Source organism: Octopus sinensis, linkage group LG4, assembly GCF_006345805.1.
Source record: "Octopus sinensis linkage group LG4, ASM634580v1, whole genome shotgun sequence".
Classification (NCBI taxonomy): Eukaryota; Metazoa; Mollusca; class Cephalopoda; order Octopoda; family Octopodidae; genus Octopus; species Octopus sinensis.
This window is the reverse complement of record NC_043000.1, coordinates 12910602-13123101: the sequence shown is the minus strand read 5'-3', so window position 1 is coordinate 13123101 and position 212500 is coordinate 12910602. Positions and strand designations below refer to the sequence as shown.

General features: G+C 37.5%; 4 protein-coding genes and 1 long non-coding RNA gene across 8 annotated transcripts; 3 read left to right on the top strand and 2 right to left on the bottom strand.

Annotated features, from left to right (window-relative positions):
* Window positions 1-10123: 10123 nt before the first annotated feature.
* Window positions 10124-27488, top strand: LOC115210697 (MICOS complex subunit MIC27). Of its 2 annotated transcripts, XM_036501781.1 has the most exons (9): window positions 10124-10258; window positions 16131-16223; window positions 17922-18047; window positions 19600-19654; window positions 21706-21801; window positions 23282-23437; window positions 24240-24325; window positions 26064-26100; window positions 27236-27488. In XM_036501781.1, exons 1-8 carry the CDS (start codon window positions 10247-10249, stop codon window positions 26067-26069), a joined length of 630 nt encoding a protein of 209 aa, XP_036357674.1. In that variant the 5' UTR covers window positions 10124-10246; the 3' UTR covers window positions 26070-26100; window positions 27236-27488. The 2 variants fall into 2 exon arrangements, with proteins under 2 accessions (XP_036357674.1, XP_029635241.1); XM_029779381.2 differs by lacking the exon at window positions 26064-26100 and having other exon boundaries at window positions 10134-10258.
* A 3854-nt stretch (window positions 27489-31342) lies between these two features.
* LOC115210953 (solute carrier family 12 member 8) lies at window positions 31343-122513 on the bottom strand. Of its 2 annotated transcripts, none has more exons than XM_029779750.2 (14): window positions 122347-122513; window positions 87822-88871; window positions 54013-54153; window positions 50047-50238; window positions 49254-49371; window positions 47761-47874; window positions 43029-43230; window positions 41441-41528; window positions 40102-40248; window positions 38891-39431; window positions 37038-37126; window positions 35346-35463; window positions 33465-33522; window positions 31343-32839 (listed from the first exon to the last, which is right to left on the bottom strand). In XM_029779750.2, exons 2-14 carry the CDS (start codon window positions 88029-88031, stop codon window positions 32677-32679), a joined length of 2181 nt encoding a protein of 726 aa, XP_029635610.1. In that variant the 5' UTR covers window positions 88032-88871; window positions 122347-122513; the 3' UTR covers window positions 31343-32676. The 2 variants fall into 2 exon arrangements, with proteins under 2 accessions (XP_029635610.1, XP_029635611.1); XM_029779751.2 differs by lacking the exon at window positions 122347-122513 and adding an exon at window positions 110560-110691.
* On the top strand, window positions 76043-95064 carry LOC118762880. The gene is made up of 4 exons (XR_004998626.1): window positions 76043-76207; window positions 77841-77852; window positions 82227-82232; window positions 95055-95064. It is a non-coding gene; the product is annotated as an uncharacterized LOC118762880 (long non-coding RNA).
* Window positions 122514-122784: 271 nt separating the features above from the next.
* Window positions 122785-165509, top strand: LOC115210343 (dolichyl-diphosphooligosaccharide--protein glycosyltransferase subunit STT3A). 2 transcript variants are annotated; one of them, XM_029778879.2, is made up of 16 exons: window positions 122785-122860; window positions 129166-129268; window positions 130596-130778; window positions 131766-131911; window positions 138603-138800; window positions 141295-141405; window positions 143302-143382; window positions 148498-148654; window positions 150061-150213; window positions 155550-155632; window positions 155922-156083; window positions 157931-158119; window positions 159287-159403; window positions 161555-161657; window positions 163127-163315; window positions 165192-165509. In XM_029778879.2, exons 2-16 carry the CDS (start codon window positions 129178-129180, stop codon window positions 165335-165337), a joined length of 2109 nt encoding a protein of 702 aa, XP_029634739.1. In that variant the 5' UTR covers window positions 122785-122860; window positions 129166-129177; the 3' UTR covers window positions 165338-165509. The 2 variants fall into 2 exon arrangements, with proteins under 2 accessions (XP_029634739.1, XP_036357672.1); XM_036501779.1 differs by lacking the exon at window positions 122785-122860 and adding an exon at window positions 123156-123176.
* Window positions 165510-176059: 10550 nt separating this feature from the next.
* Window positions 176060-198455, bottom strand: LOC115211140. The gene is made up of 7 exons (XM_029780092.2): window positions 198336-198455; window positions 189416-189470; window positions 187866-188004; window positions 183205-183358; window positions 179442-179650; window positions 178020-178168; window positions 176060-176249 (listed from the first exon to the last, which is right to left on the bottom strand). The coding sequence occupies exons 1-7, from the start codon at window positions 198373-198375 to the stop codon at window positions 176102-176104; spliced, it is 894 nt and encodes a 297-aa protein (XP_029635952.1). The 5' UTR covers window positions 198376-198455; the 3' UTR covers window positions 176060-176101.
* Between the last annotated feature and the right edge of the window lie 14045 nt (window positions 198456-212500).

The following is a 212500-nucleotide window of genomic DNA, read 5'->3' as shown; positions in this document are numbered from 1 at the left end:
GCTTAAAAAGATTTTGGTGTTCTTCATATAGGAATAGGAGCACTCTGTCGGTTACGACGATGAGGGTCCCAGCTGATACGATCAACGGAACAGCTTGCTCGTGATATTAACGTGCAAGTGGCTGAGCACTCCACAGACACGTGTACCCTTAACGTAGTTCTCGAGGAGATTCAGCGTGACACACAGAATGTGGCAAGGCTGGCCCTTTGAAATACAGGTACAAGAGAAACAGGAAGAAAGAGCGAGAGAAAGTTGTGGTGAAAGAGTACAGCAGGGATCACCACCATCCCCTGCCGGAGCCTCGTGGAGCTTTAGGTGTTTTCGCTCAATAAACACTCACAATGCCCGGTCTGGGAATCAAAACCGCGATCCTCCGACCGCGAGTCCGCTGCCCTAACTACTGGGCCATTGCGCCTCCACCCGTTCTTCATATATATGTAATTCAAAATACATACAATGATAAACCATTAAATAAATCTTTCATTTTTCAAAATGAAGCAAAACTAACAGTAAGTTGGAAAATAATGTTTATTTTTCTATATTTCCACTTTGTTTATATTTTTGAAGTTTTCTCCTACCTTCCTTTAATTGCAAAAGTCTTTGATCAGATCCTCAAAATTAATCTTACATAACACATCTGCTTCTATACTTCGTAGAGGTAAGGCACCCCAAATATTAAATTTAGACAGTTTAAAGTGATTTTTTTGTGCCGTAAACCATCTACCATTTCTGTGGTGCTCCGCTTCCTTTGATGCCCTTAGTATGAGCGAGCTGGCAGAATCCTTAGCACGCTGGAAGAAATGCTTATCGGTATTTCGTCTGCCGCTACGTTCTGAGTTCAAATTCCGCCGAGGTCAACTTTTCCTTTCATCCTTTCGAGGCCGATAAATTAAGTACCAGTTGTGTACTGGGTCGATCTAGTCGACACCCCCCCCCTTACCCCTAAATTTCAGGCCTTGTGCCTTTAATAAAAAGGGTTTTGTTTAATGGTCAATCCAGCGCTGATGCTCATCATTTATCTCTATTGTGTGGCCAAGATGATGACAGGCTAAAAGTCGACATCGATACCAGTATCTCTTTCGGTGACCTTAGTGTTTCCTTTGCTCATGTACTATCGTCTGCTGCCAGGAGTGTGAAGCATATACTAAAGTATACTCTTCGTTCACCTTCCTCAGCCAGGTTAAAATTATATTTTTATTCACAAAAGAGTTTTACTTTACATCACATTTCAAAGCATCTTCCCAAAACGCTATACAATACTCAATGAATTAAATTTTTGGATCTGTTATCTCAACTATTCTATTATGTACAAGTTTATTGTGATGTCCAGAAAGTTCGTGCCGATTTTTAAAGGAAAGAAAAAGGTTGCCATTACATTTTTAATCAACCAAATATGAACCATTTTGTTGCACAATGCGTCTCTATCTTTCCTTTAACTTGAAAATACCATCTTCCCAGAATTGAGGGGGTTTCATGGCAAAGAATTCATAAAGGTATCTTTTTACGTCACCCAAGGAATTAAAATTTTTACCATTAAGACTATTCTGCAGAGACCTGAATAGTGGAAATCCGAAGGAGCAATATCTGGTGAATATGGAGGGTGGAGTAACACATCCCAGCCGAGCTGCAGCAATTTTTGTCTGGTTCCCAAAGCATCAAGTACCGAAAATGAACTTTCTTATCTTCCATTTTAAAGGGTTACAGAATTAACACAGGTTATAGGAACATAAACCTTCTTCCACGAAAAGATAGCTTAAACTGTGCTCTAAATGGAGATGTAGTCAAATCCTATTTTATGGACTCAACCATGTACTAAAATAAGTCGAAAGGTAAGCTACTATAAATCGGCACGAACTTTCCGAACAACCCAATATTTTATACTTTATCTCGTTTCACTCGTTGGATTCCATCAAATCGAATCCAGTATTTATGTTTGGTTGGGTTTTTTTCCTTTAAATCAAGTACTTATTCTAACGTTTTCTTTTGCTGAACCGCTAAGTTGTGGTAATATAAACCGACGCTGTTTGTCGAACGGAAATGGTGGAGGAGGGGACAAACACAAAGACACACACACATGTAAGTACAAGTGTGTGCGCGTGTGTATGTGCGTGCGGCTTCCACGTAGTTTTTCGTCAATCAAATTCACTTACAATGTATTAGTCGCTCCGAGGCTACGGTAGAATAGTGCTCCGCAACCGATATGCCGCGACACACTGGTGTGCTACGAGACGATGCTAGGTGTGCCGCAGTGTAACCTGAATATATATTTTTTCCTTATACTTTTAGCAATATTTTTAGTTCAGGCGTGCCACCGAATTTTAAAAAGAATATAAGAATATAAGCCAAAGATGTTTACGGAGCACTACTGTGGAAGACACTTGCCAAAGATTCCGCGCAATGGAACTAAACCCGGAACCCTGTGGATGCAAAGCGAGCTTGTTAACCATCCAGTCATGCCTAACGATTTTATCTCTCTTGTTAAACTAGCAGAGGCACCTTTTAGTTTCCTTGTAACCCTCTTCATTCTCCCTAAATTTGTGCATTCACTGTTTGTTTAATTTTGTATCATATCTCAGAGAATCATATCAAAAGCCATGTATTTTCTATAGCAGCACCAGCCGTCCAAGAATTTGGACCTGGAGATCTCCATTTCCAGCGACTTCGAGGGCCACCTCCCAGTGGTGTCGGGCGTCAACGAAGAACCCTCGACTACAACAAGACGACCAAAGTTTTTTTTTTCCAAGGTCTGGGGTCTCCGGCCCCTAAGCCCTAGACCATCACCTAATCACCCTTACCCGTCTTGTTGCTTAACAACAACAACAACAACAGCAGCAACAATGTCGATTCGTCTTTACACTCTGGTTATCCAAACTGCAAACAACTGAATTGAGTCAAAGAAGGTTCTAAGTCCAGTTAGATAACCTCTCTAGTGCTGGAGCTACAACAGAAAACCAATTTTTTTTTCATTTGGGAATAGGAGACAAAGCATGTCAACTGCTTTAACACCATCTGACATTTTTGTGTAATTTTGTGCCTTTGGTAGAGTCCGCTTTAGTGTACTTATTTGGTACAGGACCTGGTTTGAAGATAACGGTCTCTTGACATGCTTTCGACTACACTTACATAGTGCTGCTACACGTCAGAGGTGCAGATAGAAAAAGGTTTCCTGTCTGAGGCCTGCCATAAGATATAGCTGAAACTCGGCCTGTGGGTAACACTTTGGGTGACCAAGGCAGCTAATGGAAAGAATCATTGATGTCTTAGGTAAAATACAAAGGCCAAATATTCTTCATATAAACTCCTAGAGTTCAAAATATATTATAACAGCCGTCTTTTGAATGTCGTCTGGCTTAACAGGAATATGGTTTTACGCCCTAACAGGGTTTGTCATTGAGAAAAACTTGGTAAAGAGGGCGAAAGAAAATGCTCTGAGGGTGATACTGGGTAAAAGGTGCTGATGTTGAATGCCATACAGTTACCACGAAGATTCCACTCACAAAGTGTCTTCCTGAGACTCATTTGTAATGGTGATGACCCGCTGCTATTTCATGCGCGAATTATACCACTACCAAGGATAGTATTGAAATCTAATATGATCATGTATGTATGTATGTGTCAGGTCACTTTCGAGTGCTACTGGTAACATGTAACCCAGTACAACCTGTTGCATGGTCGGGTCGTCGGCGACTAAACCGGCGACCCCACCAAGCTTGCTTGGTGAGGAGGGTGTTTATTGGACACCCTACGGGATGAAAAACAAAACCCGTCAAAGGGCGGAGGAACTCTTGAGAGTCAACGGCCGTCCAATAAATGTCTTAAGGCTGTATCATGCGCGGGGACACAGAAATAATCGGACTGAATACCCAATCGCGCGGTTAAACAATTGGGAGTGAAGGACTCCTAGCCTTTGTTAGGGCATCCTTCTAGGAGAAGGTAACTCAGGTAACTGGGATAACTCCGATATAAAATCTGCGGCTCAGTGGTTACCGATGATGTTGACTTGTTCTTCTTTTCGGATTATGGCTGCTGTTGCTTAGTGAGTGGGATTGACTCAGTGCACAGCCTTTCCCCACTTAAAAAAAAATCTTCTTGCACAGGCATTGCACAATAACAACATTGATTAAGCTTGGAAACCTTGGGCAAGTGTCTTCTGCTATAGCCTCGGGCCGACCAAAGCCTTCTGAGTGGATTTGGTAGACAGAAACTGAAAGAAGCCTGTCGTATATATGTATATATGTAAATGTGTGTGTGTGTGTGTGTGTGTGTGTGTGTCTGTGTGTGTGTGTGTGTGTGTGTGTGTGTGTGTGTGTGTGTGTGTATGTTTATGTGCTTGTATTTGTCCCCCACCCCAACATCGCTTGACAACCGATGCTGGTGTGTTCACGTCCCCGTAACTTAGCGGTTCGGCAAAATAGACCGATAGAATAAGCACTATGCTTACAAAGAATAAATCCTGGGGTCGATTTGCTCGACTAAAGGCAGTGCTCTAGCATGGCCACAGTCAAATGACTGAAACAAGTAAAAGAGTATATCCATAGTACTAACTAGCACTTCGTCGGTCACGACGACGTGTATTCGAGTTGATCGGATCAACGAAATAGCCTGCTCTTGAAATTAACGTGCAAGTGGCTGAGCATTCCACAGACACAGATACACTTAACGTAGTCTTCAGGGAGAGTCAACGAGATACAGAGTATGACAGGGCTGGCCCTTTGAATTACAGGTGAAACTTATTTTTTCCAGTTGAGTGAACTAGAGCAATGAGAAATGAAGTGCATTGCTCAAGTGCAAATAGCTGAGCACTCCACAGACACGAGTACTCTTAATGTAGTTCTTAAGGAGATTCAGTGTGGCACACGGAATGTGACAAGGTTGGCCCAGTGGATTACAGGTACACCTCATTTTTACCAGCTGAGTGAACTGGAGCAACGTGAAATAAAGTGTCTTGCTCAAGGACACAACACGTCGCTGGGAATCGAACTCGCGACCGTGAGTCGAATACACTAACCACTAAGCCATGTGCCTTCATTATGATACATAGATGGTTGTTTTAATCTAATACTGTTTCTATAACATCCATTGATGTTTTGTTTAGGGCGGGTGTTTAAAAGCAACATCAGCAATTTTTCAGTCGTTGTTTTCTTATATCAGTGGCAGCGCATCTTATCATAGCATGTGGTTGGCAGTGACTAGATCCTACTAACAAAGACTAACAAAGTAGAAATATGCATCGAGCATTCTCACCGCCGCTACTAAACGATTTTTGTCAGCTACTGACATATTTTTGTGTCTTTAAACACAATGCATCCATAAAGAATATTATCCCTGAACGGATACCACGGTTAATTTGCTTTTCGCGATGTGTCTACATTAAGTATGATACACAGATGACTATTTTAATTTTACACTGCTTCTGCGGCATATATCGAGTTATTGTTTTTGTTTAATCCCAGATTTCCTCTGATCAAAGCCGTTCTAGTCATGACGCTCCCGTCTTCTTCTTCTTCTCCTTTTTTTTTTTTATTTTAGAAACAGTATATATACAGCTATATTCTCTTCCGCATCCTGTTTTGTTTAAGATGGATGGGAGCGGTTATTGCTTGCAGCTCGAGCGACTAGGTAGAATCTTCCATGTTTGCTCATGAATGCTTAGCTGTGTGCATATAGTATTCAAATACAACTCGAATACACTAAGTTATCTCCCTTACACACATTAAGCGTACCGCGAGAGACCTCATATGGCCTTTTGGCCTGCAAAAAATAACAGCCAAATCACTCTTAAATCACACGCTGTTAAAAAAAAACAAGCGTGGTAGGGACACATCGAACATTACAGTTTTTTTTCTTCTTCTTGAGAACTATGACACAAAAGGCCGGTTTCCATGGGGGTATCAAGATCACTACAGCCCTTCTGAACCCAGAACCACGTGGTTGGGAAGCAAACTTCTTACCACACATCAACTCCTATTCCTAGCAGATTAACCGTTCAAAAACGCATAAAAAGAACATGAAATCAAGAACCTTCTAAAGCTAATAGAAGGCGGAGATTACCGGCGTGGAGTTGTGAAATACATCTCTGTCGCGCCCGCTTGGAATGTGTAAGGCGTCAAAGAGATTTGGACCAATATATACTCTTTTTACTCTTTTACTCTTTTACTTGTTTCAGTCATTTGACTGCGGCCATGCTGGAGCACCGCCTTTAGTCGAGCAACTCGACCCCGGGACTTATTCTTTTTTGTAAGCCCAGTACTTATTCTATCGGTCTCTTTTGCCGAACCGCTAAGTTACGGGGACGTAAACACACCAGCATCGGTTGTCAAGCAATGCTAGGGGGACAAACACAGACACACAAACATATACACACACATATATATGTATACATATATACGACAGGCTTCTTTCAGTTTCCGTCTACCAAATCCACTCACAAGGCATTGGTCGGCCCGAGGCTATAGCAGAAGACACTTGCCCAAGGTGCCACGCAGTGGGACTGAACCCGGAACCATGTGGTTCGTAAGCAAGCTACTTACCACACAGCCACTCCTACGCTATATATATTTTCTTTTCAACAAACTAAAGAATGAAAATATTCACACACACACACACAACACACACACACACACACACACGCATGCACGCACATACAAACATACGTACACTACTTGCGCACACGCACCTATACAGTTATACTTCTGAGTACGTAGCTAAAACCATTTTTTTTCTTTTAAAAGGCTTTTTTGTATCGTTAGGTATTTATACGTATATGTCAATACCCAAATCCATCATAATCATCAACTTTTCCGGATTTTCACAGAGAAATGAACCAACGAAATTGGGAACCTTCCACGCAAACGCTCAACGAGAAAAAAAAACAACTGTCTGAAGTTAAACAAACGATACAACAAAAGGTGGCATGGGAGGTAACTCTTTCCAGTAGACTACAGAGTTATGTAACTTCATAGCAGTCTTAAGTAGAAGCTCAAAGCCGTGATTGAGAGTAAATAAACTTAAATATCAATCCAAATATGATTGAGAAATATTTTAATTTATGACAGACTGCAGTGAAAAGCTTTCTACAGGTTCAAACAGTTATTAAACATATTCGAACTGGTATTACGTTGGGAATACCTACACAAGGGTGCTACCCTCTGACATCGTTTCCTCGTAACTTTCAGAAGAATAAATCCCTCTATATATAAAGCTGAAGTTGTCTAGGTTTGGTAACCTTCAATTAACACTATCTCCTCCGAGACCCTGCGGCGCAAGTTGATCAAAATTGAGAGTATGATAGAAGAAGGCTTGCTCTTCCTTCCGTAGGAAATAAAATTCAAATCGGACCATGTTAACACCAAAAATTATTTACATCAAAAAGGTCCTTTTTTTCTAAGAAAATCCCTATTTTTTACGATATTTTACGGCTGTGTCGCCATTTTTCGGTGTATTTCAACCAGAAAAATGTTCACCTAAAGAGAATAACAAGCTACATAATGCAAAATTCCAATTCTAAAGGGTCAAAACAAACTCGAGCAACTGCTAGTATTTTTAAAAGAGATTTTCAATAAATACAATTCAGATGGTGTAGATAACGATTATATCGGGACTTAGTGTTTAAAAAGTTGGTAAATGCGCACACGTACATACTGGCACAGAACAGGTATATCTATAAAATGAGACTTGTAATTTTGAGAAAATTATGTGTGTGCGCGCCCAACGTTTTTGTTTATACATTAAATTCCACGGATATCATAATCTGCACCAACTGAAAGGTATGTAAGGTACCATTTAAGAAGAGTGGTCCCGGTGCGCGCACTCGCGTACTCGCGCTAGCTAGTCGTGACTAGTCGATCCTACAATGACTACCTACCAAAGTAAAAAAATTTTTAAATAAATCATTTTTTTCACAAAATAGATAATTTTTTTTAAACAAAGTAAATAAAACACAAAAACACAAAGTATGGATCGACTAGTCACGACTAGCTAGCGCGGATGCGTGAGTACGCGAGTGCACGCACCGGGACCACCCTTCTTAAAGTACCGGTATTTAATCTCTTGTTTCAAACATTAGACTGCAGCCATGCTTAGGCACTGCCTTGAAGAGTTTAGTGGAACAAATTGACCCCAGTCTTTATGCTTTTCTTTTAAAGTCTGGTACTTATTCTGTCAGTCTCTTTTTGTCGAACTGTTAACTTATGGGAACGCAAACAAATGAACACCGGTTGTCAAGTGGTGGTGGAAAACAATAACACACATAAAAACACACACAAAGACGTATACGTATAAATACCTAACGACGGGCTTCCTTCAGTTTCCGTCCACCAAATCCAATCACAAGGCCTTTGGTCGACTCGGGACTATGGTAGAAAACACTTGCCCAAGGTGCCAGGCATTGAAACCGAACCTGGAACCATGTAGTTGGAAAGCAATCTTCTTACCACACAGCCTAGAAACTTTCAGTTTTAAAATGTCCAGTTTTTTTTTCAGTTATGAGGAAACAAAGTCGTTTTGAGTGAATTATCCGATATTCCTCCTCCCCACCCATTCCGAATTTTTTTTCCACAATAAATTACGATTTAAATCGGATTGTACACCGTCTGAAAGATACATGTAGACATTTTCATTAAAAAAATATCCATTTTTCTGAAAGTTGTGAGGTACAAAGTCGTGGGATGGGGACACACTTGTGTTGGTATGCCTTCAGTTTGTAAACTTTATAAAAACTATTCATTAAACTTTATAAAAAAAAGTATTGTCTGGGAAAGTGAGTTGTACGTGAAGAACGTGTCTTCAAACTGAAATATATGCAGCGTGGAAGGTACATCTTAGCCATTCCAAAACTCACTTAGACCACCTCCACTCAATGGAGGGCTTCTTTTTTCTTAATGTTTTTATGTGTATCTTTCACCAACTTGCATCAACACTGAAAAAGAAAAGAAAAACAATGAATGCTTTTTACGAATATCTCGAAGGACTTTACGAATGAAGTCCCTCGAGATATTTATTCTGTACCTAGTTATAGGCACTCCCTTCTCACTCTCGTTGTCGGAAAGGCAGCAAACTAGAGATTGGCCTTGTGAAGACCCATAACCAACATTACAGTTCAGTAATCATTATATAATTAAGGCGACGAGCTGGCAGAATCGTTAGGACGTCGAGCAAAATGCTTAGCGGCAATTTGTCCGCCTTTACGTTATGAGTTCAAATGCCGCCGGGGTTGACTTTGCCTTCCATCCTTTCGAAGTCGATGAAATAAGTATCAGCTGAACACTGGGGTCGATATGTTCGACTTACCCCGTCCCCTGAAATTACTGGCCGTGTGCCAAAATTTGAAACTTATTAATTATAATAAACGTAAATTGGGCACTGAAATAGCAGAGTGGTTAAAACGCAGAAAAAGAATGCTTTGTGGTATTGGGTACTGAGTTCAAATACCGTTGATGCTAACCTTGTCTTTTCATCTTTTCAGGAACGATAAAAAAAAAAAAAGGTACCTATCAAGTTCTGAGTTCTTTATTATCGATTAGTTGCCTCTTCTTAAAATTGTCGGTTTTGTATCGCAAGTAAAAACAATTATATGAAATATATAAATTTTTAAAAAGATATTGGACGCTATAGAATTATTTATGTAAATTCTTTGGTAATTTTTTTTTTATCATCATTGGATAGCGGTCATGCTGAAGCACAGCATCGAACAAATCAACTCCAGTATTTATTTTTAAAATCTGACATTTATTTTGTTCGTTTTTTTGCCGATCTGCTATGTTACGGAGAGGTAAACAAAGTAACACCGGTTGTCAAGCGATGGATGGGTGGACACAAACACAAAAACATACACACACAAACATATACGACGAGTGTTGCGATCAAGGTACCGCGCAATGGAATTGATCCCAAATGCACGTCGTTGCACAGCGAGATCCTTAACTACGTAGCCATGCCTTCTAGATTGAAAAACATTTATAAATATTTTTCTTTTACTGAGTTTTCAACTTGAACTGATATCAGATATAAGCTGTATTGAATATTAACTGTTTTGTTTGTTTGTTTTTTCTCCGTTCCTAATGTTTGATGTAGTTCTTTTCTTTTTCGGAATTTTCTAAGTATGTCGTCTATCTTAGTAACATTCATCACGTATAATAAATCTCTGTCGTCTATCTTAGTAACAAAAATTCATCACATAATTTCATAGTTACAAAAATGACCGGTAAAAAATAACATCGGTGACACCGATAGTGTAACACCGTTCAAGATGGCGCGTCAGGTGAGTTCAAAGTTTGACATTGACATTTTTTATTTCATTTCTCTTATATTTATTTCCCTTTTTGTCTGTGAAAAATATTCGTGTTGACTTATTTATGATTTTGATCTTTGATTTACTTTGTTTTCGTATATTTACTGTAGATATAACGTCTGTAGCAAAGCCAGAGTTAAAGCAGATATCGATAAATAGGACGGTGTCACATTCATGCATGCAAGGGCATAAGTAACTAAACTAAAAAAAAAAGCCCAAATTGGATATCAAAAACGCGTCTTTGGCTTAATTTACAAAAGTGTTACGCTATATTATAATCTCTTTATAATGATGGTGGAGGATTTTGAAAATTATCAGAAAATCAGACATTCCGTGAGGGGATATGGTCGATTTCTCGTAGCGTAAATTTAGATGAAACTGACAGTATCGTTACAGTGTCGGACGAAATACTGAGCAGCATTTCTTCTAACTTAACGCCCTGAGTTCAGACACCGCGGGGGTCGATAAAATAAGTACTAGATGAGCACTGTAATCGATTTACCCCATCACCCGAAGTTGCTGGCTCTGTGTCGAAATTCAAAACCCATATTTCGATGAAACTGGCGAAGGTAAAGAATACGCACACCCAAGGTTTAAGGTTTGGGGTTAGGGTTACGCCAAAAAACGGGTTGCATGTGCGTATTCTTTACTTCCGCCGATGAAACTTAATATTGTAATTCGTTTAGACCATGGCTTGCCAACCTGAGACCCGCTGGTCGCATGCGGCCCGCTTGATATTTTCTTGAAACGGGTTTATTTAAACAAACATTTTAAAAATTTTATCAAAAATTAGAGATTGTAATGAAAAGTAAAAAAGAAAGACTAAAGGCGGTGCTCCAGCATGGCCGCAGTCAAATGACTGAAACAAGTAAAAGAGTAAAAGAGTACTGTTTTTGCAATGATATTTCATGTTGAACCAACGATCATTCATTCATCATTGTAATAATAGCATAAGAAAGCAAAATGCTTTCAATTCTGTCAGTATACGAGCAGCCCTCAAAAAACTTTCTGTGATGAAAGTGGCCTGCAATAAATTCGAGTTGGTCAGGCCTGGTTTAGACCAACTTTTTGGGGGCGGGGAGTAAAATAAAGTAAATTATTTAATAGAAAATCTAATAAAACAAAAATATAAAATTGGTGCTGTAGAAAAATGTTTTCATATATCAGTCAGAGCCTTCTTCACAGTGTTATAGGCCTCTGGGAAAAAAATCAATGCACTGGGTACTACATACATAGATCATTATTGGACCCCTATAAGGACCCTGGGTAACTGCCCAGTGTGCCTATGCCTTAAAATAGCACTGATTTCAGTATTAACCCTTTTGTTGCCATATTTCTGTTGAGATGCTCTGTGTTTGTTTCAATTGATTTTAAATATAACCAAGAATTTAGTAAAATAACTTTCTTATCATTAACCCAGTGTTAGAAACATAAATTGTGACTAAGGTTTGGTGGAAGATTTTACTTAAGAACTTTTTAATATAAGACATTTGTACTACAGAGCCAGAGGTGGTTTCAGCCAGGTTGGTATCGAAAGGGTTAAAGGACTAAACTGTTTGATAATGAAAGTAAATAAATGATTTCTGTATTGTCACAATTATCATCATCGTTTAACGTCTGCATTCCATGCTAGCATGGGTTAGACGATTTGACTGAGGACTGGTGAACCAGATGGCTGCACCAGGCTCCAGTCTAATCTAGCAGAGTTTCTACAGCTGGATGCCCTTCCTAACGCCAACCACTCCAAGAGTGTAGTGGGTGCTTTTACATGCCACCGGCACGAGGGCCAGTCAGGCGGTACTGGCAATGACCATGCTCAAATGGTATTTTTTACATGCCACCTGCACAGGAGCCAGTCCGGTGGCACTGGCAACAACCTCACTTGAATGTTTTTCACATGTCACTGGCACAAGTGCCAGTAAGGCGATACTGGTAACGATCATGATCAAATGATGCTTTTTATGTGCCACCGGCACGGATGCCAGTTAGCCACTCTGGCAATATCTTGCAAAAGAAAAAAGTACAAAATTACTTTATTTTTACGGTTACAACTGATAATTGGGTTTAATCTTCTTACTAACAATTTGCTTGTTTGTTATTGACAAGTGATTTTTTAAAAAAACATTTCAGTAAAAAAGAAAAAAAAACTTAATATATTCAGTTCTATTATTTAACTGTCAACTGCAATGTGATTGAATAATTTTTCAGTTCAACTAAGCCTCTTGTTATCTTCCAATTTGACATGTTTAAACAGCAATTTCCTCTAAAATAAGAGAAGTTATTTGATTTTCTCCTCATGGCCAGCAGTAAAATAGGAGAAATTATGTGATACCTTTCAACAACCACTGAAATTACTCAAAGCTAAATCAGTCACCAGATCACTGAAGAGATCTCAGCTGGAAGTTCCCATAAAGACTTGAATGTTTGGATATTTACCTTTTGACCAACAGATTTAAAAAATAATTTTTTGTAACTAAACACTTTCAAACTTCGTATATTGGCAGAATGTGTCACATAAAACATCTTTTACTCTTGGCGTTGTTGAGAAAATTCTGTATTTTGGAAGTTGTTTCTTGTTAAAGTTGTCATATTTCTGTAATTTCAACTAATCAATGACGTGTATTCAGCTGAATAAAATTACTGCCATTGTTTGTCAACAACTTCCGGCAGTGTACATTTCGTTTGTCACTGTTATTTATGACATCGTTCGTGCATTTGTACTGGTTTTAACTTTAAGGTTTTAGGGTTAGAGTTATGGAAAAATGAAACACGAACGATTATGGTGGTGCTATGAAGTAAACATGCTTCAGATACACTCGTTTATTCATACTAACGTAACTGAGATGAAATAGGTCATAAATAACAGTGAAAAACGAAATATACATCGCCGGAAGTTGTTGACAAACCAGTAATTTTATTCAGCTGAATACATGTCATTGATTGATTGAAATTACTGAAATACGACAACTTTAACAAGAAACAACTTCCAAAATACAGAATTTTCTCAACAACGCCAAGAGTAAAAGATGTTTTATGTGACACATTCTGCCAGTATACGAAGTTTGAAAGTGTTTAGTTACAATAAATTATTTTAAAATCTGTCAGTCCAAAGGTTAAGATCCGAATGTTTCCATCATAGGAATTTCCTTCGCAGTTGATATCCACCAGTATTCTGTGAGCTAATTTTTCCTTTGATCCTTTCATGGTCCACATCAACTTTTCCCTTTTGTCTTCAATGAAAGGCTGACTGTGATTTACAGCATAATTCTGAAAACCCATTATCTTCTCCAAGATTGCCATACACTATCCACCAATCTGACTAAACGATATTATCAATCACACTTGTTGACCCCCTTCGGTCACAACTGACTATGGGATTGCACCTAGAAAGTTACCCTCCTAGTCACAAGTCTGGGCAAGGTGGTTTATGGAAGACCAGCAGTCGCCCATGCATACCGGCCTCCCCTCTCCACGCCACGAGTGTTATCCAAGGGAAAGGCAACGGCCGATACAGCTTGGCACCTCTTACGTTGCAACTCATTTCTACAGCTGAGTGAACTGGAGCAACGTAAAATAAAGTGACTTGTTCAAGAACACAACACGCAACCCAGTCTGGGATTCGAGCTCACAACCTCACGATCGTAAGCTCGACGCTCTAACCATTGAGCCATGCGCCTTCGCTATCAATCACAACAGTTTGGTAAATTATTGGTTTTAAATTTTGGCACAAGGCCAGCAATTTCGGGGGAGGGGCCAACTCAATTACAACGACCCCAATGCACAACTTGTACTTATTTTATTGACCCCAAAAGGATGAAAGGCAAAGTTGACCTCAGCAAAATTTGAACTCATGTTAAGACACTCAATGTTGCTACGCATTTTGTCTGGCGTGCTAATGATTCTGCCAACTCAACACCTTAGTTTGGTAAATTATTGACATCAAGTCTTGGTATCCTGCTAATGTACATCACAAAAGTGAGTCACTGTAGATCTGTTTCAACTGTTTTATTGGAGCATAAACATTGCAATGCCTAATATCCCTGGATCAACTGGCTGTGGGCCATAGTTGCTACACTGGTGGACAGCACTGGCTTCAAATTCTTGCTCAATTTGACCAATCAGCTGTTGACTTTCTATAAGTCTTTGATCCCTAAGAAGCATCATTGCACTCCTATTTTAGTACTAATTTGTCCAATACGTGCAGGAGTGGCTGTGTCGTAAGTAGCTTGCTTACAAACCACATGGTTCCAGGTTCAGTCCCACTGCGTGGCACCTTGGGCAAGTGTTTTCTACTATAGACTCGGACTGACCAAAGCCTTGTGAGTGGATTTGGTAGACGGAAACTGAAAGAAGCCCGTCGTATATATCTATATATATATGTGTGTCTGTGTTTGTCCCCCTAGCATTGCTTGACAACCGATGCTGGTGTGTTTACGTCCCCGTAGCTTAGCAGTTCGGCAAAAGAGACCGATAGAATAAGTACTAGGTTTAAAAAGAATAAGTCCTGGGGTCGATTTGCTCAACTAAAGGCAGTGCTCCAGCATGGCCGCAGTCAAATGACTGAAACAAGTAAAAGTGTAAAGAGAGATCTTTGGATTGACTTGTATAGAATGGTCATAAAATTACAAACCCTTGTTTCAAGGCAAGAGCCTCGTTAAACATCGAGTGCAGTGAAGAGAATGATTAACTCTGACCTTTCCCTGAGCTGTCAGCTAAGCTGCAGTTTAGGATGTTACATTTTTGTTTCTGACTCAGCTCAAGTGCAACACAGATTAAAGCATCCATGACTAACACCCTACAATCGAAGGTTAGCACAGCAGGCCATCCTGCAAGCCATGAACTCACTTCATTTGTCAGGTCTTCGCAATCACAGCATATCTCAGAGGTCTCGGTCTTTCGTCATTGTCTCAGCGAGCTGGCAGAAACGTTAGCACGCAGGGCGAAATGCATAGCCGTATTTCGTCTGCCGCTACGTTCTGAGTTCAAATTCCACCAAGGTTGACTTTGCCTTTCATCCTTTCGGGGTCGATTAAATAAGTACCAGTTACACACTGGGGTCGATATAATCGACTTAATCCATTTGTTTGTCCGTGTTTGTCCTCTCTGTGTTTAGCCGTTTGTGGTTAGTAAAGAAATTGGTATCACATCTACAATATCCATGATGAAAATAATCCTTTCTGCTTTAGGCATAAGGCCAGAAATTTTGGCAGAGAGGTTTAGCTGATCACGTCAACCCCAGTGTTCAACTGACACTTATTACATCAATCCTGAAAAGGATAAAAGGCAATGAATTAAAAGTATGTATATGCGTGAAATCTGATCCATGCAGTCATAGAAAAACAGACGTTAAAATAGTGATGATGATTACTTGTCACCAAGTGACAACTTATAACAGTCGTATTGTTAAGGCGGCGAGTTGGCAGAAACATTAGCATGCTGGGCGAAATGCTTCGTCTGCCGCTACATTCTGAGTTCAAATTCCGTCAAGGTCAACTTTGCCTTTCATCCTTTCGGGGTCAATTAAATAAGTACCAGTTGCGCACTGGAGTCAGTGTAATCAATTTAATCCGTTTGTCTGTCCTTGTTTGTCCCCCCTGTGTGTAGCCCCTTGTGGGCAGCAAAGGATAGAATATTGGCTTAGAGTACACTCACTAATCGTGAGAATACACTCGCCTTACAAATGTATTAGTTTATTTATCTAATCCTTTTGTCAGTATAAAATTGGCTGTCGGTAATAGAAAAGTACTCTGAAGTCTCTGGCCACTGTTTGAATATGTTGAATTTGTGAAGTTATTGGCGTTCAATATGGTGTTTTTTTTTCTTTTTCTTCTTACTTTTGAAGGTGTTGAGACTTGGATCAATGGGCTTCCCTGTTTACTTCGCCGCTGTTGGTCCTGAAGAGGCCAAAGATAATATAACAATGACAATAGCTGATGTAAGTATGACACGTACTGACCTACCCTACCCCATAAAGCTCAAATGGACCCCATTCCTGTTGAATTAAATGTGTCAGGGCTGCTATTACACACATGACACAACATCTTGGTCTCAAGCATTTGTCTTATGAAGAAAGGCTGAAGACACTCGACCTTTATTCTCTCGAAAAATGACGACGCCGTGGTGATCTCATTCTCGTTCACAACATCATAAGCGGAAAGTGTAACCTCTCGAAAGAGCTGTTCTTCACTCCTGCTCCAGAACGTGGGCTGCGGGGTCACTCTGAAAAGCTCTATCTACGACGATTTCATCTCAGTCGAAGGAGAGGGGCTTTCTCCGTCCGGGTTGCGGATCCGTGGAATAAGCTGCCGGATGAGATGGTGAAGATGCCAACGACTGCTCGGTTCAAAGTCTCTCTTGACCAGAAATGGCCTGAACTCTTTGTATGACCACCCTCCCTGTACATAACTCCCTGTCCTCCTACATGGCCTTGCTTTTGCTTTTTGAGCCAATAAAAATTGAATTGAAAAGAAATTAAAAAACATGGTTTTATGGTTAAGGCATTTGCTTCACAGTTATATGGTTCCAGGTTCAATCTCACTGTGAGTCACTTTGGGCCTCAGTCTCTTCTGTCATAGCCTCACATTAACCAATGCAGTGTTCATGGAATTTGGTATATGAAAACTGTACTGAACCTTGTTGCTTTGTAGACACACACACACACACACATATATCTTCTGTAGCTGTATTGATTGTTTCATAATTTTTTTGTCCCAAACAGTAGGACTGAGCCTAAGGCCACGTGATTTGCAAACAAGCTTCTTAATCACACAGACATCCCTGCTCATTGTACCTCACCATAATTTCAAGCAGCTCTGCCCCTCATTTCTCTTACCAATCTCTAACTATATACATAAATATATTTTTTAATAATATATTATTATCAAAATTAGGAAATCAATATCAAAACTCCTGAAAGATATACACATGTGAAAAATAATTATTGTATTAAAAATATATGTATAAAAATATATGTATAAAAATATATGTAAATATGTATAAGTATAAATATATAATGTACTAGCAGTATCGCTCGGGTTTGTAAGGGAAATAACTATAAAGCATTTTTAGAGAGTTATAGCCAAAAAATAGCAAAAAAATGCATTAAAAATGGAAAAAAAATTATGGTAAATTTTATTTTAAATCGTTGACTCATCGTAGACATTTTTAGAGAGTTACTTCCCTTATATAATAGCGAAAAAATGCATTAAAATGGAAAAAATGATGGTAAATTATTTTTAAAATTGTAGACACACGCTAATACCCAGAAGGGCTCGATATGAATCACGACTATAAGATACCCGGTTTTGGTTAAACTGCACCGCAAAATGTGGGAGTAGTTAGGAATCTAAATAGTAGGAGACAGACACACAACCTTACTTTTATATATAAAGATATGACAGTTTAAAAGTTCTGAATTAATTATTTAAAGCATCTTACAATCGTTTCACAGAAGAGTTGTCCCTTTAATGAAATCCTATATTGATAAGCATTTATAGACAACGCTTCTGCTCTTCAGAGATATAAAATTTGAATTCTGTTTAACAGAATCTCTAACTATGTAATAAACTCTGTTTCTTTATTTATTTGTTCTTCCTATTGTGACTTTTACATTGTGATTTTCTTCCATCTCCAGCTGCCAATATATGAACCGGCTCCAAAGAAGTATGTCTATCAGTTTGTACCTTCTGAGCGAAATATTTTGCAGAAAGGAATTGGAAGTGTACGCAGGTTCTTTGCAGAATATCAAGAATCAATGAAGGTATGGAAGATGATTCTTTGTCTTCTGCCATTTTCATCAATGACATTCTAAAAATAAGCAATCTTACCATTGAAATCTCAAAGCTACGTGGTAAGGCATTATTAATTCAAAGTAATGTGAATAAAGAAGCATTACATTTGACAGAATAATCCGAATGCTACAGAGTTAAAGTACTGAATTATGATCTGGAAGACTATGAGTTCAATTCATGTTGACGAGACAGAAACTGTACTGAAGCCTGTTGAGGATTATAACTGTCCTTAAGTGGTAGACTTAACCACTCAATCTGTTTAATACCTCCGCCTGGCCCTTTGGTGCATTTAGCAGAGTGCACTCTTTTGATGCATTCAACCAGGAAGACTTACAATAAAGTCCTGGTGGTTGCTGCTGCACTTCATCTAAATAAGCCATAAGAATATTGGCAAAATCTTTGTAAGGTTGAGGATACATCATCATCATCATCATCATCATTTAACATCCGCTTTCCATGCTAGCATGGGTTGAACGATTTGACTGAGGGCTGGCGAACCAGATGGCTGCACCAGGCTCCAATCTTGATCTGGCAGAGTTCTTACAACTGGATGACCTTCCTAACACCAACCACTCCGAGACTGTAGTGGGTGCTTTTACGTACCACCGGCACATGGGCCAGTCAGGCGGTACTGGCAACAACCCCGCTCGAATCTTTTACACATGCCACTGGCACAGGTGCCAGTAAGGCGATGCTGGTAACGATCACGCTCGAATGGTGCTTTTTACGTGCGACCAGCATGGAAGCCATTTAGCTGCTCTGGCAACGATCACTCGGATGGTGCTCTTAGCACCCTACCAGCACGGGGCTCAGGTGCCATCAGGAGAGATGCTCAGTGATGAGGCCTAACAGACAGCAACATGCAAACTTGAACCTACGATGGTTCAAGTTGTATGATATTTGTGTGGTCACATTCCTTGCAGTAACATGCTAACTCCCAAACCTTGGTTATTTTTTTCTTCAACTGTATGAGTTGTGATTTTATATGGCGCACCAGGAGTTACACAACTAACTGTCTATGTGTCATAAGGCTTATTCAGTTGGGACCCATCAAACCAAATGAAATTGCAGTTGTGCCTGATACCAGTGTCGAATAACTGGCACTTGTGATGGTGGCACGTAAAAAGCACCCTGCAAACTTTAGGGCACACTAAGGCAGTGACAAGTGACTGAGACCTTTGACTCGGTCACTTCATGCTCCAGAAGACCTGTCAAGCCAAGTGAAATCACAGTCGTGGCCAATGCTGGTGTTTTGTAACTGGCACCTGTACTGGTGGCATGTAAAAGGCACCCACTACACTCTTGGAGTGGTTGGCATTAGGAAGGGCATCCAGCTGTAGAAACCATACCAAATCAGATTGGAACCTGGTGCAGCTCCCCAGCTGACCAGTTTTCAGTCAAACTGTCCAACCCATGCTAGCATGGAAAATGGACATTAAATGAAGATGATGATGATGATGTTGACTCACCTGGAGTTAAACAGCAACAACAATAACATAGAGCCTTTTTTGTTATTTACAGAATTTCTCAGAGAAAGTGTCATATAAATGGGAAGTTTCCAAGGCCCACACTTTAGGTGAGTATTACCTTACACTCAGACCTTAATTTCAATGAGTGATATGCTACACTCAAACCCTCAATTAGTTTTACCTTGAGACAGAGTCATACTTTTAACTGATACACATCAGGACGTTTGTGTTTTTTTACATAAACATTATAGGCCCAGGTGTGGCCATGTGGCAAGAAGTTTGCTTCCCAACCACATGGTTACAGTTTCAGTACCACCATGTGGCACTTTGGGCAAGTGTCTTCTGCTTTAGCCCTGGGTTGACCAATCCTTGTGAATGGATTTAGTTGACATAAAACTGAAAAGATGTCCAGTGTGTGTGAGAGAGAGAGAAAGAGGGAGAAATAAAGAGATTTTGGATGAGAGAACTGAAAGAGATTTTCTGAAGTACAAGGGTGAGTCAAAAAGTGATGCCATTTTGTTTAGGACAGGTATAACTACCAATACAGGAACATATATCATACATTAAAATGAAGTTTGTCCTCTGTGGATCACATCCCTACTCCTCATCATAGTCACCGTTTCTATGTTCCACCCTCAAATGAGAGCATGTATCCCTGCCCCATAAAATTCTGTTGACTGTTCTTTGAGCCATTTCTTCACTACAGTTTTCACGTCCACATCACTGGAATAATGTTTGCCCCTCAAACCCTCTTTCATGGGGCCAAAGGGACGATAGTCCAGTGAAGAGGAAGTGAAAACTGTATTGAAGAAGTGGCTCAGAGAACAGTCAATAGAATTTTACGGGGCAGGGATACATGCTCTCATTCGAAGGTGAAACATTGCTATTGAGAAAAACAGTGACTGTGTTGAGGAGTAGGGATGTGATCCACAGAGGACCAGCTTCATTTTGATATATGATACATTTTCCTGTGTATCATACCTGTCCTAAACAAAATGGTATTACTTTTTGACTCACCCTTGTGCAAACAACACTGTTTCACTTACCAACCATGACACTGCTCTATACCCTGATGGACAGTGAAATATCAATGTCTGTATTGAGTAGTGGCACGTGGCTTAGTGTATTTAGCTTATGATCGTAATGTCGTGAGTTCATTTTTTGGTGGCATGTTGTATCCGTGAGCAAGACACTTCATTTCACATTACGCTAGTCCACTCAGCTGGCAAAAATCTATTTCAAAACCTGTATTTCATAAGTCAAGCCTCATCACATTCTGTGTCACACTGAATCTCCTTGAGGACTTCATTAAGGGGTTATGCATGTCTGTGGAGTACTCAATCATTCCCACGTTAATTTCATGAGCAGGCTGTTCTGTTGATTGGATCAACTGGAACTCTCATCACCATAACTGATGAATGCCAGTGTTTGTTTTTTTTTTTCTATGTCAGTGTGTGGTTTGTGAAAGCTGTTGAAGCAATATGGAAGTGGTCTTGTGGTGCATAGGATGTTGAATAGGAAAGGGCGAGTGGTGTGTTGGATGTGTAATATTGAGTGGACATAGACTGTGTGGTGTTTTGGAAGTGTAATGTTGAGAGGAGACTGGTTGAGTGTGGTGTTTTGGAAGTGTAATGTTGAGCAGAAACTAATTGAGTATGGTGAGCTGGCAGAAACGTTAGCATGCCGGGCGAAATGCTTAGCGGTATTTCGTCTACCGCTGCGTTCTGAGTTCAAATTCCGCCGAGGTAGACTTTGCCTTTCATCCTTTCGGGGTCGATTAAATAAGTAACAGTCATGCACTGGGGTCGATATAATCGACTTAAACCGTTTGTCCTTGTTTGTCCCCTCTGGGTGTAGCCCCTTGTGGGCAGTAAAGAAATAAAAAACTAATTGAGTATGGTGTTTTGGAATTGTAATCTTGAGTAGAAACTAGTTGAGTATGGTGTTTTGGATGTATAGTATTGAGTGGAGACTGGTTGAGTGTGGTGTTTCGGAAGTGTAATATTGAGTGGAAACACAAGTTGTGTGTGATATGTTAGATGTGCATTGTTGAGTGGAGTGTGTTGAATATGAAATGTTGAGAAGAAACACAGGTTGTTAAGTGTGAATTGAAACAGATGGCTGTCCATTTACAACTGCATTGTCATTTCCATTTCAGGTCTTATTGATTATATCCAAAATGATCCAAATGTACTAGCCCGAGCTGGAGTAATCACAGTGGCTGGTCTAGGTGGCATCGTAGCTGGTTACAAAGGTAAGCTCATTTTTTTATTTTTTGCTTCGTTTATGTTTATTGAGCATTATATATTTCTCATAATTTCACAATATTTACAGAGAGAGTTATTTCTTGAAGAGGGTCAACTTATCAGCCATGTTATAAGGATTTTTCATCAAAAGTAGAGTCCACATTAATCCATAGGTAGGAGAGGTGCAGCCGGAGGGTAAAATTTCCAAAAGAGAATCTATAAAGGGTAGAAAGTCCAGCGGAGAAGTTCGTGGGTGATAAGAGGTGACAGGATCAACTGGTGCGACCAGGTGAGCATGTGATATATGGGGAGAATTCATGAAAAAAACAAAAGACGAAGACAGGTGATGTAGGCAACAAACAGATGTATTAGTATAATGCACAGGAATTGAAAAAGTCTTTTACAGAAAGAAACAAGGAGAGAAAAAAATGTGTGTAGTGGCTACCGATCTATCATGGTGATGATAGATCGGTAGCCACTACACACATTCTTTTCTCTCCTTGTTTCTTTCTGTGTTCCTTTCTGTAGAAGAGCGTAGGCTCGAAACGTTAAAGACTTTTTCAATTCCTGAGCGTTATACTAATACATCTGTTTGTTTTCTACACCACCTGTCTTTGTCTTTTGTTTTTTTCATGATATAAGGAGTTCATGTCTTCTCACTAGCACTGCACTGTGTCCAAGGCCCAGATACTTTCTACAGCCCTGTCCACCTTGCTGTATGGTAGAGACCTGACTATGTGATAGGTTATTAGCTTTACAGTCGTCATCCTTCAAGCAGGAAGTGGATTTAGAGTGTCCCCTCTGACACACCTCACCTCTCTACAACATCAATCATCTACGGGAAATTTCTTTCCATGTCTGTCAGTTTTTCATTCTAGGTACAGGTGTGGATGTGTGGTTGCTTCCCAACCATGATTCAGTCCCATTGCACAATACCTTGGGCTGGTGTCTTCTACTCTTGCCCCAGGCCAACCAAATCCTTGTGAGTGAATTTGAGAGATGGAAACTGAAAGAATGTCATCATGTAGGCGTAGAAATGGCTGTGTGGTAAGTAGCTTGCTTACGAACCACCTGGTTCCGGGTTCAGTCCCACTGCGTAGCACCTTGGGCAAGTGTCTTCTACTATAGCCTCAGGCTGACCAAAGCCTTGTGAGTGGATTTGGTAGACAGAAATTGAAATAAGCCTGTCGTATATATGTATATATATGTATGTGTGTGTGTATATGTTTGTGTGTCTGTGTTTGTCTCCCCAACATCACTTGACAACCGATACTGGTGTGTTTACTTCCCTGTAACTTAGTGGTTCGGCAAAAGAGACTGATAGAATAAGTCCTGGGGTCGATTTGCTCAACTAAAGGCTGTGCTCCAGCACAGCCACAGTCAAATGACTGAAACAAGTAAAATAGTATCACTGCTTAGTGTTAACACAAGATATTTTTAAAATCTTTATACTTTAAACTCTTAGTGGTTTTTTTCTTTAATTTTCAGGAGGTAGAATGAAGAAAGTGACATACAGTTCCATAGCCATCGTGTCTGCAGCCTCCCTCTGCTACCCAAAACAGGCAGCTAATGTCACCTATTCTGCATATGATGGAGTTGTTTCTCAAAGCTGCAGACTGTGGAAATTCTTAACGGCACCACCACGTATGTATAACTTTGCAATCTTAACCGTGCTGAATATATTATTGGCTGTGGCCTAAATTAATTAACTCTTAAGTAGAACAATGAAAAGACTCATATGGTAGACAGAAACTGAAAGAAGACTGTCATGTGTATATATATATATGTGTGTTTGTTTAACATTGTCCAAGCAGAGCAGCTGCTACTGTTGGAAACCCAGAGTAAATCTGCAGTATTCAAGTTGTCCACTAAAAAACAAGGTGTGACCCTCAGATTTATCTTCCTACTTATACCTATTTCTTTACTACCCACAAGGGGCTAAACACAGAGGGGACAAACAAGGACAGACAAAGGTATTCAGTCGATTACATCGACCCCAGTGCGTAACTGGTACTTATTTAATCGACCCCGAAAGGATTGAAAGGCAAAGTCGACCTCAGCGGAATTTGAACTCAGAACGTAACGGCAGACGAAATTCCGCTAAGCATTTCGCGCTGCGTGCTAACGTTTCTGCCAGCTCACCACCATGCTTCCTACTTATACCATATCTCTGATTAACCAAGGTCCTTACTGTTTAATATGCATTGATCAATTGTATAGAATACAATATGACAATCTGGCTCTTTCCACTGTCGGCCTATTTTTGTCTGCCCATAAACTCTACTGTAGGTGGACTGAATCAGAGTGCTATAAGAGCTACAACTTTTACAAGTTCTTCTGCACTTATTGATTGTTGGTTCTGTATATCCTAGCATCATGTAACATCAACAGCTGTCAAAATGGTTGTGTTTCAAATAGATTTAAATCTCCTGTGTTGTCCCTACAGCTGCATGTCCACCTGAGCCTGTCAAAGAAACAGCAGTGAAAGAAGAAAAAGCTCCTGCACAGAAATCAGACGGGAAAAATGTTGTGGTAAGTCGTCCTTTAAAATTCTTTACTTGTTTACATGGAATCATCGTTTAACGTCCATTTTCCATGCTAGCATGGGTTGGACGGTTCGACCGGGGTCTGGGAAGCCAGGAGGCTGCATCAGGCTCCAGTCTGATCTGGCAGTGTTTCTACAGCTGGATGCCCTTCCTAACGCCAACCACTCCGTGAGTGTAGTGGGTGTTTTTACGTGCCACCGGCGCAGGTGCCAGGGGAGGCTGGCAATGGCCACGATTGGTTGGTGCTTTTTACTTGCCATCGGCACGGAAGCCAGTCAAGGTGACTCCAGCTTCCAGGTAAACTTATACATTAAGTTGGAGCTAAGTTGTATCTTAGCTTAAGATCGTAGTAATACAGGGGCAGTATAAACAATATAAGTGGTTGTTTACACATAGAAGTTGATTTCAGTTCTGTGGCACTGCAATACCCCTTGTCAAGTGTCTTCTACTACAACCCTGGGCAAACCAAAATATTGTGAGTGGATTTGGTAGATAGAAACTGAAGAAAGCCTGTTGTGTTTGTGTTAGTTTCTTGTTGCATTGACACAGCGTGGTAGCCGTAAATGGGTGTCACTTTGGTGTCCTTTGTTTCCAATCTTTTGTGAAATCATGTCTGATCATGCAGAAAATATTGCCTTGCTTGGAAACAGGTGATGATTGGCAACAGGTCATTTCACTGGAGAAATTCTGTCCAGCCCAGGTAAGCATGGAAAAATCATCACCATCATCGTTGAACATCCATTTTCCATTCTGACACGAGTTGCACAGTTTAACTGAAGCTGGTAAGGCCACCAGCCTCCATTGTCTGTTCTGGCATGGTTTCTACAGCCTGATGCCCTTCCTAGTGCCAACTATCCACTGAATGTACTGGGTGCATTGTATGTGGTGGCACCAGCACCAACATCAGCCGTTCAAGAATTTGGACCTGGAGATATCCATTTCCAGCGACTTCGAGGGCCACCTCCCAGTGGTGTCGGGCGTCAACGAAGAGCCCTCAACTACAAGACGACCAGTTATTTTTTTTTTCCCAAGGTCTGGGGTCTCCTGCCCCTAAGCCCTAGACCATCACCTAATCACCCTTACCCGTCTTGTTGCTTAACAACAACACCAACAACATCAATTCTGCTATGGTGAATGAGCCTTTGTGAGTGCCGCACGGTGCCAATGCTGATATGTTACTTAGTAATATTAATTATTATTTTGAATTATCTTGTTATCTTTATGAAAGTCCTCATCTTTATAAAGCCTAGTGCCCTACATAACACTTTTTTTGTCTTCATGTGCCATGCCTACAGGTGTTGACAACCACAGACCTCCACTTTCTTTTATCCTATACACTGCTTAGCAAATTCATCCAATATCTTCTATCCCAGTTTTCCCTCTCTTCTTTTCACCAAGTGTTCATGGCCTTGTCTTCTTATATGGTGCCCAATAAACTTAGCCTGTTGCCTCTTTCTGCTGGTTCCTGCTCATCTAAGGGCTTAGACATTTGTCTCCCTCTATATAGGATATTTTCAGCTATCATCTAAGGAACCACATCTCTGCAACATTGATAAGATTTTGCGGTTGTTGTCAGTCACAGGATTATACACAAGGGCTCTCTACCCTTACAACACTTTCCTTCACTCTTATTGCTATCTTCTTTATTTAATAATTTGTTTGATCTCACGAAAAGCAACTTTAACTTCTTCAATTGTTGATTTAATTTTTTTTATGCTGCATAGCACTAACCATAGATGCAATAGAAGTATATGTTTTGGAGTAAGTAAAATTTATACTATTTCATTCCTTATCTAGATATACATGACTGAAACTTGTGTGCTTCAGTTATTTTATGATGAAGTGTTGCACACTTCTGAGTTTTATTCCAGCAGTTTTTTAATACATTTTTTACTGTTTTTTAGTCTTTTAAAAGGTTGTTTTTGCGTCCTAGATGTAACTTATCTATGATCTCACAGTCGAGTTTAAGCTATCAATTCCAAGAGGGTCAATTGCTTTTAGCCCATCACCAGCCCTGTATCCATGGCCAAACAGTTCTTCATTGGATCAGACCACTGAGACATAAATGAATGAAATGTGTGGAGCATTTCCACTGTGTGTTGAATGCTTAATTCATTTAAAGGTGGTGCTCTAGCATGGCCACAGAGAAATGACTGAAACAAGTAAAAGAGCATATAATGTTCATGTGGAGGCGCAATGGCCCAGTGGTTAGGGCAGCGGACTCGCGGTCATAGGATCGCGGTTTCGATTCCTAGACCGGGCGTTGTGAGTGTTTATTGAGCGAAAACACCTAAAGCTCCACGAGACTCCGGCAGGGGATGGTGGTGATCCCTGCTGTACTCTTTCACCACAACTTTCTCTCACTCTTACTTCCTGTTTCTGTTGTACCTGTATTTCAAAGGGCCGGCCTTGTCACTCTCTGTGTCACGCTGAATATCCCCGAGAACTACGTTAAGGGTACACATGTCTGTGGAGTGCTCAGCCACTTACACGTTAATTTCACGAGCAGGCTGTTCCGTTGATTCGGATCAACCGGAACCCTCGTCGTCGTAACCGACGGAGTGCTTCCATCCATATAATGTTCAGTATTTGTGAAAAAAGTGAATGGGAAATCTTGGACCAGAGTCCTATTATCTGTCATTAGTTCTTATTAATTGTTGGTGTAGAAAGAGCTCCCTTTCTGTTGAGGTCATCAGAAAGGCATTCTCCACCAGGTGGCTTTGTTGTTTGATCACAAGGAATGGCACACATGAGAACTAAACATACAAAACAGATGTTATGTTTTTATCTGCTGCATTACTGTCGTGCCTTGTCTGAAATATATGTAACGATTTGAATGATTGTAAAGAAAGTATTTCATTATTTGTGAAGTTATGATTGTTTTATTTAACATCAGGTCAACCTCACCAAGACAGATTCTTCAAAAATTAAACCGGTTGAGAAAGATTTTGGACAAAGTTCAGAAGAAGATAAAGACTTGTACACAACTCGAGGTTAACCAAAACATTTTGTAATTATCTACATTTAATATTTATTTTCCACAAGTTCTTAAACTAGAAAACTGAGAATACAACCCTCTCTGTATATAAATATATAATGTGAATTGATATGATGGAATTTAATAAAATCTTGTTTTAGAGACCATATAACATCTGAGTTTGTTTTAAATATCAAAGCAGAACAAAACCAGGCATCTCTTGTTCTCTCTGATGACTGGAACATGACAAAATTTAAACATACATTCACCGTTTGTAATTTTAAATTGCACATTTTCATATTTACATGATTTTCTTGCGATAAACAATTCAACAAATAACTGAAAAGAACACAGAAACACACGTTTTGGGGGAGTCTCAACTATAATCTTTTAACTAATTTTTATTTGGTTTTTATACCTGGAGCACTTGCATGTGCTAACACCTAAACAGCAGTCTGAATGCAGGAAAAAGATACCAGGCCCTAAAGTTGTAATGTTGATTTGATATAGTGGAACCCTACAGATACATGTGCAAACACACTTGTACATACAAGGTTATGGCAAAGTTTGACATATTGCTGTGATACTTTATGATGCTTTGTGTTCAAATAGAAATTTGTTGTCTTTGGATTTATATTTTCATTGGTCACTTCTTGTTTGTGTTTAATTTCTACGGAGGGCATTACTGATTTTGATGGTTTTAAAAAAATAAAATCAATATTTATTTTCTTTTACTATTGGGTAATAGTTGTTGAAATTCATATGTGACTTATTGCTGCAAGTCTTTCTAAAGTTAGATGTTGGCCCTGATATCAGCTTGACAGACTGAAGCAACATCTTATGTAAGTTTGAATTTGTGACCTTAGTAAGTAGTAGTCCAGCACCTTACTCTCGCAAACACAGAGTCATCAGAGAGATATTTAGATGTGTTATGGTAATGTCATGAGCAAAAGAAAAGAAAAAGGTTATAGAATGTACAGCCCTTTTAGAGGTTATTTTTAAAATATATTTAAAATCTGTCAAAGACAATACACTACTAAATTGTAATGCTATTTTTCATCACAACATTTCACATCTCAAAAATAGTTTGGTTAAAACACTCTTTACTCTTCATGTAGTTTCCAGTCCTAAGCAATTAATTTCTGTCATGTTCTATGATTCTATTGTAAGGTTTTAAACAATTTAGGCCAAAATACTGTTTAGTGATTTTTTTCCCAAAAATTTACTTTGAACTATATTTGAAAGTATTATTGAGACATTTTGGTTTTATGTGCTTTAAATATTATACTTTAAAGATTATACTTTAGAAGTGTAAGCAAATAATGTGTGTGTGTGGTTAAGAAGTTTACTTTCTCACCACATGGTTTTAGGTTCAGTTCTGCTGCATGGCATTCTGAACAACTGTCTTCAACTATAGCTATTGGCCAGCCAAAGACTTGTGAGTGAATCTGGTGGACAGAAACAAAAGCAGCCCATCATGATGATGGTGTGTGCATATCTATGTATGTTTATGTTTGAAGTCTATGAAAGTCATTTGCTGTGAGTGGTGTGGTCATCACTTCCATTAACAAATCACCTGCTTACTTTGGACCTTCAAAAATGTGTGAAATAGATCACTTACTTGAAAAAGGGGTTAGGGTTAGTGATGGCAAGAGTATCTTGCTATAAAACGTCTCAATAATGCATTCATCTAACCCATGCTTGCATGGAAGAAATAGACATAAAAAGGAAACAAACGAGATTATAAATATCAGTTATATAGTTATCAGTACTACCACACTGTAAAAGACTGGGATTCTAGATTCTTTTGTCCTAGATAGTAAAGTAAAATATAAAAAAATAATAAATTGCTAGTGAAAGGTATTGAACACCTGAATCAACTGATTGCTATCAGTTAAGCTGGTCAAACTACCAATGGTAAGAAGACATTGCTAGTGAGCTGTTTCAACCAACTAACTTATAAGTATAATAGGTAGGTGGTGATGTACTGAATGTCATATTAAAAAAAAAAAATTGAAATATTTGTGTAGAAAGTAAACAAAACCACAGAGGTAACTCTTAACACTTCTCAAAGAGGAGGGGAAATAATTTTAAAACCAATTTTTCATAAAATTGTGATTCATGCTATAGTGAAAGAAAAAAAACAACATTTGATCTTAACAAAGTAACAGCTATAGATATGTTTCTATCTTTAAAACTTCAATAGTGAATGTTCCGATCAAAGCTAACCTGAAAAAAACCTTGGGCTTCATTGAGGTCTAATTAGACTGTCCTCTTGGCTGCTAATTAAGATCATATATTTCCTCAGCATGAAAATTTAATTTTTGCTGAAATTACCTGAATTATTTAAATTCTTGCTATTTACCCATTTGAGTTATTTCCTTTTGCTCTTTTGTAATTATGAATTAATCTTGCTTAGTTTCATAATAAATGATTGAATTAAAGTGCCCTAATGATCTGGTACCCAAGCACCCCAACCCTGTCATTACAGATGATCTTGTAATTGAAATACTATAACCTTATTTTAAAATTAATTGAGGATTAACAAAGGGAAGAGCATTCAGCTGTAAAACAATGCTCCATCAATATACATTCATCTAATTCATGCTAGCTTGGAAAAAGAGACCTCAGCTTTCTGATATATCACGAAACTTTTCTCATCCCAAGTAATTAATTAGCTATCTGGAAAGTGCCAAAAAAGTTAAATGCTTGTCTTAATAGAAAATAAATATCTTCTGGTTCCATAACATTATTCAGAAAAAAAAAAGAGAATTGCACAAGTCACAGAGTTTTGACTGAATTTGAATATCTCTTAAATAAGTTAATATTTTGGACGATCATAGGTTGGTGTGACATTGTTATCAGTTAAAGTTGTCCCTTGTGACTTGAAAAATCATTCAACGGACGGAATCAACTTAATGTATATCTGATCTTGAGAAAGATATCTGGGAAGGAAATAATACAGTGTATATATCATTTATGTTGCACATGGCGTTAATCATTTATCTGTCCACTACATCAACATGTTTTGAGTGAAGAGTGTGTGGGGGAAATAAACTGTCAGAGAATATCTGCAGTAAGTCAGCAAGGGAGATAACTAGCAACAATAACGTCTCTCAGTTAAAAGGAGAGATAACAATAGGTTGGAGTAAGACAAAAAGGGAGATAATTCTTAGCATTTTTTTGAAAATGAAAAACAAACAAAACAAATGCCAGATTTAGACAACAGGGGAGATAACTAATGACAGCCAATCTGAATTTGACGCGAAACTCGGAAATATGCTAAAATAATAACAATAAACATAAATGATATGATCAATATTTTGGTTAAAACCTTATAACAAATGGACTGTATTATAATTATGAATTACAGGCAAAATATCACATCCATTTATCCATAATCTATAGATTTAGGATAACAGGACTGACTGAAATACTGAAATATTAATCACCCACACTCGTTCCATTATTCCTATCACACACACACACACACACACTATTAATAATTAGCAGACGTTACAGAGTGACTCAAGGGCCAAGAGTTTCAAAGATTGGAACTTATCAAACTTTGTTGATAAGTATCAATACAAGAAACTCTTGGCTCTAGAGTTACTCTGTAACTGAAGCCAATTATTAATTTCAAATTTTGGCACAAGGCCAGTAATTTCGGGGGAGGGTATCAGTCGATAACATCGACCCCAATGCTCAACTGGTGCTTATTTTATCGAGTCCGAAAGGATGAATTGCAAAGTCAACCTCAGCAGAATTTGAACTCAGAATGTAAAGACGGATAAAATGCCGCTAAGCATTTTGCCCAGCATGCTAATAGTTCTGCCAGCTCATTACCTTACTTCTGCCAATTATCAATAATAAAAATATATATATATATTCATGTTTTAAGCCCTATTTTCCTGTTTGCATCCCCAAAATTAATAGCTGTCTATCTATCTATCTATCTACCTCTGTACATATATACTTGCATACATTATATATATATATATATATATATATATATATATATATATATATAAGGATGATGATGACATTATTACCTAGTTTACATCAGTATAATTTAATGCTGGCAGAGATAGGGATAAGTGTTAATTCATTTTTTTTTTCTTCATAGCAAATATAAAATCTGAGATTTAAGCAAAGAGTACCCACGAGATAAATGTTATCTTTGGCAGCTGAATACATATATATAAACTTTCACCTACATACACACCTACCTATATTTTGTGGTATTGTATGTTCTTTTATTGGTTTCAATTATTGGACTATAGCCATGCTGGAGCACAGCTGATTTTCTGTAACAAGTAAATGATTAGTACTTATTTTATCAACCTCAAGCGGATGAAAGGTAAAGTGAACCTGGGCAGGATTTGAACACTTAACATAACCAAATACAGCAAAGTGTTTTGTCCAATATTCTAGCCATTCGGCTATACATACTGTCTAGTATGTACACATATATATAATACATACACACACATACACTCACCAATCACATATACATATACACTCACACCCTTATACAGATATATACATAGATATGTACATATAGATATATGTGGACATGTATAATACATTAAAATGTGTGCAGCTATCTCAGTCTCTCTCTCTCTCTCTCTCCCTACATATATACACACTTGTGCACACACACACACACAAACACATACACATATTGTTTGGGTTTCAAATATGAACCATGTTTTGATATAACATATTCTTGAACAACCAACTGCACAAGCAAAGAATGATGATATCTCATGAATGGACAGAGGACAAATTTGACAAACATGGACCAAAATATATATCACATGTGGTGGAATGAAAAAAACAGCAAGAGGAGTTGATTGTTTAGCTTCAGGTCAACTCTGATTGAGTAGACCTATGATGAAAAGCATGACCATTCAGCTATGACCATCCCATCTAGGATTGCTTTATCTAATATGTGTCCTTTTTTTTTTAAGATGATGGAGAGTGATTTGAGGGAGGGAGATTTAGCAGCTATTTGTAGCAGGTCAAACGACTACATAGTCACCCTCATTGGATCATTGATTGTTGAATATATCAAAGGGGTGTCACAATGAGTCTTCTCTCCATATTGTTCCAGATTTAAGTTTTATCAAACAGACACATATACTTCAATTCTCTCTTTCTCACACACACACACATACACAGTTATTTGTACATGCATACAGACACAAAGTTGTATGTGTATGTGTCAGGTCGTGGTGAAGTTGTGGTGAGGCGGTTGACAATAGTGACACAACGTATCATTGTATCACTGATGTCACTGAGCTATCTTATGACCTCAGCCACTGTCCATCAATGCCACTGACCCCCAACATGCTGTTTCAGTTGTAGTCATCGAAGTTTTCTCCCTTCACTACCTCTGACTGGTGATAGCGGTTGCGACTGGCAAAATCTTCATTGTCTTCGGTGAGCTGGGATGCAAAGGTTTGGACTGCTGGTGTATTGGGTGGTACCACATACTGTTCTTTCCCTGACTGACTGCCCCTGTGAAAATACATTGGAAAGAAATAATCAAATTTTATCGTCAGTTTATTGAAAGAAATGCAAGATCAGACATGGGGAAAAAAAGGAAAAGAGAGAACGATATACAAAAAAATAAAAGAAAGGTCTTTTTTCAATTGCAGAAAAAATGATGTGCGGAAGGTATGACGATTACATAAATATATACATGTAATGTGACTAGGATTGTATAGATTTATTAATCAGCTAGCCTAATGAGGTGGAATAATAGTCATAACTTTCCATAACAGGTCTTGGAAGATAGAGATTTGAACTCACAACCTCATGATCGTAAGCTCGACGCTCTAACCACTGAGCCATGCACCTTCACGATAGTTCTATATGTATGTAATATATACATAAACATAAATGTAACAACTTATACACACATATATATTTCTTTATATGATACACGCATATATATAAGCACACACATACACATACAATGTGCTTTCACATATTTACCAAATTCACCACATGCTTGTTTAGTATCTGTATTGCACTACAAAGGGTAGATCAACAATGTGTTTGCTCTATTTAAAGAAGAAAAGAAATTTTTAGATTTAAAAAAAAAAAATTTGAGACTAGAATTTGTCAGTCGTACACTTACTTTAAACATACCAAACAGCCTCTTTTAATCCAGTCATATAAATTAAATTCAGCTATACCTGCAAAGAAGGAACGGTAAAATTTGTGTTATCAAATTTATAATCACTTCAGATAAAGGAGACTCTTAAAGAAAATACATCAAGGTATATATTTTATTTGGTGTCCGTTAGAGATTAATGACGCATCCCTAATGAGAATACGCTATATGTTTTATTTAGGAGGTACCTTTCTCTTACTGGTTTCACTTGTTGGACTGTGGCCATGTTGGAGCACTGTCCTGAAGGATCTTAGTCAAACAAATCAATCTCAGTACGAATTTCTTAAATCTGATACTTATTCTGTTGGTCTCTTTTGCTGAATCACTAAATTACATGGATGTAAACAAACCAACACCGATTGTCAAGCAGCAGTTGGATAAACACAAACACACACACAGTATGTATGTATGTATGTTTGTATATATTTGTATGCATGTACGTATGTATGTATGTATGTATGTATGCATGCATGTATGTATGTTTATGCTGGGTCCCCATCCAGTTTCTCTCCACCAAATTCCCTTCCAAGATATTAGTTAGCCAAGGGCTATAGTAGAAGACACTTGCCCAAGGTACTGCATAGTGGAACTAAACCAAAAACCACATGGTTGCAAAATGAGCTTCTTAACCACATAGTGATCTTATGAACTACGTATCTCAAGTTTGAAATATTTATTTACAATATTTATATCAATCCTATATTCTGTGACATGAGCTGTCTAGTGAATAAGAATGCTATTACCCTTAGTTTCCTGTACCCAACCTCAAATAAAACATGTAGTGATCATTGGAGATTAAACTGATCCAAATGTAGAGTAGATATATGCACATATATATACCATGTGGTAAGTAGCTTGCTTACCAACCACATGGTTCCAGGTTCAGTCCCACTGCGTGGCACCTTGGGCAAGTGTCTTCTACTATAGCTTCAGGCCAACCAAAGCCTTGTGAGTGGATTTTGTAGACGGAAACTGAAAGAAGCCCATCGTATATATGTATATATATATATATATATATATATATATATATATATTTGTGCACACACATTTGTGTGTCTGTGTTTGTCCCCCCAACATCGCTTGACAACCAATGCTGGTGTGTTTACATCCCCGTAATTTAGCGGTTTGGCAAAAGAGACCGATAGAATAAGTACTAGGCTTGCAAAGAATAAGTCCTGGGGTCGATTTGCTCGACTAAAGGCGGTGCTCCAGAATGGCCACAGTCAAATGACTGAAACAAGTAAAAGAGAGTAAAAGAGTATAACTCTAACAGGTAATGTTATTAGTAACAATGTACCTCAGATATTTAGGCAAACTATTAATACATTTTGCTTGTTTTTCTTAACATGGGGCTTAAAATGAAATTCTGAATAAACTTTAACGTGATAAAATTTTGATAGAAATTTTAATTTAAAAATGGCAAGTTTCATGCAATATGAGGTTGTATCAAGAGAGAACAATTAAATGTTATGGCAGCCAGTGTCTTGTTTCATTTTCTTCAACACTCTCTTAAAATAAGTCATGGCCCACTTTATAACGTGTGTGAGTGTTTGTACAAAAGCTGACGTGGTGGGCATATGTGCAAGAGAATGCATTTGCAAAAGAGAGTGCATGTGAGAAAAAAGCAGGTGATGAAGAATGTGTGTGCAAGTGTGTGTGCATATGTGTGTGTGTGTGCATATGTGTATGTGTGTTTGTGTGTGCATATGTGTATGTATATATGTGTATGTGTGCATATGTATGTGTGTATGTATGCATGTGTATGTGTGCATATATGTGTGTGTCTAAGGTAGTATGAGCATGCATTAGTATGTGCGTGAACAGAGAAATTTAAATGGAACTTACCAGGAAAATAACCAGGTGTAGCCTGTCCTATATACATATATATACCAATAAAACATAAAATTTCTCCAAGAGCATATAACCATTGTATGGAAAACATAACAATGATACAGATGAAGGTCTGAAAGAGAAGAATTTCATAAGAATAATTCAAATATTTGGTTACTCAATAACAACAGCTTCTTTAAATTTATTATACATTCATCATCACACCTTCAGTGGTATGATTATAGATTTAGTAATGTTTGTTTAGTGGCTTATTGATTGACTGATTTCTTACATTAGTACAGCACTTCAGATTTTTACAGTAAGCTTGTGAGATGTTCATACCTTTTTCAGTTCATTAGCAATGTAAGAAAATAAAACAAATAAAACAGTTGCATCAGGGGATTGAAACAGGATTACAGAATTGAATTGCACAGATTATGATGGTTTTGTAGGCAATTTTTAATGATTTTTATAAGTTCAGATGATATTGTATTGTTGCCAGAGTGGCTAGCTGGCTTCCGTGCCAGTGGCATATGTAAAAGGCACCATTCGAGCATGATCGTTACCAGCGTTGCCTTACTGGCACGTGAAAATACATTCGAGTGAGGTCATTGCCAGTACTGCCTGACTGGACCCCGTGCTAGTGTCATGTAAAAGCACCCACTACACTCTCGGAGTGGTTGGCATTAGGAAGGGCATCCAGCTGTAGAAACTCTGCCAGATCAAGATTGGAGCCTGGTGCAGCTATCTGGTTCGCTAGTCCTCAGTCAAATTGTCCAACCCATGCTAGCAGGGAAAGCGGACGTTAAATGATGATGATACAAGACAATCAGCCAAGAGGTTGGTGTTTCATATCTTGTGACTAGTAGTGTGCTGGGAGTATGGTCAAAAAATTCAACTCTGAAATAGTTCAATTCACTTAGATGTAAATAGATGCTACAAGTTAAGAGGAACACAACCCTTTAAGAAGTGGCAACTGGTGTAAAATTAATAGGTGGTTTGTTAACTTGCAATACTGATTTCAACTTCTGTCTGTCAGGAGAAAACCACTCCAGTGTCTCTCTCAGACCAGAGTTTCTGAATTATCTCAGCTTGGTTTAGTATTAGATCTGTATTCTGGTTCTGATTACTGGGAAAGATTTAAAAAAGTAAATCTCAAGATCAAATTCCTAGCCACTTTCTAAGTCTCTCCCAGTAATCAGAACCAGAATACAGATCTAATACTAAACCAAGCTGAGATAATTCAGAAACTCTGGTCTGCGAGAGACACTGAAATAGCTTTCCCTAGACTGACAGAAGTTGAAATCAGAATTGTGTTGAACTCACAGCTTAATTCTGGTAATTTTAGTAGCAAGCTGTAAGGGTTATATTTTCTTTTCTCTTAATCTATTCTGCTGCTGCAGAAAGGGAAGGTAGTCACTGTATGAGCAATTTTCGGTCCTTTATATCATTCTGTCCATTTCTGTACAAAGTCTCACAAGACTACATAACATTTTTGTGGAGAATATAAAATGACTCAATGCATTGACAAATTGAAAATATCAGCTTATCTATAACGAACCTGACTATAACATAACTGGAGAAAATTTCTGAGAAAATGTCCCAGTATTGAACAAAATGGTAAGAAACAAGACCTTTCAAGCTTGTAACATCAACAGAAAAAAATGCATTTAAAGAGAAAGAAAAGAGGAAGAGAAATTGACTTACACCTATTAAAGATATCCAACGGTTACATAGCAAAGAGTACCAGGATTGGGGTTGTTGATGAATTTCTGTATTGGGTCCTTTTTGGTCAACTGAAAATAAATGGCAAAATGTTAGGGTCAACTTCTGCTGGTAATGCTGAATTATTTATAGGATGATATATGATTTCTTGTGCTAATCAATTGGTATCCCAGCAATATTTCATTTCATAACATAGAGCACTGAAACTAAATACCACAAGGTATTTTGTTGATAGCTCTATTGTTTCTGTTTCTCACATATTCCTCTTTTGATGAATATAGTTATATACTAAATTTCACTTCACATGGACGTAAAAAGCACCATCCAAACGTGGCTGATGCCAGCACTGCCTTGACTGGTTTCTGTGCCGGTGGCACGTAAAAAGCACCAACCAATCATGTCTACTGCCAGCCTCCCTTGGCACCTATGCCGGTGGCACGTAAAAAGCACCTACTACACTCACAGAGTGTTGGCGTTAGGAAGGGCATCCAGCTGTAGAAACACTGCCAGATCAGACTGGAGCTTAGTGAAGCCTCCTGGCTTCCCAGACCCCGGTCAAACCGTCCAACCCGTGCTAGCACGGAAAACGGACATTAAACGATGATGATGATGATGATGATACTGCTCAACTAAGCTGATTACTCTAATAGACTAACTTAACACTGGTAACAGAATAATAATTTGCACTAAAGTGAGACTTAGCTTAAAATCTAAAATGACAGTAGAATGCAGTAAAGTTTACTAAACTTACAAATGATAGTTTATAAGTCATGGACAACCTTTTTCCATGAAGCAGACCGCATGATACTTGGCTCACCATCAAGCAGACTGCACTACTAAAAAACTTCAAAGTGATTTTTCATGGCACACCATTCAGAAAGAATGCAGTTTGTCCATGACTGGTTTATAATAATGACATTCCATAATCATGTATAAGATAGATGAAATAATTTACCATAGCATTGAATGTTTAGTTTGTTCATTTTTATATAAAATTAAGTAACAATGACTTATACCAGAGACTCTCAAACTGATAAATAGCAGCTCTCCAACCATATATTAGTTAAAGATATTTTTTCACCCAATTGACTGGAACTCTATTGATAGCAGTGATGAAGGTTCCAATAGATCAAATCAACAGAACAGCCTGCTTGTGAAATTAACATGCAAATGGCTGAGCACTCCACAGACACGTGTACCCTTAACATAGTTCTCAGGGAGATTCAGAGTGACACATAATGTGACAAGGTTGGCCCATTGAAATACAGGCACTACTAATTTTTCTCAGCTAAGTGGACTGGAACAACGTGAAATAAAGTGTCTTGCTCAAAAATACATGCCACTGGTAATCAAATTCATGACCTTACAATTGTAAGCTGAATACCCTGACCCCTAAGCCATGCACCTGTTAATAACAAGAAAATAAAACAGAGCTTGCTTCCATATAATTCTTCACTCTTCACTGAACAGGTTTAAAAAATTTTAAGCTATCTTTTATTAATCATGGCAATTTGAAGGCAGTGAGCAGGTAGAAGCATTAGCACGCTGGGCGAAATGCTTAGTGGTATTTCGTCTGTCTTTACGTTCTGAGTTCAAATTCTGCCAAGGCCGACTTTACCTTTCATCCTTTAGGAGGTCAATAAATTAAGTATGATTTGCATACTGGGGTCAATATAATTGACTGGCTCCCTCCCCGCAAAATTTCAGGCCTTGTGCCTAGAGTAGAAAAGATTAATCAGGACAATTTGTCCACACCTTTCCCGACCTTACAGTTTGCTCCTGCCATGAGAAACACAGGTTAAGAGAATGGGAATGATTGAGAGAAAAATATTTACTCATTGCAGGTTTTGGTTCCACTAAAAGTTTGGTTGTATCTCCTGCATCTTCTTTGGCATCAGTAACTTTATCTGCATTTTGCTTTTCTAAATGTCTGGTAGTTATATCAAAAACTGCTTCTTCAGGTGTAGTAGGAGAATTTTCATCCAACTGTTGCCTTGCAAGATGGTGTTGACCACGATGAGTGAGGCGTTCAGGGAAAAGTTTGTCTAAGTCAGTAGCAAAACGCTGGAAAGAATCTTTGTGTATAGTCTGTTGCTTAGCTTGGTGGGTGGAACCGTAATCTGATGATTCTTTACCGTCCAATTCTGATTTTAAAGTGTTCTCCACAGGCTTTACAGAGTACTTGGCATCTTGCTGCTGACGTCTGTCATAGCTCATTGCTAGTGCAAAGTAGGAATAACAAACAGCAGCGTAGGTGAACATGAAAGAGGTGGTGACAACTGGAGCCAAAGTATTTACATCACCAACAACAACAAACAGAAGAATCACTAATGTCACCACAACAAGAGCATAGACAGGAACCTTGTTAGCACCTTTCTGGAAATAGGGGAAAAAAATAACTAGTCAACAAATATCTACCAAAGGAACATAAATACAGAGACACACATACATACATACATATGCATGCATACAAACATACCCACACATGCATGCATACGCACACACACACATACATATATACATACATATGCATGCATACAAACATACCCACACATGCATGCATATACATACACATACATACATACATACATACATACATACACGCACATATACAAACACATACATACATATATTTACAATGGTTGATAGAATTATAAAGAATAGAAAAGTTTGGTATAAGAGTTGAATAAATAAATAATCTTTTGTTTTTTTTAATTTCTAATAAAATTTTAACATGAAATAAAGTAAGATGCTATCAGTATACCAGATTACAAATCACAAGGTTATGAACTCAAACCTTGCTGTATTACAATTCTCCATTCAACATAAATTATAGACACAAGTCCTATTTTACTGTTGAGGTTTTTGGAGACAGAAATATCCTTTAACTACAAATACAACAGCTCCAATAACTCATATACTAATATTCAAAATTTCAAATACCAATCCAATCATTTTAGGCTGTAAAACAATATTGTAAATAATTATATTAAAGAAGAAGAAATCAGGCTAAAATATAGAAGTTTTCAATATTGGAAATGCTCACCCCTTGACCAAGTAGTTTGATGGCAGGAATAACATTTTCATTGGCTATAGACTGGAGAATTCGGGGTGGCCCATATAAACTACCCATACATGAAGAAATTGAAGATATGTATAAACCAGCCAGAAAAAGAATTCCAATAACAGAAACCTGCAAGAATAGAATGAAATATTTTATTATTGTTACATTGACCAAATAAAATGCAAGATAGCACCTGTTTCCAAAAAGGTAAAACAATTCACTGAAGAGAGAAATAAAGGAAGTGGTTGATGTCTTATGAGTGAGCAATAACTATAGCCAGCTGCTGTTCTTTCATAATTAGATGCATCCATTAATGAGTGATTTTATTATTATTATTGCGATGTCAGTAATGAGTGGCTCTTTTCCAGCAATATCATTTGTTAATTACTGTGTAGGCCTTCCTCAGTCATTAAAATCAGGATTTTCTCAAGATTATAATATTTCTGTATTTTCTAAAATTTGCATCTACACAAATGTAAGTATTGAGCAAATCTCTCATCCATAAATATGAGGTTAACTGTCCAAAAAAATTATAATCTTTTTAACAATAATTTATCTGAGCCATTTGGAGACTTTTGAAAATTTCAATACGAGAATGTGAAGATATTCTTTTCTACTCTAGGTACAAGGCCCAAAATTTTTGGGGTGGGGGCCAGTTCATTAGATCGACCCAAGTACACAACTGGTACTTAATTTATCGACCCCAAAAGGATGAAAGGTAAAGTTGACCTCAGCAGAATTTGAACTCAGAACATAAAGACAGATGAAATACCACTAAGCATTTTGCCTGGTTTGCTAACATTTCTGCCAGCTCACTGCCTTGAGAATGTGAAGATATTGCAAATTAGAGAGATCAACTGCCACAACCTAAGAGCAATGGATTATTAATCTGATTCACTTTAAGACAGTGCTTGATTAAGCTGCATCCATTTAAACAGTTAATTAGTGAGATCAGATCAATATTCCTTTGAAAGCCCTTCGCTATTGATAAGATTAAAGTTGTTCAATTAGAGATTCTTTGAGTAGATGCTTGTCAAAAAATTGCAGAGGAATGCAATTCTATGAAGGACGACTTGATGTAAGTGTTCAGTGAGGGGTTTGGGACCAGGGCAAGATACAAAGGGGTCAGTATGATTTACATGTCTTGGCTGTGGTTGCATCACAGCACTAGTGTATTGGTCAATAGGCTGACAAATAATCAACTGGATCAGAACTGAAACTTTACGAATCAAATGAAAAAAAAATCCATACTCATAACTGATACTAAAGTGATTTATTAGCTTAAAGCAAACAGTATTTTAGTGTATTTCATATGACTTACCTTTTCTGCTATCATATAATAACCCTGAAGTGAAGCTCTTGTGCAGGTTGCCCCAAGAACAGTTGCAATAGCAACATATAAGAAGGTACTATCAAAAGAGAGAAGAAACCAAGTTAACAATACAGAATATTGAAAAAAGTAATGTTTGCATACAAAAATAATATAGAATTTGCATGATTTCTATGGATTTCCTGAGTTCTAATTGTTTGGTCAATGAAACTATCGACTCAGTTTGTAACGTAAGTAGCTGAGTATACCACAGGCACTTCTACTATTTATGTAATCCTTAGTATATGACAAAAGTAGGCCTTCTAAACTAAGGTCAAAATGGCATCTGAAAGTGTTTTATCTCTTACTTGTTTCCTTCATTGGACTGCAGTCATGCCAGGGCACTGCCTTGAAGGGTTTAGCCAAACAAATTAATCCCAGTTCATATTTTTAAGCTCAGTACTTATTCTATTGGTCTCTTTTAACGAAATGTTAAGTTACAGGAATGTAAACAAACCAACACTGGTTGTCAAGCATTGGTAGGACTCAAAGACACAGACACATTAATACATATATACATACATACATTATGGCTGCTCCCTCGTTATTGAGTATGGCCATTGCACGAAGCTTAACTGTTACTGGTCCTGTGATCGACTGTGACTTTTTAGCCCAGCTAAAGATCTACAATGTCTTGTACAGAATTGGCAACTAATACCTTTACCAGTAATAGCCGGCTGTAGTTGTAACTGGGCTTCATGTACCTTTGCATGTCGTTTAAGTCCTCCTGCCAAATTACACTCTCTTCCACATGCCCGACAGATATGATTAGTATGGTATGTTACACCACCACCAGTGGCCAGGTTGTCACTCATCTGTCTCACTTTATGACTATGAAGATGACATACATACATACACACACACACACACATACATACATATCAGTAGTTCATATACATGAAAAAGGAACACACTCTAAAACGTTAGAGCAGTAGTATATTTAGCAGGTTGTTTGTTATGGCAGGTCAGAGAGTGACAATTGGTTTTACACTTATAAAGCTCTTAGCTGTATAGGCAACTTGTCTGGCTCAAATGGCCAGAGGTACATGAGCTCCTTACAACTGAAGAGAGGAAAACGTCATAGTCAGTGAATTTTATAAACCAAAAAATTGAACTTGATGAGTCAGCTATACATCTAAGCACTTTGTGGGAGCAAAACCAAAAGTCACTCTCTGACCAGCCATAATAAACAACCTTCTAAGTACACACACTCACACACACATACATACATACATACATACATACATAAACACAATGATTTTCTTTCAGTTTAGATGAAAGGCAAAATGGACCTCAGCAGCATTTGAACTCAAAACATAAAGAGCTGGAAGAATAGCATTTTGTCTGGCGTGGTAACAGCTCTGTCAGATAGCCAACAATTTAGCTAATAATGAAACCTGTTATTTAGAAGGAAGGAAGGAAAAGGAAGAGGGAGGGAGGCGGGAGGGAGGGAGGCGGGAGGGAGGGAGAGAAACAGACAGAGTGAGAGACAAAGGAAGAAAGAAAGAAAGAAAGAAGGGAATATTCATTGTTTACTTACGAAACTCCTAAAGCTGAGAGAGTGCCTGTTGGAATGTTATTGAAAGGATCATGAAGGTCACCACTCATATTAATGCCGGCCAATATTCCAGTGACCGTAGAAAAGAATAAGCCCATGATGGTAAAAAATGATTCTCCCTCTAAAAAGTCAGACTGGCTGTTGTTGTTCAGATTTGAAGCTAAATAGCCCAATACACCATTTGCTATAAAAATATAAAAAAGCAGCATGGACATTATATTTTAATAATAATAATAATGAAATTATTGTATACAGTGCTCAGGTGCACCACAACTTGTCAGAAAGTGCATATAAAGTACATGCAGTAATGTAGAAATGTCTGGAAAGCGAACAATGTATGAGTCAGATGATAGAATAAAAGGGTAAAGACCCCCTTTGGTCATGAATGACCATGGGATTGCACCTAGAAAGTTCCCCTCTGAGGCACAAATCCGAGGAAGGTTATTCTATCATTTTAGATTTTTAAAAATGATAGAAATAAGAAAACTAGATACAAAAGATAAAAAGATTAACTATTTTTAAAAATTCTCTGTAGGGATATATTTTTACTCCAGCCCTAAAATAATTTTGGAGTTATAACCATATTAAGTCTCATCTTCAATGCTGTAAAAATCATCTTTTCTTTTATGTATATTTGTGGGTGTGTGTATGAAAGTACATGACTCAGTGGCTAGAGCATTAGGCTCACAATCATGAGGTAGTGAGTTTGATTCCCAGACCGGGCTGTGTCTTATGTTCTTGAGCAAGACACTTTATTTCACGTTGCTCCAGTTCACTCCGCTGCATCGGCCTTTGCCTTTCCTTTGGATAACATCACTGGTGTGGAGAAGGGAGGCTGGTATGCACGGACAACTGCTGGTCTTCCATAAATAACCTTACTCGGACTTGTGCCTCGGAGGGGAACATTCTAGGTGCAATCTCATGGTTATTCATGACCAAAGGGGATATTTACGCTTTTATTTTAGTAAGGAACTCTGCACATCCTTATGTCAGGGTCCAAGGTTATAGTTTATAACCTTGGACCCTACCACATGAATGCACAGTTTCTTACTAATCTAAACAATATTTTTAACCTGGTATACTAACAGAGATTATAAAGTATTTTGCCCATAGATAATCCCTCATTAATAACTAACTATATACACACACATATATATATATATATATACTAATCAGGAGATAATATTCATGTTTGAATATTTATATAGACATTTATATTGCTATTATTATCAAAGGCAATATAAATAGATGATAATAACAGCAACATTAATATAGGTGGTTGCATGCCTAAAATAGCATTATATAGCTATAGAATTAAAATTATATCAATCATAAGGATGTATATATACGTCTATCTGCTAGAAATGAGAGTTAAAACCCACGTTTAAACCATCAAAATAACACTGAAAACAATAACAGAATCTGTTGTTGTTTTCAGTGTTATTTCAATGGTTTAAACGAGAGTTTTAGCTCTCATTTCTAGCAGGTAGACATATACATCCGTCCTTATGATATATATATATATATATATATATATATTAGACACACATATGCATGGTCAGACATATCTATATATATATGTATGTGCATGGTGTATTATGTGTATACCTTTAAATATTGTGACATATAACTGTCCCCAGAGCACAAAATAAAATATAGTACAACTCTAAGACGACATGATTATGCAGCTGTAGCACACTATAAATATTGTTGTTCAATTCTTACTTTATGAAATTTGAACAAAAAAATCCAATTTTAATATAGGCAATATCTAGTGCATTACGTCAAACATATATAAATTTTCCCAAATCAATATTATGTTCTGCTCACGAACGATTTTACAGATACCCTTTATAAGAAATCAACTTACTATCGGCCAAAATACAACAGGTCACATATGTTCTTTGACCTACAGCTATATTTTCAATACAATCACTGGCTAACTAAAGATACTGGCTATGTATTTCATAATGATCACAAATCATGGTTTTAGTAGAATTATAATAATTCTTTTAAAGTGAAATCTTCAAAAAGTACTCTTTAACATAAGTTTTGAGAATATTTATTCTCTTGCAGTTTGATGTATTTTTGACCTAATCAACAGCACAACTTTTGTTGTATATGCATAGTTGTGACCTCAACCAAAATACTTCTGCTACTGATACTACTACTACAACTACAATAATAATAATAATATCAACAATAACATCAATAGCAACAACAATAACAATAATAATCCTTTCTACTATGAGCACAGAACCTGAAATCTTGGTGGGAGGTGTGCTAGTCAATAACATTGACACCTAGTGCTGGACTGGTACTTTATTTTATCAACCCTGAAGGGATGAAAGTCATATTCAACCTTTGCATATTTTGAACTCGGAATGTAAAGAGCCAGAATCAATGCCACAAAGTATTTTGTCCAACACAATAACAATTCTTCTAGCTTGATGCCTTATTAGTATTACTGATAATGATAATAACAACAATAATAATAAATTCTCTGGGACTTTGACTTCCAGACAGACAAGGTATTAGAGCATTGAAAGCTGGGTATAGTAACCTTTAGGAGGGACAAACAAGAGTGCCTAACAATTGACGTGGCAGTGCCAGGAGATCAACTTATCATCATGAAAGAAAAAGAAAAGATTGATAAATATGTAGACCTGAGAATTGAAATCGCTAAGATGTGATAGCTACGAGAGTCAAACAAAGGTTATCCTTATTGTCATTGGAGCATTGGGTTCAATACCATCCAATCCGAAAAAGTATCTGAAAACTTTAGTAATAGCCTACAACCTAGGTGTATTGCAAAAGTTTGGCATTACTTGGAACTGCACGCATATTGCGTAAAGTACTGTCTGTCTGAGGTCCTTGTTGTGACTTGACAAACAATACAAACCCCTGGTTGACACAATATCTTCAATCAACAACCTCACGATATTGTATACTAATAGTGAAGAAGAAGAAGAAGAAGAAGAAGAAGAAGAAGAAGAAGAAGAAGAAGAAGAAGAAGAAGAAGAAGAAGAAGAAGAAGAAGAAGAAGAAGAAGAAGAAGAAGAAGAAGAAGAAGAAGAAGAAGAAGAAGAAGAAGAAGAAGAAGAAGAAGAAGAAGAAGAAGAAGAAGAAGAATAATAATAATAATAATAATAATAATAATAATAATAATAATAATAATAATAATAATAATAATAATAATAATAATAATAATAATAATAGTAATAATAATAATAATAATAATAATAATAGTCTCAAGTTTTGGCACAAGGCCAGCAACTTCAGGAGAGGGCAAGTTGATTACATCGACACCATAGTTCAACTGGTACTTATTTTATCGACTCCCAAAAGGGTGAAAGGCCAAGTTAACCTTGGCAAAATTTGAACTCAGAATGTAAAGATGGATTAAATGCTAAGCATTTTGTCCGGTGCACTAATAATTCAGCCAGCTGACCATCTCTGTAGTAATAAAATTCCTTTCTACTATATACACAAGGCCAGCAATTTCAGTAAGGTGTTGGATAAGTTTATTACATCAACCCCCAGTGCTGAACTGCTGCTTGTTTTATTGACCCTGAAAGGATGAAAGGCAAAGTTGACCTTGGTGGAATTTGAACTCAGAACGTAAAGACGCATTAAATACCGTTAAGCATTTTGTGAGGATGATAATGATACTGCCAGCTCACTGCCTTTCAATGATAATAATAATCCTTTCTACTGTAGGCAGAAGGCCTGGAATTTGGGGGAAGGGAATAAGTCAGTTACATTAACCCCAGTGCATAACTGGTACTTACTTAATCGACCTCAGAAGGATGACAGGTAAAGTCAGCCTTGGTGGAATTTGTACTCAGAACGTAACGATGGATGAAATGCCGCTAAGCGTTTTGCCTGACCTGCTAACAATTCAGCCAGCTCAATAAGAATAATAATAATAATAATAATTGTTTCTAATTTAGGAACAAGGTCAACAATTTTGAAGGGAAGGGTTAGTCAATACCATTGACTCCAGCACTTCACCCGTTCATTACTTCATTGACCTCAAAAGGATAATTAACCCAGTAGATTTTACTGACACCAGAGAAATAGTTGAAAGGCAAAGCCACCCTTGGTAGGATTTGAAATGAGAATGCAAAGAGCTGAAGAAAAATATCAAAAAGCATTTTGTCTGATGCTTTAACAATTCTGCCAATCCACTACCACCTTAATAATAATTGTTTGTAACATAGACACAAGGCCAACAATTTTAAGTGAAGAAACTAAGTTGATATCATCAACCCCTAATATTTTATTGAGGGGTCAACAGGATTTGAAATGTCATCATCATAATCATTGTTCGACCGTGGTCTAGACAATGGAATTTACTATGTTACGCCAGACTTCACAGTCCATCATAGCATTACGGAGGTCCTGTTGCTGGATGCCTGTATCCCTGGAAATTACATCAGGGTAGGAGAGTGTGCGCCCTTTGGTATCGCAAGCAGATGGCTTTCAGAGGAGAAAAGTAGAAATTACCTCGTTTTCAGCTCTACAACAATGTCCAGCAAACTGGACTCTTCTAATGTAAAGAACCAGAAGAAATACTACAAAGTTTGTTTTTTTCTCTAATGCTCCAACAATTTTACTATTTTGCCATGTTTAAATTGTTTCTAACATAGACACAAGGCCAGCAATTTTGAGAGAAAGGATGGTAAATGAGAATTAAAACATTTGGTATTACCTGGATCTGTGTGGACAAAGGATCCAACTAAGAAATCCATCACTGATAGGAAAATAATAACCAGCAACACCAACTGAACTCGAATCACCCATTTAACACCTGCTACATTAATACCTATTGGTGATAAAAAGAGAAAGAGGTAGATATAGGTAGACATATGGCTTTAATTATAGGGTTTTTTCTTCACACTCACCTATTAAAATCAATATTTATTTTTCTGGTCATAAATACATGCATATATATATATATATATATATATGACCAAACAGATACCAAAGAGGTTTGAGTTGGTCTATGTCAACAAGACTAATATTATGTAGTAAAATCAATAAAAAGAGTACAGTGAATTTTCTGTGAGGAGTGGAAAATCCAGCCGTTTGGATGATGTCTTTCTTGAAGGAAAATTTGGACAGAGAGAAATAAATTAGATAACAGAATTTTACATACTAGACACACACACACACACACACACACACACACATGCATACAGTTACATTGGCTATAAAAAATATATTCAAGTCATCCCATAAGTTCTGTGTGATTTTACCTTTTTTAAAATTGAATGAAATTTAATAGCATTTTAGAATGTGTAATGGAATTAAAAATTATTTTTATGCATTTGTGTACATTTAAACTAATTAAATATCATTTTTCAGAATAATAGAATTAAAATTTCTTTGATTAAAACCCTTTCTAACATGGAAGTATCCAAAGAGCATTTGAGGCACTTAATTACTTTATGAATACAAAAAAAAAGGAAACTCTGCATCCTAAGTGACTCGAAACATACACTCAGTTTATAGGAAAGAATGTTTGAATGAAAGAACTTGCAGAAGGCAAAATTCAGAAGTGGAAATTTCAGTCTTGAAGATGAAGATTGAACAGGACGTCCTGTTGAGTTTGATGATAAGCACCTTGAGGCATTACTTGAATATATATATATATATATGACAGGCTTCTTTCAATTTCCATCTACGAATTCCACTCACAAGACTTTGGTCAGCCTGTGGTAATAGTAGAAGACACTTGCCAAAGGTGCCATGCAGTGGGACTGAACTAAGAACCATGTGGTCGGGAGGCAAGCTTCTTACTACATAGCCATGCCTGATCCTATATATATATACATATATACATATATATATATATATATATATATATATGGTGAAATGTACATAGAGAGCAAATGATATAAAATGCATCTTGTGTTCATCATAATTTTTTCCCAAATTTCCTTTGTTTACCATAACTAGTAATAATGCTAAGTACAGTGGTAACCACACCACTTTATAGGAAGTAGAGAGGGTGATGATGCTCTATGTGGAGCACTAAATTCACCAGTAGCAACTGTACATCATACTGTACACACAAGAAACTGCAATAAACACACACACTGTCTCTTCAAACTTCAATGACTTACTGCACTACTTACTGATTATTACATACACAGACAGCCACAATGCATGAGATGATTTATATAAAATAACATTGCTTACCTAAAAGCAGCAGCACAACAGCAGTAGCAATCCCTCGTGCAATCCATGGATTAGAGTCTTCCATTAAACCCATAATGGATTCTCCAAAACCCATTACTGATAAGGAGCAACCAGCAGCCTGTAATAGAGTTATTAATTGATAATTTTCTAACTCATATTCTGTACATAGAGTGTAGAGATGTTTGACATTTCTTATTTACAATCATCATCATCATCATCATTTAACGTCCACCTTCCACGCTAGCATGGGTTGGACGATTTTGACTGAGGGCTGGCAAACCAGACGGCTGCACCAGGCTCCAATCTTGATCTAGCAGAGTTTCTACAGCTGGATGCTCTTCCTAACGCCAACCACTCCAAGAGTGTAGTGGGTGCTTTTTATGTGCCACTAGCACGGGGCCAGTCAGGTGGTACTGGCAATGACCTCGCTGGAATCTTTTTACACATGCCACCGGCACAGGTACCAGTAAGGTGAAGTTGGTAATGATCATGTTTGAATGGTGCCCTTTTACGTGCCACTGGCATGGAGCCAGCCAGTATTTTCTTTATCATATGGCATGGTGCCTGTTGTTATTTCTTGTTGTTTGTATTTGTAATTCTGTACCGTGTTCTTCTTTTTTTTGTTTGGTTGGTTGCTATTTCTAGCACATTGATTGACCATGAAGATTTGGCAGTTATTTCTAGCATACCAATTGACTCTCTCTAAGTTTGTTGCAGTTTCTCCCTTTAAGAATTGTTACCTCATGAACTGAAAAAAATTCTATCCAAAGTAGAAATTCAAATTGATAATTACCTGTGAGAAGCAATACATTACACCAACACTGCCACCAATTCTGCCTCCAAGTACATGTGAGATGAGGAAGTAGACTCCTCCACCATCCATCTTACACCGCTCGCATACTCCAATGGCACTCAGGGACACAATTAAAACAACTCCCGATGAAAATAAAATAACTACAATAGCCAACCAAATCCCAGTATTGCCCTGAAAGAAAGAAATTTTTTTATTACAATTTTCATTCCAATGAGGTCGTATTTTATTTCTGAAAGACAGAATTTGAAATAAAGAGAAAAACTAAGATGATAATCCCACACTTTTTGTTCACTGTTTGGCATCTCTTTCTGAATGTATACATGTGTCGGGTATTAGGTTTTTAGAAACAAATGTGTTTACTGCAAGATATTCTTGTTACCTATGTCCACTGAAGTATGGAAGTAAAAACAAAACCTTTTCTTCTTTATTCAGCCAAGCAAATTGTTGTAAAACCACAGTAATAAGCCAATCAATGATGTATATACATTAAGTATGATACATAGATGGCTATTGAAATACAAGCTATAATAACAGTACAACACAATAGCAGTAGTAGGATTTGAACTTCTGACTATATGGTCAATCGTTTGGCATCTTAGCCTTACAGCTAATAATAATAATGTGATGTATATGACTGTGAACTAGTGCTTAACTAGTGAGTTCCAGTTGTACTGCAGTTGTTGACTTACATCACTATGCAAAGTGTTTGACTACATCATAACAGGTTTTGCATAAATTTCACGAGTGGTTAGAAATAACAAAAGTTCTATGAATATGAACAATTGCTAATACAATAACTAATCGATTCGTGTTGAAATTGAAAGACAATAAAAACACAGGAAACAAATTGTTTCCTTTGTCCAGTCTTATGAGAGAGTGTGTATAATCAAATATTTTGAGTCAGGTATATTACTGGTATATATTTTATTCCAGAATAAATGAATGAATGAATGAATGAATGAATGAATGAATGAATGAATGAATGTATGTATGTATGTATGTATGTACATACGTATGTGTGTATGTATGTATAGTTGACTCCATGTTACTGGACTTATATTTTACTCTTAAAATCCATAGCTTTGTGTAGAAGGAGATGATTAAGAGGAGAAAATTATTCGCATGTGTCTTTGTATTATACAGTCATCATCATCATCATCATCATGGTTGTATCATCATCATCATCATCATCATCGTTTAATAATAACTCATATTCACAATTGAGACATCACAGAAATATTTAATATATTTCTTAGTCATTGAGAAGGTTTTAAACCATTGCAGTTCTGGTTCTGAATAAATAATATTAATAAAGCCATAAAAGCCACCATAAGACAGGATAGCAGTGCACAAGGAAAAAACAATTATAATTCCATTTTTCAGACATACATTTAATGTGATTGATTTTCTTGGTTATAGGGTAAATACCATAAAGTAACATGTATTGGTTTAACACATTGACAAAAGGGTACTTTCCTATTTTTTCTTTTTATTAAAGGATTAATAAATAAACTATTTCACTTGTGAGATGGGTGTAATAGATGATTGGCAGGTTTTCAGAATAATAGTTATCATTACCTCAAGGAGTAAAGTACCGGTAAAAATTTACCAGAAAAGTGTATGAAAATGGATGGTGAAAATGATAAATATTAAAAAGTTCTTTTACAGCTGGAAACAATCTCCCAATTCTTTATCTTTTTCTTTCTCCATGAGGTAGTGATAGCTATTCTGAAAGTCATTGATCAATTATTACACCTGTAATAGTTGATTTCTTATTTATTAATCCTTTAGTAAATCTAAAATTGACTATCAATAATAGGGAAGTACCAACAAAGACCACAAGTTGTTAAAGGAGAAGCATAATAAATTTAAATTGATCCAAGTAATTATCTGGTATTTATTTTATCTCAAAAGAATGAAAGGCAAAGTCAGTGACAACAGAATTTAAACTGAATGTAAAGACACAAAATTAAATACTGCAAGACATTTTAAGTCCATCGTTCAATCATTTTTGAAACTTCCCTGTCAGCTAATAGATATTGATATTAAATGGTTACATGAGTTTGAACAGTGCTGTTCTGATTAACAAATGATTAATGATAGTTATAAATCATGCTACAGCTGAACAAAGAGTCAGAGCTAAAATAATGAAATAATTATGCAAGTTCTGTTTAATTTTTGTCAAATGGGATTGATCCTGGTGTTATGAAAAAGCAAAGTAGTAAAAACTGTCTATTGACTAAAGTATTTGGGAAATTATTCTGTGTACTTCGGTCATGATAGATATTTGTATTCAACTCAAATTATATTACAATACATTACAATGTAAAGAAAAGCAGTGAGTTGGCAGAATCGTTAACATGCTGGACAAAATTCTCAGCAGTATTTCTTCCAGCTTTTTACATTCTGAGTTCAAATACAGCCAAGGTTGATTTTGCCTTTCATTCTTTCAGGGTTAATAAAATAAAGACCAGTTGAATATTGGGGTCAGTGTAAATTGATTTTTCCCTTCTATCAAAATTTCAAGCCTGTAGTAGAAAAAAAAATTATAATGTAAAGAATGTGAAAACCTCCCAAGCTTGTAGTTTAGGTTTTTTAAGCTAATGAAAGATAAATCTCTTTCAAGACAGGATTCCTGTATAATATCCTTGACAGGTGAGATGAGGTAATATAAAATAAAGTATTCTGTTCAGAAACATAATGAAATACTTGAAGCTAATTTGAACTCATATGAGCAGCTGGTTTAATATCTTGTCTACTGAGCTATTAATGATCTCTTTAATTTCTTGGTCATCCTTTCCTTTTGAAGATGACCAAAATGGCAGCTTTTAACTACTAGCAGCATTTCTTAAAAGAGCATCAGCAATGAAGGATACAGTTGCATAGTGACCAGAAAATTGCACCTGCTACTACTTATATTACTTGTGATAGACTTGGGATTATAATAAAAGAGAGCTGTGCTGGACAGACAGCCTCATTCATTCATTCCTGACTTCCTGGCCCAGTGACAAGGTGAGCTGAGACAACTAGAGATACACAAGGGATTCAGTAGGATGATCAAGGCAATAGGCATGCCTCTCTAAAGTATGCATCTCACTTTGATGTTGGTAAGTATTGTCTCTTCAACAGTTGAAGTTTGACCACCAGTGGCTGAGTTTCCTCTGCAATATCTGCTAGAAATCTATTCTTCACAATCACCTGAAGAATTTCATATGTTTAAAACCCATCCGTTACTTTCATCTTACTCTAACCAGCCAGCTAATGCCTGTGCACAGGAGGTAGTAGACTGATACAGTTTATGGGGCTACAAGTGAGTCATGAATGTGTGGTGGTAGCTACTGACTGATGAGCTGTCCTGAGAAGGAATTAGCAAGAACCCTACCAAAACATTGCTCCTTTCCAACATCCCATACCTCTTAATGTAAGATAGCTCTGATTATAGATCAACAATACTTTGTAGTATCATAAGAAAAGACTAACTACAACCATTATGAATAGAGAGATCATTCTCATGTGTCATGATGTTTAGTTGTCATTAATTTTTAAAAAAAATTTTATACTGGTTATAGTATACTGGTTATAGTATACTGGTTATAATATCTTATTGATTGCTTTTTATTGAACTGCAAAGTTAAGGGACATAAAAGGGACCATAGAAACAACAACACTGTTTTTTTTTTAGGTTGGTGTTAATATGAACACACAAAATACCAACACATGTATGCACACACAAACACAGACACAGACACATATGATAGGCTTTAGTACAGTTTCCATGTACTAAATTACACTCATGAGGCTACAGAAGAAAATACTTATGCAAGGTACCAAGCAATCAGATGAAACCTGAAAACAAGTGGTTATGAAGTGAACTTCTCAAATACACATCCACATTTGTACCTGAGAGATGTGACAAATTTATAGAAGTAAAGAAACCAATCTTACCACAATCCATCCCATTCGCAGAAAGATAACAACTCCAAGTAAGTTGATAAGACAGGATGTAAAAACACCATCCCAAGTCCCAAATAGAATGGGTTCTGAGATGAAAAAATTGGCTTTCCACCATGGTTTATGGGATAATTGCTGAAAAAAGGAAAGAAAATATACATATATATAATTATACTAAAGAATATTTGCAATAATAATGGTTTGTAACAAGCAAAAGGCCCTTCAGTTTGGTGGGTCAGTACAACTGGCTGAACTGATCTCAGTTCATATACTTAAGAGGATGGAAAAATAGAGCTATAATATTTTGTCTCAGAGAAACTTCCTAAAGAGACTTGTATGTTAAAATACACACCAGTCTCTCAGACAGACCAGTGTCACAGCATTATAAATGTTATTCACATCACTAATTTAATCTAATGATGTTTCAAATGAATATATTGATAAAATCATTTGAAAATGAGTATCAGATTGATGGAAAGAGACTTTGGAATATTGCAATATTTGTGCTGTTCCCTAGAGCATTAGATTAGAATAGATTAGATTAGATGGAACTTGCTACTCTTGATGTGAGGATCAGATATTTAAATGAATGTCACTGATTCAGTTTGCTTTAATTTCCATCATGACCATCACCACAAAAATAAGAAGAGTAAACATTAAAAAAAAAGCAATAGAAAAAATGTGAAGGAAAAAGAAGCAATTCCTTCTATGGTGGACCAAGAGACTGTTTAGCAGATGATGGGATATGACCTGTCAACTTCTCAGCTTAGTATGCAAGCACTCAACCAACAAGACTAGATGTGACTCAACAAAACTATGGCATATTAAAAAAAAAATAGTTTTTGCTAACTGTTCTGTTAAAAGCTGGTAGTAATTGCTATACATGATATCTGAGTTACTGCTGTAAGTGTGCAATAATTTAGTAATTGTTAATTTGCAATTGGAGAACAAGCAGTGGAATTTCACAATGACTAATTACAATTTTCAGGGTTACTATACCATTGTATACATAACTAGTAGAATGACAAGTTACACATTCATTATAAATGTTCTGCACAACTGGTTGTATGGTTAAGCAGCTAAACTGTTGGTTTAATAGGTAAGGCAATTATTGCTTCACAGCGTTATATGGTGTGGCATGAAATTGAAGCTGTTGAATGTCCTTCAGACATTTTCATTATTTTATTTATAGTGAAATTTCAATTCCTGATTGAGCCATTAACTTATCAGGTTTTTTGCTTTTTTGAAATGTTTTATGGACACAATAGTTGCTTGCTAATTAAGAAACCATTGTAGCAGCAGTAATAGTAAGAGTAGCAGACATTATCAACTGCCAAAAGTTTTATATCTATTTAATCATATCTTTTATATCGTACTTGTTTCACTCACTGGACTGTGGCCATGCTGGAGCGCTGCTTTAATACCCAGTACTTATTTTTTAAAGTCTGGTACTAAATCTATTGGTCTCTTTGCCAAACCACTAAGTTACAGGGATGTAAACAAACCAAAACCCGTTGACAAAGAGGTAAGGGGACATGCGCAAAGACACTCACACAAATATATATAGAGAGAGGTGGGGAGACATATACACACACACACACACGATGGGTTTCTTTCAATTTCCATCTACCAAATCCTCTCACAAGCCTTTGGTCAGCCTGAAAGCTATAGTAGAAACATTTACCCAAGGTACCATTCAGTAGAAGTGAACCCAGAACCATATGGTTCTGAAGCAAACTAAGTTCTTATCGCACAGCCATGCCTGAAGACATACAACATAGATTTGTCTTTTTAACTATTATTAGTAATGATATGCTACTCTTGTTAAAAAAAACTCTACTAAAGGTACCCACAGTACCTGGTGGTGGTTGTTCAACCAGGCAACAGATTAAGTTTACCACACAGGTAGGCCATGGTGGGATTTGGATTCAGGATGCAAAGAACCAGAACAATACCACAAGGCATCCAATGTTATTACAGTTTTGTCTTAGATTCACTGCCTTAAATAATCCTGTTTCAGCAACAGTAACAACACCAAATGTAATACAGGGCAAAACAAACAAACAAACAAATGCAAGTAAGATCTGTGTTTTAATAGTGCTCCAGCATGGCTACAATTAAGGGTTTAAAGTTTCTCAGGAACCAAAGAAATAATATTGATTTCTAAGGTATAGTCATGGCTGTGTGGTTAAGTTTGCTTCCTAACCACATGGTTCTGGGTTCAGTCCCACAGTATAGCATCTTGTACAAATGTTTTCTATTATAGCCCCAGATCAGCCAAAGCCTTGAGAGTGAATTTGGTGGATATATATTGTGTGGAAGCTTATCATATATGAATATATATGTTTATGTATGTGTAAATATGTGTATGTTTGTGGCTCCTTGTCTTGACTTTGTATGATAGTTACAAATGAGTATCACTGTCAGACAAGCAGTGTTGACCATATCCACTCTTCTGTGAAAACATGTCTGGCCATGGTGAAATATTAGTTTGCTTGGAAACAAAGGAAGGTTGGTAACAGGAAGAGCATTCAGCCAAAGAAAATCTGCTTCAACAAACTCCACGCAAGCGTGAAAAAGTGGATGTCAGGATGATGATGATGATGATGATGATGATTGTCTAATATAGGCACATCACTACACATTTTGGGGGAGGAAACAGTTGATTTAACTGACTGCAGTATTTCTTGGATTTATTTTATTGACTCCAGAAAGTTAAAAGCTAATGTCAACTTTTGTAGGATTTAAACACTGGGCTTAAAAGGTTGGATACTCCATCAATTGTGACAAAGAGTGTTCTAGTTGATTTGATCACCAGAACAGACTGCTCATGAAATTAATGTACTAGTGGCTGAGCATTCCACAGACATATGTATCCTTAATGTAGTTCTCAGGGAGATTCAGAAAGACACAGAAAGGGACAAGGCTATCCAACTGAACTACAAGTATAACTCATTTTTGCCAGTGATTTAACTGGAACAACATGAAATAAAGTGGCTTGCTCAAGGACAATACACTACCGGGAATCAAACTCATGGCCTAGTAACCGCTAAGTCAAACATCTTAAATCAGTGGTTCCCAAACTTTTTCGGGTTGCCGCCCCCTTGACACCCAGGCCACATTCCTAGTGACCGCACCCCAACTAACCCTCACAAACATAGACCACTTTCTGAAGCAAATTCAAAGCAACAGTATTTAACAAATAAAACTTAAACCTAATGAACTCATTATTTTGTTGTTTTTACATGAATCACCACCCCATTATTGACCCAATTTTTACATGAATTGTTACCTCATTATCACCCCACTTTTCTTCAACACCCACTTCGAATTTTCCACTGCCCCCAGGGGGAACACTACCACCCACTTTGGCAGCTACTGTCTTAAATCGACATAACTAATTACCACACGGTATATATAGTCACTGTACTATTTCAAATACTGATTTTTAACATACAGTTAGGTCTATCATGATAACTCAGACTCATAAAACCAGAATTTGACCTAATTTCCATGATGTATAAATGACTGAGATTACAACTCCCCTCTCTGAAATGGATGCTGGTCTGTCACAAGGTTAACATTTCAGTTAATGCTGGTACTCATTTACAGTTGAGTGGACTGGAGCAATGAAAAATGAAGTGTTTTGATCAAGAACACAATGCACTGCTCAGTCTGGGAATTGAAACCACAATATTATGTTTGTGAGTGCAACACCCTAAACATTAGGTAATGCACTTTCATCTGGCATATGCTACTGGACTCAGATTATTGATGAAAGAACAGTCAATTATATTGACCCCCAGTATTTGACTTATTTATCAGCCCTAACAGAATTTGAAACCACAATATAAAGGGACATAGCTAAATACCACAAGGAGTGTTGTCTAACACTTTACCAATTTACAATCATTGCTGCAATTTTTGTTTATATAATAATAATAATAATAATAATTGTGTACAGTGCTCAGGTGCACTACAACTCATCTAAAGTGTATATATAATCAGGTGTAGTTTCGGTGGATTTCGGAAAGCATGAGGGCCTTAAAGGATGCAGTGTCATGGCAGTCAACAACTGACGCAGACAGTTTATTCCATGCTTCAGCAATTCTGAGCGTGAAAAAATGTTTCCGAAAGTCATGGGAGCTGTGTTGTTTTCTGACTTTGTAGGCATGTCCACGTGTGTTAGACACATGGAGATCAAAAAGGTGTTCAGTGTTGTTGTTGATGAGGTGGTTGATAACTTTGTGGGTGTTTATAACAATAGAGATTTTTTTGTTTTGTATGTAACATCTGTATTTAATTGACTCAATCAACAATAAATAATTTGCAAGAAACTATTGATCTCAACATTTTTTGACATACTTCTATTCTTGATAAAGGAGATAAAAGAAAATGAGATTTGTTTTTTAGGAAATACAAAGATTAAGCAATGGCTCAATATTGGTAGAAGTTTATGCACTAATATGTACCGATACTGAATTTGGAGCAAAATTATGTAATTATAACCATTTTATGCTTATTGACATCATTATTATTATTTGATTATTGTTATTACTAAAAGTCACAGGGTTTGATATTTAGTCACACCTCTTTGCATTCTGAACTCAAATCCTGCAGAAGTCAGTTTTGCCTTTAATCCTTTTAAGTCGTACGCAGAGAGATGAAAGACAACATTGATCTCAGTGGGATTTGAACTCAAAATGTATAGAGCTGGAACAATTACCACAAGACATTTTCCACTAATACAGCTTAGCACCAGTGATGTCGCAACTCATTTCTACAGCTGAGTGAACTGGAGCAACATGAAATAAAGTATTTTGCTCAAGAACATGACAATTTTTTCACTAATTAAAAACAATATCACATCATTATTTCAAAAGAAAATTCCATGGGTTGGTAGAGTTAAAAAATTTTGGCCAAAGTAAAGCTTATAAAAATTAGTAGATGGTTGAGCCAGATATTATACATAAGAAAAAGATAGAGTAAATACACAACGAGAGAATACAGAGAAAGAAAAGGAATGAAAAAGAAAGTAACCAAATTAAAAAAGTAAAGTAGAGACGTAAGAGAAAGAAAACATACTAAAATACTAAAAATAAAAGCAGAAGGGGAAACATTAAGAAAGAAAAAAAGGAGAAAAGATAGTGTGAAGTGCTACATTTTAAGGCATCTTTAGTAGGTGTTTTATAAAGATGTTTTAGTGTCAAGTGGGAATATATGAGGAGGTGCGGAAAAGTTTTTGGCAAAAGGCCTGGTTGGAGGCCCAACTTTCTGAGTTCTTTTACAGGGCTTAGAAAAACTGAAGGACCGCTGCAATAAGTGTGTGAATCTGAGAGGGGAATATGTTGGATAAAATCATAATTAACGAAGCCTCCTGTATTTCTTTCTACCCAAAGCCAGGAACTTTTCAGCAATCCCTTGCATGCTTATAAGAGGAGAAGGAAGAGAAGGTATAAGACAATAAAATGAACTTAAAAGAGAGAGGAGATGAGATGAAAAGACATGAAAGGTGAATGAAAGAGTGATTGTGAGGTGAGGGTGCAAGGACACTAGAAAGATATGTTAGTATATGGATTAAGTTAGGAAAAAAAGAAGAAGGATAGAAGATAGATTATTGAAAAGCAAAGTGGAGAAATGAAAAGTACAGAAAGCAGTAAGAACAGATAATAATTCTTTCTACTATAGGTACAAGGCCTGAAATTTTGGGTAAGGAGCTAGTTGAATTCATTGACCCACCCTAGTGCTCAGTTGGCACTTATTTCATCAACCCAGAAGAAATGCCACAAAGTATTTTATCTGGTTTGTTAAAGATTCTAACAGCTCACCACCTTTGGGATAGATAACAACCCTTTCTACTCTAGGCCCAATGTATGAAATTTTGGTGGGGGAGACAGACAGTTGATTATATCTACCCTTGTACTCAACTGGTACTTATTTTATCAACATTGAAAGGATGAAAGGTAAAATCGACCTTGGTGAAATTTAAGCTCAGTATGTACAAGGGGGTGCTGAAAAGTTCCTGGTTTTAAGGGTGTCATGAAAGGCCTGGCCAGAGGACCAACCTTCCAAGTACTTTTACAGAGCTTAGAAAATCTTATAGACTGCTGCAATAAGTAAGTGCATCTGATAGGGGAATACGTTGAATAAAATCATAGTTAACAGATCCTTCAGTATTTTCTGTTACCCAAAGCCAGACACTTTTCAACACCCCCTTGTAAAGACAGACAAAATACCCCTAAGCAGTTTGTCCAGCAAGCTAATGGTTCTATCAGATTACTACCTTGGGGATGGGTAATAATAAATACTTATAAAGGGTAAAGGTAGCTGAACATTTTGGTAAAGCTAAGTCACTTTCATAAATACATTGGAAAAATATTTTAGAAAATTCAATTAAGGTTAAAATAAAAGAGTTTACAATAAAACAAAATAAAAGCATATATCAATCTTTACATATGTTCGGGGATAGCTGCATAAAGAAGGACTGAGCTCTAACTGTGGAGAGTACCTGTGGAAGGGGTAAACCTAGGAAGACATAGAACAAAGTGGTAAGAATGGATCTTCAGATGCTGGGCCTCACTGAGGAAATAACAAGGAACTGGGAGATGTGGTGACTCGCTGTACTTGATAAGAGTTGTCAAGCTAAGTAAAATCGCAGTCTGCCACATATACAGGCTTATCCTTTCAGGTGCCAGTTCCACTTAAAAGGCACTCACGCCAATGTTGCATTAATGCACCCTTGCTGATGCTGCATAAATGCACCCATGACGGTGACATGTAAAAAGCACCCAGCACACTCTGTTAAGTGGTTAGCATTAGGAGGCACACCAAGCCATAGAAACAATACCACAATAGACAGCTGGGACTCCGAACGGCTCCCTGCTAGCCAGCTTCATGTCAAACCGTCCAAATCATGGCAACAAGGTGACCGGATATTAAATGATGATGATGATGGCATACATGTATGTTTGTATGTATGTATGTATGTATGTGTGTGTGTGTCATCATCATCATCATTTAAGATATAAAGGACCTACAATTGTCATGGGTACTGCTCATCTCTCCAACTAAATCATAACAGAACCCAAACCCAAGCATATACATCTGCTCCTACCCCCCCCCCACACACACACATACACACACATTAACATATACACCCACTAGCATAAATTATAGAGTTTACGAAGCATAAATAGCTAAAGTCAACTCTATTGATTAAATCTTTACAACAGCTGTACAAGAAATCACAACTTGGGTTACACTTATGTCAAATGACAGAGCAATAATTAATTCTTACACACACACACACACACCACACACAACACACCTGGTTATTGTCAGAAGACATTAATTTTCATGATGAAATTCAAAGCCAAGATTAGCTTAAGCAACAAGTTACATGATGGAGTAGAAATTAAAATAATTGCTGACAATTATAGACAATGAGTTTAAAAATCAATGTATTGGCATGAATAAACCATCCACAAAATATTCTATGTAGGATTGAGCCAAGTAATTGGTAACTGTGTTTTGGATTTGTTTTCCTAATGATAGTACAGAAGTACCAAATTGATATCAATGATAATGGTGAATCCTCTGAACTTGAGACAGTGTAACCTCTTCCACTCTACTCAACATGCATACATATTTATGTATGCTTTCTTCTGTTTATAATTATTTGACATCTTCCTGTTAGGAAAAAGTTAGTTTTTAACAGAGATAGATAGCTGCATCAATTACTGGAATGTAGAAAAAAAAAAAAACTTCCATTTTAAACTTGAGAAAAGTTTTCCATATTTTAACTGTTCTGATTACAGATTGTATTTGTAATGTGCAAATTAGACGGACAGACAGACAGATACTGCAACGGAAAAGCTAGAAGCTGTCCACAAAACTCAAGATATACAAAGCTGTCATTCTCTCCACACTACTGTACGGTTGTGAAACATAGACTCCAAACTGCCGGCATATCACATAGTTGGAACAGTTCCATACAAGATCACTGTGCACAATAATGGGCATCTGCTGGCAGGACAGAGTCTCCAATCAAGAAGTCCAAGATAGAGCAGAGTCCGCTATCTTAAAGCCAATACTGTTTGGCCTTAGCGTCATTGTAGACATTGCAGATATTAGTGTCAGAACACAAAGAACAGATACTGCAAATCCTTTTGTCCAAAGCACTACTAGTTCTTCTGCTAATCCCCTATCCTGGGTAGTATTTATATATACAGATACATATATACATTCATACAGGACATGAGATGTATTGGCACAGCTGTTTTTGGTAGTGTCTATTTGGCATCACTGATTTGATGCTGACTTATTTGACATGAGATGGTTCAATGTTTCTATCATTCTTGCCCCACCCTCTCTCTCTCTCTCTGTTTACATATTCAATAAAGACAGGTTATATGGATATACCACAAGTGGTATGAATCATTTACCTCAAATTTAATGAATCCAATTAAATTAAAATAACTAAGTCATTAATTAGGTAATATTGCAATTATATCTCCCTTTAACCCTTTCGTTACCAACCCGGCTGAAACCGGCTCTGGTTCTGAGTACAAATGTCTTGTTTACATAAGTTTTAAAGTAAAATCTTCCACCAAACCTTAGTCACAATTTACGTTCATAATACTAGCTGAATGATAACTAAGTGATTTTTCTAAATTCTTTGTTATATTTAAAGTAATTGAAAGAAACACAGAACATCTCAAAATAAATACAGTAATGAAAGGGTTAAACAAATTTGTATGCTACCTATATAATATATTTCCAGTTCTTATATCATAGTACATGTAACCACAAAACTAACATAAAATATACAGCAGAGGAAAAGATGTTTGTTTTTTAAGTTCTACAGGACATCAAAGGACAATGCATGCATCATCATCTTTTAGTACACATCTTTCCATGCTTGCATGGGTCAAACAGAATTTGTTAAAGCAAAGTTTCTATAGCTGGATGCCCTTCCTGTTACCAAACCTCACCTGTTTTCAGGCTAGGTAAAATAGCTCCATGACCAGATATGTTTTTCATAGAAGACTGGCAATGACCAACCTTGCTTGTATGACAGTGATGCTCGTTTACAACCATTACATGATTTCAAGACAAGTGTACACAGATGCACACACACACACACACATACACGCATGCACACACATATGTATATACATACATATACATATAATGGGATTCTTCCAATTTCTGTCAAACAAATCCACCCATTCACAAGGCTTTGGTCAACCCAGGGCTATAGTATGAGACATTCACCCAAAATGTCACATGGTAGGATTGAATCCAGGACTACATGGTTATAAGCAAGCTTATTTACCACACAGCCACACCAGTGCCTATACATACAATTTTGATGGTATCCAAGACACTAATTACTAATAAGCAAGCCTTCCCTCACCAATACCAAAAAACTGCACCACCCCTCTGTTTCTTCCATTGCTTCTATTCCTCTGCAACAGTTGATGGTACATTACACTTGGCTTCTCTTCCCACCTCAATCCTTATCTCCAGAATTTCAACTAAACATTTACCCTGCATATCTCTGTCTTGTCAATTAAGAAGCACTATGAAATTCTGAAAAAAAAAGCCATAGAAATCTCCCCTCCTCCTCTTCTGACAGCTGCAGTGATATTAGGTGGTATATTAAGATTAACAACACATTGAAAGAAATATATCATCATAATCATCACTGCCATTGTTGCAACCACTGCTTTTGTTGCCATCATCATCATCATCGTCATCGTCGATTGTGTATTTAAATGTACAAATCTTCAGTCTTATCAATGCTAAAATAGTGATGATAGGAGTGAGAAAAAAAACCAAATATTTGTCTGCAGACATAATATAAAAGAATAGTTGTGTGGCATGTTTTCTAATCCAAGCTATATGCAACCGGATTTTAGATTGCTGCACTGCTGTACCACCTGTTTAGGAACTTTTTTAACATGGCTATTGATATATCATCATCACCATCATTACCACAATCATCATTACCATCATCATCGTCGTCGTCATAATTGTTTTGACATTCACTTTTTCATGTTTATGTGGGGCAAACAGAATTTGTTGGAGTAGATTTTTTAATGGCCAGATGCCCTTCCCGTTGTCAATCCTCACCTGTTTCCAAATAAGGTACCTGTTTTTGAGTGCACAAACAAATGCATGCATACACACACATGTACATGCATGCACAAATGCACACAATGGACACCTTTTAGTTTCTTTCTGCAAAACTCACTCACAAAGCTATAGCTGGTCCAGGGATACAGTGGAAGACAATTGCTCAAGGTGCCACACAGTGGGACTGAACCCAAAACAATATGCAAGGGAAGCACCTGCATCTTACATATATATATATATATATATGATCAAACGCTATGCATCCTTTTCTAAGTTTTATCTATATATATAGACTCTTTGTTTATATAAGTGATACTGAAAAGTTCCTGGCTCAAAGGGTATAGTGAAAGGCTTGGTTGGAGGCCCAACCTACTAAGTTATTTTACAAGGCTTAGAAAAACTGAACGACCACTGCAATAAGTGTGTGAATCTGAGTGGAGAATATGTTGAATAAAATTATAATTAACTCAACCATATTCATATAGGAAGGGCATCCAGCCATACCAAATCAGTTTGGGACCTAGTGCAGCTCCCTAGCTTACCAGTTTTTAGTCAAACCACCCAATCCACGCTAACATAGAAAATGGATGTTAAATAATGATGATGATGTGTGTGTGTGTGTGACCCCCTTCGGTCATGAATGACCATGGGATTGCACCTACAAAGTTACCCTCCAAGGCACAAGTCTGCGCAAGGTTGTTTATGGAAGACCAGCAGTCGCCCATGCATACCAGCCTCCCCTCTCCATGCCACCAATGTTATCCAAGGGAAAGGCAAAGCTTGGCACCAGTTGATGGAATCTGGGTAGAAGTAGACCCAGGAAGACATGGGATGAGGTGGTCAAGCATGACCTTCGAACATTGGGCCTCACAGAGGCAATGATGAAAGACCGAGATCTCTGGAGATATGCTGTGATTGCAAAGACCCGACAAATAACATGAGTTCATGGCTGTATCCTGCACCAGCTTCACATAGCAGCCCCAGCCCAACCAAAGTACCTTGGATCGCAGGATGGCCTGCTGTGCTTACCTTGGATTGTAGGGCGACCTACTGTGCTTGAGGAGACCTATTGAGTCAAGTACATCAACATCAAAATAAAAATCAAATAGAAATTGTAGTTGTGATACCTGTGCCGGTGGCACATAAAAAGCACTATCCAAACGTGGCCAATGCCAGCGCTGCCTTGACTGGCTTCCATGCCGGTGGCATGTAAAAAGTACCAACCGAACGCGGCTGTTGCCAGCCTCCCCTGGCACCTGTGCCGGTGGCAAGTAAAAAGCGCCCACTACACTCACGGAGTGGTTGGCATTAGGAAGAGCATCCAGCTGTAGAAACACTGCCAGATCAGACTGGTGCAGCCTCCTGGCTTCCCAGACCGCGGTCGAACCGTCCAACCCATGCTAGCATGGAAAACAGACATAAAACGATGATGATGATGATGATGACAATGATATATATATATATATATATATATATATATATATTAGAATATTTGGAGCTGATGTACAGGTATTATAATCTGGAGATTCTACTGGAGTAGATGCAAGTGCTAATATATGATTTATAAAAACATGTGACATATTAATAAATATCTGTAAATATAAAACCATCCAGATTTCTGAGTACCTTATTTCTTCTAATATATACATATATATATCTATATCTATCTATATATATATATATATATATATATATATATATATATATACATACAAAATTTAAAGGACTGCCCACTAAAAGTGGATGGTCAACATGCTAGATATAGACGTCAAATCACTATTTTCCACAAAGAATATGTTCTCAAATAAACAATCGAAACTGATCGGTACATGGGTAGGCGTTTTTATTTCGTATATTTTCATTTGTCTTGCTTATTTTTAATGCTTTGGATTGTGCTGAGTTTTTATTTGAGAACATATTCTTTGTGGAAAATAGTGATTTGACGTCTATATCTAGCATGTTGACCGTCCACTTTTAGTGGTCAGCCCTTTAAATTTTGTATGTAAAAATATTTTAATCTTCGGATTTTTTTAATATGCTGGGCCACTAGTTTTAATTGATTAATATCAATTTCTACCCTTAAGCACCATTCGACTGTGGCCGTTGCCAGCCTCGCCTGGCCCCCGTGCCGGTGGCACGTAAAAAGCACCATTCCGATCGTGGCCATCTGCCAGCCCAGTCTGGCACCTGTGCCAGTGGCACGTAAAAAGCACCCACTACACTCACGGAGTGGTTGGCATTAGGAAGGGCATCCAGCCGTAGAAACACTGCCAGATTAGACTGGGCCTGGTGCAGCCTTCTGGCTTCCCAGACCCCAGTTGAACCGTCCAACCCATGCCAGCATGGAAAGCGGACGTTAAATGAGGATGATGATGATTAAATTTTATATATATATACATATATAATATAAATAATATATAAATATAGGCATATATACATACATATATGTATATACGTATATACATATGTATATATATACATATATATAGATAAAGGACATAAAAAAATCGTTGAACACAATAAGAAATGAAGACATATATATATATATATATATATTATATATATATATACATACACATACATATATACATATATATACATATATGTATAAATATATATATATATATATATAAATATATACATCTATGTATGTTTCATAAAATCTGATACTACTCATTCCTAAGAGGAGAATATCACCTCAGTGGAAACAGGTTACATTGATCCTTATTACTTTTCTTAATACTTCCCCAAAACAAAGCATCATTATTTGCATTTTTTTTCTCTATAGCAAACTGTAAACATAAAGTTTTAAAATCAATAGAAAGATACGTGAGTGCCAACAGAGTATTTGACTTAACTATTGTTCCTGACCAGAAGTCATCTGGTGACCCATTTAAACTAAAACCAAGTTTGATCTTCAAAGAATGATAGCAAAATGTGTATAATATCTTTTCTGTAAACTGAGCTATGTATATTGATTACATTTAGAAAGCTAAAGAGTTATTTTATGTAGACACTGATATAGTTGATTGGATCAACCTTAGGGTATGACAGGTATTTATTTCAATCATTCATGAGCCAACCTCAATGAGATTTGAATTCAGAATGTTGAAAGACCAGACTAGCTAATGCAAGGCATTTTATTTAGTTCTCTACCAGCTCTCAACCCTTCTCATTCTATCAATCATTTTATTTACATATTCATAGTTGCACACATATGTAAATATATATAAATTTGTGTGTCTGAGTGTACAGTCACAATAAAAGGACTTATTCAATATCAAATCTTTACACCAGGGATGGGAAATCTTTTTAATCCTATGGGTAAATTGAAAGTGTATAAGGACCTCTATGAACACATCTATGCTGAGAAAAATAATGAATTTTTTTATTTTACAAAACTAGAAGTGTGTAGACAATTATATTAAGCAAACTGATTGAGGCTTTTTTTATACATTAACATCTTTATTCATAGTATTAAAAAGATTTTCCACTCTTGGAGTAAAGCTTCGGAACTAATTAAGTATTTACAGTAGTTGAATACTTAACTGCATCATCTGTAACGATGCCATTAAGTTTATCATAGCGTAAACTGAAATCTCTGTTGCTGACTTGAATTCAGAGATGCATTGATTTTATCGCAAGTAAATCTTTACAAAACCTAGTTTGCTGTTATGGCACATACAAGTATTTAGTTAACAGTGCTGTATTTATATCTTTTATCTCATTTACAGCTATCAAATAACAACACACATTCTGATGCTGGTTGTTCCAAGCTAACTTGGATATTGTTGACAATTCAGATTTTTTATATGGTTTATCGTATTCTTCTGCGATAAACTAACAATTCCAATAATCTGACATTTTCTGGAGTTAAAATTCATACAACAGTAACTACACACTTGTTAACAAACTATCAATCTAAGGTTTCCCTTTCTTTGCTATTAGTTCACACATTTCATAACTTGTGGAAATATCATTAATGCATCATTTGAAAACAGACTGCTGTTTGCATAAAGATCCATTTAAAAATATCAGCTTGTCTATATACTGAAGCCCTTTCAGTCTTTCATATTCCTTAATTTTAGTCTATTAGTGGTGTTCAAGAGTGTTCTTTTTATAAAAATATAACAATCTTTACAAATAACACACACAGTCTCCATTTACTGCCATGCAAAAATAGTTATCCAATTTTTATTTTTACTTATTGAAGAAAGAACCATTGCCAAAATTATTTTACTTTATAATAATGCCAGCCATTGCAGAAGTGATTTCTACTTTACAATATTGATTGAAAAATATTAAATAGAAACAGCAAAACGAACTACTAAAAGCTAAATGTTACTTAGCTTTTGCTGCCTATTAGATCAATTTGTATGTATTCACTCTTGATTAATGTCACATAGTAAACATTACAGCCAGAAGAAAGTTGTTTATGCTTTATAAACACATTGAAAGCAACTTACATTAAATTACTATTTGGATCTAAAGACATAAAGTAGTTTTTTTTTAAGGGCTCTTAAACTTTGTCAGAAGGCAGTTTTAAATTTAATTGCATGGAAAATTTTGCTGAGCAAGGATTCTTTCACTTCTGTTAACTCCTGGCATAGCAACCTTTTTCAAGAAGCAGGCTGAATGAGACATGGCTCATCATCAGATGGGCTGCCCTACTAAAAAATTCAAAGTGATTTTTCATAGGTGAACCATTCTGAAAGTCCTATGGCTGCAGTTTGCCCTTGACTTGTTTATTCCATCATAAATGACTAATTTTCATTGTGCAATCATTGTAACTTAACACAAAGCATTTTGAAACTACAAAACACTTGCTGGCCATTTGATCTCTGGCTCTTTTTATAAGCCAGTTGTTGGACTATAGTTAAGTAGTCACTATGTTTGACATAGTGAACCAAAAATAATTTTTAGTCAAGTGAAATTATATATTTAATAGGGATAAAATCCATAAACATTAATGATAAAGAGAGAGATCCTAAAATTTTAATTGGCCAAAAATTAAATTTTATTGCATATGATAGACAACCATGGTGACAACTGTGGACATGTTTCAGACTTTTTGGACCTCCTCAGCAAAGTGAAGTCAAAACAAAGCTAATCACAAAGCATCTAAGAGAGCCCACACTTGTAGGAAGAAAATTCACTGATTAGGCAATTTAAAATAATGACACTGGAAAATAACTGTCTATTAGTAAGATTGTAGTTTATTAAAGTTCATTGGAACAGGATGGAAGTAGAAGATGAAATGCAAAGCATAACATGCACTTTGGATTTCCTCTCACTTTGCAGAACAAATTATACTTTTATAATCTTGGTCTGGTAAACCCATCAGTTTGACCAAAACTCAATCGTCTATAGAACATGCGACCATAAATAAGAAATTAGCAATTAAAAGACGTTCCATGACATGCATTTGTCCAAGAAAGCTCAATCAGATGATGAAATAACATCTGCAAATATACCTACATTTTGAGATCATCTGATTTTCTAGAGCACCAAAAGGAAATATTATATTACTATAAGAGAATACTATATTTTATTTTTAGGTCAGATAGAAGGTAATGTACTTAGTCCCCTTTAGACAGTACTGATAATATAACTTAACCAATCAGTGCTATTTTCCTTCAAATTATTCCAATATTCTGAAATCTGATCACATACTCCTTTTTTTTTGTTTCTACATAAAAAAGTGTCATATATATTGACTTGTAAATATTTTACTGATTGGTGTAGTATTTCAACTACTATCTTCAATTAAGAGTTTAGATTGCATTACAAAAACTAAAAACATTTACCATTAAACAATATATCTAAGAACTTCTTTAACAGATATTAAAAAAAAATAAATGAATACCAGCCTCATCATAAGATTTAGTTTCATCATCATCATCATCGTTTAACATCCTCCTTCCATGCTGGTATGGGTTGGATGGTTTGACAAGAGCTGGTCAGGCAGTGCATGCACTATGTTTTAGCATGGTTTGACAGCTGGATGCTCTTCCTAACACCAACCACTTTGTAGAGTGGGCTGAGTGCTTTTTACATGGCACTTGCACAGACAAGGTCAAATTTGGCATGGTTTTTACAGCTGGATGCCCTTCCAAATGCCAACCACTTTACAGTGTGGACTGGGTGCTTTTTAAGTGGCACTTGCACTGGTGGTTAAATAGTAAACTAGCTCAACGGTGGATTTATCCTCAGAAATATTTTTTATAAGATAGTAAGGGAATGAAGAACAATGTCTATGAATTTTGCTGATCCTACCAGACTGGTGAGATTAATGTAAGGATGTCCTACTTAACATCTGTATGTATATTTCTGGAAGGAAAATGTGGAAGGTTGGGTCTAAAGATCTATATACTTATAATAGAGTGAACTCCAATATGGGTACCCATAGATCCATGTGGTGGTTTTAGGCCTATCCTAGAAAAAAAACAAAAAAACACCCACAATTAGTGTTATTTAACCCCATGTCAACCTATGATCAAAAGCATACCAGCCGTGGCCACCCAGCCTGCTTTTTTTTGTCAGACAATGTATCCAAGACCCCATTAATCAATGCATCATTCTTTTATTAAAATAGTAGGGTGAGATCCAAAAGAAATTTGGCTGCTATTTCTAACAGATTAAACATCATAGCTCTTTCATAGTTGTTTCAAGGTCATGTTGTTTTATCATGATACCTGCCATGAGGTTTTACCATAGAACCAGCCAGCCACAGAATTGTCTAACTAAACTCACAGTCTTTTCACTCCACATCTTTATCCCTCTTTACAAAATGACCCACCTGGATCTTTATCCATTTTGGGTCTTCTGGATACCAAAACCTCTCATATTATAGATGTGTACCACAAACATTATCATATGCATATGTATATGGCAATATACATGTTTTGTATTTATACATATATAAATGCACAACCTGATATTTCCCTCTATTTAGATTTCTTTATGGTTGGACAGTTATTTGAATGTATGTATGTGCCTTCTATTTACTTCATTAACACTGAACATGAAAGTATTTAGTTCAGTACCATGCCAGTTTCAGTGTCTCTTCATAAATATTACTAAATAGCAGTGTGAGTACAAAAGGCACCTTTCCTCAATCAACATCTTCAAATAGATGTTTGGAAACAACCACTGAGAAGGGGAAAAAATGATGAGAATTCAAATAAAAAGTTAATATAACTGTGGAATTAACTATCCAGAAGACCCAAAATGCAGGTAAGGCTATGTAAGTGCTATGGAAGGACTCTGTCTCCTTCTATTTAACTCTTTCATATCGTCTCTGATGATGGGATATCTTTAATATCCTTGAAACAGCTGTAAGACTACCTTTCTCTTTATAAATGTCCTAGAAATTTCACACTGCCCTGGCTTTGTTGTCTCATTTTATTTAACACACTCATTATATATATATATATATATATAACGGGAAGCTTTATGAAAATAGACAAAAGACGAAGGCAGGTGGAAAACAAACAAACAATTGTATTAGTATGGCGCTCAGGAAATATAAATTATATATATATATTCTTCCACTTGTTTCAGTCATTTCACTGTGGCCATGCTGGGGCACCACCTTTAGTCGAGCAAATTGACCCCAGGACTTATTCTTTGTAAGTTTAGTACTTATTCTATTGGTGTCTTTTGCCGAACAGCTAAGTTACGCGGACGTAAACACATCAGCATCGATTGTCAAGCGATGTTGGGGGAACAAACATAGATACACAAACACACACACACATATATATTGGGCTTCTTTCAGTTTCCGTCAACCAAATCTACTCACAAGGCTTTGGTCAGCCCGAGGCTATAGTGGAAGACATTTGCCCGAGGTGCCATGCAATGGGACTGAACCCAGAATCATGTGGTTGGTAAGCAAGCTACTTACCACACAGCCATTCCTGTGGCTATATATGTGTGTGTGTGTGTGTGTGTATATATATATATATATATATATATATATATATTGATTCGCTAGCCTCTGCACGCATATTTTTTTCTCTCCTTCTTTCTGTGTTTTTTCTCTGTGTATCTTTCTGTTGAAGAGCGTAGGCTCGAAACGTTAAAGACTTGTTTTATTTATATTTCCTGAGCGCCATACTAATACAATTGTTTGTTTGTATTCCACCTGCCTTCGTCTTTTGTTTATTTCCGTAAACCTGCCTTCGTCTTTTGTCTATTTTCATAAAGCTTCCCGTTATATATATATATATATCAACAATTGAGGGTAAAATTAATTAATTAATGTGGCAAAGTAATTTATTTTACTAAGCCCTAATTATATAATATATATATATATATATATAGATATATATATATATAGATAGATAGATAGATAGATAGATAGATAGATAGATATAGATATATATATATATATATATATATATATATATATAGAGAGAGAGAGAGAGAGAGAGAGAGACAGACAGACAGAAATATTTATAGTTTATTTTGATCAGTTTGATCTCTGACTATCAACTGTTTATTCTTGGATGCGTCCTTCACACCAGACTGAATTTGAAGTAAATTCCAGTACCCAACTGGATAAGAGTGATGTCACCTTCTGTATGATGTAAGATAAGGGATTGATTCTATTTATCATGAACACATCACTAACATGCTGTGATTCCCACTTGTTTTCTATTTTCTGCTTTTAATAATCATGAACAATTGTCATGTAATCACTAAAATATTTTATATGATTAAGACTGGTAGCTGCCACATTCACTATCTCTTTTATGATGTTATATTCCAATATACGTGCAACCAAACGCATACCCTCCATCAGACACCTACCATATTCTGAGCGCCTTGTTTCCCTGGGCATGGATTCACTGAAGCTCCGGTGTCTGGCGACGGACTTGGTAAACACCCACAAGGTTATCAACCACCTCACCAACAACAACACTAAACACCTTTTTGATCTCCATGTGTCTAACACACGTGGACATGCCTACAAAGTCAGAAAACAGCACAGCTCCCATGACTTTTGGAAACATTTTTTCACGCTCAGAGTTGCTGAAGCATGGAATAAACTGCCTGCGTCAGTTGTTGACTGCCATGACACTGCATCCTTTAAGGCCCTCATGCTTTCCGAAATCCGCCGAAACTACACCTGATTATATATACACTTTAGATGAGTTGTAGTGCACCTGAGCACTGTACACAATTATTATTATTATTATTTTAATAATTGTTGTACATATGAGGGAAAAAAAAACACACGAATGCTCTGGATAATATAAAATATGGAAACCTCTGTACAAATATTAGTGTGGTCATTCTCATCTTGACACAGAGCCTACATAATATTGTGTAATACCAATAAAGAATTAATGATTAAAACTCACATCACTACAGTCTTTATACATTTATGAAGCAATTTCTTTGAGTAATTTATTCTCCACTCTCATGCATAACATATATTAATCAATTCATTAATTTTACAATAGCACAATAATATAATTTCTCAAATGACTGTATTAATTATTTTAATGTTTTCATTTTATAAAATATGATTTCTTTTTATATGAAAATATTTTCTTTCTGCTATTTTCATCATCATAAGCAAATTACATTTTAATTGTCAAATTTTTTTCTTGTGTAGATTAGTTATTTGCATTAAAAAGTGGACATTTTCCAGATACTTCAGTTGCTATTCCTATACTATTTAAATTCTGTTTTCATATGAGGAAGATCTGGTTGTAGTACTGGAAAAAAAAATTGCTAAACTACTCGTTAATTTCAAATTAGCTTAGTACTCCAACATCAAATTGTTCTCTCTTTCATTCTTTCTCCCCATCTCTTCCTTCCAATCTTTCTTTTTTCTTTCTCTCTCACTTTCTTGCTGACATTTGGAAGAGGGCAGTTTTATCCAATGTCAGTAAGTCCCAGAACTTCTATCAGAGCCACATACAAAGACTGAATTTGTAAACAAGAAACAGAGCAACGATTTTACATGGTGCCTTTGGAATCAATTACAACCTTGAAGCATAAAGCAACACCCAGTTGAATCACAGGAACAAAAAGAAACTTCCATTACTCTAGAACAAGAAAAAGACATTATCTGAGAATTTTCACACTTCAATATTTTAGGTATCTTTTGTTTTCAACAAGAGCTTGAACTCACACCTTTCAGCTAACATCTTATTCAGAAGCCAACAAAGGAGTTTCTATGCCATGTCTCAACCTACTAGAAACAAGTTAGAATACATCTATATATTTTGTCTAACTTGTCTAAATGGGACATCTATTTCATTCATGTAACACAAATCTACACTCACTTGTTCTCATACTTTTGACAACTTGTTCAACAAACATATATGCAGATCGAGGCTAAATATAATAATGATTGAAATTTAAACTGGAAAATGTATTGTTAATACAAAGAGGAATATGCACTGCTCTTCACAAGAAAAAATACACATTCATAATAAATATATGAATGTATAAAAAGTATAAACGTTACTGCTATTTACTTCCTCATAAAAGATTATGACAGCAACCTTTTTGTGTAAAATATTGCATATAAAATTCCCTGCTAGTTGACCAGTGAGTATGAATTGGGTTATTTTTAACAAACTATTTTTGAATATTCTCTATATATTTTAGCACATTTACCATGCAACTTTCTGCCCTGATGCAGTACCAGACACTGGCTCTCGTGGCTTCTGATCTTAACTAATTGGAAGTGCTATCAAGTACATTGTTTTGTCTTGGTATAAAAGATGGGCTACAGCAAATATTCTGCTCAATACCACAGATTTGCTTGTCAGTTGCTTGACCGTAACCAGCTGAGCATGTCCCTTAGTGGCTGACAATATGTGCATCTCTGATCATGAACAGAAGTAGTGGGGGAGCATCACAGCCATGTGTTGAAAGAAATTCTTGGAGGTTTAGATAATTCACCTTTGGAAACATGGGTGGTTCGTTCAACATCCTTAAACAAACCCTTATTCAGGAACCTTTTGAGCGGGATGGGCTACTTGACCAGAAGAAAATTCTAACTGGGCCCCACCTGCAAGGTCATGCGCTGTTTATCTTGATATGAGATCACCATGTCAAGCACATATGGTTGTGATGCATGTGCCTGGTATACCCTTATCAGACGGGTAGTCATGATGGATATACTGGGCTTCGTATATTTTACCCCAGTGTCACTTTGGTGGCATGCATTGCTCTCTCACTCAATAATAATAAAATTATTGTGTATAGTACTCAGGTGCTCTACAACTCATCAAAGGTGCAAGTACAATACACAGAATTATGTACAAAAGCCAGGAGAGTGAACCATGTATAAGTCATGATATACATGTGTGCATGTGTATGGAGGTGGGGATATCAGAAGTAGTGTTGGTGAATTTCAGGAAGCATGGAGGTTTTAAAGGATGCAATGTCTCGGCAACTAACAACTGATGCAGGTAGTTTGTTCCATACTTCAGCTACTCTGAGTATGAAAAAATGTTTCCAATTATCATGGGAGCTGTGCTGTTTTCTGACTTTGTAGGTATGTCTACATGTGTTAGACACACGAAGTTCAAAAAGGTGTTCAAGGTGGTTGTTGGCCCGATGGTTAATAATTTTGTGGGTATTTACCAAGTCAGTTGCCAGACGTCGGAACTTCAATGTATCTATTCTCAGGGAAGCAAGATGTTCAGAGTATGGTAGATGCCTGAAGGAGGGTATTCACTTGGTTGCATGTCTCTCAACAGTTTCCAGGAGGTCAATGTCCTGAGCAAGATAGGAGTTCCAGACTGGTGATGCAAATTCCATGTGTTGCACCATATACAGCCTTAAATAGATAGCTGGAGAGCAGCTGACAAAGGTCTTGCTGTGTTATGTCAAGACAGCCTCAACCTTCTTGACAATTTTAGAGATGTGCTTTGTCCAGTGCAAATCACTGCTGACAGTAATGCCCAGGTTACATTCACAAGAAGGCTTCTTGATATTAGTGTTGTGGAGAGAGTATGTGGATGCTGGGTTTTTCCTCCCAAAATGCATTGTGGTACAGTTGTCCACAGACTACTAAGTTGTAAATAACTATTAGTCCTTCCCTTTGTGTTTGATAAATAATAAATAAAAGTATTTTGATGTAAAGATACATGACCTAACACATTCATCAGAACATATTCTTATTTGCAACATAATAATAAGGAAAAAATCATCATCATCATCATCATCATCATCATTTAACATCTATGTTCCATGCTAGCATGGGTGGAATGGTACCACAAGAGCTGGCCAGGCCAAAGCCTGCACCAGCCTTCTGTGACTTCTTTGGCAGGATTTTTTACAGCTGGATGCCCTTCCTAACACCAACCAGTCAGCAGAGTGGACTTAGTGCTTTTTATATGGCACAAGCAAAGGCAAGGTGAGTAGTGCTTTTTATATGGCACAAGCACAGGTGAGGTCAGTTTTGGCAAGGTTTTTACAGCTGGATGCCCTTCTGAACACCAACCACTTTACAGTGTAGACTGGGTGCTTTAAGTGGCACCTGCACTGACAGGATCACCAAGTACTTGCAAGATAAACACTTTTAAGAGGGGAGATGGCATTGGAAGAGGTGATGATGGAAAGGTTATAGTGAGACAGATACAGGTGTCTTGCTGTAGAGAGAGAAACAGGTGTGCTACCGCAAAGAAAATGCACGGTTGCCCAACCTGAAGGAAGTGCAGGAGAGAGAGAGAGAGAGAGAGAGAGTAAGAGACCGCAGGATGGAGATGGTGGCAAAATGCCAGGCATACTCACAAGGAACAGGGATCAATGTATAAATGAATTCAAATATAAAACCTGTTTGTTGAGGTAAAATGATTTGATTTCAGTATGACAGTGTCTGATGATATTTGTTGGCATCGATTCAATTAAGCTTTCATTACCATAATTCTACTGAAATATGCTGCTTTGTTTCATTTTACAATTACAAAGAATTTAGTAAAATAACTGTTGTTACTGATCTGATGTTTTGAACATAATTTAACAGGAAATTTTGAAAGAAGGTTTAATTTAAACAACTTTAAATCAGAAAGTCTGCATCACAGAATCAGAGGCAGTCATAGGCAGGTTGGTAGCAAAAGGGTTAAAACTAATGCAGCATAATACAGTTTGAAGGATTGGTTATCGGTGCTTTGAGGAATATCTGGGAGAAGAGACATGCAGTCTTTTTGGGGGTTTTGGCAAAAATTTTTCCCTATAACGCAAAGAAAGGATTGATACCTTACTACAAAGAATGAAAATATACAATGTTTTACTTTTTACCATGTTAGGACAGTAACAAAGGTTTTAAAGGAGATTTGGCTGCTATTTCTAGAAGGCTAAATGCAAGCATAGGCATATCTAGTGCATTGTATTTGTAGTTTTCATGCAGGTTTTAAAGCAGCTACATACATGTCATAAAACAAGTCAAGAAAGATTGAATAAAGCTATACAACAGCAACTATTGTGAAGGTAAAGATGATGCACCAATTCACCTTACTTCAATGGATCGAGTTTGAAAAACACATAGCAAAATTAGTACAGGATACAGTTAGGTCAGCCTTCATTCTAAATTGTGGAAACACAGATACTATATTCCTGGTGAGACAAACAAAAAAGAATTTTTGTAGCTAACAGGAAAAACAAAATGCCATTGTTCTAAGCTCTGTTAATTTGGTGGGTAAATTAGATAGTGAGATGAGAATGTTGGGTTAGATTTTACCTGCTGCTATGTGTATCCAGGCTGGTTGGTTGGTTGAAGAATAAACACCTGTCACCCACTCAATCTATTGTCTAAAGTGGTGGCGTTGTGGGGTGCTGCAAGGTACTCTATTTATGAGCTGTCAATTAGAGATCACAATGATTTCAACAGCTTAGCACACTGGCTCTCTTGTCTTCTATGCAGCCCCAACACTAAATTGGGTGAACCTATACTGACCCAAGATATGTATAACAATTTTGTTTTTCAACGTGCTGAGGATTTGCTTTTTGTTTTCAGCAATGGCCTTTCTCTTGCATACATCCGTGATATCCACAATGAAGCATTTTCTACTTCCCCAGCTAGTTCATTAATCAATGCTTTGCTGTTCTCCCTAAGTCCAATTCCAGCCTAGTAGAACTAGTGGAAGTAATCACAAATCCATGACATCCTATCTCTACTGGAAGCACAGCACACAACTAACTGTATTTTAGCTGTTATTTGAACTTGAAGCATTAAATAAGTTATCTTTATTATTATGCTGACAATGGACGCTCTGGTTTGTGTTTACTCCAAGGAAGAACAGTTTTCAATAATCTATTTTCTATTAGTTGAATGAATTTGCTGTTATAGACTATCTGGCTTGATTCTCAATCAAAAAGAGAGTTGAAGTAAATTGAAAAGCAATAATGTACTCATATCTTTAAGATTGCCATTGACATAATAAATTTTTAAAAATTTAGCACAGAAGTAAAAACCAGATCTCTGATTACTGCTCTTCTTTAGCATAACTAGATGAGGTCTACACCATTGAAAACTGTTCTTCCTTGGAGTAAACACAAACCAGAGCGTCCATTGTCAGCATAATAATAAAGATAACTTATTTAATGCTTCAAGTTCAAATTAGTACCATAGTGAGTAGGAGAGCTTCTACTCGTAGTACAGTTATGTTTTATCTATCAATAGAAGAAAGTTTTTTCACACCACTCCAGTGTGGGAGAAAAACAACAGTGCATTCAAACAGAAATACCGCATGGTATTTACATCTGACCAAGCTATCTCTCCTTTTGCCAATTTCCACTTTACATTTTATATCTCACAAGATAAGTAACAAATAAAGTACTTGGTTTGATATAATTGTCTAAAACTTCCTGAAGAAATGCTCCAGTATGGCTGCATTCTAATGACTGAAACCGGTAAAATAGGAATAAAAGAAACACACAAATTATAAAATGTCAATCGTCCTCATGAGTCATAGCAGCAATTTGCATGCGTGTTTTAATGCTTTTCAGTTTCTTTGTTAATTTGACAAATATATTTCAAACTCTGTGCACGCATAAAATATATACCCATATTATGTAGGAGTTTGAATGAAATCATTTTGACTAAGAAGAAAGTGTAGTTTTAAAATTCTTAAAATTTATCCACATTTCTAAAGAAACTACAAATCATATCCCAAAATTAGTGGTCATCAGTAGGAAACTGGCCAGGTTGCCAGCTTTCTCAATGGCAAGTGGGCCCCAGCGCCATTAGAATCCATATATGGGGGCCCGTGTTAGTATCTAAGGGGCCCATCCCCTCAAGTCTGAAAATTTTTTATTCACTCCTGGAAGAATGCATAAATTATTTCAGCCTAGCTGTGTTTATAGACAGTTGAAAAGAATACTTTTAACAAAAACAAAAGAAAAAAATTAAACGATAGCTTGGTAGTTGTGGGTGGGCCTCCTAATTCTTCTAGAAACAAATAGTTTTTGACCCAGTCCACCACTGGTGGTCATACTTTATAATTTCTGTAAGCATGGAATTCCATAACCTAAGGTAAAATGCATTCAGTCCACTCTGTAAAGTGGTTGGCATTTGGAAGGACATCCAGCTGTAAAAACCATGTCAAAATTGACCTCACCTATGTTGGTGCCACGTATAAAGCACTCAGTCCACTCAGTAGAGTAGTTGGTGTTAGGAAGGGCATCCAGCCATAAAAACACTGCCAAAACAGACACAGCAGCCTGGGGTAATCTTCTATCTGGCTGGCTTCTATCAACCATCCTACCCATGAATGCATGGAAGACAGACATTAAATGATAATGATGATGAAGATAAACGTAGCTATAATGTGAGGACACCAACAGCATCAGAGTTTTAGGAAAGTACAAACCCACATTCATGGGCAGTTGTTGCACTGAATCAGTATCAAAGAACAGTTGCAAGCAAAGTACAGGAATAAATTCATACATGAACATTTTCTTTTTTTTTCTTTTTAAAGTCAAAGCTTTAGGTGCAAATAAAGTTTTCTATTAAACAAGTGGATTTTTGTAATAATTGCAAACTCTTCATTTTGATACTGTTTTTACTTTGGGGCCAATTTTTTAATCTGTCAATAGCAGAAATTTTTTGGCTTTGCAAGTTATTTTTTAAACAACTGATTTGTTATGCAAATAGACTGTCCTATTTTCTTCGTTTCTATGCTCTTATTCTGCAAAAGACTTTTTGTGTTATTTTCTTCCATTTTTCAACTTACAAGTGACTGCATACTTGGTGCATTCAACTGACATATTCAGTTACACTCAAACAACATTAAACAAACAAGAAGATACATGGCATACATTAAGAGGATATTGAATTTTGAAACAGAAATATAGTATTATCAATATTATTCAAAACAAACAAGTTAACTAAAATAACATATATATAAGTGTGTGTGTGTGTGTGTGTGTGTGTGTGTATATGTATGTGTAAACATATCTATGTATATATATGTATGTATATACATCTATGTATATATATGTATGTGTATATGCATATACATATATATATATATACTAGCACTATGACCCAGCAATGCTGGGTCATAGTGCTAGTGCATGCATATATAGTTGCGTGCGTGCGCACATACATGCGAGTACTGTCCAAATCTCTGACCGATCACATACAGCTAGCTGGCATTCAATTGGTGTATCAAGTTTCGGGCATTTTGATTGGGTTTTGGAAAGAAAATTCACAAAAAAATAACTTCTATTGATTTTTTAATAGCTTTGCGGGGTGATTGGGGAAATGTAAAGATGTGCACGACCACCCTTGGATGGTTTTAAATAACCATAGAAAGTGCGAGCCCTCTAACTGATAAATTGTGGATTTGTATAAAAGACACACACACAGACAGACATTTTGCCATTTATATATATATAATATATATATATATATATATATATATCTTATTATAAAAGGCAGATTTTATCTGCCTCCCTTTGTCAGTTATAGAAATCTACAATATAGGATTTCTTCAATTACAATTTACTTCGATCGCCAGCCTAATCTGGCTCCTGTGTCGGTGGCACATAAAAACACCATCCAAGCGTGGTCGTCTGCTAGCCTTGTCTGGCACCTGTGTCGGTGGCACATAAAAACACCATCCGAGCGTGGCCGTTCGCCAGCCTTGTCTGGCACCTGTGTCGGTGGCACATAAAAAACACCATCCGAGCGTGGTCGTCTGCTAGCCTTGTCTGGCACCTGTGTTGGTGGCACATAAAAACACCATCCGAGCGTGGCCGTTCGCCAGCCTCGTCTGGCACCTGTGTCGGTGGCACATAAAAACACCATCCGAGCGTGGTCGTCTGCTAGCCTTGTCTGGCACCTGTGTCGGTGGCACCTAAAAACACCATTCGAGCGTGGCCGTTCGCCAGCTTCGTCTGGCACCTGTGTCGGTGGCACATAAAAACACCATCCGAGCATGGCCGTTCGCCAGCCTCGTCTGGCACCTGTGTCGGTGGCACATAAAATCACCCACTACACTCACGGAGTGGTTGGCATTAGGAAGGGCATCCAGCTGTAGAAACACTGCCAGATCTGACTGGCTTGGTGCAGCCTTCGGGCTCCCCAGACCCCAGTTGAACCGTCCAACCCATGCTAGCATGGAAAGCGGATGTTAAATGATGATGATGATGATGATGATTAGCATTTTTAAGATTAGAATGCATCGGGTTTTGCCAGGTCCACTTTTTAAAATTTAAACTCCAATTAAGCAAAATTTACAGAAAACTCACATTCTGGTGTGTATGTCAAATGCTTTTCTTAATGTGTTTTACACCACACGCACACGCACACACACAGTGTGCAAGGAATAAAATGAAAGTAATTCACCTTTTGTAGTGAGTGACTCTTTCAGTCTGCCACTTCCTCTTTACACACATAGACACGCAAATATATAAATAAAATTGTAAGCTAACGTGCGTGTGTGTGAGTGTGTGTGTGCGTGTGTGTGTGTGTGAGGGTGCGTGTGTGTGTGTGCGTGTGTGTGCGTGCGTGTGCGTGAGTGTGTGACAGGAAAGTATTTTAAGACGAATATAAGACCTATATCGGCGATGTTTCGCTTGTTGTAGCACAGGTTTCCGTCGGTTTCCGTCGATTTCCGTAAAAAAATTATTTTTTTACATAAGTAATGAGAGCGAAAGAGACTAAGAGAAAGCGATTGTATGACGAGGGAAGTTCTTTTGAAGTTACCGTGCATGGGACGCATTGATGTACATGTGTGTGTGTGTGTGTGTGTTTGATGGAGCGTGGGAGACAGACAGTATGTTGTGTAAGTGAAGTGCTTCTGTTAGTGTGTGTGAAGAGACAGAGAGAGTAATGTGTGAAAGAGAGAGATAACTGAAATTTTTTACTCGGTTTATGTGTATATGTATGTATGCATGTATGTGTGTGTGTGTGTATGTATGTGTGTGTGTATGTATGTATGTATGTATGGCCGATTCAGTGTTTACATTTTTTACGGAAATCGACGGAAACGTGTGCTACGACAAGCGAAACATCGCCCCTATATCCAAGTAGCAGAAAGATCGCCCAAAAGTGTATATAGATATTTAAATGTATTTATATATTCATCTATACACAGATGTATGTATAATGTGTGCGTATATATTTCCATACACGTAACCATTCACTCCGCACAAAGTTTTTTAGGACGAAAATAAGATCTAAAGTTATCTCTAAGTAGTACAGAGATCGCCCAAAAGTGTATATAGATATATAAATGTATTTATATATTCATCTATGCACACATGTATGTATAACGTGTGTGTATATATTTCCATAGAGGTAACCATTCACTCCATACAAAGTTTTTTAGCACGAAAATAAGATCTAAAGTTATCTCTAAGAAACAGAAAGATCGCCCAAAAGTGTATATAGATATTTAAATGTATTTATATATTCATCTATACACACATGTATGTATAATGTGCGTGTATATATTTCCATAGAGGTAACCATTCAATCCATACAAAGTTTTTTAGGACGAAAATATTTATATATAAAAGAAAGGTTGTGTGTCTGTCTACTCCGATTTAGATTCCTAACTACTCCCACATTTTGCGATGCAGTTTAACCAAAACCGGGTATCTTATAGTCGTGATTCATATCGAGCCCTTCTGGGTATTAGCACGCGTCTACGATGAGTCTATGATTTTACAAATAATTTACCATCATTTTTTTCCATTTTAATGCATATTTTAAAAAATAAACGGAAGTAACTCTCAAACTTCACACCAATATTCGTGCTCATATGTGACGTAATATCACATCAGCAGCATTTCCTCACACCCTCCTTGCACTTGGCGAAGGCAAAATACCAGGGGATGAAAATGGTAATATTGCCATCGATTCCATTTGTACCATTGTTAAGACGCCTTCTGATCTCAGAGATGCAGTGTTCCCAGATCTACAAGCTAATTATCAGAATATGGATTGGATTGGCAAAAAGGCTATACTGGCCCCGAGGAATAAAACTGTTCACCATATTAATGATGAAATGCTAAAACTCATTCCTGGGGAAGTCTATGTATATCAGTCTAGCGATACAACTCCTGACCCAGAGGACGTCGTCAACTATCCAATAGAGGTACTCAATTCCTTTGAGCACCCCAGACTACCACCACACTTTCTCAAACTTAAAGTTGGTGCCCCTATAATGCTCATCAGAAATTTGGTTCCCCCAAAACAATGCAATGGCACACGTTTGATCGTTAAGTCCTTATCTCCCACTGTAAGCTTATATCAATATTTGCCTGAATAATCATCATAATTCAGTGCAATCATTAACAGTACTTTCAAGCAATTCAGCCCCGAGCAATGCCGGGCAATTCTGCTAGTATATATATATATATATACATATATACATGTACATGCTTGACCATCATGCTTGAATGCTAAATCCACAAGTTTTTTTTTTTCTCTTTGTTTATTTTCTCTTATTCCTTTCTACTGAAGAGAGTAGGCTCGAAAATTAAAAGAATTTTCACTTTCCTGAGCATCAAACTAATACACCTCCTTATTGTTCATACACCTGTCTTCGACTTTTGTCAACACAATATCAAGGACAGCCACATTATGTTGGCAAATAGTCTTTACTTTAAAGAACTGTTACTGAATATTTTCTCTTTGAGAGAAAACAATATGCTTTTAAATGGAGATAAGTTTGATTTGATCCACTTTGGGAAGGAGGAAACTGAAATTACCATATACTCTTCCCTCGGGCGACTTCCTAGTGTCATCCAACAATACCAGAGATCTTGGAGTGATTGTTGATAACAATCTAAGCTGGAATTCCCACGTAAACAGCAAGGTTGACTTGGCCCGCAAGATGTGCTCCTGAATTCTAAGAACTTTCCAGTCTAGAGATGCCTACACCATCATCCTTCTTTATTCTACTTTTGTCTGACCTCACCTTGAGTGCTACTGCCCAATGTAGTTCCCCCATACAAAACAACTCATTATGAAAGCAGAAGCACTCCAGAAGTCCATAACAAGAAAGATAGACATAATTTAATTTTCTCAAATTGTTAATTTGCAAATATTATACTAATGTATTTTCATGCAGAACTACCCCTTTGTAGAGGTCACCATCCTTAAACTCATTCCAATACAATAGTAAAAGGAAAAAATAATTAAATAAATGAATGGTGAATAGGAATTTCAAGCTAATGTTAAAGGGTGTGTTTCAGAGAGTTATACTTTCAAGAAGGAAGCATTGGAAAAATGCTGTTTGTAGTAGGAAGGAAAAAGATAGAGATGTGGATGCAACATGTAGAATTGGTTGAAACAGGTCACAATTTACTAGTTCAGAAGAGCAGAGACCTTTAGGAGTAAAGAGTCACAGAAAATTTATTTGAGAGCTGACAGTTTCAGTGTATCAGCAGATCGCATTTTTTTAGAGGTAAAAATACATGATCTAGAATGGTTGTATGTGTGTGTGGTATCAGCACTGTGTGAAATATATGAGCAGTACTCTAGTTTGGTTTGCTCATCAATTCTTCAGAGTTGAAGTATATTCTGGTACTGAAGAGAATGCCTAGCCTTTGAGAAGTATTGACTACAGGAATGGTGACATTTAGCATTTGTAGATAATTTTAAGGTTTTAATTATGTGAGTTATAAATAGACAAGGTGTAGGTGTTCTCTGTTTCTGCAGTGAATATATCCTGGCGTTGTTGAAAGAGAGTAAATTGTTGTTCTCATAGAAGAATAGTATTGAGTCATTGTTCATGAAAGAGATGTATGTTTTGTGGAGGTGTTTGAATTGTTTGTGGGGAAAGAGTGAAGGGTAGAACAGTCTGTATTGTAGGTAGAGGTCACATGAAGGATGTTGTTACTACAAAGAAAGAAAATAGAGGGGGGTATCTAAACTGAAAGCATAAGGGTTGGAGAGAGCCCATAGATATGCAGAAATAGAGTGGTTACACAAGAAACTTCCATTTGAATAAATAACGGGTGAGTACACCTCAAAGACAAACAAGTGGATGATAAAGAGGGAAGGGGGATAAAAAGAAAACAGATAACTAGTTCAGTGAAGGAACTTATTGATATGTTTCTAAAAACAAAAATATTAAATATTATGATTTATGAGGCAACAGTTATGTTGAAATTTAAGTAAACCAACAATTATGCAGAAACTTAACCCCTTAATGGATTATCCTGAGTTTACTCGTGCATCGCAAATGTATCTTTTTAGAACCAGATGAGTATACTCAGTCAAAATTAACTTATAATTTTAGCACTCAAACAAGTTTATTTGCTTTGCGTCATTTTATTTTTGAGTTAAGTTATATGTATTTTTTCAATGTCTGAGTTAACTCATTTAAATCCAAATGAGTAAAACTACATTTTAATTTCTATAATAAAAAATAAAGGAAACAAGATAAAAAAAACTTTTTTTGTAATTAACACAGTGTATATAATTAAAAAAAGAAAAAAAAAATATGCTCTGAAATGAAACACCATGACAAAATAATCAATCCATTAAGGGGTTAACTAAACATATGGTGACTGAAAGGCATAACATAAGGAACGCAATTTGGAAAAATAAAGATCAATACAATACAGAGGAAGTACCAGCACAAAATGGAATACCATATGGAGGGCTAAATAGGGATGGTGGTACAATGTGAACAATATGCTGTATGTAAGGAAAACAATGTTAAGGGGGCATGATATGGGAAAATCAATAAAATTTTGAATTAATATGGAATGATAAATACAATATGGAAATATTAATGAAACATAGAAGGGAAGCAATAGGAAGGAAATGCAATATGGAGATAATGTAATATTAATATCACACAAGAATGGGGAAAACTGATACAATATGGAAGTCATACAATAAAGAAGGTATTACAACATGGAGGGAACAATGTGATAATAAGGCAATATGGTAGAATTAATAAATACATAGAGGGTACGCAATGAGGAGTTGAGAGGTATATGTTATGGAGATTATAAAGAAAACCAGCCAAAAGCAGAAATATAGTTCTCTTTTTTTAACACTAACTAAAAGGTGGTAACATGATGGCAAGTTTATCATATTATTGGATAAGTAAGTTCACATGACACAACTTGAAGTTCTTGAGAACAGCTGTTGAGTTAAATTTAAGAAAAAGAGTAAGGAAGACTCTATGAAGAATATATCACCTATTAGAAATGTATTTAATTAAAATCCAAACAAGAAAAATTAATTTTTCAGAAGGTCCTCTGGGACATACATGTTTTGGCTACTCTTTTAGACTTTATCTGCTTCAATCTACTATCACCACCACCACCACCATGAAAGTCTGGTTTGATTTAACAGGCTTTGAAATGTTTATAGGGCTTGCAATATGTCACACATTTTTTATACCTTACTGAATAAAGTCAAAAAAGTAAAATAAAAGAAAATATCCTTTCTAAATTTTATTATTTTTCTACCTGCTTACCCCAACGCTCTAAGTGCTTGTTTCCCCACCTCATTTCAAAATAAATGATAACTTCAGCATCAAAAAACTGAAGCTAAAGACTAGAATTTTATGACACTAGTGATGGTCAGCATTGACAACAATCAGTTCAATAAAGTTTTAAAAATGGATATGCTATATAGATTTATCACATTTCTGCTCTTTGCAGTAAAATGCTAAACATATCTATCCTAAAAAAAAACTTTGCATGTTGAATAGATTATTTAAGGAATATATTACCAACTTAATAATTAAAGTGCATCATGTCACACTGAAACTTCAGTATAACATTAAGTGCTAAATATATACAAATTCCTATATTTTAAGGGTTACCAAAGATCATCAAGAAATATTTGATATTCATAATAAACACAAAAGGAGGAAGAGAAAGGTTAAAATAATTCAATAAAATATTTTATTTCTAACTATTCTTTTAAATTTAAACTTTCCTCCCATTTGAATTCTTAACTCCCACACAATTTATTTCCAAAAAGTAAGAAATCCTTGCAAAAATATAGAAAAAGTTCCTGGTTTTGGTAAGTATTTTGTAAACATATGGTAACTGAAAGGCATGCAAATGTTACATTAAGGTTATTTAGAAAACCTGATGAAAATACAAAAATATATCATAATAGCAATATTTCTCTTTCTTATAAATTTGTCCTGCAGTTTTTTATATACTCAAAGAATGCAATGAAAATCTGAAAGTGATACACTTACCAAATCTTCAGCAAAAAGTTCATTCTGTTTACCCTCATCAGCATGTTGATAAAATGCTTCATTGTTATCAGTCAAAAAACCAGAATAGCTGTCAGTTGCCTTTGCTTGCTCCCAGCTGAGTCCAAAACGATGCCAGTCTGGTTTCTTCTTTTCCTTCTTAGAGGAAGCACTCATTAAATTGGTAATCTCTGTGTCTGAATTCTCAGCCATTTCTTACTTGAATCTTTTCAAAGTGAAGCTAACACATTGAAGCTAATTATGTAGCAGATACAGTAACATCAATAAGAGGCTGGTTCCTTACGACACAAATGTAACAATGTATAAAAAAAAAATAAATAAATCAAAACACGTGATGAGGATGGAGCAGCATTTAGAAAGATCCTGGACATGCTGTCTCCTTAGGACAGTTTATAATTGCAAAGATTGTTTGGTTTCAAGCATCTTTTCATAAATACAAAAACAGAAATGAGGATCCTTTTCACTGCTTTATCTTTTCATGTATCACAGACAACAGTATCAATAATAAGTATATGTTTTGAAGAAGTAGCGGTAGAGGCAGCAACAGCAGCAGTATTTGCAGGGATAGCAACAGTAGCAGTAGATGCTGCAGTGGTAATGTAACATTTATATATAAACAAAGGCAGGTTAGCTGACATGATTAATCATTAGTGGATAAGTGCAGGAGATAAAAATCTGAGATGAAGTAATTAAAAATCCATATTCCTTTTCTTATAATTTTTCTCTTATATTTTACACATATGAAAGCCACCTGTTTGTAGAATTAAAAGATAGGTTTCGGTTTCAGTAGTGTTTATATGCTGTTACGTGCATTGCCAGTGTTGTCATTACTGCTGCTGCTGCTGTTGCTGCTGCTGCAAGCAAAGTTACCCTTTTACTGAATAGCTGCTTTGGTAATATTGATTTTGTATGTCAAGAGTAAAGCAGACAGTAATTAAATTACAGCACACAGCTGAGCTTTCTCCGTGGATAAAGATGAAAATGAAGCAGCTATATCATCGTCCTGTATCATTTTAGAGAGCTTAGCAGCATCTGAAAATAAGGTGGAAGGAAAATATTAATATCACAATCAGAGAAGAAGAAGAAGAAGAAAAATATTAGGTGTGACATTATCAAATAGAATTGAAATTGGTTTGCAAATGGAAACATATCTAAAATCTATAATGTAGTTAGTTGAAACAAAATGTTGCCAAGTTAAAGATACAGATTTGTCAATCTGGAAAGGTTAAGTTCAAATCTATCGGGTTGTCAGTCACTAATAGGAGGAAAAAATATCAGTTTTCGTATTTTGATTTCTTACCTTCAAATGTTGGTGTGTGTGTGTACATGCATGCATACCCATGTGTGTGTGTGTGTGCACGTGCATGCATACCTGTGTGTGTGTATGTGTGTGCATGATGAGGTAGAATGACAGTGAAGTCATGGTGCTAGACAACTCCTGCAATAAGGAGTTCAAAGCTGAATGCAGAATTATATGGTGCAATTAGGCTAGATACATAAATCTCTTCAGCTCAGCCTACCTGATAACAGTATGTTTTATTTCTACAGCATAATTGTTCTAACAATATATAAATATTTAGTCTTAGAGGGCCTGCAAAGGTCATCAACCTTACTCTTCGTCCTAACTAAGAATGGCAAAAAAATTATCCCACATTTATTAGTATAGAAAAACAAATGCAACACACATTTATATGGATGCATGCAAATGTGTGTGTGTGTTCATACAAGGATGTATGCAATCTTCTAGGACACATCTTTGTTTTTATTAAAAAAATAAGGTTAACTATATTGACTATTTCATTGACACATGCACATACATGCACACACATATGTCTGAACACAGAGAGAGGATAAAGATGTGTCTATTTTAAGCAAATAGTTTGTAAACACATGTTGCACACATTCCTATATGTAGTGGTGTTCAGTGAGTAGATAAAAGGTAGATACAAGTGTGGTTGGAATAAAAACCCTGATGCAAACAGAAAAAACTGCAGAATGTTCAGCTGTAATTTGAAACCTTTGTCCTCCATTCATATTTAAGCATTATATATCAGTTTATGTCTGAACTTCGGACTAAACAAAGACAGAAATTTTATAAAGGAGGACATGGTTGAATGAATTGACATTACTAAGTGATTAGTACTTTTTTTATCAGCTCCAGGGAGCTTAAATTGCACTTAAATTGGTTTCGAACTGACTACAAAGGGGCTTAACTCAAGACTACAAACATTTTTGTCTGACACTATCATTTTGGTTACTCTTCTAAAAAGAAGATCACACATTTTTGGTGTGAAGAATACTTGATTTAACTAATCATAAAACATGAGAACTAGATTTTGTATCAAATAAAAAGAAAACAAGTTCAAATTGTGGTTTAGTTCTGTTTATCTGGTTACAACTGTTGTGCACCTGAGCACTGTATACAATCATTCATTATTATTATTATTGTAACTGAATGATTTTATTAAACCTAGAGGTATAAAATGTGACTCAAATAGATCCTGCTTATCTAGTTATTACTCATGCTACAAAAACATGTAAAATTCAATACTATACCTTTGATTAATGTATATAACACTAATATTTTATACATACATATGATTAAGAGGTGATAAATATAAACATGTATTTGTGTTGTGACTAAATATTTTGGTATGTGTATAGTGTTTGTACACATTTATAAAAGTGTGTGTATATCTAAGCACAAATATGTGTATAAGTGTAAGTGCAAATGTGAATGTGTAAGTGGAATTGCAAGTGTAAAAAAATTAGTAAATTAGAAGAAACTTTCTTATTAGGTTTGATCATCTGAAATGGCTGACACTCCTTACTTACAATGTCTTCTTCACATTAAGACATTAAAAAGATAATATTATTTGTAGTTATAATAATTAATTATAATTAAACCAAAGCACGGAGGTGAAGAGTTAACTAATAGTACTTCAGAAATATGAAACCAGCAAATTGCAACATTAATGAAGGAGTCAACCTGCCAAATATCCCTAAAATCATACAACCTCCATTAATAATGAGGTTATGTGCCTCTAATGAGAGGATTTGATGAGCCACCTATATAGTCCAGAGCAATAAAAGACATGAAACCAATAATATAGGCATGATTGTATGGTAAGAAGCTTGCTTCCCAACCACATGGTTCTGAGTTCAGTCCCACAATGTGGCACCTTGGGCAAGTGTCTTCTACTATAGCCTCAGGCCAACCAAAGCCTTGTGAGTGGATTTGGTAGACAGAAACTGAAAGAAACCCATCGTGTGTGTGTGTGTATATATATATATATATATATATATATGCTTGTGTGACTGTGTTTGTTCCCCGACCATCGCTTGACAACCGATGCTGGTGTGTTTACTTCTCCATAACTTAGCAGTTCGCCAAAAGAGACCGCTAGAATAAGTACTAGGCTTACAAAGAATAAGTTTTGGGGGGCAATTTTTTCGAATAAAGGTGGTGCTCCAGCAAGGCCACAGTCAAATGACTGTAACAAGTAAAAGAATATATATATATATATATACACACACATATATATCTATACATACATATATATATAAACCAAAAATAAAGAGCATCAAAGGTCCTTCATGAGCCATAGGCTCATGAGGCTAGTTTCCCAAATTCTGTGGTGTATGTATTCACTCCTGGATGGGATGCCAATCTGTTACAAGGTTACTCATCTTTGCCAGCTGAACGGACTGGAGCAATGTGAAATCAAATGTTTTGCTCAAGGACACAATACATCAACTGGTCTAGGAATCAAAACTACAATTTTATGATCATGAGTGCAACAGCCTAAGCACTAAGCCATGTACTTCCACATATACATACATACATACATGCATGCATGCATACATATATATATATATATATATATATATATATATTATATATATATATACATATACATATATATATATAGTGTCTGAATTTTATAGTGTTAACTATCCATCACAGCTGGTCTTACTAATCGGTTTCGCATGAAATTATATAATATACGCTTGTCAGAGATAGCTGACATGGAAAGGGAAATGGCAACCACTCTCCACTGGTCACCATTTGCCCTTCCATGTTGGCTATCTCTGATGAGCGTATATTATATAACTGATTTGTTGCCTAACACTCCATTATATAATTTCACATGAAACTGATTGGTAAGACCAGCCATAATGGATAATTAACACAATAAAATTCAGACAATATACCCACTCAACTAAGTTATAGACGTGCATCTTCTCCCTGACTTATGGTCTCTTAGGTGACTCAAGCAGTATATATATATATATATATATATATATATATATATATAATGGATGATAAAACGAATGGTTTACACCTGATAGCTTACCGGTAAAGCACTGTCAGAGTGATTCTCAGGTAAATAGCAACTGAAAGACAGAAGATGGAATATTTGAGAATATATTATTAATCACAACAATTGTTTCGACACATCTAACATTGATTCCTCTTGTGGGAGACTCAACAGCTGGTTCAGGAGTATCCGGTGGTGCAGACATATCTTTTTGGGTGATAAATAAATTTTAAAAAACTAGTTAAAATGATTGTTCCACTGTTTTGTAGAGAGAAAAACAGAAAGTTGCATTGTGGAACAGTTGTTTTAACGAGTTTTTTTACTTTATTTGTCACCCAATGACATACATCTGCACCACCGGATACTCCTGAACCAGTTGTTGAGTGTCCCACAAGAAGAATCAATGCTAGATGTGTCAAAACAATTGTTGTGATTAATAATATATTTTCGTATATTCCATCTTCTGTCTTTCATTTGTTATTTATTTATATGTGTGTGTGTGTATTAATAATGATAAGGAGACTGGAGATTTTTCACATCCATAATTTTATCTGACAGCTATTTACAGCATTAAAAGATGCAAGATTATGTCCCTATAAACTCATTTATATATGTATATATACATATGTATGTGTGTATATATATATATATATATATATACGCATGTGTGTGTGTACATGCACATGTGTATGTATATGTAGAAATATAGATGTATGTATATGTAGGTATGTGTATTTGTGAGAGTGAGTTTGTATTTACCCTTGTTTTCACATGTGCTTACTGACTATAAACAACAATAAAGGCAGTGTCCTTTTCTTGTAGTCAACTACAAAAAAGCTTGTCTAGGTTTCTTGATATATCTTGAAGTATTGCATGATCTTTGTAATCAAAAGGACCATTCAAATGGTATCGTCTGTTTCCAGGTCACCACATAACCATGTCCAGGCTGTTTGTTCTTCCAAAGACAAAGAGATTATCTGATTATCTTGCTTGGAAATAGGTGAGGGTTGGCAACAGGAATGGTATCCAGCCATAGAAATTCTGACTCAACAAATTCTGTCTGACCATGCAAGCATGGAAAAGTGGATGAGGTAATGATGGTGGTGGTGGTAGTCATGATCGTAATGATGGTGGCAGGGATGATGATGGTGGTAGTAGTGGTGGTGATGATGATAATGATGAATGGATGATTAGTCTATTTCTGACAATAATGAGTGTTTAAGCATCTCTAGGTCATCTTCCAAATGCAGTTGGTAGAACATAAACAATTTGCATGATAAAAAAAAAAAATTTTTTCCCAATGTAATGTCATAATGTAATAAAAGACCTAAGATAAGAGGTGTCAGGCATATCAACCAGCCTGCATGGTTCAGTGCTGAACAAATGATTGGAGGGTGCTAGTGAACTTAGCAATTGGGTGTTTTGCCTTTACTACATGTGTGTGTGTGTGTACCTGTATGGGCATATGTGTGTGTTTGTGTGAATAATGGGTGAGGAGGTAGTTATTGTAGTAAAGGATGCATTTGTAATTTGGAAATTGTAATTTGGAAATGTTCTTTAAAGGTAAACAGACAAAAAATAAAGAGGGTAAACTGTAATTTTTTTTTTTATTTAGAATGTTTGGCCCTGCAGAAAATCATAAATGTCAATGTACATCAAAGAGGTGGGGAAATAAATGTTGGAAATATTTTTATGAAAAATAAAAAAATGCAAATGAACAGCAAATAAATAAATAAATAAATAAATAAATAAAACAAAAAGCAAGCATTTGCAAAACAAAATTGTTATGGGTTAACCAATTTCATGGAATAATACAGGCTTCTAATCAAAACAGATTAGAGCCTAATAACGTATAATTATCTTTTTTGTCACAGAGAAGCCAATTTAACCCATGCCAGTGTGGAAAGCAAATGTAAAATGATGATGATGATGATGATAAGGACAAAACATGAGTCACCATAGCAACTGGCGATTAACCCATTAATTACATTTAACAAAAGAAAAGAAAAAGAAAGAAAGAAAAAGAAACAGACAGAACAAGAAATTTCCCACCAAACATTCCATACATTACAGGTTCGTGACTGAAATCTACTAAAGTTTTTATTTATATATATATATATATATATATATATATATATTTGTAGTGTATTTCTGGAATACATTAGGATGTGTGGGTGTTTATCACTGGATATACTTTGGTGTATGTGTATGTGTTAGTGTTAAAATGTGTAGGTGTGCACGGGGTCATGTACTGCTGAGTGTTTTTGTATGCTCATATGTCACACAGTGAACATGTCACTCAGTCCATGTACCTCAGTGAATGTGTTGGGGTATTTGTGTATGCATGTGTCACCATAAATATATCAGTGTCCATGTATGTATATCCAGTAATCTCTTGCCATATCGTGGTTCACCTATTGCAGTTTATTATTTAAGCTTATGTCAATTCCTCAATAGTGTTGTCTTGCATTTATAATAAAATAAATATATACAAATTACAAAAATAATTTTTAAAACCATACAGTTCAGTACTGTTTCTACTTTGCGGATTTTCACCTATCGCAGGGGGTTTTGGAAAGTAACATTCACGATAGTCGAGGGATTACTGTATCTGTGTTTGTGAGTATGAAAATGTGTCTCTGAGAACATAGCAGTGAGAATGGATCAGAGTATGGATATGCATATTTGAACACAGCTTAACATAATTAGAAACAAGCCAGTGTGTTGTCTTAAATATATCCCATGTAACTGTAATCAAGTCAGTGAACAAGTTTGTGGACTACTGTGTAAATCAATTTCTATGCTACACAGTAAAGAAGTTTTCGTGTTACTGTAACACATTGAATAAATTCATTTATCACAAAAGTCATGTGCAAATGTTACTTTGAATAAGTTTTTATATGGTTTTTGCAGTTAAGTTTAGACAAATAGTTTTCAGCAAGATGCATGAGGAATCAGTGAGATGTAACTTTAGAACAAAGGAAAATACGATACGATGTAAATTAAAGATTGTCTCTGGCATTTCTTCCAAACAAGACTGGCTAAATATCCCCAAGCTCTTGTTAACTTCTCACAAGACAAAGTTCATAAACCAGTTGTATTTTTCAAATGTAGCACGTTTACTTCTAATTACTAATGCCCTTGAAACAGGTGTGAATGTAATAATTTCTCACTCACTTAACCTAAAAGTCTTAAGCTTCGTGCCTTCACAAGTACACTACTGATTTTGCAGTAACTGATCATCAAGTAGCTCTTTTATTCTAGACACAATTATATGGGACACTTAAATTTTCAGCAACCACTATTTATAACTCCTTTACCACCAAGCCTTTATGACACATATTTCTTCGTATCATGAAGTGCATTATCTGCGTGTCCTTCATTCAAGACAGTAAAATGAATTTTGAGAGAAATTTGGATGCTTTTTCCTGACAGGTAAAACTTCCAAGTTTTCATTTCTTAGTTCTTACTGAAAGTGTTTTATTAGTGACTGATGGTTCTCAGAGATTAATACTTCACACTCAGTTGTATGTTATAATCTTACAGCTGTCTCCTAAACGCATGTGTGGAATAACAATTGCTCTTCAGTTTATTTCAAACAGTTACAGTTCATAATAACCACATGCTATAGATTTTGATACTGTCACTGAGATGAATTTCACTAGATCAGTCCTGAGTTCAATGGTTAGTGGTTAGATTTTGTCATTTGCATACATGTGCACACTTTAGTATAAATATTGATATTTTGTCGGTTGTCGATCAAGTATTTCATTTGCATCTTGTCCAACAGACGATAATTGAATATACCCCGCTTGCTGTAATTCTATAATCAGCTTCATTTGGAATACCATACGAAAATGTTCCTATCATTTATGTCTTGCGTAAGCGGCCTCAGATTTGTACACCATGTCGTAGCCAGAATGCTTTCATTCATAAATATCCTGGATTATGGTCTACATCACATGAGGCAAGCCATAAGAAACTGATCGTTTGGACTTCACAGAATGGCAGCCTTGAGTTGTAAAAAAACTGATCATTTGGACATTACAAGATGGCAGTTAAATAATTTTAAAAAACCATGTTTATAACTTATACTCTTTTAATTCATCATCATCGTTTAACGTCCGCTTTCCATGCTAGCATGGGTTGGGCGATTTGACTGGGTACTGGCGAACCAGATGGCTGCGCCAGGTTCCAATCTGATCTGGCAGAGTTTCTACAGCTGGATGCCCTTCCTAACGCCAACCACTCTGAGAGTGTAGTGGGTGCTTATACATGCCACCTGCACGAGGGCCAGTCTGGCGGTACTGACAATGGCCATGCTCAAAATGGTGTTTTTACGTGCCACCTGCACAGGAGTCAGTCCAGTGGCACTGGCAACGACCTCAAATGTTTTGCTCACGTGCCAGTAAGGCGACGTTGGTAACGATCACACTCAGATGGTGCTTTTTATGTGCCCACCAGTACGGAAGCCAGACAGCTGCTCTGGCAGTGATCCTGCTCGAATGGATCTGTTAGCGCTCCACTGGCATGGGTGCCAGTCATCGAATTTGGTTTAATTTCGATTGTTAGTCATTAAACTGTGACCATGCTGGAGTACCATGCTGAAAGATTTTAGTCAATTATATCGACCCCTCCTCACACATACACACATAAGCACATAAATATAACAGGCTTCTGCACAGTTTCTATATAGGAATTTCACACAGCAATGGCTAGCCTGAAGCAATTAGAAGGTACAGCATTTACCTAAAGTGTCACATAGTGGAACTAAATCTGAAATCGTAAGGTTGTGAAGCAAACTTCATAACCACACAGCCATGGTTCCATAAAAATAGCCTTGTGACAAAATAAAAAGAAAGCATCATTGTTTTAATGTCCAATTTTTCCTTTTCAAAGAGTTTGGACAATATTTGTCCAAACTTTCTACAGCCAGCTGCCCTTCTTGTCACCAACCCTCACCTGTTTCTAAGTAACAAGATATTTCCCCTTGTCATTCAAGCATGAACAGCACAATGGCCAGACATGTTCTTATGAAAGACTGCAGACAAATCACTCTGTGACATCTGTTGACAACAGTCAAGCAATATCCAGACAAAGAGACAAATAGCTATGCATGTGCATGCACACATACACATATATATATATATATACACATGCACATATACACACACACACACATATATGCATACAGATGCACACATATATATATATATTTCTTTACTACCCACAAGGGGCTAAACACAGAGGGGAAAAACAAGGACAGACAAACGGATTAAGTCGATTATATCGACCCCAGTGCGTAACTGGTACTTAATTTATCGACCCCCGAAAGGATGAAAGGCAAAGTCGACCACGGCGGAATTTGAACCCAGAACGTAACGGCAGACGAAATACGGCTACGCATTTTGCCCGGCGTGCTAACGTTTCTGCCAGCTCGTACACTCATATACAAACACATATGCACAAATATACCTACACATATATACATAAAACCTTATGGAGGGGAAGACAAAGTACTGAGATGATGTGCTGTACTCGAGAAGACTCCATCTCAACAAAACTAAGTTTCTGGAAACACAATGTACTGGCACTCAAGTGGGCCCCTTGCTCTATGTTCTTCTCAAGCTGTTCCCACTATACATCCTCTCAATTATTGACCCTTCCATCACCTGTCAATCTGCAGTTTTCTATTACTGTAATTAATGTGAACAAACTGTGTATTTCATATTCTTTTTGTCTGATATCAGTTACTTTTCTCACTATCCAGAACCATTTCATTTGATATCCATCTTTCATTTTTTAACACTGTCCATCTCCCTGTATATTTCCCATTGATCACCCTTCTGTGCCACCAAATAATTTCTTCCCTACCACCACACAGCTCTCACTCCCCTCATGCACTATATTTGCCTCTCCCCTCACACTCTTGCAACCTATCCACCCAAACATCATCACTATCTCTCATCCTACCCCTGTCTACTATATAATTATTACTGTCACACTGCTCTTCACTCCTTTCTGTACTGTCAGTGATCACTTACCCTTCCCTGTCTCCCCCACCCCGTGTACATTTAACATCCCTCAACATTAGTTCTTCATTCATTATATTCACCCCCTCACTATTTCTAACCATTCATGCAACTTCTACCAATCTAAATTTCTTGTTCTTCTGTTTCCGCTTTCTTCTACTCATTTCATGTCTTGAAGATCCACCTTGACACCTCACCATCACTATTTTATTTCTTTTTCCAACTCCGCCCAAATTACTCCCACTCTCTCCTCTATAATATGAGAAGCCTTGAAGTTTCTCTACAGTAAGGAACCTGTTCTGTCCTGGCCCTTGTTTTCATACTCATGTCATCTTTTAGAATAGAACCACATCCATCTCTACCTACAGACCCACTCATTCAAAGAAGATCTTAGTTTTGCAAGCTGTAAGGTGAGATTACACATGCTGGTGCCATGTAAAAAGCATTCAGTATACTCTGTAAAGAGGTTGGCATTCGGAAAGGCATCCAACTGTAGAAGACATCAAAGCAGTCACTGGAGCATGATACAGTTCTTGGATCCTATCAAACCATCTGACTTATACCAGCATGGAAGACAGACATTAACAGGCAATGATGACACACACACATGCATACTTATACTTTAACATATACATACATAAGTATAGACAGATACAAATACACTTGCATACACACATACAGATATACATGACAAGCTTTTCCCATGTTATAGCTATGGAATCCACTCACATGGCTTTGGCTGATGCAAGGTTATAGTAGAAGGCACTTTCCCAAAGTGTGTATCACAGTGGGACAGAATCTGAAACTATATGGTTGGGCAAGCAAGCTTCAATAATTTTACTCTAAAAAAAATGTTTTACAATTGATTTTGTGCTGCAAATATACAGATGTATGTAGATATATGTTTTTCATGCTTCAGTTGATTAAACATATTTGTTGTATTAGATCAACCATCCATGACAACTCTAATCTGAAGTGTACTAGAATAATGTTATATGCCTTCTCATTGATGGTAATAATTTTTTTCTCTCTGATTATTTCATTTTGGTAAATCTAATTTCACCTGGGCACATGTAAAAAAGAGAACTAAAATACCAGATATTTGTGGAAATGTCTTTTATACCTTTAATTATTTGTTCATGTATTTATTTTTACTGTGTTTCAATCAGTTTAGATTTATTGATTAGCTTGTGTTGTTTGCCTAGTAAATAGCTTGACATTATTTTGGCTTATTTTCTGACTGATCTCCAAATTAGATGAAAGAAATTAGTGGGTTTTGGGCAACTAGTATGAATTATCCAACAAAATATGGTCATCAGTTTATACTGAATTAATTCCTTAGTATCCATTGATATTGGTCAAGTAATTAACAGCAGCCTAATTAAATCATTTTGCTAGAGAATCCATTTGGGTAGAACTATAAAGTGCCATGAAGAAACTATGACCTCTTACAACTCACCAGTTTCTATAGGAATCTATCACTTTTGGTATCTCTGTAGAGTGTTTTAAAGACGATTTTGTTGTGATAGGTGAAACAAATGTTAGTGCACAAAAATATCATTTTTTATTGATATCATACAATAAGAAGCTTGCTTCCCAGCCACTTGATTTTGGATCCGGTCCCACTGTGTGGCACCTTGGGCAAGTGCCTTCTACCATAGCCTTGGGCCAGCCAAAGTCTTGTGAGTGGATTTGGTATACGGAAACTGAAAAAAATCCTGTTTATAAATGCAAATGTGAGTGTGTGTATCTTGTTTATTCCCCACCACCACTTGAAAACTGGTGTTGGTGTGTTTACATCCTCATAACTTAGTAGTTTGGCAAAAAGAGACTGCGAGAATAAGTACCAGACTTGAAAAACAAAACAAGCACTGAAGTCAATTCATTCAACTAAAAATTCTTCAAAACAGTGCTCCAGCATGACCACAGTCCAATGACTTCAGCAAGTAAAAAGGTAAAAGATAAAAGAACAACAATGATTTTTAAGTCTAGATTTCTTTCTTCAAATCTACTACATTATAAATCAAATGAAGCTATTTTACTATGAGAAAGACATGGGACAAAGTGGTGAGAAAGGATCTTCAGGCATTGGGCCTCACAGAGGGGATGGCAAGGGACTGAGTCTTCAGGTAGTTTGCTGTGCTTGAGAAGAAACATCAAGCTAAGTAAAATCATGGTTGTCCTTGCAAAGAGGTATGTTCCCTACATCCTTCTTCAGTTGAACGATCCAAATTTTGTGGGCTCATGGATACTGGTGCCATGTAAAAAGTTCCCATGCTGGTGCCACATAAAAGCACCCATGTCAGCACGGCAAAAAAATCACCCTGTACACTCTGTGAAGTGATTGGCACTAGAAAAGGTATTCCCCGTAAGAAACCATGCCAAAGCAGACATGAAACCTGAGCAGCTCTTCAGCTCCTGACAAACTGCCAAGTTCATACCTATTTCTTTACTACCCACAAGGGGTTAAACACAGAGAGGACAAACAAGAACAGACAAATGGATTAAGTCGATTATATCGACCCCCAGTGCGTAACTGATACTTATTTAATCGACCCCGAAAGGATGAAAGGCAAAGTCGACCTCGGCGGAATTTGAACTCAGAACGTAACGGCAAACGAAATACGGCTACGCATTTTGCCCAGCGTGCTAATGTTTCTGCCAGCTTGCCGCCAAGTTCATACCAGCATGGAAAACAGACGTTGAATGATGGTGATGATGATGACTCTCAAGATAATTACCTTTAAATTTTTATAAAAATTGTTCATACTAATACAAGTTTGATGTTTTTATAAATCAAATTTTTTTAGGGTAGTCCCATTATAATATTAACTATTTAACGATAAATCAGAAAAGAGATACATTTTTTAGTCAGATCAGTTAAGTCGAAATGCATCTAACTTTAGTATATAGAACTGTAAAAAAAATTTTATTCTATGACATTTTGACCAATAAATCTGCAACTTAATAATTTTGCTCTCTTTCATTAGAATTATGCCCAATACATTAAAAATACTTGAAAGATATATATAGAAAGAAAGAAAGAAGGATAGAGAGACAGAAAGGTAGATAGAGATTTGTAACGCTTTTCTTTCTATACAAATTTATCAATGATTCTTTGTCACTAACCTACTAATTCTTTAGTACAACGGCACTAGTACACAATACATAGAAAAAAAATGTCAATAATTCAATTAACTTTGATGGATTTTTGTAACATGCAGTAAAAAATAAAAATCGGCCAACACAGTCTTATAAAAATAACTTTATATAGCAGTTACTTCATGGACACCTGGAAAAAATATATATATATATAGGTGCAGGAGTGGCTGTGTGGTAAGTAGCTTGCTTACTAACGACATGGTTCTGGGTTCAGTCCTACTGTGTGGCACCTTGGGCAAGTATCTTCTACTATAGCCTCGGGATGACCAAAGCCTTGTGAGTAAATTTAGTAGACGGAAACTGAAAGAAGCCCATTGTATATATGTTTATGTATATATATGTGTGTGTTTGTTTGTCTGTGTTTGTCCCCCCCACCCAACATCGCTTGACAACCAATGCTGGTGTGTTTACGTCCCCGTAACTTAGCAGTGCAGCAAAAGAGACTGATAGAATAAGTACTAGGCTTACAAAGAATAAGTCCTGAGGTCGATTTGCTCTACTAAAGGTGGTGCTCCAGCATTGCTGCAGTCAAATGACTGAAACAAGTAAAAGAGTAAAGTATATATATATATATATATATATATATGCGCGGGTGTGTATACATGCGTGAATTGATTTTAAGGCTTCTAGTCACAAAAGGATAGATCTATATACATTCATTCTTATTGTTTCTTTATAATTGTTTCACACAGAACAAAACATAAGGCTAAAGGAAGAGATAAGTGATCCTAATTTCAAACTGAATTTTTTATCAGTAATAAAGTCTGAAATCTTAAAAGGAAGGCCTATATGATAGTTTAAACAGAAAAATTTCAAACATTATTTAAAGAGTAACAAAGAGTTACAAAATTTCCTGTCAGTGAGTAAGGGAGTAATGCTTCAATTATAACAATAAAGAATATATTTCTAAAATTAATGTTTACTTTCGAAGGCAGCGAGCTCGCAGAAACATTAGCGAGCCGGGTGAAATGCTTAACTGTATTTCATCTGTCTTTACATTTTTGAGTTCAAATTTTGTTGAGGTCAACTTTGACGTACAGGTTATTTCATTAATTTTTTTAAACAAAAAACACTTTCAAACTTCCAATACCAGTAAAATGTGTCACATAGAACAGGGTTTACTCTTAACATTTTTGAAAAAATTTCATATTTTAGAAGAGGTATTTTGTCTGTCTTTATGTTCTGAGTTCAAATTCCATCGAGGTTGACTTTGTCTTTCATCCATTTCAGATTATTCAATTAGACGCACAGATTATTTAATTAATTTTTTTTAACTAAACACTTTCAACCTTCTGATGCTGATAGAATGTGTCATATAGAACAGGGTTTACTCTTAACGTTTTGGACAAAATTTTATATTTTGGAAGTTATTTCGTCAGAAGTTACAGAGTGACAATAGACAAATTATCTTATATCAGCAATGCCTGGAAAAATCATGGATCACATGGAAAAATGCAAGCATGAAAAAGTAATATTCTTAAGATTATAAAGCTGGAAAAGCACAAGAAAAGTTAATACACCTGTAAAAGTATAGGACAAACTATTACTTCAAGTAAAGTAAAGAATAAGAAACATTTTACTTAAAATATTGCAGCTAAAATTAAAATTTTAATATTAAAAATTATTTTATTATAGTTTACAAATAACCCTATACTTATTTAAGTAGAATTTGGCTAATTTACTACCTTAAATACAGAAAAAAGTGACTAATTATACAAACTTACAAATTAGTTGAACAATTTTGTACAATAAATTTAAAAGATGAGAACTGTAAAGCGCGATAAGTTAGAAGAACTGGCATTCTTTGCTGCAATAGTTTAAGTAAAAAGTTTCTTATTCTTTACTTTACTAGAAGTAATAGCTTGTCCTATACTTTTACAGGTGTAATAACTTGACCCGTACTTTTCCAGGTTTATAATCTTAAGAATATTACTTTTCATGCTTGCATTTTCCCATATAATGTAATACATCTGCAAATGCAAAAACAGAGATAACAAAATATTTGTGGCATCAAGACATCAGAAACTTTTATTTTTAATATCATATAATACAGCAAAGTATCAATGATTGATTTAATGTAGGTGTATGGTTAGAGAAAGTGATGAAAATATTTTAGATAGGAAGGAAGTCAGTTTGTATAATCAATAATATTAATTTCATAGATAGACTCACAGCCAATTTTTGTAGAGAAAGAGCACAGTCGATTGAGTTGCTCAAAATGTATTAATAACATATGAACTTATTATAATAGCTCCAGAAAGATAACAGGTAATATCAAAATCAACCTGTGAAATAATCAGGCTAGTACTCTTGTTTTTACCCTCTCTCCAGTATTTTGGTATCCCATTTATATCGATTGATACAAAAAGAAAATATACCTGTTAGCTGTTTTGTTGTCTTATATGGCATATACTTTTCTAATACCCTGCTCCCCAAATAGCTCAATAAGAATAACTGACTGTGACATTCATCCTTCATATCTTTGAAGATGCCTAGATTAGCAGCTTTACTCTTTGTGGGTTTTGACATGGGTTTTATTAGGCCAATATTGACATAAAATCCATGGATACAGTGAGGGCATAGGATTGCAGAATCAGGACCAGATAGGACTTTTGCTTTTCATGTAGCCCTCCTGTCTTTGGGTTCTGTAATCATTTCTGATTCTGAGTGCTATACTCTAGAAAACACAACACTATGCCATAGTGAGCAATCTTGAGCAAGATGTTCCCAAGTAGACTGTTCTAAGTTACACGTTTTCAAGGTCGTCTTGAGCATGACATTGTTTTCTTTTTTAGTCTTATTTAGTAAAGTTTAACAATGGCAGTTAAATGGCTACTCAGATAGTTACTGTACTTGTGATTAGTAGTATAATTGTCAAAGTCCTAATCACAATTCTCAAAGAGAAAGAACTCAGAGTAACAACATGACAGATTCTATGCAGTGTTCTGATGCAGAAAGAGTATCGTAGTCTCTTCTAAATTGCACCATACTGTCTTGAAAATGGTCAGATATATTGGATTATGTAGTCTTAGATATGTGATGCTTGGGAGCATAATGTGATGTTCATAGCTGCAAAACATTTGACCATAGGTCTGCTCACCTGAGTTCATCTGGGGTTAACCAACAACAATGTAGTGATAAACAATAAAAATTTTTGGATGACTGATTAACCTCTCACAGTGTTGATGTTAAGTGTTCAGTTTGAGTTGCAATACCATTACATACACTATTAGGTAGTCTAGTGTATCAATCAGTTATTATTATTTAAATTTGTTAAGGAAAATAAATGTAATAATCAGTTTAAAATGTGTGTGTGTGTGTGCATATATGCATATATATCTTTTGTTCACATGGCAGAGACAGACCTTCACTGCAATATAAAAATGTATGGCTGGTGCACCTTGTAACTGCAAGGCTGTAAATTCTGATGTCATAAATATATTTATGCACTGTTAATGTACCAATGTGTCAGGAGATGAATATTATAAGCAATTACTTTCATTGATATTATACTAATGTTCTTGCTTGTTGCTGACATAGCAAAATGTCTGTAGATTGTTTTACATGTAAGTACAGGAACTGTATGGATTAAATTATACACATCACACACACATTCTCTTTTTTTTTTTTTGTATTTGAAGAGGACATAGATTCTTTGAGGGCTGGATAAAAATATGTTGCTTCTTTTGACAATATCTGTTAGTTCGAGGCTTCAGCTACCAAATATCTCAACTACTATTCTATCCACCTGTGCATTGTTCTGTCCTTCCTGTTCATGTCAAATCAGGCAAACCAAATAAAACAAAAAACAAACTTTTTGAAAGAATCCAAAAGAATATCTAGCTAGAATATGAAATCACAATACATGCAAGACAAACATTTATCTACATTTATATCTGATCAAGTCAAAGCAGACACAAGATGGTAACAGCATTCTTAATTGTCTTAACAGCATGAGATATTAACTGGGTTGGATAGAAAACTTAGATAATCATGTATTGATTTTTAATTTTGGTACAAGACCACAAATTGACTTGACCCTAGAAGGATGAACATCATTGTCAAACCCAGTAGAAGCTGAATTCAAAATAGGAAGATTACATAAATACCACATGGCATTTAATGTTATATTCTACTAATTCTGTCATTCCACTGCTCCAATAAATGTGTAATAAAATTATAATGAATAATATGTACCCTAAGATTGCATAAACTCTGAGATTCCCCTGATTGTATTAGCCACTGCATTACTAAGTCATCTATGCCACCCTATTAGAGTCCCTTCATACAATCTGAGTTACTTTGTTCAACCAAATAAATATTGGTTACCTCTATCCAATGTCTTTTGATGCAATCTTAGATATTATTTGTTAGTGTATTTGCTAGGGTAATAAGATGGAATTAGGCCTTTTTAAACAAAAGCAAAATAATGTTCATGTTAAAGCTACTGAGTTTCATTATGATATTATTTTGATAACCTCCGATAAAATTAGTATAATTAATTAATTTTACTGTAAGCACCACTGGCTTTATCATTATCATCATATTAATTGTGCTTGTGAGTTTTTGTAATACATTTATAAGAAGACAGGGGATAAATTAATGAAAGAAATAAATAGAAGCCGGTTGCAAAAAAGAGAGGTGGTGACTAACATTTCATTGCTGCTTTGAATTTGAATATCTATCAAATAAACAAACGGATAGATGGAAGACAAATATTTTACCAAATTTTATGGTGTATTTGTATGTCTTTACCTTAAACAAATTTATTGGGGTAATGATTTTTTGTCAATTGAAGAACCAAATTACTTTGCTTCAAACTACTGACACTGAACTGGATCCACAACAATTAGCTACTTAGCAAAAAAAAAAAAAAGGTTCCTGCTGTTCACAGCAGGAGCTTTATATATTTGAAGAGTGTTTCATTAGTTTACAATGATGAAGTCAGGTATTTGCATAGATACACTATACAAAGACAAAAACTTTCCTGTGGTGACTTTATGATCTAATAGTAAAAAAGTAATTAAAATATGGAGTAAAACAGTAAGGGTCCCATAAATAACAGTTATTAAAGCATCATTCATTACTACAAATAGATAACAAGTTCCAAAAGTAAACAAAGAAGATAAAAGTTGACATTCCAACATATTTCTTTAAATATAAACAGTACAAGTTATGTTGCAATGTGTGTGAAGTAATAGCAGTGAGGTTTGTACTTGTAAACACAGCAAGAGTATGGTGCTTTACAAGTTAGAAGATTATCCAGATTTTAAACAGACCAAGCCAAACAAAGATAGATTTATGAAGGCTTTCAATAATTATATATGATAGAAGATACACAATCTCAGTATGGCTAGAAAATGAGAGTGGCTGTGTGATGTTTTAAGAAGAAGAAGTCAAGTTGTTGCCACCAAAAGTACACTTTAAAAAGTCAACAATTCTAAGAAGAGTGATTCAGGGAGCTGGCTGGGAGTCCTTACCAGTTGAAATAACTCATTCAGATTTATCCACAGTTATTATAAAAACTATTCTAACTAGTTATTCTTGTATTGACAAATATCAAAAGTAATCAAGAGTCTTAATGATGGCAACAACCTACAGACAGTCGGCATTGCTTTTATATGGGGTCTGATGAAAACAATATACAATTCGGTGTTAGAGAGTTTCAAGTATTTTACTATCAGCCTTCTAAAACATTACAATACACATGAGAGATTATAATCTCTAGTAAGAATTTGTACGTAATATGAGAATTATAATGAGTAGTGATACATAATTTCATATTCGTGTTGCTGAAATGGCAAGGATGCATAGACAACTGGCAGGAGAGGTCAACAAGATCAGTGGTTCTCAATCATTTTTTCCCCTTTGGACCCCTTTGATTTCTATTTTACTTAAGTGGACTCTCATAACTATTTGAAATTTTAAAAATTCATTCTATAGTTTTGTAATTGAATACCATTAGGAATTGTATAAAACATTGTTAAAATATGTCGTGTACTGCAGAAGTATAACCAATTTATTGTGCATAAATTTTAACAACAAAAGAGAGTGAACATAAAAGACAGATTGAGAAGACAGAAAGTTTAAATTTTAGATGATGTAGTAGATACACCTGGCAACTTCCCAAGAAACTAAATCCACACGTATAACAATACGATGACTCAAATGTTCCCATCAATGACTAAGAAGTTCCTAGCATAAAATGTTGCTGGATAGATCAAGAAAGAAATCATCCACTCACCAAAACATAAATTTGAAAGAGCTGTAAGGTTTGAGTATCATCAGCTATATAAAGTCTACCAAGAAATGGATGGTGATGCAGCAACATTAATTTACAAAACAAGAATTAAAGACTGCTATAAAAAAATCTGGAAATAGACAAAACCATGGAAGCTGACAAAATTTACTCAGAAATAATTACACACTTAGACTTAGGCATTGTATAGGCCCAGGCATGGTTAATGTGGTTGAGAAGTTTGCTCCCCAGCCATGTGGTCTATGGTTTAGTCCTACTGTGCAGTATCTTGACGAATGTTTTCTACTATAGCTCAGGTAGATGGAAACTGAAAGAAGCTGATCATGTGTGTGGTGTGTGTGTGTGTGTGTGTGTGTGTGTGTGGTGTGTGTGTGTGTGTGTATGTGTATGTGTGCATGTGTGCATGTACATGAATATGTACCTTGTTTTGATATCATGTGATGGCTGTTAATGAACATTACCATTATCTGAGAAATGTGGTCCATGAAAATATATCCAGCTTTGAGGATATATATAACATTGCTTGGAAACAGGAAGGGCATCTGGCCATAGAGAATTTGTCTCAACAAATTTTGTCTATCCATGCAAGCATGGAAAAGTAAATGTTTAACTTGAGAGCAGCGTGGTAATCTGTTTTGCTAATGCTCTTAAGAGAAAAGAAAAGAATATAACCGGCAATATCATTACCACCCTGTCATGACATTTCCTTTATCAATAAAGATGTATTGGTTACATGAATCAATAGTCTTGCACCACTCCCTCTCAATGTTTAAGTATCAACAACTAAATTATAGGTGTCACTGTATATATATAATGGAATGTGATTGTTCAGTTTTTGCTGAACAGTCTGCACAAATGATATATTTATAGTGATTAAATGTGTGCATAATACATTAGCTCCCTCCTTCCATCAAACTGACATTTTGTGAACAGTGGACTGTTTGTATGAGATACATTCAAAAAGTATCTGACTTTATTTTTTCCTGTCAAAACTAATGCCATGTGGGTAAAATCCTTGGGGTGGGAGATGACGCCACCCTTCCTGTGCATGTGTGAAAATTTTCACACTGGTAGGCCACATCAGTTCCTGGCTGTTACACTTAGAGTACAGATGTGTAGTAGTATGCACTTGTCAGATTTTCGTTTTCACACAAGATGGCAACACATTGAGCAGGGACCATAAACCCATGTCTCATCACTAGTGATGATGATCTTCATGAAGTTTGGGTCATGGTTTGCACAGTCCAGCAAATTTGCAACCCTTGGGACAATGCTTTCTATTTAGAACCAGACATTACTCATATTCTTATTAGTACAGGCCCTAGAGAAATTTCAAGTGCAATATATACTGAACTATATATCTAGGATGACAATGCTATTGCTGTCACACATGCAAGCATTGCACCATAGGCTGACTGACAATGACTCACTCACCAGCAATCAACAATGACTATCCCATAGAAATATTGCTTCTTCGGTGTCATTTACACCACCTCTACCTCAGCTTTTGCTCCTTTGGCTTCATTGACACCATGTTACATTTACCTTGGCTAAGCCAGTGAACACACCTCTCCTCCTCTATCCAATCTCTTTGCCCAGATCTAGTACTACATCATCATCATCATCATTTAGCGTCCGTTTTCCATGCTAGCATGGGTTGGACGGTTCTACTGGGGTCTGTGAAGCCAGAAGGCTTCATCAGGCCCAGTCAAATCTGGCAGTGTTTCTACGGCTGGATGCCCTTCCTAACGCCAACCACTCCGTGAGTGTAGTGGGTGCTTTTTACGTGCCACCCGCACGTAAATTTAGCAAATTTACATAATTTAGCAAATTTAGTAAATTTACATAATTTAGCAAATTATTTCTCTACAGTTCAAGCATTCTGGAATTCTATCTTTACATTTTTTCTTCTTCTTTTTGTCTAAGACAATGGTTCTCAACCAGGGTCCATATGATTTCTAAGGGTCCAAATAAGATAATGAATAGTAAATTGGGGATCTACAATAGTATTTTAAGGGCTCTTGAAAAAAGTTTGCTTTAGGTGTGTTGCAAGAAACAGCTAGATTTCTTTCTTGAAAAACAAAATAGGCATTTTGAAAGAAGTTTCTATACAACTAGTTTTTAAACATTGAATAGCTATGGGGGTCCACTAGAATAAAATAGTAATGGAAGGGAGTCCATAGATAAAAAATAAAAGAGAATCCGTTTCAGGAGGTCAGACAAAAACTCTACCCCCACTGATTTCACTTGTCCAAGACCTTGGATGCTACACTTCTTTCTTACAGTAATTTTTTAAAAATAACATTACCATAGGTACCAACATGTGAATGTGTGTCAGTGTGTATGTACTTTCTAAATTTTTATCATTCTAATCTTTATCTAACAATCCTTTTCCTTTCTTTCCCGCCTTCCATATTTTGATAAGCTTGCTAAACAAATGCCCTATCCTGTTAAATATTAACCCAGTGGTGACTTTTTACACAATGATACAAGTCATGATAATTTATAAATGAATCTAATGATGAACTGTAATTTTATGATATAAAATTGCTTTATAACTTACAAGCTAATGGTAATGTTTTATACATTCATAGGAGAAAAAAATTAAATTTTAATATATGCTAATTACAGTATAGTTTAAGAGAGAAAATTTTAAATACCTTGTTGATCAGTTAACAATAATCTTTATCTTATTACTGACAAAGGAAATAAATTTTAAAGACAAGCCTATTTAAATTCACACATTTGCACACAAACATCCATGCATGTTCTCACACATAGATACATAATATATACATATATATACATATGCATACATGCACACACACACATATATTCATACATACGCGTGCACACAAACACACACACACACATAGTATATATCTTGTGAAGGGGCTACTAGGTAATGACAAATAAAGAATGTCAAATGATGAACAAATTATTACCTTCAGCTTGTTGACTTCGGCTATAAGCTATAGTAGGCTGTTGACTGGGAAGAGGCAATAATCTGGTGAGAAAATAGATATGCGTACAACCTGTTGCAGATGACAGCTATGTATGATCTGAGGCTTCAAAGACTGACGATAAACTTAAGTATATATCATTCAATTGAAAACAGTTGCTAGTAGTTTAGTTTCTCACGTGACTGGTAGAACTCAAAAACCACAGTCATAATCCTGATGGTTCAGTGGGTTGTGGTCATACTGCATAATATCTATTGTAGTTAGATTGTCTAAGTGTCACAGTAATCTTCAAAGAGAGAGCCCATATCCAACAGTGACACGTATAGTGATTTAAAATATATATTCACAAAATAACAAAGCATCTCGCAAGATTTTGTTCCATCTCATTTCCCAAATTGAAAGGGTTGTTGAGTTTTAAACAAGGTGTGACATTCATGACAGGTAACACTTTTATCTCAGGTCAGCTTGCTCTAGGTTAAACTGAGACTAAACAATAATAATTATAAAAAATTGCACTCAAAGAATAGAAAACAAAGTTAGCTAAATAGGAATCGTATTGCACAATTCTCAAAATATATAGCACTTAGCGTATATATATATATATATATATATATATACACTAAGTGCTATATATTTTGAGAATTGTGCAATAGGATTTGTGCAATATGATATATATATATATATATTGGTAAAAACGGTACGATAACAAAAGAGACCTCAATATTATGTAAATAGAAGAAATTTATCTGTAAATTAATATGTTACCATTATCCAATAGCCAAGATAAAACTCTGAGTTTCGGATGCCGAAGTGGAAATCCACAACACCGAAGAGATGGTGTTGTGGATTTCCACTTCGGCATTCAAAACTCAGAGTTTTATCTTGGCTATTGGATAATGGTAACATATTAATTTACAGATATATATATATATATATATATATATATATATATATATATATACAAAATAAGAAAATGGAGAAACATATCTAAATCATTCATCAACTATCAGATAATACAGAATCACATACTTTATTAAAACACTACACAAGAGCATTAAGATTAGACATTAATACAGTACAACCCCTATCTCATTTTTATATATATATATATATATATATCTATTATACATAAAACATATTGCTAAATGTAGTATTATAGTTATATGGTAAGCAACACTGCTTCATAAGCACATGGTTTCTCAGTAGCTTTGCTAAAACATTTAAATTTATTATAGCTAGCATAATAAAACTGTTTGCCAGTTCTTATTATTGTCCGGGTTTCTCATAAACAGGTGTAAAAGTGTTAACAGTCATGATAGGGTGCATTGAAATTAAACTGCTTTATAGAGATACACTGGTATATTCACCTACAAAAATAGAAATATGCAGAGATATATACATTTGTACAAAACAAACACTAATACATCTACTTGCATAGACACACAAATATGCACCCATACCACAATCAGTAGACTCATGTACACACACTTATCACCATATATACACAAACGCCCCCACCATATTACACATCAATGCAATATATATATATATATATATATATATATATATATTATATATAACTATAAATATAATATGTGACAATTAGTTGGCTGTCATAATAAAGTTTTGGATGCCGGGGCTGAAGTCTGCTCTAACATTGCATCAGTTATTAAGACAAAGAAAAATGCTATGAAAAACTGTTGAATAAAGGCAAATTACTCCAAAAGGCATAGGGAAAGTACACATATACATACACGTATGCACACACACACTTGTGTGTGTGTAGATGTGATCGTGGCCGTTGCCAGCGCCGCCCCGACTGGCCTCCGTGCTGGTGACATGTAAAAAGCACCATCCGTTCGTGTTCGTTGCCAGCCTCGCCTGGCCCCCGTGCCGGTAGCACGTAAAAGCACCATCCGTTCTTGGCCGTTTGCCAGCTCCGTCTGGCTCCTGTGCGGGTGGCACGTAAAAAGCACCCCACTACACTCGCGGAGTGGTTGGCGTTAGGAAGGGCATCCAGCCGTAGAAACACTGCCAGATCAGACTGGACCTGATACAGCCTTCTGGCTTCACAGACCCCAGTTGAACCGTCCAACCCATGCTAGCATGGAAAACGGACGCTAAATGATGATGATGATGATATACATACTCACACGTGTATGCATATACATACAAACACACACATATATATATGTCTGTACATATGTAAACATACATACGTACATAAAATACAATACATGCACATACACATGTATATATACCCATGCATGCATCATTATGTTCATATACACATCTCTATATGCACATGCACATACATAAGCGGATACATAAAACGAAGTCTATACACACATGCACATTCATATAGGGATAAACATATATACAAATAAAAACATATATGCAAAAATATAAACCATAAAACATTCACCACAAAACTTGAATATATATATGAGTTATATATGTATGTACACAAACACACCCTCCTGTCTGTCAAACACATCTACACCTGCAGATATATAAACATATATACATACACATATGTAAGAAGGAAGGAGACAAGTACAACAGGTAGAGTCTTACACTCGTATATATACAATCACTCGTACACATGTAGATATGCATGCACATACACATTTGATATATACTACTCGTGTATATAGTCACACAATTATAAAGGTTAAAAAATAACATGCAGAAAAATATATAAAGCAGTAAAAAATATATAAGAAATGTGAAAGGCTTGTACGTGGACATAATATAAAAAGCAGGTTCTATCTGTGATCTTGGGGGGACCAAAAACGTAACAAATGTTTTACCATATGTGGACATGACCCAAAAAGTTCAGTTCTTGAATTTAGACATGTAGTGAGGTCTAAAGAACTTTTCCAGATGAACCATCTTTCCTTATCGCATAGATGTCTCTAAATGTAGGTCTATCTTCCCTATCAATTACTTTCACAAGTTGTTTTAAAATGCTTCTCAGATAATTTGCCTTAAGTTAACTATTGCACTCTGATCAATAAGCTGGAGCATAAAAGTTGTATTCTTGGAAATATATTCTACTCTCATATTATCAGAAAATGCACATAAGTGGCTTGGTGCATTGTCTAAAAGCAGCAAGGCTTTGTTGGAAATATATATAGCATTGTACCTTTCTACAGTAAGACAAAAAATGTTTGCAGACCACTCTTTGAAAATGCTCTTAGTCATCCATACCTTCTTATTTGAATATTAAATCAAAGTTAAATTAAATGCAGCATAACCTTTGAAAGCTTTCGGGTTTTCAGAGTGATACATGGGTAGGGACTTTAATTTCATATCACCAGTATTATTTCCTCAAAGAAAAGGTGTCAGAGTTTTGAAAGCTTTAAATCCTGGTCTACTTTTTTCATTTCAAGAAATAAAAGTTCAAGCAGGCATGAGTTTCCAGAATGGTGCACTTTCATCAATACTATACACTTTCTCAAGGCTATAAATTCCTTTAGCATTTTTTTTTCAGACACTCAGAATAATTATCAGCTGCCTCTGTATCAGCAGTGGCTGCTTCAAATTCAAGCACTTCTTAAAGCTTTCAACCCAGCCTTAACTACCCAAAAAAGATTTATCATTAAAAGTTTCACAGAGCAGCTTTTTCCAGATATCGTCCCACAAACTTTTCACCTTTATTTATTTACCATTGTGCATGTCAGCACATTATATCAAGTCTGATCCTCAATACACATACTGAGAAGAAAGTATAGATTCTAAATTCTTTAAATTTATCAGAGTTTCGTTACGGGTTAAATTTGATCTTATCCCCAAAAGTCATTCTATTTTAAATATCACATTAAATTTATGAAAAAATAAGGTTCAAACAGTAAACAGAGTAACAATTATTTGTCGTGATTTTTCTCTCTGTCATGTATTGTTCCTCCTGTATACATTGCAAGCTTTAATGTTTTGAGAACACGGCTGATTTTTGTCTCCAGCATCAAGCCTTTTTAAAATATCAATATAATTCTTTTAGCTCTCTTTCACACTACTACTGTTGGTTACACTCGATGGTTTAAATCCAATTATCTTGAGTTATAGGCAAATACAACAGTAGAAGCAATGAACAATTATCCATCACAAGTATACAGCAAAGAAAAAAATAGCACCAGGATAAACGGCTTTGTAAGAACAAAAAAAACTGTTGTCTTATTCCTGTGGATGTAGATATAGAAACGAGAAGGTGGAAGAGTGAGGTGAGAGGAAATACTGTATGACTACAGTTAGTTGAAAGGTTGTCAAGTTGAAGGGCACTTCACTCCTTGCACCTCTGACTTGACCTATAAACACTCAACATTTTACTCACACACATACTGAGTTGTGTTGATATACAATGTATGCAGCTACAGACATTGTTATCATGCTGATACTATTACTGTTGGTTCCAGTTGTTATTCAAATGTTGGTGAGTTTGTAGTGGTGTTGTGTGCATGGTGGACGAGTCATATTGTCCATATTAATGTATAGTAACTGTTTGGTCTCATGTCAACCCTCATTTACCTGAGATCAAAGATATTTTATTCAGCTTTTAAAATACACTAGAGTACCACATGTCACTGTCTTTATTTTAGATGGAGTTGCTTACCTTGTCAATATTGTTGCTGGTGTTAATGATAGAGAGTGACAGTAGTGAAGGCTGGCTAACCAGCTAATTAGATAGACAGAAAGATGAAAGGACAGACGGACGGGCAATCATTGTAAACCCCCTAAATATATACAAACACACCCAAATATTCACGGTAAAATATTTCACCTCAAACTTTTTAAGTGTTTATAGTGACGCATATACAAACACTTGCATCTACACACACAAACGTACGTACCTGCGTATGTATGTATGTATGTATCGAAAACATAGTTGTTCAAATTGTTAACTACTTTGATCTTCGTTAAAACACCAAGAAGTGGCTTCTGGCTGAGAAGAAAGTATAGATTCTAAATTCTTTAAATTTATCAGTTTCGATAAGGGCTAAAAAAAAAAAGCCGACAAGCAGGACGTTATCAAAGAGAAGAAGGATGAGAGGTGCATACACGTTGACATTGTAATACCTTACGTCAAAGACACAAAGAAGCTGACCAAGTACAGAAACCTGGAGGTTGAAATCAATAAAAAGATAAAAATAATAGCTGTGGTCATCGAAGCTTTAAGACTCACGAAGACAGGAAAAGTTTACCAAATGTATCCTGGGCAACAGGAATATCTATTTAGTCCAGAAGATCGTACAACAGAGAACAAATGACATACAATGGAGAATGCTGGCAATCATGTTATATCTTCCCCATAACACTTCAGGGCCGTAGTCTGGACCCGGTTCTACAGCGACATAAGATAGGAAGCGCAAAAGGAACACAACAACAATGACTGCAATAATAACAATAGTGGTTTCAAATTTTGGCTGAAGGCCAGTAATTGTAAGGGAAGGGGTAAGACGATTACATCGACTCCAGTACTTGTTTCATCGACTTCGAAAGGATGAAAGGCAAAGTCAGCCTCAACAGAATTTGAACTCAGAACATTATGGTGGATGTAATAACATTAAGCATTTTGTCCGGATTGCTAATGATTCTGCCAGCTCGCCGCTTTAGCAATAATAGTAATAATGGTTTAAAGTTTTGGCACAAAGCCAGTAAGCCAATTATATTGACTCTAGTGCTTAACTTGTATTTATTTTATCGACTCCAAAAGGATGCAAGGCAAAGTCGATCTCGACGGAATTCTAACAAGCGATTTTTTAAAGACCTCATAACAATCCTGCAAACGCAATAAAATGTGAGAAGAGGGGTTCAGTCAATTATATCGACTCCATTACTTGACTAACTTTGAATCCAGAGCATAGAAAAGCCAGTAGAAATAATCCAAGGTACCCTAAGTTCTAATTTTTTATTTGGCCACAACTGAAACGACAGTAGGACAAATTAAACACACATACATTTGGTCTTACACAATAATAATAATTAAAACAAAAAAGACATGACAAGCAAGAGCACAAATAAAACGACATGTCTCGATAAGAAGAGGGCTATTTACGACCGATGAAGGAACTCACATAACCAAAGTTATCAAAGACTTGTTCTCTGCCAACGGGCGATACTGAGAGTAAGTTCATTCATTCTAACCTCCATTATTCGAGCACCCACCTTTCAGCTCACGATCGTAACGTCATAAGTTCGATACCCGATGGTGCGTTGTGACCCTCATTTCGCAGTCTTACCATCGAGCACTAACTTGTCATTCTAATTGTCTTTTACAGTCAATCTAAGACCACACAATTCAATGTATCCCTCCTCAATTAAAACGGTTCATGTATTATTAATTTCACGTTGCTTTAGTCCACCCAACTGGCAAAAATGAGTTGAACATATAATTCAAAGTGCGGCAATCTTTCGTCTCTAGTAGACCTTTCCGTCGATTTCCGTAAAATTTTTTTTTTTTTACATATGGGCTTGCGGGAACTTTTGAAGTAATGAGAGCGAAAGAGACTAAGAAAAAGCCATTTTATGACGAGGGAAGTTCTTTTGAAGTTACCGTGCATGGCAAGCATTGATGTACATGTGTGTGTGTGTGTTTGATGGGGTGTGGGAGACAGACAGTATGTTGTGTAAGTGAAGTGCTTCTGTTAGTGTGTGTGAAGAGACAGAGAGAGTAATGTGTGAAAGAGAGAGATAACTGAAATTTTTTACTCGGTGTATGTGTATATGTATGTATATTACTTCAAAAGTTCCCGCAAGCCCATATGTAAAAAATACGGAAATCGACGGAAAGGTCTACTAGAGACGAAAGATCGCCCAAAGTGCTAACCTTGTCGCATTCTGAGTCACGATGAATCTCTCTGAGAACTATGTTAAAGACGTGCGTGTCTGTGGAGTGCTCAGCCATTTGCACGTTAATTTCACGGACAAGCTGTTTCGTTGATCGGATCCACTGAAACACTCGTCGTTGTAACTGACGGAATGCCATTGCATTTTTTTTTTTTTTTTGTTATCGTATATATTCTTAAGAATCCTTAATTTCTTATGCAAAGCCCCGAAACTTGTGATTTTCAAGATAGCTTCAATACTGCATTTGATGTGAATTTATGTCAGCGAGAATCGAAACCGGCTCGTAGACTCAGCTAATAACGATACCCTTTCTTTAAGAACAAGAACTCAAATGTATCGAAAGGAAATCGGATGACGTACCATTATGCTTTTCCAAAGGATCATTTGGATCACCTGTAATATGAATCAACAAAGAAACAATTATGTGACCGTTTCACATGCTAGAAATAACAGCTAAATCTCCTTGAGATCATGTACAGGGAATGTAGTCTTGGGTACCTTTAAAAAGACGGGATATTCATGGTTAAAACCAGGACCGGCTTAAGGCTAGTGTGTTGTGCTGTCTGTATTATGTACTTAAAAAATTCCCGAATAAAAATATATAAATAAATTAGTTAATCCAATATTTATAGAGACCCAGTCGCATATCTAAATGACCACTGCACATAAATCAGCTAATACGGATGTGTAGCGGATATATAAGACGATCGACATTGATTTGCTAGACACAGAGCCCATCGAAGAGTCGAATTACAGTTATTTTTATCGATCCAAATAATATTTGAAGGACCAACATTATATATATATATATATATATATATATATATATCTTTATATATAAAAGAGAAGTTGTGTGTCTGTCTCCTACGATTTAGATTCCTAACTACTCCCACATTTTGCGGTGCAGTTTAAACAAAACCGGGTATCTTATAGTCGTGATTCATATCGAGCCCTTCTGGGTATTAGCGCGCGTCTACGATGAGTCTACGATTTAAAAAAAAATTAACATCATTTTCTTCCATTTTAATGCATTTTTTCGCTATTATATAAGGGAAGTAACTCTCTAAAAATGTCTACGATGAGTCAACGATTTAAAAAAAAATTTACCATCATTTTTTTCCATTTTTTTGCTACTTTTTGGCTATAACTCTCTAAAAATGCTTATATAGTTATTTCCCTTACAAACCCGAGCAACGCCGGGCGATACTGCTAGTATATATATATATATATATGAGTTAGCATGGTGGAGGGGACGTAAGCAAAACGAATGAAAGGGATCCGCTATTTATTATTGTACCTAGAGATTGATAATTAACCGGCCAGCTGACGTGTATGAGACATTTAGAAGTTTATAATGCCAGAAGACGACGGCTTGATCGCAGTAAATTGACGAGGCGAATTTGAATGGGTTAACCCTTCCTCTATAGCTCCGGGTTTCTTTCTAAATTAAATCTAAAACACCAAGCTTAAATATTTATTAAACATTACAAGAATTCACTAGTATATACCATTGTTATTTAAGCACACTTTGAATATTCTGTCCTGAAATGCAACTATAAAATAATTTTAAATTGTTTTTGAGAGCTAATGTTGAAAATGCGACTATCAATTTAAACATAGGGATATGGTTTAAAGAAACAACTATACTAAAATTAATTCTTTTTACCTCTTTAAAAATTCTCGGTTTGATTGGAGATGTTTAGCATTACGATGTCTAAAGTATATTAAATAATAATGTGATTTGTTCAACGATCTTATGAGGAAAAATAATTATTAAGCTCAATATTACAAATTGAGATAGATTAAGCTCAATATATATTTTGTCGGATTAACGATTATGGATTAAATACTATTTCTCCACTCACAGATTTATGCTTGAGTACTTTATTCTCAGTGTCCCGACATAACTTCTTTTTGAACTTGTCACCCCCTGGATTAATATTAAGCTCTTTTTCTCTATTTTTAATTTTTTTCAATTGTGTTCTCTGCTTTACTCTTTTACTCTTTTACTTGTTTCAGTCATTTGACTGCGGCCATGCTGGAGCACCGCCTTTAATCGAGCAACTCGAAACCGGGACTTATTCTTTTGTAAGCCCAGTACTTATTCTATCGGTCTCTTTTGCCAAACCGCTAAGTAACGGGGACATAAACACACCAGCATCGGTTGTCAAGCAATGCTAGGGGGACAAACACAGATACACAAACACACACACGCATATATATATATATACATATATACGACGGGCTTCTTTCAGTTTCCGTCTACCAAATCCACTCACAAGGCATTGGTCGGCCCGAGGCTATTGTAGAAGACACTTGCCTGAGGTGCCACGCAGTGGGACTGAACCCGGAACCATGTGGTTGGTAGACAAGCTACTTACCACACAGCCACGTCCAGTTTTCTAGTTTGATTTTGTGGAACAGTAAACACTGTGAAGGCAATAAAACTTACTTATTATAGAAGTTTAATACAACGAAGTAGATAAATAAGATGCCAAGTTTCTTAATATCCGCTGCCTTTGAATTTAATTATTGTAATTTGCTTAATCTAACGTGTATCGGATACCGAAAATAGCGTAGTGGTGGCGGCTCATGTATACTACATGTGATACACAAGACATCTCCCTGGCATTCATGCATTATATATGACACACATTCTCAATTTTTTTCAACCACTGAGTAACATGGGACTTATGAAAAGGAAAACTCAGAACATATGAAACAAGAACAAATAAAAAGTCCGAAAACAAGCATAGAGTGGCTGTGTGGTAAGTAGCTTGCTAACCAACCACATTGTTCCGAGTTCAGTCCCACTGCGTGGCATCTTGGGCAAGTGTCTTCTGCTATAGCCCCGGGTCGACCAATGCCTTGTGAGTGGATTTGGTAGACGGAAACTGAAAGAAGCCTGTCGTATATATGTATATATATATATATATTTATGTGTGTGTGTGTTTGTGTGTCTGTGTTTGTCCCCCTAGCATTGCTTGACAACCGATGCTGGTGTGTTTACGTCCCCGTCACTTTGCGGTTCGGCAAAAGAGACCGATAGAATAAGTACTAGGCTTACAAAGAATAAGTCCCGGGGTCGATTTGCTCGACTAAAGGCGGTGCTCCAGCATGGCCGCAGTCAAATGACTGAAACAAGTAAAAGAGTAAAAGAGAGAAAAGAGAGAGGTTTTGGATAAACTCAGGAAAATGCTTTGGGAGGCAAAGGGAACACCCAGTCATTCATAAAAAGTTGAAGGTTGTGATAATAATGTTTAAAATAGGTGACTCCTGTCCAGGAAATACAGAGCCCGCGGCTAAAGTAATTCTTGCTGCCTGGTTTATCTGGAACTGCAGAGGGATAATCTGATTTGGAAACGATTTATCAAAGTGGATATGTGGTTATATATGAGTACGCTTGTGTCCGTGTCTGTACACATGTACCATATATTTCTTTACTACCCACAAGGGGCTAAACACAGAGGGGACAAACAAGGACAGACAAAGGGATTAAGTCGATTACATCGACCCCAGTGCGTAACTGGTACTTAATTCATCGACCCCGAAAGGATGAAAGCAAAGTCGACCTCGACAGAATTTGAACTCGGAACGTAACGACACATGTACCATATATGATGGCATATATAACACGCACTTTTTGTCTTCCGTAAATATGTCTCAAACAGAAAAAAAAATAATCCCGGGTCGTATATAAGAAGTTGGGCCTCTCATAAGTTTATTTTGTCCCTGAAGCTGAATATGAGCAGCTGAAATTGGGGTACGGCTAATATGCCATCAAATACGGTATGCTATTGTGGTCAACCCTCATCTCGCAGTCTTACTGTCGAGCACCTGTCATTCTAATTGTCTTTTACAGTCAATCTAAGACAACACAATTCAATGTAACCCCTCCTCATTTAATCCTTTTGTTACCAACCCCACCGAAACCGCCCGTGGATCTGTTGTACGAATGTCTTGTTTTCATAAGTTTTGAATTAAAATCTTCCAGCAAACCGTAGTCATAATTTATGTTCCTAACACTAGTTTAATGATAACTAAGGTATTTTACTCTCTTTTACTCTTTTACTTGAGCAAATCGACCCCGGGACTTATTCTTTTGTAAGCCCAGTACTTATTCTATTGGTCTCTTTTGCCGAACCGCTAAGTAACGGGGACATAAACACACCAGCATCGGTTGTCAATGCTCGGGGGACAAACACAGACACACAAACACACGCACGCACGCATATATATATATATATATATATGTACATATATACGACGGGCTTCTTTCAGTTTCCGTCTACTAAATCCATGGGGTGTGGGAGACAGACAGTATGTTGTGTAAGTGAAGTGCTTCTGTTAGTGTGTGTGAAGAGACAGAGTAATGTGTGAAAGAAAGAGATAACTGAATTTTTTTACTCGGTGTATGTGTATATGTATGTATATTACTTCAAAAGTTCCCGCAAACCCATATGTAAAAAAAAAAAATTTTTACGGAAATCGACGGAAAGGTCTACTAGAGACGAAAGATCGCCCAATAAATAAAACAATTATAGTCGACGAGGGAACCTCAAAGTAGTTGCTCGACCTACAAGAAATAATCGCTACATTTTTCTTCGAATCATAATCCTATTGTCTTAAGAAGGAAAAAAAAAAAAAACGAATTCGTGACAGCTGAACGTCTTTGATCGTCGGTCTGATCGATCAAAGTAGTAAATAACATCTTTCGACTGAGAATACGAATTCAAATTAATAGAATAAATAAAAAATGGAAATACTGTCGATAATTCCGAATAATCATCAGATATGAGAGACTCGACTTAAGTTTGGCGAAAAGTTAAACGAAAAATAAACAGAAAAGAAAAAGAAAAAAAAAAATCGATTTCCAAAGAAAAGAAATATTAACTATAAAATTGAGTAAATTTGAGAACTTACCAATTAGAGTAAGAAAACAAAGAAAGCGGGATAAATTTCAGTGAAATTTGAGAAAAAATATTCCGTGTTAGCTTTGGATTTCGCTTAAAATTGTAAACATCGATTTGCGAAAGCGAGACATTGATAACCTGTCGTCTGCCTCGTCAAACACACTGTAACCTTAATCTTCAAGCAGACCATAGCAACAGCCAATCAAAATCCTTCTCTTTATTCACTCCGATGCATAACTATCGTTTAAAGATGCATCCAAAACAATGTATGTCAATCAATTATAATGATCTTTTTTTTAAATAGAAAAAAAAAAGAAATTAATTAAAAATATCTAATTGAAATACTAATTAAAAAAAATAAGCGATTACACGCATATATAGAAAGTTACACACGCGCAAACATACACATACACATATACATAATTGACACATATACATATATAAAGCGTGTATTTTCTTTCACTCCGTATAACTGTCAGCGTCACTTCCCTTTCGTTAACGTTATTCCAGACGTGGGTGTTTCAGTGAGTGTACTTTTGTTATTTATTTACAACTAATTGCTTTTTTAAACAACTTTCCTCAAATGCTTTTAATTTAAAAGACGACGACCTTTATAAATGTCGGTAATGCTACGTAGAAAAAAAATTACCAAAGTTTTCTGCTGTTTCTAAAAGAAATTACGGCTTGAGATACTAACGCTGCTGTTTGATATAATATCGGGATGGTCTGCTGATGTGGCACAACAACACCGGTAGTTGAAACGTGAAGCACCAACAGCTTCTTCTCCGAGGCCCCCAAAACATCCCTTATGCAAATTTACATGCAATTTCATATATGAATGTAAGTGCATATATATATATATATACATCTATATGTATATATATGCACTTAACATACATAATTAGTTTTTTCATCGTTCAATGCTTCATAGACGTGTTTCCTTCATACTTCCTAGCCAACGTGTTCTTAGATCGACACTATTCTTGTAATGACCACACGATTACATTCACTAACATATGCCTATATATATATATATATATATATATAGCAATTAAGGGTAAAACTAATTAATTAAGTAGAAGAAATGGCTTAGATTTTGGCTGCTATTTCTGAATTTCGGTGTGTGGTGATGCATTTCTTTTGCTAACCCCTCAATATTAGTATATATATATATATATATATATATTATATATATATATATGTACGTATGTATATATATATATATTATGTGTATATATATATGTGTGTGTGTGTGTGTGTGTATTTGGGTGAACGCGTACGTGTAACTACTTGTTCACTGATCGCTGCCCATTTTCAACATTTAGAAAAAAAAATTTTTTTTCTTTACGTCACATTATTCATCAGATATTTGTACTTCAATACTTAAACTGCATTATGTTAAGTACAGTGTTTCGTATAGTCGTGTAAAATAAAGTGTAATTGGTAGCTATGCACAGGCAATCACCTAGACTCACTCGATCGCATACACACTCACACGTACACGTACACACTTGTTAATTCCTAGAACACAAACTTGCCCCTATCTCTGATGAAGGTCTAAGTCTGAAACGTTCGCTGCTTTTTCAAATATCAGGTTTAATATACCTCAGCTGCATTTTACTGCCTCTTCGAATTTTATTTATTATAATTTATGTGTGCATAATATCTGTAACGTCGCTTATATATGTGTGTGTGTGTATACATACACGTGTCAATTATCTTAACCAGTTAAGTGGTTAAATGTTAGCATTTAACCTCTTAACTGGTGTTTTTTTCTCCCCCAAGCGATGGTATGGGTTCGAAAATGTCTCCTCCCTCATATATTTGTGTGTGTATATCATCATCATTTAGCGTCCGTTTTCCATGCTAGCATGGGTTGGACGGTTCAACTGGGTCTGTGAAGCTGGAAGGCTGCATCAGGCCCAGTCAGATCTGGCAGTGTTTCTACGGCTGGATGCCCTTCCTAACGCCAACCACTCCGTGAGTGTAGTGGGTGCTTTTTACGTGCCACCCGCACAAATAATTCATGGCTTATAATCATTCCAAAGAAAGTAAGAAAATGGAAATATAACATTTTATAAAAATTTATTATCTGCAAAAATCAAGCATCGTCCCTTACAGCTGTTTCACTTAAGCCTAATAGATTAAATAACAATTATCAAAATCATTATATTAGCCAAAATCTCTTCAGAGGGGTAGAAAAAAGATATACTGTTAGGTTTTTAAGTGTTGTATTTTAGAACCATTGCAGCAGATCGCTGGAGTGGCTGTGTGGTAAGTAGCTTCCTTACCAACCACATGGTTCCGGGTTCAGTCCCACTGCATAGCACCTTGGGCAAGTGTCTTCTACTATAGCCTCAGGCTGACCAAAGCCTTGTGAGTGGATTTGGTAGACGGCAACTGAAAGAAGCCCATTGTATATGTATATATATATATATATATGTTTGTGTGTCTGTGTTTTTCCCCCCAACATCGCTTGACAACTGATGCTAGTGTGTTAATGTCTCTGTAACTTAGCGGTTCGGCAAAAGGAGACCAATAGAATAAGTACTAGGCTTACAAAGAATAAGTCCTGGAGTCGATTTGTTAAACTAAAGGCGGTGCTCCAGCATGGCCACAGTCAAATGACTGAAACGAGTAAAAGAATGGTCTACTTGTGTTGGAGTGTTGGAGGAAGACTTTTACTGTGACACATTAATAATGCTGTTACAGAATTCTTAAGTCCAGTTAAGCTTGTATAATACCTTATAGATCTTTATCTCACAGCTTGCATCCTCTGGAAACAAGTCAAGCCTAGATATCTAGTGTCAGTGAAAGTTGTAGGGTCAACGTCATGTCAACAAATTGCAGAGACCTATGGATTTAGAGATCCTTTACTTCAATAACAGATATAAGTTATTGAGAAGTACGGTGTTAGTCTGTAAAACACTATTTCAGTAATATATTCATCTAACCCATGTTAGCATGGCAACAGAAATGTAAAATGAACTTTTCTTTTGCTAGCATGTTTTAGGCAGTTATGTTAACAAGGCATTGTTTTACAGCTGGATGCTCTTCCAGTACTAACCCTTATTTTTCAAATAAGGATTCTTTTTTTTCTGCATGTTTTTGAGTGTAGAGCCAGAAAATGATTTATATGCATAATAATTTGTATGTAGTAATGTCCCCTTTTTTATGCTTGCATGAGTTAGATGGAATTTATTGAGGTAGATTTTCTGAGACCTCAAAGTAAACCTAACAAAGTAAGCAGGAATAAACACAATACTCTACTGCCATCTAGACAGTGGCTGTGTTCAGTATGAAAACGAATAAGTAGTAAGCAGGAATTGTGTACAGTGTACTCAATGTAAATTATAGGTAACAGGAGTTGGTGTGGGCAGTAAAAGAGATTTTGGAGGATGAATATTAGTATTTGGATCAATTGAGGTTGTTGACTTACTAGAAACATTAGTTAGCACAAAAGGTCTCATGATCGAGTTGCAACATTTTGAATGCATCCCTTCTTCATAAGGTAATCCTTCCCAAAGCCACTTATCGATACTATGATTTATCAGTACAGTGATTCAGATTACTTATCGGTTATAGGGACACCTTTAAATCTTATTTTAATGCACATGTGTACTTACTCGACAGAGCGTTAGTACCTTGAGAGAAATGTTGTACCTAAGAAGCATCAGTTGTTGTGTGCAAGAGAGACGATTGCGCTGGTATGGTCATGTGGCGAGAATGGATGAAGATAGGTGTGTGAGAAAGTGCCAATCCCTAGCAGTTGAGGGAACCCGTGGAAGAGGTAGACCCAGGAAAACCTGGACGAAGTGGTGAAGCACGACCTTCGGACGTTAGGTCTCACCATGGAAATGACTAGAGACCGAGACCTATGGAAGTATGCTGTGCGTGAGAAGACCCGGCAAGACTAGTGAAGCCATAATCCGTGGCCCCTACCTGGGACGTAGTCAGTCCACCTGTGCATACCTTCCTTCTTGTGACACTTGTGAAGACCTGTTGAGGCAAGTGAGAATCGAATCGAATCAAATCAAATCAAATCGAACCAAATCAAAATAGATGAACATCAATGGAATTTGTATCCTTGTGGTACCAGTGCCGGTGGCACATAAGAAAAACCTTCCGAACGTGATCGTAGCCAGTACCGCAACGACTGGCCTCCGTGCTGAGGGCACGTAACAAACACCATCCGAGCGTGGCCGTCCGCCAGCCCCGTCTGGCACCTGTGTCGGTGACACATAAGAAAACACCATCCGAGCGTGGCCGTCAGCCAGCCTCGTCTGGCACCTGTGTCGGTGGCACATAAAAAACACCATCCGAGCGTGGCCGTCTGCCAGCCTCGTCTGGCACCTGTGTCGGTGGCACATAAAATCACCCACTACACTCTCGGAGTGGTTGGCGTTAGGAAGGGCATCCAGCTGTAGAAACACTGCCAGATCTGACTGACCTGGTGCAGCCTTCGGGCTTGCCAGACCCCAGTTGAACCGTCCAACCCATGCTAGCATGGAAAGCGGACGTTAAACGATGATGATGATGATGATGATGATGTCACAAGATATAACAAATTCTTCAGTATCTCTACCAAGATTAGGTCACCAATCATAAGCCCATGCTTTTCTTCAGTGTTTACTGAGTATTATTTGTGGAATGAACTTTTGCACAGTAAACTTTTAGAATAGTCTCATCATCATCATCATCATCATCATTTAGCGTCTGTTTTCCATGCTAGCATGGGTTGGACGGTTTAACTGGGGTCTGTGAAGCCGGAAGGCTTCATCAGGCCCAGTCAGATTTGGCAGTGTTTCTACGGCTGGATGCCCTTCCTAATGCCAACCACTCCGTGAGTGTAGTGGGTGCTTTTTACGTGCCACCTGCACAGGTGCCAGACAGAGCTGGCAAACGGCCACGAACGGATGGTGTTTTTTCGTGCCACCGGCACGGGGCCAGGCGAGGCTGGCAACGGACACGAACGGATGGTGCTTTTACATGCTACCGGCACGGGGGCCAGGCGAGGCTGGCAACAGACACGAGCGGATGGTGCTTTTACATGCTACCGGCACGGGGCCAGGCGAGGCTGGCAACAGACACGAGCGGATGGTGCTTTTACGTGCTACCAGCACGGGGGCCAGGCGAGGCTGGCAAGTTTTTATTAAAGGTAGGATTGCAGTTTAATGTCAGTATCTATCAGTGACTTTGCTGATTAATGATAATTTTTACAGTGGATCCATTTTCATTCCAACTAGGTAACCATTCAATTTACAAAGAACCCAGTGTAAATTATCCTTTCTTGCCCAATTAATATTCACAGTTACTTCTTCATCAGATTATTTTGGACCATTAATTCTAATATTAATGATAGGCTTTATAGAGTGTAGTAGTTTTGACCTGCAGGATTCGCTGAAAGTAGCCCAGTCTACTACAACTAAGGTAGTAGTTCTTATGTGCAAGACATGACCTAGAAGAATATGGTGGTCCACAGTTACTAGTTTTGCTTCTACTTGCTGTTTGCTAAATGTCCTTTGATGAGAGTCCTTGATTGCTGTATAAAATAATTCTGTATTAAATCCTACTTTTATCACAGATTCAAGAGCAATTATTCATTCTGGTTACACCATTACAGCAAAGCTACTTATGTCTGAGATGGACACTTTAGATAAAGTTGTTTTCATTTTTGTCTGAGCTCAAAAGTGGGAGTCTCTTTTCTTTATTAAAACCTACTACAAACATAAAAATATCACAAAATGAGGCTGCTACTTGATAGTAAGACTATCGATGGGTAACCCAAGAACAAATTGTTAGTTCAATTAATAGCAGTTTAAATTGAGGCTTACTTCACTTTGTTTCTCATTTGTTAAGTCCCTAGCAACTACTGACATAATCCTACTCCTGTTTTAAGATAACTGACATAAAAAGGAGAAATTAAGAGAGAGATACTTACACAAGACTGCAGCAATTGTGAGAATTGTCATTTTTAACAAAGTGTCCTGTTTTTCTGGCGACAGGCGAAGACGCCATGCTTGAGTTACCATTAATGAAAAAAAAAGCTTTTTATAAACTCTGCTTCTGGGCCATTTTTAATCATTTGAGAATTTACATAAAGAATCAAGAGTATTGAACCTTAGCAGAAAAATCATTCTCTGATTCTCTTTGCTTTGGTTTTAGGTCCAAATTTTGACGTATCTAAGATAATTCTTTGTTCAGGCTTTATTTTCCCTTCACCACTCCAACTTTTTTTTATTGAAAAATCTCAATTTGTTCTATGATATAGTACATCTGTTTTTTTTTTTTTTGTTTGCATTGATGCTTCTTAATGCAAAGAATTTCAGTTTAAACTAGTTGAGGCTGCTAGACTTAAGTCATCTACAACCAGTTTTGCGTTAACACTGTAATAGCCATACCTCTGCTTCATGAGCATTATAAAAAGTTAAGTATTTTTTTTTTTATTCCACCTTGGTGTTATTAACTGATTATTAGAGTAGTAAGTAATTTTGTGTTTCACTATCATCATTATCATTTTTCTCTCCATTTTTGCATACTTGCACAGTGTTTTGCCACATTTCTTTGTCATCTTCTGAGAGATCAGCTTTTACCATTTCTGCTTACAGTGTGGTGTTATGTGGGGAGAGCCCTACAGCATAATGTTGAGTTCTGCAAAGTGTTGAGGTTAGAGAGTTCTCCATTGTTTAGTGGAGAGTTCTACAATGAAAATGTTATGGTTCGAGATTTTTGAAGTGTGTTGCTGTGATATTGTAGTTCAAGGGTTCTAAAGAGAAAATATCACAATAAAAAAAAATATTAAATTTTACATTTTTTTTTTTTTTCTCAGAGAGGAAACAAAATGGTAACTCAAGCATGGCGTCTTCGCCTGTCGCCAGAAAAACAGGACACTTTGTTAAAAATGACAATTCTCACAATTGCTGCAGTCTTGTGTAAGTATCTCTCTCTTAATTTCTCCTTTTTATGTCAGTTATCTTAAAACAGGAGTAGGATTATGTCAGTAGTTGCTAGGGACTTAACAAATGAGAAACAAAGTGAAGTAAGCCTCAATTTAAACTGCTATTAATTGAACTAACAATTTGTTCTTGGGTTACCCATCGATGGTCTTACTATCAAGTAGCAGCCTCATTTTGTGATATTTTTATGTTTGTAGTAGGTTTTAATAAAGAAAAGAGACTCCCACTTTTGAGTTTTCTGCTCACCACTACTTCAATCTCTGTAAGCTACCTGTGTAGAAATTACTTGCTCTAGGTAAGGACTCCCAAAATCCTGTGTTTCTTTAAGCACCAATCATGAAATGGAGAAAGCAATGGATTCAGAATTATGCAATTGCTGATAGAGCAGCCTCCCAAGATGCTGCTCAGAGAATTAATTCCTTGTTTTGTCTGGGAAACGTTTCCCACCTATATCTTTAAGTAACACTGGCATTATGTAATAAAAAATGCTGCCAGAAATAACAGGGGTAATGTTTAGCAGTCTTGTTATATTCACAGTGGGTGCAGTGTGCTATTTGATTAGGATAGAATTTATAAAATATGGTCATATTATATGGAGTACCATTTGGCTATCTGACTACATTACAAAGTCAGCTTTATGATGGGGCAGTGGGTGTTGTGATAATAGTAACAGGTAGGATTTATAAGTATCGGATTGTGTGGTACAGTTGTGTAGATGAAGACCTGCATCTTCTCAAGCATACTTCATGATCTAAGACTCTTGATCTTTTTTGTAGTATTATGTACCTAGACTACCTTTTCTGATGGTTTATCTTTTACAATACATTAAACTGTAATTTGAGGAAAGTTGACTCCTATTCTAGCAGGTTGAACAACCACATTGATGTGGTAAAGAGTTCTAAATCATCATCATCATCATTTAACGTCCGCTTTCCATGCTAGCATGGGTTGGACGGTTTTGACTGAGGGCTGGCAACCAGATGGCCGCACCAGGCTCCAGTCTTGATCTGGCAGAGTTTCTACAGCTGGATGCCCTTCCTAATGCCAACCACTCCGAGAGTGTAGTGGGTGCTTTTTATGTGCCACCTGCACGGGGGCCAGTCAGGCGGTACTGGCAAAGTCAGGCGGTGACTTCAAAATCTGAAGTGTACAAATTTAAGATAGAAGTTTTAGACAGAAAAGAGAATTTTGTCCTTATATCTTTTTCAGTGTCGTAATAAAACTTAGTAATAATTAACCTGTCATGAAAACAATCAAATTTTGCTTTAACTTTTAATTTTATTTTGTTTCTCGTTTGTTTCAGCGTTTTCCACACGACTCTTCTCTGTACTGAGGTTTGAGAGCGTGATCCACGAGTTTGATCCTTACTTCAACTTTAGGACCACGAAGTACTTAGCAGAAGAAGGGTTTTATAATTTCCATAATTGGTTTGATGACAGAGCATGGTACCCTCTTGGTCGTATCATTGGTGGAACCATCTATCCTGGTAAGTTCTTCTCTTTCGCACATCTTGTATCCATTTACTCATTATCATTATTATTGTTAGGGCATCAAGGTGGCAGAATTATTAACACACTGGACAAAATGCTCAGCGGCATTTTGTCTGCCTTTATGTTTAGAGTTCAAATCCACTGAGGCTGACTTTGCCTTTCATCCTTTCAGGGTCAATGTGATCGACTAGTTCCAGCACTCCTCAAATTGTGCCTATAGTAATGGTAGAAAGGATTATCGTTGTTGTTGAGCTGTATTAGTGGTAAGGTAGGAGAGACACAGACAGTAGACAGCACATTTGTGGACCAGCACTGGAGTATGTTGGTGAGTGACTGCATGCTAGTCACTTGAATAATTGAATCCTAGATTGGTTGATAGCTTGAATTCTACATAACAGCAGAGCTAATAAAAGCTGGTATAATAATAATATAATTAAATTTAATAAATGATAATTTGAAAACAGGACCTAGTTTCCATCTACCTTATTTAATTTGTTTTCCATGAGGTATGTTTAGGTTTATAGGTGTTAGGGATTGAAGTTTTTTTTGTGGGGAGGTTTTTTGCATTGCATTCAAGTTATAAATCTATCTTTGTAATGCAACCTTTTCTATGTGAAGGATGTATATTCATAAGATGTCATTGTGATGGTGAAGGCTTAGCAATTGAAGTAATCACGAGAGCTCAAGTTACATATGTTTTTTTGTCTGATATGTAGGGGTCAGAGGGCAGCAGTAGTGTGTAGTTTTCTTGATACTGCAGCAGGGACAAGATTGGATGTCAGAACAAGGCATTTTATCCCATGTTCTAATGGCAGTCAATTCATTCCCTATTGTCCATAATTGCTAATGCATAGTGCCTGGAGCACTCTTAATGTATAATGCTATCTTGCCAAAGATTTCTTTGATAATCTCCTACTCCAAGAATCCCTACCCCATCTTGTTAGTGTCCATATACTGAATTTTTTTTCCCTTTATTTGTACAGGTTTGATGGTCACCTCTGCTCTGTTGTACAATTTATTGCATATGCTCAACATCACCATTGACATTAGGAATGTCTGTGTGTTTTTGGCTCCCCTCTTTTCCAGTCTCACAACACTCATCACTTATCAACTGACAAAAGAACTTAAGGTAAGCTCTTGCATCTTTCTCTTCATCTATCTGCTTATGTTTCTAATGACCAAACAATTTGTGCTCCAGTTCTATCAGCCTTTAGTGAAAGGTTGCCATTTATGTGTTCAGCAAATTTACTTGTAAATAAATTTAACATTGTAACAAATTCATCGTCAAGTTTTTCAGCAATGTTTTAGCTATGAGGATACTATTTTATACACACAGTTATATATATATATATAATAATAATAATTTGAGGGAATATTATTCCTAACTTACAGGGAAAAATTCAATTTAGAAATACTAAATCAAATTTCACAAAATATAATATATATATATATATATATATATAAAAATTAGAAAAAACTACCTTTTATCAATTCAAAATGAACAATTAAATTACACCATCTAGAAAATTACATATAATAGAAATATTAAATATAAAATAACAATAATATACCAATGATTAAGTAATGTGCAAAATAATAAATAAAACGTATATAATTGGTATAAATAAAATGTATATATATATATATTCAGTCATAGGCATGGCTGTGTGGTAAGAAGCTTGCTTTCTGACCCTATAATTCTAGGTTCAGTCCCACTGCATGGCATCTTGGGCAAGTGTCTTCTACTATACCCTCAGGCGAACTAGACCTTTGTGAGTGGATATGGTAGACAAACTGAAAGAAGCATGTTGTGTGTGTGTTTGTATGTGTATATATATATATATATATATATATATATATATAATAATAATAATAATGTTTGTCCTTCGGGTTCGAAGATGACCACTGGCATCATCTGGTGGAACTGCCGCTATGAGACCGGAGGTGGCTGGTGAGGCCAATCCGGGCAAGGAAGCCCCTCCCACAGGTGGGGCAGAAGTGGGTAGGGGCCGTGCTACTGGTGCAGGCGGCTCTGGCTTTCCGCATCTGGCGTTTCTGCTCTGCTGACCGAATCTGTCCCTGCTCCTGTGGTGATTGCGCTGCGCCAGGATGAGCGGTCGGCAGCAAGTGTCTCCCAAGTCTCTGTGCCGATGGAGAAGTCTTTGAGAGAGACCTTGAGACTGTCCTTGAAGCGCTTCTTCTGCCCTCCGACTTTGCGTTTGCCCTGGCTGAGTTCACCGTAGAAGAGCTGTTTTGGGATGCGAGTGTCGGACATGCAGGAGACGTGGCCCGCCCATCTCAGCTGGTTTTGCGCATGATCGTGATGGTGCTAGGGAGATCTGCCTGCTTTAGAACTTCTGTGTCTGGGAATTTGTCCTGCCAGCGGATGTGAAGGAGGTTCCGAAGACACCTGAGGTGGAAGTGGTTTATCTGGCGCTCGTGCCTTCGGTAAGCAGTCCACATCTCGCAGCCGTATAGTAGGGTGGTAAGCACGACTGCCCGGTAGACTTTCAGCTTGGTGTTGAGGCTGATTCCTCTCCGCTCCCAGACTTTCTTTCGCAGTCTCCCAAACGCGCTGCTTGCCTTGGAGATTCTGTTGATGATTTCAGCATCTATGTTGACATTGCAGGAGAGAGTGCTGCCCAGGTAGGTGAAGTTTTCCACTGCTCGTAGGATCCGTCCGTTCACCTTTATCTGAGGCTCATAGTATTGTTTGCCGGGGGCTGGCTGAAACATCACTTCGGTTTTCTTGGCACTGATGGTGAGACCGAAGTTGTCACAGGCTGATGAGAACCTGTCTATCCCGAGCTGCATCTCCTGCTCATCGATTGCATTAAGGGCGCAGTTGTCAGCAAAGAGAAAGTCTCTGACGACTGTCTCCCTTACCTTTGTGATGGCCTGCAATCTTCTGGAGTTGAAAAGTTTCCCGTCTGTCCTGTACTTGATGTCGATACCGGACTTGCAGTCACTGAAGGCGTCGGACAACATTTCCAAGAACATGATGCTGAACAGTGTTGGGGCCAGGACACAGCCCTGCCTGACTCTGTTGGTCACCTGGAAGGCTTCAGATGAGTTGCCGTCTTCAAGGACTCTGGCTGTCATTCCGTCGTGGAACTGGCGGACAATTGCAATAAATTTGCTGGGGCAACCAAATTTTCCCATGACCTTCCATAGTCCCTCCCGACTGACTGTGTCGAAAGCCTTGGTGAGGTCAACAAAGGTCATACAGAGGTCAAGGTGCTGCTCCATGCATTTCTCCTGGAGCTGGCGGGCGGTGAATATCATGTCAGTGGTCCCTCGACCCGTGCGGAAGCCACACTGGCTCTCAGGGAGAAGGCCTTGCTCCAAGTGTTCCAGAAGGCGGTCAAGCAGGACTTGGGCCAGGATCTTGCCTGCTATGGACAAGAGGGAGATTCCTCGGTGGTTGTCGCAGGACTGCCGATCTCCTTTCCGCTTATAAATGTGGACGATTGTTGCGTCCCAGAAATCTTGAGGGAGTTGTTCCCTGTCCCACATCGACTGGAACAGGCTGGTGAGCTGACTGATCATGGTGGGGCCGCCCGACTTGAACACTCTGCAGGGATGGCGTCAGAGCCTGGAGCTTTGCCGGTGGACATTTTTTTGATGGCTCTGCTCACTTCCTCGACTGCAGGGGGAACAGCCAGCTCGTGGTTTGTCGGCACCTGGGGGAGTCGTGCAATGGCTTCCTCGTTGATCTGGGCTGGTCGGTTGAGCACGATGTTGAAATGCTCCGCCCATCTCTCCGGGATCAGCTTCTTGTTAGTCAGGAGTGAGGTTCCATCCGAGCTGAGCAGGGGGGTTGATCCAAAGGAGAACTGCGGTCCATAGACAGCTTTCAGCGCCTCGTAGAATTTCTTGGTGTCGTGTTTGTCTGCGTATCCCTGAATCTCATCCGCCTTGGCGCTTAACCATGCGTCTTGCATGAGGCGGAGTTTTGCCTGGACTGTGCTGCGAATGTTGTTGAAAGCAGCCTTCTTTGCCGTGCAGGTGGTGTCATTTTAGTGAGCCCGCAGCAGACGGCATTTCTCTTCCAGGAGCTTTTGGATTTCCTGGTCGTTTTCGTCGAACCAGTCCTGGTGGTTCCTCGTAACTTGGCCTAGAGTTTCAAGGGCGATGGAATAAACCGTGTCCCTGAATGATTCCCACTGCTCATCGATGCTGGACTGGTCATTCCGAATGTCCAACAGCTTGCTGTCCATGCGTGACTGGAGATCTTGTGCAGTCAGCTGGTTCTTTAATTTCGTGATGTTAAGCTTCCTCGTCACTTTCTGACCCTGTGGTCTTATCTTAGGTCGGATGTAGAAATCCATCCTGGAGATGATGAGGCGATGGTCCGTCCAGCAACCAGCTCCGCACATGGCTTTGACCAGTCTCACGTCCCGCCTGTCTTTCGCCCTGACGATGACGTAATCTATCAGATGCCAGTGTTTGGAGCGTGGATGCATCCATGATGTCTTGTTGCGTGTTGGCAGATGGAACAAGGTGTTGGCGATGGTAAGATCATGAGAGGCACACGCACGCAGGAGGAGCTGCCCGTTGTTGTTGCACTTTCCGATTCCTTGCTTTCCCAGTACGCGATGCCAGGCTTGGTGGTCAGTACCAACACGGGCGTTAAAATCCCCAAGGAGGATGAGCTTCCCAGGCTGGGCTGACGTGATAAGGGAGTCGAGTTCCTCGTAGAACCTGTCCTTAACTTCTTCAGGGTTGGTCATGGTGGGGGCGTAAGCGCTGATGATGGTCGCACTAGTCTTGTTTCCAAGTGGGAGCTGCATCTTCATCAGCCGATCGTTGATACCCTCGGGGGAGCTTTCCAGTTTCCGCACGTTTACTGACTTGATGGCAAAACCAACACCAGCCTCACGACGCTCTTCGCTGCTGCGACCACTCCAAAAGAAAGTGTAGCCGCCGCCTGTCTCTGTCAGCTGGCCTTTGTCCGCAAGGCGGGTCTCGCTCAGTGCTGCGATATCGACATTGTATCGGCTCAGTTCTCTGGCCACCAGGGCAGTTCGTCTCTCTGGTCTGTCCGCTTTGGTGTTGTCAAGCAGAGTTCTCACGTTCCAAGTTGCGAAAGTGAGCACCTTTGTTTGTTTTCTTTCTTTGTTTCGACCGCTTGGAAAGGATCCCCGCCAGCCACGGTTTTCTGACCAGGGTGAGGTGAGGCAGGCTATGTTTAGGGCAACCTTTTCTAGCCCCGTCCTCATGCTGGGGAGGCGAGCAGAGCGATCCTGAAGAGGGCTGCTCGGTCACTCAGGAGGCTGCCGGACTCCACTGCTGCCTCAGTTCAGTGAGGGGCGACCACATGTCCTGAGCCGCCTGTGTGTGGGTTCATGACTGCAGCTCCCAGTGTATCCTCACCTGCTACTTCGCCGTTTCCCCATCGCCACAGGACTTTGTGATGGTGTCATGATGTCATGACATGCGCGTGACTTGGATTATAGTGAGGGTGACTTGCGCAGGATCAGCCTCACTCTCTCGTCCTGGTACGCCGGATCCAGTGGCAAGACAAAGTCAAGACGGCTGGGGGTAGACCAGGATGCAGGAGCTGCCAGAAGGTGGCGCGCATGGCGCAATCCAACCGCCTTAGGGGCTCCACTTCGGATTTTGGATGGCCATTGACTCATGAGAGAGTTCCTCTGCCCTTTGACAGGTTTTGTTTTTAGTCCTGCTGGGTGTCCAAATCACCCTCCTCACCAAGAAATCTTGGTGGGGTTGCCAGTTTAGTCGCCAACGACCCGACCATGTAACAGGTTGTACTGGGTTACATGTTACCATGTTACACACACACATACATGTATCTATGTGTGTATGTGTCCTTGTGTCTGTATTTGTCCCCCACCACCACTTGATAACCAGTGTTTATGTTCTCATAACTTAGAAAGAGACCGATAGAATAAATACCAGGTTTAAAAAAACAAACAAATAAGTACTGGGGTGAATTTGTTCTACTAAAAATCCTTCAGGATGGTGCCCCAGCATGGCCACAGTCTAATGACTGAAACAAGTAAAAGATAAAAGATATAGTTAAACAGGTTGGCTATGTGTTTCCCTGGGATTGGTCAAGTAATGTAGACACCTGATGAGACCCTAATAATGGTCAAAAATATATTAAGATTATTCATCTTTTTCCAGCCTACAGAATGATAGGTATTTTATACCTTTGTATTTCTACTACAGGGAAATTTATCTTAATTAGCATTTTTTAACGTCTATCTTCTATGCTGGCATGGGTTAGATGGATCAACAGGATCTGATAAGTCAGAACAGTGTTGTACTCCAGTTTCTGCTTTGGCATGATTTCTACCACTGGATACCCTTTCGCAATGCCAACCACTTTACAGAGAGTACTAGGTGCTTTTTTTCATGGCACTCAGTACCAAAGACTAAAGATCTTTCTTGAATTAATGGGGCTGTAGAAGAAAGGGAGGTGTTTTTATGCCAGGTGTTGAGGTTTTAAAGTATGAAAGAAGGAACAGGAAATAGGGGGGGGGTTGCTGTAGAGGAGATATATGGCTACCTTGCATTATATAAGAGTGGAAGGGAGTGATTGGGGTGGAATTAAAAAGAAACATGAAATTGATGATATATCAAATTTTGCCCTGAAGATACAAGAAGGTAAATAGAAGAGAAAGTGGAGGCAAATGATCATGGAGGGTGATTGGGTAGTGGTTGCAAGAGTGTCTGGCGAGGAATGATTAGAGGTGGATGGAGGAAGTGGGGTTGAATGTAATGAATGGTAAACAAGGGTGGCAAGGTGGTCGCTAAGTTGGAGTGGAAGATAGGGGAGAAATGGTTACAACTGGCAGTACAGACAAGGTGAAGAGCAGCTGAATGGGAAAGAATGAGAGAAAGAGAGATGTTTTTCATCCTTTCAGGATTGATAAAATAAGTACCAGTTCAGCACTGGGGTGAATGTAACCAACTTACCCCCCCCCCCCAAATTGCTGGCCTTGTATCAAAGTTTGAAACCAATATTTTAAGGATAGCATATCAGGGTACTATTGCTGAACTTTTGATGTCACCTGTTTATCCGCATATTTCTCCCATTGGCAACAGGATTTTATGAAGTTGTGAACTTCATACTTTCCCATGGGCATCAACAACATCACTCTTGATGAGGACTGATGTTTTGTTCTACATTTTTCTATGCTAGTATGGGTTGAACAGTTGAACAAGATGTTATGGTCCAAGTCTGTTCTTATTTCTTTATTGTCCACAAGGGGCTAAACATAGAGGGGACAAACAAGGACCGACAAAGGGATTAAGTCGATTACATCGACCCCAGTGTGTAACTGGTACTTAATTTATCCACCCTGAAAGGATGAAAGGCAAAGTTGACCTCAGTAGAATTTGAACTCTGAACGTACCGGCAGATGAAATACCTGTTTCTTTACTATCCATAAGGGACTAAACACAAAGGAGACAAACAAGGACAGACAGATGGATTAAGTCGATTATATCGACTTCAGTGCGTAACTGGTACTTATTTAATTGACCCCGAAAGGATGAAAGGCAAAGTCAACCTCGGCGGAATTTGAACTCAGAACGTAATGGCAGATGAAATACCGCTAAGCATTTCGCCTGGCGTGCTAGCATTTCTACCAGCTTGCTGCCTTGGTCCAAGTCTGTTCTTATTCACAGCCAGTCTTCCTGGACAAATTGAAGAACCACATTTGCACTTTCCCAAGAATAAAAGGATCTTATTTCAAAAGTAGTTACTGTATATAAGTATCAACAATATATATTTTTTTTTACAATTGTGTTATTCATTAATCTAACATAACTTTTCTTCTTTTTTTCAGGATGCTGGTGCTGGTTTAATAGCAGCTTCCTTAATCTCTATTGTTCCTGGTTACATTTCAAGATCTGTGGCAGGCTCTTATGATAATGAAGGAATTGCCATTTTCTGTATGTTACTCACTTATACCATGTGGATCAAGGCTGTGAAAACTGGATCTCTCTTTTGGGGCTCAATGTGTGCCCTGGCTTACTTTTATATGGTAAAAAAAATACTCATGTATAATTGTTTTTGTTGTTCTGTAACATCCGTTTTTTTTTTTTTTTACATTAGCAATAATATAGAATAGAAGCATCCTGTGAAATGTTTTAGAAAAATGCCTTGTGGCCTTTTGGTTATACCATACTTCAGTCTGGTGAAGCACTACACCACAGTGCTGTGGGGTTGCCAGCTGGGGGCCAATGCAGTTTTGCACCGCTCCTTGAAAAATGCATTTTTTTTGAAAAAATTTTCGTATCCCTGTTTTAGATGTCGGAGATAACAAATGTGCAAAAAAAAAATTTTTTTTAAATTGAGCCCCTTATTAAACTTTATAACATTAATAATTAAACATTGTTTGTTTCATATAAAATGGTGTATATTTAATTTACATTTAACTACTATTTACGATTATCTAAGGCAAACGCAAGTAAAATGCAAATTCTTTTGACTTCAATGTTTTTGTCTGTATTTAATTTTGATTTGCCTGTGTTCATCAATTTGCTACAATTTTTTAAAGTAAACAAAATTAAAATTTTAAATTGGTGGGGTGGCTAAAAAAAATTTGTTTTTTTGCATATTCGTAATTTCTGATATCTAAAATGTAGGAATCTGAAAAAAATGCTTTCAAAAAAATGCATTTTTCAAGGAGAGTTGTGAAACTGCATTAGGCCACCCAACTGCATATATTTTATCCAGTTTATCAAGCTCTGTCATCTCTTTAGATGAAAACAGTGTTGAAGTAGTTGGTGCATCTGTCAAATGCTGACACAAATGTCCTTCGTCAACTTTTACAAAGACAGAAACCTCTTGCAGAGCAAAAGGTTGAGCAAGGTGGATTTGATTGTTAACTAGCAAGCTCTGTTGCATGGGGGAAACTTTTCTAGAATCGATTTGCTTCTTGCAAGATATTGCATAAACATGACTAATGGCAACTAATCAAAGAACTTTATAAATCCTCTTGAATATATATGTGTTGTGTGGATGAAGTAGGCTAGCCCAATATGTAGATATAGAGCAAGAAGTCTAGATGTCAGGGAGTTGAGTAGAGGTCATCCGAATGTGTGATATAACAGTGGCGATGAGGATTGCGTAGCTCACACAGCTACTGTGTTGTATTGCGATATAACAATATGGAACTTCAATCTTCAGTTCAATCCATAGTTATTTCAAAAACATGCAAACTTAAATCATAAAATATATAATCAAACATCTAAAACCCAACTCCCTAAAATTACTGGCCTTGTGCCAAAATTTGAAACCATTCGTATTGCTATTTTCCTAACACAGTTTATTTTGATAACATTATCAGGTCTGTAAGAATAGTATGGATGGAAATGTGCTGAGTAGAAATTCATTTTGTTGATTAGTGACCTAGTTCAAATCTAAATAATCATCTTCAATATTGCACTATATTCCAATCGTTGATCTGCAGGGAAATAGGAGCTATATTCACTTCAATAAACTACAGCTGCTCCAACACATTATTTGTATGTGTATGTATGTAAGTGTGCATGTGTGTAGAGGTACAATTTATATTACACAATAGAAATTTATGTATATAATGATAAAAGATTGATGCTAAATACTTCCGTACACAATTGCTTTACAATTTGTCTTCCTGCTATTAACCATGCATGGTTGTTCTTGTGTGAAACTCTGATTAACAGTTTGTGCAGATTTTTTTCAGTTTCAATAAAATAGTGTATTACTCTGCCTTTTGTATTCAAGTACTATATTTACTACCTTGTTTTGCACCTATGAGCTTATTTGTGTATGTGTGTATATATACATACACACAGTAGAACCTTGGTTTTTGAACAACTCTGATCATGAATAAGTCATACTTTATCTCCTGTCTTTCTCATATTCATTTAATACAGTAGTACCTCGGTTTACAAACACCTCTAGTCAGAAATAAATCGTTCTTTATATATATATCTATCTATCTATCTCTCTCTCTCTCTCTCACTCCCCCTCTCTCTCTCACTCTCCCCCCTCTCTCTCTTTCTCTATCTATATATATATATATATATATATATATATATATATACATATATATATATATATACATATATATATATATATATATATATATACATATATATATATATATATATAAAGTAGAATTATTCGCAATCAGAGTTGTTCAAAAACCAAGGTTATAATATATATATATATATATATATATATATATATTATATATATATATATATATATATATACATACATGGTGATTCAAAAGTCACTATACTTAGGAAAAATTTATTTTTTATAAGAAACAGTGAAATAAAAAAAATTGTTTCTTATAAAAAATAAATTCTTCTTATGCATGGTAACTTTTGAATCACCCTGTATATATATATATATATATATATATATATATATATATATACACACACATACACACATGCATACACACACTCACACACATATATATATACATGTAACGATTGTGAACCTCACCTAACATCTGTTTTCTTTACCTATTTTTGTAGGTCTCTTCATGGGGTGGCTATGTTTTCTTAATCAACTTGATCCCACTTCATGTAATTGCCCTGATGATCACTGGACGCTTCTCCCATCGTATCTATGTGGCTTACTCAACGGTAAGTTGGTTTCCTTTATTACCACCACCACCACCACACAACAACTATCATCAATGCTACCACCAACAAACCTCATCATACCCTGCTACAACTATTGTCACTCAGATCTTCTTGATTTGCTGTGAGGAGTGAAGAATCTAACATTTCATAGTCTGACCAGATGGACCAAGTTTGTTAAGCAACAGTATATTTAATCCTTTAGCATTCATATTATTCTCTCAAATGTAATGCTTATTTATCAAGGTTGCCTTTTGAATTAATTGTGAATTATCTCATTGTTTTGAGATTTCACTGATAAAATTGTTTATTTTTAGAATGACAATGTAGAATAGGTGTAAGAGGCTGGACCTGGCCAGTTTGAACAAAAAAACAATATTTGGGTCAGATATGGCTGGTTTAAATGCTAAAGAGTTAACTTTCTGTCCCAGTCTTGTATCATTCATCATTTAGATATGAACAGAGTTCAGCCTTTACTATGGTCACTGTAGTAAAAACCTAGGTACAGTAAAAAAGGTATGCAAATGTGAGTTACATTAATCTAATTTTAGAAAATTTAAGAATAGTCTCTTGTCATCTTTTTTTTTAATTCGTTTATATCTGTATTTGAATTGTTGAAACTATTATTTATACAGTTGTACACCTTTTTTGTTACAAGCCACTCAACTGGAAAACATGTGAGGCTTGGCTCATACAAACTGGTGGTATGGTCTATCAGTGGAGTAGTCTAAGGTAGACAGTGTCCTGTATCTTATCTACAGTCTAAATGAAATGGCTGGAGCAGGATTTCAGCTCTGCCTTATGGTCAGTAGTTGAGCATTTTAGCATCATAGTTTGATTGCCTTATCTGACCCTATTTTTATATATGCTCAGATTATTTTGGCACATCTGTTTAACCCATGCCAGTATAGAAAACAAACGTTATAGGATGATTATGATATCATCATCTCATCATTTTATGCCCATGGGTTGGACAGTTTGATAGGAACTGATATGTCCAAGCACTGCATTGAGCTTCAGTGTCTGTTTTGGCATGGCTATTATAGCTGGAAGCACCCATTACGCTCTTGGAGTGGTTGGCATTAGGAAGGGCATCCAGCCATAGAATTCATGTCAAATCAGACTGGAACCTAGTGTGGCTCTTTGGCTTACTAGTTCCAGTCAAACCAGCTAACCTATACCAGCATGGAAAGCAGATGTTAAATGATGATGCCCTTCCTGATGCCAAACACTTTACAGCATGGAGTGGGTGCTTTTTCTGTGCCACCTGCACAGTTTGCAACTCTCCAAAAAAAAAAAATACATATATGCATGTATATATAAGGATAGAAGTAGAGCTGTGCACCTAGGAGCTTGGTATAATAAATTAAAGCAAATGATTTTATGCCCTTCCTATCGCATTAACAACATGTAAATGATTTAGGAGGGAGCCTGTTGTATGTTAAGCAAGAAAACTAGAGCAAGCAGTGAATGTTATATGCCTAACTTAAAAGTGTCATATAGCTGTAGCATTATAATATGCCGTTAGGGTTAGAAAATAACTACTACTACTATATGATCGCAACACTAGAAGTGAAGTTTGAAATTATAATTATGTGTTCAGTAGTCCAGCCCCTTAACATCACACCCACTTTCATCATCATCATCGTTTAGCGTCCGTTTTCCATGCTAGCATGGGTTGGACGGTTCAACTGGGTTCTGTGAAGCCGGAAGGCTTCATCAGGCCCAGTCAGATCTGGCAGTGTTTCCTCTAACAATATCTATTAAATCAGCTTCTTTTTTTTGCATTCATTTCTGTTTCTTATATACTATAAAGTTTTATTATACCTCTTAAAGAATCCTCTACTGTGTGAATTAATACCCTTGTTACATGCCACACTGTCTCCCTCTTATTTTCAGGTGTACTGCCTTGGCACTGTCCTCTCCATGCAGATCTCTTTTGTCGGTTTCCAGCCTGTTCAATCAAGTGAACACATGGCAGTGAGTATAACGTTTTGTATACTTTAACCATGGGAAGTCATTATTCTCAAATTATTATTTTTTTCTACTCAAATATATTTTATCTTCCAGCATCCTCTCTCGCTTCCCCACCTAAAATGTCATCCATTCTACCACTTCATCACCACTTGTATTACTTTCCGGCTCCACCCACCACTACCTTCTCTTTTAAAATGTGAATAGTCATGTTGTTCCTATACGGCAAGAAACTTATTCTCTTCTGGCTCTTTTCTCTTGTACTTTTCTCCTAACATAAAGTTCCCACCCTCTCTCAGAGTTTGTAGCTTTGCAAATAGTTTGGTATCCTCACTAGTGCTGGTGACACAAAAAAAAAAGCACCCAGTACACGTAGGCGTAGGAGTGGCTGTGTGGTAAGTAGCTTACTTACGAACCACATGGTTTCAGGTTCAGTCCCACTGCATGGGACCTTGGGCAAGTGTCTTCTACTATTGCCTTGGGCCGACCAAAGCCTTGTCAGTGGATTTGGTAGACGGAAACTGAAAGAAGCCCGTCGTATATATGTGTTTGTGTGTCTGTGTTTGTACCCCCAACATTGCTTGACAACCGATGCTGGTGTGTTTACGTCCCCATAACTTAGCAGTTCAGCCAAAGTGACCGATAGAATAGGTACTAGGTCTACAAAGAATAAGTCCTGGGGTCGATTTGTTCGACTGAAGGCGGTGCTCCAGCATGGCTTCAGTCACATGACTGAAACAAGTAAAAGAGTAAAAGAGTACTGTTAAGTGGTTGGTATTAGGAAGGGGCATCCAGCTGTAGAAACTATGCCAAAGCAAACACTGGAGCATGATGCAGCCTTTTGACTCTTCATATCCTATCAAACTGTCCAACCCATGTCAGCATGGAACATGGATGTTAAATAATGAAGTTGATATGTCTACCCAATATCATCATCATCATTTAGCATCCGTTTTCCATGCTAGCATGGGTTGGACGGTTCAACTGGGGTCTGTGAAGCTGGAAGGCTTCATCAGGCCCAGTCAGATCTGGCAGTGTTTCTACGGCTGGATGCCCTTCCTAACGCCAACCACTCCGTGAGTGTAGTGGGTGCATTTTACGTGCCACCCGCACAGGTGCCAGACAGAGCTGGCAAATGGCCACGCACAGATGGTGCTTTTACGTGTCACCGGCACGGGGGCCAGGCAATGCTGGCAACAGACACGAACGGATGGTGCTTTTATGTGCCACCAACATGGGGGCCAGACAGAGCTGGCAAATGGCCACGAAACGGATGGTGCTTTTACATGTCACCGGCACGGGGGCCAGGCGAGGCTGGCAACGGACACGAACTGATGGTGCTTTTACGTGCCACCGACACGGGGGCCAGACAGAGCTGGCAAACAGCCACGAACGGATGGTGCTTTTACGTGTCACCGGCACGGGGGCCAGGCGAGGCTGGCAACGGACATGAACGGATGTTGCTTTTACATGCCACTTCATGGGGGCCAGACAGAGCTGGCAAACGGCCACGAACGGATGGTGCTTTTACGTGTCACCTGCCCAGGGGCCAGGCGAGGCTAGCAATGGACACAAACGGATGGTGCTTTTACGTGCCACCAACATGGTGGCTAGATGGGGCGGCGCCAGCAACGACCACAATCGGATGGTTCGCTTAACCACAGCTGCAATTCCCACTGATGTTGATCGACCTCAATTTGGTTCTGCTTTCTGATATATGAATTGATTTGGTTTGATTTTGATTCATTTCTTGCGAGGTTACGCAAATCCTCAGCAGTCACAGCCCAAGTTTCACTACCATGTAGCATGGCTGTACGTACACATGCATCATACAGTCTGCCTTTTACTTTGGGCGAGAGGCCTTTTGTCACCAGCAGGGGTAAGAGCTCTCTAAACTTTGCCCAGGCTATTCTTACTCTAGCAGTTACACTTTCAGCACACCCACCCCCGCTATGTCCTCCATAATACTTCCACCACCCGTGTCCTCCCAATATATTCCCATGACTAATATCCTCCAATATATTTCCATCTCCAGAATCTGCCAAGTTTATTCCTCCTTCGTACAACATACTATTGAAACTGTTGCATTAATAAACATTTGAAAGCTTTTTAAATTTTAAGATTCCTGAAAAGTTTTTTAAAATGAATTTGTCTTCCCTAAACAGCCTTACTTTAAAAAGGAAACAATTTTATATCATTATCATTTTAACAGCCACTTTTCCTTAGTTACAGAAGTCAGATAAAAGCATAAGGCGGTGTGCTGGCAGAAACGTTAGCACGCCGGGCGAAATGCTTATCGGTATTTTGTCTGCTACTACATTCTGAGTTCAAATTCCACCAAGGTTAACTTTGTCTTTCATCCTTTCGGAGTCGATTAAATAAGTACCAGTTATGCACTGGGGTCGATGTAATCAACTTAATCCCTTTGTCTGTCCTTGTCTGTCCCCTCTGTGTGTAGCCCCTTGTGGGCAGTAAAGAAATAAAAAAAGCAGATAAAATTCATTAGAGTGGATTTTTTACAGCTGAATGCTCTTCCTGCTACCAATCCTCACTTGTTTCCAAGTAATTTATCCCTTTGGCTAAACATGTTTTTATAGAAGACTGGAAACAAATGACACTACATGTACATGTATGGTGGTGATGCTTGTTTACAACTATCATTTGATGGAGACACACACACACATGCTAGACTTCTGCCAACTTCATTCATAAGGCTTTGGTGAACTTGGGATTGTAGTAGAAGTCACTTTCCCCAGATGCCATGCTGTGGGACTGAACCCACACAGCCATGCCTATATATATATGTATAAACTTGTGAATTACAAACAACACATATGTATAAAATTAATTTGTAAAATAATTTTGGGTTCCATGAGAAGTAAGCCCTGACATATCTGGCTGGTCCTTTCTTGGAATTTTATTAAACTTTATTACTTTACTAGTTGTGTTAATTATTTTTTTCTTCTTTTGTTATAGTGTTTGCTAGTTTCCTTTGGGTTTAGGTTATTTTTTACACTTCTCTCTCTCTGCATAGAGCAGTGAATTGGCTCAATTATTTGAGCATCAGACTATTTGTTCCCCCTCCTTATGTTCAGAATTGAAGTTCTTCAATAGATAAAGTGATTATGACAGCTTACTAAGGAATGAGTTTAAGAATCCAGCAGAGGCTTTAAACTGATATCACCAACTCAGTCCAAAGTCCTTTTCATTGCTATGGGACATATATATATATATATATATATATGTATATATATATATATATATATATATATACTTTACACTGTCATTGTGACTGTCTTGCTTACAAAATACCTTACAGATGGTAATATTGATAAAGTCTATGGACTTTGTTACTGTATGTTTTGTCTTGAGATTTTTTTTTTCTTCTTTTTTTTGACAAATCATAGTCTCACCTTTTGACCTATTTCTCTTTGTTTGATTCTATGTTTGATTCCAATCTCTTTAATATTTTGTACCTTAAATAGATTATCCCTAGTATACATAAAGTACACTTGAATCATTCATACACATGCTTGTGTGCATGCATGCAGGCACATGTGCACACACACACACACACATTGTAGCAAATTTTTGTCTGACCAAATGAAAATCAATAAAGTCTCCAAATGATATGAAAGAATGGGAGAAGTGATATTTTAATATTCATGCGTAAGAGTGGCTGTGTGATAAGTAGCTTGCTTACCAACCTCATGGTTCCAGGTTCAGTCCCACTGCGTGACACCTTGGGCAAGTGTCTTCTACTATAGCCTTGGGCCGACTAAAGCTTTGTGAGTGGATTTGGTAGATGGAAACTGAAAGAAGCTCGTCGTATATATGTATGTGTGTGTGTGTGTGTGTGTATGTTTGTGTGTCTGTGTTTGTCCCCCCCAACATCACTTGACAACTGATGCTGGTGTGTTTATGTCCCCGTAACTTAGCAGTTCAGCAAAAGAGAACAATAGAATAAGTACTGGGCTTACAAAGAATAAGTCCCGGGCTCAATTTGCTTGACTAAAAGCAGTGCTCCAGCATGGCCAGTCAAATGTCTGAAACAAGTAAAAGAGTAAAGAGTAAAAGAGAGTTTGCTTTTATCAAGAGCATTTATGATAGAGTTGAAATGGTTACAACTAGGAAAAATCTAAACTGGATTGCAAACTTGGCTTTCTGTTTATTCAGCTACTCCCCACCTCAGTTGAAGGTTCTTGTCTTACTTGGTGTCTTCACTGGTACCAGTGTTTGATACAAGTAAACTATGTAAAGCGGTTGACTTCAGGTGGAGCATCTAGCTGTTGAAACCATGCCAAAGCAGACAGTGGGGCTTGGTGCAGTCCTCTGGTTTGCCAGTACCTATCAAACTATCTGACCTATACCAGTATGAAAAATGGATGTTAAAAGGTGATCATAGTGGATAAGATCTATAGAACAATGTACAAAATACTTCTCTGTTCCATCTCTTTGTATTCAAAAGTCACATCCTGCCAACTTTGTCTTTCATCATTCCAGTGCCAGTATAATGTCTGGTTCAATTTAATCCACTTTGACATTCAGAGAATATGAAATCATCATCTTTTAACGTCCGCTTTCCATGCTAGCATGGGTTGGACGATTTGACTGAGGACTGGCGAACCAGATGGCTGCACCAGGCTCCAATCTTGGTCTGGCAGAGTTTCTGCAGCTGGATGCCCTTTTTAACGCCAACCACTCCAAGAGTGTAGTGGGTGCTTTTATGTGCCACCGCCACAAGGGCCAGTCAGGCAGTATTGGCAATGGCCACACTCAAATGGTGATTTTTACGTGCCACCTGCACAGGAGCCAGTCCAGCGGCACTGGCAATGACCTTGCTTGAATGTTTTTTCATGTGCCACCAGCATTTTTACGTGCCACTGGCATGGAAGCTAGTCAGCTGCTCTGGCAACAATCACACTCGGATCTTGCTCTTAGCGCTCCACTGGCACGGGTGCCATATATTATTCTGATTATTATTTTTTATGTTAAGAACCAGCTAAGTACTGGGGCTGATTCAGTTGCCCTCACCCACTAACCCTGCCCGTTTGTGACTTTGTGCTATTGTACTATTGTTAGAAAACTTCATTAATTTGGAAAAATTTTGTTTCTTTGTAGGCCTTTGGTGTCTTTGGACTCTGCCAGATCCATGCCCTTGTTGATTATGTCCGCTCAAAGCTAAACAAGGAACAGTTCCAGCTGTTATTCCGCACTATGGTGATGTTGGCTGGTGGTGGATTCACTGTCATTGGTGTGATTCTTACTGTTACTGGAAGTATCCTTTTTTTCTTCCTTGAAAGTGGAGGAGGAACTGGCAGCAGGTGTTTGCTCAGGTTTGGAATTAGAGCCTCAAACTTTATTTCTATAATGTTTTTGACATCTGTATATATAAAGAAAGAAAGTGACAGAGAGACAGATTATTTATATATATATATAGTAGAAATATGTTACAAAAAGAAAATATAAAATACACGTGGAAATGTAAGGGTAAAATATGAAAAATCAACGAAAATGCACATTGCAAATAAAAAAAGGCTATTTATGACAGGTAACGACAAATATATACATTTAGATTGACTGAGGTAGTAATAAGAGTCATAAAAGTCATTATTATGAGATGATTAAAAGGTGATAATAAAGTAAGAGAACAAAGCGAACCATGGTTTACGCAAAGCTATGTTTAGGACATGTTTGAGATATCTATGACATCTTATCTTTATACAGTATCTCTCTCTGTAAAGATGAATATTATAAAGCTGTAATAATATTATTGTTATAAGACAAAGCACTTATTGCATTCTATCAGTTATGATTAACTTTTTCAGTAATTAGAAGGTTAAGTCATTTGGAATGTTTTTCTTGTTTAAATCTGAACACTTTCAAACTGGTGTTTTTTTTTTTTTTTCTTTTGGTAGGGTAGGGTATCAAAAAACTAGAGACAGTTTCAAATGGATTGGTATTTAAACTGTTAAATGTGCAGATCTATTTCATTGCTGAAATGTCTAGTTTGCCCTTTGCCTGTTCAAAATATTTTCACAAATTTATCCTAAACATCATGCTTACTTTCAGACGTTTTAATTAGCCCTTGTTTTGAGTAATATAAAGCTTTCCTTTCCTAAGTCCCAAGTTACTCTGATGGTTGAAAAATATTGGGAATGTGTATCATATGGATGGAAGCACTCCGTCGGTTACGACGACGAGGGTTCCAGTTGATCCGAATCAACGGAACAGCCTGCTCGTGAAATTAATGTGTAAGTGGCTGAGCACTCCACAGACACGTGTACCCTTAACGTAGTTCTCGGGGATATTCAGCATGACACAGAGAGTGACAAGGCCGGCCCTTTGAAATACAGGTACAACAGAAACAGGAAGTAAGAGTGAGAGAAAGTTATGGTGAAAGAGTACAGCAGGGATCACCACCATCCCCTGCCGGAGCCTCGTGGAGCTTTAGGTGTTTTCGCTCAATAAACACTCACAACGCCCGGTCTAGGAATCGAAACCGCGATCCTATGACTGCGAGTCCGCTGCCCTAACCACTGGGCCATTGCGCCTCCACATGTGTATCATATATAATGCATGTAAACCAGGGAAATTTGTCTTGTGTATCAAAGGGTTAAATGAGGAAAATATTTTTTGTCTTTAATTATCATCTGTTGGGTTTTCCTTAATCTGTGATCTCAGAAATATCTCCATGGACTGGGCGTTTCTATGCACTGTTGGATCCTTCTTATGCCAAAAACAACATTCCTATTATTGCATCTGTCTCAGAACATCAGCCTACAACATGGAGTTCATTCTATTTTGATTTACAAATGTTGGTATTCTTGTTCCCAGGTAAGTGCTGCTGCTGCAATCATTATTATTGTTGTTGTTGTTGTTCTTCTTCTTCTTCGTCTTCTACTACTACTATTATTATTATTCATTTCATCCGTCTTTACATTCTCAGTTCAAATTCTGCTGAGGTCAGTTTTGCCTTTCATCCTTTCAGGGTCTATAAAATAAGTACCAGTTGAACACTGGGGTCATTGTAATTGACTTAGCCCCGTCCCCAAAATTGCTGGCCTCCTGCCAAAATTTGAAGCCATAATTATTATTATTATTATTATTATTGGTGTGGCAGAATCATCTGAGCATAGATAAGATGCTTTGTGTTTGTTTCAGCTCTTTACAAATAGCAGTTTTCAGTATGGAATACAATAAAATGACAAAAAAAGAAGAAAAAACGGCGTCATTTTAGTGGTGTCTGCTGTTCTGAAGGTACAATGAGGGAAGTGCAGCACATTTGAAAAACATGGATTTAAAAAAAAATTTTTTAGAAGAACATCTTCCCCACCAGTGTTTTGAAATGCGGGATACTATAAAACAAGGAAAAAATTCTAAAAGAAGTGGAGTAGTTCATATTTGTGTGTGATTGCTATTCCAAAAGTCTGTCTATTAAGGTGAATGTTGCCCAATTTTTACCAGCCTTCACTCATTCTTTGCATTCACTGCCCATGTGTTACTACCATGCAATGTTGCACTTGTGTACACATGCATCTTCAGTCTGCCTCTCACTCAGAGAAAGAGAAATCCTTTGAAGCCAGCAGAAGTTATAGCTTCCTGGACTCTTTTCTCTCCATTCTTACTCTATTATATTTTTGGAACATTCACTGCTAATTATGTCTCTTGGGTAAGAAAAGCTAGTAACTACTTCCAGGTAGCACTCCAAACATTCCAAAGAATTTATTGCAGTTGCTCTTCCTGCCAACTACTTCTGTAGATTGCTTCCACATTTCGAGTTTCTCTTTAATTCTACACAGATTTAGTTATGTAAACTATTTTATCAACATACTTAAGATTAGATTAGTGCTTCATCATAGTTTAGCAACCATTATATCAGCCTATGCTCCTCAGTCGGGGCTACCCGATGGACAGAAAGACCGATTCTATGACACTCTACTGCAGACTACCTCGTTGACGAACGACAGAGACCTTATCTTTGTGGCTGGTGACTTCAATGGTCACGGACGACATGCTGGGGGCTTCCATGGCGTACATGGAGGCTATGGCTATGGCTCCCGCAACGAGGAGGGAACCAGGCTGCTGGAGTTCTGCGATGCAAATAATCTTATGATTTGCAACACTAACTTCAGGAAACCTACCAGCCACCTAGTCACTTACCAATCGGGCCAACATACCAGCCAAATTGACTACATCCTTACAAGGCAAAGGGAGAGATGGCTGCTTATAAATACCAAAACCTTCCCAGGTGAAGAATGTACCCCACAACATAGACTGGTAGTTAGTGACTTTAGGATCAGGACTAGGAGGACAACCAGAAGACGACAAATATGGAGAAGAAGGATCTGGAAGCTTAAAGATCCTGCAAATGGACAGAGATTTAGGGACATATTACTTGAAGCCTCTGACGAAGTAGAAGGGGATAGAGCATCACAGGGGGTAGAAGACAGCTGGACGTTTCTAAGGGACAACCTGCTGAGAGCCACTGACCAGATCTGTGGCTGGTGCAAAGTCCCCTCTCGACCTAGAATAACGTGGTGGTGGAACAATATTGTAGACAGGGCTATTAGAGAAAAGAGACAGGCTTGGAAGGTCTGGAAAAATGGGGGTAGCAGGGGATTGTATCAGACTGCCAAAAGAGAAGCTAGGAGACAGGTTTATTTAGCCAGAGGGGAAGCAGATAAGAAAAAATTTGCCAATGTTCTGCGCCGTGAGGACCAAAGACTGGAGGTGTTTCGTGTTGCAAGACAGTGTGTGAGAGAGAATCGTGATGTGGTAGGAGAGAAGTGTGTTCGCATGGAAGATGGTTCACTTGCGCTAAATGAGGATGCAAAGAGAGAGGTTTGGAGATGCCACTATGAAAGGTTGCTGAATGAAGAAAATGAATGGGATAAAGAGAGTCTGCCGAATGTTGACCCAACAGAGGGACCAGCTATCCGAGTTGATAGTTCCATGGTAGCTTAGGCAATTAGAAGCATGAAGACAGGGAAAGCCCCAGGCCCATCAGGAATCACTGCAGAGATGCTCAAAATGTCTGGTAGTGTCGGCTATAGCCTAGTCACCCGTATAGTTAATCAGGTGATACACAAAGGGGTCATACCCAATGACTGGTGTAGCAGTATAATAGTCAACTGCTACAAAGGTAAAGGTGATGCCCTAGATACAAATAACTACAGAGGTATCAAGCTGTTGGACCAGGTGATGAAGGTTACGGAGAGGGTCATAGCCCAACTAATTAGAGAGAGAGTTAGTTTAGATGAGATGCAGTTTGGGTTTGTGCCAGGGAAAAGTACTACTGATGCTATATTCCTGGTAAGGCAGCTGCAGGAGAAATACCTCGCCAAAGATAAGCCCCTGTACCTGGCTTTTATTGACATGGAGAAAGCCTTCGACAGGGTCCCCCGATCCCTTATCTGGTGAGTCCTCCAGGCAATAACGGAGGAATTCAAGACAGGATGCCCTTGGGAGCTCCTCTATGCTGATGACCTTGCTCTAATTGCTGAGTCGCTATCAGAACTGGAGGAGAAGTTTCAGGTGTGGAAACAAGGATTAGAATCGAAGGGCCTCAGAGTCAATCTAGCTAAAACCAAAGTCGTAATCAGTAGGAAGGTAGACAAATCACAAACACCTTCAGGTAGATGGCCCTGCTCGATCTGTAGAAAAGGTGTAGGTAGAAACTCTATAAGATGCACCAAGTGTAAGCTATGGACACATAAGAGATGCAGCAATGTCAAAGGAAGGCTAACTAGGAAGATGGTTTTTGTATGTGGCAGATGCTCAGGAACAATAAACACTGAAAATGCTCTGAGACCAACTTCCGTCACTTTCCAGGGAGAAAAACTAGAAATAGTTGATAGTTTCCGTTACCTAGGTGACCAAGTCAGCAGCGGGGGCGGGTGTGCTGAAAGTGTAACTGCTAGAGTAAGAATAGCTTGGGCAAAGTTCAGAGAGCTCTTACCTCTGCTGGTGACAAAAGGCCTCTCGCACAGAGTGAAAGGCAGACTGTATGATGCGTGTGTACGAACAGCCATGCTACATGGCAGTGAAACATGGGCCGTGACTGCTGAGGATATGCGTAAGCTCGCTAGAAATGAAGCCAGTATGCTCCGATGGATGTGTAATGCCGGTACTCACACTCGGCAGAGTGTAAGTACCTTGAGAGAAAAGCTGGACCTAAGAAGCATCAGTTGTGGTGTGCAAGAGAGACGTTTGCGCTGGTATGGTCATGTGGCGAGAATGGATGAAGATAGTTGTGTGAAAAAGTGCCACACCCTAGCGGTTGAGGGAACCTGTGGAAGAGGCAGACCCAGGAAAACCTGGGACGAGGTGGTGAAGCACGACCTTCGAACTTTAGGTCTCACTGAGGAAATGACTAGAGACCGAGACCTCTGGAAGTGTGCTGTGCGCGAGAAGACCCGGCAGGACAAGTGAGTCCATAACCCGTGGCCTTCTACATGGGATGGAGCCAGCCTACATATGCATACCTTCCCTTCTTGGGACACAAAACTCTACTTGTGAAGACGTGATGAGGCAAGTGAGGATCAGAATCGAAATCGATCAATGGAAATTGCGGATGTGCTACCAGTGCCGGTGGCATGTCAAAACTCTGCTTGTGAAGACCCGTTGAGGCAAGTGACGATCAGAATCGAAATCGATCAATGGAAATTGCAGATGTGTTACCAGTGCCGGTGGCATGTAAGAGAACTTTCCGTTTCGCGACCATTGCCAGCACCGCCCCGTTTCGTGTCCGTTGCCAGCCTCGCCTGTCCCTCGTGCCGGTGGCACATAAAAAGCACCATCCATTCGTGGCCGTTTGCCAGCTCTGTCTGGCACCAGTGCGGGTGGCACGTAAAAAGCACCCACTACACTCACGGAGTGGTTGGCGTTAGGAAGGGCATCCAGCCGTAGAAACACTGCCAGATTTGACTGGGCCTGATGAGGCCTTCTGGCTTCACAGACCCCAGTGGAACCGTCCAACCCATGCTAGCATGGAAAACGGACGCTAAACGATGATGATGATGATGATGACAGAAGTTCCTATGAACAGCCAGTCTTAAACTTTTCTGTTATGATCTAGAGCAGTGGTTTTCAACTGGGGTCCATATGGCCCCTGAGAGTCCATATAAAATTCTGGGGGTTCACACAACAAAATAATAAATAGGGGATCCACAATAGTATTTTAGGGGCCCTTGAAAAAATTTTGTTTTAAAAGATGCATTGGTATGTATTACAAAAAACAACTGGGTTTCTTTCTCCGACATTTTACATAATTCAACCTACACAAGTGAATGAGTGAAAAATAAAATAGGAATTTTGAAAGAAGTTTCTATAAAACTAGATTTTAAACATCAACTGGCTATGGGGGCGTCCATCAGAATAGAATAGTAATCAAGGGTTCCATAGATAAAAAAAAATGATTAAGAACACCTGATCTAGAGAATTATAGGATGGGACTAAGAACTAAACCCTGATGGACAGTTTTCTGCATGCTAAATTCCTCGTTACTAACTCTTCTCATTGCTAACTCTTCTCTTTCTTAATGCCTTTGTATGTAGCTATTACAGCTATCATTTATCTTCCACCTAGTTTTTGTAGCAACCACCAGATTGTAGAGTTTCATAACTTGTATGATAAGTTTTCTTCAAATCATCAAATGCTAGACATGAGGGCTTGCCCTTTCTAAAACATTTCTGTTCCATATTCTGAGTAACTTGGTTACTTTAATATCTAATAACAAAATATTTGCTCCTCCAAATCCAGCACTGTCTTGCATTCAAAAGCATTTGTATTTACAGTTGGAAATACCCCTCTATCTGACCTTTGTATACAGCACGCATGTTTGTTTTCACTCTAGCATATCTATGACCTCTCCAGACCTATTTTTCATCATGCCAATAGTAATAGTGGAAAACATGAAATTGTGTACCTGACAAAGACAGGAGTGTTCCTGGGTGGGTTTTAGTTGGTGGGTATCTTTTTCTGCATCTGAAATGGAGTTTGTAGGATCATTTGATGAGTTGAAGAGTTCTTAAACATGGTCATTTTGTTCCCACTTAATCACTTTACTATAGTGCATTGTAAGTATTAATCTTGTGTATATAATTAATATCTGACCATCATGTTATTAACCTGTGTATTATAACATATAAGATATCCATTTTGTTTTGTAGCTGGTCTTTATTTCTGTTTCTCCCGCCTGACTGATGCAAATATTTTCATCATCATGTATGGTGTCACAAGTATCTACTTTGCCGTAAGTATTTCTCTTCCGAACTTTCCATACAATTTTATTTTACTACTTCTTGTATTTTCTGTTTTTGTTATTTCCCTTCCTTACTGTTATATTATGTGTTACTGTCTTTAGAGATATTATTGAGTCATGTTATATGAGAACATCTTGTTCTTTGTGATATCATTTTTTAATCTTGATTCTTTGTATTTCAATATAGTTTTATATAAATAACTCAATTCTACATCATTGCTATTCTTTTGTGTAATATATCCATTGCATATCTAACTTGCATCATTGTTCTCTGTTGCAGGGTGTCATGGTGCGTTTGATGCTGGTGTTGGCACCAGTGATGTGCATCCTTTCAGGAATTGGTCTCTCCTCCACACTAACCACATACATGAGAAATTTAGATTCTACACGCAAAGAGAAAAAAATAAAGCGATCAGATTCATCTTACCCACTGAGAAATGAAGTATGTTTGCATGCTTATATTTCTTTGTGTATTGTACATTATGTGCCTTAAATATCTGACTCTTAAAACATACCTAGCAGAATCGTTAGCACTGTGGGCAAAATGCTTAGCAGCGTTTCATCCATTTTTATATTCTGAGTTCAAATTCTGCCAAGGTTAGCTTTACCTTGCATCCTTTCGAGGTTGTTAAAATTAATACCAGTTGAGCACTGAGGTCAATGTAATCAACTTATCTGCCTCCCTCAAAATTGCTGGTCTTGTGCCAAAATTTGAAATCAATATTACCTTTGCCTTTAAACATTGTATCCAAAAGCCAAAAGTAGACGGCTAAGTGAAGGTAATTATGAGACAAAACAGAACAATACGAAAGCTTTGTAGTATTTAGTCTCCTTCTACATTGTTTTCAAATCCTAGTGAGGTTTTGCAGGCAATCACATCAAAGTATGACATCATTATCAGCCTTTATGAGATTTTTTGTTCTACTAAAATAGCAGCCATATCTCCTTTTAATTATACCCTACCATTTTAAAAATGGGATGGACACGTTAGCATATTTCATTGTGGAATCAGTTCTGGAGAGGTTGTCATTTCTTCCGCAAGGGGAGAGTCTATCCCTATTCTGCATTGTCTTAATTTGTTCTCCACTCCAACCACTTTATAGAGTATTCAGGATGTGTTTTGTTGTTGTTGTTGGCACAAGCACTAGAGAGGTTTCCATGTCTCCTGCAGACTGAGGAGTTCTTTTTATGCTATGCAATCTTTGTTCATTCAAGACAACATAACTAAGAAGCTAAAAAAAAATGAATGTTACAGGGAAGGCAAAACTGTTTGTCATCATCATCATCATTGTTTAACATCCATTTTCCATGCTAGCATGGGTTTGGACCCATAAAATCGAAATTTGAATATTATGCAAAATAAGAGGAGTGGTTGGCGTTAGGAAGGGCATCCAGCCATAGAAACATTGCCAGATCAGACTGGGCCTGGTGCAGCCTTCTGGCTTCCCAGACCCCAGTTGAACCGTCCAACTCATGCCAGCATGGAAAGCGGACACTAAATGATGATGATGATGATGAAGAGGCAAGCAAAGAAGCAAACTGTAAGAAACAGAATCCCTTACGAGAAAGTGCAAAAATCATAACTGGGATGCTTTTGATGAGAGATCTGCTCAATCAGATTTGGCCCAGGGTTAAACAACAGCAAGATCTTCAGGATTAATAACGACATACAAGACTGAATCCAATCAATTATTCCCTCTATCACCAAAATTTACCTTATTCCTAATCAGAAGCATTCAATGCCTTATCCTGAAATTTTTACTCTAATATTTGAATATGCTATCCACTGACCCAGTGTCTGTGTTCTCTTTCTTCTGTTGCTGTAAGTGTAAAAACTTTTTCAGAAATGCTGTTGCTGTGATCTTTTTGATTCTAAACACACTCAATAAATACATTCATTTTCCTTCCTCCTCCTATCATTTTCACTTTGTCTCAGGAGCCAATGATGGAGGCCACTATATAGCTATTCAACCTGTTAAAAATGGCAACCAGATATCCCTCATATCATACCCTACTGCCTTAAATGATAATTTAATCCGAGTTGTACAGACAGATGGGATAGCCACAACTGGCATGTCTTTGATCATAGGGGTCTTCTTAATCAAGGCTAACCTGGAGTTAAACAACAACAGTTATGTCTCACCTCACAGACTCCCAACCCAAACCATGCATGCTTCAAGCCATCTTCCTATAATTCAGTTCCTCTTAGATTCTCTAAACTTTTAAATACTATTGCTAATACGTCTGATATTGTTTGCTTTAACACAAATTTTCTGCTTGTGATTTCAGATTGCATCTGGTGTTGTTTTAATGATAACCACCTTCTTGATAATGTATACATTCCACTGCACATGGGTCACATCTGAGGCTTATTCCAGCCCTTCAATTGTTCTCTCAGCTAGAGCTGGTGATGGTGGAAGAATTATTTTTGACGATTTTCGAGAAGCATATTATTGGTTACGGCACAACACTCCAGAGGTTTGTTTTATTGTTTGTTGCTATCAGTGTGGGCTTCTTTTCTCATTTACTTGTTTCATTCATTTGACTGTGGCCATGCTAGAACACTGCCTTGAAGAGGTTTGTTGAACAACATTGATTCCAAAGCAATGGTGGTGATGGTGGGACACACACACACACAAGGCATTTGTTGACTCTGAGCTATAATGGGAGACATTTTCCCAAAGTGCTGCACAGTAGGACTGAACCCAAAACCATGTGGTTGCTAAGCAAGCTTCTTAACCACACAGCCATGCTTGTGTTGCTATTGTTTTATATATATCTATATATAAATAAATTTTTTTCTACAGCTCCTTTACTTTAAGTTTAGCATTGTTCCACATTATAAAAGGATGGACTCATCATCATCGTTTAATGTCCGCTTTCCATGATTTGACTGAGGACTGGCAAACCTGATGGCTGCACCAGGCTCCAATCTGATCAGGCAGAGTTTCTACAGATGGATGCCCTTCCTAATGCCAACCACTCCAAGAGTGTAGTGGGTGCTTTTATGTGCCACCAGCACAAGGGCTGGTCAGGCAGTACTGGCAACAACCACGCTCAAATGGTGTTTTTTACGTGCCAGTAAAGTGATGCTGATAACGATCACTCTTGAATGGTGCTTTTTATTTGCCACGTTCTGAAAATATGAAATATTTGCTTCTTTATAATTATTATTTTAACACCTCCTTTTTCACATTTGCATGGGGCAGATAGAATTTGTTGAAGCAGATTTTCTATGATTGGATGCCTTTCCTGTCACCAACCTTCACCTGTTTTCAAGGAAAGTAATATTTCCTCATAATCAGACATGCTTTCATGGAAGACTAGGAATACAGGACACCACTTGCTTGATGGTCACACTTGCTTACAATTATTACAAAATATCAAGGCAAGGCAACAATAAAACACACATGCACACATAGTAATAAGCTTCTTTCAGTTTCCATTTTCCAAATTCATTCACAAGTTGAATGTAGAAGACACTTGCCCAAAGTGCCATGCAGTGGGACTGAACCTGGAGCCATGTAGTTGAAAAACAAACTTATATATCACACATGCATACTTGCACCTCTGTAAAGACAATAAAATATTCTTTATTGTTGATGGAAAGGCATGAATTAACTGATTGAATTGTTCTTCCTTCAGGATGCTAAAGTTATGTCTTGGTGGGATTACGGATATCAGATAACAGCGATGGCAAATCGGACGATATTAGTGGACAATAACACGTGGAATAATACGCACATATCCAGAGTGGGCCAGGTAAGTAGATTAACTGAGCATTTGTTTTTTTGTTTTTATTAAAGATTTTAATATTTCATTCATAAATATCTTTCCTTTAGATCTCTGCCCTTTGCTGCCAAAAATTTGTTTAGATTGCTTAATTTTTAATTATACAAGGGGAAGCTAAAAAGTTCCTGGCTTTGGGTAAAAGAAAATGCAGGGATATCAGTTAATTATGAGTTTATATGACATATTCCCCTCTCAGATTCACTCAGTTATTGCAACGGTCCTTCAGTTTTTCTAAGTCCTGTAAAAGAACTCGGATGGTTGGGCCTCCAGCCAGGTTTTTTGTGATACCCTTAAAGCCAGGAACTTTTCAGCATCCCTCATATATATTATATTTCCTGTGTGAGTGTGTTACTGAATGTCTGTTTTTTATGTATGTCATTTATTTTTATCAATGGTTCATAGAAGACAAAACTGAAGGCAATGAACTACCATCTATAATGTTATAATTTCAAACCTTGCTAAAACCTAGGTCTGTTCAATCCTGACTCTCTTACGTTTTTACTTGTTTCAGTCATGTGACTGTGGCCATGCTGGAGCACCGCCTTTAGTCGAGCAAATTGACCCCAGGACTTATTCTTTTTAATCCTAGTACTTATTCTATCAGTCTCTTTTGCCGAACTGCTAAGTTACAGGGACGTAAACACACCAGCAATCGGTTGTCAAGCGATGTTAGGGGGACAAACACAGACACACACACACACACATATATACATATATACGACGAGCTTCTTTCAGTTTCCGTCTAGCAAATCCACTCACAAGGCTATAGTAGAAGACACTTGCCCAAGGTGCCACACAGTGGGACTGAACCCGGAACCATGTGGTTCGTAAGCAAGCTACTTACTGCACAGCCACTCCTACGCCTAAATAATTACATACTATATACTTCTACTATTCTCTCCTTACTTGGCAACTATACTACTTGCTTGTCAAATCTTAACATCATTCCCAGAATATCAAACCATTACCATACACCTCCACTAATAGTTCTACTGACAATTGTTTGTGTTAGACACAAGAAAAACTGAGGGTACTACTAATTCTCAGATGACTTTACTTTGTCTATTTACTCATTGCTAACAGCGAGACACACCTCCTGACTTAAGGTACATAGCTTAATGGTTAGAGTGTTGCACTCACACTCGCCAGATTGTGATCTCAGTTTTCAGACTGGTGGTGTGTTGTGTTCTTGCAAAGTGCTTCATTTCAAGTTGCTTTAGTCCACTCAGCTGTAAATGCATAACCTTGTGACTGACTGGTTTCTGTCCTGTACAGGAAAAATGTAATCTCACTCATTTATATGCCATGGAAGCCAGGTAACTAGCCCTATGTATCCTAGGACTTGAGACAAGTAATGTTCAGGGATTGATGAGGAGGATCAACAGTGAGACACTCTGAGTTAGGTGTATTTGTCTTGTCTGCAGAGTAGATTGACTGAATTTCAGAAGTATGAACATATATTCCAGTGCTTTATCTACATGGATATTTCTCTTTTAATTTCTCATCAAAATTATTGTTCATCATCATCATCATCATCATTTAACATCTGTTGTCCATGTAGGCATGGGTTGGATGGTTTGATTGGGCTGGCACACTGGGAGGTTGTGTCCGGCTCCAGTCTGATTTGGCATGTTTTTCTACAGCTGGATGCCCTTCCTAACGTCAACCACTCCAAGAGTATAATGGTTGCTTTTACGTGCCACCAACATGGGTACCATTTGCATGGCACCAGTATCTGCCACGACTGCAATTTTGCTTGGCTTGATGGGTCTTCTTCTCAAGCATGACATAATTGCCTCCATGAGGCCCAACACTCAAAAGGAACTGGGCCACTTTGCCTCCACTCTTGTAAAAATATTCAAGATATTGTTTTTCTATCTAATAATTTCACCTGTGGAGGGTTTAGTCTAATTTGTTCCCCACATGTATCACTTTTATAAATGATGCATTGGTTATGAAGTAGACTTGTTGAAATCGTTTTACTTAAATTTCACTTCATGGAAACTAAGTTGATCAAGTTAGGTTGGTTTTTGCTTCCATATTCATCTCTTTATCAACTGGTCTAATTGGACCATGCAATTTATGATATCCGTTAACCTTTCTTTTTTTGTCTTCCTCCAGGCAATGGCTTCACCAGAGGACAAAGCCTATGAAATAATGCGTGAATTAGATGTAAATTATGTTTTGGTCATTTTTGGTGGTTTGACTGGCTACTCTTCAGACGGTAAGTCATTACAGCCCTTCCACTTTGTTTCCAGTATAACAAATGAAGGAGAGTCATTTTCTTTTTACCCCCACTAAGCACCCCAACAATAGACTCCCTGTACTTGATACTGAACTTTGGTTAGAAACTGTGAACAATAGAGTGCAGCTCTTCCATTCTTATTACATGAAACCCATAACTTCAAAATATGTTGTTCACAAGAACTCAGCTTTATCACACAACATTAAAATTAACATACTGATAGCAGACTTAGTTAGAATGAGGTTAGGGTTAAAAAAATTTATTAAAGTTCATATCTGATGGGATCTAAACTTTTTAACTGTGGTCTTTGGGTCATATCTGTCTTAATTTAAGAATTCGTATTTGTTATTATATTACATCTTTCACCTTGAATCTTAAGCTTGACATCATCATCATTTAACATCCGCTTTCCATGCTAGCATGGGTTGGACGATTTGACTGAGGTCTGGCGAACCAAACTCCAATCTGACCTGGCAGAGTTTCTACAGCTGGATGCCCTTCCTAATGCCAACCGCTCCAAGAGTGTATTGGTGCTTTTATGTGCCACCGGCACGAGGGCCAGTTTGGTGGAACTGGCAATGACCACGCCCAAATGGTGTTTTTTACATGCCACCTGCACAGTGACACTGGCGACGACCTCGCACACTCTGATATAATATATGTTAATATATTGGACAGAATATGAATCTTAAAAAATCATCACCCTAAAAATCATGAGTTGTCTTAAATACTAAGTATAAAATCTGAACCACAACATTCTGTTTTTGAATGCCATCAGATGTGAGAAAAGATCCACATAGCTCCTGTGGTCCTAGCACTTAATATTTTCAACTAAAGCTTATACATATTTTCAAAATGCTGAATTTATAGCAAGGTTATACAAGAATAATACAAATAAATCATCATCATCATCTTTTAACGTCCGCTTTCCATGCTAGCATGAGTTGGACGATTTTGACTGAGGGCTGGCGAACCAGATGGCTGCACCAGGCTCCAATCCTGATCTGGCAGAGTTTCTACAGCTGGATGCCCTTCCTAATGCCAACCACTCCGAGAGTGTAGTGGGTGCTTTTTACATGCCACCGGCATGGGGGCTAGTCAGGCGGTGCTGGCAATGACCTCACTCAAATCCTTTTACACATGCCACTGGCACAGGTGCCAGGAAGGTGACATTGGTAACGACCACGCTCGAATGGTGCCCTTTTACGTGCCACTGGCACAGAAGCCAGTTGGCTGCTCTGGCAACCATCACGCTCGGATGGTCCTCTTGGCACCCTACTAGCACGGGCATAAAAGATGTAATGTGAAAGCCAGAGAGATTTAAATCTGTTAAGACTTTGTGTCAAAGGTGTAATTACTCTTCCTCCCAACCCACCACATGTCTTTGCTGTTAACAGAGATGACCTATGCAACAATTTAGATAACATTCAAAATATTTTATTTATTAGACATCAACAAATTTTTGTGGATGGTTCGGATTGGTGGCAGCACGGAGAGAGGTACTCATATCAAAGAATCCGACTACTATACGCCACAGGGAGAATTCAGAATTGATAAAGAAGGCTCTCCAGTCCTTCTTAACTGCCTTATGTACAAGATGTGTTACTATCAGTTTGGTTCTGTTTACACTGAATCAGGTAACCCTATTTTTTTAATTTCTATTTTACGTTTCTTCATTTTATATTTCTGTTTTTATTGCTTTACTTCCAGTGTTTCTTATTAACATTATTTGATTAACCCTTTAGCATTCAAACCGGCCATGTCCAGCCAAAATATTTAACCTGTTTTATATTGAAACTGACCAGATCTCGCTTCTTACCTCAGCCCTACCATGTCATTCTAAAACTAAAAAATCACATCACTGAAATCCCTAAATTACAAGATAATGCATGATTAATTCAAGCCATTTTAAATAAACAAACATCACTTTTTACAGAATAATCTGAACACTAAAGGGTTAAAATTATCTAAATTTGATATATTAGATTATTTACTGAATTTTGGCTCTGTTTTTGTGATTTATCTAGACTTTACCTCCAAATTTGTTTCCATATCTAAATACTGTTTCACCTCCATTTATTAAGTTAGCTTAATTGCAAATAGTTTTGAAAATTTGAACATTTTTCAGTTTGTCATTATAAGTGTTTCCTCAAAATTCTTATTACCAGAATGAAGTCAGGCTGTATGTTGCCAGAGTATCAGATGCTTTGGCATCCCTGATTCACTACTGACTTATTTGTCATCAGACATCTTAGTGTTTCTCTCATTCTCTCTCTCTTTCTTTCTGTTTATGTGTGTGAGCATGTTTCTGTTTATGTGTCAGAGAGGAAAATGTTTATGCCAAACATATTCAATTAACATATTACAAAGCCTCTCTCTCCTTCTTTCTATTTGTATCATCATCATCATCATCGTTTAACGTTCGCTTTCCATGCTTAGCATGGGTTGGACAATTTGACTGAGGAATGGCAAACCAGATGGCTGCACCAGGCTTCAATCTTGATGTACTATTGTGTGTGTGTCTGTGTGTGATTACCTGCTGCACCAAAAATTACTGTCCTCAAAACTGGTTCAGTGTCCAGTCAGCTGTGCCAAATCATCAGCATCCATCCAAATAGCCAGCACCCATTTGTCTCATTCTGGATTAGCCACATGTCAGTTCCTACCTCTAGGAATGATATCCAGCTGTATTTAACCACTGTCTATTGTGACAAGAGAGAGAGAGAGAGAGAGAGAGAGAGAGAGAGTGTGTGTGTGTGTGTGTGTGTGTGACACATTAGCTATTTTATAATTATTAAGAGTACCAATATCAATGTTTGTAAGAGAAACTTAAACTAAGATATTGAACTGAACATGTACATGTCAGATTGCTACATGTTGCAATCATCATCATCATCATCATTTGCTGCCTAGTTTCCATGTTCATATGGGTCAGATGGAATTTGTTGAGGCAGACTTTCTACAGCCAGATGCCCTTCTTGTCACCAACCCTCACCTGTTTTCAAGCAAAGTCATATTCTTCCATCATTTGACATATTTTTTACAAAGAACCTCGCTTGTGCAACAATGGCTCTCATTTACAACCATCATGTGATGTACAAGGATACACACACACAGACATACTTATATAGCTATTTGTCCATTAGATCATTTATAATATTCAATTTGTAGATGAAATATTTATCTTGTAATAGATGCAGTTTGAATTCAGTTCCCAGTTTGTTCCACAAGTTCTGATATCAAGATATGTTTATTTATAGTTTGTGGTTTTCCATGGTTAGTCTATTCCCGCAGGTTTTGGATATTTGTTGATATGTTGTTAGACCTGTATTTTTCCACTTCCCAATGCTAACTGCTTGATTGTGAAACAAAGGGTTCATTTGTGTTAGCAAATACAAAGCTATAGCTAGATTTGAATGCATATTCTTAGCAGTAATACACTAGGTTGTATTAAAAAAAAATATTTTAAAATCTACTTCTGTCCTAATTCTCTTTTTAATTCATCTATTTCAGGAAAACCCACAGGTTATGACAGGGTTCGCAATGCTGAAATTGGCAACAAAGATTTTGAACTAGATGTCTTAGAAGAGGCCTATACCACTGAGCACTGGTTAGTTCGTATCTACAAAGTGAAAGACCTTGAAAACCGCGGTGTATAACGATGCAAGTGAGCAAAAGTAATGTTCTGTAGAGCAAGTCGCTAGCATTCATCTGCTGAAAGACAAATCTAAGAAGTTCTTCATTTCATTTACATCTCAGACATATCGCACAATATCAAACAAATTCCTGATGTTTTCATTAAAGCTCTTCAGTTTAAAACTACAGACCTAATTTCTATTGTTCTCTTCATTATTTGTTGATCTATTCCAGGCATGAGCGACCATTTCCAAGAAGTGGGCTGCATGAGACTTTACTCATCATCAGGTGGGCCACGATACTAAAAAAATGTTTAAGGTAATTTTTCAATAGGTATGCCATTCAGAAACTGTTGTGGACCTTTTGCTCATGACCGATCTTATTCTATCAGCTTGTTTTTTCTTTTATGTTTTTTAAGAATTATTCAAGATCTCAAACTGAGCAGATTTAATTACATGTTCCTTCTGGAGTAAATTCCCCTACTTTAAGATACACACACCATCTAGCATTTAGTTAAGGGATTAAAGAAGAGTTTAGCTAGTATAAGTTTGGGTATGTGTCGAAACATGCCCATCACTAAGGGGAGCACTTGGCAGCACTGCCCCCTCACTATTCAATGATGCACCCTCAGGTTTAATAAATACAGTTTACAAAAACCTTCCTGCAATACAAATTAGGGCCACCAAGAATATTCTGAGGCACCCCCAGGTATCAGAGTCTGGTGACTAGCCTGCTTCGGTTTTGTCAAACTTACAATAACTGAAGATTTGAGTATATTATCTGAGTTAGATTCTATACTCTTTTCTCTCTCCCTCAGATACATATGTACACACACACACACACACACACACACACACACACACACACACACACACACACACACACACACACACACACACACACACACACACACACTCTCTCTCTCTCTCTCGAACATTTGCTCCTTACATAAACTGTTTGTGTAACTCACAACATTTTGATTTAAACCATTGTAGCTTGCTTTACATTTTCATTACATATATTTCTTACTAATATGCCTCAATGCACACACTTCAAACAATATTTTAAGTATAAATTATTCTTCCAGTCTTTATTAAACTGGAAGACAGTATCAGAGCTCTGAGATTTCTTGGTGCAAGTTTTGTGTTTCAATTCTTTATTCTTACTGCTGAACTTGAAGCTTTGTCTTCCATTTTGCATTCATTTTTTTTTATCTTTCTCTCTATGGAGTGGGTTTTATTGTTATGAAGGGGCACAATAAGCTGAGAAACTGTTTAAGATAGCATTAAGTTTCAAATCTTGTGTTGAAGTGTTATCTGCTATGAAGATTATGTGTCTGCATATATACATATATATATATATATATATATATATATATATATATATACATGCATGTGTATACACACGTGTGTGTGTATGTATATATACATACACATAATTTTATGTCAAGATAAAATAGGTACCTGCTGAGTGCTAGGGTCAATGTAATCAACTAGATTCATTCCCCAAAACTTCAGGCCTTGTGTTTATGCTGGGCAAAATGCTCTGACATTTCGTCTATTTTTACACTTTGAGTTTATATTCCACTGAGGTTGACTTTGCCTTTCATCCCTTTTCAGGTCAATAAAACAAGTACCAGTTAAGCCCTGGGGTTAATGTAAGTGATTTATCCCCTCTCCATAATTTCTGGCCTTCTGCCAAAATTTGAAATTATTATTATTATTTTGCTGAGGTCGACTTTACCTTTCATCCTTTTCAGGGTTGATAAATTAAGTACCCAAAATTTTAGGCCTTGCACCTAAAAATAGAAAGGATTATTATTATTATTATTCAAGCTGGCAGAATCATTAGCACACCGGGCAAAATGCTTAACAGTATTTTGCCCATTGCTACATTCTGAGTTGAAATTCTGCCGAGGTTGACTTTGCCTTTCATCTTTTCGGAGTCGGTGAAATTAGTACCAGTTACAAATTGGGGTCGATGTAATCGTTTGCCCCCTCCTCCAAAATTTCAGGTCTTGTGCCTATAGTAGAAAGGATTGTTACTACTTAAGCTGGCAGAATCATTAGCACATTGGGCAAAATGCTTTTACCCATCGCTACGTTCCAAGTTGAAATTCCACCAAGGTTGACTTAGCCTTTCATCCTTTCAAGGTCGGTGAAATAAGTACCAGTTACGCACTGGGGTCGATATAATCGACTTATCCCCTCCCCCAAAACTTCAGGCCTTGTGTCTACAGTAGAAAAGATTATTATTATTATTATTATTATTATTATTACTATCATCATCAAAGTAGCAAGCTTTCTTCTGTCTTTATAATCTGGGTTCAAATTCAGCCAAGGTTGTCTTTGCTTTCATCCTTTCAGGGGTTGATAAAATAAGCATCAGTTAAGCACTGGGGCTGAGTTAATCAACTGGCCCATGCTCCCAAAATTTCAGGCTTTGTACCTATAGTAGCAAGGATTATTATGAAGGCAATGAGCTGGCAGACTCATTAGCATGTTGGACAAAAATGTTTAGCAGCATTTCTTTCATTTATGCTGTGAGTTCAAATCCCACCAGGGTCAATTTTTGCCTTTTATCCTTTTTAGGACTGATAAAATAAGTACCTGTTGACTACTGAGGTCAATATAAATGACTAACCCCCTCGCCTAAAATTGCTGGCCTTGTGCCAAAATTTGAAACCATTATTTTTTTTTTTTTTTTGTGGTGGTTGTTATGCAAGGTGATGGGTTGGCAGAATTATTTGAGCATCAGACAAATGCTTTTCAATGGTATTGACCAGTTTTTCTCTTCTCAAAACTTTTGGCCATGTGCCTAAATTAGAAAATCATTATCGTTGTACAAGATGGTGGATTGGCAAAAATCATTAGAGCATCAGACTACAAATTCTTTGCGGTATTTGTTTTGGCTCTTCATATTCTAAGTTCAAATCCCACCGAATCATTTCTACCTTTGGGGGAGTTCAATACAATAAAGTACCAGTCATGTACTTGAGTCAATGATATCGACTAACTCCCTTGCTCCTTAAGGTTTCAGGCCTTGTGCCTGCACTAGAAACTATTGTTATTGTGCAACTGTTACTTCAATTTTTTTTCTGTCTTTATTACTTCAGTTTTCCCCCATTCCTCCTTCCCTTTTTTCCATTATTTGGTCAGTTTGTCTTAGAAATCCACCATTCATCATCAAAATTGGAAGGCTCTCCTCTTATGGAAAAGTCTGTGCTTTATGTTAAGACTCTGCTCTACTTTATCAATTTACAACTAAATAAAAAAAAAAAAAATTTAATTTTTGTATAATTTTGATTATATGAAATAAATTTTAAAATATATACAATAGTTGTTGTAATTATTATTATTATTATTATTATTATTATTATTAGTGAGGGTGGTGAAGCTGGCAGAAATGTTTACATGCTGGGCAAAATGCTTAGTGGTATTTTAGCCATCTTTATGTTCTGAGTTCAAATTCTGCCTGGATCAACTTTCGGGGTCAAATATATAAGTACCAGTTGAGTACTGAGGTCGATGTAATCGACTAGCCCTTCACCACCACCACCTCTCTCAAACTTACTGGACTTCTGCCAAAATTTTAATTCATTATTATTATTATTATTATATAAGGCAGTGAGTTGGCAGAATTGTTAACCCTTTCGTTACTGTATTTCTTTTGAGATACTCTGTGTTTCTTTCAATTATGTTAAATATAACAAAAAAAATTAGTAAAATAACTTAGTTATCATTCAGCTAGTGTTAGAACCATAAATTATGACTAAGGTTTGGTGGAAGATTTTAATTCAAAACTTATGAAAACAAGACATTTGTACTCAGAGCCAGAGCCAGTTTCAGCCAGGTTGGTAACAAATGGGTTAATGTGCTGGACGAAATGCTTAGCAGTATTTCAACTGTTGCTCCGTTCTGAGTTCAAATTTGCCTTTCATCCTTTCAGGGTTGATTAAAGAAGTACCAGTTATGCACTGGGGTCAATGTAATCGACTAGCCTCCTCCCCCCAAATTTCAAACCTTGTGGCTATAACAGAAAGGATTATCATTATTATTATTATTATTATTGTTGTTGTCTTGGTAATAGTTTGGCAGAATCATTAGTGGGTTGGGAAAAAATGCTTTGCAGACTTTCTTTTGAGCTCAAATTGTACTGAGGTCAACTTTGCTTTTGTTTCTCTGGGGCCAATAAAATAAAATCCTAGTCAACTAGTGATGTCATTGGTATTGACTAATCCTTGTACCTAAATCTGAAACAACAAATATTTACTACTATTATTATTATTATTATTAAGGTAACAAGACTGACCATCCTCCTTCCCCTAAATTTCAGACCTTGTTCCTTTTGTAGAGAGGATAATTATTAAGGTGGTGAGCTGGCAGAATCTTTAGCATACCAGGTGAAATGCTTAGTAATATTTCGTCTGTCTTTACATTCTGATACAGTTCTGTATTTGAGAGATGAGGAATTATGTACATTATTTACATTATTTACATTTGACAGATATTTGTCCTCAACTTGTTTGTTGTTAACACATTTCGGCTGATATACCCTCCTGCCTTCATCAGGTGTCTTGGGGAAATTTCGAACCTGGGTTCTCATTTCTAAGGTATTTTTCAATATGTTGTTGTTATTAATTATTATTATTATTCGGGTGACAGCCTGGCATCAAACTCAGAATCTTGGTGTTAGTAGCCTGCGCTCTTAACCACTACGCCCATGGGCATATGGCATAGTGGTTAAGAGCCTGGGCTACTAACCCCAAGATTCCAAGCAGTGACCTGAATAATAATAATAATAATAACATTGAAAAATACCTTAGGAATGAGAACCCAGGTTAGAAATTTCCCCGAGACACCTGATGAAGGCGGGAGAGTATATCAGTTGAAACGTTGTGTTAACAACAAACAAGATGAGGACAAATATCCATCAAATGTAAATAATAGAAGTAATTTACATTCTGAGTTCAAATTCCCTGGAGCTTGACTGCCTTTTATCCTTTTTGGGTCAGTAAAATAAGTACCAGTTGAGCACTGGGGTCAATGTAATCAATGTATCCCTTCCCTTGAATTACTGGCCTTATGCCAAAATTCACAATCATTGATATTATTATTATTATTATTATTATTATTGAAGTGACAAACTGGCAGAATTGTTAGCATGCCAGACAAAATGCTTTTGTGGTATTTCACCCATCTTTACATTCTGAGTTCAAATATCTCTGAATTCATCCCAAATTCAAATTCATCCCAAAAGGATGAAATAAATACCAGTCAAACACTAGAACTGATGTAATCAACTAGCCTTCATCTCTCGTAGAAAGGATTATTATTATTATTATTAATGAAGTGGTGAGCTGGCAGAATTATTAGCATGCTGAGCAAAATGCTTAGTGACATTTTATCCATCTTTATGTCCTGAGTTCAAATTCCACTGAGGTCAATTTTGCCTTTTATCTTTTGGGGGCTCGATAAATTAAGTACCAGTCAAGTACTGGGGTCAATGTAATCGATTATCCCTCTCCCCCAAAATTCAGGCCTTGTCCCTATAATAGAAAGAACTATTATTATTATTATTGTCAGAATGGTGGATAGGCTGAATCATTGGGGCATTAGAAAATTGCTTTGCAGTATTCCTTCTGGCTCTTTACATTCTGAGTTCAAATCCTATCAAGGACAGTTTTGCCTCTCTTCCCACCAAGGTCAATAAAACAAAGTACCAGTTAAGTCCCTGTCTTCATGGCATCCGCTGGCCCTTTTCTTTCAAAATTACTGACCTTGTGCCTAAATGCGAAATGATTATTATTGCCAGAATCGGTAGTGCATTGAAAAAATGTTTCGTGGTATTTGTTCTGGTTCTTTAGGCTCCGATTTCAAATCCCACCAAGGTTAACTATGCCTCTCATCTGTTTGGGGTCAATAAAGTACTTGTCAAGTGTTTGTGGTGGTGGTGTTGGTGGTGGGCCAGTTCTTACTCTTTCCTTTCAAAACATCAGGACTTGTGTCTTAAGCAGAAATAATGTTATTATTGCCAGCTGGATTACAGAACCCTGTAAAATATTGGTTCCTTTTGATTAGGTACCAAAACAGATAGGACCATTTTAAAAAATTATGGAAGAAAAATAAATTCCACTAAGTTGATTTACCATGAGAAGTGAGTGATTTAATGTTTTGGACAGTTGTCCTTCTTCAGAGAAAATTTAAAAAACCTTAATATCTTGTGAGGAGAGGGGCTTGGAAGAGCTAGTGTGTGTAGTGATGGAGGAGTAGTCAAAGCTTGTATCAAGAGCAAGGTCAGTTGAAACGAGGGAGATAGAGCAGACTAGGTCAAGTAAGATAGGAGATGACTATGAAAGAAGCGATTGGTAAAAGGCAACACTTTTGGTATGACTGAGGCTGGTAGTGGATCTCTTCTGTTCGTTGTACATTGCTACCAGTGTAACAAAAGGTTCTCCTCTACCTTTTCTGATCTTTTCACCAACACTTTATATCACTCACCCCGTATCTGATCCATATACTTCAGGACCCATTCTTCTGCCACTACCAACACCTCTTCACCTATCTGGTCGCCTATGTACAAATGGCTACATTGGGCCAATCAATTGTGCTTAGAACAGTCTACCTTCATTCTCTTCTCCTAAACTACCTGCTATTTACTCTATTTCACTCTGTCCACCACCATACTCTTGCCCCTTCCTCTTCCTGGCTGTCTATCATCGCCTTATCTCATTCAGCCTTCTCGGTCACGTTGCCTTGAACATACACACCTATCTCAGAAAACCTATCGTTCGGTCCCGTGTCAGAAATCCTTCGCATCTCAATCATTCATGCTAGAAATAGTTGCTGAACAAGCAGGCGTGGAGTTGTGAGGCCATATCGAGGACATGATTGCCGCTCTAGCCATAGTCTCACGAAAAAATTATTCTGAACATTTTGTAAAGTGTGAAGTTGTGAGGACTGTTTAGTCTTTTCGAGGACGTAACATCTCTCGAATACCACGAAAAAAATAAAGCATCCAAACGCACTCAGTAAAGAGGTTGATTTTAGGGCATCCAGTCGTAGAAACCAAACCGGGTGGGTTGAGGTCCCCGACATATCTAGGTGAGATTATGTACTAACACCGACCATGACGACACGTCTAACCTATGCCAGTATGGAAAGTGGATGTTTGGTCATGATGCTCACGCAAGCAAGAAGAGAGATGGAATGAGGTCAGAACACGTGAATGTGACGAGGCTGGGTATATCTGAGGGCCAGGGAAGTACTACTCTTTTACTTGTTTCAGTCATTTGACTGTGGCCCTGCTGGAGCACCGCCTTTAGTCGAGCAAATCGACACTAGGACTTATTCTTTGTAAGCCTAGTACTTATTCTATCAGTCTCTTTTGCCGAACCGCTAAATTACGGGAACATAAACACACCAGCAATGTTGGTGGGGGGGGGGGCGAACACACACACAAACACATATATATACATATACACGATGGGCTTTTTTCAGTTTCCCTCTACCAAATCAACTCACAAGGCTTTGGTCGGCCCGAGGCTATACAAGAAGACACTAGCCCAAGGTGCCACGCAGCGGGACTGAACCCGGAACCATGTGGCTGGTAAGCAAGCTACTTACCACACAGCCACTCCTGCGTGTAGTTAAAAGATCGAGATTTTTTTTTTTCTTTTTCAATCCTTTTAGAAGGGTGGAAAGATAAGCTGGAGAAAATTATGAGGGTTATGGCGTCGGATAATGGAAAGCGGAGGTTTTTAAAGATGGTATGCTGAAGCAGCCCAGTGGCAGATGGAATTAATTCGAACTTACGAAAGGATGGATGCAGTACAAAAAATGAAAGTGTGTCTAATGAAATTTGTTCAGTGGAAGGAAATGCCGATATGTTTTGCGTAACTGTGTCTGAGAGAAAAAATGAAACATTTGCTTGTATTTTAAAAGGAAGTCAAGGTCATTATTGGAGAGATGGTGCCATCAGAGTAAATGTGCAAAGAAGAAAAATCGCAAGACTGAGAGCCTGAACTTTTGTAGCATAGCTATTTAGAGTACGTGAAGATGTCACTGTAGACAGAGATATCTAGAATATTTATGGATGTGTTAGAAAAGGTGGACATAAATTCCAGATTAAAGTGAAAATTATTGATGAAAATACGAAAAGTAAAAGTTGTTCTAAAGTTAGTGATGTGGTACCAACGCAGTCGTCTGCGTAACGGCTGTATAATAGCGGGATCAGTCAAGTAATACGAGTGAAAGAGTGGAATTTAGTGAGGTTAAAAACAAATTAGCATAATTGAGGCATATCTTAGTACTTATTGATACCCCATTCAGCTGTTATAAATCAGCGGAGAAGGAGAAGTATTTTGAAGTAGAGATAAGTTCAGTAAGATGGGAAAGTTCAGAAGTGATAAATTTTAATGTTGTACAGCGGTCATAAAAAGTATTTAAGCCTGAAAGGCCATTGCCATAGTAACTGTCAGGGAAACAGTCCGAAATCACATAATTATGCATCCTGTTTTGAAGGAAAACTGAATGTCTCGAAAGAACTCCTTACTTTAAATGCACATCTTAATTCTTTATTGCACACAAGGGGACAAACAAGGACAGACAAACGGATTAAGTCGATTATATCGATCCCAGTGCATAACTGGTACTTATTTAATCGAGCCCGAAAGGATGAAAGGCAAAGTCGACCTCGGCGGAATTTGAACTCAGAACGTAGCGGCAGATGAAATACTGCTAAGCATTTCGCCCGGCTTGCTAACGCTTCTGCCAGCTCGCTGCCTTTAAATACACATCTGGGACACGTCTGTAGTACGTGTGAATGGAAAGAGACGAAGACCCCTAAGATCGAACGCCTTCGAAACTATTGGCCTTGGGACAAAATGTGAAGCGAGGAAAATCAAGACATTTACACGTTTAAGTGTTGATCAGAACATCGAAAATCTGTTGATTCAGATGATGAATGTGCAATGGGCGAGCACAATGTTGCAGAGAGAGAGAGGGGGGAAGGAAAGTAGACAGCAGGAATGTCTGGTGTCACGACTCAGACTGAGTGATCGGGTGTACACGGAGAGAACGGTTGAACGGATGTAATCGTCTTGCCCCCGCCTTCGAAACTATTGGCCTTGGGACAAAATGTGAAGCGTCTGTCTGTGATGTTACCATCTTAGTTTGAGCAATAAAATACATCACAACCGAGCCTTTTCTTCCAAGGTCAACCAGTAATCACTGGTGACAGGATACACACATAGCAACTCACTTGACCGATTGTCCAGTACTCTGTTGACACAGCTATCCACGGCTCTTGTCAGTAATAGCAGGTAATTAGGTACGTTGGTCATTTAATGGCAGAATTTTCAAAGAAACAGAGTGAGAGTTGAGAAAGATTGCAGCTACTATTATCTGCTCAGTAGAACAATCCGGACATTGGGTTACTGTCGTATTCATTGTTTTCAATAATAAAGGAAACAGGCAGATCATATACATGTTTTATCTATTATTTATTGGGTTGTCCGGAAAGTTCGTGTCGATTTTTAAAGGAAAGAAAAAGGTCAATAAATACTTGCCATTACATTTTTAATCAACCAAATATGAACCATTTGGTTACACAATGCGTCTCCATCTTTCCTTTTACTTGAAAATACCCTCTTCCCAGAATTGAGGTGGTTTCATGGCAAAGAATTTTATGTCATCCAAGGAATTGAAATTTTTACCATTAAGACTATTCTGCAGAGACCTGAATAAGTGGAAATCCGAAGGAGCAATATCTGGTGAATATGGAGGGTGGGGTAACACATCCCAGCCGAGTTGCAACAATTTTTGTCTGGTTCCCAAAGCATCAAGTCGGACGAAGTTGCTCATCTTACACGATGAATTTTCAAATATTTTCCGTCAACCAAATTGACTCACAAGGTATTGATTGGCCCGGAGTTATAGTAGACGATACTTTTCCAAGATGCTACGCTGTGGAACTGAACTCCAAAGCACGTGGTTGTGACGCGTGCTTCTTAACCACATAACAGTAATATGTAAATAATATAAAGAAATATTTTTTTAAATATTGTGACTATATCAAGGAATTTTTCGTGTGTGAGTATGTAGATAGATAGATAGATAGATAGATAGATAGATACCGTAAATTCTCGAGTATAGTCCGCTCTTGAGTATAATACGCAGGGGATTTTTAGGGGGCTGTACCTCTGAAAAACTTAAACCTTGTGTATAATACGCACCCCTTCTCTAACTTGAGTCAAGGAGGTCTATATAATGTCCTTGGTTTGTAAAAATGTATACGGTAACGTCCTTTATTATTATTATATATATATAACATAATGCAAACGTGTAGCTTTTTTGTGCATTTTGTTTGCAGAAAATAAAGAAATAACAGTAATAACGTTTAATAAATATTGCTTACTGCAAGTTATGGATGATTCTTTTATAACTTCATTGCTTTCAGGCTTAGCTTAAGGTATTTTCGCGCCCGACATCACAAAATGCGTCTGAATAGAAATTGCCGGACAGCAAATAGAGACTCGGACATTGCTTAGAAAATAATTTTTCCTTTTTAACCTCGTATATAGTACGCACTAGGGATTTTGACCTTTAAATTTTGGGGAAAAAATGCGGATTATACTCGAGGATTTACGATAGATAGATAGATAGACAGAAAGGCAGACAGACGGATGGACAGACAAACAGATAGACGGACGGATGGGTGGCTGGATTGACTGACAGACAGAAAAACAGATAGAAATAGTTCAGGTTTAATTGCCGTAAAATTTACAGTTAATCAACACATATTTTCAGTCCCATAGCCATGTTTGGTCTTCCGTTTGTGTAAGCGTAAACCAAGGTTTCGTAGAGTGCTGGATCATGTCTCTTGAGGTATTCCCGTGAACTTCTCTCATTAGGACACACTCTGTTGGTACCACACCTGATAAACAGAGAAGATAGAGTTTTTAACAGACCAAGGAAGATTTCAGTTGTCGTCATCGCCGTCATTCATTGTCGTCGACATCATCGTCGTTGCCGCCACCGCCGCAGGTAGACACGTAAATAGACGGACGGTTGGACAGATAGGCTGAGAAATGGATAGACAGACAGACAGATAGATAGATAGATAGATAGATAGATATCTTTATTGGCCACACAGGGCTAAACACAGAAGGGACAAAATACAAAGTAGAGCTTTTCTTTTTGGGAAGAAGAGAAGGGAAAAAAAAAGAAAAAACGGGAGCGAATTCCGATCAAAAGGGATCGTGAAAAAAAAAGTGGGGCCGATCAATTGGAATCGTGTAGATAGATAGATAGATAGATAGATAGATTTATAATAACAGAGATGGATAGCTATACTTGTATGTAAGTAGGCTAGGTGGGTAAGGCTTTAAACTTCATCCTGTATTTGGCCCTGGATGCGAAGGTTCCAGAGTTTTGAGGAATGTGGAACACCTCTTAGTCATTATTGGTTCCAGTTCTACTCTGACCCGGAATTGTATCACCAGCCAGGATCCCAGCTACGGGCTAATTAGCATGTCACATAACTGCTTCAGGAAGAAGGTCGCTCACAGATATCCCATGGGACACAGGGGCAGAGGATGTCCTTCAACTCTTTAGAAGCTCTTCTAAGAGAAATTAACTCCACACAAATCCGGCAATCTAATAACTAATTCGTGGGACTTGTTGCACCAGACCAATACAAGTTTGAAGGGCGAGCGAATGGGGATGGCTCTGCACAAAACATATTCACAATAACATTCACTGTATAGCTCGTTCAGTAAACCAAGACGTGGGTACCGGCACCATTACACTTTCTCCAGTGGTGATAAGGAAAACGACGACGTGGATGGTTACAGAATACTTCTGGAAGTATTCAACTTTCACTCTGCACTCAGGCGACCATATGGTGATGGTCGTTCTCCACAAATCTGGAGCAGATATAGATTTTGTAATGTGACGGAGTAGACCTCTTTAGGTGCAGTACTGCTCTCCTCAATTCAAGGACAGTTAACTGAAAAGTGACCCGAAACAAAACCAGCTAGGCCGCCATCCTTGGCAAGTCATCCAATAGCGTGGTTGAAGAAAAAGGAAGTACACTATTCAGCTGTGTCTCGCTGAAATCTCATTTGTTGAAGTAATGAAACAATCTTGCAGGAATGAAACAAACTATACGGCAAGCTAAATAATTAACTTGGTGATTTCATTTGAAACTGCCATGTAAATTTATGGACTAGTAGGGACAGACACATGTCCGTCTCTAAAGGGGTGCACTGGGCGACACTGAGCCTTCCTCACTATTCAATGGTGCACCCTCAGAGTCAGAAAATACAGTTTACGAAAATCTTCCCGCAATACGTTTCTTGAAGCCTCGCTTACTTTTCTCCTTATACCAGGACCAAAAATAATTATTATATAATAATAAACCAGACAAACCAAAGAGACTGGTCAAAACTTCTCCAAGGAAACAGAGGAAGAAGTGATACCGAATGAAAGAAGAAAAAACAAAAACGAAAAACGTCAACACACAATAGACTTGATGTAATGATTTGGGATGGAGAAGAGAAACTGTGTACAGATGTGGAAATGAGCTGTCCAGAGGGAGAAGCGGATAATTAGACAGACACAGAGAAAGACAAGCAAATTTAAACAGCGAGTGACGTAAAACAAGAGACAAGCAGACAGATTTTCAGAACCATTTGTTACTTACATATTCATACCGCCTGTTACGTCCGTCCTTTTGGAATCTAAGAAAAAAGCCTCTGTTGCCTCTGCAAAGTATTCATGGGCATTCGCCATAGCATAAGTACCGAGTTTCCACAGTTGTCTATTATAGGCATTTCTGTAAGCAGCCCCAATCTGTACGGAATAAAATATGTTGAATTAGAAATTAGGCTACTAAAAATAACAAAATGTCTTCTATATTTATGTATAAAGAGGACAGAGGTAACCGGAATGTTTCTGTCTAGAATACTGTATGTGGCAGTGAGCTTCCTGCAGATCTAGCTTTGGAATGTGTTGTGTGGACGCCCCCAGACGATGAAGTAGGCTACCCTAATACGTAGATATAGAGGGAGAAGTCTAGACGTCAGAGTTGAGTAGAGGTCATCCGAACGTGCGATATAACAGTGGCGACGAGGATTTCGTAGCACACACAGCCACTGTGTATTATTGTGATATAACAGAATGCAAGGACGCTTTCCGCCAATTTTAAGCTCAGGCACTTTCGTTATATACACGTAGCTATCATTTCCCATTTTGATCTTCTTTGTGACACCATCACATTCGACAGGGAGTTGCACAAATTGTTGGTGATGGAAAAGCGTTGTTGCAATCATTGTGTGTACCGTAAATACTGCCGTACCTTTTCTGTACTCAATTTCTTGTTTCCGGTGAATCGGGGGAGATCACTTCATGCACTCTCTTTCATAAGTGGACAACTGTGTAGTGATATATATATAATCAAAATAAGTAACAGGATGTCTAGTATTAGTGCAATACGACCGTTTCAAGCGGCTCCATTTAATTGAACAATGCAAGCATTACATCGATATAACTACAGTGCCATCTTCAGTTGCAAAAAATATGGATTTTCGACAGACAAGACATATTAAATATAATTTTTCTCAAATATTTTATCAGAGCTAGAGGATGAAAGAATTTCATGTTGTCACTATTGCAGCAAGAATAAGCTAAAAGAAGAGAAACTACAATTTTGGAGTGACATGGAATGGAACACAGTGAAGGTCATAGGATTCTGATTCAGTTCTAATTTTTTTTATCTACCTTCTTATTACCAACAAAAGATCTAAGGATAGTAGACTGCTTTATTGAGAATTTGAAGTGTACAGTATTATGGATTCATACTATACACTTCGGATGGTATACCCACTCTATTGACAGCTATACAAGTGCATCTTTTTCCTGACTTATGAACCGTTAGATGACTTACTTACGTGTGTATACAATATATATATATACATATAGTATAGTGTCACTGCGGCTTATGGAAACGCAGACAGGCCAGGAGAGGGAATATCGAACTAACCGAAACGTCCGTGATAGTGACAACGATTGAAGACGGTGACAATCATAAAGATTATGCGAATGCTATGTAACTGAAATTCTTTACCTTATTTTTCCACATTTGCGGCACATATCTATGAACAAGATGTCCGAATTCATGGTTCAAAATGCTTTCTGAATGACCGTATGGATCACCTGGAGAACACATGACATTTTCAGCAAGAACACAAGCCCTGGTGTTGGTCAGCCCAGCGATGGACTGCCATTTCCGACCGTCAAAGGTACACGTGACTGAACATTTACCCGAACATCTGTCTATAAAAACAAGGATAAAATAATGAACAATGGAAAATGAAAAAGCATTATCGAACGCATAGACAACAAAAGTGTCTTAATATAAGAAATTTACTATGGTTTAATTGTTAGTTTAAGTTTATTAAATGGAATAAGTTTGTCTGCCGTAAGAAGAATGGAATTGTAATGGTTCTTTGTTAGAGGAGAGGTATTGTTCTTGGTCAGATCTACCGGTCAAGGCAGAGTATGCATCTGCAAATGTATGCCGAGATTTGAACAGGATTTTTTTAAAGACAATATCAATTACCCAAGCGACAACACAGCTGACTTCATGATTTCGTTCACTAAGCTACATTACTTTATGGAGTGCATTTTAAAATTTACTGTACGTATTTTAATATGATTTTATGTGCTTTTAACGGTTTTCTAGTGATTTTACGATTCTAATATTTGAGGCGGACAGACGTAAAGTCGGGTAAAATGACTTAACTTGATTTCTATTTTTCCATAAATTATTTTTGAAAGCCGACGTATAATCGAGAACGACTTAAGCCAAGGTATGCCAGTGTATATATAATTCTATATTTAAGAGATGAGGAATTATGTACATTATTTACATTTGACGGGTATTTGTCCTCATCTTGTTTGTTGTTAACACAATGTTTCGACTGATATACCCTCCAGCCTTCATCAGATGTCTTGGAGAAATTTCTAACCTGGATTCTCATTCCTACGGTATTTTTCGATGCTATTATTATTATTGAGTGAGAGAGCAGCGCATGCCATCAAAGTGACCCTGGGATAAAATATACGAAGCCCAGTATACCCATCATGACTACCCGTCTGATAAGGGTATACCAGGCACATGCATCACAACCATATATGCGCAACATGGTGATCTCATATCAAGATAAACAGCGCATGACCTTGCAGGTGGGGCCCAGTTAGAATTTTCTTCCGGTCGAGTAGCCCATCCCACTCAAAAGGTCCCTGAATAAAGATTGTTTAAGGATATTGAACGAAACATCCATGTTTCCAAAGGTGAATTATCCAAACTTCTAATAATTCCTTTCACCACACGGCTATGATGCTCCTCCACTACTTCAGCTCGTGATCAGAGATGCACATATCATCAGCCACTAAGGGACATGCTCAACTGGTTTAGGTCAAACAACTGACAAGCAAATCTGTGGTATTGAGCAGAATATTTGCTGTAGCCCATCTTTTATACCAAGACAAAACAATGTACATGATAATACTTCCAAACAGTTATATTATTATTATTATTATTATTGTTGTTGTTGTTGTTGTTGTTGTTGTTGCTGTTGCTATTAATTATTATCTTCGGGTTAGTAGCCCGCGCTCTTAACCACTTCGTCATATGCCATATGCCCAGGGGCATATGGCATATGACGTAGTAGTTAAGAGCACGGGCTACTAATCCCAAGATTCCGAGTTCAACTCTAGGCAGTGACCTGATTAATAATAATAATAATAATAATAATAATAATAATAATAATAATAATAACAACAACAACAACACCGAAAAATACCTTAGGAATGAGATTCCAGGTTCGAAATTTCCCCAAGATACCTGATGAAGGCTGGAGGGTATATCAGCCGAAATGTTGCGTTAACAACTACTTCTTCTACTTGAAGAAGAATCTCCCAGATAATGTGTAATCTTTCGAGTGAACTTTCGTTATTTTTCCCTCTATACCGACGTGTAATATTTTCGAGTATACATTATCTGGGAGACTCTTCTTAAAGTAGAAGAAATAGCTAAATTCTTGGGCTGCTATTTCTAAAAGTTCGGTGTGTGGTAAAGCAATTTTTTGCTGAACCCTATTATATAAAATAATGTTTAAATTTACCGTTAAATGGTCCTTTTACATACTGAACACTGCTTGGTAAAATTATTAATTACTAATTAATTAATTAATTTTACCCATATTATTATTATTGACAATATATATATATATATATATATATATATATATATATACATATACATACATACATACATACATACATACATACATACATTCATACATGCATACATACATACATACATACATACATATATATATATATATATATATAATATATATATATATATACATATATACATATATATATATCAATTATACAGGTTTCCGTACTACTTCCATCTACCAAATTCATACACAAAGCATTGGTCGGCCCGGAACAATACTACAAGACACTTGTCCAATGTACTGTGGAGTGGGACTGAGCCCGAAACCAAATGGTTGTGAAGCGAACTTGTGAAATACGTAGCCATATCTGAATGATTATTTTGAATTGTGGACTAAAAATAAACTGGTATTGGCTGCTTTGTAAAAAGAACAACAGGGATAAACAAGAAAGCGTTTTAAAACGCCGACTGGTTAACTGTCACAAACCATTGCATTCATTATTTGGCATAACAAAAGTGGATTAATAAATCAATATTAAGTTTACGCAAAGAAGCAGGGTTTTTTTTTTTTTAAATTGCTGAGCTCAGAGGTGAATAAATATTGGTTTCAAATTTTGGCACAAGACCAGCAAGTTCGATTTCATCGATCAGTGGTACTTATTTTATCGACCCCGAAAAGATGAGAAGCAAAGTCGACCTCGGTGGTATTTAAACACATAATGTAAAGACGGGCGAAATGTCGCTAAGCATTTTGTCTGGCGTGCTAACAATTCTTCCAGGTCACCACTTTACAGAGGTGAGTAAAAATTGATCAGTTTATGGAAAATATTTTCACCCTTTGTAATTAGAGCGTGGAAGGCTCATTTTAGCCAGTCAAAGCACACAGAAACTATTTATTTAATTGTTTATCATTTGGTGTCCGTAACGAGGTCACAGGTAATACGACGTGCATTTTGACGCCAAAAACAATAAAATGAAGTTAACAGATCCTGTGTGTTCTCAGATAAATTCACTTGCCAGACAAGTAGAACTCTATGAAATTTTCAGCTTTTACTCTTTTACTCTTTTACTTGTTTCAGTCATTTGACTGCGGCCATGCTGGAGCACCTCCTTTAGTCGAGCAAATCGACCCCCAGGACTTATTCTTTGTAAGCCTAGTACTTATTCTATCGGTCTCTTTTGCCGAACCGCTAAGTTACGGGGACGTAAGCACACCAGCATCGGTTGTCAAGCGATGTTGGGGGGACAAACACAGACACACAAACACACACGCATATATATACATATATACGACGGGCTTCTTTCAGTTTCCGTCTACCAAATCCACTCACAAGGCTTTGGTCGGCCCGAGGCTATAGTAGAAGACACTTGCCCAAGGTGCCACGCAGTGGGACTGAACCCGGAACCATGTGGTTGGTAAGCAACTACTTACCACACAGCCACTCCTGCAAACATAAATTACTTGGTTGCAGTGACCAGGTTGCAGACAGTGCGACGAAAATCTTGACACCAAATAAATAAATGCTTAAATGAAATCAGCAAATTCTGTTTGTTCTCAGATCAAATTACTTGCTAAACAAGAGTCACTCTGAAATGTTCACCCTTTATAAAACTTAAACATAATGGTAAATATACAAACTGTAGCATTCTGGATAATCTGCAAGATTAGAATTTTCGGGGAAAATAGTTGGTCCTTCAGCAGGACTAAAGAGGCCGACACCGAGTGATCTGGTTAAACCCATGAAGACTTCATTTGGTGAATACTTGATCATATGAGCAACAATATGAGCCGCCTGTAAAGATAGAATCATAGTTTGGTAAGGTTTTGAGAAATTGTATTATTCAATGTAGCAAGGCAGGTCGAGACATTTGAAGACATCATAATAACAAGCAAAGTGTATGCTTTACTTCAACAGAGCTAGCAAGGATAGGACGTTTCTATGTGGTTGTTTGACCATCTAGAAATAGCAACCAAGTTCCTTCAAATCGAATCATAAATTTTTTTCATCATCATCATCATCATCATCATCAGAAGAAGAAGAAGAAGAAGAAGAAGAAGAAGAAGAAGAAGAAGACGACTCAGTTTTGCCAATGTAATTTCAAAACGTTCTATATACAAAAAAAAAGAGGATGGTCATGGCTGGAATACCTTTGATCATAGGTCTTTTCAATCAGAGCTAACCTGAGAGTAAACAATTACTAAAACCTTTCTCTTAATATGCATGATATTGAACCTAAGCTCTTTGCTATGATCTGTACTAAATACCTTTAGATGTACAAAGAGTTACAATGAACTCTCTATCTCGTGGCCTATAGTAGCGAGCCTCCTGCTATGAATAACATTACGATTCCATTGTTGCTGTAACCCATGCCTAAGAGCTTCTCGCTTTGACTTCTAGTCTCAACTCGTAGTCATGACTTTTAAACCGTGGCACTTGCGACTAACTAGCATTCGATGTTTCGTCCTAAATAAGCTTTGCAATTGATTTTCCTATCTTATAAACTTCAGTACCAGACCAAATGACCAGTAAGCTTGGGATCAGAAGTGGCACAGATTTCTGGATTTTCCAGGTTTCTGGATTTTCCGGTTTCTGGAGACAGTTAAAATGTAAAATAAACTATGAGCAAAGAGCTAAATTGTTATTATAGTTGCAAATTAATACACCCCTAAAGCCGGGTCTATTTGATATCGATTAATCCACTTAAAATATATCATACTATTGGGTTGTCCGGAAAGTTCGTGCCGATTTATAGTAGCTTACCTTTCGACTTATTTTAGAACATGGTTGAGTCCATAAAATAGGATTTGACTACACCTCCATTTAGAGCACAGTTTATGCTTTCTTTTCGTGGAAGAAGGTTTATGTTCCTATAACCTGTGTTAATTCTGTAACCCTTTAAAATGGAAGATAAGAAAGTTCATTTTCGGCACTTGATGCTTTGGGAACCAGACAGAAATTGCAGCAGCTCGGCTGGGATGTGTTACTCCACCCTCCATATTCACCAGATATTGCTACTTCGGATTTCCACTTATTCAGGTCTCTGCAGAATAGTCTAAATGGTAAAAATTTCAATTCCTTGGATGACGTAAAAAGATACCTTGATGAATTCTTTGCCATGAAACCACCTCAATTCTGGGAAGATGGTATTTTCAAGTTAAAGGAAAGATGGAGATGCATTGTGCAACAAAATGGTTCATATTTGGTTGATTAAAAATGTAATGGCAAGTATTTATTGACCTTTTTCTTTACTTTAAAAATCGGCACTAAATTTCCGGACAACCCAATATATATTGGTGCTACTTTAGCGTGCGGCCTACTGCCATATCCTGTCTACTCTGTGAAATTACGTTTTAGCGTGCGATCTGCCTTTTCTTACCTTCTTAACCTGAGATAATTTAAAATTAAATTTAACCATTACAATGCTGTTAAAGGATTTCTATAGACGTATAATTTTTACAGAGGAAACAGCAGTTGCATTTTTACAAGAAAACAATCTTCTGGATACATCACAAGAAGCAAATCCTTGTCATCAATGTGGTAGCGTCATGCAAGAAAAAACGAAAACGTGACAGGAGCACAGGCTATTGAGAGATCATAGTTGGATTCCAAAACACCTATTTTAAAGAAAATGAGAGGCGTTAATAGTGAGCTTTTTCAGTCACACTTTGATTGCTTTTGCTGGAAAGTTTTGAGAAGAGATGCAGCAGATTTGTTTGCGGCATTCCAAAATGATGTACAAAGTGTGTATCGTTAATTAAGATTTAAGTGTAAGCTATTAATAAATCGAACAGTTGTATACGGCCAACTTAACGTGACAGTCCCATAAAGGGAATCAAACCACCGCTATTTAGCCCTAGGAAGCATCAACGCTTCCTGTCGGCCTTGACACATTTCCTGTGTCCTTATGGTTACAAATGGGAGACAAGCACCCCCATCCAGCTAAGCCTGCATCCAGAGACATGTTTCTGAGTCTTGCTCGTCATCAGTCTGGAGTAGCATGGCCTGCTAGCTGGAGATACCTGTCTAGACTTCGTAAACATATATATATATATATATATATATATATATATATATATATATATATATAATATGTTTACAAAGTGTAGACAGGTATTTTCAGCTAGCAGGCCATGCTACTCCAGACTGATATATATATATATATATATATATATATATATATATATATATATATATCGGAAGGTTTGGAGATGATGTACAGGTATTATATATTAGAAAAATTGAGGTAATCAGATCAGATGGTTCGTATTTGTAGATATTTATTTATATATTACATTTTTTACATATATATCATATCATTCGGATTTCGGATTAGCGCTTGTAGTGAAAAGCCCACTAGAATGGGAGCAAGCGCTAATCCGAAATCCGAATGATATGATATGATATATATGTAAAAAATGTAATATATAAATAAATATCTACAAATATGAACCATCTGATCTGATTACCTCAATTTTTCTAATATATATATATATATATATTGCGGTGGTGTGATTCCCTTTATGGGACTGTCACGTTAAGTTGACAGTATACAACTGCTCTATCGTTCCACCACTGCTTATATCTCTCTGAGATATTTAGAAATTTAATATTTCTATTATTAATAAATCATTATTCAACAATATTCAATTTGTTTTTATCATCCTGTAGTATTATGTTCTTATAGCGGAGGTAGATCGCACGCTAAGGTGTAAAAGGGTAAAAAAAGGTAGACCGCACGCTTAAAGTAATTTCACAACGTAAACAGGATACTGAAGTAGACCGCACGCTAAAGTAGCACCATATTGTTTATGGGATGAAAAGTAAATGAAGAAAAGTTAAGAACATGACTTTATCTCACAGATACAAGTACAAATTTATATGCTTTTAAAGCAGAGTAGGTAAATCTTTATCAGTCCACATAAAAATAAAAAAAAGAAGAAAGTTATTTCTAACATTCTGTAAGCAAATTAACCAACTTCAAAAACATGGTCTGTTTACTTAATACAATGTACATCATTTGCACTTATCGCTCAACTAGCAGTATCGCCCGGCGTTGCTCGGGTTTGTAAGGGAAATAACTATAAAGCATTTTTAGAGAGTTATAGCCAAAAAATAGCAAAAAAATGGAAAAAAATGATGGTAAATTTTTTTTTTAGTGAAAAAAGGTGGAGTTGCGTCCCCTAGACAGTTTGCGGTTTGTGTTTCTGATTCTCGACCCCATGTCGAATTTATCGATTTTTTTCAGAACTGGGGGAACTTTTCAAAATTTTCGCTGCGTTAGTTTTGAATTATGACATTGGGCTATGTGTGTGTCAAGTTTCATCAGAATCGGTTGAAAGCCGTGGTCAGGGTGAGGGTACAAGCAAACAGACACACAGAAACATGCACAGACAAACTGCCGTTTATATAGAGAGAGATATTCTCGGATGTCTGGAAATTTCAGATTTCTAGAAGCTGAATAAGAGCTCCGTCACGAACTCTTCTTTATAACTGACATTAGGGGTTCTAAATCTACGTTATGACTTAAAGCAAGAATGTCAATAGCGGGGGGGGGGGCTATTTTAAAGGAGTTTTTTGTGGAGTCTGGGAGCAGTAAACGGAAGGGTCGCCCCAAGCGGCACACACTAGAGCTATGTGGGAGGAGTGGTGGGGACCTCGAAGTTTCCCACCAATGGGGGGGGGGGGTTGTCTCGTGGGTCTTTTTTTCTTTTCCAGGTTATTTTGCATGCTTTCAAAGAATGTGACATCAAAATTACGCGTAAACGGCTCCTTTTTTCAGAAAAGTAAAGATTTGGCTGCTATTTCTAGCATGCCCTGCTGCCACATAGCGACTATTTGCGTTCACACCGAAATATTTACCAACTTTTTACCTTCCATTAATTTTTTTCCACTTTATGGCAGTCAAAATATGTATGCGTATACATATGTGTGTGTTCGTGCGCGTGTGCGAGCGTGTTTGTGTTTGCCAACAACTACCGCTTGACAACCGGTGTTGGTTTATTTACGTCACTGTAATTTAGCGGTTCGCCAAGAGGAAGCTTCACAGAAAAAAATTAATTACTGTGGTCGATTTGCTGGAGTACATAAAAAAAGAAGAAAAAGCCTTCCATGCATGGCCGCAGTATAACGACTGAAACAAATACAAAATGAATTGATTAATAAAAAGAAATTAACGGGAAACATGCGTGCAACAGAGTCGTTACAAGGCAAAACATCTTTCTCGCGTCCGGTGTCACCGAGAAGCGTTACCATGGCAGCGTTAAAGGCGTCGTCTGCAGATCATATAACAAATACCTACCTTTCGCATGGCTTCTGCTTTGACAGTGGACGTTGCAGTAATGGTGATGCTGGGCTGTGAAGGTCTGTAAGTGTGCGAATTCCCATCGTGAGTCACGTAAATGTGGCGGAAGGACATGCGCTGTCCGATGTAAGATACACTGCACAGAGATTGAAATTGAAATATAGAGGAACGTAATGCAACCATGTGCGTATTTGTTGCGTGTGCATGTGCGTGCACGTGTGCACACACACAAATACATACATACACAAACACACACATACATACATAGACACGCGCACACACACATATATATATAGTACTTATATATGGCACACACGTATACATGCATATACACAAACGCATGCATGTGTGGTGTGTGTGTGTGTGTGATTCTGTGTATGTGTTTGTGTGTGTGTGATTCTGTGTATGTGTTTGTGTGGGTGTATATATATATATATATATATATATATATATAAGTAGGTGAATGAATTATCCTAGCATGGAAAATTCGTTTAACCGATACCTGGGTAGCAAATTCACGTCAGAAAACACGGTTGAAGCGACCTGTATAGGGTAGAAACTCCGGGTTCTTGTGTGGAAATTTGTGTGTTTTTTATATATGAATAAATGAAAGAATGGAGTCGAACGAAGATGTTAACAAAATTCCTTTACTCTCGACACATGTTTCGAAGACAGCATACTTTTATTCAGAAGGAATAAGGGTGCATTATGCAATCTTCTCCCCAGGAAAGATAAGGAGCCTCTCTCAGCCACAAGACGAACAAAAAATGTTGGTGATTTCCTACATAGTGACCACAGTGATAATGAGTGTTTTTTCAAAAAATCCGTTATAAGCATTGACGTCAAAAATGGGTAGAAGGAGGAAGTAGTAAAAATAGGTAGGGGACAATATGTATGCTGTATGTATGGGAAAACCCAACACAAGTGTTTTTTTTTAATATCTGCATGGCAATTACACTACTGAATGCAATAAATGGGTGAGGGTAAAAAGTTCAACCAAATCCACTCACAAGGCTTTGGTCGGCCCGAAGCTATAGTAGAAGACACTTGCCCAAGGTGCCACGCAGTGGGGCTGAACCCGGAACCATGTGGTTGAGAAGCAAGCTACTTACCACTCAGCCACTCCTACGCCTATGAATGTTTATATGTTAAATGCATCTCTTGGATTAATTGGGATATATCAGCAAGGACGCAACCCGAAGTCAATATCAGATACCAAGGTCACTTTACTGAAGTTGAGAAAACATCCAGCTTGCACCTTAACAAAACCAGTTCCTGGACCAGCTTTCATACTCCAAAGTCAACTAATGGATTTCTTTACAACCTCATTTGAAATTATACGACTAGATTGACATATAACTAATCCTGTAACGAAATTGATGAATGAACTGCGAGGTAAAACCTTTGTACGCTTCAGTTCTATAAATATTGAAAAGATCTATAAATATAATTAACTCTCTTTTTATACTGTATGGAAACTGTATTTGTATGTTTTGTGTGCTGTATGTATTTGTAAGTAGCAGTTGTAATAGTTCAAAGCACCTCACCTGGGTTGTACATAGGTAATATTGATTAGTGGCGGCGGAGCGATTGCTTGAACACCTGTAACAAAAAAAAAGTCACGTAGAAATATTTAGGTAACAACTATCACACGTACATAAAACTTTTATTTATATAACACACACACACACACGCACATAACTAACACATATACATACAATGCACTATATTCGCGCGCGCGCGTGTGTGTTATAAATAAAGTTAGATAATGCCAGTTTATGGGATTACTCTGGGGTTCACGTCCATAAAGCACTTAGCTTTACGACCTATCGTCAGATTCCAAACCTGTTAGCTTATGGCATCTCTAGCGAGCGGCCTCTCTAGAAAATGGAGGAAGAAAGGACTCCACTACTCAATGTCAATAACATTGGCTATCGATCGTAAGTGACCCTGTCATCTTGTGGGTTCCAATAGGCAAGCAGGAATTTCTTGAAATGCAAACACGGTCCTAAGACTTCCGTTCTGAGTTAAGGATGTTCTCCTGGTCTATGAAGTCCTTTAGTATCCTCGCCCGTTCCGCTATGCACAGTTTTCAAAGCTTGGTCCTGTTTATATAGGGGCCTGGATTTTTTTAGGATTCTTCGTGATATCGTGTGCAGAATCCCGTCCTCTTTCAGCTATCATACATGGCTGGCTAGTGACGTAACGTATCTTCTGTCGGTATCCTGAAGGAGGATCTGTGGTTGGAAAGGTGTTGCTTGAATGTGTTACCGGAGCAACCGAAATATCTCCTTGCTCGGAGTTTAAAACAACTGTTGCGTTGTAATAAATTTGGAAAGTTTACTAGTTGAAATTATGATGGTATAAATGAGTCAACAGTAGAGATTGGCAGTATAAATAGTAGAGACTTAAGGTTAGAAACTTGGAGGAAAATAAAGAATTATTCTGTCAGGTAAATGGTCAGCAGATCTATTAAAGTTTTGAGTACGGGGCTCTTTTTGGCTATGTATAACTCGCAGCATTTTGTAGAATGGTTTGTAATTCTCTCGAGTATCTTTCAGTTGAGGACGAATGCAGTATCACGTTCTTTCAAATTCCAAACGTAATTGGAGAGTGCTGTTGCATTACTCTTTTCTGGATTTCTGAAGGGAGAAGTATAGATTAAGTATCGTTGTTTAAATTTACATTAAAATACAATTCAAATATATTGATAATGTTCAAAGGCTGAGTTTGTAATCGCCTGATGATTATCTAGTGAGATTGTATGTGTATGCATGCACATATATGTGTGCAGCGATGAATAAGTATGTGTGTACACACACACACACACACACACACACACACACACATATATATATATATATATATAAATATACACACACGCATTCATACATTCATATGTGTGTGTGTGTATCCGTTTGTGTGTATATATATATGCGTGTATGTGTATGGGTGTGTGTCTGTGTGTATGTACGTATATTTCTATTATATAAAATCCGTTCTGTCTGTCTGTGTGTGTGTCTTCTAGGATCTCGGGCATCCTCCATCCGGTTGCACTCAAATTTGATATGTAGATACCGACGGTATCAGGGCGCGTACAAGTCTTGAAAAAATTACAAAATTCGATTCCAGGTGAGAATGCGATCGATAAAGCCGTGGGAACGTGCATTTGTAAAATCATTTTTCTTGGAATAAAAAAAAGTCTATCTTTATTTCTTCTTTTGCTGGTGTCTCAAATTTAGGTTAAATCAGTTTTTCTCAAAGGAGAGGCATATGGGACGGTCGGACAAGTTGTTTTGAGAAAATTTGGTTTAAATGTTTGACAACTCAGCACCGTCCATTGGACGGGGGCGTTTTGCTCGTAAACGTACATAAATGAATATATATGTTTGCATGTATTTATAAATGATATATGTATATATATAGGCGCAGGAGTGGCTGTGTGGTAAGTAGCTTGTTTACCAACCATATGGTTCCGGGTTCAGTCCCACTGCGTGGCACCTTGGGCAAGTGTCTTCTACTATAGCTTCGGGCCGACCAAAGCCTTGTGAGTGGATTTGGTAGACGGAAGCTGAAAGAAGCCCGTCGTATATATGTATATATATATGTGTGCTTGTATGTTTGTGCGTCTTTGTCCCATCCAACATCGCTTGAGAACCGATGCTGGTGTGTTTACGTCCCCGTCACTTAGCGGTTCGGCAAAAGAGACCGATAGAATAAGTACTGGGCTTACAATGAATAAGTCCCGGGGTCGAGTTGCTCGACTAAAGGCGGTGCTCCGGCATGGCCGCAGTCAAATGACTGAAACAAGTAAAAGAGTAAAAGAGTAAAAGAGTATATGACTTTAGGTGGTTATGTTTAGTTATATTGATATAAGAAAGTATGTTCATGTGTGAGAATGTAAAAAGTGTTCGTATGTATATATTTGCTGTTGAATAAATTCAAATGTATGCTTACTACTATGTGTATAGGCGTATATATGTGTACACAAAAGAGTGTATGAATGTATCTGAGTGTATATATGTATGTGTATTTGCGTGTGTGTGTGTGTATGCCCATGTGTCCGCGCGTATGTGTGTATGTGTGTGTATACTCGTGTAGTATAGATACATATATATCATTACATATGATCGTATGTAAATGTTATTTCCAGTTATGTCTACATAGTAATGAACGAAGATCCTGGGAAACCTGAAAAACAGTATGCATTGCTACGTATTACAGTCATACATAATTAGGTAATACATACACACTCACACACACATATACATACATGCGTGTGGGGGGGGGTGTAGGTGCTCATACATGTATGCGCACACACATACACATATATATGTGTGCATTTATGTATGTATATACTCGCACATGCACGCATGCGCATATATATATGATTAAAAACTAAAAACAGATACTGACACAGAAGAGGGTGTATGTATGTACACTTATACAAGGACTCATAACATAACTGATAGTTTCAATATGCATACGCACACACACACACACACACTGAATTTTCCCTACCAAACATATGTGCATTTACACACGGTGACATACCTGTTTATACTGTTGATGTATATGAAATTTGTAATTGCTAATTCAGCACAGAAGATAATGGCTCAGAATGAGAAGCAGAACTATTTACCAGAGATAACAATGAAATACTTTGCAAAGCAGATTAAGACTTAGTTGCACACACACACACACACACACACACCGCACGCACGCACGTACGCACACATACACACACACACACGCACACACACACACACACACACACAACACACGCACGCACGCACGCACGCACACACACACACACACGCACACACACACACAACACGCACGCACACACACACACACACACACACACGCACGCACGCGCGCACGCACACACACACACACACACACACACACACACACACACACCACATCACTCATGAAGTGGGTGTTTCAAATAATTTGATATCATTTCGCAATCTAATAACTTCGCCAGTTCTTGTTCAAATGACTTCGAATTTTAATAGCATATGTAGAAACAGGTCAATATTTTATGTTTAATGTTTGATATGTTTACCTTTTCAGGTAAAGAAATGGCATTCACTGGAGGAGAAAATGCGTTTTGTGTGTTGGAGTATGCTCGAATACAGCCGAACAAGACTGTGCATGAGAGAGTTCTCTAAAAAGTTACCAATGGCAATGCAGATTTGGACATGGCACAAAAAATTTAAAGAGGAAGGCTGTCTATGCAGGGCAAAAGGATCTGGACGACCACTAACATCGGAACAGACGGTCGAGCGGGTTTGCCAAAAACTCTTGCGAAGCCCCAAGAAGTCCATAAGAAGAACAAGTCTGGAAACCCAGATTCCTCCAACTAGTTTGGCGCGTCCTGAGGATATACGCTTGCTAATGAAACCCTACAAGCTGCAGCTCGTTCAGGCCAAAACGGCAGATGACAAGCGAAAGTGCAAGCATGGGGCTATGTGAAGGGCCTGTTTTATACCCCAACCTCCCATTCCTGCAAACCTAGAGGAGCTCGAGCAAAGAATCGCTACCGCAGTGGAGACTGTTACCTAAGACATGCTGCAGCGTGTTTGGGAGGAGCTGGACAACCGAATTCACGTGTGCCGTGTCTCAGGCGGTGCTCATATTGAACATTTGTGAAATCGTTCGTGGAATCCACATACCTTTGAATTTCTCATTCAAATTTGGAGGAATAAATCTTATGTTGCTCAACATTAAGCCTGTTTGGTTTCATTTGCTTTGACTTTGTAGTTTTTGTGATATTTACATCCCAAATGATATCAAATTTTTTGAAACCCCCTATATATATATATATATATATATATATCAAAAGGAACAAAGGTTCAGGAAGACCGGTTTCCCTGATTTTATGGATGAGATGCTGGTCTGTTTCAGGATTACTCATTTTTGTGATCTGAGTGAACTGGAACAACGTGAAATGAAGGCTCTAGTAAACCAGTCTGGCGGCCGCAGAAGTTGAAGTTCTAACTCGTAAATTAGTGCTGATTATAAGAAACCCCGGACTATCAGTCTCAGGAAAGTAGGTGCTATACCTACACACATATATATATATAGGTATATATGGTTATAGGTTAGTGTGTGTGTGCGTGTGTGTGTGTGTGTGTGTGTGTGTATTTGTGTACAGATATATCATGCATACGTTTTAAAGTACACATGTTTAGCCTTATGTGTCCTATAGTGTCTCGATTTGAGCTCTGAGTACGTTCATAAAATGTTTAGGTTTAAACTGAAGGGCGCTATTCGGGATCATTACGCTGCATAAAGATGCAATGTAAAGATACAAGCTGAACAGATTATTTGCAACAGTCATGCGAACACAAATGTATGTGAAAGACATCGTCAATCGACCACTAAATCCAGAGACTCACTGTTTCACCTACTAAGCATTTAATAAGTTTAGATAAGCCCAAATGTGATGTTAGAAACCACGTCTATTAAAATCCAATGTCATTATGAAATAATGAAATAAGTTAAATTATTCAGCTTTAACCACGGGTACTTTAACCACGGGTACTAGCAAACCAGTCTGGTGGCCGCAGAAGTTGAAGTTCTAACTCGTAAATTAGTGCGGATTATAAGAAGCCGGACTATCAGTCTCAGGAAAGTAGGTGCTATACCTTCACACACACACACAAGTATTGTATATATATATATACACTCTGAGATGAGTGTGCAGGTTGTGGTTCTTCCATGCACATTGGTTTTGTAGTGATCCGACAACGGCGCGCGCTCGCGCACCGCCCATTTGTATTTCGCGCGTGTTGGTGCCTTTTCCAATGCACAGAAAGGAAGGCCCCTCTCGCGCATGCGCGAACCACCGGTAGCACGACCATATTGCCTACGTAGCAGTTAGCGAGGCAAGGGGGTCGTAGAACGTTTGACCACCAGCGTCCAGCAGCAGCGGGGACTTGGGACCCAGCGATTGACGGCGACGGTCACGCATATTTTCTCTCCGTTCGAACTGATTCTAGCAGTCCTTTGGCCGAAGACTTTTAACCAAAATTGTTGCCGACCACATTTCAACTTTCCTGTTCGACGCCATTTTGACCCCTTTCTGTTTTTGGGCTGGACATTGTAAATATTACAATCTATTAACTTATAGCGGTGCGCGCCCGAACCTAGGACATCAGATAACACACTTATTGTTATTGTTTACCAAGAAAGAGAATAAAGTAGTTATATGTATATTTTACGTCTGCGTCCTGTTGTTTCTGACTAGTAGAATTCTGGATTATTAAAGCAACGGCTAGTGAGTGATTGCTTTGTGCACCCCAAAAGTGCACGAGGATATTTACACATCACTAAGCTCGTTACAGTTTCTTTTCGAAGAAAACAACTAATTCGTCTGCGTTTACGACAGAAAACCTTGTCATGAAGCTCATGGTACCGTGTTTATCATCTCCAGAACAATCCTGTTTACCTTGTTGCTGTGTTCCTAATCTCAGTAATTCTCAATATACTGGTTCGTGATTTCTTATTTCTTTATTGCCCACAAGGGGCTAAACACAGAGGGGACAAACAAGGACAGACAAAGGGATTAAGTCGATTACAACGACCCCACAGCGTAACTGGTACTTATTTAATCGACCCCCGAAAGGATGAAAGGCTAAGTCGACCTCGTCGGAATTTGAACTCAGAACGTAAAGACGGACAAAATACGATAAGCATTTCGCCCGGCGCGCTAACGTTTCTGCCAGCTCGCTGCCTTCTGGTCCGTGATTTCTGCAATCTTAGTAGAGCTATTAATGAATTCGGAAAGAAGAATTCTGTCTGGTGCCAATTTCTCTACGGTAAGATTATCAGATTCATTTTAGATGCGCGGTTATGACAACTTTTGTAACTGTGAAATACATAAAGTCTTACATTAAGATTTCATTTCATCCTCCAAATTCAAAGCATTGATATTTTGCATTCTTCCTTCATTGGCCTGATCAATAACGTCATTGATGACCGTTGATACTATTTCTTAATCAAATTCCAGGAAATCATTGCATGCTTCTGACCATAGCTTTTTCCAAACTTTATTCATGCAGTTATAATGTACTTCGTCCCGAAATGTTTTGATATTAACCATGCACTTTTATGGTAGTTTTTCAAAAAAAAAAATTCCTGATATATTGTTTATTCTTTATCCTCCGCTTCTTCAACAAGTTCTTTGAAAGTAAAATGAAGTTAGCAGGTCTTTATACTAAAAATTACACCCTCGGTTGCAGTCAGGATGTGATTTTTGGTGACAAGTAAACTACTTCGATTGTAATGCCGACATGATGACTGTCTAGATTCTGGGGTAACCTGTTATATATGCCAGACAAGTTTTTGATTCTTAAATCATAAATAGAGGATGCTCGCATTGTCCTCGCTCTTCTGAATAATAAACTAGCATCGGTTTCAGCTTAAATTTCTTGAAGTATTACTGCCAAGTAGCAGTTTTAAACAGCTTTTAACTCAGAAGTGTTTTTCCGTCTCGAGGGATGAACGCGCAGGTTGGCACGCTTTTCCAGAAAAAAACTTGTTTAATCTAGATCGAATATTACTTAGTGGGAGTAGCTGCTACACTCGATGATACTCTAAAGAATATGAGGAAATTTCTTGGTTGCCTGAGTGTCAACACATGCAACCGCATAAGACACGCCGATAGTTTGAATGTCATGTAATCGATTGAATCTACGAAACCAACCTCAGCTAGCTGTGGATGCTCTTCAATTATAATAATATAATATAATAATAATGAAATTATTGTATACAGTGCTCAGGTGCACCACAACTTGTCAAAAAGTGCGTATAAAGTATATGCAGTAATGTACGAATGTCTGGAAAGCGAACAGTGTATGAGTCAGATACATGCTTGCATGTGTATGGAGGGGAGAAAATCAGGTGTAGTGTTGGTGAATCTCAGGAAGTATGGAAGTTTTGAAGGATGCAGTGCTCCGACAACTAACAACTGATGCCGGCAGTTTGTTTGTTCCATGCTTCAGCAACTCTTAGCGTGAAAAAAAAAAAATCTTTTCTATATTTTTTTCTGTTAAGTATCTAAAGTTGCTCCTTATATATTTTCCTACTATAATAAATTGGTGTAAAGAAATTGTTGTACATCGTCATCGGCGCATACAACTAGCATATTTTTACCGTTTCCGCAAAATTTACTCTTTGAACAAGTCATCTTTTTTTCGCTGATAACCAGGTCGTCATAGAAAGAGTCATCTTAAGGTAAATGTTGTAAGTGCTGATGCACTGGAGCCAATGTGACCCATTGAATCCACGAGTCCCTTGGAGAGGGCATGTGAGAAAACAGTTTAACAATTTACCAGTCATAATGTCCGGCCCCATGAACATCTAAAGATGGCCCTCATTATGGCAGAAATTACTAATTTGTCCCTATTTTCTATGATGGTTTTCGTCGTAGATGTGCTCAAGTTTAAACACCCACATACGTCCGTTGCTCGTTATCTTCTGTTCACCTCAACAGTTGTCTATTCATATCTTGTGCTTTTTCACGGTTCCTTAAATGAAGATACATCACTTGGTATTGCAAATCGTTTTACACTTACGAATGGCAAAAAAAAAAAAAAAATACTGCGTGAAAATTTCGTGTGTAAACTGTGGCATAGCTAAAGCGCGTGTGCGAACCGGAGCAGCCCTTGAGTATGTCACATGCTTGGGGCTTATACAGAAGACTCAAAAGAGCCCAAAAGTGTCGTCCGGGGCAGAATGCCCTTCGCCCATCCTCTGCCAGCTACGCTAACGGTTGTAAAGTAGAATGTGAATTATATTTCCTTACATCTTAGCATAAAATTATAATAATGATGCAGTACTATCCCAACAAAAATACTATCTCCAAGAAAGACAAATGAACACTGTTGCGAACCAGATCAAAACAGGGGAGGGATAAGCGAAGCATTATTCTATATGGAACATGAGTTTCATCTCTATACATTTAGTATAGTTTACGGATATTAATCTGTATGTGAATATGTGTGAATCTTATGTTCCAGTCTGCATTTATACCAACATGATATTTTGGTGTGTGTGTGTGTGTGTGTGAGCACAGTCCTTTCTTCACATCAAAAAAAAGTAACAGAAAAGTGAACAATAGTTTTCTTTCCCCTATTTCTTACGAACTGGTCCCAGAAACCCTAAAAAGAGCCCAACCGAATGTATAATTGTTCATTCGAACTATTATATTTGTCAGGATTAAAAAGTTAAACTTCGAGACAACGAGGAATTCTCTACAGTCTCAAGGCCTGTTAGAAACAACAACCACATTTCCTTTGAGTGATGCCCTTAAAATGACTAAATTAGTTTGGTAATAGGTGCACAAAAAATAAATGAGTCGTTCACTACTGGAACGCCTTTGATCATAGGTCTGTTCGACAATGACAAACTTGGAACTGAACAACAACAAATGGATGAAGGAGCGTCAATACTCACTTGCCAGCAGTCCAACCGTAAAAAGGAATACTCTCTCCATGGCTAAAAGGGTTTTCTTAATGCAGAGTCGTCCTCAAGTTACAGTAATAAATATTCAGTGAGGTCACGTGAATAGCCAGCTGTTCTTGAGAAAGTTTAACAACTCTGACATCTGCCCATTGAATTTTTTATCATCTCTGATAACATGATACATAGCGATATTGTTTGAAAACGACACGGTAAATATTTCATATTTGTTCATTAAATTGCTGGAAGGTGCGAAAGTTGTCGTCACGGATCTTGTTGTTGTGCTGCTGTTTCACCCCCAGAACAGTATTGATCGAACAGAGACCTATGATCGTTTCAGCTGGAATCATCTCACCCTTTTTTAAGATTTTTACTTTTTATTTTTAACTATTTGCAGGTTACCCAGGACCTCATTATCCAACAGCATAGTGGATGGAAGCACTCCGTCGGTTACGACGACGAGGGTTCGGTTGATCCGAATCAACGGAACAGCCTGCTCGTGAAATTAACGTGTAAGTGGCTGAGCACTCCACAGACACGTGCACCCTTAACGTAGTTCTCGGGGATATTCAGCGTGACACAGAGAGTGACAAGGCCGGCCCCTTGAAATACAGGTACAACAGAAACAGGAAGTAAGAGTGAGAGAAAGTTGTGGTGAAAGAGTACAGCAGGGATCACCACCATCCCCTGCCGGAGCCTCGTGGAGCTTTTTAGGTGTTTTCGCTCAATAAACATTCACAACGCCCGGTCTGGGAATTGAAACCGCGATCCTATGACCGCGAGTCCACTGCCCTAACCACTGGGCCATTGCATAGTATGGTAGTGTAGTAAGACAACAGAGTAACGCCGTTAGAAGGAGAGTTTCGGAAGGTAAAATAGGAAGATGGAATACTGTAACAGAATAAATTAAGAGAAGTTAAAAAAAGTTTAAAGCAATTAAGAACAAGACAAAAGATGGAAAGTTTTTAGAATTTTTTTTACCATTATCCAACGTCTCCTGTTTTTCTGAAATTAAGGTGAGATTGCCCTCAGCCTGTTGAGCCTTTGTGGCCAATAAAAGTTATTATTATTATTATTATTATTATTATTATTATTATTATTATTATTATTATTATTATTATTATTAAGGCGGCGTGCTGACAGAATCGTTAGCACGCCGAGCGAAATGCTTAGCGATATTTCGCCTGTCGCTACGTTCTGAGTTCAAATTCCGCCGAGGTCGACTTTGCCTTTCATCCTTTCGGGGAGACAAATTAAGTACCAGTCAAGTACTGGGATCGATGTGATCGATTGTCCCCTTCCTCACAAAAATCCAGGCCTTGTGCCTATAGTAGAAAGGATTATTATTGTTGTTGTTGTTAATAATAATATTATAAGTATCATCATCATCATCATCATCATTATCATCATTATCATTACCATCATTATCATCGCCATCAATGGCTTGCGGACTGATCCCCCAAAACTCAAATTTGACAGTAGCAGCACAGATGAAGACCGAAAAAATTAGGACAAACATACGGGTCAACTAATAAGTCAAATACAACAATAACTACAGGAACTAGAACAACAACAACAACAACAATAATAACTAAGAAATCAACAAAAACCACCAACGCCAACGAAAGCAATAGCCACAACAACAGCAACAACAGCAAAAAATCTATCAAGACATAAACAACAGCAGCAGTGGAGGCGCAATGGCCCAGTGGTTAGGGCAGCGGACTCGCGGTCGTAAGAACGCAGTTTTGATTCCCGGTCCAGGTATTGTGAGTGTTTATTGAGCAAAAACGCCTAAGCTCCACGAGGCTCCGGCGGAGGGTGGTGGTGAACCCTGCAGTACTCTTTCACCACAACTTTCTATCACTCTTCTTTTCTACTTTTGCTACAAAGCAGAGGAACCATGGTGTAACCCACTATGGTGTGGTAAACTTTCAGACCCTAGTCTAGATTGCAAATCCTCTGTACCCCAGGATGGTTCAGCTCTCCACCCGTTAAAAGCCACCGTTTACGGAATGAGTATAATAACTGCGCAAGTGCAACCGCCAGTCTATCGTGTGTGATGGGTGGATCTTCAAGTTGCCACACGCATTCTTAGCTTAGAGTAGGCTCAAATTAGAGATTATTCTTCGTGGCTAATGGCGTGAGTCCTGATTGGAAGAAGAAGAAGAAGAAGAAGAAGAAGAAGAAGAAGACGACGACGACGACGACGATGGGGAGGATAATATAAATTATCCAAATGAGGGGTAGACCGCAAGCTACTTATACCTTGATTATATGAAGTTTACATTGCCGTTAGTACTTTCTACGCATTTCGATCGAATCCCCAACGAGTTAACATGGGATCTACCATCAACAATATAAACTTCATATAATCAAATTATCCTTGGCCTAAAGAGTAGCTTGTGATCTACCCCTCGTTTAGATAGCTGACTACTTCCGAGGATCCGTTAGCCTGGATTTTATCTGCTCCATTCCCTAACTTTTGGATGTTTATCCGCATATACAACAACCCTCGTTTGCTAACCGTGAACTATAAAATAAACTTTTTTCAGCTTATCTTACCTCGATATGGGGAAAATTCACAACCCTCTGCGCCAATAAACCATTGTTGATCCTGTAAGTTGTGTTTTTTTATATCTTCTACGGACTAACTTCCGGCACCTTGATCCTAGGATCTCGCCTATCTCTCTCTCTACACTCACACATATGATTGTGTGTGTGTGTGTGTGTGTGTGTGTGTGTTGTGTGTGTGTGGTGTGTGTGTGTTTGAAAACATGAGTAGAGATAGCTTATATATATACGTCTGGCTTCTTTCAGTTTCCGTCTACTAAATCCACTCACAAGGCTTTGGTCTGCCCGAAGCTATAGTAGAAGACACTTGCCCAAGGTTCCCGGAACCATGTGATTGGTAAGCACGCTACTTACCACACAGCCACTCCTGCTCCGTGTATGTATGTATATATATATATATACACACACACATAAATATGTGTAAATATATATATATATATATATATACTAGCAGTATCGCCCGGCGTTGCTCGGGTTTGTAAGGGAAATAACTATATAAGCATTTTTAGAGAGTTATAGCCAAAAAATAGCAAAAAAATGCATTAAAAATTGAAAAAAAATTAAGGTAATTTTTTTTTTAAATCGTTGACACATCGTAGATATTTTTAGAGAGTTACTTCCCTTATATAATAACGAAAAATATGCATTAAAATGGAAAAATATGATGGTAAATTTTTTTTAAATCGTAGACTCATCGTAGACGCGCGCTAATACCCAGAAGGGCTCGATATGAATCACGACTATAAGATACCCGCTTTTGGTTAAACTACACCGCAAAATGTGGGAGTAGTTACGAATCTAAATCGTAGGAGACAGACACACAACTTCACTCTTATATATAAAGATATAAGCCACGTAGTTATATACACATACTTTGTTATATACACATTCTTAAAAGAAAATGTTATTCTGAACACAACATTTACAAAGAATAAAATATTTTTTGGTTTTTCTTAACCCTTTCGTTACTATATTTCTGACCAAAATACACCCCTTATGTGTTTCAATTAATTTCTAACGTAATCATAAATTTAGTCTGGTTTCATTAAACAACTATAACTTTTTTATTATGAATATATTAATCTGATTTTTGGAAGATAATTTAGTGAAATGTTCTCAACCAATTCTATACTATAATTTTTGTCACAAAGTGACTCTAATTACAGGTAGATACAGGTAAATTCAACAATATATAAAATTATTAAAATTTTGTTCAAACATCGCTATAGAAAATGGGTTATTAGCTAATATTCAATTGGGTATACAACAAAATTTTACGATAGAATTTGTTATCTGGGTAACTTTCTAATACCCATAATAATATTTTGGCAAAATAGGCCTTAATTTCATTTAAGGTTGTGGGAAATAACAAACTATCGTTTCTTTCGCTTTGTTTAGGTTGAGATCAAATACCACACATGCTTTTTTTTTTCAGTCATAGAGTTAGATTTATGAAGGTCTTCAGTAGAAAATCCTTCGAATTCTGACTCGCTGCTTGATATAATGAAATTCGTATCCATTTTTTGTCAGAATTACAAATTTTGAAAACACAATAGGAACAAATTTCGGAAAAAAAATCTCCCATAATTCACGGAATTAAAATTACACTTCGATTTTTGTACAAAACTGTAGTTGAACTGTTTACGAAGTATAATACGTGTTTTCACGAATGTTCTAAAGAGATTTATTCTGATATTCTCATTTAAATATGAATAGGTAAATTCGGGCGGCTTGGTCACATTAACCAAATTTTTTTTCGGGCGGTTTGGTAACGAAAGGGTTAAACGGATGCATACATTTATTAATAACTATATATAAGTGTCGTCTGTTTATACATAAACACTGTTTCATACTGCAATTATATATACATATATCTATATATAATATTATATAATAAAATATATACAGAGTAAAATAAAAACCAATTTACCTTTTCTGTATTGTTATTCGACCGTCCGTGTGTCTTTGCAAATGTGTTGGAATGATAAGTGAGTTGTGTTTTGGCGCCTTTTTTTTACTAATAACAAACACACACGTGTTTGTATGTAGTTGTTTGAAACGTTTGTGTTTGCCACTCTCATATATGTATGTGTATGCGTGTGTGTGAGGAATGACACACACACTCACGCACGCACACATGTACATCAATGCTTTTATGAGCGTCATAGAGAGAAACAAATATTACATCGCCATCGCCATAGCCATCGCCATCGCCATAGCCATCGCCATAGCCATCGCCATAGCCATCGCCATCGCATTCTATTTTCTACCTGTCAACACACAGTGAATTAGTTTCAGTTTATTCATTGCCCACTGTGTGTGTGCGTTTGCGTGTGGTGTAAACCAGACTAAGAAAAGCATTTGACACACACACCAGAATGTGAGTTTTCTGTAAATTTTGCTTAATTGGAGTTTAAATTTTAAAAACTGGACCTGGCATGACGCGATGCATTGTACTCTTAAAAATGCTAGGTAAATTGTAATTGAAGAAATCCTATATTGTAGATTTGTATAACTCCCAAAGGGAGGCAGATAAAATCTGCCTTTTATAATAAGAGATATATTGACACATATTTATGTGTGTATGTATGTGTGTGCGGTTGTGTGTGTGTGTGTGTGTTTGAGTGTGTATGTATATTTCTTTGACTTTCTTCCTACCCCACTGATTTTGACAACCGGTGTTGGTTTGTTTACATCCCCGTAACTTCGCGGTTCAGTCAAAGAAACAAATAGAATATATATTCCCCCACAACCATCACCACCAAACTATAAAAAAAAAAAATGTACTGAGGGCAATTTGTTCGACTATAACTTTTCAAGGCAGTATCCCAGCACGGTCGCAGTCCAGTGACTGAAAAGAATAAAATAAAATAAAATAAAATAAAATAAAATAAAATAAAATAAAATAAAATAAAATAAAATAAAATAAAATAAAATGAAGATAAGGTGAGCGATCCTCACCCACTTTGCTTGAATAATTATAACGATTACAATTCAACATTCGGTGTTATATTTCCCTGAATTGTTGCCGTTCATATCGATTTTATTGTTGTAATATAGAGATAAGTTCTTAATTGTTTGTTCTATTAATAGTATAATGATGTACGTAAAACGTAAAGTGTACTAGCCATCTGAATGTGGCTAGCCACTGGGGGTGGGGTGTTACTGACGCTTTTAGCCCCAGGAGATCGACGTCTCCAGCTGGCCTTAGACACAATTTCAGTGCCCTTGTGTTATTTGCAAAGGGAGGTCATCCTCCCTCGAAAACCTAAGTGATACATACGGACTATAGTTTCAAGGTTTTTGCCTCTCGTCAACGCATGGTAAACACCGGTTTTCGATGAAGGAGACCTTTGCAAATAATATTTAACGTTTTTCCCAGCAACCACAGTCACTGATTTAGAAAAACTGTCTGAAAGCCCCACCCCCAGTGGCTAGCCACATTCAGATGGCTAGTACACTTTACGTTGTCGAGCGGTTACTGTTTATATCTCGTTCGGAGATTTATTAATGTACGTAAAGTTTGCGTGTAAAATCGTTGTATTTATCTTCAGATATATCATGTCGGTGTGTGTGTGTGTGTGCGTGTGTGTGTGTGTGTGTGTGTGTGTGTGTGTGTGCGTGTGTGTGTGTGTGTGTGTGTGTGTGCGTGCGTGTGTGCGTGTGTGCGTGTGTGTGTGTGTGCGTGAGTGTGTGTGTGTGTGTGCGTGTGTGCGTGTGTTTATCCCACAAAAATCCCTTGACAACCCATGCTGGTGTGCTTACGTCCCCGTAACTTAGCAGTTCGGGCCAAGAGACCGATTGAATAAGTACTAGGCTTACAAAGAATAAGTCCTGCGGGGGTCGATTTGCTCGACTTGAGGCGGTGCTCCAGCATGGCCGCAGTCAAATGACTGAAACAAGTAAAAGAATAAAAGAGTAAAAGAATATAAGAATATGGCACTGAGTAACAAAACGGCACCTTTACACAGTATGCTGCAACCCAGAAAGTGGAAGAACAACATGGCTTGTAACCTAGGTAAATATCTTGGATCATTCAAAAAAAAAAAAAACCTTACCAGTCGATATCCCATGGAATGGCTTCATAAGAAAGAAAAACGTTTAGGACAACATTTTAGCCTTGTAGCTGCCAATTCCTGTGCACTTGTGATTTTTCAGCTATTCGAAGCCAGAGACATCTTCTGACTAATGAATTCGTACTGGAGAACAACAAATCGTCTGAATTACTATGATTACTCTTTTAACTCTTTTACTTGTTTCAGTCATGTGGCTGCGGCCATGCTGGAGCACCGCCTTTAGTCGAGCAAATCGACCCCCGCAGGACTTATTCTTTGTAAGCCTAGTACTTATTCTATCGGTCTCCTTTTGCCGAACCGCTAAGTTACGGGGACGTAAACACACCAGCATCGGTTGTCAGGCGATGCTGGGGGCGGGGACAAACACAGACACACAAACATACACACACACACACACACACCACACACACACACACACACACACACACACATATATATATATATATATATATATATATATATACGACGGGCTTCTTTCAGTTACCGTCTACCAAATCCACTCACAAGGTTTTGGTCGGCCCGAGGCTATAATCGAAGACACTTGCCCAAGTTACAACGCAGTGGGACTGAACCCGGAACCATGTGGTTAGTAAGCAGGCTATTCACCACACAACCACTCCTAAGCCTATAGTATAAAGAAGCCCGACGAAATACCTATTTCTTTATTACCCACAAGGGGCTAAACACAGAGGGGACAAACAAGGACAGACATAGGTATTAAGTCGATTACATCGACCCCAGTGCGTAACTGGTACTTAATTTATCGACCCCGAAAGGATGAAAGGCAAAGTCGACCTCGGCGGAATTTTAACTCACAACCTAACGGCAGACGAAATACCGCTTGGCATTTCGCCCGGCGTGCTAACGATTCTGCCAGCTAGCCGCCTATTTGTTGCTTTTTATTTGGTTATATTTTGTGATCAGTAGATATTTGACACATGTGTTGCTTGCTATGTATATGCTGTCGGTAAAGAAAAACGAGAGATGTAGAGAGAGTGGTTGGTCATAGGGTTGTATGATTGACCACATGGTCATCAGTGAAACATTTTAATTTTAAAAAGTTGTGATAGCTGTAGACATGGTTATGTGGTTAAGAAGCGTGCTTCCGAACCGCATGGTATGGGGTTCAATCCTACTCCACAATACTTTAGGCAAATCTCTTCTACTGTAACCACGGGTCATGTTTTGTGAATTGGTTTGGTTCACAGAAAGGAAAAGCCAGGCGAATATGTGTGATTGTGTGTGTGTGTGTTTGTGTGTGTGCGCGCGCATGTGTGTATCTACGTGTGTGTGCTTGTAAAATTTTGTACTAATCACATTCTCCAAACCCCTTCCCCCGACTGCAACTTTCCCTCCTTGATCACGCTTTTCTAGAGCGAAAACGGGAAAGATATACATCTTCAAAGGATTGACATCGTATAGAACTTCGAAGGTTTGACATCAAACTGGCATAAGTGGCTACAAACATACCTGGCCAAGACGTCATTGCACAGTGCCAAATATCCTAACTTCGCCATCTTGAGTTAGGGCCAGATACTGCAATAGTTTAGATTTCAAAGGCCTACAGTGTTTCAATATTTTCTCAGCTTAATATGGTGTGGGTTACTCTTTTACTCTTTTACTTGTTTCAGTCATTTGACTGCGGCCATGCTGGAGCACCGCCTTCAATCGAGCAACTCGACCCCGGGACTTATTCTTTTGTAAGCCCAGTACTTATTCTATCGGTCTCTTTTGCCGAACCGCTAAGTAACGGGGACATAAATACACCAGTATCGGTTGTCAAGCAATGCTAGGGGGACAAACACAGACACACAAACACACACACACATATATATATATATACATATATACGACGGGCTTCTTTCAGTTTCCGTCTACCAAATCCACTCACAAGGCTTTGGTCGGCCCGAGGCTATAGTAGAAGACACTTGCCCAAGGTGCCACGCAGTGGGACTGAACCCGGAACCATGTGGTTGGTAAACAAGCTACTTACCACACGGGTGTTTTCAAGAGATGTATGAACATATCTGAGATTCCAGCAAAGAAACACAACTGAAGGTGGTCGCAACAAATTCTCACATTCACCAAAGTTTGTCCACGGAATGAGGTCTAGTAAAAATGTAGCAACTGTATTGGCCGTGCCTCCAGCGTGACCACAGCACGCACGCAGTCTGACACATACAAAAGTGTATCAATTTACACACACCAAACTGCAACCAGCGACATACAGACACCAGCCTACAGATCAAACTCTTAACTGCACCAACTTGGGATAGATTTTGAAAAAAAACTAAAACAATTATTTTTCGTAGCTGTTAAAGTCTGTCAGGAATTTACAAGACCATTTAGACCTGAGCTTACCGTAAATCCTAGAGTATAGTCCGCCCTTGAGTATAATACGCAGGGGATTTTTAGTGAGCTGTACCGCTGAAAAATATAAACCTTGTGTATAATACGCACTCCTTCTCTAACTTGAGTCAAGGAGGTCTATATAACGCCCTTGGTTTGTAAAAATGTATACGGTAACGTCCTTTATTATTATTGGACATATAACATAATGCAAATGTGTAGCTTTTTTGTGCATTTTGCTTGCAGAAAATAAAGAAATAACAGGAATAACGTTTAGTAAATGTTGCTTACTGCTAGTTATGGATGATTCTTTTATGACTTCATTGCTTTCAGGCTTAGCTTAAGGTATTTTCGCCCCCGACATCACAAAATGCATCTTAATAAACATTGCCGGACAGAAAATAGAGACTCGGACAGTGCTTAGAAAATATTTTTCATTTTTAACCTCGTATATAGTACGCACTAGGGATTTTGACCTTTAAATTTTTGGAAAAAAAATGCGGATTATACTCGAGGATTTACGGTAATTGGATTTCTGTGGAGGTTCGACGACGGAAAATAGTACAAAATTCTCAAACGAAAGATGCCAATCTCGGTGTTTCTGGCATTCTGCCAGCTGTTTCTAGCATCCATGTAAAACCAAATGCAGGATGAGGCAACGTGAAACTGAAATGCTATGCTCAGGAACACAACGCGCGCCACCCGATCAGAGAATCGAACTCACGATCCAACGATCGGTAGTTAACCCCCCACCCCACCCTCAACACAAATCATTGTGCAACACTGTTATTAAAAATTGCGGCAATCTCTGGATTATTATTCCCTTCTGACAAGATGCATCGGGAAAAAAATTGTTGTTACGTCTTGTCATTGTTCAGAGGCCGTTCACCCGGTCTGGCAATCATTTTTGCTCCCAAGTGTTTCTCTCATGTCATAAGTTTTCCATGTAAGTGCGGTTGTGTGTATGCTTGCGTCTGCGAACGTGTGCGTACGTATTCACGTGTTTGTGTGTGTGTGTGTACGTGTGTGTACGTGTGTGTGGAAGCGCGTGTGTACATGTGTGTACGTGTGTGTGTGTGTGTACGTGTGCGTGGCGGCTTCTCACATCAAGGCCGACTTTCAAGTGTTATCTGCAGCAAATATTTCTTTGTGGTTTGTGCATACTATTATTATTATTATTATTATTATTATTATTATTATTATTATTATTGTTAGTAGTAGTAGTAGTAGTAGTAGTAGTATAGTAGTAGTAGTAGTAGTAGTAGTAGTAGTGGTAGTAGTAGTAGTTCACTCAACTACACAGTGCATTGACAGTATTGCTTGATCATCGGGGGGGAAATGCTATGTTTCAGCCCTTCACATTCTGAATTCAAAATTTCGCTGAAGTCCATCTTGTCTTTTGTTGCTTGATAAAAGTATCAGACAAGTCCTGGAACCGTGTGCCTCGACTTAACTCCTCCTCTCAAATTTGTTGGCCATTTATTCCTAAATCGGAAATCATAAAGCTGCAAGCTGATAGAATCATTAACGCGTCGGACAAAATGCTTAGCGGCATTTCTTCCGATTCTTTACGTTCTGAGTTCAAATGCCACCGAGGTCGACTTTGCCTTTTATCCTTTCGGGATCGATAAAATAAATACATATTTCTTTATTACCCACAAGGGGCTAAACACAGAGGGGACAAACAAGGACAGACATAGGTATTAAGTCGATTACATCGACCCCAGTGCGTAACTGGTACTTAACTTATCGACCCCGAAAGGATGAAAGGTAAAGTCGACCTCGGCGGAATTTGAACTCACAACGTAACGCAGACGAAATACCGCTATGCATTTCGCCCGGCGTGCTAACGTTTCTGCCAGCTCGCCTGTTGAGTACTAGGGTCGATGTAATAAATACCTGTTGAGTACTAGGGTCGATGTAATCGGCTAGCCCCCACATACTAAATTTCAGAGCATATATCTGAAGTAGAAAGAATCGTATGCGGTTGTATTGGGTTGTCCGGAAAGTTCGTGCCGATTTATAACAGCTTACCTTTCAACTTATTTTAGAACATGGTTGAGTCCATAAAATAGGATTTGACTACACCTCCATTTAGAGCACAATCTTTTCGTGGTAAAAGGTTTATGTTCCTATAACTTGTGTTAATTCTGTAACACGTTAAAATGGAAGATAAGAAAGTTCATTTTCGGCACTTGATGATTTTCTTTTTCCGTAAAGGGAAAAATGCCTCACAAGCAACCAAAGAAATATGCGCAGTTTACGGTGATGTTTCTTTATCCGAAAGAACTGTACGGAAGTGGTTCGCAAGGTTCCGAGCTGGAAATTGTAGCCTTATTGATAAAGAGTGATCAGATAGACCATCCACTACAGATGATGAACAAATCAAGTCATTAATTGAGAATAACCCACATTGCACAACCCAAGAATTGGCAGAAAGCCTCAACCTATCAAAATCCGTCGTTCATGAGCACCTTGTAAAGCTTGGGTAAAATCACAACGATGTTTGGGTACTACATGAGTTGAGTGAGAAGAATCTTTTTGATCGCATTTCCATCTGTGATTCGCTTTATAAACGGAACGAAAACGCGCCTTTTTTAAAGCAAATTGTGACGGGTGATGAGAAATGGATTATCTAGCGAAACGTTCAGAGAAAGCGATCCTGGAGTAAGCGACATGAGCCACCCTTAGCCACCCCAAAAGCGGGTCTTCACCCTAAAAGTCTTGCTTTGTGTCTGGTGGGATTGGAAAGGAATTCTGTACTATGAGCTTCTCCCAAGTAACCAGACAATTAATTCTGAGAAATACTGCACACAACTCGTGCAGTATTTCTCAGAATTAATTGTCTGGTTACTTGGGAGAAGCTCATAGTACAGAATTCCTTTCCAATCCCACCAGACACAAAGCAAGACGTTTTAGGGTGAAGACCCGCTTTTGGGGTGGCTAAGGGTGGCAGCAATTCAAGAGAAACGTCCAGAATTGGCCAACAGGAAGGGTATTGCTTTCCAACATGATAATGCAAGACCGCACGTTTCTTTGGGAACCAGACAAAAATTGCTGCAGCTCGGCTGGGATGTGTTACCCCACCCAGATATTGCCAGATATTGCGCCTTCAGGTTTCCACTAATTCAGGTCTCTGCAGAATAGTCTTAATGGTAAAAATTTCAATTCCTTGGATGACGTAAAAAGATACCTTGATGAATTCTTTGCCATGAAACCACCTCAATGCTGGGAAGAAAGTATTTTCAAGTTAAAGGAAAGATGGAGACGCATTGTGCAAAAAAATGGTTCATATTTGGTCGATTAAAAATGTAATGCTAAGTATTTATTGACCTTTTTGCTTTCCTTTAAAAATCGGCACGAATTTTCCGGACAACCCAATAGATTGGAGAGCAGGAGAGAGGGCTCGTACATTTGGGATCAGAATCTGTGGGGTTCTTTGATTGGGCCAAGTTGGAATTTTCTCCTGCATCAGGAGGGCCGCATCATTCATGTTATCACATATTTTGTACACTACGCAATAATATTGTATAATAATACAATATTATTGCGTTAATATGCTCCAACAATAGCTGTGTATCTGTACGTCTTCAGTGGGCTCGAGAGCACTGCTGGATCACCTATAGTTTCCCATTGTTTTATATGATATTCTATTTTTAGCATTCCATTAACATACATACATACATACATACATACATACATACATACATACATACATACATACATACATAAGTGTTTGACTGAAATTTAGCAATCCTTTTGTGTAAGGTTCGAAATGTATGTGCAAGGTGAGTGCATTTTTCTTTGAAGATGTCGCTAGTGGTGCCACAATGAACATACTCTAGATTTTGTGAGGTTGCATCTTTGTTCGGTGTATTGTTGTTTAGTAATTGTGTGGTGCCTTTTATACAGCTATAGCTGACTTTTATATTATTTTTGTTGAATAATTTGTGGTACTTGTGTTTAGTGGGAAAGTGCTTGCTGATTAGTGCTCATAAGTCGCGTGCTACGCTGGTTGCTACATTAATGCTAAAGGGCGGATTGAAGCAGATAATGTTTCTTTTCCCGACTTTCTCCTTTGGTGTGTTTGGGTTGTTTTACCGACGGATTGAAGCTCCTCCTTAAATCCACTTGATTTTAGGGCTTCGTTGTAGAATGATGCTACTCAGTGGAAGATATCCTTTTAGATGAAATATTTGAGATCCTTTTGTTGAAGTAGCTAACGAACTTTTCTTTCACTATGGATGGTAGGTGGTTAGAATTTATATTTATGTATGACGGTTTCTCATTGGGCTTTCTGTAGGTGTAGTGTTTTTCCAGTTGTCTCACTCAGCGTACATGAAGATAGTTTAGTCTCAGTAGGGTTCTTATACCGATATTTTTAGGTCTAGCTCTTTAAATGCCTTTATTAGATCTTTTCTAAATTTGTCCATCTTGTGTCTGTCCATGTTTTGGTATACGGGTAAACCTTGTTTCTGTATAGGGCTATTCTGGTCTTGGGGGATATTTCGCTTATATGGTCTATGCTGTATAGTCCTACACGTTTACATGTTTCTGCTCCATCGTAGGACACCACGGTGGCATCAATGAGGTCGTCCTCTTCTTTTTCTACCCGGGCTGCGTTGTCATGGAAAAATACTTATTTCTCTGATTTTAGGTGAGTCTTTTGACGAAGTTTTGTGATTTAAGCAGTTTAGGCTTTGTAGTGGATACGTAGAAATCGACGGTTTCAAGAAGTGTGAGCCTGAAGAACTTTTTGTTATTTGCTGTTATTCGATGGCATTGGTGGCATTATTCCATTGCTTGACTACAGTTACTTGTCGGATTTTTTAGTTCTTTTTGCCAAGAATTTACGACTTATTTTTCCTAATTCTTCTTTGGTAGGATTCATTAGCCTGCATTGAAGATTGTTCATTAAGTTGGCTTTGTGGTTTTTCAATGTTATATAGGCTTCTTTTTGCAAAGTATTCGGTTCTATCGTTATTTGTTGCTTTGCTGCTGTATATATATACATATATATATATATATATATATATATTATATATAGATATATATATTATATATACAATACATACATACATACATACATACATATACGTTCATATATATATATATATATATATATATATATATATATATATGTATGTTTTATTATATTCC

Excerpts from the sequence above, each read along its gene's own strand:
- LOC115210697 (XM_029779381.2), top strand. Across the intron at positions 18,048-19,599 it reads AATATCAAGAATCAATGAAG|AATTTCTCAGAGAAAGTGTC; the intron begins GTATGGAAGATG and ends TGTTATTTACAG. Across the intron at positions 19,655-21,705 it reads TTCCAAGGCCCACACTTTAG|GTCTTATTGATTATATCCAA; the intron begins GTGAGTATTACC and ends TTTCCATTTCAG.
- LOC115210953 (XM_029779750.2), bottom strand. The coding sequence starts at position 88,031 with ATGGCTGAGAATTCAGACACAGAGATTACCAATTTAATGAGTGCTTCC. Across the intron at positions 47,875-49,253 it reads TGTTGTGCTGCTGCTTTTAG|GTATTAATGTAGCAGGTGTT; the intron begins GTAAGCAATGTT and ends TATCACCAATAG. Across the intron at positions 39,432-40,101 it reads TCAAACTACTTGGTCAAGGG|AAAGGTGCTAACAAGGTTCC; the intron begins GTGAGCATTTCC and ends CCCTATTTCCAG.
- LOC115210343 (XM_036501779.1), top strand. Across the intron at positions 143,383-148,497 it reads AATCAAGTGAACACATGGCA|GCCTTTGGTGTCTTTGGACT; the intron begins GTGAGTATAACG and ends GTTTCTTTGTAG. Across the intron at positions 159,404-161,554 it reads ACATATCCAGAGTGGGCCAG|GCAATGGCTTCACCAGAGGA; the intron begins GTAAGTAGATTA and ends GTCTTCCTCCAG.
- LOC115211140 (XM_029780092.2), bottom strand. The coding sequence starts at position 198,375 with ATGGAGAGAGTATTCCTTTTTACGGTTGGACTGCTGGCAA. Across the intron at positions 188,005-189,415 it reads ATTACCTATGTACAACCCAG|TGTATCTTACATCGGACAGC; the intron begins GTGAGGTGCTTT and ends ATCTCTGTGCAG. Across the intron at positions 176,250-178,019 it reads GTAACAGGCGGTATGAATAT|GTGTGGTACCAACAGAGTGT; the intron begins GTAAGTAACAAA and ends TCTGTTTATCAG.